The following is a 288,358-nucleotide window of genomic DNA, read 5'->3' on the forward strand; positions in this document are numbered from 1 at the left end:
CAACAGATCGATTATTTGTTGGTTTACATATTTTAAAATTTTGAGACTTGATTGATTATATCATAATACAAATTATGTTTAAAGTAAAAAATAAACTTTTACCACAACATGTCCAGGACTCCAGGTATAATTTGGGAGGAAAATTATTATTTGAGAAATCAAAGATTCTAACTACTGTTAAAAAGTCATTGTGTTTCTGTTAAAGGTGTTAATATTTGGAATGAGTGCCCTGATAATCATTTGGTAACTTGGTTGGCTTTAAAGGCTCTACAAAAAGTATTGAATTACTTGTTATTATGATGAATTAGGTGTACAGATTTTGGTGCACTGCTGTTGGCTTATTTGTGTTTTGAATTTTAGTACAGTGATTCATTTCTATTTTATATTTGTTATCATGGCTATATGTATATTTATGTATGCATACATACATATATTCAATTTTTTTTCTTCCACTTGCACAATATAGTGAAGATTCGTCCCATCCTGTCTATGGCTGATGCTGAGACTCTGATCCATGTGTTTATCTCTTCTAAATTGGACTACTGCAATGTTTTATTTTCTGGTTTACTGCAGTCTAGCATTAGGGGTCTCCAGTTGTTCAAAATGCTGTTGCCAGACTCTTGACATGAAGCAGAAAGTTTGACCACATTACACCCATTTTGGCGTCTCTTCACTGGCTTCCTGTCCCAGTGAGATCAGATTTTAAGTTTCTGCTACTAACCTATAAAATTATTCATGGACTGGCACCTCCCTACCTAGCTGACTTAATTAAACCTTACGTACCGGCCCAGGCTTTGCATTCTCAGGGTGCAGGACTACTTTGTGTCCTGAGGTGAATAAAAAGTCTGCGGATCACAGAGCTTTCTCTTATCGTGCCCCTGTTCTGTGGAATGATCTCCCTGTGTCAATAAAAGTCAGATTCTGTGGAGACTTTGAAGTCCAGACTTAAGACGCACTTATTTTCCCTTTCGTATGGCTAGCATACTGGCATAGTATGTTACTACACTTTTTACTCTTTTAATTCATTTTATTAGGAAAAGGAGCGGGCCGTGGCCTCAAATTGATCTAAATTTGGGGTCTTTTAGTGAAGTTTAGGGCTTGTGGCTGGCGATCACCTTAGTATTTCTTCTGTTTTTCTTGTTGCTTAACATTGACAAATTATACGGTATTTGTTGTCTTTCTGATGCCTGATTATGTTTTTCTCTTTGTTTAAGGTGCAGCTCCATCCAGAGATGGGTGTAGTGTGTGTTTCTGAAACCCTCCTGTCCTGTGCAACGGCAACATTTCCTGTATATTCATTTTGTGAATTGTTTTGTAAATTGTGTCGCCAGCATGGCCCAAGCAGAGGGTCACCCCTTTAAGTCCGGTCTGCTTGATGTTTCTTCATCAGATGGACACGTGGATTGTCTGGTCTCAGACTCACCGGTTTCTTCCTCAAATCATCAGAGGAAGTTTTTTCTTACCACTGTTGCCTGTGTTCTTGCTCTGGGGGTTGGTAAGGTTAGACCTTACTTGTGTGAAGCATCTTGAGGCAACTTTGTTGTGATTTTGCACTATGTAAATGAAATAAATTAAATTAATTAAATACATTTTAGTTCAAGGGGTGGGTGTTTACAAGCTTTTGCTTCTGCCTACCCTTTTGTGCACATGGGTACGTTGTTAAATTGTTTGCTTTAGGAGTTTTCCTTGTTATTTTGAGTCTATATGCCGAATAAATTCATCCATTCAAGGAATTTGATTTTCATTCTGATTTGGATTAGATATGGCACACACTTAGGTGGATTCCAGAATTGCCCAGCTAGGTTCAGCCAGAAATCAATCATTTTGGTGAAGGTCAAAGACTTGAGGCTGCAATTGCTGCCAAAGGTGCATCAAGAAAGTACTGAGCAAAGGGTGTGACTACTTACATACACAGTTTTTTTTGTTTTCAATAAATTTGCCAAGATTTAAAAAAAAAAAAAAACTGTTTCATGTTGTCATTATGGGGTGTTGTGAGTAGAATTTTGAGGGAAAACATGAATTGTCTCCATTTTGGAATAAAGCTGTAACATAACAAAATGTGGAAAAAGTGAAGCGCTGTGAATACTTTCTGGATGCTCTGTACATGATAATAGCATTTATTATTCTTGAGTAATTGTGCTAAAACTCTGGAGAGGATGGACTCATTCATTTATCTAGCTATTCATTCACTCACTGCATTTTACAGGGTATTTTACAGCCTAGGAAACATTATTCACTGTTCTGCTCCACTGTTAGAATTATCATGTGCAGTTTGTCCCGTCACATTTTTAGAACCCGGCACCTCCTTCAGAGATGTCTGGGTGTCTTGGTGCCTTAAATCATTAACAAAAATCATCTGTTTCAAATAAGTACATTTGCATTCCATCTGCATCAGAGTCCCAGAGGCAGAAGCTACGTTTGTGGTATCGTATGTATTTATCCTCCTCTCAGATTTGAATTCTTTCTCATTGCCTGATGTAACTGTCTATTTGATCAGTGTGTCTGTATCCAAAGAATTACCATCATTATTACAGTCTTTGTCCATTTCTTACAAATCAAGGATGTTGCAATCAAAATGTCAGGCAACTCAAACTTTGTTCTTCTGATGGCAAAATCAACAACTCAACCAATTATATAAATTAAATTAATCAAGAAAAACAAAAACTGCGACAGGCTGGCGTCCTGTCTGGGGTGCACTCCGCCTCTCGCCCTCTGACCGCCGGGATAGGCTGCAGCCCCCCCACCAGTTTTGGATCTTGAACTCAACTTTACAACTCAACTCAACTTGTGAAGTTGAGTTCAACATCCAAAACTTGTAAGAGCTCTTTATATTATAGAGAGGTGGCTGCAATGCTTTAGAGTGAATGACCACAACATCTGTAATCTGGATCAGATCCGGATCAAACGTTGTCAGTCGATAAAGCACACCATCCTACATAACACTCTAAAATCTAAAAGACATTTGATCTTTTTTGAAAGATTTAGGAATTTTTGAAAATTTGTTCAATGTTAAAGATAGGGATATTCCAAGATACTTTCTGACGTAGACCTTTAACCTATGACCTTGAAAATTGAATCATCATTCTTGCCTATCAGGATATGAATCTTCAGTAAAAAATTCACAATATGTGAAAAAATGTGGGCTCCAGGCTGTTCACAGGCTGTGTGGGTGTGGTTCTGGTGTTCCTGGGCGGTGACCAGCTGTGTGGGTGTGGTTCCGGTGTTCCTGGGCGGTCACCAGCTGTGTGGTGTGGTTCTGGTGTTCCTGGGTGGTCACCAGCTGTGTGGGTGTGGTTCTGGTGTTCCTGGGCGGTGACCAGCTGTGTGGGTGTGGTTCTGGTGTTCCTGGGCGGTGACCAGCTGTGTGGTGTGGTTCCGGTGTTCCTGGGCGGTCACCAGCTGTGTGGGTGTGGTTCTGGTGTTCCTGGGCGGTGACCAGCTGTGTGGGTGTGGTTCTGGTGTTCCTGGGCGGTCACCAGCTGTGTGGTGTGGTTCTGGTGTTCCTGGGTGGTCACCAGCTGTGTGGGTGTGGTTCTGGTGTTCCTGGGTGGTCACCAGCTGTGTGGGTGTGGTTCTGGTGTTCCTGGGCGGTGACCAGCTGTGTGGTGTGGTTCCGGTGTTCCTGGGCGGTCACCAGCTGTGTGGGTGTGGTTCTGGTGTTCCTGGGCGGTGACCAGCTGTGTGGTGTGGTTCCGGTGTTCCTGGGCGGTCACCAGCTGTGTGGTGTGGTTCTGGTATTCCTGGGTGGTCACCAGCTGTGTGGGTGTGGTTCTGGTGTTCCTGGGCGGTGTCCAGCTGTGTGGGTGTGGTTCTGGTGTTCCTGGGCGGTGACCAGCTGTGTGGGTGTGGTTCCGGTGTTCCTGGGCGGTGACCAGCTGTGTGGGTGTGGTTCTGGTGTTCCTGGGCGGTGACCAGCTGTGTGGGTGTGGTTCCGGTGTTCCTGGGCGGTGACCAGCTGTGTGGGTGTGGTTCCGGTGTTCCTGGGCGGTGACCAGCTGTGTGGGTGTGGTTCCGGTGTTCCTGGGCGGTGACCAGCTGTGTGGGTGTGGTTCTGGTGTTCCTGGGCGGTGTCCAGCTGTGTGGGTGTGGTTCCGGTGTTCCTGGGCGGTGACCAGCTGTGTGGGTGTGGTTCTGGTGTTCCTGGGCGGTGACCAGCTGTGTGGGTGTGGCTCCTGATAGCATGATTTTTTGTGGTTCTGCTGTTGCATGATGGTCCCCAGGGACGGGGGGGGGGGGGGGGGGTGTTGTAGCACTAAGGTGGTGAACATGTTGTCGGCCATATTGGAATTCCTGTTTGTAACGTTGCTTCCAGTTTTTCTCTCGACTTATAACTTACAGTGGAGACTGAAACAGTTCCTCCCCATGTGGGGTTTGGATATTTTTAACGGTGTTGTGTTTGCTGCATGGAAACTCACAGCTTCATGAGCAGAGAAAGATTTTCATACAAGAAAACAAACAAATTGAATCTGAGCTGGAATCTCCCAAACGCCTTCTGGCAAACTGCAACTCCATTGTAAAAAAAAAAAAAAAAATCCTCGTGTTTGACTCCATGTGAAGCTCCCTCAAGGTCACGACTTAAATGTTAAAAGAATCGGTTCAAGTTGAAAATGGTTGACCATTATTTTCTGCAGAATTGCTGATAAAATAACTTTTGTTGTAACAATTTGTTAATTATTTGTTTCCCTGCACAGGATCCTCACAGAAAACTCTGATATTTAGCAACATCATCTCCAAATATCTTTTGCAAATGTCAAACACTCTAAATGATAATAACTAAATATTTAGTCTATGATGATGTGAAATGGGACCACATGGGAAAGATGAGTGCATGGAAAACATTAGGGTGCATCACTCTGATTTAGAGAATTATTTCTAATTGTGCCAAATGAGCTCCAGATTACAATAATAACACTGGCAGCCAATTATGTTCAAATAAACATTCCACACAGGGAGCTGGCACCAGGGCGAGACCATCAGAGTGTGTCAGCCTTCACCGCGTCCCGCCCCGTATCCATCAGCAGCAGGCGAAGGCGAAGGTGAAGATGAAGGCCGACCTGACAAACAGCCAGTCAGACCGGCAGCCGACCCAAAATTAATACGGCCCACAGCAAACATCCTGATGTTAGGAGGTGAAAGGAGGAGAGACTACTGTTAACATGACAGAGAGAGAGAGAGAGAGAGAGAGAGAGAGAGAGGTTTTCCACATCAACACTGCAGCAACGCATCTGACTGCATGTCAGCTTTTGAAGAAGGAGTTTCCACTCAGTTCCCTCTGTATCTCATTGAACCATCAAAACAGGTTTGTCATGGAAGTAAGCATGAAACCCACTAAACATTAGACGTCTAATGGACATGCAGATCATGTCAAGACCAATTCTGCACGTTGACACATCGTGCAAACTAGAGCCGCTAATTGGACGTTTAACTATGAGCCCACTCAGATGTCAATATGCAGTCAAAATGTGAAGATCAAGTGGAGACTGGGTTCCTTCTTTGGACGTCATGGAGACGTCTAACACAGGACACTGTAACATTAACCGTAACACTGCGTTAGCATTGCTAACCGTTGCCACAGACAAATTATAAACCTGACTAAATATTGTACATTTCATAGTCATAAGACTGAACGTAACACAAAACATGACAATGATTCTGAAATTTATTATGAACACCAAATTTACATGTCTCCAAAGTGGTGTTTATCATCCATCTGAAACGTGTGTGCGTTGAACACTGGGAGATTTCTCATTCCTCTTCGTTTCGAGTGAGGTCATGGAAATTCATTCAAATTCAAATTCATTTGAAGTGCCAGGTAGCCCTCGCTCTTATCCCTCACTTTTAGCCCTCGCGCTTAGTCCTCACTTTTAGTCCTCACTTTTAGCCCTCACGCTTAGTCCTCACTTTTAGTCATCACTCTTAGCCCTCGCGCTTAGCCCTCGCTCTTAGCCCTCACTTTTAGCCCTCGCGCTTAGCCCTCGCTCTTAGCCCTCACTCTTAGTCCTCACTTTTAGCCCTCGCTCTTAGCCCTCACTCTTAGCCCTCACTTTTAGCCCTCGCTCTTATCCCTCGCGCTTAGTCCTCACTTTTAGCCCTCACACTTAGTCCTCACTTTTAGCCCTCACTCTTAGCCCTCACGCTTAGTCCTCACTTTTAGCCCTCGCGCTTAGTCCTCACGCTTAATCCTCACTTTTAGCCCTCGCTCTTATCCCTCGCGCTTAGTCCTCACTTTTAGCCCTCACGCTTAGTCCTCACTTTTAGCCCTCACTCTTAGCCCTCACGTTTAGTCCTCACTCTTATCCCTCGCGCTTAGTCCTGACTTTTAGCCCTCACGCTTAGTCCTCACTTTTAGCCCTCACTCTTAGCCCTCACGCTTAGTCCTCACTTTTAGCCCTCGCTCTTATCCCTCGCGCTTAGTCCTCACTTTTAGCCCTCATGCTTAGTCCTCACTTTTAGCCCTCACTCTTAGCCCTCGTGCTTAGCCCTTGCTCTTAGCCCTCACTTTTAGCCCTCGCACTTAGCCCTCGCTCTTAGCCCTCACTCTTAGTCCTCACTTTTAGCCCTCGCGCTTAGCCCTCGCACTTAGCCCTCGTGCTTAGCCCTCGCTCTTAGCCCTCACTTTTAGCCCTTGCGCTTAGCCCTCGCTCTTAGCCCTTGCGCTTAGCCCTCGCTCTTAGCCCTCGCGCTTAGCCCTCGCGCTTAGCCCTCACTTTTAGCCCTCGCGCTTAGTCCTCACTTTTAGCCCTCGCTCTTAGCCCTCGCGCGTAGTCCTCACTTTTAGCCCTCACTTTTAGTCCTCACTTTTAGCCCTCACTCTTAGCCCTCACTTACCCCTCACTCTAAGCCCTCACTCTTAGCGCTCGCTCTTAGCCATCATAAAAACGTCTCAAACTCGCTAGTCGACCTTTGCAATTGATATCAACAGGTGCAACCTGCCTATTTAGCTGTGCATATGGAGAGGATGGAGACCGTGGAGGGTTGCAGGAGCAACGCCTCTGTGATGCCCTGGTAGGTCTGAAAATAATGGATAGTCTAGCAGCAGAACACAACACAATGTGAGGTTCCTGTGGGAGCATCAGTCACCTTCATCGTGGACTTATTCCAACAGGTGCTGCAAATGGCAAGAACTGGAGGGAAGAACACCACGAAGTCCTTGACAGGTTTGTTTCTATATATAGTATGATGTGTGTGTGTGTGTGTTCTGTTTGAACTTTTTTCTTCTGGATGTGGACCAACCTGCATGTTTTCATTTGCCTTTACTTTCTTGGTACATTTCCTGCATTTCAGTTCTTATGAAAATTTCCATCTTGGATCTAATAATAGGACTATAATACACCACGCAGAAGAAAAAGTTCCATCTTTTACACTTCAAACATTTTATTGACTCCACTGACTCCCATTATAACATCAATTTCTGATCCTTCTCAACTTGTTGACATAAAACAATGTCTGAGCGTGTCACAGAAACCTCCAGCAGAACCAGGCTCAGGGAGGGGCAGTCTTCTGCTGGGACTGGTTGGGGCTGAGGGAGAGAACCAGGAAAAAGACATGCTGTGGAGGGGAGCAGAGATCAATCACTAATGATTAAATGCAGAGTGGTGCATACAGAGCAAAAAAGAGAAAGAAACACTCAGTGCATCATGGGAACCCCCCAGCAGTCTACGTCTATAGCAGCATAAGTAAGGGATGGTTCAGGGTCACCTGATCCAGCCCTAACTATAAGCTTTAGCAAAAAGGAAAGTTTTAAGCCTAATCTTAAAAGTAGAGAGGGTGTCTGTCTCCCTGATCTGAATTGGGAGCTGGTTCCACAGGAGAGGAGCCTGAAAGCTGAAGGCTCTGCCTCCCATTCTACTCTTACAAACCCTAGGAACTACAAGTAAGCCTGCAGTCTGAGAGCGAAGCGCTCTATTGGGGTGATATGGTACTATGAGGTCCCTAAGATAAGATGGGACCTGATTATTCAAAACCTTATAAGTAAGAAGAAGAATTTTTAATTCTATTCTAGAATTAACAGAAAGCCAATGAAGAGAGGCCAATATGGGTGAGATATGCTCTCTCCTTCTAGTCCCCGTCAGTACTCTAGCTGCAGCATTTTGAATTAACTGAAGGCTTTTCAGGGAACTTTTAGGACAACCTGATAATAATGAATTACAATAGTCCAGCCTAGAGGAAATAAATGCATGAATTAGTTTTTCAGCATCACTCTGAGACAAGACCTTTCTAATTTTAGAGATATTGCGTAAATGCAAAAAAGCAGTCCTACATATTTGTTTAATATGCGCATTAAATGACATATCCTGATCAAAAATGACTCCAAGATTTCTCACAGTATTACTAGAGGTCAGGGTAATGCCATCCAGAGTAAGGATCTGGTTAGACACCATGTTTCTAAGATTTGTGGGGCCAAGTACAATAACTTCAGTTTTATCTGAGTTTAAAAGCAGGAAATTAGAGGTCATCCATGTCTTTATGTCTGTATGTCTCTACCCCCAAATGCATCCAAAAAACCCAGATTGAACACCCTGCGGTTTTGCAAGTTCTCCCACTTAGAAATCATGGAGGGGTCTGAAATTTTCATCTTAGGTGCATGTCCACTGTGAGAGACATAATCTAAAAAAATAAAAATAAAAATCTGGAAATCACAATTTAGGATTTTTTTAATAATTTGTTTGTTACTGCTGCAAATAAGTATTTGAACACCTGTGAAAATCAATGTTAATATTTGGTACAGTAGCCTTTGTTTGCAATTACAGAGGTCAGATGTTTCCTGTAGTTTTTCACCAGGTTTTCACACATTGCAGCAGGGATTTTGGTCCACTCCTCCATACAGATCTTCTCTAGATCTTTCAGGTTTGGAGTTTCAGCTCCCTCCAAAGATTTTCTATTGAGTTCAGGTCTGGAGACTGGCCACCACTCCAGGACCTTGAAATGCTTCTTACGGAGCCCCTCCTTAGTTGCCCTGGCTGTGTGTTTGGGGTCATTGTCATGCTGGAAGACCCAGCCATGACCCATCTTCAATGTTCTTACTGAGGGAAGGAGGTTGTTTGCCAAAATCTCACAATACATGACCCCATCCATCCTCCCTTCAATACGGTGCAGTCGTCCTGTCCCCTTTGCAGAAGAGCACCCCCAGAGTATGATGTTTCCACCCCCATGCTTCATGGTTGGGATGGTTTTCTTGGGGTTGTTCTCATCCTCTAAACATGTTAAGTGGAGTTTATTCTGAAAAAGCTCTATTCTGGTCTCATCTGACCACATGACCTTCTCCCATGCCTCCTCTGGATCATCCAGATGGTCACTGGTGAACTTCAAACAGGCCTGGACATGTGCTGGCTTGAGCAGGGGGACCTTGCTGCCCTGCATGATTTTAAACCATGACAGCATCATGTGTTACTAATGTAATCTTTGTGACTGTGGCTTGTGACTGTAAGCTTTGTGACTTTGGACTGTGGTAGCTTTAGCGCCACAACAGGTGCTAAGGAGGTGCACCTAGTTGTTATTTCTACCTGGTCCTTTTATGTAAAATTCTTCCCCTTACCAAAAACCAAACCATTGTATTCTTCATTTTGAGTTTATTCAAGGTCATGTTAGAAACCAGGCCTAGGATCCTCACAGACAGTGTCCATCGTGTGAAAGGCCCCTAAAATGAGTCATACAACACTTTTTATACCTTGTGGGTGTTAACATGGGTGTGGTTTAGTCTCACATTTCTAATGTTACTGGCTCTCACCAACAGGAGGAGCTCTCCCTGTGTCTGAAACTTGTCCAGCTGATAGAGTAAAACTTAACATATTTCTCAGAACTTCCAAACAAATAACACAAATATTTAACAGCTAACATAAAACAAAGAATTAGCACAGATATTATCTAACATAGTGCTGGTTCATGACACACTCAGAGGCTCAGCGAATGAAGCCTCAAACACTGAACAGTGTTTTGGGGCCGTCTTAAGTATTTGGTCCAATTTAATATGTAAGCTAACATGAAGCTAATTAGCTTCCCACATACACATTGCCGTGTCATAGTTTTCTTTGCAAAAATGAAATCATATGTTTCTCCGTTCACTGCGTCTTACCTCAAACTGCTGTGACATTAGCACGCACAATAGCTAGCGTCTAAAGAGACGTTGCTGTGTTGATGTGTGAAATAGCTGAGCTTGTGGCACAGAGCGCAATAACCAGTGGTGCCAAAAACACCTGACATTTTGATTGGCCAGTTAACACTCCACGTCACGCGCTGTCTGCCGCACTCGAAGCTCCTGTGTGAACACCTGCCATGTAATTAGCATTGAGGACAAAATTGCTGTAGGCTTTTACACACGACACATTTTAAGAGGTGTTTTTACTCTCTTACGCTGACTTTTAAGGGAATCTTTCCACACCCAGAACAAAATGTTGAAGGGTAATTTTGCCAGTCTTTTGCATAAATTTTCCCAAACTGCAGCTTTTTGGGATCCCAGAGTCGTATTTTTATATAATAAGAACGTGTACATGCATTTTTAGTGGGATAATTTAATCTAAATGGACACATGAACCAAATCCAAACTAATGTGGGTAAATCCGATGCCTAACTTTTGGATTTCAGGCATCACATGGTAAACCGTACGTCCAAACCGAAGCCCTGAAGTGCGGCTCTGACGATGCTTAGCATGCTAACATATCATGAGGCATCCGTGAGAGGACAAGACGTGACATTGTGGTGAGTTACAGAGCTTGAGATGGATGTGGAGCCGTTCGGCGGCGGGGCAGCGGCGGACTCCTCCTGCTCGTCTGTGGTCTGTGTTAATGTGATCAGACTGGATTATGTTAATGTAGAGGGGGATCCGGCGGGTGTGGGGGGCGATGCTTTGCTGCTCCCCTTTTGGGGAATAGTTGGGCTGTTTTGATGTTGGGGCGATGAGGGGAGGGGGTTGCTGGGAAAGGCTGGTGAAGGCACTGTACGACTTGGGGCCTGCTATTTTTGGCCGACAAGGGATCCTCGCTGGCGAGCGGTGAAACAGAAGGAAACCTGAAGAACCGAAAGAGCAGAAATGCTGTGTATGTTCAGATAACTTATAAAAAAGGTGTATGTGGCAGACTTTTTGATGTCTTAAAGAGTATAACACAGTTCATTGGATCTCTATTATTCTACCTGGTTGGTTGAGACCAGCATTAACAACCAAATAAATTTTATCAACTACTATGCACATTCTGGTTTTAAAGGACCAATTCCATGAAAGTATGTTGATGAACACGATCCGAGAACTGAAATGGTCTTTCAATTTTTTTATTATTATTATTATTATTGTTGTGATGTGAAGTTCTGTTTTATTCAAGCATTAAATATGGTTTAGCTTTATGTTAAGGAAAAAAATAGTAGTTGTGCGCACATCCAATCCTGATTAGGCCAGGTGCAGGATAATCAAGAACAGACACAAAAAGAAGGAAAATCCACACACCGGTATAGAGCTCCCAAAATCTTTTAATTGACTGAAAAAGCATACGCAACGTTTCGACCATGAGGTCTTCTTCAGGCAACTGCTGCCTGCTACAGTTTAGTTGTGGCGTGTACTTTTCTGCGTACACGCCATAAACAGAGTCACTTGAGGTATGCTAAAGCACATTTGGACAAGCCAGCTTCATTTTGGAATAAGGTGCTGTGGACTGATGTAACTAAAATTGAGTTATTTGGTCATAACAAGGGGCAGTATGCATGGTAGAAAAAAACACAGCATTCCAAGAAAAACACTTGCTACCTACAGTAAAATTTGGAGGTGGTTCCATCATGCTGTGTGGCCAGTGCAGGTACTGGGAATCTTGTTAAAGTTGAGGGTCACATGGATTCCAGTCAATATCAGCAGATTCTTGAGAACAATGTTCATGAATCAGTGACAAAGCTGAAGTTGCGCCAGGGCTGGATATTTCAACAAGACAACGACCCTAAACACTACTCAAAATCTACTAAGACATTCATGCAGAGAAACAAGTACAATGTTCTGGTATGGCCAACTCAGTCCCCAGACCTGAATATTATTGAAAATCTGTGGTGTGATTTTAAGCAGGCTGTCCATGCTCGGAAACCAACAAACCTGAGATGTTTTGTAAAGAAGAATGGTCCAAAATACCTTCAACCAGAAACCAAACCCTCATTGGAAGCTACAAGAAGCATTTAGAGGCTGTTATTTCTGTAAAAGGACGATCTACTAAATATTGATGTATTTTTTCTGTTGGGGTGCAAAAATTTATGCACCTGCCTAATTTTGTTTAAAGAATTATTGCACACTTTCTGTAAATCCTAGAAACTTCATTTCACTTCTCAAATATCACTGTGTTTGTCTGCCGTATGATACATTTAACTGAAATTGTTGATCCAAACAACCAATGATTTATAAAGGAAAATTATGGAAATCATCAGGGGTGCCAAAACTTTTACATACAACTGTATACAAGTTGACCACACAACATGACATATTTTGGGTTCATGCCTGCAAAGAAATATAAACTGAAGTAAATCTAACAATCCCTGATCTTTTTTAATATCTTTTTTGAACTTTCTATGTTGTTTTTCCTCAGTCCGTGGCTAGCCTCTGTCCTGGGGTGCCGATGCAGATCCGGGAGTTTGTTGGCCCTTTGAGCTCTGCGCTCTGAGAGCTGCTCTTCTTTGAATGTGTTTTCACAACACTCCACAGTCGACTGTAAAACACATGAACCAGCACGCTCACAGCGGCTCAAACAGTTTTTGTCTATGCTCTTTAGAAGTCGCCGCCTCTCCTTGTTGACAGTGTAAATAAAATGTTAAGACCAGAGATGAGTCTCGGGACATTTTTCCCACATAGAAATCATCCCTAAACTTTACCTTTTTTTTCCTTGTGAATTATGTGACAAAAGCTGTTGGACCAATTTCCACTTCAAAGGAGCGAGACATTTGCAGTCTTTCTGTATGTTGTTGATCTGAGTTCTACGTCACATGATACTGAATTAAAGGTTAAGTCATGTTAATGTTTCATTCATTCCTCTGAGTGACAGATACTTTTTCTACAAACTGTTTAAAAGAAACTGCATCAGTACCAGTGGGACAGCTGCAGATGATCTCAAGCCATAATTTTCCAAATCTTCAAGCTGCATATCGCTCCACCTGCATGCAGCGTTATCCTATGAGGAATATTGTTTTATGTCCATTTGTATGTGAACAAATGAACTCAAAAAAGCTTTTTTGAACTGGATGTGATGGAAAAATTGAGGGTAGACCAAAGAATAACTTGATTTTCAGAAAAATCTGGTTGAAATTCTAAGTCACGTTGGACCCAGAGCTTATCCAGAGGGCTTATTTAGGAGGTACTGGTTAGAGATACGCTCACATGGTTACTATTAAACACAAATGTGAAGTCACATCACCCATCTGTTTTCTGAACCTGCTCTTTCCAGTTAAGGGTCAAATCATCTTTAGATATAAAATGAAAAGTAGAGCACTGCGTTTGTTGAATGCGAACCTCCGCCAACACTAGCTTACCAAAAGTATATTTCAGAGTACCCAAAAGTACTCTGAAATATGAATACCAGGAAATAGTTTTACTGGGAAATAATGGTGTTTTGTTCTGCAAGACATTAAAGTGCAGGAAAAATTCCGCAGTTGATCCAGAGAACAAAAATCGTCAAGTTCTGTGCAACGCATCCTAATGGCTGACTTGCATCTCTTTCCAGACAAAATTCAGTCTCAGAGTGAACTAACTCCCCAGTAAATGGCAAGGAGACTTGAATTTGCTCGGTGGTTTTAAGGAAAACTGGAGACAGATTGTTTCTTCAGAAATTTCAGACGAGGAGGTTACATTGATCATCAATCAATTCAATCAATCAATTTTATTTATATAGCGCCAAATCACAACAAACAGTTGCCCCAAGGCGCTTTATATTGTAAGGCAAGGCCATACAATAATTACGTAAAAACCCCAACGGTCAAAACGACCCCCTGTGAGCAAGCACTTGGCGACAGTGGGAAGGAAAAACTCCCTTTTAACAGGAAGAAACCTCCAGCAGAACCAGGCTCAGGGAGGGGCAGTCTTCTGCTGGGACTGGTTGCGGCTGAGGGAGAGAACCAGGAAAAAGACATGCTGTGGAGGGGAGCAGAGATCGATCACTAATGATTAAATGCAGAGTGGTGCATACAGAGCAAAAAGAGAAACACTCAATGCATCATGGGAACCCCCCAGCAGTCTAAGTCTATAGCAGCATAACTAAGGGATGGTTCAGGGTCACCTGATCCAGCCCTAACTACAAGCTTTAGCAAAAAGGAAAGTTTTAAGCCTAATCTTAAAAGTAGAGAGGGTGTCTGTCTCCCTGATCTGAATTGGGAGCTGGTTCCACAGGAGAGGAGCCTGAAAGCTGAAGGCTCTGCCTCCCATTCTACTCTTACAAACCCTAGGAACTACAAGTAAGCCTGCAGTCTGAGAGCGAAGCGCTCTATTGGGGTGATATGGTACTATGAGGTCCCTAAGATAAGATGGGACCTGATTATTCAAAACCTTATAAGTAAGAAGAAGAATTTTAAATTCTATTCTAGAATTAACACGAAGCCAATGAAGAGAGGCCAATATGGGTGAGATATGCTCTCTCCTAGTCCCCGTCAGTACTCTAGCTGCAGCATTTTGAATTAACTGAAGGCTTTTCAGGGAACTTTTAGGACAACCTGATAATAATGAATTACAATAGTCCAGCCTAGAGGAAATAAATGCATGAATTAGTTTTTCAGCATCACTCTGAGACAAGACCTTTCTAATTTTAGAGATATTGCGTAAATGCAAAAAAGCAGTCCTACATATTTGTTTAATATGCGCATTAAATGACATATCCTGATCAAAAATGACTCAAAGATTTCTCACAGTATTACTAGAGGTCAGGGTAATGCCATCCAGAGTAAGGATCTGTACAATACAATAACTTCAGTTTTATCTGAGTTTAAAAGCAGGAAATTACAGGTCATCCATGTCTTTATGTCTGTAAGACAATCCTGCAGTTTAGCTAATTGGTGTGTGTCCTCTGGCTTCATGGATAGATAAAGCTGGGTATCATCTGCGTAACAATGAAAATTTAAGCAATGCCGTCTAATAATACTGCCTAAGGGAAGCATGTATAAAGTGAATAAAATTGGTCCTAGCACAGAACCTTGTGGAACTCCATAATTAACCTTAGTCTGTGAAGAAGATTCCCCATTTACATGAACAAATTGTAATCTATTAGATAAATATGATTCAAACCACCGCAGCGCAGTGCCTTTAATACCTATGGCATGCTCTAATCTCTGTAATAAAATTTTATGGTCAACAGTATCAAAAGCAGCACTGAGGTCTAACAGAACAAGCACAGAGATGAGTCCACTGTCTGAGGCCATAAGAAGATCATTTGTAACCTTCACTAATGCTGTTTCTGTACTATGATGAATTCTAAAACCTGACTGAAACTCTTCAAATAGACCATTCCTCTGCAGATGATCAGTTAGCTGTTTTACAACTACACTTTCAAGAATTTTTGAGAGAAAAGGAAGGTTGGAGATTGGCCTATAATTAGCTAAGATAGCTGGGTCAAGTGATGGCTTTTTAAGTAATGGTTTAATTACTGCCACCTTAAAAGCCTGTGGTACATAGCCAACTAATAAAGATAGATTGATCATATTTAAGATCGAAGCATTAAATAATGGTAGGGCTTCCTTGAGCAGCCTGGTAGGAATGGGGTCTAATAAACATGTTGATGGTTTGGAGGAAGTAACTAATGAAAATAACTCAGACAGAACAATCTGAGAGAAAGAGTCTAACCAAATACCGGCATCACTGAAAGCAGCCAAAGATAACGATACGTCTTTGGGATGGTTATGAGTAATTTTTTCTTTAATAGTTAAAATTTTATTAGCAAAGAAAGTCATGAAGTCATTACTAGTTAAAGTTAATGGAATACTCGGCTCAATAGAGCTCTGACTCTTTGTCAGCCTGGCTACAGTGCTGAAAAGAAACCTGGGGTTGTTCTTATTTTCTTCAATTAGTGATGAGTAGTAAGATGTCCTAGCTTGTCATGTGGTGTAAATGATAGAGTTAATTCAATTTCAATTTAATCATCTTATAATGCGTCAAATCACAACAGCCGTCTCAAGGCGCCTCACACAAAACGATGAAATAAATAATTAAAAATAAATAAAAATTAAACTACATAACTAAAAACAGAAGTAAAATAATAAGTAGATTCTCACAAATCCAACAAGACCAAGCATTCATGATATGCACACTCTTAAGGCTATGAAATTGGGCTATTAGTAAAAAAAGTAGAAAAGGGGGTGTTCACAATAATAGTAGCATCTGCTGTTGACGCTACAAACCCAAAACTATTATGTTCAAACTGCTTTTTTAGCAATCCTGTGAATCACTAAACTAGTATTTAGTTGTATAACCACAGTTTTTCATGATTTCTTCACATTTGTAAGGCATTCATTTTGTTGGTTTGGAACCAAGATTTTGCTTGTTTACTAGTGTGCTTGGGGTCATTGTCTTGTTGAAACACCCATTTTGAAGGCATGTCCTCTTCAGCATAATGCAACATGACCTCAAGTATTTTGACATATCCAAACTGATCCATGATACCTGGTATGCGATATATAGGCCCAACACCATAGTAGGAGAAACATGCCCATATCATGAATGCTTACACCACCATGCTTCACTGTCTTCACTGTGAACTGTGGCTTGAATTCAGAGTTTGGGGGTCGTCTCAAAACTGTCTGCGGCCCTTGGACCCAAAAAGAACAATTTTACTGTCATCAGTCCACAAAATATTCCTCCATTTCTCTTTAGGCCAGTTGATGTGTTCTTTGGCAAATTGTAACCTCTTCTGCACATGTCTTTTATATAACAGAGGGACTTTGCGGGGGATTCTTGCAAATAAATTAGCTTCACACAGGCGTCTTCTAACTGTCACAGCACTTACAGGTAACTCCAGACTGTCTTTGATCATCCTGGAGCTAATCAATGGGTGAGCCTTTGCCATTCTGGTTATTCTTCTATCCATTTTGATGGTTGTTTTCCATTTTCTTCCACGCATGTTTGTTTTTTGTCCATTTTAAAGCATTGGAGATCATTGTAGATGAACAGCCTATAATTTTTTGTTTTCCCCTCCAATCAACTTTTTAATCAAACTACGCTGTTCTTCTGAACAATGTCTTGAACGTCTCATTTTCCTCAGGCTTTCAAAGAGAAAAGCATGTTCAACAAAATTGACAAACTCACTGACTGAATGCCACACTACTATTATTGTGAACACCCCCTTTTCTTTTTCTTACTAATAGCCCAATTTCATAGCCTTAAGAGTGTGCACCTTGTTTCCCATGTAACAATAAGAAATATACTCAAAACCTGAATTAATCTTTTTAGTCACATAGCACTACTATTATTCTGAACACTGCTGTAGGTTCCTTCCCCAGCCAAGGATGGTGACCACTGACAGCTGGGTGGACTGAGACGATGCAGATTGTCTTGTTCGAACACACCGACAGGTAGCATGAACCCAAGTCTACAAACTGGCGAGGCTGATCGATTTGATACAGAATGAGCCAAAAATGCAAACATGCTAACTCTGACTCATAAGTAGATTTAAACCAAGACAAGTAAAAATCTTGCAATTTTATTTGCATATAAAGGCAGCTAAATATATCACAATGAACTGAAATAAAAACTAATATTTTCATGAAGAAAGGTACAATCAGAAAAAGAGCAAGAGGAACAGGGCACAAAAAGAGCATTTACAGTGGCAAAGTTGAGAACTATTGGCAATGTTGTTTTTTTTGTGCTAGCAAGATTGCATTTACACACAGTGCAAAATTATAAAAACAAAACAAAAAAATTCTGATTTACACTTTAAAGACAATGTAAGTTTTAGGCAGGTGCATTATCGAGAAAAACCAGCACCTGTTGGATTGTGACTCAAACTTTCCTCTCATCTGAAACAAACGTCTACAGGGAGAGTTGATAGAAGAAGAAAAAAATACAGACGAGCGTCTGATGGCAACAAGAAAGAAACGCATCCATTATACAGGTGCATATAGAAAAAGAAAAAGCACCAGATTTTTTTTTTTTTTAAATCAAACAACTTTTCATACAGATGTTTTACAACATGAATATATATATATAATATATATATATATATATTTTACATACATTTCTTTTCCAAATTGGGATGTTGCAGAGTGGATGTTTTGGGCTGTAAGTGGCAGCTTCCTGTTCCTGTCTCAGTCACGTGGCGTGTTGCTGGAATGATGGGTAATAAATAAGGACTTCTCTCTGAGCTCGCAGAGATGTGGGGCTCAAGCTGAGAACATTAAAGCTCGTTTAAGGCAGCATCCCTGTCAGCCAATAAAGAAAAGACAAACTGACCAGAAGAAGAAGAAAAAAAATCTGCACCAAATATCCCGTGATACAACGTAAAAACACTGGCATCCATTGTTGGCTGACGCAAACCAAACAAACAAAAAAATTGTACAAATTCACAAAGCCTCATTTATCTTACAGACCAGAACAATATTCATCAAGAGCAAGATTGTTTTACCACAAAATCCCAGTGAAAAAGGAGAATACCGGTGCGTCATTTTCAGTTCTAACATTCCCACAAACTTCACTCTGCATTAAATGCTGAAATCATTTATAGACATTTGGTTATTTTTTTGTAGTTTTTTTAAACTTTCAAACTGACTGCACTTAGAGAAAAACAAGGCAAAAAAAAAATAAAAAAAAATAATAATAATTCAACAAAATTAACGGCACCAATACATAAAACGCCAGCGAAGACACAAAGTCAGTTTTTCCATTTTCACATAAGTTCACATTCAGAGAGAGAAAGAGAGAGAGAGAGAGAGAGAAACCTAAACCAGTTTGATCAGAGAAGAAAACAATATTTTCTGGCGACTGCTGGGAAACATGATAAGATCAGGCAGAAGTACTTTGAACCCCCCCCCCCCCCTTTTCAAAAATGTAGTTATAACGTCGAGATTATCCGCGAGAACTTAAAAGAATGAAGTGAAAATATTTTGAAAGAAAAACCAGTAGTTTTAAAAAAAATGGTCATATTTTGATACAAAGTTGTACATTTCTGAGTTTTAAGTCACAATGTTTTCATTGAAAAAGTATTGTTTAGAAACATAAGTACAATGTCTAAAATTAAAGAGATATTAAAATTAATTGTTACAAGGTTGGGTAAATATGACTTAACCATAACATTTATGCCAAAAAAAAAAAAGAGAAAATGTGATTCACAACAGGCGAGTTAAAATAAGTGATATCAGGATCTGGCCAACAAATAAATAAAAACAACAACAAAATATCAGCACATTATCAGAAATATCAACACAAAGTGTTTTGTTGTGAATAAATAACCATATTCTTCTTTTGCTTTATTTTTTTGTTGCAGGAACTTAATTTTTCAACATAACTTCACCCTGAAAGCATTTTCTTTGAAAGGAAAACGGCTCCTAAAATCTGATGCCTGTGTGCAGAAAACCAGAAATGTTGGCACAAACTAAACCAGAACACCGGTATTCTCCTTTAACCCCCCCCCCCCCCAACCCAAATCTTCTCAATGTGAACAACAGCTTGGAGAAGAATATAAAGTAGCAAAGAAAACACTTAGATTTGTTTTTTTTTTTAAACATAACATATTCATAGAAAAAAGTAGTTTATCCTGGCTCTGACCCCTGACCCCATCTGTCCTCTGGTCTCAGGAGGTGGAGGGGTTGGGCAGGTCAAACACGATGGGGGGGTTGGTGGGCTGGAAGCTGACTGTGCAGGTTGACGCATTGATGAATGTTGTGTAACCGTCTGTCATGATGCCGTAGCCTGAGAAGGGAGGATACAAGCGTCACAAACAGGCAATGCACACAAAACGACAAAAATCTCCAATCTGGTGCGCAAACACCCCCGCCCCCCCCCAAACGCCTGTCACCCCCCAACAAATATACGACATACGACCCACTTTCAACTTCACAGCAAATTAGGATGTTGGTAATGCCTGGTTCAAAGAGCAAGTTTTTAAAATAGTCGGTAAGTTTTCAATACCCGAGAGACCCCACAAACGGTGCTAAAAAAAAAATCTGAACAGTTTTGGCTGTACAGTGTGTCCACCGTCCCACCTAAGCTGTCCCTCTGAATGAACATATCAGAGGGACAGCTCAGGTGGGACGGTTTGGAGACAAAGTCAAAGAAGCAAGACTGAGATGGTTTGGACATGTGCAGAGGAGGGACCCAGGGTATATAGGGAGAAGGATGCTGAGGATGGAGCCACCAGACATGAGGAGAAGAGGGAGACCAAAGAGGAGGTTCATGGATGTGCTGAGGGAGGACATGCAGGTGGTTGGTGTGACAGAGGAAGATACAGAGGACAGGGTGAGATGGAGACAATTGACCTACTGTGGCGACCCTTAACGGGAGCAGCCGAAAGAAGAAGTCGTCGTTGTCGTACAGTGTGTGGTGTGCAGCCACGTGGTAAAGACAACACACCACACACCAAGAGATTTCACCAGGTCAGACAGGAAATCTCGCAAAACCTCTCGAGATCAAATGTGACTTCAGAGTAAACGATACTGGATTCCCCTCCGTGCTTCAGTCACCTCGCTTTCTGATTTTAAATTGGGTGACCTTTTCTTCAGTTTCTTGGTTGGGGGTGGAGTCTTAATCTGGCATGATATGCACAATTCTGGTGCATCCACAATAGTGTAAAGGTCAAACCATCAGGACTGGTGAAATGATGAAGAACACTTTTCAGCAGGATTTTCTTAAAACGACACAAAATTTCAGCAGCTGTTTTTGCAGGAAGCACATCATAGATTTGATGTGTTTTCTTGTACTAAAATCTGTCAGGACCAGGACTGTTTGACCTGCAGGAAGCCACTTTGACATTAATAAGTACAGCTCTGTTCAGGATTACTGGCTCCCTGATATTTTAAGCATAGAATTTTAAATATGTTCAGAAATATGAGTGGATTTTACACCAGCAGTGACACCATGATGGAGAAGTGTAAAAAAGAAAGACTTTTGTCCATCCACTGTTGATGAAATCCTTCTCTTTAAGAAAATTCTTATCCGTTTCACTCCACTCTGAAGCTGTGAATGTTGATGCAGTTAGTGGAGCAGATAATAATAATAAAAAAATCATGCATTTGGTGGTAGAAGTACGGTGATTCTCATGATATCACTTAGAATATTTGGCCGATTGGCCGCCTGAAAATTCAAGACAGCCGTCAAAATGGCCCATCACAAATCTTTTTTTTTTTTGCATTACAAATGCTCCTGTTTGAATGATTAAAATGATACTGTTGCTAAATTCCATTTTGTTATATCTTATTTTATTTGATATTCATAGCATTTAGATTTTATTTTGCTTATGTGACGAATCAGAGTGAAGTTTATCACATTTGGTATTACTGGTTTCCACCCAGCACATGTTTTGAAAGTGTTTATCTGTTTAAAATGCTGCATGTTTATCCAATAAAAAGGTGTTTTAGCGTTGACGATATTGTCTTTTTCCATCTCTGCAGTCAACATGTTCAAATGGCAATTTCTGCCACTAAGAGCATCATGTTGTTGCTGGAAGATGAATAATTACATCCGGAATGCCTGAAATAATTTATTAAATGTCTTGGTACCTTCATGAATGCCCCCAAAGGCATGAAGTTTGGGTCTGACCCTCTTTTGGACCGTGTTGAGTAGCTCCACACAGCCGACCCGCTGGAGCTCCTTTGGAACCCAGTCTCGAAACCCTACAAACACACACGCACAGAAAACACTGAAGTAATGAGTCGACTTGTAACAATCTGGAAAACAAAGAATTCTGCTTCTTTTCTGTTTTCAGATAAAGCAACTGTCACTGAGTATAAATTGGTGCACACGATGCTCAGGTGCGCTGCCAGCGTGTGCCCCGGTGGGCCGTCTCTGGCCCTGTCTGATGGTGGGTCCGGGGGGGGGGCTCCCCTCTCAGGAATCCATCCGCTTTCATTTCAAATTAAATTGTTTTGTGAGTGGATAAAGTTGTCTCTTCAGGTCAAAAGTTTTTTTTCTTTTTTTTGCATCGACATCTTTTGCGAGTAAAAACCTATTGCATTGAAGTTGAGTTGGATTTCATTTCAAGTCAAAAAACTTTTGCTTCCGAGTCAAAATGTTTTGCGAGTTGAAAAGTTTTGTTTTCAAGTTGAAAGTTTTTGTGCATTAAAAATCTTTTGCAAGTCAAAAGGTTTTCACACACATTCAACCTTAAATCCAGATGAGACATTAGACAACTCGGCTCCAGCAGTCTGAAGTCACCAGAACAGCCACCAGGTCTCTACCACCACGTGTTACAGAGAGGGCCTGACATCATTACAGCCACCTCAACCTGAAGGCTAAACTTTCTGATTTGCAAAAGATTATGATGCACAAAACATTTTCATGTGAAAACACAACTTTTTTGATGACAATTTGTGGGCCAAACAATTTGACCCACAAGCAAAAACGTTTGACTTCAAATGATAGAAGTTGGATTCAAAAAAGAGAAAAACAAAACAAATCCCTTTAAAGTCTACCTTTATTTTTGTTTTCAAAGCAATTTTTTTTGCTTGGATTTTCTTTCAAATTTTTTTATTTGTTGCTCGCTTCACTCCATATAAGCATACAGATTTCAGAAAAGTTTAATTTCTATCACTTCATTTCATTAATGAGTCCAGATCTTCTTAATTTTTGTGTTCCAGCGTTGGAGAGCCATCCTGCGCCTTTAAGCTCCAGCCGTCGTACCGTGCACTCTCCGTGGGCAGTCTCCAATTATTTGCAGCGTCTGTCACCCTGATACAAAATAGAGTTCCTACGCAATCAAACGTCCTTGACAGCAGCCACAGTCACTGCAGCAAACGTCCGTTGGCGAGAAGGAAAGAAATCACTCAACAAGCCAGTAAGGGTGGGGGAAAACACAAACAAACAAACAAGACAACCTGGGGTCCAAAAATAAAGAAAACTAAACCTGAATGCTTGGAAAATTAAATACAAGTCAAACTATGTGATCAATGCATGTCTTCTATGCATCTGCCAGACATGTTGGACCCTATCTTACACCTGGCACAGGTTAGCACAAAAAGGTACTGCACAGATGTCATTGCAAAACAGGGCTGTAGGGTACAGTGAGTACTCACAGCGCTTCACCTTTTCCACATTTTGTTATGTTACAGCCTTATTCCAAAATGGAGTAAATTCATTGTACCAAGATGCTGATTAGACACCATGATTAGTGTACAGCTGTGCCTTAGACTGCCCACAATAAAAGGCCACTCTGAAAGGCCACAGATGTCGCAAGATTTGAGGGAGCGTGCAATTGGCATGCTGACAGCAGGAATGTCAACCAGAGCTGTTGCTCGTGTATTGAATGTTCATTTCTCTACCATAAGCCGTCTCCAAAGGCGTTTCAGAGAATTTGGCAGTACATCCAACCAGCCTCACAACCGCAGACCACGTGTAACCACACCAGCCCAGGACCTCCACATCCAGCATGTTCACCTCCAAGATCGCCTGAGACCAGCCACTCGGACAGCTGCTGAAACAATCGGTTTGCATAACCAAAGAATTTCTGCACAAACTGTCAGAAACCGTCTCAGGGAAGCTCATCTGCATGCTCGTCGTCCTCATCGGGGTCTCGACCTGACTCCAGTTCGTCGTCGTAACCAACTTGAGTGGGCAAATGCTCACATTCGCTGGAGTTTGGCACGTTAGAGAGGTGTTCTCTTCACGGATGAATCCCGGTTCACACTGTTCAGGGCAGATGGCAGACAGCGTGTGTGGCGTCGTGTGGGTGAGCGGTTTTCTGATGTCAATGTTGTGGATCGAGTGGCCCATGGTGGCGGTGGGGTTATGGTATGAGCAGGCATCTGTTATGGACGAAGAACACAGGTGCATTTTATTGATGGCATTTTGAATGCACAGAGATACCGTGACGAGATCCTGAGGCCCATTGTTGTGCCATACATCCAAGAACATCACCTCATGTTGCAGCAGGATAATGCACGGCCCCATGTTGCAAGGATCTGTACACAATTCTTGGAAGCTGAAAATGTCCCAGTTCTTTCATGGCCGGCATACTCACCGGACATGTCACCCATTGAGCATGTTTGGGATGCTCTGGACCGGCGTATATGACAGTGTGTACCAGTTCCTGCCAATATCCAGCAACTTCACACAGCCATTGAAGAGGAGTGGACCAACATTCCACAGGCCACAATTGACAACCTGATCAACTCTATGCGAAGGAGATGTGTTGCACTGCATGAGGCAAATGGTGGTCACACCAGATACTGACTGGTATCCCCCCCAATAAAACAAAACTGCACCTTTCAGAGTAGCCTTTTATTGTGGGCAGTCTAAGGCACACCTGTGCACTAATCATGGTGTCTAATCAGCATCTTGATATGGCACACCTGTGAGGTGGGATGGATTATCTCAGCAAAGGAGAAGTGCTCACTATCACAGATTTAGACTGGTTTGTGAACAATATTTGAGGGAAATGGTGATATTGTGTATGTGGAAAAAGTTTTAGATCTTTGAGTTCATCTCATACAAAATGGGAGCAAAACCAAAAGTGTTGCGTTTATATTTTTGTTGAGTGTACATAAGTATTCACAGTATTTGCTCAATACTTTTTGATGTACTTTTGGCAGCAATTACAGCCTCAAATGTCTTGAATGTGAAGCTTGGTGCACCTATCTTTGGCTCATTCCTCTTTGCAGCACCTCTCAAGCTCAATCAGGTTGGATGGGGAGCGTCGGTGCACAGCCATTTTCAGATCTCTCCAGAGATGTTCAACCAGATTCAGGTCTGGGCTCTGGCTGGGCCACTCAAGGACATTCACAGCGTTGTCCTGAAGCCACTCCTTTGATATCTTGGCTGTGTGCTTAGGGTCATTGTCCTGCTGAAAGATGAACCGTCACCCCAGTCTGAGGTCAAGAGCACTCTGGAGCAGGATTTCATCCAGGATGTCTCTGTACATTGCTGCATTCATCTTTCCCTCAATCCTGACTAGTCTCCCAGTTCCCGCTGCTGAAAAACATCCCCACAGCATGATGCTGCCACCACCATGCTTCACTGTAGGGATTGTGCCTGGTTCCCTCTAAACATGATGCCTGGCATTCACGCCAAGACCAGAGAATTTTATTTCTCATGGTCAGAGTCCTTCAGGTTCCTTTTGACAAAGTCCAAGTGGGCTGCCGTGTGCCTTTTACTTCTCTCTGGCCACTCTACCATACAGGCCTGATTGGTGGATTGCTGCAGAGATGGTTGTCCTCCTCTCTCTACAGAGGAATGCTAGTGCTCTGACAGAGTGACCATTGGGTTCTTGGTCGCCTCCCTCACTAAGGCCCTTCTCCCTTGATCGCTCAGTTTAAACGGGCGGCCAGCTCTAGGAAGAGTCCTGGTGGATCTGAACTTCTTCCATTTATGAATGATGGAAGCCACTGTGCTCATTGGGACCTTCAAAGTAGAAGAACTGTTTCTGTACCCTTCCCCAGATTTGTGCCTCTAGACAATCCTGTCTCAGAAGTCTACAGACAATTCCTTTGACTTCATGCTTGGTAAGGCTGTAACATAAAATGTGGAAAAAGTGAATACTTTCTAGATCCACAGAGGCCTTAAACAAACTGTCAATCAGAAATGATGGTTAAATCAGGGGAGCATCTGTGAAAATACTCAGAATTTTGGGATTCCGAAGATGTTGAAAATAAAACAAACATGAGAATGTAAAAAGAAGGCAAAAAGCGATTTGGTGCAATATAGCCTAAACCTTTTAATAATTATCAAGACCATCTTATTTTAAAATCTGCTCACTGAACAATAAAACCTGGATAAAAAGATCATGAATCAATTTTTTTTTTTTTTACTCTGTTTTAACACTTTAAGGCCTAATAAACCACCAGAAACAAAAAACTAAAGAGTCAACTACTGGAAAACATTTTTATTCAGTCTTTGACAAAAGAGAAAAACAAACGTGAAGGAATATTTTTTGTCATGTGGATGGGCCGCACAGCAGCTGTGGCTTTACACTGAAAAGTCAGTGACAGTTTTATTTGTATTTGTTTGAACACGTCTGAACACACTTTATTTACCAACCAAGAAACTGACATCACAACAAGACAATCAAAGTGCAATGAATTTTATAAAAAAAAACCCTGACACTTTACAGGTGCTGTGATTAATTAATATAAATTAAAACATTAGTTTGACAGCCATAGTGGTAATAATTAGGGATATGCACGATTCAGGAAAACTTCAGTATCGGCCGATAAAAGCTAAAATGCTTATCATCGTCAACTTTATCGTCAGAATATTCTTGCTGCATCGATGGGGAAAACAGCAAAATCTCCATTACAACCAGCTGCTGGGAAATACCATATTATTAGGAATATAAGGCACTTGCTTTTTCTTTTAACTAGTTTTGGGGGTCCTGAGAACTGTATCAGTCCAACGTATCTATATATCCAAAAATAACCCATTAGCAGGGCTGTGTAATGAAAATTGTAAAATCGGAGGAAAATTTGCAGGGGGTCGCCGCCCCGCAGGATCCGGGGTCTAGGGCCTTGTGGGGCTACAGAAACCAAATTAAATTTTCATCTACTGATAAATTTTCAACATCTACTGGAAGAACAAATCTCAAAATTAGTGCATATTTAAATGATCCTAGATTCAACTTTTCATTTGAACCATCAATGATGATGTTGAAATAACAGAATACGACATGGAAGTAGGACCTGGAATGATTTTCCTTTTAATTGTAAACCAAATTATGCATCAACTCAGAACAATTAAACTACATGAAATTCATGAAGACTGAAAAGACTGTTAAACCATGTCAAGTTACAGCAGTGTTTTTTAAAATTCTAAATAAATTAATAAATGCTGGTATCTGTCATATTGAAAACACTTTATCCTAAAGTAAAAAGAAACAAACTTATTTTTCACCTACTATCTAAGAGATTTTTTTAAATGACATAATTACACATACAGTAATACTGACCCAAAGGAACAAGCCCATTAAATTAAAAAAGGGAGCTACAATTGGTTAACTAGACTCACCGAGTGGAGGTCCGTGTGTCATCAGGATGTCGATGCCCTCAGGGACGAGGTTCCATTTATCCAGCAAAGACTGACCTCGAGGCAGGTTAAACCCCCAACCGTTAAACCATGGAGTCCTGGGAGAGGGCAACAACGTCAACTCGGACACAGAGCCAATCCAACTAGAGTCTGTTACCATAAACCATCAGTATGTAAACAACTAAAAATAAAAAAATGAATAAACATACCCAAAGCAGGCAACATGTTTTAATTACACTCTTTGACCACTCAAAAATGCATAATCCAAACATACTGCACTGATTTTAGTGAGTTTCCATTTGAAATGCAGTTATTAGCACATTAAATCATGGAATAGTGCCTCCCTATCTGGTAGTTTTAAATAAACCTATGTTCCAGTCCATGCTCTGTTCATGGGATGCAGGATTATTTTGTGTTCCAAAGGTAAAGAAGAAGTCTGCAGGTCACAGAGCTTTTTCTTTCCACAGTCTTTCCACTGATATAAAAGTCTTGTTGCATGGAGTTATTTAAATCCAGATTAACGACTCATCTCTTGTCTATCATATAACTGAATAGATTTAGTTGTATTGAACAGCTGTCTTTCCCTCCAAAGTCAATTATTCCAGTAATGGTGGAGAGAGACTCAGTCTCATTACAGCCACATTCTGAGGAATGACAGAAGCACGACACACTGCTTCTGGTGAACACGTGAGTATTTTTCCTGTTTGCTGATACAATCAGCTGTTCATGCTGGCTGACTGATTTCTGCGTTGTTCTGTGTCTGATATTAAAGTGCAGATGTGGACCGTCCATGAGACATGCCTGGGTTTTCTTGTTCTGTGTGATGTCACTGCAGTTTGGAGGTTCATAGATGCTTCTGTCTGTCCATCTGGTCCTCAGAGGTTCCTGAACTGGGACATGTGAGATCTACAGCATGTGGGCACTGTGGAGAACCTGTGGAAGCATCGTGTGGATGGGGTCCGTGGGGTGAGGGGTATTCTGTGACTAACCTGGTGTTGACTGTCGACTCTCCAGTTGTGTTACATTTTCTGACACTCTGCTCTTCGCCATTTGGGTGTCTTACGAGCCACACATTCTTACAACCACTAGACTATGTTATTGAGCTGCAACATTTCTCTCTTTGCACCTGTGGTGAATCTTTGTTGTGCTTTATTTATTTTTTTGTTATTACTATGGCTCAAGCAGATGGTCACCCTACTGAGTCTGGTCTACCTGAGGTTTTCTCCTATAAAAAAAAAAGAAAAAAGCATGCGGGAGTTTTTCCTTATTGCTGTTACCAATGTGTAGCCTTGGGGCAACTGTTTGTTGTGATTTGGCGCTATATAAAAAAATTGATTGATTGATCCGTTGTTAGACCTTACTGTGAGTGAAGGCTATAATGTGATTTGACACTGTATAAATAAATTTAACAGAACTGAATTCACAACAGATTTAGAGCAGCTCAAGACCTGCCAACACAGAGTTGAGAGCAGCTCAAAATCATGCACTGGACAATACCCAATTTATAGGAGTCAAAGACCTGGTTTACCGCAGTTTAAAACCTGTTCGCAATCATCAAATACCCGGTTTACCAAAGTTTAAAACCTGTTCATAATCGCCAAAGACCCGGTTTACCACAGTTTAAAACCTGTTCGTAATCATCAAAGACCCGGTTTACAGCATTTTAAAACCTGTTCGTAATCGCCAAAGACCCGGTTTACCACAGTTTAAAACCTGTTCGTAATCATCAAAGACCCGGTTTACAGCATTTTAAAACCTGTTCATAATCGCCAAAGACCCGGTTTACCACAGTTTAAAACCTGTTCGTAATCATCAAAGACCCGGTTTACAGCATTTTAAAACCTGTTCGTAATCGTAAAAGACCCGGTTTACAGCAGTTTAAAACTTGTTCGGAATTGTCAAAGACCCGGTTTCCAGCAGTTTAAAACTTGTTCGGAATCGTCAAAGACCCGGTTTACCGCAGTTTAAAACCTCTTCGTAATCATCAAAGACCTGGTTTACAGCAGTTTAAAACTTGTTCGGAACTGTCAAAGACCCGGTTTGCAGCAGTTTAAAACTTGTTCGGAACTGTCAAAGACCCGGTTTACAGCAGTTTAAAACTTGTTCGGAATCGTCAAAGACCCGGTTTGCAGCAGTTTAAAACTTGTTCGGAATCGTCAAAGACCCGGTTTACAGCAGTTTAAGACTTGTTTGTAATCGTCAAAGACCTGGTTTACAGCAGTTTTACAACATATGAAGTGACTTCCTTAGTATGGAGCAACTTAAAGCCTTTCAACAGCGGTTTTTGAAATAAAACAGAAAATGCTTACAACTGATAATTGAACAAGTTAAGAGTTGGCAAGTGTTCTTCCTGAATAACATGAGGGATTAAAATACCTGATGATAATTTTGTTTTTAATCATCTTCTTGGTTGATCCCTTTTTATTGGGAGACCCAACTTTTTCACTGTAAATTGCTTCATTTGTACAGAAGCTCTAAAACAGGAGAAGGTTTCTTGCACATTTACAATCAACAAGTGATCAGTCAGATTGTTTACCTGCAGTGAGTCTGACAGAGCAGAGTTTACAACCTGATACTGAATCCATGTTAGAAGGTAAAATTATACAAATGCTGCACAGGCAGATGAGAGAAACACTTTGAACCATAAGTGGTCCTGTCATGTGTCTGCCCTCCATCCTATTTGGCAAAACCCATGATTGACAGCAGTTGTGGAACCCCGGCAGTGTGGATTGGCATCTGCAGCTCCGAGTGACAGCACCTCAGCCTTAAAACAGCAGATACAAAGAAAGTCTCTGTCTGGCAGATGTGGATGGATGGAAGGGAGAAAACAGATGAAGAAATAAAGCCACTGTGCAGTGGCTGGATAGAGGAAGGAGGGTGTGGAAACTGAGGGAGAAAAGAAATGAAATAGCTGCTGGTTGATAAATTGAGCCTTCATTTATCACCATAGTCGAAACGGGAGAAGAAGGTTGACAGCAGAGCAAAGGGAGACACATTATCATCACATAATTCCTCAGTATATAAGATGACCCATGATGACGCCCCTTACAATATCTTTTAATTTTAATTTGTGGCACAGGGCGCCGCCGGCTTGTTTATTCCCACTGGAGGAGCAGCTGCACTCTGTGGGTCGTGGTGCAGCATATGACATGTGACCAGGGGAAATCAGGCCACCTCAAACATCAATATTCTCTGCAGTGAGGGATGGATGCTGCGGCGCAAATCAATACTTACTGTTCCACAAGAAGGCTGAGTGCTGTTAACCAGAGCTGGAGCAGACCCAAATGTGTAAAAAAACAAAACCCCCCCTCATGTTTCATTTTAAAATACAGCCGAGCTCCAGAACTATCTCCAGACAGGGGAAAAAAAACCCCTCATATTAACTGGGGGTGGTGATGATAACGCAGCATAAGTGCTGAGCAGTCTGTTTGGGTCCGGTGGTTCAAGACCGCCGAGTGCTCCGACACAAAGGCAGTGGCAGACCTGCAGCCTGCTCTTTGATTTGCTCGCTCGCTGCCTTGTTCTCTCACTCAGTGGAGAGCTGAGAAATGAGGTTAAAAATGAAATGTGAGGAGCGCGCGGGCAAGTGAAGGCCACAGACTGAACTGATTAATTAGAACTAATCACACAAATCGGAGCTAATGGAAGTCTAATGGATTAGTGGGACGACTCGCCACTTCTCTGATGGAAATAAGTGCTGTTGCGGCCGCTGTACGCAGACACTTTAAAGGCAGTGAATCAGAGCCGAGCTGGTCTGCTTGGCCGGCAAACACTGGAGGGGTATTTGTCTGGCTCGACTACTGAGTAATAGCGACAGAGCAAAACTTTGAAAAATGGCCGAACACGTTTATTTTCGGACAATAAATCGTGTCTTCTAACAGCACAAAACAAACAAAGCGAGAATACTGAATCTGTTCCATGTTTCATGTGGTTTCTCCTGCATAAACACATTCATCTGGGAGATGAAATCTAACTCTGGACATGAGCCGTGGATCTGGAGCGAACCAAAAGGTCCTGACTGAGCGCAACGCTGCAAGCTGCAGCCTGGCGCCACAATGGCCCCATTGTCGGCTGTCGGCCTATGAAATATACCTTCCACGCAAGTGCATTTGTTAACCTCCACGAAGATTAATGACATCCCGGTCACATAAAGGAGAGATTGTTTCCTGTGTGGCTGTGACACAGGTTTTATTACGCGGCCACGAAGCCGGTGCAGTTTGCTCGCCGCGCTGAACAGAATGTACGCAGCCGCCGTCTCACTCCGTTCCCAGAGTAGATCTGCGTGTGCCTGTGATCAGACTGCATTCGAAGCACAGTCCTGCCTTGACACTAGCCATCTGGAGCGTGTCGCCGTGGCAACAAAGGAGAAGCGTCTGGAGGCAGCAGGCGTAGAGGGAAGTATAACATCGCCAGAAATAGAAACAGAGAGAACAAAAAGAAAAGAAAGAATGAAGCACAAGAAAGGAAGCAAGAATGAGTAAGAAGTAATGAGTTTTTCTTTGATTTAAAAACTTAAACTTTATTGAAAACACTCATGTCCATTAGCAGGTATAACCAACATATGTGCTAGTGTACATTAAGACCCTGCAGTGACTGACTCATAGTACAGAAACAGCATTAGTGAAGGTTACAAGGTTGCTTGTCCTGTTAGACCTCAGTGCTGCTTTTGATACTGTTGACCATAAAAGTTTATTACAGAGATTAGAGCATGCCATAGGTATTAAAGGCACTGCGCTGCGGTGGTTTGAATCATATTTGTCTAATAGATTACAATTTGTTCATGTAAATGGGGAATCTTCTTCACAGACTAAGGTTAATTATGGAGTTCCACAAGGTTCTGTGCTAGGACCAATTTTATTCACTTTATACATGCTTCCCTTAGGCAGTATTATTAGACGGTATTGCTTAAATTTTCATTGTTACGCAGATGATACCCAGCTTTATCTATCCATGAAGCCAGAGGACACACACCAATTAGCTAAACTGCAGGATTGTCTTACAGACATAAAGACATGGATGACCTCTAATTTCCTGCTTTTAAACTCAGATAAAACTGAAGTTATTGTACTTGGCCCCACAAATCTTAGAAACATGGTGTCTAACCAGATCCTTACTCTGGATGGCATTACCCTGACCTCTTCGATGGCTTCTTTGAGACACGATTTCCCATCTCTCCCCTCTGCCAATTCCGCTGCCTCCTGTCAGCCCCGCCTCCACCTGTGGGCTCTGACTGAAGGGAATGATTTGTGTATCTAATCATCACTCCCCAATATCGCAAGGGAGTGATTAAGTCAGAGCCTAGACACCAAACTCCAACTACTGTATATGCTGCTGCTGCAGCAGCAATCAAGATTCTCAATGTGAGTTGTCAGACAGAAACATATTTATTTTAAAATCAGATATCAATGCACTTGTTAAATTATCATAATTTTAAAATCTGCTGAATCACGTTTAATGTTCAACAGCTCTGAATGTGAAGGGCATTGACACTGTATTGAGTGGTTAAATAAACACATAAACCTACCAATTTACACAACCAGTAATTTAAAAACAAATAAGCAACACATGTAACAAAGCACAAAGCCAGGATTAACAAATCTAACTGATGGTTCTAGTATCAAAAAGCTCTGATCGAGACATCGGCCTTTATCAAAACAACTCACATTAAAAAAGACTGTTGAGCTCGCTTTGTAGTCCATATCTGAGTTTTTGACAAAAACTGATAAAAAACACTTAACTCTCAAAATACTGAGGAATATGATATAACCCTGGACCACTCAGGATCATCACCAAAAAAATAATAAAAATAAACTAGAGTGCCAAGGGCCCTGCGGGTTACCGGCTCAATTAAAGCCCATGGCAAAAAACGAAAATGGCCACCATCTCCAAACTAACAAATCTATGCAAATGATTTTAGGACAGCAACAGTGTCAACTGACCAATACTTGATAAATTAAAAGAAAAAAGTTATTGGACAGTTTTTGAGAAAATTGAGTGCAAATACCCAGAATTGGCCGTTTTCGGCATAAAAATGGCCGAATTAATGTATGACTATAATTTTTTGATGTGAAATATGTCAACGACCCATATTATGCCCGTGAAAAATTATTTTTTGAGAAAATTGCCTTTCAGTGCTCAAAATGGCTCTTTTCAGCATAAAAATGGCTGCCATTTTCAAACAAATTAATCTACAAATATGATTTTTAGACAGGAACAATGTCAATCACCCATATTACGTCCTTGCCAAATTAGAAAAAGTTATCAGACAGTTTTTGAGATATTGCAATAAACGGACGTCAACTATGCCGGTAAACCCCCCTTTCCCCCTCAAAAAAACCCCAATAATGACAGTTGGAAGGTGCATATGTCTGCCAACAGTCTCTCAGGTTCAGGTGACTTTATTTGTACCCGTAGGTTGATTTGACTTGCAGCAAACAGAAAAGGGCATCCATGTTAGTCAGACACAACAATACCAATGAAAACACTGAAAACACTAACGAATAACATATGCAAAACAAACACAGACATCACTGGGCACTCACAAGCTTACTAAACCACTAAAAAGAAAGAAGCATCAGGAGAAACCACTAAAAGATGGTCAGCATAAAACTGATGTGCAAAGGGCAAATAAATAAATAAATAGAGCCCGACCGATATGGACTTTTTGAGGCCGATGCCGATAACGATATTTGGATAAAAAAAATGCAAATAATCGATAAATCGGCTGATTTGCAGATAGCCGATAAATCAGCCGATATTATTATTGTTATTTTTTTAAATGAATAAAATGTTCTTTTTTGGACCCTTAACAAAAAAGGTATGAGCTAAAAGCTGAAGCTTTGTCCTCATATTGATTAACTTTATAATAACAGAGAAGAATTTTCAAGTTCAAAAAATGCAATCAAGAATTAATCCTTTGTGAAATTAGCAAATACATATCCTTAAAAAGAGTTGTGAAATACATCTGATCTTCTACCTCTTGTTGTTGCAACTTAGATATAGGTTCAGGATAAGGATATAGATCCTTATAAACTTACTTGTATGCTTTTGTCAGCCGATCAGTGCAGTGTGACGGCGAACTACGGGGGCCGGTGATGAACACTTAAGCAGGGGTGTAAGCAGCTCTCAGTTGAATGGAGTCAGAGCTCCATCTACTGGACAAACGGTGCAAGGACATTTTACATTGTCGACACATACATTATTTTTTCAGTAACTGTTTTGTTTCTGAGAAATTATCAGCATTCTATCGGCAAAATTTCGGCCGATAGTGAGTACTTTGAAAAGGGCTTATATCAGCCAATAATATCGGCCGGCTGATATATCGGTCGGGCTCTATAAATAAATATATAAATATGTGCTAAACCTACTAAGATTTGTTCAAATGCACAACTGCTGCAAAACTACTCCTGTAGTGTTTTGTCCTACACCTTGGGACTTTAAACCTACAGCCAGAAGGCAGGAGCTGAAATTCATTAGCCAGAGAGTGCGATCAATCAATCAATCAATCAATTTTTTTATATAGCGCCAAATCACAACAAACAGTTGCCCCAAGGCGCTTTATATTGTAAGGCAAGGCCATACAATAATTATGTAAAACCCCAACGGTCGAAACGACCCCCTGTGAGCAAGCACTTGGCTACAGTGGGAAGGAAAAACTCCCTTTTAACAGGAAGAAACCTCCAGCAGAACCAGGCTCAGGGAGGGGCAGTCTTCTGCTGGGACTGGTTGGGGCTGAGGGAGAGAACCAGGAAAAAGACATGCTGTGGAGGGGAGCAGAGATCGATCACTAATGATTAAATGCAGAGTGGTGCATACAGAGCAAAAAGAGAAAGAAACAGTGCATCATGGGAACCCCCCAGCAGTCTACGTCTATAGCAGCATAACTAAGGGATGGTTCAGGGTCACCTGATCCAGCCCTAACTATAAGCTTTAGCAAAAAGGAAAGTTTTAAGCCTAATCTTAAAAGTAGAGAGGGTGTCTGTCTCCCTATTCTGAATTGGGAGCTGGTTCCACAGGAGAGGAGCCTGAAAGCTGAAGGCTCTGCCTCCCATTCTACTCTTACAAACCCTAGGAACTACAAGTAAGCTTGCAGTCTGAGAGCGAAGCGCTCTATTGGGGTGATATGGTACTACGAGGTCCCTAAGATAAGATGGGACCTGATTATTCAAAACCTTATAAGTAAGAAGAAGAATTTTAAATTCTATTCTAGAATTAACAGGAAGCCAATGAAGAGAGGCCAATATGGGTGAGATATGCTCTCTCCTTCTAGTCCCCGTCAGTACTCTAGCTGCAGCATTTTGAATTAACTGAAGGCTTTTAGGGAACTTTTAGGACAACCTGATAATAATGAATTACAATAGTCCAGCCTAGAGGAAATAAATGCATGAATTAGTTTTTCAGCATCACTCTGAGACAAGACCTTTCTGATTTTAGAGATATTGCGTAAATGCAAAAAAGCAGTCCTACATATTTGTTTAATATGCGCTTTGAATGACATATCCTGATCAAAAATGACTCCAAGATTTCTCACAGTATTACTAGAGGTCAGGGTAATGCCATCCAGAGTAAGGATCTGGTTAGACACCATGTTTCTAAGATTTGTGGGGCCAAGTACAATAACTTCAGTTTTATCTGAGTTTAAAAGCAGGAAATTAGAGGTCATCCATGTCTTTATGTCTGTAAGACAATCCTGCAGTTTAGCTAATTGGTGTGTGTCCTCTGGCTTCATGGATAGATAAAGCTGGGTATCATCTGCGTAACAATGAAAATTTAAGCAATACCGTCTAATAATACTGCCTAAGGGAAGCATGTATAAAGTGAATAAAATTGGTCCTAACACAGAACCTTGTGGAACTCCATAATTAACTTTAGTCTGTGAAGAAGATTCCCCATTTACATGAACAAATTGTAATCTATTAGACAAATATGATTCAAACCACCGCAGCGCAGTGCCTTTAATACCTATGGCATGCTCTAATCTCTGTAATAAAATTTTATGGTCAACAGTATCAAAAGCAGCACTGAGGTCTAACAGAACAAGCACAGAGATGAGTCCACTGTCCGAGGCCATAAGATCATTTGTAACCTTCACTAATGCTGTTTCTGTACTATGATGAATTCTAAAACCTGACTGAAACTCTTCAAATAGAGCATTCCTCTGCAGATGATCAGTTAGCTGTTTTACAACTACCCTTTCAAGAATTTTTGAGAGAAAAGGAAGGTTGGAGATTGGCCTATAATTAGCTAAGATAGCTGGGTCAAGTGATGGCTTTTTAAGTAATGGTTTAATTACTGCCACCTTAAAAGCCTGTGGTACATAGCCAACTAACAAAGATAGATTGATCATATTTAAGATCGAAGCATTACATAATGGTAGGGCTTCCTTGAGCAGCCTGGTAGGAATGGGGTCTAATAAACATGTTGATGGTTTGGATGAAGTAACTAATAAAAATAACTCAGACAGAACAATCGGAGAGAAAGAGTCTAACCAAATACCGGCATCACTGAAAGCAGCCAAAGATAACGATACGTCTTTGGGATGGTTATGAGTAATTTTTTCTCTAATAGTTAAAATTTTGTTAGCAAAGAAAGTCATGAAGTCATTACTAGTTAAAGTTAATGGAATACTCAGCTCAATAGAGCTCTGACTCTTTGTCAGCCTGGCTACAGTGCTGAAAAGAAACCTGGGGTTGTTCTTATTTTCTTCAATTAGTGATGAGTAGAAAGATGTCCTAGCTTTACGGAGGGCTTTTTTATAGAGCAACAAACTCTTTTTCCAGGCTAAGTGAAGATCTTCTAAATTAGTGAGACGCCATTTCCTCTCCAACTTACGGGTTATCTGCTTTAAGCTACGAGTTTGTGAGTTATACCACGGAGTCAGACACTTCTGATTTAAAGCTCTCTTTTTCAGAGGAGCTACAGCATCCAAAGTTGTCTTCAATGAGGATGTAAAACTATTGACGAGATACTCTATCTCCCTTACAGAGTTTAGGTAGCTACTCTGCACTGTGTTGGTATATGGCATTAGAGAACATAAAGAAGGAATCATATCCTTAAACCTAGTTACAGCGCTTTCTGAAAGACTCCTAGTGTAATGAAACTTATTCCCCACTGCTGGGTAGTCCATCAGAGTAAATGTAAATGTTATTAAGAAATGATCAGACAGAAGGGAGTTTTCAGGGAATACTGTTAAGTCTTCTATTTCCATACCATAAGTCAGAACAAGATCTAAGATATGATTAAAGTGGTGGGTGGACTCATTTACTTTTTGAGCAAAGCCAATAGAGTCTAATAATAGATTAAATGCAGTGTTGAGGCTGTCATTCTCAGCATCTGTGTGGATGTTAAAATCGCCCACTATAATTATCTTATCTGAGCTAAGCACTAAGTCAGACAAAAGTTCTGAAAATTCACAGAGAAACTCACAGTAACGACCAGGTGGACGATAGATAACAACAAATAAAACTGGTTTTTGGGACTTCCAATTTGGATGGACAAGACTAAGAGACAAGCTTTCAAATGAATTAAAGCTCTGTCTGGGTTTTTGATTAATTAATAAGCTGGAATGGAATATTGCTGCTAATCCTCCGCACCGGCCCGTGCTACGAGCATTCTGACAGTTAGTGTGACTCATTTAAACTAACATATTCATCCTGCTGTAACCAGGTTTCTGTAAGGCAGAATAAATCAATATGTTGATCAATTATTATATCATTTACTAACAGGGACTTAGAAGAGAGAGACCTAATGTTTAATAGACCACATTTAACTGTTTTAGTCTGTGGTGCAGTTGAAGGTGCTATATTATTTTTTCTTTTTGAATTTTTATGCTTAAATAGATTTTTGCTGGTTATTGGTAGTCTGGGAGCAGGTACCGTCTCTACGGGGATGGGGTAATGAGGGGATGGCAGGGGGAGAGAAGCTGCAGAGAGGTGTGTAAGACTACAACTCTGCTTCCTGGTCCCAACCCTGGATAGTCACGGTTTGGAGGATTTAAGAAAATTGGCCAGATTTCTAGAAATGAGAGCTGCTCCATCCAAAGTGGGATGGATGCCGTCTCTCCTAACAAGACCAGGTTTTCCCCAGAAGCTTTGCCAATTATCTATGAAGCCCACCTCATTTTTTGGACACCACTCAGACAGCCAGCAATTCAAGGAGAACATGCGGCTAAACATGTTCATCAATTGCGAGTCATCAATTGTGATGCAGCTTGTTATCCGCTGTAACTGTTTGATGTACAGGGACTCTAAACTCAGCTGCGTGTTTGTTCTTAGATATAAAAACTTTGCACATGACTAATTTTAATTTAATTACTTATTTACGTTTGCCTTTACCTTTAATTCAATTTCTTTGGGGGGGGGGGGGGGGGGTCTACGACACATTAGTAGCTTACAAACTAAAAGACAAAATCAAGTGAGTCATCAAAAGACTTAGAATCTTTTGCCAATTTTTAACACCTCACTGGAAAACGTCTCTGCCCATTAAATGCTCATCACCTGCATCACCTGTTTTAACCCGCATGTCAGCTGTTTATTGCCGCTTAATGGAAGTGGAATGTCTCCATGACATTTTCAAGGTAAAATGATGACACACACACACACACACACACACACACACACATATATATATTTAAGATTTATGTCAGATATATGTAAGATTTTTCATAGTCACGTGTTTTTTTAAAACACGCTGCATTTTTGACTAATTGCCGCAGGTGCACAAAACCTTCTCAGGGCTGCTGCTTTTACTGTGACTGCATCAAAATGAACAGTTTTCACTTAAAAATGAGTCATCATAACACGACATCACACTTGTGTAAACTTTGGAATTAATCTGTGCCTCAGTTCTTAACATTAGCAGCTACATTCCATTGAAGCGCACGCTGGGGCACTTCTAGTAGCTATGTCACTTGTCGGAAACACCCGAGTACTCAGGAGTACTTTGTTTTCGGACGTCACCGTAGCGGTTTGCTGCGAATGCCGTATACTCTGAAACCGGTCACGGAAGTACACAAAGTAATCCCAGTGGATCATCGGATGGTCACTAACAGCCTAAATCTAAATTGTTATGATTTTAGGGCTGTAGAATAGCAACAAAATGAATAGAAGGGTGCCAACATCTAACAGTTTATCAAAACAACAAAAAAACAGACAAATGAAGTGCTTGGTTTAGAGCACCGCATTATACAGCTGAGAAACATGGACAGTGAGGAAGAAGGAAGAAAACATGCTTGATGTATTGAAAATGTGGTTTTGGCAAAGGATGCTAAGGATTATGTGGGAGATGAAAAGAACAAAAATGTATTACAAGAAGTCCAATCTGAATTATTGAAACACTGAAAGATAGGAAGAAGTGGCTAGTACATATACTAAGAGGGGAGAGCCCATATTGGATAGTGATCGAAGGGAAATGAGGAAGAAGGAGGAAGAAAAACTCCACTAATGGGGAGGAAAATCATGGAGAACTGAAAAGAATGGCAGAGGACAGAGAAGATAGGAGGCTGGAAAACCTGTAGGAGGACCTACCCAAAAGGCAGAACACTGTAGATGAATAGAAAGAACTTTCAGTTGCACGATTAGCGGTATGAAACTAAAGTAAGAACAGACATACACACACAAATATATGCACACACAGCCTGCAGGACAGAAAGCGCAGTTTGGTTGTCATGAGAGCAGAGATAAGGTCGAACATGTTCCAGATAAAGTATGACCATCCACCTAAAAGCTGGAGAACAGATGCACCCTGGGATATCAAACAGGCGCTGAACATAAAAGTTCGAAGTAGCTGCCTCGTGAGCAGTCGATGAAACCAGCTGAGAGAGAAGAAGGGAAAGTGTGCACGTGTGTGTGTGTGTGTGCCGGCCGAACGATCCATCCTGTCTGACCTCGGTGTCAGCGCGGCCTCAGGGTCAGCAGGGGAGGGGCCTAATTGATCAAGCTGTCAGAACCAATGAGGAGGGCCATGTTAATGGGACTTTTATAAGCCACGTGGGACACACCACCTGACACGCTGCATAGCCGTGCACGAATGTGACCAGTGCACCCGCCCTGAGCGTGTGCACGAGTGTACAGTCCCAGAGCTCAGGCCAACTTATTAAAAGGAGCCAAATGGAGACGCTGGCTGGGTTTTGACAAATGGCCTCTCACCTCCAAGGCCACCTTTACAAACGTTGGGGACGAGGTGGAAGGAAAATTTGCGGTGATGAAAGGGCTGTGTGCGTTTGTGTGTATTTGCTCTGCACAGGCGGCACTAATAACCTGTGCACGGTGACTGATGGAGTGTGCAGTGGATTAATCTTGCTGCAGTAATGCTGCCAAATGTTGAGGTGCTAAGGGTTAGCCACCAGACTTAGCCCGCTTAGCAAAGGCTACAACCGTGGGGACAAACGGGTGCGTGCTCGCACGCGCACACACAAACATTTTCTCTCTCCCAGGAGTGTGTCTCCACACAGAGCTGCAGCCAGGTGCAGTTTGACCCGCAGACCGTTAGTGTAAGATAACCGCAGCACCAGCCAGCAGACAAGCTGCAGCAAAAACAGCTGCTCTCAACAAACCAGCAGCTGCCAGGGAGGCTGCTGGGAAAGTGAGAGAGCGCACACTGACACCTACTCCCATCTCACAGGGACAGTCAAACCACTGACACTTTACATGCTGAATGTTTCCTCAGAGTCAGCGGGAAGACGTCAGAGTCAGGCTAAGATCTCTGCTGCCGTAACCGTCTTAGACTGAAGTCCTAATCAGAGAAGAGGAACACGGGTGCAGGTCGCCGGACGTGGTGCATCAGTCCTGACATCACGAGACACCCGACATGAAATAAAGCAGAGGCAACAAGAAATCTGGCTGGGAACGTACGAGTCAGACTGCTGGGACATGCCAGTAAAAACCAAACCTGACACCAGGAGCTCTGAGTTCAGTTGTGGAGTTTTGGGAATGCTGAAAACCCTGAAGTCATGGTGTTGTGTTGACAGGGAAACTGAAGAAATCCAAAGACACTTTTATTGTAAAGTGCAAGTGGAAGAGCTTCCGTCGCCATATGGGTCACGGGTCACGTACACATTAGACGGTCTTTGGTGGTATCTACTGTGGTGATTTACTTGTTGTCAATGCTGGGAGTTTTTCATGCACTTGATGATGAGGTAAAGGTGGACTGAAGGCTACAGAGGTGAGTTTGTGATCAGAGGATCTTCAGTTCAATTCCCAAGTCAGCTAGGGGATTGCTAACATGTCCTCAAGCAAGGTCTTTTCTTGCCAAGTTGCTCCTGGTCTGCAGTTAAGGGTCTTACATGGCAGCACCCAGTCATCAGAGTGTGAGCATGATGCAAACCGTTTCATTATTTGTGCAATAATCCTGCCAAAAAAACTAACCGGCCATGATAAAAATACTTCATGGAAGAGATAAAACACTGAGATTACAGTCATAATTAACCCCAAACAACAGACAAAATCAAACTGGACCTTATGTGCTGTCCTCTGGGCACAGAGATGGCGGTGTCTTTGTGATGACCTCACTGCAGTGAGGTAATCTCTCTGCAGAGTGTTGAAGTGAAGAAAGACCTGAGCCGGAAATCAAGGCTCTCAGTGGAGTGGTCAATTTAAGCTCCTATCCTCACCGATGGTAATGAGCTTTGTATCGTGACAGAAAGAACTACAAATGAGGTTGTTCTGTAGGGTATCTGGGCTTTCTATCAGAGACAGGTTAAGAGGTTCGACTATTCGTTGGGGACTCTGTACAGCCGCTAATCCTTCATATCTAAAGCAGCCAGTTAAGGTGGTTTGGGCATCTGGTGGGAATGCACCTTGGTTGTCTCCCGAGGGAGATCTTCCATGCACTTCCAACTGGGAGGAAATCCCAGAAGAACAAGGATGTTTTGTTTTGTTAATATGGTCACCCCACTCAGTCTGATCTGCTTGAGGTTTCTTCATATAATAATAATAATAATAATAATAATAAAATATTTTTTTCTGACCACTGTCATCAAAATGCTTGATTGTAGGTTAGTAAGGTTTAAATTTTGCTTATGTGTGGCGTTCGGGCGAGTTATACCGTCTAATGCTTTGTCAATAAACAGAAAGGAACAGAACTGAACTGTCTGGGACACTGACAAAATATGACATAAAAAATGTGAATTTGGCTCTACAAAACCAGTGCCGGTAGTCACAGTTACCAGGATTTGTTTTTGTTTTTCACTTAATGGTTTCAAGTAATGGTTTGAAAGGAGAAGTGGTGCATTATGAGAACACAACTGCAAATAACTCACCATGGCTTCACTGGGCTGGAGCCCCTTTTGTCTTCAGAACTGCCTTATTTGTTTAAATTCTTAATCATAGCTAACTTGAACTTCACCACAGACTCCTGACTATGGCTACATGCCTAAATGCCCCAAGTTAATATCACAGGATTGGCAGGGTAGGGTCCATAGACACAATGACGTGAAGCGGCTGACGCTGGCTGATGTAGCAGATTCTCAAGAATCTCTGTGAAACACCAGCGAATCGTTCCAGGGGTCCAAATTTCCTGTCTCGATTCAATGTAACTCTGCGACTGCGGCACTTGCAAGTGGTGCATAGTTGAGACCTAGGTTCTACATATTCCTTCACATTGGTAAAGTTAGACCTTACTTGTGTGAAGCCTCTTGAGGTAACTTTGTTCTGATTTGGTGCTATATAAATGAAATAAATTGAAATTGAATTTCTAAATACTTCTTCATGCCTAAGGGATCCCGAAGAGAAGATGCATCCAGTCAAACCTCCGACACTGGCCAACAGAGGTGAATGGAGCAGCAAAGGTGTACTAGCGGATGTAGTGGTAGCAGAGTTCAACTCTTGTAGGTGTTTTAGCGTGAATGTTGAAGATTTTAAGTTTGTTGAACAGTTTTCCAGGACCAAGGCAAACATCAGCGTTGGCCGACTGATGCAGTCTTTCCTCCTGTGGCGTCCAACGGACCTCAGCACTGGTCGATATTAATCAACTTTTCACTCTCCGCTGACGAACGGGAGGGTAATCATCAAAGTGTGAATGCACCCTTAGATATTTTGCTTAAGCAGTGAAACAGGCGTACCTAATTAAGAGGCTAGTGAGTGCACACGTAAACATGAAGCCCTGGCTCTCTGAAATGTCAGTCTGTCAGAAAGCTGGACAGGTCTGGAGAAACCAGAAACAAGTCTAATAAAGAGTGGAAACCTGGGTCCTGGCAACGCTTATTCAGACAGTGTTCATGGGGAAGTTTCAACGTACCGCGAGACACAGGGACAAAGGTCCCATTACCTGACCTCCATGAACTTGGTCTTGGAGAACAATATCAAACAGGGGAGGGCTGGAAGAGGGACAGAGGAGCAAAGAGGGTGTAATACGATATCTCCCAGTAACGGTTTCATTTCCTAGCCTTGGAGCAGGCTCCTTGAAGCCTTTTCTCAACCAATTTCAAACAGGACAAGGTGGTCTGAAAATGGAATAAATGCACTTAGCCTCTATGCAGGGGTGCCTTTAGACTGTGTCAAATCAATCAATTTCAATCAATTTTATTTATATAGCGCCAAATCACAACAAACAGTTGCTCCAAGGCGCTTTATATTGTAAGGCAAAAGCCATACAATAATTACATAAAAACCCCAACGGTCAAAACGACCCCCTGTGAGCAAGCACTTGGCGACAGTGGGAAGGAAAAACTCCCTTTTAACAGGAAGAAACCTCCAGCAGAACCAGGCTCAGGGAGGGGCAGTCTTCTGCTGGGACTGGTTGGGGCTGAGGGAGAGAACCAGGAAAAAGACATGCTGTGGAGGGGAGCAGAGATCAATCACTAATGAGTAAATGCAGAGTGGTGCATACAGAGCAAAAAGAGAAAGAAACACTCAGTGCATCCATTAATCCAACAACCACACAACATTCAGTCATAGACAGTTCAAACTGTACCTTTTTGGAATTGTTATACTCAGATAAATAATGTGGTACTAGTGCGTTGCCCGTGGGGATCCATGGGCAATGCATTGGGTAGTGTTTATAAAATAGGTAGCTGACATTTTTCAAGAGTGGTAATAAATTATGCAAAGTTTCTCTAATGATTTTAACTGAAATTGCAAGAAATTACAAGAGAGAGTTTTGTGAATAATTTATTATTTGGCATATTTAGTTGATGTCATGTTTTACAACTGGCAAGGTTGAGAAAGTTCCTTTGTTCAGATCTTGTGTGGTTACCAGGGACTGATTAATGGTGATATCAATGTTCATTGTTAACTGTTGTTACCTAATATCTGTAATTTCTACAAAAATATTAGCCCTATCAACATCCTGTTTTGGCGGTGCTCATCCATGACCCAAAATACATAAACTTAGCAAACAGCAAATGTCAGCTCTCCCCAGTTTGTCCGTGATCAAAGTTACACACATGCATATATGTGCACAGAGGCCACTTCGTTTTTAATATATAGAAGATTTACAGCCCCCTTCTGAAATGGTGTGTGAATCCAGAATTTAATTATCAGTGCCCATTGTTCACTGTTGTAGAGCCCGACCGATATTATCGGCCGGCCGATATTATCGGCCGATATAAGACCTTTTCAAAGTACTCACTATCGGCTGAAATTTTGCCGATAGAATACCGATAATTTCTCATAAACAGAACAGTTACTGAAATAATGTTTGTGTCGGAAATGTAAAATGTCCTTGCACCATTTGTCCAGTAGATGGAGCTCTGACTCCATTCAACTGAGAGCTGCTTACACCCCTGCTTAAATGTGTTCATCACCGGCCCCCGTAGTTCGCCGTCACACTGTACTGATTGGCAAGTAAGTTTATAAGGATGTTTTTTGTAATAACTTTGCGATTACATTCACCCCACATTTCTCACGTTTTAGTTCAACTCAGTTTGATTAACTCAGTTTATGTAGTAATGTGTATGTGCTTCATTGCGTTGGTCATGCTTTTTATTAAGCCCACGTTGTGTAGACCTTATTTCTAGCATGAAAAAGTTTAGTTTACTGCTAAGAGGTTGAAACATTCAGCTGATCGGCAAATCAGCCGATTTATCGATTATCTGCATTTTTTTCCATCCAAATATCGTTATCGGCATCAGTGTTAATTTCGTTGATGAAATATTTTCTTTTTTCGTCATAAATATATTTTTGCGGACGAAAATTGAACGAAAACGAAAATAAAACTCTTTTTTTGAGACGATAACTATAACTAAATTAATTTATATTCACGTCAACGAAAAAAAGGCGAGACGGAAATCCAATCAGTAGACAGTTAAGATCATGGTAAGATGAGAGAAACGGCAAAACAACCACTCAACAGATAGAAGAGATGGGAGCAGACGAGAAGAGAACCAATCAGAGCTTAGCTTATTAACCAGTAACAGGAAGTAAGCCACTGTTTCGCCCGCACATGGGAAGACAACGGAGGTGGTTGAAGAGAGTCAAGAGACTATGAGAAAACAACGAGACACGAAAGAAAAAGCGACAAAATGTCCACGGCCGGCAGAAAAAGAAGGGAAGATTTATGGGCCCATTTCATATTCGATGAAAAAGAGAGCAAGACAAAGTGTAAAGCATGCGACGCAGTAATCCTTTTTTCTTTTTTATTACCCCACAGTGGTGATTGATTTAGTCAACAAAAATTGCTTCCGATTTTAGTCGACTAAAATAGGAAGCAATTTTAGTCTACTAAAATTAGACTAAAATTAATCCAAATTGAATGACTCAAACTAGACTAAAATTTAAAAGAATTTTAGTCAAAAGACTAAGACTAAAACTAAATTAAAATTTCTTGTCAAAATTAACACTGATCGGCATCGGCCTCAAAAAATCCATATCGGTCAGGCTCTACACTGTTGTCTTCTAATATCCCTAATTTCTCCAAAAATATTAGTCCTATCAATGTTCTATTTTGGCGGTGTTCGTCCTTGACCCAAAATACATAAGCATAGCAAACAGCAGCTCTCCCCAGTTTCTTTGAGATCGAAGTCATACACACACGCGTGCGTGCGTGCGCGTGCACACACACACACACACACAAACACAGGCAACTTGGCTTTTAATATATACATACTTCTTAATATGGCTGAATTTTTAAATGTTGCCTCCTGGGTAATCGTTCGTTGACTCCTACCTTGTTATAGGTACCACCCTGTGATGACTATCATACATTCATATTAGCTGGGGACACATACTGTACCTAGTAATTTATGGCTGGTAAGTTTTGCCAACCTTCGTGGTGGTGACACGCTCACTTTCAGGGCTATGGCCCAAACCCTAAATACTGGAGTAAAGGGGAAAGATCTCTAAATGTGACCTCACTGTAATGATATTATTGTGTTGTGAACCTAAATTGAAAAGCTCCCTGAAGCTACGAGGTGCTGTGTAGACACCGGCATGTTTTCAGTTTGATGAGCTGAACTGTTCAATTCCAAAGACACCCTGAGATCACACAGTGACATCAACATGTTTTGTCATATTTTCTGTCTTGCGCTCACATAGTCCTGTTGCATGTAAATTCACTCCACATTTGCCTGACATATTTGTTTGTTCTGGAGACATCAGCCGCTCTGACTCCACCACAACACTTTCTATTTGCTGGGTGGAACCCTGACATTTTGTAGTATTTCGTGAGGTTTGTGATAAACAAAGCATTTGTTTACTTTGAACACTGCTGTGCGCACTGGATGGTTTAGATTATGTGAAGGACGGAAACAGTTGTGCATTTTCTCCATTAATCTCATTTTCTACTTCTTTTTGTTGAGACAGTAACAACACATGCATGATGAAGTGATGGTGTAAGTGAGTGGGATCGACCTGTAAGTGTCTTAATTAAGTCACCATTAGATAAATACCGAGAAATACCAAAAAAATACTTGTTAAAATCATAGCACTCTTTGGATGTTGGTGATTTTTTTTTTGTGTATTACAACTAGAGCCTGACCGATATGGATTTTTTTGAGGCCGATGCTGATAACGATATTTGGATGAAAAAAATGCTGATAATTGATAAATCTGCTGATTTGCCGATAAATCAGCCGATAGTGAATCTGAATGCTTCAACCTCTTAGCAGTAAATGAAAGTTTCTCATGCTAGAAATAAGGTCTACACAACATAAAAAGCATGACTGACACAATGAAACACATTTGACACATTACTACATAAAATGAGTTAATCAAATTGAACTGAACTGAAACGGGAGAAATGTGGGGTGAATGTAATCGCAAAGTTATTACAAACAACATCCTTATAAACTTACTTGTATGCTTTTGTCAGCCGATCAGTGCAGTGTGACGGCGAACTACTGGGGCCGGTGATGAACACATTTAAGCAGGGTGGAAGCAGCTCTCAGCTGAATGGAGTCAGAGCTCCATCTACTGGACAAATGGTGCAAGGACATTTTACATTTACGACACTTGTTTATGAGAACGTATCGGCGTTCTATCTGCAAAATTTCGGCCGATAGTGAGTACTTTGAAAAGGGCTTATTATATCGGCCGATAATATCGGCTGGCTGACATATCGGTCGGGCTCTAATTACAACATGAAAAATAATATAAAACAAGGGGGCAGAGGTGGTGGTCATGCAGGGTATGACGTGGAGTTGCATCAGGAAGGCCATGCAGTGTAAAACTTGTTCCAAATTTGCACGGTGATTCACCTCTGATCTGCTGTGGAGACCCTGAGAGAAAGAAGGGAAATTAAAAATAAAAAAAATTTAAATTACGAATTTAAGATAAGATCAACTTTATTTTATTAAATTATTTTGCCAGAGTACCAAAACAGTAAACAACGTTTTTTTTTTTCCTTTTCAATAAGTACAACAAATTTATATGAAATGACTGTAAGACATTTGCACAAGATGTTCCATAATATTACACATAACTCTGAGTAACTCTGAATAACTCTGTTCATTATGTATAGTATTCATCGAGCAGAAGGGGAGGAGTTATACAGTCTGATTGCCACAGGTAGGAAAGACCTCCTGTGGTGTTCTGTGGTGCACCTCAGCAGTCTTAATCTATGGCTGAAGGTGCTCTGACAGGACGTCAGTGTGGCATGCAGGGGGTGGGAGGTGTTGTCCAGGATGCTGCACAATTTCCTCAGCATCCTCCTCTCTGACACCTCCACCATAGACTCCAGCTCAACCCCCAGGACACAGCCAGCTGTCCTGATGATCTTGTTGAGTCTTTTTGTGTCAGCTGCCTTCACAAGTAATCTGTAAAGGGAGGCTAAATAAAACAGGCAGGATATGGACAGGTTTGTGTGTTCCAGTTAAAAGCCTTGCAGCAGAGTTTTACAATATCACTTTTAGTGAAGTTTCTCTGTTACAATGTCAAACACCTACATAGTCATAAAGACCCTCCACCCAACACACACACACACACACACACACACACACACACACACACACACACACACACACACACACACACACACACACACACACACACACACACACACACACACACACACACACACACACACACACACACACTCATCTTCAACCACTTAGTCCAAATAACGGTTGCGGGGGGCTGGAGCCTATCCCAGCAGTCACAGAGTGTGAGGCAGAGCTCACCCTGGACAAGATGCCAGTCTGTCGCAGGGCCACATATAGACAAACACACACATCCACACCTACAGACAATTTAAAGTTTCCAATCAACCTAACCTGTGTGTCTTTGGATGTGGGAGGAAGCCGGAGCACCCGGCCGGAACCCACACAAACAGAACATGCAAACTCCACACACAAAGAGGGCGTCAGTGGACCTCAGTCTGCAGTTCATCTCCACCTTAAAGACACTAACCACACGTTTGAGGACAAGGAAGTTAAAATCTTAGCTGGAGAGAAGAAATGGTTTGAGAGAGGGGTGAAGGAGGCATTGTATATGAAACAGTTGAAACTCAGCCTTAACCGGGAAGGGGGTCTGAGACACGCTTTGTCCCCTGTTTACAATGGGGTAATCAGGTCAAAGCATTTTCAGTCTTTTGTTCATGGTAATGAGTCATTCACGTCATCAGGAGAGCCATCAGGAGATGCGTCAGTCCCATCATTAGGAGGGTGCTAAGTAGAGCACAATAGGTGCTAATTAAAGCAATTGTTTAGTCACTAGCCAATAGCAGTCTGCCTCTCGGTAGGAGGGGTCTGGTTAGGTTTAAAACTCCAGCTTTTGTGGCTTCTGTTTGTTCTTCTCTACAAGGGTCAAGACAGAAGTCAGACTACCAGAGCAAGAATTTTAGCTGAGGAAGCTTCTGCAATTTGAAGCGAAACGTCATCGCGTCAAGCAACCCAGTCCAGTCGAAGATTCAAGCTTCTCTACTATTCACACAGAAAGGCCCCAGGTGGGAATCGAACTCATGACCTTCTCGCTGTGAGGGAACAGTGCTAACCACTAAACCACTATGCTGCCCCCTCCACTCAATACATGCCAGAAAAAAACCCCCAAAACTTCAATTCTCACATAAAGCCACAACAAATATACAAAATAGAGATTATTATTAACCAAAATAATTCAATTTCAATTGAAGAATTACAATTATGCTGAAATCTTTCTGCTCTCTTCTGTACTACAGGGTTACTCTCCCGTGAATTACAACAAGCTGTCAAAAACAGAGGAAATAATCTGTCTGAGCAGCGTAACAGCCCCTGGCACACAAGTCAAAGGTCAAGGGGCGAGCAGGATGATAGGCTACTGAAAGTAACAGGAAGGAGCACTGGGTCAAACAGCACTGAAACATGGCACTGTGTCTGCAGCTATTGTCCAGAGCTTACAAAAAGTGGATGTTAGCGAGGGCACAGAGATGCAGAGGCAACAATAGGCTCAGGAAAGCACACAATGTTACTTCCACAGGTTTTATACAAAGAGTCAGAACAGAGACAAAACAGGACTGTGCGCACAAAATAACTCCAACACAGTATGAAACGTCAACAACTGACCTGCATCAAGGAGATTTCTGCCTCAGGATCACTTGACAGGTTTTACAAACAATTTTATGAAACATAATGGAATATACTGCTTGTTATAAAAGGAAGAAACCATAAAATTTTGGTGATGATCCAGATATGACTCTAGGTGTCAATTATCACAATATAGACTGTCTTACATTTTCAAATCAAACCAAATCAATTTTATTTATATAGCGCCAAATCACAATAAACAGTTACCCCAAGGCGCTTTATATTGTAAGGCAAAGCCATACAATAATTACGGAAAAACCCCAACGGTCAAAACGACCCCCTGTGAGCAAGCACTTGGAGACAGTTGGAAGGAAAAACTCCCTTTTAACAGGAAGAAACCTCCAGCAGAACCAGGCTCAGGGAGGGGCAGTCTTCTGCTGGGACTGGTTGGGGCTGAGGGAGAGAACCAGGAAAAAGACATGCTGTGGAAGAGAGCAGAGATCAATCACTAATGATTAAATGCAGAGTGGTGCATACAGAGCAAAAAGAGAAAGAAACACTCAGTGCATCATGGGAACCCCCCAGCAGTCTAAGTCTATAGCAGCATAACTAAGGGATGGTTCAGGGTCACCTAATCCAGCCCTAACTATAAGCTTTAGCAAAAAGGAAAGTTTTAAGCCTAATCTTAAAAGTAGAGAGGGTGTCTGTCTCCCTGATCTGAATTGGGAGCTGGTTCCACAGGAGAGGAGCCTGAAAGCTGAAGGCTCTGCCTCCCATTCTACTCTTACAAACCCCAGGAACTACAAGTAAGCCTGCAGTCTGAGAGCAAAGCGCTCTATTGGGGTGATATGGTACTATGAGGTCCCTAAGATAAGATGGGACCTGATTATTCAAAACCTTATAAGTAAGAAGAAGAATTTTAAATTCTATTCTAGAATTAACAGGAAGCCAATGAAGAGAGGCCAATATGGGTAAGATATGCTCTCTCCTTCTAGTCCCTGTCAGTAATCTAGCTGCAGCATTTTGAATTAAGTGAATGCTTTTCAGGGAACTTTTAGGACAACCTGATAATAATGAATTACAATAGTCCAGCCTAGAGGAAATAAATGCATGAATTAGTTTTTCAGCATTAATCTGAGACAAGACCTTTCTAATTTTAGAGATATTGCGCAAATGCAAAAAAGCAGTCCTACATATTTGTTTAATATGCGCTTTGAATGACATATCCTGATCAAAAACTGACTCCAAGATTTCTCACAGTATTACTAGAGGTCAGGGTAATGCCATCCAGAGTAAGGATCTGGTTAGACACCATGTTTCTAAGATTTGTGGGGCCAAGTACAATAACTTCAGTTTTATCTGAGTTTAAAAGCAGGAAATTAGAGGTCATCCATGTCCTTATGTCTGTAAGACAATCCTGCAGTTTAGCTAATTGGTGTGTGTCCTCTGGCTTCATGGATAGATAAAGCTGGGTATCATCTGCGTAACAATGAAAATTTAAGCAATAATACTGCCTAAGGGAAGCATGCATAAAGTGAATAAAATTGGTCCTAGCACAGAACCTTGTGGAACTCCATAATTAACCTTAGTCTGTGAAGAAGATTCCCCATTTACATGAGCAAATTGTAATCTATTAGATAACTATGATTCAAACCACCGCAGCGCAGTGCCTTTAATACCTATGGCATGCTCTAATCTCTGTAATAAAATTTTTATGGTCAACAGTATCAAAAGCAGCACTGAGGTCTAACAGAACAAGCACAGAGATGAGTCCACTGTCTGAGGCCATAAGAAGATCATTTGTAACCTTCACTAATGCTGTTTCTGTACTATGATGAATTCTAAACCCTGACTGAAACTCTTCAAATAGACCATTCCTCTGCAGATGATCAGTTAGCTGTTTTACAACTACCCTTTCAAGATTTTTTGAGAGAAAAGGAAGGTTGGAGATTGGCCTATAATTAGCTAAGATAGCTGGGTCAAGTGATGGCTTTTTAAGTAATGGTTTAATTACTGCCACCTTAAAAACCTGTGGTACATAGCCAACTAATAAAGATAGATTGATCATTTTTAAGATCAAAGCATTAATTAATGGTAGGGCTTCCTTGAGCAGCCTGGTAGGAATGGGGTCTAATAGACATGTTGATGGTTTGGAGGAAGTAACTAATGAAAATAACTCAGAACAATCGGAGAGAAAGAGTCTAACCAAATACCAGCATCACTGAAAGCAGCCAAAGAGAAAGATATGTCTTTGGGATGGTTATGAGTAATTTTTTCTCTAATAGTTAAAATTTTATTTGCAAAGAAAGTCATGAAGTCATTACTAGTTAAAGTTAAAGGAATATTCGGCTCAATAGAGCTTTGACTCTTAGTCAGCCTGGCTACAGTGCTGAAAAGAAACCTGGGGTTGTTCTTATTTTCTTCAATTAGTGATGAGTAGTAAGATGTCCTAGCTTTACGGAGGGCTTTTTTTATAGAGCAACAAACTCGTTTTCCAGGCTAAGTGAAGATCTTCTGAATTAGTGAGACGCCATTTCCTCTCCAACGTACGGGTTATCTGCTTTAAGCTGCGAGTTTGTGAGTTATACAAAGGAGTCAGGCACTTCTGATTTAAGGCTCTCTTTTTCAGAGGAGCTACAGCATCCAAAGTTGTCCTGAATGAGGATATAAAACTACTGACGAGATAATCTATCTCACTCAGAGTTTAGGTAGCTACTCTGCCCTGTGTTGGTATATGGCATTGGAGAACATAAAGAAGGAATCATATCCTTAAATCTAGTTACAGCGCTTTCTGAAAGACTTCTACTTTTGTTTTAAAAAAACAAACAAATAAATTACTTCTCATGAATTTAATTTTCGAAGTGGCACTAATGACAACACTCATACTGAACATAATTTAACTTGCATAGACTGATTTTGGAGATCAATCAATAATTGCAGATGGGCTTTCTGAGGTCCCAGATAGCTTTTCCGATTTCCTTTTCTAACTTTCAGAATTTAGTAAATTAGCATATGGTCCATTGATACTTATGTGTAGAGACTAGTCCCTAGAGCAGGGGTGGGCAATTAATTTTTACAAGGGGCCACATAGGGAACCTGAATTATGTCCGAGGGTCACACCATCGATAACTCGGCTGTCTCCCATTACAAATTTTACAAAAAATTTCCTATTTAACAGCTTTTATAGGTCATTTTTATTATTGTAATAATATGTAAATATTTAAATATACCTAAATAAACCTCTCTAATGATTTGCAACACACAAGCTTGACATTTTTAATATATGTAATAATAATCACAGACCTCATGAGGGCCAGACAGAGACATGCAAAGGGCCGCATGTGGCCCCCGGGCCGCAGTTTGCCCAGGTCTGCCCTAGAGGCAACTGTTTTTGGTTTCAAATCTGGGCAAATGCAGTACCAGAAAATTCCAAATGTGACAAACAAGAAACAGGTGTTGTAAAGAAGTTCTTCTTTGTCTTTCGGCTGTTCCCGTTAGGGGTCGCCACAGCAGATCAATCGTTTCCATCTCACCCTGTCCTCTGTATCTTCCTCTGTCACACCAACCACCTGCATGTCCTCTCTCAGCACATCTATGAACCTCCTCTTTGGTCTCCCTCTTCTCCTCCTGCTTGGTGGCTCCATCCTCAGCATCCTTCTCCCTATATACCCTGGGTCCCTCCTCTGCACATGTCCAAACCATCTCAATCTCGCCTCTCTGACTTTGTCTCCAAACCGTCCCACCTGAGCTGTCCCTCTGATATGTTCATTCCTAATCTTGTCCATTCTTGTCACTCCCAAAGAGAATCTCAACATCTTCAGCTCTGCCACCTCCAGCTCTGCCTCCTGTCTTTTTGTTAGTGCCACTGTCTCTAAACCATACAACATAGCTGGTCTCACTACTGTTTTGTAAACTTTCCCCTTCACTCTTGCTGATATTCTTCGGTCACAAATCACTCCTGCCACCTTTCTCCACCCACTCCACCCTGCCTGCACTCTCTTCTTCACCTCTCTACCACACTCTCCATTACTTTGAACAGTTGACCCCAAATATTTAAACTCATCTACTTTCACCACTTCTACTCCTTGTAACTGCACTATTCCACTGGGCTCCCTCTCATTCACACACATGTACTCAGTCTTGCTTCTACTGACTTTCATTCCCCTTCTCTCCAAAGCATATCTCCACTTCTCCAGACTAGACTCAACTTGCTCTCTACTCTCACTACAGATCACAATGTCATCTGCAAACTTCATAGTCCATGGGGACTCCTGTCTGATTTCATCTGTCAACCTGCCCATCACCACTGCTAACAAGAAAGGACTCAGAGCTGATCCTTGGTGTAATCCCACCTCCACCTTGAATGAGTCTGTCATTCCGACTGCGCATCTCACCGCTGTCACACTATTCTTGTACATGTCCTGCACTACCCTAACATACTTCTCTGCCACTCCAGACTTCCTCATATAATCAATCAATCAATCAATCAATTTTTTTTTTATATAGCGCCAAATCACAACAAACAGTTGCCCCAAGGCGCTTTATATTGTACAATATACAATAATGATGTAAAACCCCAACGGTCAAAACGACCCCCTGTGAGCAAGCACTTGGCTACAGTGGGAAGGAAAAACTCCCTTTTAACAGGAACAAACCTCCAGCAGAACCAGGCTCAGGGAGGGGCAGTCTTCTGCTGGGACTGGTTTGGGCTGAGGGAGAGAACCAGGAAAAAGACATGCTGTGGAGGGGAGCAGAGATCGATCACTAATGATTAAATGCAGAGTGGTGCATACGTCTATAGCAGCATAACTAAGGGATGGTTCAGGGTCACCTGATCCAGCCCTAACTATAAGCTTTAGCAAAAAGGAAAGTTTTAAGCCTAATCTTAAAAGTAGAGAGGGTGTCTGTCTCCCTGATCTGAATTGGGAGCTGGTTCCACAGGAGAGGAGCCTGAAAGCTGAAGGCTCTGCCTCCCATTCTACTCTTACAAACCCTAGGAACTACAAGTAAGCCTGCAGTCTGAGAGCGAAGCGCTCTATTGGGGTGATATGGTACTACGAGGTCCCTAAGATAAGATGGGACCTGATTATTCAAAACCTTATAAGTAAGAAGAAGAATTTTAAATTCTATTCTAGAATTAACACGAAGCCAATGAAGAGAGGCCAATATGGGTGAGATATGCCACAGATATAATGCCACAACTCTTCTCTTGGCACCCTATCATAAGCTTTTTCTAAGTCCACAAACACACAATGTAACTCTTTCTGTCCTTCTCTGTACTTTTCCAACAGTATTCTCAGAGCAAACATTGCATCTGTAGTGCTCTTTCTCGGCAAGAAACCATATTGCTGCTCACAGATCTTCACCTGTTTTCTAAGCCTAGCTTCTACTACTCTTTCCCATAACTTCATGCTGTGGCTGATCAGCTTTATGCCTCTGTAGTTACTGCAGCTCTGCACATCACCCTTGTTCTTGAAAATAGGAACCAGCACACTTCGTCTCCACTCCTCAGGCATCCTCTCACTTTCCAAGATTTTATTAAACAATCTGGTTAGAAACTCTACTGCCATCTCTCCTAGACATTTCCATGCCTCCATTGGAATGTCATCTGGACCAACTGCCTTTCCACTCTTCATCCTCTTCATAGCAACCTTCACTTCTTCCTTGCTAATCTCTTTTACTTCCTGATTTACTCTCACCACATCATCCAGCCTTTTCTCTCGCTCATTTTCTTTATTCATCAACTCTTCAAAATATTCCCTCCACCTTCTCAGCACACACTCCTCACTTGTCAGCACATTACCATGTGCATCTTTTACCACCCTAACCTGCTGCACATCCTTTCCAGCTCTGTCCCTTTGTCTGGCCAATCGGTACAAGTTCTTTTCTCCTTCCTTACTATTCAACTTCTTGTACAGCTCGCAATATGCCTTTTCCTTTGCTTTTGCCACTTCTCTTCTCGCCTTATGCCGCATCTCCTTGTACTCCTGTCTACTTTCTTCATCTCTCCGACTATCCCAAAACGTTTTCGCCAACCTCTTTCTCCTTATGCTTTCCTGGACCTCTTCTTTCCACCACCAAGTCTCCTTGTCTTCCTTCCACTGTCCAGATGTCATACCCAGTACTGCCCTAGCTGTCTCCCTCACCACATCTGCAGTACTTTTCCAGTTGTCCAAAATTGCTTCCCCTCCAACTAGTGCTTCTCTCACCTGCTCGCTAAATTTCACACAACAGTCTTCCTCCTTCAGCTTCCACCATCCGATCCTTTGTTGAGCTCTCACTCTCTTCTTCTTCTTTAACTCTAAAGTCATCCTACAGACAACCATCCTATGCTGTCTAGTGACACTCTCTCCTGCCACCACCATACAGTCTGTGATTTCTTTTAGCTTGCATCTCCTATAAAGAATGTAGTCCACCTGTGTGCACCTTCCTCCACTCTTATATGTTACCCTGTGCTCCTCCCTTTTCTTAAAGTAGGTATTCACCACAGCCACTTCCATCCTTTTTGCAAAATCAACTACCATCTGTCCTTCCCCATTCCTATCCTTGATACCATATTTACCCATTACTTCCTCATCACCTCTGTTCCCTTCACCAACATGCCCATTGAAGTCTGCTCCTATCACCACTCTTTCATGCTTGGGCACACTCTCCACCACCTCATCTAACACACTCCAGAAATCTTCTTTCTCCATCTCACAACCTACCTGTGGGGCATATGCACTGATGATATTCATCATCACCCCTTCAATTTCCAACTTCACACTCATCACCCTGTCAGACACTCGCTTAACCTCCAACACACTTTTAACATACTCTTCCTTTAAAATGACCCCAACACCATTTCTCTTCCTGTCCTCACCATGGTACAACAACTTGTACCCACCGCCGATGCTCCTGCTCTTACTTCCCTTCCACTTGGTCTCTTGCACACACAATATGTCTACCTTTCTCCTCTCCATCATATCAGCCAGCTCTCTCCCTTTACCAGTCATACTACCAACATTCAAAGTCCCCACTCTCATTTCCACCCTTCTAGTTTTCTTCTTCTCCCGCTGTTCGTGGCAACGTTTTCCTCCTCTTCTTCGTCGTCTTCGCCCAGCAGTAGCCCAATTTCCACCGGCACCCTGTTGGGCAATAGCACCGGTGGCGGACGTTGTTAACCCGGGCCGCGACTGATCCGGTATGGGAATTCAATTCTGAGTCTGCATAGTTGGGTTGGCTTATTTTACGCCGGATGCCCTTCCTGACGCAACCCTCCTCATTTATCCGGGCTTGGGACCGGCACTCAGAATGTACTGGCTGCACACCCCATGTGGCTGAGTTGTAAACAAGTTAATGCTGCTAAAAATACAAACTTGCAGAAACATAGACACTATTCTGACATGGTTTGCACATAAGACTGGCATAGCATGTTTCAAGTACACACATATATGTCAGAAGGTGGGGGGACATACCATATTCTGTCCCCCCTGGTTGAAAAGGTGGGGGGAAATGTCCCCCCATCCCCCACCAAATTGCGCCCATGGCTCTAACACTCTGTCAGGGATGAACAGAACTCAGCAGTGTTAATTTAAGAACAATGTGTTGCAGTACTACTATTAACTCAATAATGCCACTCTGTGATTTTCTACAACACACAAGATGCTACAGGTTTTCAATCATATTTTAACCGGCAAAGTTCCACAAAAAGATCAACCATTTTGTTAATAACCAGATGGTACTATTCTCAAAAACGAACCTTCATTAAAAAAAGCACACTGTGTGACAGATACTGTCCGCTAATGATACGATGGCTCCATACCGGTTTGCAGTATTATCGAAACACCAGCATAAGAAGTCCGGTGTAAGTGCTGGTATTCCCATCCCCATGTTTTTCATTGAAACAATTTTAAAGTGGCAAATTTTGTAAAACTAAGACAAAATATGTACCTTTTTTTCTTTGTCAGATGGCCGCCATCTTAGAGTCACAACATACCTGGTTTGGGTTAACCTTCAGACTTTTCAGTTTGTTCTGAACCCTTCTGCTGGCAAAGGACATCATGTGCTGTTGGCGGAAAAACTGCTGTCATTTTTTTTCTGATGAAAGATAAAACCTCCTTTTGTATGTTCCTGTATTTCATCTTTTGACAGCAAGTGCCATCATGTACTGTTGTTAAAAATATCATGCCACCAACACGGGATTTAATCTGAATGTGTGAATTCAATGGGAACGTTACCATCCAATAGACTCAGGATTTCAGAATAAAAGTCTGACGTCAAGCGCTGAGCCAACTGACTGGACTCGAACCATATCTATGGAGCAGGGTTTCCGCATATATAAGCTCTACATGGGCAGCCCGCTGAGAAAGATCAAAATCCGAATTCCACTTTTTTCCCAGATCAATGATGTAATTTTACGGCGCACACACAGACAATCTGTCCCCTAGCCCCACCCACCTCATCACACATGCTCATCTACAAGCTAATCAATCTTACGTATTGAGAGACGCAGCCTACCGCGATGTCAGAATCAGGGCACATTAGAGGCTGTTCTGTCAGTTTGGGATAAGGTAAAGGCAGGGAAAACGCGCCGTGGAAAGAACATCCATTAAGCAGAATAACTAACGTTCTAAAACACTATTATAGCTCAGTCATTGTTTCTTTCTTGTGTCCGTTTGAAACAGAGGCGACTCAGATTAGGTCCACAATACGCTGAGCCCTCTGCTGAATAAAAGCAGCGCTGCATTAACAAGAAATTTCTATCACTAGTTGAATTTGAATTATTGGTATATCAATTCTGAGCTTTTGAAAAAATTAATAAAATGTGATACTGTAAAATCAAATATCCCAATATTTTGCGTATTGATTTTTTTTTCTCCAATCCCATTATACATAGAAAGATTTGCACTTTTTGACAGCTCGTGTCATTATTCTTGGGTTTTATTTAGACTATTTCATATCAAAATTGTTTAAAAATCAAAAGGTCCACAAAGATTTTTTTGTTTTGCTTCTTTTTAAAGAAGCCATCTAATCAGGTCATTTTTCTTACTTCATCTGCTGAATAGCAAACGAAAATGTTCTAACTCCATCTTTTCCCCAACCGCAGGTGTGTGGCCTCCAGCTGTGTCCTGAGTGTGAGTGGAGGTCACAGTTTATTTACTCTGTGCCACCTCTCTGCTGACACCTGGCTATTTTACACCACCATTAAGAGTCTAAATTCAGTTAAGTACAGATAAGCAGAGTCCTGTCCTCGCCACTGATACTTTACAGAGGTCAGCAGGAAGGAAAAGGAAGTGCAACAGGGCAACGTGAATGCTATCACCAGCCAGCAGACACCACAAGGTAGACTGGCCTTCTGTTTATGGAGCGGCCATTACTATCGTGATTGATGGCTCGCTGCAGACAATGCACCCATCCCTCATGGCCACCTGCACCACAAGGTGGGAAATGCAAAAGTGCAGAGCAGTGGGAACGGACTTCAAAAGCCAGCTGACTTTCTTGCTGCATAATATACACTTTGAAAATTTTCCAACATGTCTAATTTATGGAATGCATGAACTTTGTAGAACGGCACTGCCTGCTGGATCACACTTTATCGTGCTGCACGAAAATGGAGAAAAATACTGAGAAGCTATGGACCTAAAAATATAAATTGAAATCAAGACACATCTTTAAAAGAAGACTTGCAATTTCAGATACAGCTCGACAAACAGCATGAGAGATTTGAGTCAAGATCTTATGTCTTATCCTGCCACAAAGACGATCTCTGTTCCACTAAGGTGTGACTGCTGGTGCAACGGATAAAAAGCTGAACTAGAGAGAGAAAGTGAGTCACATGCTCTCTTTGAGACAAAAGTAAAGGCACCTTGACACTTGCACAAATTTGATCCTTGGCCTGTCGCACAATTCATCGTGCCAGTGCGTCCCAGTTTGTCCCGTTTGACGCCATGCTATATAAAATAAAGGTCATTTCGTAGCTGATGACGCATTTGCTCTCAGAACTTGGCTGATGAAACATTCTCTCATCACTCCCAGAATCACAGAGAAATCATTGACAGCTGCAGTTTATCTCGTGAGCGTTGTGTGATGGAGAACGTATTTGGAATCTTGTCTCAAAGGTAATTATTTATAATATATATAGGAATGGATTAGTAAAGCACTTTCATTCCTTCTTATCAATCAATCAATCAATTTTATTTATATAGCGCCAAATCACAACAAACAGTTGCCCCAAGGCACTTTATATTGTAAGGCAAGGCCATACAATAATTACGGAAAAACCCCAACGGTCAAAACAACCCCATGTGAGCAAGCACTTGGCAACAGTGGGAAGGAAAAACTCCCTTTTAACAGGAAGAAACCTCCAGCAGAACCAGGCTCAGGGAGGGGCAGTCTTCTGCTGGGACTGGTTGGGGCTGAGGGAGAGAATCAGGAAAAAGACATGCTGTGGAGGGGAGCAGAGATCAATCACTAATGATTAAATGCAGAGTGGTGCATACAGAGCAAAAAGAGAAAGAAACACTCAGTGCATCATGGGAACCCCCCAGCAGTCTACGTCTATAGCAGCATAACTAAGGGATGGTTCAGGGTCACCTGATCCAGCCCTAACTGTTATATGGCTGGGGGGGCCTGGCTGCCGGTTTGTTTGTCTTTTGGTTTCCTCCCAGGTGGCGTGCGTTTGGGACTGAGTGGCTGTGTTGCTGAGGCTGTCAGGACCTCACCCTGATCACCTGCGACTCGTCAGGACTCACAGCTGTAGTGCATCTGGATGGATTGGAACATGTTGGCATTTAAGACTGGAGTGCACAGTGTGTATTTGCCAGAGACTCGACCTTGTGACCAGACGGGTGAGATCGTCGTCTCGGGAGCCATCTCATCAGCAGCGGATGCTGAGAACGTCCAGGTTTGATGCACAGTCTGTGAAAGAGGAGGGGGTGAGGTCTCACGCTCGTCAGCACACTTCCTGAGGTACGTTAGATTTTGTGACTAACAGTTATACAGTCAGTAAATGTGGTGTCCCTCACACCTTATTGTATTGAGCTGTTTGTTAGTCATGTATCAGCTTCCACTGCAGTGGAGTTTTGTGAACGGGAGGTTCCATGCCTGCAGGTTGGGAAGCTGATCAGTAATCAAGCCAGGAAGTGTTTGCTGTTTGTACACCGTTAAGTGTTCTGTGTGTAGAGTGTGGACTCACATAATGGTTCCTTCTTTCACAGACTCGGTTGTTGCGGCCACCTGGGGGGTGTCGGCAGGGTCCTTGGGTCCGAAACAGCTTCTGGCTCCGGACCGTTAGCGCTGCTGGGAGCGCACCACGCCAGGCCGCACCTTTTTGTTATATTATCACTGTTATGTATTAAATTCAGTTAGCCTTTGAACCGTGCTCTGCTTATTTCATACTGGGTCCTTCAAACGCTGGTCGGTTCTCCGAGCTGCGTCCGACACATAACAGTAGTCTCTGGCCAAACATCACGGACCCAGCGGTAGCAGAGACGGTAACGCGCCGGGAAGGCGGCAGCAGACATTCAGTGGTTATCCGGATCAGTTGCGGGGCTCTCCGCCCGGATGGTGCGTGTTTGAGAACCCATTACTGAATACTGATTTGTGCTCTCTTGCAGCCGTGTTCCTGTGTTGTGCCTTATCCGTGGGTCGTGGTGGAGTGTGACTGGCGACGGCTTCGCGTCACACTCCGACCGGATAAGAGGTTTAAACGGGAGCTGCAAGAGTGTGTTTGTAATGGGTTCACGCGCACGGCGGAGCTCTGTTAGCACGGGTCGCTGGGCTTCCTGTGTTACAGTCGTAGCCCCGTTTCCCCGGACAAAGGTAACTACTGCGTCTGTTGTATCAGCTCCGGCGTTATTTAGTTGAGCACATTTTGGTTGTGTGTTGCACACAGCTGCGCACATAAGAGCAGCTCGTTCCCCCTTGTGGTGACTGAATCACGTTACCGTCAAGCTCTTGAGTAGGAACAGGTGTGTTCCATTTGGTTGAGCTTGACGGTATAACTCACTGATTTGTTTTGTGTTAGTTCATTTTGTGTGGGGTTTTTTTGAGTTGGTTTTTGTGTGGGATTTTATTTTTTGTTGTCCACTATTTGTCTAGGGGTGTGACCCTGTAGCCTTTGCGCATCCAAAAAAAAAACAAAGGGACCCAAACAACTGTGTGTTGGTCTGTTTGTTTTTTCTTTTATTTCTTTTTGTTTCACATCCCCAGGGTTAGATGGAACGGTCCCCTGGGGGGTGATGGGGTTGGTACTTGGGTTGTTTTTTCTTTTTGTTTTTTGTTATGCCCTCTCTTCTCCTCTGACTCCAGCCGGGTGTGCTGTAGTGTCGGCATTGCTGGAGGGGTGCAGTTAGGTTGTGCTGGGCGTTTCCCAGGTAGCCTCTGCACCCGGGAGGGGAGGGGGGGGGTTTGGGGTATCTTTTTGTTTCCCCCCCCAGTTTCCGCCCTCAGGGTTTGACTGTGGTGTCCTCTGGGGGGGAAAGGGCGTTGGGTCCATCTAGTCGTGGACGGCCGGGGCTGGGTCCATTAGTCATGAGGGGAGGCGTCTCCTGGGGTTGACGAGTGGTCCTCTGGGAGGCGCTGGTAGTCCCCGTGGGTGACGTTGGATGCCAGAGGGACCTCGGCCGTGGTTATTACTCCTGGAGCTGGCGGGTGGCCCTCTGGGGGGTGTTGGTCCCTGCGTGTCGTTTGGGGGGGAGGAGGGGGGGGTATTTTGGCATTTTTGTTTGAGCTCACATTTGGGTTTTTCTTTTCTCCCCTTCCCTAGGGTTTGATGGAACGGTCCTCTGGGGGGTGTGTTTTAGTATTTTTGTTTGTAGGCTTGGGTTGGGTTGTTTTTCCTTTCTCCCCTTCCCTGGGGTTTGATGGGACGGTCCCCTGGGGAGGGGGGGGGGGGTGTTTTGGTTGTTTTGTTTTATGACTAATCACACGTTTGGTTAAAGGCTGACCGCACAGGTGTAGGAACTCCTGGCCACACCTGTGCTACGACTGTCAGAAACAAGGGCAAAGATGCAGCCAGTTCAACCAGTCTGTTGGAGGATGAACGCAGACGCGGTTTCCAGCCATGGTCCCTGGAGGGGGGTGTTTCTCCTGGGCCAGGTGTGTGTGGTCGCCGGGAGGCTTCCCGTGAGGGTGGGGTACTGTTATATGGCTGGGGGCCTGGCTGCCGGTTTGTTTGTCTTTTGGTTTCCTCCCAGGTGGCGTGCGTTTGGGACTGAGTGGCTGTGTTGCTGAGGCTGTCAGGACCTCACCCTGATCACCTGCGACTCGTCAGGACTCACAGCTGTAGTGCATCTGGATGGATTGGAACATGTTGGCATTTAAGACTGGAGTGCACAGTGTGTATTTGCCAGAGACTCGACCTTGTGACCAGACGGGTGAGATCGTCGTCTCGGGAGCCATCTCATCAGCAGCGGATGCTGAGAACGTCCAGGTTTGATGCACAGTCTGTGAAAGAGGAGGGGGTGAGGTCTCACGCTCGTCAGCACACTTCCTGAGGTACGTTAGATTTTGTGACTAACAGTTATACAGTCAGTAAATGTGGTGTCCCTCACACCTTATTGTATTGAGCTGTTTGTTAGTCATGTATCAGCTTCCACTGCAGTGGAGTTTTGTGAACGGCAGGTTCCATGCCTGCAGGTTGGGAAGCTGATCAGTAATCAAGCCAGGAAGTGTTTGCTGTTTGTACACCTTTAAGTGTTCTGTGTGTAGAGTGTGGACTCACATAATGGTTCCTTCTTTCACAGACTCGGTTGTTGCGGCCACCTGGGGGGTGTCGGCGGGGTCCTTGGGTCTGAAACAGCTTCTGGCTCCGGACCGTTAGCGCTGCTGGGAGCGCACCACGCCAGGCCGCACCTTTTTGTTATATTATCACTGTTATGTATTAAATTCAGTTAGCCTTTGAACCGTGCTCTGCTTATTTCATACTGGGTCCTTCAAACGCTGGTCGGTTCTCCGAGCTGCGTCTGACACATAACACTAACTATAAGCTTTAGCAAAAAGGAAAGTTTTAAGCCTAATCTTAAAAGTAGAGAGGGTGTCTGTCTCCCTGATCTGAATTGGGAGCTGGTTCCACAGGAGAGGAGCCTGAAAGCTGAAGGCTCTGCCTCCCATTCTACTCTTACAAACCCTAGGAACTACAAGTAAGCCTGCAGTCTGAGAGCGAAGCGCTCTATTGGGGTGATATGGTACTACGAGGTCCCTAAGATAAGATGGGACCTGATTATTCAAAACCTTATAAGTAAGAAGAAGAATTTTAAATTCTATTCTAGAATTAACACGAAGCCAATGAAGAGAGGCCAATATGGGTGAGATATGCTCTCTCCTTCTAGTCCCCGTTAGTACTCTAGCTGCAGCATTTTGAATTAACTGAAGGCTTTTCAGGGAACTTTTAGGACAACCTGATAATAATGAATTACAATAGTCCAGCCTAGAGGAAATAAATGCATGAATTAGTTTTTCAGCATCACTCTGAGACAAGACCTTTCTAATTTTAGAGATATTGCGTAAATGCAAAAAAGCAGTCCTACATATTTGTTTAATATGTGCATTGAATGACATATCCTGATCAGAAATGACTCCAAGATTTCTCACAGTATTACTAGAGGTCAGGGTAATGCCATCCAGAGTAAGGATCTGGTTAGACACCATGTTTCTAAGATTTGTGGGGCCAAGTACAATAACTTCAGTTTTATCTGAGTTTAAAAGCAGGAAATTAGAGGTCATCCATGTCTTTATGTCTGTAAGACAATCCTGCAGTTTAGCTAATTGGTGTGTGTCCTCTGGCTTCATGGATAGATAAAGCTGGGTATCATCTGCGTAACAATGAAAATTTAAGCAATGCCGTCTAATAATACTGCCTAAGGGAAGCATGTATAAAGTGAATAAAATTGGTCCTAGCACAGAACCTTGTGGAACTCCATAATTAACCTTAGTCTGTGAAGAAGATTCCCCATTTACATGAACAAATTGTAATCTATTAGATAAATATGATTCAAACCACAGCAGTGCAGTGCCTTTAATACCTATGGCATGCTCTAATCTCTGTAATAAAATTTTTATGGTCAACAGTATCAAAAGCAGCACTGAGGTCTAACAGAACAAGCACAGAGATGAGTCCACTGTCTGAGGCCATAAGAAGATCATTTGTAACCTTCACTAATGCTGTTTCTGTACTATGATGAATTCTAAAACCTGACTGAAACTCTTCAAATAGACCATTCCTCTGCAGATGATCAGTTAGCTGTTTTAAAACTACCCTTTCAAGAATTTTTGAGAGAAAAGGAAGGTTGGAGATTGGCCTATAATTAGCTAAGATAGCTGGGTCAAGTGATGGCTTTTTAAGTAATGGTTTAATTACTGCCACCTTAAAAGCCTGTGGTACATAGCCAACTAATAAAGATAGATTGATCATATTTAAGATCGAAGCATTAAATAATGGTAGTGCTTCCTTGAGCAGCCTGGTAGGAATGGGGTCTAATAGACATGTTGATGGTTTGGATGAAGTAACTAATGAAAATAACTCAGACAGAACAATCGGAGAGAAAGAGTCTAACCAAATACCGGCATCACTGAAAGCAGCCAAAGATAACGATACATCTTTGGGATGGTTATGAGTAATTTTTTCTCTAATAGTTAAAATTTTATTAGCAAAGAAAGTCATGAAGTCATTACTAGTTAAAGGAATACTCGGCTCAATAGAGCTCTGACTCTTTGTCAGCCTGGCTACAGTGCTGAAAAGAAACCTGGGGTTGTTCTTATTTTCTTCAATTAGTGATGAGTAGTAAGATGTCCTAGCTTTACGGAGGGCTTTTTTATAGAGCAACAGACTCTTTTTCCAGGCTAAGTGAAGATCTTCTAAATTAGTGAGACGCCATTTCCTCTCCAACGTACGGGTTATCTGCTTTAAGCTGCGAGTTTGTGAGTTATACCACGGAGTCAGGCACTTCTGATTTAAAGCTCTCTTTTTCAGAGGAGCTACAGCATCCAAAGTTGTCTTCAATGAGGAGGTAAAACTATTGACGAGATACTCTATCTCACAGAATTTAGGTAGCTACTCTGCACTGTGTTGGTATATGGCATTAGAGAACATAAAGAAGGAATCATATCCTTAAACCTAGTTACAGCGCTTTCTGAAAGCCTTCTAGTGTAATGAAACGTATTCCCCACTGCTGGGTAGTCCATCAGAGTAAATGTAAATGTTATTAAGAAATGATCAGACAGAAGGGAGTTTACAGGGAATACTGTTAAGTCTTCAATTTCCATACCATAAGTCAGAACAAGATCTAAGATATGATTAAAGTGGTGGGTGGACTCATTTACATTTTGAGCAAAGCCAATTGAGTCTAATAATAGATTAAATGCAGTGTTGAGGCTGTCATTCTCAGCATCTGTGTGGATGTTAAAATTGCCCACTATAATTATCTTATCTGAGCTAAGCACTAAGTCAGACAAAAGGTCTGAAAATTCACAGAGAAACTCACAGTAACGACCAGGTGGACGATAAATAATAACAAATAAAACTGGTTTTTGGGACTTCCAATTTGGATGGACAAGACTAAGAGTCACGCTTTCAAATGAATTAAAGCTCTGTCTGGGTTTTTGATTAATTAATAAGCTGGAATGGAAGATTGCTGCTAATCCTCCCCCTCGGCCCGTGCTACGAGCATTCTGGCAGTTAGTGTGACTCGGGGGTGTTGACTCATTTAAACTAACATATTCATCCTGCTGTAACCAGGTTTCTGTAAGGCAGAATAAATCAATATGTTGATCAATTATTACATCATTTACTAACAGGGACTTAGAAGAGAGAGACCTAATGTTTAATAGACCACATTTAACTGTTTTAGTCTGAGGTGCAGTTGAAGGTGCTATATTATTTTGTCTTTTTGAATTTTTATGCTTAAATAGATTTTTGCTGGTTATTGGTGGTCTAGGAGCAGGCACCGTCTCTACGGGGATGGGGTAATGAGGGGATGGCAGGGGGAGAGAAGCTGCAGAGAGGTGTGTAAGACTACAACTCTGCTTCCTGGTCCCAACCCTGGATAGTCACAGTTTGGAGGATTTAAGAAAATTGGCCAGATTTCTAGTAATGAGAGCTGCTCCATCCAAAGTGGGATGGATGCCATCTCTCCTAACAAGACCAGGTTTTCCCCAGAAGCTTTGCCAATTATCTATGAAGCCCACCTCATTTTTTGGACACCACTCAGACAGCCAGCAATTCAAGGAGAACATGCGGCTAAACATGTCACTCCCGGTCCGATTGGGGAGGGGCCCAGAGAAAACTACAGAGTCCGACATTGTTTTTGCAAAGTTACACACCGATTCAATGTTAATTTTAGTGACCGCCGATTGGCGTAACCGGGTGTCATTACTGCCGACGTGAATTACAATCTTACCAAATTTACGCTTAGCCTTAGCCAGCAGTTTCAAATTTCCTTCAATGTTGCCTGCTCTGGCCCCCGGAAGACAGTTGACTATGGTTGCTGGTGTCGCTAACCTCACATTTCTCAAAACAGAGTCGCCAATAACCAGAGTTTGATCCTCGGCGGGTGTGTCGCCGAGTGGGGAAAAACGGTTAGAAATGTGAATGGGTTGGCGGTGTACACGGGGCTTCTGTTTAGAACTACGCTTCCTCCTCACAGTCACCCAGTCGGCCTGCTTTCCCGGCTGCTCGGGATCTGCCAGAGGGAAACTAACGGCGGCTAAGCTACCTTGGTCCGCACCGACTACAGGGGCCTGGCTAGCTGTAGAATTTTCCACGGTGCGGAGCCGAGTCTCCAATTCGCCCAGCCTGGCCTCCAAAGCTACGAATAAGCTACACTTATTACAAGTACCATTACTGCTAAAGGAGGCAGAGGAATAACTAAACATTTCACACCAAGAGCAGAAAAGTGCAGGAGAGACAGGAGAAGCCACCATGCTAAACCGGCTAAGAGCTAGTAGCTGCGCTAAGCTAGCGGATTCCTAAAAACACACAAAGTGAATAATGTGTAAATAATTTAGAGGTGATTCAGCAGAGGGAGTGCTTTAGTTAAGGCACGTGAAGATTACACTGTGAAACAAATCGTTATCTAGTTAACTAGATCAATCTAACTGCGCAGATTAAACAGCTAACAGATACAGCAAAACACCGCTGTGCTCCGGAATAGGAAGTGATACAATACCGCAGTGAGAGCCAACCACCAGTAGAAGTATCTTATGAGTTAGATAATGTATCTGTAAAGCTATGTTTATTATAGTGGTAGCATCTCTTCAAAATCAAATTTTAGGTTCAGATGCCCTGCGCGCAATGACACACAGTGTTTTCAAATAGGTTGTGCAATGTTTACGACTACTTCACGCAAGTGGTACGAACTTTATGAGTGCCAAAATTTTCTTTGCGCACTAGCACACAGCCGTGCACAGTTTAAGACGAGTTTACTCACTGGTGTTCCAGATTGCATGTCAGTATTGGGATCAAATTTGTGCAAGTGTCAAGGTGGTTTAAGGCTGCACGAGCTGATGGTAAGCGGAAAAAAAAAAATCCCACTGCAGTTAGTGCAGGAGATATTGCGATAGCAACATGGTAAATGCACGTTCTTCTAGTGCTGAATTCAATTTGAAACCCGTGACATGATTTATGTAATTTTACCACCACAATGGATTTGAAATCAAACAATCAAGATGCACTTCCAATGTAAACTTCAAGCTTCAAGAAGTTTAACAAAAACACTGCAATAACCATTTAGGAGTTGCAGTCACTTTTATAAACTGTCCCTCCACTATCAGGCCACAATTAACTGGACAAAGTGATTATTGTTTCTACAAATTATCTCTTTTGAACAAGTCAGGGGATGGATACATGAACAATTTCCAAATCACTGTGTCTTGGACTTCATTTTCATTGGTCATAAAAAAATACCATCATGGCTGTAGGCCTGGTCACCAGGCACTGATATGCAAGTGCACCTCGCACATCCAATGCTGGATCCGAGAAGAGACACAGGTTTCCTAATGTAGACGAGGAAAATCCTTCCATTGATGTTTCTGTCATGAAGGGCTCACAAATCGCCCTTTGACCCTCTCCTCACTTGGGACCCATTTGCTAAGGGAGGCCATACCAGGAGCTAATGCTCTGATCAAGACAACAGCTTCCAGGATCACTGGTGCACATGAACCCCTGCACCATCATAAGAAGTGTAAGCTCGAGCAGGACATCGGTAGATGGATTGGTGCCACACCTGAGGTCCTGCGGACACTGTACCTATTGGACCATTGTGATGAAGAAAGAGCTGACCCAGAAGGTGAGACTCTCAAGTTATGAGTCGATTTATGGTCCTAATGTCACCTATGATGTTGAGCTTTGGGTAATGATCAAAAGAAGACTGTGGATACAAGCGGAAGACATGTTTCCCTCCACAGGTTATCTGGGCTTACATTCAGACTGGGTGAGACACTCCAATATCTGTGAGGGTCTCATGGTACGTTGTAAAAGACCCAGCTGGTGAGGGTGCCCCCTGCTTGTCTCCCTCGCACTACCAGCTGGTTTGGGAATGCCGCAGAACCTCCCAAGAAGAACTGGAGGACTTGAGGCCAAAAATAGGAAAGTGTGGGATGAGCTGCTTTTGTGACCGGGATTCAGATAAGTGGCAGAAAACGAATGAGAAAAAAAAAGGTTTGGGAAAGGTAATTTTAAGGTGGAATCAAAACTGGAAACATTAAAATACAAATTCTGCTTGGAATAAACTGACTGACAAATGCGTGAAGTCTATCGCAGACATTGATATAACAACTGTGGTGTGGATTAATTGTGCTGCTCTACCAAAAAAAACATGACTTTATAGCCACTGAGTTTGTGACCTAATTAATATCAAATTGGGTCAGTTTAGGCCAAAAGGACTTTGAGATAAAATGGAAAAAGTTTGGCAGGATGGACGATGCACTAGTTTCTCTCGCTCCACCACACTGTGTTTGTGTGTTTGGCCCTAACTTCAACCTCGGATGCTTTCTTTGGTGGAGTTGACTGATAAGTTATACAAACTGCAGTGGTATAAAATGAGCACTTGCACCTCATCTTTTGCATTTCAATCTTAGAAGATAAATCATTTCTGTTCCAAATTTTCTGAACAACATAGCGCTGCTTGTGCCTCTTTACAATCGATAAAAATTGCACGGCACTTAGCGTCTCTCCCGCCACGTTCAGACCTGCTGTCATCGATATTATTTATTCATTGCAGCTTTCTCCTCTGGTGAATTCAGCTCTGACAGCACTGAGGTTGTTGACCTTTCAGGAACAGAATAATGAACAGGACACTAAGCTACAATTCCAGCTGCTATTTATGTTTGGCATAAAAATAAGTCTGTGCGGCAGAAAGCGCAGCCTTGAAGGCTGCAGCACCTCAGGCCACAGCGGTCGGGGGCACTCTGCTCTTCAAATATTTATCTTCTCAGCAGGGGGTGAAAAACAAGATGTAGTCCTGCTGATCTGCTAACATGTACATAAACACCAAACAAACAAACAAACAAACAAACATAGGGACAGATTCCCGTGCACAACTACATGAAAAAAAAAACAAGTACTGTATTTTCTGGGCTATTTAGGAATGGATGTATATTAACAAATGAAAAGAAGCTGACCACAGAAAACATTAAAATATCTTGGGTTCATACAGTCTGCAGTGAAACAGAAATCAAAGTAAACGTAAAAAAAAAAAAAAAAAAAAAAACACAACAACAACAAAAACAAATTTAATATGCGTTTTTCCATACTGTCCCAACTTTTTCTAATTTGGGATTTTTGTCACTTACAGTCCAGAAAATACGATAGCACTGGAACTGTCTTACTGAGTATAAACTCAGTAAGACACTAATCAAAACATTTAAGCCAAGGTTCAAAGGATGTTTGAGTGGGTTTGAAGAAGAAAGAAGAGAAGAAGACGGCGGCAGAAGGGCCTTTACTGTCACTGTACATACATTAATACACACAACCACATTTCTCCTCTGCATCAAACCCGTCCTAATTACAGTTCGGCCCCATAAAATAAAATAAATAAATAAATCATCCCCGCCCAAGTGTCGAAATTGGGCCACATCAATTATTTATTTAAATATTTATTTTTTGGCGAATTTCATTGATCCTAATGACAGGGTAGCTGTCCCTCCTAACGATGGGACTGACGGTTCTCCTGATGACGTGAATGACTCAAGATTTGGCTAAGACTCTCTGGCTAAACCACACGTTTGAGGACAAGGAAGTTAAAATCTTAGCCAGAGAGAAGAAATGGTTTGAGAGAGGGGTGAAGGAGGCATTGTATGTAAAACAGTTGAAACCCAGCCTTAATAGTGGAGGGCTTTCAGTCTTTTGTTCATGATAACGAGTCATTCATGTCATCAGGAGAGCCGTCAGGAGAGGTGTCAGTCCCATCGTTAGGAGGGACAGCTACCCTGTCATTAGGATGGTGCTAACCTAAGCACAATAGGTGCTAATTAAAGCAATTGTTTGGTCACTACCCAATAGCAGTCTGCCTCTCGGTAGGAGGGGTCTGGTTAGGTTTAAACTCCAGCTTTTGTGGCTTCTGTTTGTTCTTCTCTACAAGGGTCAAGATAGAAGTCAGACTACCACAGCAAGAATTTTAGCTGAGGAAACTGCTCCGATTTGAAGCAAAATGTCCTCGCGTCAAGCAACCCAGTCCAGTCGAAGATTCAAGCTTCTCTACCCTCTGTGTAATAGCAGACAGAAATTGCTTTGATATGTGGCATGAAGACCAACAAAACACATAGCCATTTTGTATATATTATTCAAAATATGCATTTGTGTTTATTGTTAGAACCTTTATTTTGTACATTATTTTGTATACAAGACCCCAAACTAACTTTATAAAGTGTCAAAATAGTTGTTTATTATAGTTTGCTGTGTGTTTTGAATAAATGTGTGTTAACATTATTTTCCGCTTCTTTTTTCCTTTATTTCTGAATGTAAACTTTTATTTATAACACCACTGTAGCATATATATATATATATATATATATATATATATATATATATATATATATATATATATATATATACTACTTGACTGTGGGATGCAGCGTGAGCTTTTAACAGCAATAATAAAACACTTATGCCAGGCGAGTGAACTGCCCAAAAAATGCCCTGGGACTCCTGGGGGATTTAATCAAACACTACTGCAGAGTGGGGCTGGTTTTGTCATAGTTCTAAGTGAAACTGTACTATGGTCTGTTACTGTATTGTTTGTTCTCTGTTCCTAAGGAATAATAAAAATAAGAATCCACCCTCCCTCATCACTTTTTTTATGATGTCAAGGATGATAAAGTAATTTTTTTTTTTTTAATGGGGCCTTAGACACAAACAGTCAGTTCAGTCCGGCGCCGCGGGATCAACTCCAGATGTGCAGATGCTGCCTTGGTCAGTGGCAGAGAAAGGAGCAGACCCTAATGTGCACGTTTAGATGGTGGGAGTAAACCGGCGTGCCTGGAGGAAACCCACACAGACACGGGGAGAATGTGCAAAATCCACACAGAAAAAAAGCTGAAACTGAACTAAGAGGAAAAATCAAGTGTATAAAAATTTTTTAAAGGAAGAACTGAATCAGAGAACATCTACAAGAGTTAGAAAAATAAACCGACAAGAATTATAAAACCCAGCAAAAGGGATTAGGACAGCACTGTATTTTCCAGGATATAAATTGTGTTTTTATGGATATTCTGGATTATAAATTAGATGCTAAAAATAAGAGCAAGACATTTTCACTGATTGCATCCTACCTCTTTTTTCATCTACTCATAATAATTCGTATACAGGTCCGTACTCAGCCAATATAAATACTACCCCTACATACAACCCATACAATAACACTACAGACTTATATCCCACTTCCTACGCAACGTGAATATTAATATTTATTCCTAAACTATACGCAACAAATACCATACCTATATCAACACACTCCTTCTGTTCCATATTCATCTTTATTTAAAAAGTACAATTTATTTATTTATACTAGATTAATATTTGCATTCCTGTTTCAGCTCCAGTTCTAAATTGTATTCAAATGTTTCACGTTCACCTCATATATGATCATCTGTTCAGTGGCTTAAAGAAAGAGTTTACTCGTGTTTTGTGCCTCGTGCAGTGATGTTAATTAGCTCATTAGCTGTGCTCCTTAACACTGTGCGCCTTATAAATAAATAATGTGGCCATTAAATTAATTTTGCTTCTTGTTGCATGGAGCGGTAAGTGTGACTTAAATCTAATTTTTTTAATTTAACCGGCATGCAAGTAGAGTGAGATCAAAAACAGCTGCAACAGTTGATGGACTGAGAGCACCGGAGAGGGTGTGGGAGGGGTGGAGGTCATTTTAAAAATGAGGTACCAAATGGTGCATTTTGAGCACAATTTTAAGAATGAATAAAAAGTCCAAATGTGCTCACAAAAATGTTTGTATTTTACATATTTACACAGAGTGAGGGTCGAGGTAGCAGGAACAAACAAACAAAAAAACATTCCATGACACAGAAGTCAAGCCACAGCGAGGACACGATTGTGCAAAATTTTAAGCTGCACAGCAGTGCACGGAAAACTGATATTCAATTAAACATATTTGAACTGATATTCAATAGTAGAGCATATTTGTCATTCATAGCTGTGAAGATTTAAAGTCAATGAGGTTGTAGAAGATGTCATGAGGTAAAAAAAAATTTTTTAACACTGCATACCAGTTCTGCTTCATCAAATATCAGTCAGAATGAAACAGCTTAGACTGAACTAAGCTATCATTGAACCAATACCCACACCCGCACCGCTCGGAGACCCAAATCAACACTTGGAATTTAACTGTCATTGTAATTTTAAGCAGTTCAGTCATTTTCTGGTTGCTCACAGTAAAATCAGGTCGTATTAAACAACCGGCTTTTTAAGCACATGGAAAACACAAGATCGGTCTTTCAGTAAAAACCCAGTATCAACAGGGAAACCATCACTTCTTGCAAGGAAGAAATTCAGGAGAGAATATCTTTTTGAAAATCAACCAGTTATTCCTTCATGGTGATTCACCGTATTAAAACTACGGGTTCACATTTTGCTATACAACCAAAAGCAAAAATGGCGGCAGACTGGGTCGTCACTGCCAGTTCTCCATTGAACATGAAAAGTAGTGAAAACATGCCTTTGTCAGAACCATGAAGCGTACAAAAGAGAGAAAAAGAGCAAAACTGATCGGAGTTTATAACTTTTTTAAACAAGAGATGAAGTCCACACTGTGGTGAGAAGGTGAGAAGAATTTTATGTCAAAACAGTTTCTGATCAAAGTTCACTCGGGTCAGCGGTTCTGATCAGCACACATTCAGAAAAGGTCAAACTAAAAAAATAAAAAAAGGAATTGGGGGGAGTCACAAAAAACAAACAAACACAGAAATCTGAGTTTCTATGTGAAAATTACATATTTAAGGAACACTAAATTAATAAAATTTAGAAATCATAAAAAAAAAAACGTTTTTAACATTGGTGTTTTTGAATAAAGAATTACAATGGACATTTTTTTCTTGCATGGATTTTGAGAACTGATTTAGAGTAATTTTGGGGGGCTGAATCAGAATCTGAGCTCAGATTTCTTCTATCACATCACATTTTTTTGCAATCTGCATGTCCTGCATTCATGGATTACGCAAAAGTTGCTCATTCACGCACAGGTTTAACCCTCTGGGGCTGACGCCGTCGTATACGATGGCTAAGACCAAGCTTTACTAAATTATAGATAACTTTTGAATGATATGAGATAGAAACTTTTTTGCTCAAAAGTTAACTCAGCGGACTTTCGAGCCAGCCATCGGCCATCTTTGTACTCCTCATAGAAGCTGTGTGATGACGTGCGCAATGTGAGTGCCCAATCGGAATTGGTTCACCGTCACATGGTTTTCCAAAATCCAATCATAGGGCAGATTTACCTCACATGAAAAGCCAAAGACCGTTTTCAAGAGTGATGTGTTACTAGATGGCCCATTTGAACAGCCCCCTGGGTGCTCCAATGAGTATATATACTCAACAAAAATATAAACGCAACACTTTTGGTTTTGCTCCCATTTTGTATGAGATGAACTCAAAGATCTAAAACTTTTTCCACATACACAATATCACCATTTCCCTCAAATATTGTTCACAAACCAGTCGAAATCTGTGATAGTGAGCACTTCTCCTTTGCTGAGATAATCCATCCCACCTCACAGGTGTGCCATACCAAGATGCTGATTAGACACCATGATTAGTGCACAGGTGTGCCTTAGACTGCCCACAATAAAAGGCCACTCTGAAAGGTGCAGTTTTGTTTTATTGGGGGGGATACCAGTCAGTATCTGGTGTGACCACCATTTGCCTCATGCAGTGCAACACATCTCCTTCGCATCATCCGTGAAGAGAACACCTCTCCAACGTGCCAAACACCAGCGAATGTGAGCATTTGCCCACTCAAGTCGGTTACGACGACGAACTGGAGTCAGGTCGAGACCCCGATGAGGACAACGAGCATGCAGATGAGCTTCCCTGAGACGGTTTCTGACAGTTTGTGCAGAAATTCTTTGGTTATGCAAACCGATTGTTTCAGCAGCTGTCCGAGTGGCTGGTCTCAGACGATCTTGGAGGTGAACATGCTGGATGTGGAGGTCCTGGGCTGGTGTGGTTACACGTGGTCTGCGGTTGTGAGGCTGGTTGGATGTACTGCCAAATTCTCTGAAACGACTTTGGAGACGGCTTATGGTAGAGACATGAACATTCAATACACAAGCAACAACTCTGGTTGACATTCCTGCTGTCAGCATGCCAATTGCACGCTCCCTCAAATCTTGCGACATCTGTGGCATTGTGCTGTGTGATAAAACTGCACCTTTCAGAGTGGCCTTTTATTGTGGGCAGTCTAAGGCACACCTGTGCACTAATCATGGTGTCTAATCAGCATCTTGGTATGGCACACCTGTGAGGTGGGATGGATTATCTCAGCAAAGGAGAAGTGCTCACTATCACAGATTTAGACTGGTTTGTGCACAATATTTGAGAGAAATGGTGATATTGTGTATGTGGAAAAAGTTTTAGATCTTTGAGTCCATCTCATACAAAATGGGAGCAAAACCAAAAGTGTTGCGTTTATATTTTTGTTGAGTACTATTAGTACATACTCAGTGTGCCCTGCGCCATTACGCACAGCGATCAGTGAAAGCAGAGGAGCAGACGGACAGCCTCTGATGACAATCTCACGTGCTCAAACAAAGAGTGTGTAACTATCAGGATTGCTCCACTAGTTTGCCTGTACATGTTACTGGATAACTCTGTTGCTTTCTCTGCGTAAAGCACTGTTTACCATATCAATGGACAACAAAACGCATAGACCATTTTGCATATATTGTTCAAAATGTGCATTTGTGTTTATTGTTTGAACCTTTTTGTTGTGCAGTCTTTCACACAAGACCTCAAATTACCTTTATAAAGTGTCAAAACAGTTGTTTATTATAGTTTGCTGTGTGGTTTGAATAAATGTGTTTGGACAATTATTTTTGCTTTATTTCTTCCTTGCCTATTTTTGATTGTAAACCTTTATTACAGTTATAAAACACAACAAAAACATATATATTCTGAAAGCACAGGTGGTCCTGAAAAAAAAGAGACCATAAAACTTGACTGTGGGATACAAGGAGAGCTGTTAACAGCAATAATAAAACATTTATGCCAGGCGAGTGAACTGTCCAAAAATACCTTCGGACCCCAGAGGGTTAACGCCACTAACCACGCACAAAAGCATAGTTTTCAAACCAGGTTTGTGAAATGTGAACAAGAGCCGCAATATTGTTTATGGCGCCAAAGAGGTGTGTGAGATTGCAGCTTTTGCTTCAACACCTGATATGAGAAATATGTTTTCATATCTCAAAAACTAACACCAGATTCGGATTCAGTGACCGAAAAACGCCATGCAAGAAGAATCGTGTTGATCAGTGTTGTTAAAGAAATATCACACACTGAGCACTTTAAATTCATTCATTGTTTAACTGCATTTATAACAAGATAAAAATGTTTTCATGTTTTTGTCTATGTGCACGTGCTATATCAAATGTGCTACTTTGTGCAGCTTCTAACCTATTTATTGCAGCTTGCTCACCTGCCCCATCGCCAAGCTATTCATTATCAACACGACTAACCTGCACACCCATTAGCTCCATTCATATCCCGTTGGTTAGCGCAGCTTCCCCCCAACCTGCTATAAATTATGCAAGTACAAAAAAGGAGACGTGACCCTGTTACACAAGGCTGTCGAATGGCAAGCCAGCGCGCCGCCGCAACATGGCCACTGTGTGTTTAACAGGCCTCGATGGGCAGAGAGTCTTCCAGCGTGTTTATACAGCGGCATCTTGAGCTGGTATTAATAACGCAGCCTCTTAGCATTCAGGTGCTGCTCTGTTTGTTTCACAGGTCATTAAATTTATGCCGCAGCCCTAATGTTCATTACAGCAGCAAGCTGGCCGGGGCTCTGTAACACTCGCTGCTCACCGCCTTTAATCCTCTTCTGGAATCCTCACGCCAGCTTTCTTTTCATCCTTCGCTCCTTCTCTCTCATCTCTCCCCATTCGCTCGCAACAATCTTTTCCTATTTTAATTGGAAGGACTGCAACTGCGCTGCCGCGCTTTGTACCTTTGTTCTGAAGTGACTTTGTTCAACAACAATCGCACAATAAAACACACATGCCATCATTTTCCCCGCAGTTGCCGGTCAGGTCGGGTACATATGTATTCAGACAGTGACAAAATATACAGAATTTTTTTGCCTCTGTACAGGAAGAAAAGTGAAGGATTTGAGTTTGCATGTTCTTTCCGTGTGTGTGTGTGGATTTCTTGCCATCACTGACGAATGTGTACGTGCTGTTGAATCACTTTTTGATCAACCGTTTTATGTAAAACACTTTCATGTAAAGATCCCGAAATGCAGGTTTGGTGCAAATGGTGGATTTGGATCGAGCATTGCACCGTGTGTAATTTAAAGCACGTGCAGTCATACCTGGTACATGTGAGAAGAACTGCACAGCGTCAAGTGGTATGACTAGCTAATGAAAATAGACGCTGCCACCGAACTCCGCCACTGCCAGGTCAAAGGTCAATACACAACTACCAACAAACTGTAGCCAGCTGAAAGGCTCCAAGTCAGTTTTTTTTTTTACTCCATAAATCCCTGGGATGCATTCCTCTTGAACCTGGTAGGTCTGCTTTGTCTCAAAAAGAAAACGATGATTTATCCACTCACTGACACGGGACAAAAAGAATAGAGGCTGGAGAGAAAAGGAGGAAGGACACAGAGGTGGTGGTGGAGAGTTTGGCCCTTTCAAACAGCAGCTCAAGAGCATCTATAGGAAACTCGTCAGAGTGATGAACGGTGAAGGCTAACGCTGCCGGGCCCAACATCACATGAAGTAAGGAATAAAAATGTTAATTAAACCTTCCTCTGTGCCTCTCATTTGAATTATGCCATCTATTAACCTGAATAAAGGACAGTGGCTGACCTTAGCATGTCTGCTTGATGATTATTTAACAGCAAAGTGGAAGTGGACCTTGGTGTGTTTTCTTGGAGATACAGTAGACAAAAAAAAAAAAAAACTCTTCACACAGAGGTGAACGAGTGAGGTGTGAGCCACAGTAGGCCGCTGTGAAAAAGTAACATTTATTATCACTGGCACTCACACCTCCAATAAACAGGAGTGTACATGTTCATCCTGCTCTGAGCCACCAATCTGCCTTCTGGATCAACGAAAGGAACCCTTATGATTTATGGTGATTCTAGTCTGACTTGTCTGTAAGCTGTCATCCAGTTCCTGGTTGTGTGTTTGTGTCTGTGTGTGCATGCATGGCAGCAATTGATGCACTGACTCCACTCTTAGTACACTTCTTGTGAAAGTCCTCCCAAGTTCTTAAATTTATTTCAGCAATCTTCTCAAGACTAAAGTCATCCCTGTTGTTTGTGCATCTTTTCCTACCACAGTTTTCACTTACAATCAACTTTCAGTGAATATGCTTTGATACAGCACTCGGTCGAGAGCTGGCTCAATGGCCTTCTGTAGCTTACCCTCCTTGTGGAGGGTGTCAGTGTCTTCTTTACAACTATCCCCTAAACATGATGCCTGACATTCACTCCAAAGCATTCAATCTTTGTCTCATCAGATCAGAGAATTTTGTTTCTCATGGTCTGAGAGTCCTTCAGGTGTCTTTTGGCAAACTCCAGTCATGCTGCCATGTGTCTTTTACTAATGAGTGGCTTCCGTGTGGTCACTCTACCATACAGGCCTGATTGGTGGATTGCTGCAGAGATGGTTGTCCTTCTGGAAAATTCTCCTCTCTCCACAGAGGTGTGCTGGAGCTCTGGCAGAATGACCATTGGGTTCTTGGTCACCTTCCTCACTAAGGTCCTTCTCCCCCATTTGCTCAGTTTAGACGAGTGGCCAGCTCTCGGAAGAGTCCTGGTGGATCCAAATGTCTTCCATTTATGGATCATGGAGGCCACTGCACTCACTGGGACCTTCAAAGCAGCAGAAATGTTTCTGTACCCTTCTCCAGATTTGTACCTGGAGACAATACTGTCTCTGAGGTCTACAGACAATTCCTTTGACTTCATGCTTAGTTTGTGCTCTGACTGTCAACTGTGGGACCTTATATGTAGACAGGCCTGTGACTTTCATAATCATGTCCAATCAACTGAATCTACCCCAGATGGACTCCAATTAAGCTGTAGAAACATCTCAACGATCAGTGGAAACAGGAATACTCATGTACATGTGATTTCGTAGTTTAAAAAAATAAATTTGCAGAAATCTAAAAAAAAAAAGAAGAGTTTTTCACATTGTCATTATGCTGTATTGTGTAGAATTTTGAAAAAAAAAAGAAAGAATTTCATCCATTTTCGAATAAGGCTGTTACATAAACTGGAAAAAAGTGCATTGCTGTGAATACTTTCCAGATCACAAATATATCAAATATATATCAAATATATCATATATCAATTTTAAATGGCACATATACGGTCGAATCAAATGTCAGATTTTGTGATTGTGTCTTCATCAGATAGGTCATCAATATAAGTGCAATTGTTGTATTCAGTACTGACAGACAGGATTCTCTTCAATGAAATCAAAGAAGAATTGCAACAGTATTGGCCAGAATTAGCTTGAAAATAGTGGCATGTTGAATATCAGCATAAATTTAATATACCAGACTCTATATTTAGATTTAACTTTCAGCATAAATGAGCTCTGAGGTAGGGGTGCCGGAAAAAAATCGATTCACATCTGAATCGCAATTCTTATTTATTACGATTCTGAATCGATCCAAAATGTCCAAGAATCGATTTTTAAAAAGCATTTTTTAAAACATTTTCTTGCTTACTCGCTGCGTCAGGCAACGGCCTCCGTACTACGGCGTCCCCGCGAGGGGAGGGTCCGGCGTACAGTTCAGTGGCTGCAGCTTAGCATGGTGGACGAAGAGCTAATTCAGTCAGCACTGTCTTTGCTGAAGGCACGTTTGGGCGCATTTTAGATTTTATTATTTGCTATGTAAGAAGGAGCTTGACATGACTTATGCAGTGTGCAAAATCTGCAAAATGAAAGTCAAGTACTTTGGAAAGACTTCAAATCCGCAAGCCCACATGCGACGCCATCACCCGGAGCTAAAAGAGCGGAGCAGCGGTATCTGCCGACTACTGACCAGTGCTTCGCTAAACTGCCAGCCAACTCTGAACGAGCAAAGCAGATAAGTAAATTTACATCTACAATCACTTGATTAACCTTGTAAAGCTGCATTTTCTTAAACATAAACGTTTTTTAAGTAATATAACTATTTCTCAGAGCTCTTTGAATCGAAAATCGATTCTGAATCGAATCGTCAGCCCAAGAATCGGAATAGAATTGAATCGTGAGTTGTTGTACGATTCACATCCCTACTCTGAGGGTGTTTTCCCACCGAACAGTTTTCTTATTTTATCCGCGTTAACTCGGTCTGATTTCATAAGGTGATATTTCCAAGTGGACAAAAGTGCATCAGTAAAAACCACATCTTTCTGTGTGAGTAAGTTCAGCGTCGCCGCAAATGATGCAGTATCCTGGATGTTAAAAAAAGGTCGACCGCTAATGGATGGATGTTTTGGAGGTTTGGAACGACTGCAGCCAACCAAACCAACCATCCGCTGCCAGGCTAAACTGGCACTGTAATAAATCCACGTTGACGAATCCCTTGGTCCTGGTGAGACAAAGTAACCTTTAGAAAACCTTATTTTAACCTTTGTAAATAAAAAAAAAAACAATGGCAGAAAAGAATGGAGAAGCAGATCAACAAGATACCAGAAGAACTGCCAACAATCATTCAAGATGCCCTCATGAAAACTGGTCTGACTTGTCTCGTGTGAAACAAGACGATACAGATCAACACAAAACTCTGAAAACCATTAAATAAGGACAGATATTCCCCTTTTTTTCTGCAGTAAATCTGATTTGATGGTTTGGATCCAGAGGAAGATTTTGGCTGCATCAGGCCTGCTGCAGACGTGGAAATATTTGATGGAGTAGCTGGCCATCATGTCGCAGCCCCTCTGCCCGCAGGCTGGTGACTGATGCGCACAAGGCCTCAGAGGAAAGCTTTATTAAATGGCAGCAAAGACCCATCACTCTCTCTGACATATTGGGGGCTCACCCTAGGGTGGGGGCGGCTGAGTGGATCGGCAGCAGTGAGGGAAACTAAACGCTTTTAGTTTGCTTGCGTTCACGCTCCTCTGTGACGATGCTCTTCAAACCTTTTTTTTGTTTGCCAGTATATTTGTGTTGCATAACAGCCATGTGTGACGCTGTGTCTGTGTGTAGCAGCGACTGCTATTAGCCATCACGCTGCAGAGAGTGAGGCTGCAAGGACAAATCTATCATTTAACCCTCTCACTTTTTTGCTGGCAACATACCCAGTGAAATGCCAAATACAACACACACACACACACACACACACACACACACACACACACACACACACACACACACACACACACACACACACACACACACACACACACACACACACACACACACACACACCTTAATTAGAGTTGTGTTCGGGCAAATGCACGATGCCGGCGGGGAAATGGTTGAAAACCAATTCTAATTTGTAATCTGTCCATTTGTGACACAAGACTCTTCTGTGCCAAATTGTGACCAAAAAAAAAAAAAAATGCTTTTCTAGATGTTTGGTGTAAACGTGCATTTGACCTCAATAAATCACAGATTTTAGAAGTCATACTGCTTTATCAATCAAATAACATTAAGTATTCTGTTGTGATATTAATTCACCATCTTCGAGTCTCTAGAGAAGGGAATTGAAAGTGAGTCGGAGCAAGACTGAGTACGTTTGAATGAGAGGGAGCCCAGTGGAATACTGCAGTTGCAACTTTAAATGCTTTTTCTTAAATGTGTGTTATTCTTGTAGTGTGTTTTATTCCTTGTAGTTTTATGGTAGCGCTTTGAGATTTGCTTGTCAAATGTAAAGCGCTTTATAAATAAAATGTATTATTAAAACAAAAAAAAATAAATGGTGATGTTACTTTGAACAGGTGATTGTAATCATGATGTGGTACAACAGAGTATCAATGAAAAGCTGAGTCTCCAGTTTGTCAAGAAATATGTGAGAAAAGTATTGAAACATTTAAAATCAATGTTCCTCAAAAAAAAAAAAAAAAAAAAAAAAAGTCTGGAAGGGACTTCTATAAATCTTCCTCTACCATGTATAATATCATTATATCATTTAGCAGCATGGTGGCTTAGTGGTTAGCACTGTTGCCTCACTGCAAGAAGGTCATGGGATCGAATCCCACCTGTGGCCTTGCTGTGTGGAGTTTGCATGTTCTCCACGTTTGTGTGGGTTTCCTCCCACATTTAACCCCTTAATGCCTGAATTTATATAGCTGTATATAAAAAAAATGTTTTGTGTGTGTTTTTGCCTTTAAGAAGATGGTAAATAATGTTGAGATTATTAATTTCCCTTTTGCACAAAAAATAAATAGTAAGTTTGGTATTTTGGTAATAATTTATGTTATAATGTTATAATAATGATACTGGTATGTTGCAAATATGCGACAACAGGCATACTGGTCAATTTGGTATGTTGCATATTTGAGTCAAATATTGTAGCATATATGCGACAATAGGAGTTAAGGGGTTCAAGACATGCAGGTGAGGTGAATTGGAAACTTCATAATCCAGGTCTCCCTTGCAAGAGAGATCCCAAGCTCAATTAGACTAACCTGGTTAAATAAAGGTTAAATTAAATTAAATTAAATACAATTCAAAAAATTTGGAGGAATTTCAGTGTGTAAAAGCGTAAGGGTGCAAGCCTAAACTGAACACCCATAATCTCAGATCTCTCAGGTGGTAGAATGGTCATCAATACATGATATAACCACATCAGCAAGGAGTTACTTTGGGAAACCTTTGTCCAGCACTAAAATGGTGCCATGTCAGTGCCCTTGGCAAAGGTCATTCACACTTAATGCAGAAAAGTACATTCAGATTTTAGAGGAACATATGCTGCCTTAAACACATTCCAGAGACATACTTGCATTTTTCAACAAGACAGTGTAAAACCACATTCTGCACACATTACAACGGCACAGCTACATGAATTGGATGGATTGGACGGGCCTGCTTGCAGTCCTGACCGTACCCAACAGAAAATGTGTAGTGAATTTTGAAATGAAAAACGTAACAATGCTGACCTCATGCCGCCACCACCTTAAGACATGTTTCCAGGAGGAATGGGATAAAAGAATACCTGAAATGCCAAAACATCTCAAGTCTTGTGGGAAGGAATGTCATCATTATAAAGTGGCAAATACCCCTTTTTTATGTGTTAAGTTGACCGGGCAAAACATGAAATCAAACAAGAGTATGTTACTTTAGCAGGCTTCTCTTACAAATCTGTTAGTCAGTGTGGATAACTGGTGGCAGCTTCAATGAGCCACATGGGAAGTTGATCTGTCACACATTAATTCAAAAGAAAAAAATGCCTATATGCAAGACAACTAGTGACCTTTAAAACAAATAGTTACATATATAAAAAATCTCCTCAGCAGGAATCAGTGACATCTACTCTGATTTGAGTTCACTGTTCTGTAGTCTGTAAGCAGCTCTGAGCCTCACTCAGACTGTCTGAACTCTGCTGCTCCCTAATACAGTCTCTGTGGTAGGTGGACATTTACATTAGTTTCATGATGACTTGTGGTCAAGGGGCGGATTAAAGCGGCCACAGGCCCCTGGGCTCTAGTTCTGTGTGGGCCCTGAAAACACCATTATGATTACACAATGTATCCAAACAGTTCTCATTTAAATTATTGCAAGCAAACACTGTATCGCCCCCCAAGTCTGAGTTGGGGGTTAAAATTTTATTTATTTATTTATTTTTTACTAGCCTGGGAGGTCCTGTGACTATTTTTTAAAATCATTATTATTAATAATATTTATTATGACTATTTATACAGTACTTTCCAAAGAATGAAAGCATGAATTAAAATAAACTCTAAGCATAAAAGAATAAATGTCTAATAAAAAGTACACTAGAAAAATTACCAAAACAAACAAACAAACAAAACAAAACAAAGAACTTAAAAACAAATTAAATAACTGAATATATAGAAAAAGGGACAACTTTTGGTCATACCTTTTGGTGTGATTTATACTCCAGAAAATACAGTAATTTTTCCCCCTCCAAGTATGTGAAATATAAAGTCTAAACACAGTTTTAAGCAGGATTCCACAATACAGTGCACGATTTTCAAGTTTGCTTCAATAAACCTAAGAATACAGTCACATTCCGTCTTGCATCAGTTCCCCTCATGCAAAGGAGCAGCATTTTATTCGTGAATTGCTGGTGTGTTATTTGTTGCGAGTGACATTTTATTATTCTGTGTTGTACTGTGTGTTATTTGTGCTTGTGTTTTTAAGTATGTTCTGCATAACAGCTTTTTGTTTAGAATTTTAAGAAGCTCAGTGAGATTTGTGAGAATTTTATCTGAATACTTTATTTACAGTTGTACGAGCTGCAACAATGCTTAAAAGTACTCCGTGTCTGCACTGCTCTGTGTGTACTTCATTATGCACAAAGTCACCCACACAAATGAGTATGCTCTTTTCCTCCAGAAGAATTTCTACGGCCTTGGTGAACCATTCGACTGCCCTCTTATCTTCTGCCCTCCCCTACAGTCTGATGTTGTCAAGGCAACTTGAGACATTATGCGCACACTGACAAAAACTAATACAACTCATCTGACTGATATGACTGTGGATAACTGTGGATTAATTGTATTTTTGTCTGAAGTGATTGGGTGTGAAGAACTTTTGTTGTACTTGTTGTAATAACAATAAATCTATCTATCTATCTATGTTCATGTGCTTGTTTAAAAATATAAAATCTGCAATTTCTGACATTTAATCATTAATTATTAATCCCTATACGGATTCAGCAAAGAAGTAATTTACATGTGACATTTTGGTGACAGACTTCGAGAGAACCCACTGATTCATCAGAGGTAGCACTGCTAATGTGTGTCTACATTGTGACAGTGTATGTGTGTGTGTGTGTCTGCGCGTTTTGGTGGGCACGTAGCCAACACAAACCGATGGAGTCTGGCGCCGGCTGACAAAGTGGTGGCTTCTGGATGATCAGGCTAAAAGCGGCCAACTCAAATGTCAGCAGAAACAGATATGAACAAATGCAAACCAGTTAATCTTAAAGAGTGTCTGTATTGTATTAAACTTTAAATCTAAATTATTGGGCATGAGCAACCAAAACATCCAAATTTAAAAAAAAAAAAAAAAAAAAATTAGTATGCCATTAAAAACCTTCCTTCTTCCAGGTTGGACAACTCCATATAGGCATTACTTTTGCAGTCTACAGAATGTGTGGTTTACTGAAAAACTAAGGTTGGAAATTTTTAAATGCTAAGGTTTCAGAGACATAACATGTAAATTTCCCCTGCCTCTATAGGGCTGGGATATTAACTCAGGGAGTTCAATGTGTGTTCATGCATCATCTCCATGATTAGCTGATTAAAGTGTAAAACTGATGACAAACAACTTGTGACATCAAGGTTAACTTTATTAAAGATGATATAGTCATGTTGTAGCTGGTCTGCTTGCCATCACTTGCCACTGTAGTTATGACTTTTATATGAACAGTGAAGTTCAAAAAACGCACAATCTCCCAGGTCATAGTTAAGACGTGATCATAGGGGAGGACACAAGCACGTCATAAATGTGTCAAGATACTGCAACAGACTATTACACAAGACCCCCAGAGGAACCACAGAATAACAGCCAACACATTATGATGTTTGACCCTACCACAGGAGAGCCCAGAAGCTACATGTGCAATAGGTTCTGGGTCCAAATGTGGTGAATGCACAAAGAGAGAAAATATATCACAGCCACATGCATATGGCATTGAGCTGTGGAGTCAATACGGTGTGTGTGTGTGTGTGTATATGTACGGGACACAACGTGTTCCCACAATTTGATTTGTTTGAGCTCAAAAGATAAGTGTACGTCTGCTCTCATGCACACACAGCACAAATATTGAGAAAGAAAATACTTGAGTCTGGCTGACAAGAATATTTTTTTGGGGGGGAGGGGGGGTACAACAGATATTAGAGAGTAAAAAATTTACAATACTCACATGTCGGGTAAAATATACATAAAAATTGCCAATGATTCCTATGATTTCATTATCAATCCCTTATGACAAAAAATGCAACTGAGACTTGAGTTTAAAAAAAGGATATAACCTACCAATGTAAATTATGCTAGCATTTCTGGATCCAAATACAGAAAGAATCTCTCAAAATAAAGAGAGTTGAGGATGAAGTGTCCATCATCGATGCAGTTGCAGTGAAAAGTGTGAGTGAAGAAATGCAGCTGCGCGTTCACATAGCCTCTTAACACTGGGTTGAAACCAGGGCTGCACGATATTGGAATAAATTCACTATGATTTATATATATTATAGCGATATATATTGTGATACGTGAATATCTTGCCAGATTTTCTTTTCGTATGTGGCCTAATAATACTTCCTACCTAATCCTAATCCTAATCCTTCCCCCCCCCCCCCCCCCCAAAAAAAAACCCCAACAAAAAACAGAGAGGTCAACAGCATGCCCATAACCGGTGTAAGGAGCTAATCAATGTAGCAGGAAATGGCTAGAAAGTTTCAAAGCAGCAAACTGAGTAGATCTGACCTGTTTCGTCTCCTCAGATGGATTCATCATCACAGCCTGTGGAAAACCATTATCAACAGAAGATGCCCTTGTTTTGGAAGATGTCATTTGGAAACACTTTAATTCCATATTGTGAAAATTGCTTGTGAGTGAACAGCATTTTTAAAGAAGTCCCTTGGTGTTATAATATTGGAGGCTCGGCTCGGCGAATTGGAGGCTCGGCTCCGCACCGTGGAAAATTCTACAGCTAGCCAGGCCCCTGTAGTCGGTGCGGACCAAGGTAGCTTAGCCGCCGTTAGTTCCCCCCTGGCAGACCCCGTGCAGTCGGGAAGGCAGGCTGACTGGGTGACTGTGAGGAGGAAGCGTAGCCCTAAACAGAAGCCCCGTGTACACCGTCAACCCGTTCACATCTCTAACCGTTTTTCCCCACTCGACGATACACTCGCCGAGGATCAAACTCTGGTTATTGGCGACTCTGTTTTGAGAAATGTGAAGTTAGCGACACCAGCAACCATTGTCAATTGTCTTCCGGGGGCCAGAGCAGGCGACATCGAAGGACATTTGAAATTGCTGGCTAAGGCTAAGCGTAAATTTGGTAAGATTGTAATTCACGTCGGCAGTAATGACACTCGGTTACGCCAATCGGAGGTCACTAAAATTAACATTGAATCGGTGTGTAACTTTGCAAAAACAATGTCGGACTCTGTTGTTTTCGCTGGGCCCCTCCCCAATCAGACCGGGAGTGACATGTTTAGCCGCATGTTCTCCTTGAATTGCTGGCTGTCTGAGTGGTGTCCAAAAAATGAGGTGGGCTTCATTGATAATTGGCAAAGCTTCTGGGGAAAACCTGGTCTTGTTAGGAGAGACGGCATCCATCCCACTTTAGAGGGAGCAGCTCTCATTTCTAGAAATCTGGCCAATTTTTTGGGATCCTCCAAACTGTGACTGTCTAGCGTTGGGACCAGGAGGCAGAGCTGTGGTCTTATACACCTCTCTGCAGCTTCTCTCCCCCTGCCATCCCCCTATTACCCCATCCCCGTAGAGACGGTGCCTGCTCCCAGACCACCAATAACTAGCAAAAATCTATTTAAGCATAAAAATTCAAAAAGAAAAAATAATATAGCACCTTCAATTGCACCACAGACTAAAACAGTTAAATGTGGTCTATTAAACATTAGGTCTCTTTCTTCTAAGTCCCTGTTGGTAAATGATATAATAATTGATCAACGTATTGATTTATTCTGCCTAACAGAAACTTGGTTACAGCAGGATGAATATGTTAGTTTAAATGAGTCAACACCCCCGAGTCACACTAACTGTCAGAATGCTCGTAGCACGGGCCGGGGCGGAGGATTAGCAGCAATCTTCCATTCCAGCTTATTAATTAATCAAAAACCTAGACAGAGCTTTAATTCATTTGAAAGCTTGTCTCTTAGTCTTGTCCATCCAAATTGGAAGTCCCAAAAACCAGTTTTATTTGTTATTATCTATCGTCCACCTGGTCGTTACTGTGAGTTTCTCTGTGAATTTTCAGACCTTTTGTCTGACTTAGTGCTTAGCTCAGATAATATAATTATAGTGGGCGATTTTAACATCCACACAGATGCTGAGAATGACAGCCTCAACACTGCATTTAATCTATTATTAGACTCTATCGGCTTTGCTCAAAAAGTAAATGAGTCCACCCACCACTTTAATCATATTTTAGATCTTGTTCTGACTTATGGTATGGAAATAGAAGACTTAACAGTATTCCCTGAAAACTCCCTTTTGTCTGATCATTTTTTAATAACATTTACATTTACCCTGATGGACTACCCTGCAGTGGGGAATAAGTTTCATTACACTAGAAGTCTTTCAGAAAGCGCTGTAACTAGGTTTAAGGATATGATTCCTTCTTTATGTTCTCTAATGTCATATACCAACACAGAGCAGAGTAGCTACCTAAACTCTGTAAGGGAGTTAGAGTATCTTGTCAATAGTTTTACATCCTCATTGAAGACAACTTTGGATGCTGTAGCTCCTCTGAAAAAGAGAGCTTTAAATCAGAAGTGTCTGACTCCGTGGTATAACTCACAAACTCGTAGCTTAAAGCTGATAACCCGTAAGTTGGAGAGGAAATGGCGTCTCACTAATTTAGAAGATCTTCACTTAGCCTGGAAAAAGAGTTTGTTGCTCTATAAGAAAGCCCTTCGTGAAGCTAGGACATCTTTCTACTCATCACTAATTGAAGAAAATAAGAACAACCCCAGGTTTCTTTTCAGCACTGTAGCCAGGCTGACAAAGAGTCAGAGCTCTATTAAGCTGAGTATTCCATTAACTTTAACTAGTAATGACTTCATGACTTTCTTTGCTAACAAAATTTTGACTATTAGAGAAAAAATTACTCATAACCATCCCAAAGATGTATCGTTATCTTTGGCTGCTTTCAGTGATGCCGGTATTTGGTTAGACTCTTTCTCTCCGATTGTTCTGTCTGAGTTATTTTCATTAGTTACTTCATCCAAACCATCAACATGCTTATTAGACCCCATTCCTGCCAGGCTGCTCAAGGAAGTCCTACCATTATTTAATGCTTCAATCTTAAATATGATCAATCTATCTTTGTTAGTTGGTTATGTACCACAGGCCTTTAAGGTGGCAGTAATTAAACCATTACTTAAAAAGCCATCACTTGACCCAGCTATCTTAGCTAATTATAGGCCAATCTCCAACCTTCCTTTTCTCTCAAAGATTCTTGAGAGGGTAGTTGTAAAACAGCTAACTGATCACCTGCAGAGGAATGGTCTATTTGAAGAGTTTCAGTCAGGTTTTAGAATTCATCATAGTACAGAAACAGCATTAGTGAAGGTTACAAATGATCTTCTTATGGCTTCGGACAGTGGACTTATCTCTGTGCTTGTTCTGTTGGACCTCAGTGCTGCTTTTGATACTGTTGACCATAAAATTTTATTACAGAGATTAGAGCATGTCATAGGTATTAAAGGCATTGCGCTGCGGTGGTTTGAATCATATTTGTCTAATAGATTACAGTTTGTTCATGTAAATGGGGAATCTTCTTCACAGACTAAAGTTAATTATGGAGTTCCACAAGGTTCTGTGCTAGGACCAATTTTATTCACTTTATACATGCTTCCCTTGGGCAGTATTATTAGACGGTATTGCTTAAATTTTCATTGTTACGCAGATGATACCCAGCTTTATCTATCCATGAAGCCAGAGGATACGCACCAATTAGCTAAACTGCAGGATTGTCTTACAGACATAAAGACATGGATGACCTCTAATTTCCTGCTTTTAAACTCAGATAAAACTGAAGTTATTGTACTTGGCCCCACAAATCTTAGAAGCATGGTGTCTAACCAGATCGTTACTCTGGATGGCATTTCCCTGATCTCTAGTAATACTGTGAGAAATCTTGGAGTTATTTTTGATCAGGATATGTCATTCAAAGCGCATATTAAACAAATATGTAGGACTGCCTTTTTGCATTTACGCAATATCTCTAAAATCAGAAAGGTCTTGTCTCAGAGTGATGCTGAAAAACTAATTCATGCATTTATTTCCTCTAGGCTGGACTATTGTAATTCATTATTATCAGGTTGTCCTAAAAGTTCCCTAAAAAGCCTTCAGTTGGTTCAGAATGCTGCAGCTAGAGTACTGACGGGGACTAGCAGGAGAGAGCATATCTCACCCGTGTTGGCCTCCCTTCATTGGCTTCCTGTTAATGCTAGAATAGAATTTAAAATTCTTCTTCTTACTTATAAGGTTTTGAATAATCAGGTCCCATCTTATCTTAGGGACCTCGTAGTACCATATTACCCCATTAGAGCGCTTCGCTCTCAGACTGCGGGCTTACTTGTAGTTCCTAGGGTTTGTAAGAGTAGAATGGGAGGCAGAGCCTTCAGCTTTCAGGCTCCTCTCCTGTGGAACCAGCTCCCAATTCAGATCAGGGAGACAGATACCCTCTCTACTTTTAAGATTAGGCTTAAAACTTTCCTTTTCGCTAAGGCTTATAGTTAGGGCTGGATCGGGTGACCCTGGACCATCCCTTGGTTATGTTGCTTTAGACGTAGACTGTGTTTCATAATTATTGTATGGCCTTGCCTTGCAATGTGGAGCGCCTTGGGGCAACTGTTTGTTGTGATTTGGCGCTATACAAGAAAAAAGTTGATTGATTGATAATACAGTGCTCCGGGTGCGTTTCTCAGCATGAGCTGAAGGAAGCCACCAAGAACAAGAAAATAACTTATTTTAAAAGCTGAAAGTCCTTTCTACAATTACTTTATTGCCGTCACAGTGCTCTAGTCACAGTCAGCATTCACCACAACGACCTGTTGACTCTTCAGCTTTCTGCTCACGATGAAAATAAATTCCATTAATGATCCACCGAGACAAACCCATGCAAACACGTGAAGAATATGCAAACTCCATACAGAAAGGCCACAGGTGGGAATCAATCCCATGACCGTCTGACTGTGAGACAACAGTGTCAACCACTAAGCCACTGTGCTGCCCCACTGTTAACAACAACAACAACAACAACAACAGCAACAAGCCATTAATTATAAGTGGCTGAGGTTACAGAGGAAGGACTGTGACATTTCATTTCAGAAACATTACATATTGCTTGTCCCCACAATTAATCCAGCATTTCCAGATTTATTCACTCTGCGACCCATTTTCAAAAAGTATCGCTTTTGGCCACCACAAAACCAGACAAGTTGTGAGGGAGCTGCCTGGTTTTGTTTTTTTAAGGTGAGAACATGACTGATGCATGCAGCACAGTGAGGGAGAAGCTGCATGTCATGCACTCACATTACCAGGATCCTTTATGAGAGTAAATTCAACGTCTTCGACATCATTGGTTGGTTAGTCATGAACAACAAAAGGGGATTTTTCCATTATCACTTGAGAATGTAAATGTGCATGCCTAATTTAATTATGCCACATCGTGAGGCCTGCGATGTAACAACTGCACACGTGCATATCGTCATGGTGATGTTCTAATGATGTATCAGGCAGCCCTACTTAGAAGAGGCTTATGTGCCACTCCTGGAACTATATACAGAAAGAATCTCAAAAATTAAAGGACTTGAGGACAAAGTGTCCACCGTCTTCTCCCTGTACAGCCTTGAGCTCACTGAAGCGAGTGCTGTGCTCAAAGTGTGTGTGTGCAGCTGAGCTGGTTGACAATCTAAAGCTCCAGAAAATGAAGTGCATTCCTGAGTTTTTCTGAGCATCTGCTCGTCAGGACGACTGATCTGAATGTATTCAGATCAGAGGACCGGACGAATGTATTTTTCCTTAAAGGGATTTTAATAAAGTTTTTGTGATTTCTACAAAGGCTATCTTTCATTCACTGATACTGTTCATACTGTTCAATTTAATATAAATGTTTTTTTTTATTTGAAATATTATGTAAAATATTGGGAGCCTTGTTTTAATTCAGGACAGCAGGCAAATTTCCTTTTTTTTTCTTTGCTCATGTTTTCAAAAAAATGGAAAGCAAAGTCATATTTGTTTTATTTTTTGCGAATCTGTAAACCACATCCAACTCCAATTGCTTGAAATCCATGACACCCCCAACTGAGAGCACAGTTAGATCAGTACACAGACCCTTGAATATTCTAAAAGTACTATGGAACCAGTCGATGGATCAATTTTAACATTATACGAGGTCTGTGATGAAAAAAGCGGTCCTTTTTATTTTTTTCAAAAAATAAATGGATTTGATTCATATGTTTTTATGTCAGACATGCTTGAACCCTCGTGCGCATGCGTGAGTTTTTTCACGCGTGTCGGTGACGTCATTCGCCTGTGGGCAGGCCTTGAGTGAGGAGTGCTCCACCCAGCCCGTCGGAATCTCTTTGTCTGAATAGCTGCTGCGGACGGTGCGCGTTGCTTTATCAACATTTTTTCTGGACCTGTGAGGAATATCCGAGTGGACACTATTGGAGAAATTAAGCTGGTTTTTGGTGAAAAGTTTAATGGCTGATGAGAGATTATGGGGTGTTTCTGTCGCTGTAAGGACTTCCCACGGAGCGGGACGTCGCGCAGCGTTTCCAGGCGCCGTCGTCGGCCTGTTTCGACCTGAAAACATCCTAATTTAAGGCTTAATTCACCCAGGACGTCGTGAGAGAACAGAGAAGATTCAGAAGAGGCCGGCATGAGGACTTTATGCGGACATTCCACTGTTTAAGGACATTTTTTAATGAAAGACGTGCGCGCAAATTCGCCGAGTCGTTTCCGTGATGACTAGGCGAATCTGTGTGCGCCGCGACAGGAAAAACACCTCCGTGTTGAAAACCATTTGTAAAATTCAGGCGGCTTTTGATGGCTTTCAACAAGTGAGTAACTGAGAAATTGTTTAACAGCTTGGGCATGTTCCAACTTGCCCGTTAAGGTTTACAACGGAGGTGTTTTTCCTGTCGCGACCCCCCGCGGTCGGGTCCGGCCCGACATGTGACTCTGCCCGCACGTTCTTTCATTACAAAATCTCCTTTAACAATGGAATGTCCGAATAAACTCCTCATGCCGACTTCTTCTGCAAGTTCTCTGTTCTCCGATGACTTCCTGGGTCAACAGAGACTGAAATGTGGAAGTTTTCAACTTGAAACGGCGAGACGCTGCCGCCTCGAAGCACAGATCGCCGTCAGGCACCGTGGGCCATCCTTACAGCGACACTACCAGACCAAAATCTCTCATCAGCCGTTAAAATCTTTACCGAAAACCATCTGAATTTATCGAATGGTGTCCACTCAGTTGTGCCTTACAGTTTTGAAAAAATTTTGATCAAACAAAGCAGCAGTCTCTGAGCCATTCCTAAACAATGAAAAAATCGACGAGAGGATGGGCGACTCCTCACTCAAAGACTGCCCACAGGCGAATGACGTAACCGACAGGCGTGAAAAAACTCTTGCATGCCCACGAGGGTTCAAGCATGTCTGATGTAATCACACGTGATTCAAATCCATATGGTTTTTGAAAACAATAATAAGGTCCGTTACTTTTATCACAGACCTCGTATATGTTGAATTAATCTTGTTTCACTCTGGTTTCCTCCTCTTCAAACTCTCACAAAAGTTCAAAGGTCAGTACAAGGTTCTCGCAAGACTGGATCACAGGAAGGAATGTTAAGTCTGATAGTGGTAGGCAGGATAACGGTTAAATGTACCTGTTTGAAATTTAAGGGGCTTTCACAGTGGCGTATTCGTAGAGCTGCTCATTACAGCGTAGATGATACGCTGTAATGAGCAGCTCTCCACCCACTTCAGGTGGAGTTTTTTGTCAATATGCAGCAGTATGTTGAGGGCTACGCGTGTAGGATGGAAGAAATTAAACCTGTTTAAACCTGTTTAATTTTCTTTGGCGTACAGCACAGCATGGAGCCTTCACGCGAGTCCACGCAGCGCTGTGCTACTGTCCGCTATTGTGAGCCTGCCCACGCTTCAACACGGTACTGTGCGCCACTTCACATCTCCCTGTTGTTCTTCTGGAGCTATAAATACTGCAAGATCGTTGCTTCACTTCATCATACTGGACTAATTATATATGTGGACTGTTTCACTGTGTTGCATCGTTTCATAAAGGCGCTCTCTCTCTCTATCTGTCACAGAGAGAGAGAGCGAGAGAGAGATTTTATTTTATTTTAAGGAGTCTGATATACGAGAGAGACCGGTTTTATTTTGAGGAGCCTGAGTCTCCTCTCTATCAGACTTCTTAAAATAAAATAAAATAAAACCTCTCTCTCTCGCGCGCGCTCCCCCTCCCTCACTCTCTCTCTCTCTGTGTCTAATCAGAGCTGTGACTCTAAAAAATAAACGCGCATTCGCTGCATGTCGGTGCGATCATCAAATGCCCTGATTGATGAGTCTGATCAAAGCTGAAAAGAGCTGTGACTCTAAAATAAATGCGCACTTGCTGCATAAATAATAATAATAATAATGTTAAATGACTCTGTTTTTGAGCCGCACCACACCATGCAGTAGAGAACAGAGCACACTTCCACAGAGGCAGAAAACAGCACAAACTGTTGCGGCATGGCACACGCGACTGTGTGCACACATTAAAATGTGAACACACGCAGCTGCGAGCATGAACGAACACTGTTAAAGGCTGAGTACGCGTGTATTTCGGCCGTATTTACTGTATATGAAACACAACGCTGCAATGAGCAGCTCTACGAAGACGCCACTGTGAAAGCCCCTTTAGACTCAGTTCACAATTTGTTCACACTTTCACACGGGTTCAGAAAGGGAAAGTTACGCTGTGCCAACAACAGCTGGCTTCTTCTTTTGGGGTTCTATGCTGTGCATTAATTGCTACTGTATGTGGTGCTGCCTTCAGTGGTGAACAAAAGCAGTACAGAAGCAGCACAGATGTTTCTGCAGCACAGCAAACAAAACAAAAAACCTGAAGAAGTATCCAAGAAAGGTCTCAGACTGCACCATATTTCATTTCACTGAATCAAGTTTTATTGTTCCACAATAATAAGTGCAGTTCATGAATGATATTGTGACCCATGTATGCAGACACATATCATAACATTTTATAAGGGAGAGATGAAGACCCTAATGGTAGTGCACAGTCAATCTCTCTGGAGTATTGTCAAAAACTGAATGAGTGTGCAAGAAAACCTGGGCTGCTGCCTGTTTTTTCTGTCAATTAGTCTATCGACTATTTTATAAATTATTTAATAATCTAAAAGATTAATTTTCTTCCAAAACAGTGGTTTTAATAGGTAGAGGTCAATGATGCATGTCAAGAAGCCCAATAAATTCTAATGATTCTGAATGTTCATAAACTACAAACTTTCAAGAATTTGTCATTATTGCTCTGGTTTGCTAATGAAAGCTTTCACAATGTACAAACCACATTTACACTTTGAAGTAAATAGAAATACTCTCAAACGTTTGACAACTTCTGGCTTGAAGAACTTTTAAGGTGTAGTCACACTGTGACAGATTGAGCAAACTGAATACAACCCCAATTCCAATGAAGTTGGGATGTTGTGTAAAATGTAAATAAAAACAGAATGCAATGATTTGCAAATCCTCTTCAACCTATATTCAATTGAATACACCACAAAGACAAGATATTTAATGTTCAAACTGATAAACTTTATTGTTTTTGTGCAAATATTTGCTCATTTTGAACTGGATGCCTGCAACACGTTTCAAAAAAGCTGGGACAGTGGTATGTTTACCACTGTGTTACATCACCTTTCCTTCTAACAACACTCAATAAGAGTTTGGGAACTGAGGACACTAATTGTTGAAGATTTGTAGGTGGAATTCTTTCCCACTCTTGCTTGATGTATGACTTCAGTTGTTCAACAGTCCGGGATCTCCGTTGTCGTATTTTGTGCTTCATAATGCGCCACACATTTTCAATGGGCGACAGGTCTGGACTGCAGGCAGGCCAGACTAGTACCCGCAATCTTTTACTACGAAGCTACACTGTTGTAACACGTGCAGAATGTGGCTTGGCATTGTCTTGCTGAAATAAGCAGTGATGTCCCTGAAACAGACATGGATGACAGCATGCATTGCTCCAAACCCTGGATGTACCTTTCAGCATTGATGGTGTCATCACAGATGTGTAAGTTGTCCATGCCATGGGCACTAACACACCCCCATACCATCACAGATGGTGGCTTTTGAACTTTGCGCAGGTAACAATCTGGATGGTCTTTTTCCTCTTTTGTCTGGAGGACACGACGTCCATGATTTCCAAAAACAATGTGAAATGTGGACTCATCAGACCACAGCACACTTTTCCACTTTGTGTCTGTCCATTTCAAATGAGCTCGGGCCCAGAGAAGGTGGTGGCGTTTCTGGATGTTGATGTATGGATTTCACTTTGCATGGTAGAGTTTTAACTTGCACTTGTAGATGTAGCGACAAACTGTGTTAACTGACACTGGTGTTCTGAAGTGTTCCTGAGCCCACTCAGTAAGATCCTTTGCACAATGATGTCGGATTTTAATGCAGTGCCGCCTGAGGGGTCGAAGGTCATGAGCATCCAGTGTTGGTTTTCGGCCTTGCTGCTTATGTGTAGCAAGTTCTCCAGATTCTCTGAATCTTCTGATTATATTATGGACTGTAGATGATGGAATCCCTAAATTCCTTGCAAGGAACACTGAGAAACATTGTTCTTAAACGGTTGAACTATTTTTTCATGCAGTTGTTCACAAAGTGGTGATCATCGCCCCATCTTTGCTTGTGAACGGCTGAGCCTTTTGGGGATGCTCCTTTTATACCCAATCATGACACTCATCTGTTTCCAATTAACCTGTTCACCTTTGAAATGTTCTAAACAGGTGTTCTATGATCATTCATCAACTTTCCCAGTCTTTTGTTGCCATTGTCCCAGCTTTTGTGAAATGTGTTGTAGGTATCCATTTCAAAATGAGAAAATATTTGCACAAAAACAATAAAGTTTATCAGTTTGAACATTAAATATCTTGTCTTTGTGGTGTATTCAATGGAATATAGGTTGAAGAGGATTTGCAAATTATTGTATTCTGTTTTTATTTACATTTCACACAACATCCCAACTTCATTGGAATTGGGGTTGTAGTAACATATTGAAATAATTGATCCAGAGGCAAAAACTGCCTAACCCGTTGGTCTCCAGAGGGTTTGGGGCTGTGATGGAATGAGTGAACAACCACCGAATGCAGGTGCACAGCACTTCCAGACACCAACAGAAGATGAACATAGTATCTACCGGCAAGCTAACGAACAAGTACAGGACAAAACTGTAAACAAATGTGCAAGCACTGGGTAAGCTCTCTGTCTGATGACTGTTCAAAGTTTTGACCATGCATGAAAGTTTCAACGGACTCACCGGACATCAGCTGACAAAGAACACATTTAATCAAAGAGAAAAGGATTTGTACAGGACAAAAACAGGCATAAAAGGGATATCAAAATTTTATATCCATTATTGACCTGTTACTTATATAAATGAGGAAATAATGGGTTGTCAACACATCTTTTAACAGCATCATCCTGAAGAACATATTTCTTTTATGTCACTCTATGACAGTGAGGGTGCTGAATAGTTTAAATTTTCACATTTTTAGAGAGAACTGTAAGATAAGATGGCAGGAGATAAAAATACAAATCTTGCAAATAAATTAAAGTGATAATACATTTATTTATTCACTGTTTCACAGTTGTGAATCTTCTGCTGTCTTGCAGTCCGTAACTCATGAGAGAGGTTAGTTTCAGCAGAGTTCTGCTCAGGGCACAATGTAAGCAAATCTTGTGAAGTATGGACAACAAGACAACATCGGGGCACAGCAGAAGAAGTCCATCACAGGTGCTACACCTCCTCTAGATAACCATCTCAACATGGGAGAATGTGTCATCATAATCGCCCCTGAATCCATTGGATCAACGCCATCCACGTCCTTGCTAGCCATTGTTTACATGCGCTGTGAGACGCTGGAACTCTGTTGGCACCGCAGTGCATTCTGGGAAGCTCAGTGGGCCGCCAGGGGGATTATGGGAAACGTTAAAGTACCAAATGGAAAATATGTTGCCAAGCTGCAGAAACAAATGTGGCAACTTTTCTCACAAGTATTTTAAAGCTTTGCCAATGCTAGCAGGGTATTTGTGCAACTATGGAGTAAGTAAATAGATAAATGAATAAAGGAAGGAAAGAAAGAAAGACACAAAACAGAGGTGATGATAGAGAGTCTAGAAACGCGCCCGTCAGAGTGTTTCTCTGCCCCATAGAACATAATATTGTTTAAACAGGTGATATTCAAGCATCACTGTGCGTGTCCCTGACGTGCACACTCTCTCACCACATTCGGGTGACCTTTACAGTGAAAAATGAATTCATGAATAAAACTAAAATTGGCAAATGACAAATATGCATTTGGCCCTGCAGGTTTTCTTCCTCGAGGTGATATTTAGAGAGTCAAATGAGGGCAGTGGGATTTAATCTGCTGCATGCAGACACACACGCGCACACACACACACACACACACACACACACACACACACACACACACACACACACACACACACACACACACACACACACACACACACACACACACACACACACACACACACACACACACACAGGGAAACTGATGGGTTAAAGAGGATCACTTCCTGTATTGTGTGTCATCCTCAGGACTAATGGCTGTGACGATAATTATATGTTCACACACACACAGTATTTCCTGCATGTTCAGTACTGTGGAAAGTTCCAGCAGATTTGGGATTGTACAATTTGAATAGTAAGTTGTATAATACAATATAATAATGCAAAGTAGATAAATACAATTGGATTTAGTTACCATCTGATTCAATTCATCCATTCACCCTCATTACCCACTTATTCCAGCTTAGGGTCACGGGAGGACGTGGAGCCTATCCCAGCAGTTACAACCTAGAGATAGCCTTCAGGTGTCGTTCAGTGGCTGCTCACTGCTCCTAGTGTGATCAGCTTGTTTTGAAAAATGGCTGTGATTAAGACGAGCTGAATGCAGAGATACAATTTTAATCAATAAAGTATACATTGACATTACAGTTGAATGCATATGTTTGGGCACTCCTCATGATTTTCCTTTAAAAATCATTGGTTGTCTGGATCAGAAATTTCAGTTAAATGTATCATATAGCAGGTGAACACACTGATATTTGAGAAGTGAAATGAAGTTTATAGGATTTACAGAAAGTGTGAAATAATTATCTAAACAAATTTGGGCATGTGCATAAATTTGGACACCCTTGTCATTTTATTGATTTGAATGGTTTGGTTGTCCATTCAGCTGCTCCCGTTTTGTGTTCGGGGTCGCCACAGCGGATACAACCAGATCCGCACTGATATTTTGGCACAGGTTTTACGCCGGATGCCATTCCTGACGCAACTCCAGTGTTACCTGGAGAAACACACAGCCGCTGGTGTTCCAAAGAGGTCTCCCTTTCAAGTACTAACCAGGTCCCACACTGCTTAGCTTCTGAGATTTGACGGGATCAGGCTTACACAGAGTAGATTTTATTGATTTTAATACATTTAGCAATAATTACTGGAACACAAAATTGGTTTGGTAAGTTCACTGACCCTTGACCTCCTTACACAGGTGAATCCAATCATGAGAAAAGGTATTTAAGGTGGCCATCTGCAAATGTTTCCCCTCTTTGCATCTCTTCTAATGAGTGGCAACATGGGAGCCTCTAAACAACTCTCAAATGACCTGAAAACAAATATTGCTCAACATCATGGTTTAGAGGAAGGATACAAAAAGCTATCTCAGAGATTTCAGCTGTCAGTTTCCACTGTGAGGAGCATAGTGAGGAAATGGAAGACCGCAGGCACAGTACTAGTTAAGGCCCGAAGTGGGAGGCCAAGAAAAATCTCAGATAAACTGAAGCGAAGGATGGTGAGAACAGTCAGTCAACCCACAGACCTGCTCCAAAGACCTACAACATGATCTTTCTGCAGATAGTGTCTCTGTGCATCATACAACTATACAGCAAACTGTGCACAAAGAGATGTTGTATGATGCTTCTGCGCACACGCCACAAACAGAGTCGCTTGAGGTATGTTAAAGCACATTTGGACAAGCCAGCTTCATTTAGGAATAAGGTGCTGTGGAATGGTGAAACTAAAATTGAACAAGAAAAAGAACACAGGATTCCAAGAAAAACACTAAGTCCTTACAAACAAAATTTGGAAGTGGTTCCATCATGCTGTGTGGCTGTGTGGCCAGTGCAGGTACTGGGAATCGTGTTAAAGCTGAGGGTCACATGGATGCCAGTCAATATCAGCAGATTCTTGAGAAAAATCTTCATGAATCAGTGACAAAGTTGAAGATGCGCCAGGGCTGGATCAAGTACAACGTTCTGGAATGGCCATCTCAGTCCCCAGACCTGAATATTATTGAAACTCTGTGGTGTGACTTTACACGCTCTGTCCATGCTCGGAAACCAACAAACCTGACTGAACTGGAGATGTTTTGTAAAGAAGAATGGTCCAAAATGGTCCTTCAACCAGAATCCAGATTCTCAGTCGAAGCTGTAGGAAGTGTTTAGAGGCTGTTATTTCTGCATAAGGAGGATCTACTAAATATTGATGTATTTTTTCTGTTAGGGTGCCCAAATTTATGCACCTGCCTAATTTTGTTTAAAGAATTATTGCACATTTTCTGTAAATCCTATAAACTTCATTTCACTTCTCAAATATCACTGTGTTTGTCTGCTACATGATACATTTAACTGAAATTGCTGATGCAGACAACCAATGATTTATAAAGGAAAATCGTGGAAATCATCAAGGGTGCCCAAACTTGTACATACAACATTATTGTTAAATAGTAATGTATTATTCAATTTATAGATATTTTGTAAACAAAGTAAACAAATTGTGTACAAAGCATTCCACCACATCCCTGACATATTTCATTGTCCCTCATGATGTTTCACCGCAGACTGAGATTTTAGAAATAAGTTACCACTACCCAACCCGAGACAACACAAGTTATTACGAAGACTTTTTTTGCTGTATGAAACTGTTGTGGACATTAAACACTTCTAAAAACAACTGACAAGTTAACTGATGAGGAAAACAATAAATAGGTTCCCCATATGACAGCGAGGATCGGTTGCTTCCCAATGAACTGCCGCCTGAGGTGAAAATCTTTCAGTATCATGTGGCTCTGAAGCCTGAGCAGGGAACCAGAGCCCCTCAGCCACAGTGGCGTTTATCAGGCAGTAGTTAAGTGGTACATTTCTTGAACGATGTTGTCATGACCCAGCTTCAGTAAGCGGTGCTCGGCGGCACTCGGCCACCCAGAAGGTGAGCCGGTGTGCTGCTGATGAAGTGAGGGGTCAGTGCGGGGCTAAGTGAGACCTCACAGTGGACAAGCAGGCCAGACCTCAGGCCACAGTGGCAAATGGGTGTGAAGGGGGTGAGGCAGCCGAGCTGTCCACCGCAGCCCCCACGAGACCTCCAGCTGTCACAACAGACACTTAGCAACTCTCACACTAACCAGACACCAGGGAGGAGCAGCATCCTTCCCACCATCAACAGAAAGATGGGAAAGAAGCAGCTGGATGGAGAGACACGACAATCTCTTCTTCCTGCTGCTGTGATGTCTAAGGAATGCTGGGATATCCCCCCCCCCCCCCCCCCCCCCCCCGCTATCCTGTTGTCCCCACTTCTGTCGTCTGGCTACCAATCTGCTAATTATAGCTGCTAAAAGGATGGAAGTGTGACTTCAGCAGCTATTTTAGGACTTGTGAGAACCCCTGAGTGCAGAGTGGATGGAGTCAAAGGAGGATAGGGACCAGCTTCAGGCCTCACACACACACACACACACACACACACACACACACACACACACACACACACACACACACACACACACCTGCGTTACACAAAGTAGATAATCAGTGATCGGGAAGCAAAAACAAACCAATGAGACATTATCCCCATTTTGTGAAATGTTAACTCAAAACATTGTATTTAGACCTCATATTTATATACAGTGAGGAAAATAAGTATTTGAACACCCTGCAATTTTGCAAGTTCTCCCACTTAGAAATCATGGAGGGGTCTGAAATTTTCATCTTAGGTGCATGTCCACTGTGAGAGACATAATCTAAAAAAAAATCCGGAAATCACAATGTATGATTTTTTTAAATAATTTATTTGTATGTTACTGCTGCAAATAAGTAGTTGAACACCTGTGAAAATCAATGTTAATATTTGGTACAGTAGCCTTTGTTTGCAATTACAGAGGTCAAATGTTTCCTGTAGTTTTTCACCAGGTTTTCACACACTGCAGCAGGGATTTTGTTCCACTCCTCCATACAGATCTTCTCTAGATCTTTCATGTTTGGAGTTTTAGCTCCCTCCAAAGATTTTCTATTGAGTTCAGGTCTGGAGACTGGCCAGGCCACTCCAGGACCTTGAAATGCTTCTTACGGAGCCCCTCCTTAGTTGCCCTGGCTGTGTGTTTGGGGTCATTGTCATGCTGGAAGACCCAGCCATGACCCATCTTCAATGCTCTTACTGAGGGAAGGAGGTTGTTTGCCAAAATCATGCAATACATGACCCCATCCATCCTCCCTTCAATACAGTGCAGTCGTCCTGTCCCCTTTGCAGAAAAGCACCCCCAGAGCATGATGTTTCCACCCTCATGCTTCACTGTTGGGATGGTTTTGTTGGGGTTGTTCTCATCCTCTAAACATGGTAAGTGGAGTTGATTCCAAAAAGCTCTGTTCTGGTCTCATCTGACCACATGACCTTCTCCCATGCCTCCTCTGGATCATCCAGATGGTCACTGGTGAACTTCAAATGGGCCTGGACATGTGCTGGCTTGAGCAGGGGGACCTTGCTGCCCTGCAGGATTTTAAACCATGACAGCATCATGTGTTACTAACGTAATCTTTGTGACAGCAGTTATGGGCGGTCTTTAAACCATCTGGATCACTCCTTAATCTGTGTAATCCCCATAAAATCGTCCCTGAAAGCCATATTAATTTTCCGAACGGTGTCCACCTGGAGGTCTCTCTCAGTTTCTGGAAAAAAATTGATGCAGCAAAGCTACAAATCGTTCAGACATTTATTCGCAATAAAAAAACGACGAGAGGGGTGGACCAGTGCTCACACAAGGCCTGCTCACAGGCGAATGACGCAACCGACAGGCGTGAAAAAACTCACGCATACGCACGAAGGTTCAAGCTTGGCTGATGCAATCACACGTGATTCAAATCCATATGGTTTTTGAAAAAAATAAAAAGGTTGGATACTTTTCTAACAAACCTTGTACAATGTAAAATATACATTAAATGGGGCTTTCAATGTTAAATTTAAATAGCCACAAATTCTGTAATATGGATCAGATCAGGATCAAACGTTGTCAGTCGATAAAGGATACCATCCTACAAAGCACTCTCACATATGAAAGACAGAGTTATGAATTTTTGAAAATTCTTTTAATGTTAAAGGATAGGGATTTTCAATATTTCCAAGATTTTTCCTAACCTTGACTTTGAAAAATCAATCAGTTCTTGCCTATCAGGATATAAATCTACAGTAAAAATTTCATAATGATATATGAAAAATTGTGGGTTCCAGGCTATTGAAAGCAAACAAAAATATTGTAATTATTACCTCCACCAACAATTTAAGTTATAGCAAATACACTCAAACCATTTTGCAATTTAAAAATGGTACATTGCAAGAGATGAAGAAAAACATTACCAAGTTCTGCTGTTATCCCAAAACAGGGGGACTCCCCAGATATATATGTGTCAGATATCGAGACACACACACAGAACACTACATTCCAACAATACAAGCAGTGAAGTTGAATCATACATCAAAAAAAAAATGCAGCAGCCAGTCAAGTCTACTGCTTCCAACTACAACCTGACATACTGAATCAGCAGGGGTAACAATTTTGCAGTTTATATAAACACTGGTGTGACAGGTTGTGCCGGTGGCACAAAAGATATGAAACATGTTCTGATCTGTGGTAAAGTTTATCTGGTAGCTTCATGCAATACTCAATTTTTCTGGCAAATTTTCAGTTGTTTTCAAGGGTTACTTTTTTTTAACAACCTTCATCATGTGACTATTCTACACCCCTTTCATGACTGTTTTTCATGCATGAAATTTATCTTAAATAAATTAAAACTATGCATTATTTATAAGAAACACAAAAAATGTTTTTAGGTTGGCATTAAATGATTCAACAGAATTTGATTTGCTAATATCTACTGGCAGATTATTCCACAAAGTCAGAGCATCATAAGCAAAATGCTCGGCAGACTGCCGACATCTTAACCAGAGGAACATAAAATATACCGACACCGCGAAGCAGAAGATGGTGCATAACGCTCCACAAGTTCTACAAGCTAAATGCGTGCACAACCATAAAAAAAAAAAAAAAAAAAAAATGTATAAGCCAGCAACAAAACCTTAAAATCTGCTCTCACACTCACAGGGAGGTCCCCACAGGTGTAATGTGGTCAAAAACCTCCATTTCTTGACAAAACTCTAATAGTGATAATCTGAATCCTCTGAAGACAAGTCCTATTCTTATAAAATAAACCATAAAAAGATACATAGTGGCCAATTATAGAAGACACAGATGTCTATGAGCGGTCCTAGAAACCTTTCCAATATGTAGGTTCAAGGACAATACTGCACAAATGGAAAACATTCATTAGGCTATTTTTTTTTATAAGACACCTAAATAGATCTGCATCATTTGGTATTTTACTTACTGTTAGATATTTCTTCTCGGTAAAGCTTTTAATGGTGTCTGGAAATGCCTGCTTTCTTAAATCCATCGAAAAGTTGTGACAAGAACGTGGCCAATTCTTCATTTGACAGCGATTCAACAGCTGCTAAAGGACTCTGGGAATACTGCAGGTCTTGGATTAAGCTTCCTCGTGCCATGGAAGCATTTTTCTGAGAAGCTAATGGAGCTGTGCAATAGTGTGAAATGAATGAGAGAAAAATGTACCGCAGATAGTACCTAGGGACGGGCATCGAGAACCGGTTCTTTTCGAGAATCGTTAAAAAATTATTCGATCCACCGACATCAATAGCCTTTTTGCTAAATGATTCCCTTACTGGTTCTTCAGAGCAGGTGCTTTTGAAGGTTTTTTTGGGGGAAAATAATAATTTCTCTACATTGATTCAGACCCTGCAGCGGGTCTGTACTCAACCGCTTCTGCAGTGGCTGTTCTTGAAGCTTGAAGCAATGAAGCAGAGCTCCAACCCCCTGCTTCATTGGTTCTCTGCTTCGCTGCTTTTCAGAAGCGGCAAGTCTGCTTCTTAACCCCTCTCAAAGCCATTTAAAAATGTCAATCATGAGTCACTTTTGTGCGGATTAAAGTCACTAACTGGGACTCCTGTCTTGTTGTGGGCAAGAAACGAGAATCGTCCTCCGTTCTGTTCACACAGCTCTAAACACTGCGCCGCTCTCTACCGAGTCAAGTCAGAGTCCGGCCAGAATTAGTAACTTCAAAGCGAATCACTGTTTTAAATCAAATGACACCTCTTTCCAAACGTTGTAACACAGACAACAAACTACAACAGACTAAAACGTTTTTTCCTCCCAAAATGAGACATTCTGCGTTCTTTATGAATGACATTGATGCTGACGTGCAGCGCAGCAAGAGCTCAGCTCAGAGGTATGGAGTTACACTTGTGTCAAGGTCTGAAAGGAAATGCTTTTGAGAAAAACTTACAGACATTGTTTAGTAACAAAGGTACGCCAGTGATGTCAGTCACGCACTGGTGCAATTAATGAATGTCACATGACATAGAATCCACCAATGAAATGACAAAGATGTATTTTAGTAAAGTAAGTCCCTTCGGCTGCTCCCTTGTTCGCACTCGGTGTCGCCACAGCAAATCCAAGGTGGATCTGCATGTTGAATTGGCACAAGTTTTACGCCGTTTGCACTTCCTGATGCAACTCCACATTACATGAAGAAATGTGGTAGGGGTGGGATTCGAACCTGGAACCTTCCACACTGACACCAAGTGCATTAACCACTTGGCCACCACCCCTACTGACAAAGATCTATTTTGGTGTATATACGAAGTATCTTATAAAACTAACCGGCAGTTTTACAAAAAAAAAAAAAAAAACTATATGGATTTGAATGACATGCGATTACACCAATCATGAACCCTCATGCGCATGCGTGAGTTTTTTCACGCGTGTCGGTGACGTCATTTCCCTGTGGGCAGGCCTCGAGTGAGATGTGGTCCCGCCCTCTCAGCTGAATTCGTTTGTTTCACACGCTGCTCGAGACGGCGCGCGTTGCTTTATCAAAATTTTTTCTGGACCTGTGAGGAATATCCGAGTGGACACTATTCGAGAAATTCAGCTGGTTTTCGGTGAAAGGTTTAACGGCTGATGAGAGATTATGGGGTGTTTCTGTCGCTGTAAGGACTTCCCACGGAGCGGGACGTCATGCAGCGCTTCCAGGCACGGTCGTCGGCCTGTTTCGACCTAAAAACATCCTAATTTAAGGCTCTGTTGACCCAGGAGGTCGTGAGAGAACAGAGAAGATTCAGAAGAGGCCGGCATGAGGACTTTATGCGGACATTCCACTGTTTAAGGACATTTTTTAATGAAAGACGTGCGCGCAAATTCGCCGAGTCGTTTCCATGACGACTCGGCAAATCTGTGTGCGCCGCGACAGGAAAAACACCTCCGTGTTGAAAACCATTTGTAAAATTCAGGCGGCTTTTGATGACTTTCAACAAGTGAGTAACTGAGAAATTGTTTAACAGCTTGGGCATGTTCCAACTTGCCCGTTAAGGTTTCCAACGGAGGTGTTTTTCCTGTCGCGGTCGGGTCCGGCCCGACATGCAACTCTGCCCGCACGTTCTTTCATTACAAAATGTCCGTTAACAATGGAATGTCCGAATAAACTCCTCATGCCGACTTCTTCTGAAAGTTCTCTGTTCTCTGATGACTTACTGGGTCAACAGAGACTGAAATGTGGAAGTTTTCAACTTGAAACGGCGAGACGCTGCCGCCTCGAAGCGCAGATCGCTGTCAGGCGCCGTGGGCCGTCCTTACGGCGACACTACCAGACCAAAATCTCTCATCAGCCGTTAAAATTTTTACCGAAAACCAGCTGAATTTATCGAATGGTGTCCACTCAGTTGTGCCTTACAGTTTTGAAAAAATTTTGATCAAACAAAGCAGCAGTCTCTGAGCCATTCCTAAACAATGAAAAAATCGACGAGAGGGTGGGCCACTCCTCACTCAAAGACTTCCCACAGGCGAATGATGTAACCGACAGGCATGAAAAAACTCTTGCATGCCCACGAGGGTTCAAGCATGTCAATCAATCAATCAATTTTATTTATATAGCACCAAATCACAACAAACAGTTGCCCCAAGGCACTTTATATTGTAAGGCAAGGCCATACAATAATTACGTAAAAACCCCAATGGTCAAAACGACCCCCTGTGAGCAAGCACTTGGCGACAGTGGGAAGGAAAAACTCCCTTTTAACAGGAAGAAACCTCCAGCAGAACCAGGCTCAGGGAGGGGCAGTCTTCTGCTGGGACTGGTTGGGGCTGAGGGAGAGAACCAGGAAAAAGACATGCTGTGGAGGGGAGCAGAGATCAATCAATGATTAAATGCAGAGTGGTGCATACAGAGCAAAAAGAGAAAGAAACACTCAGTGCATCATGGGAACCCCCCAGCAGTCTAAGTCTATAGCAGCATAACTAAGGGATGGTTCAAGGTCACCTGATCCAGCCCTAACTATAAGCTTTAGCAAAAAGGAAAGTTTTAAGCCTAATCTTAAAAGTAGAGAGGGTGTCTGTCTCCCTGATCCGAATTGGGAGCTGGTTCCACAGGAGAGGAGCCTGAAAGCTGAAGGCTCTGCCAACCATTCTACTCTTACGAACCCTAGGAACTACAAGTAAGCCTGCAGTCTGAGAGCAAAGCGCTCTATTGGGGTGATATGGTACTATGAGGTCGCTAAGATAAGAAGGGACCTGATTATTCAAAACCTTATAAGTAAGAAGAAGAATTTTAAATTCTATTCTAGAATTAACAAGAAGCCAATGAAGAGAGGCCAATATGGGTGAGATATGCTCTCTCCTTCTAGTCCCCGTTAGTACTCTAGCTGCAGCATTTTGAATTAACTGAAGGCTTTTCAGGGAACTTTTAGGACAACCTGATAATAATGAATTACAATAGTCCAGCCTAGAGGAAATAAATGCATGAATTAGTTTTTCAGCATCACTCTGAGACAAGACCTTTCTAATTTTAGAGATATTGCGTAAATGCAAAAAAGCAGTCTTACATATTTGTTTAATATCAATCAATCAATTCAATCAATCAATCAATTTTTTTATATAGCGCCAAATCACAACAAACAGTTGCCCCAAGGCACTTTATATTGTAAGGCAAGGCCATACAATAATTATGTAAAACCCCAACGGTCAAAACGACCCCCTGTGAGCAAGCACTTGGCTACAGTGGGAAGGAAAAACTCCCTTTTAACAGGAAGAAACCTCCAGCAGAACCAGGCTCAGGGAGGGGCAGTCTTCTGCTGGGACTGGTTGGGGCTGAGGGAGAGAACCAGGAAAAAGACATGCTGTGGAGGGGAGCAGAGATCGATCACTAATGATTAAATGCAGAGTGGTGCATACAGAGCAAAAAGAGAAAGAAACAGTGCATCATGGGAACCCCCCAGCAGTCTACATCTATAGCAGCATAACTAAGGGATGGTTCAGGGTCACCTGATCCAGCCCTAACTATAAGCTTTAGCAAAAAGGAAAGTTTTAAGCCTAATCTTAAAAGTAGAGAGGGTGTCTGTCTCCCTGATGATCAGTTAGCTGTTTTACAACTACCCTTTCAAGAATTTTTGAGAGAAAAGGAAGGTTGGAGATTGGCCTATAATTAGCTAAGATAGCTGGGTCAAGTGATGGCTTTTTAAGTAATGGTTTAATTACTGCCACCTTAAAAGCCTGTGGTACATAGCCAACTAATAAAGATAGATTGATCATATTTAAGATCGAAGCATTAAATAATGGTAGGGTTTCCTTGAGCAGCCTGGTAGGAATGGGGTCTAATAGACATGTTGATGGTTTGGATGAAGTAACTAATGAAAATAACTCAGACAGAACAATCTGAGAGAAAGAGTCTAACCAAATACCGGCATCACTGAAAGCAGCCAAAGATAACGATACGTCTTTGGGATGGTTATGGGTAATTTTTTCTCTAATAGTTAAAATTTTATTAGCAAAGAAAGTCATGAAGTCATTACTAGTTAAAGTTAAAGGAATACTCGGCTCAATAGAGCTCTGACTCTTTGTCAGCCTGGCTACAGTGCTGAAAAGAAACCTGGGGTTGTTCTTATTTTCTTCAATTAGTGATGAGTAGTAAGATGTCCTAGCTTTACGGAGGGCTTTTTTATAGAGTAACAGACTCTTTTTCCAGGCTAAGTGAAGATCTTCTAAATTAGTGAGATGCCATTTCCTCTCCAACGTACGGGTTATCTGCTTTAAGCTGCGAGTTTGTGAGTTATACCACGGAGTCAGGCACTTTTGATTTAAAGCTCTCTTTTTCAGAGGAGCTACAGCATCCAAAGTTGTCTTCAATGAGGATGTAAAACTACTGACGAGATACTCTATCTCACTTACAGAGTTTAGGTAGCTACTCTGCACTGTGTTGGTATATGGCATTAGGGAACATAAAGAAGGAAACATATCCTTAAACCTAGTTACAGCGCTTTCTGAAAGACTTCTAGTGTAATGAAACTTATTCCCCACAGCTGGGTAGTCCATCAGAGTAAATGTAAATGTTATTAAGAAATGATCAGACAGAAGGGAGTTTTCAGGGAATACTGTTAAGTCTTCAATTTCCATACCATAAGTCAGAACAAGATCTAAGATATGATTAAAGTGGTGGGTGGACTCATTTACATTTTGAGCAAAGCCAATTGAGTCTAATAATAGATTAAATGCAGTGTTGAGGCTGTCATTCTCAGCATCTGTGTGGATGTTAAAATCGCCCACTATAATTATCTTATCTGAGCTAAGCACTAAGTCAGACAAAAGTTCTGAAAATTCACAGAGAAACTCACAGTAACGACCAGGAGGACGATAGATAACAACAAATAAAACTGGTTTTTGGGACTTCCAATCTGGATAGACAAGACTAAAAGTCAAGCTTTCAAATGAATTAAAGCTCTGTCTGGGTTTTTGATTAATTAATAAGCTGGAATGGAAGATTGCTGCTAATCCTCCGCCTCGGCCCGTGCTACGAGCGTTCTGGCAGTTAGTGTGACTCGGGGGTGTTGACTCATTTAAACTAACATATTCATCCTGCTGTAACCAGGTTTCTGTAAGGCAGAATAAATCAATATGTTGATCAATTATTATATCATTTACTAACAGGGACTTAGAAGAGAGAGACCTAATGTTTAATAGACCACATTTAACTGTTTTAGTCTGTGGTGCAGTTGAAGGTGCTATATTATTTTTTCTTTTTGAATTTTTATGCTTAAATAGATTTTTGCTGGTTATTGGTAGTCTGGGAGCAGGCACCATCTCTACGGGGATGGCGTAATGAGGGGATGGCAGGGGGAGAGAAGCTGCAGAGAGGTGTGTAAGACTACAACTCTGCTTCCTGGTCCCAACCCTGGATAGTCACGGTTTGGAGGATTTAAGAAAATTGGCCAGATTTCTAGAAATGAGAGCTGCTCCATCCAAAGTGGGATGGATGCCGTCTCTCCTAACAAGACCAGGTTTTCCCCAGAAGATTTGCCAATTATCTATGAAGCCCACCTCATTTTTTGGACACCACTCAGACAGCCAGCAATTCAAGGAGAAAATGCGGCTAAACATGTCACTCCCGGTCCGATTGGGGAGGGGCCCAGAGAAAACTACAGAGTCCGACATTGTTTTTGCAAAGTTACACACCGATTCAATGTTAATTTTAGTGACCTCCGATTGGCGTAACCGGGTGTCATTACTGCCGACGTGAATTACAATCTTACCGAATTTACGCTTAGCCTTAGCCAGCAGTTTCAAATTTCCTTCAATGTCGCCTGCTCTGGCCCCCGGAAGACAATTGACTATGGTTGCTGGTGTCGCTAACTTCACATTTCTCAAAACAGAGTCGCCAATAACCAGAGTTTGATCCTCGGCGGGTGTGTGGCCGAGTGGGGAAAAACGGTTAGAAATGTGAATGGGTTGGCGGTGTACACGGGGCTTCTGTTTAGGACTACACTTCCTCCTCACAGTCACCCAGTCGGCCTGCTTTCCCGGCTGCTCGGGATCTGCCAGAGGGAAACTAACGGCGGCTAAGCTACCTTGGTCCGCACCGACTACAGGGGCCTGGCTAGCTGTAGAATTTTCCACGGTGCGGAGCCGAGTCTCCAATTAGCCCAGCCTGGCCTCCAAAGCTACGAATAAGCTACACTTATTACAAGTACCATTACTGCTAAAGGAGGCCGAGGAATAACTAAACATTTCACACCCAGCGCAGAAAAGTGCGGGAGAGACAGGAGAAGCTGCCATGCTAAACCGGCTAAGAGCTAGTAGCTGCGCTAAGCTAGCGGATTCCTAAAAACACGCAAAGTGAATAACGTGTAAATAATTTAGAGGTGATTCAGCAGAGGGAGTGCTTTAGTTAAGGCACGTGAAGATAACACTGTGAAACAAATCGTTATCTAGGTAACTAGATCAATCTAACTGCGTAGATTAAACAGCTAACAGATACAGCAAAACACCGCTGTGCTCCGGAACAGGAAGTGATACAATACCACAGTGAGAGCCAACCACCAGTAGAGGCAAGCAAGAGCAAAAAAAATGTCTGATGTAATCACACGTGATTCAAATCCATATGGTTTTTGAAAAAAATAATAAGGTCGGATACTTTTCTAATAGACCTCGTAATTATATTTCATGAGGTGAAAGATGGAACATTCCATCTTTCACCTCATGAAATATTCTTTCCATTGCACAAATGAGAAAACATTCATTATTTGTATATTATTATTATTATTATTATTATTATTATACACCAGATGCGGTTTACTGGCTATTGACAACCAACATGTGCACATTGCTGCCACCAATTACTCGGGTGCAGGAGCAAGATTGGCGAGGGGTGCCAAAATTAATTCAACACGTGAAAATTTGAGGATGACATGCCTGAAATTGGAAATTGGTCTGTAGTTTGCCAGCAACTTTGAGTCTAAAGTGGGTTTATTAAATTGAGATTTGATCATTAGTGCCTTCCTCATCAATATATTTGATTTTAATCTTGCAACAAAATGACAACTTTCAACACAGGCAACCACTTGAACTTAATTTCTTTGATAGCTCATATGTAGACGCTATTTGATTTTGACCATTTGTGACCTTTGTTAACCTGTGCTTTCTTAATTCTATACAACCAACGTGGTCAAGTAACTACTCGAGCGCAAAATGTCAACGAGAACACAAAGTTCTTTTTACTTCTAAGCTCTTAAAGGACACACAATTGATGCACTTTAAAATCCATACATTAAAAGTTAAGAGGCATCTGTGTACATGTATGCATGCATGGCTTCAATCATGGACAAACTGGGGAGAGCTGACATTTGCCTTTTGGTTTTATATATTTGGGTCAAGGATGAACGCCGCCAAAACTGAATATTGATAGGACTAACATTTTGGAGAAACTACGGATATTACCTAACAACAGTGACAACTGGACACTAATAATTACATTCTGGACTCACACACCATTCCAAATCATTATAGAAACTTTGCATAACTACTCTTACGACTCTTGAAAAATGTCAGCTAACTTTGAAAACCATCCATCCATCCATTTTCTTCTGCTTTATCCGGAGTCGGGTCGCGGGGGCAGCAGCTCAAGCAAAGCCGCCCAGACCTCCCGATTCACACACACCTCCCCCAGCTACTTCGGGGGAACCCCAAGGTGTCCCCAAGCCAGCCGAGAGATGTAGTCCCTCCAGCGTGTCCTGGGTGTTCCCCGGGGCCTCCTCCCAATGGGATGTGCCCAGAAAACCTCTCCAGCGAGGCGTCCAGGGGGCATCCGGAAAAGATGCCCGAGCCACCTCAACTGACTCCTTTCGACGTGGAGGAGCAGTGGCTCGACTCCAAGCTCCTCCCGAGTGACCGAGCTGCTCACCCTATCTCTAAGGGAGCGCCCAGCCACCCTGCAGAGGAAACTCATCTCGGCCGCTTGTACTCGCGATCTCGTTCTTTCGGTCATGAGCAAAATCTCATGACCATAGGTGAGGATCGGAACGTAGATCAATCGGTAAATCGAGATACTGAAACTCCTCCACTTGAGGCCAGGACACTCCACCGACCTGAAGAGGGCAAAGCACTTTTTTCCGGTCAAGAACCATGGCCTCGGATTTGGAGGTGCTGATTTTCATCCCGGACACTTCACACTCTGCTGCAAACTGCCCCAGTGCACGCTGAACGTCCTGATTTGACGAAGCCAATAGAACCACATCATCCGCAAACAGCAGAGATGAGATTCTGTGGTTCCCAAACCAGACCCCCTCTACACCCTGGCTGCGCCTAGAAATTCTGTCCATAAAAATAATGAATAGAACCGGTGACAAAGGGCAGCCCTGGCGGAGGGCAACGTGCACTGGAAACAGGTTTGACTTACTACCGGCAATGCGAACCACGCTCCTGCTGCGGTAGTACAGGGACCCCGGACCCCGTACTCCCGGGGCACCCCCCACAGGGTGCCCCGAGGGACACGGTCGATCACCTTCTCCAGATCCACAAAACAGATGTGGACTGGTTGGACGAACTCCCATGAACCCTCGAGCACCCGATGGAGCGTGTAGAGCTGGTCCAGTGTGCCGCGACCAGGACGAAAACCACACTGCTCCTCCTGAATCCGAGGTTCGACCATCGGTCGAATTCTCCTCTCCAGTACTCTAGAATAGACCTTACCGGGGACGCTGAGGAGTGTGATCCCCCTATAGTTGGAACACACCCTCCGGTCCCCCTTCTTAAACAGAGGGACCACCACCCCGGTCTGCCAATCCAGAGGCACTGTCCCCGATCGCCACGCGATGTTGCAGAGGCGTGTCAGCCAAGACAGTCCCACAGCATCCAGAGACTTAAGGTACTCAGGACAGACTTCATCCACCCCAGGCGCCTTGCCACCGAGGAGCTTTCTAACCACCTCGGTGACTTTGGCGTGGGTAATGGATGAGTCCGCCTCTGAGTCCCCAGTCTCTGCTTCCTCTTCGGAAGACGTGATGATGGGATTGAGGAGATCCTCGAAGTATTCTTTCCACCGACAACATCCCCAGTCAGGGTCAACAGCTCCCCACCCACACCGTAAACAGTGCTGGTGGAGAACTGCTTCTGCCTCCTAAGGCGTCGGACGGTTTGCCAGAATCTCTTCGAGGCCGACCGATAGTCCTCCTCCATGGCCTCCCCGAACTCCTCCCAGACCCGAGTTTTTGCCTCTGCAACCGCACGGGCTGCGGCACGCTTGGCCTGCCGGTACCTGTCAGCTGCCTCCGGGGTCCCACCTACCAACAAACATAAGTAGGACCTTTCTTCAGCTTGACGGCATCCCTTACTTCCGGCGTCCACCACTGGTTTCGGAGATTGCTGCCGCGACAGGCACCAGAGACCTTGTGACCACAGCTACGAGCGACCGCATCAACAATGGAGGTGGAGAACATGGTCCACTCGGATTCCATGTCTCCAACCTCCCCCAGGATCTGGGAGAAGCTCTCACGGAGGTGGGAGTTGAAGACCTCGCTGACAGAGGGTTCCGCCAGTCGTTCCCAGCAGACCCTCACGATACGTTTGGGCCTGCCAGGTCTGACCAGCTTCCTCCCCTCCCAGCGGATCCAACTCACCACCAGGTGGTGATCGGTCGACAGCTCTGCCCCTCTCTTCACTCGAGTGTCCGAGACACGTGGCCGAAGGTCAGATGATATGACTACAAAGTCGATCATCGACCTCCGGCTCAGGGTGTCCTGGTGCCACGTGCACATATTATGGACACCCTTGTGCTCGAACATGGTGTTCGTGATGGACAAACTGTGACTAGCACAGAAGTCCAACAAATGAACACCATTCGGGTTCAGATCGGGGAGGCTGTGCTTCCCGATCACCCCCCTCCAGGTCTCACTGTCGCCGCTCACATGGGCATTGAAATCCCCCAGGATAACAATGGAGTCCCCAGTCGGAGCGATATCTAGTACCCCTCCCAGGGACTCCAAGAAGGTTGGGTACTCTGCATTGCCGCTCGGCCCGTAGGCCGAGACAACGGTGAAAAACCTGTCCCCAACCCAAAGGCGTAGGGATGCGACCCTCTCGTTCACTGGAGTGAACTCCAACACATGGCGACTGAGCTGGGGAGCAATAAGCAATGCGACCCCAGCTCTCCGCCTCTCCCCGTGGGCAACGCCAGAAAAATGAAGCGTCCAGCCCCTCTCCAGGAGTTGGGTACCAGAGCATTTTTAAACCACTAACATATTTTTGCAGTCATGATGAACAAAGCTTAACACTTACAAACATGTATTAAGTCTAAAATCAGTTGAGGACCTACCTGTTAAATGTTTTGTAGTAGACGTGCAATTCTATCATCTGCAAACAGAGGAGAGCTGGTTCCAAAACAAACCACTCTGTCTGCTGGCAAAGAAGAACTGGTCACAGAAAAGAAAAAGCTCATTTCTTTTGACCCCATACTGATACGATGGCAATATCACCCAAGTCATCCAGAGGCATACCATTTTAACTTATGGTTAAAATTTTAACCAAACTAATTTCATACAAGATATTTAAATGAACGTCATGTCTGAAGTTTTATAAAGTGAAAATATCAGATATATGTTTTAGTTTTAAAGTAATGCACTAATTTTGAAGGTTTTAGTGTGGACACACTGTGTCCAGGTGCATTATGGATAATCTCAGTACAGTCACAACAGAAGAAATGCATTTGAGACGCTATGATCAGGCTCCACACGGACAACTGCATTAAACCATTTGTATATTGCGCCTAAATCTCTTGTAAATATATTCTCTGGGTTTATAGATGTTGTGATTGTGTTTGTTTTATGTAAAAATGCCAGAAGAAGCCCAGGTTGCTCCTCCATTATTTTCAATTGGAATCATTGCAATCAATTCCTGTTTGGTATTTAGAGTCCTGCTTATGTCAAACACTGTCTGTCGTCTTTGTTCCAGAGTAATATGTATAATGTCTGAAATTCAGTTTGCGTTTATTAAATTCAACGCATCTTAAACGTAGCAGACACGGATTATTTGGAATTTTGTTTTGACAAGTTTTCACGGTCTCTACTGCCATCTACTGGCCAGTAGTGTTCATGGCAGTATGAGCGTCTGGACGCCAGTAGATGGCAGTGTTCTATTTATTTTGACCCCAGTTATATCAGACGGTTCTCAAATCAGTTCACAACTTGACTTTTTGGCTTTTTGTAAATGGCTTTTTTACCAATAAAAAAAAGGCATATTTTACAAAATCACATTTATCTGTAAACACCAATACACAGCTCACATTAACATGTTGGTTTTTACATGGAATGAATAAGTCAACCAATCAGTGTTAGCGGAGGCACATTTTACCCATAATCCCTTTGGCATCTGTCTGTGTTTGTTACAAAACTTCAGAATTAGTGGATTATTTTAAATTAAAAGATATGTTATATTTTATCTTTGTACAAATGACAGAATTGACATTGACATTAATGGAGTTATTCTATCTATAGTAATTTTATTTATAAGTCCAAACCCTAAGTCAGCACTGCTTTATTTTCCAAGACCTCTGCCTCATGGCAACATTGTTATTGAGTAGAGAGTTGAGCTTTATGGCTTCTCTCAACTGCTTCACTGCTGGAAGGTATGTAGTAAACTGGAACTTCCAGCAGTGGGTAGGGCGCTCAAAGACAGGAGTGCTGACTCACTGTTTGGGTCTGTGGTCGCCTTTGATGCTACTAGAATCGTGGTGTTAAAACTCAAATCACCTCGTTAGTAGTTGAAAGTACCGGAGACAATACTGTAAGTTATCAGTTATCTGTAGCTTCCGATAAATTTTTGGGTGGTTTATTGGTTTAGTTTTATAAAAGATAACTTTTCAGTTAGCTGATTATCTGTTATCAAAGCTAACTTTTTGGTTAGCTGTGCTCACCGCTGCCATACACACATCGATGCTCAAACACACAGCATGATGACCCCGCCTAATGTAGACAGCAGGAACACGAGCAGCAAATTGCTGATGGCAGCAATGAGAAACAGACAAAACTCTGCTTCCTTTAGGATGCCGTTATGCGTCCCTGGCGTGTAGAACCAACCGGTTTTTAAAGCCATTTATACCTTCAGCAACTCGACTTTTAGGTCTGCCATGTTTTTTATTTATTTATTTATTCTTGCTATTCATTTTAACTTCTTAAGTCTGTTTTATTTGTTTTTATTAGTTTTATTGTTGTTATATACATTTTCTTCTTAAACGGACTGCTCAAATGAAATTGCCCCTTGTGGGATTAATAAAGTTGATTGATTGATTGATTGAAACAGAGACAAAGTTATGTTAATTTTTTTAACGTATTTGAATGTGCGGGAGTTCCCCAAGAATTCTTAAATGTGCATCCTGGAGACGTTGTACATTTTATATACGAGGTCTGTGAGAAAAATATCAGACATTTTTATTTTATGCAAAAAATACATACGAGGTCTGTGAGAAAAGTATCCGACCTTTTTATTTTATGCAGAGATTACGGAGTGTTACTACAGCTTTAAGGACGGCCCACAATGGCGCATGGTGCGCCGCGCTCCGAGCCATGATCGACAGGCAGAAACCACCATTTCATTTCTAAACGGATCGCTGTATGGCTTCGGGACCATCGTGTGCAATTTCTCTGGTTATCACAAGAGCTGGACATCAGCCATTTTCCGGCAGATTTCACTTTTAACAAGAGATTTTGTCATGGAAAGCCGCACAGAGGCTTTGCGCGTCACGACGGATTCGCTGATGGAGCGAGACGAAGAACACCTCCGTTTTTGAGTGCCCAGCTCTCCACAATTTCTCTTATACTCACTTGACTGGTAAGCCACTGAAAGCCGAGATAGGCATGTCCCAACTTGTCCTGACACTCCAAAACGGAGGTGTTCTTTGTCTCGCTCCATCAGCGAATCCGTCGTGACGCGCGAAGCCTCCGCGCGGCTTTCCATGACAAAATCTCTTATTAAAAGTGAAATCTGCTGGAAAATGGCTGATGTCCAGCTCTTGTGATAACCAGAGAAATTGCACACGACGGTCCGGGATCGACACAGCCATCCGTTTAGAAATGAAATGGTGGTTTCTGCCTGTCGATCGCGGCTTGGAGCGCGGCGCGCGCCATTGTCAGCCATCATTAAAGCGGTAGTAACACGTCTGTGAAGCCCATAAAATTTTCACCGAAAGCCATGTGAATTTTCCGAATGGTTTCCAGCTGCCTGTCTCTTACAGTTTCTGAAAAAATTCTGATGGAACAAAGCTCCAAATCATTCCGCCATTTCCTCGCAATGAAAAAAACGACGAGAGGGCTGGACCAGTGCTCAGTCAAAGCCTGCCCACAGACGAATGACGAAACCGACAGGCGTGAAAAAACTCACGCATGCGCACGAAGGTTCAAGCTTGGCTGACGTAAAAACATATGAATCAAATCCATATATTTTTGCATAAAATAAAAAGGTCGGATACTTTTCTAACAGACCTCGTATTGCATCCATACTTGTTGATTGTGCATCAGGACAGCGTAAGCAGGAACCCTGAACATATAATAATAATAATAATAATAATAATAATAATGATCTGTATTTAAATACATCATTTAATTAATAAATAATAAAAAATTAACTATCATGCATACACTATAGGCCAGCTAAAATGCTCAGTTTTTCTTCAGAAAAGTAGCACAATTTCTTGGCTGTGTTTATATAAGAACAAGGCAGATGACAGTACAGTACTAGCGATATCTTATTTAAAACGCTATGAAATCAAAGTTAGATCTGCAGTATTGCTGAGCTTCAACCCAGACAACAGTTTTAATGCAGCTCTGTGAGGCTTAAAACAAAAGAAAGAACAAGAATTTATGAATCACTCGCTCTTGCAGTGATCTCAGGAGAGTTTTCATTCATCATGAGTACAAACACGAGTCACTTCACCAACACTCCCATCTGCCTATCTGGGGAATGCTGAATGCAGGCTGCTTGTAGTGATCCTCGCTCATGCACACCCTCCTCCTTTAGTCCTCCTCGCAGCTGAGAGCTTATTAACAGAGCATCCCGGTACCACGCGTATCACTTAACCTCGTGTCAAAACACAGGTGTAATGTAAGCACAAGCCGCAGGTGAAGGTCCTTTGCTCATATAAGGGAACGCGTGAGCTGGGATTAACATTCTGCATGTCAGGGAGGCCTCTGAGTGACAAAGAACAGCCGTGTAGTGTTACTGCAAGGTGGGAGCTGGAAAAGCGCCAAACACACCTCCACCTCAGGGACCCACAGCATAAAAGAGAAATATGCCTCAGCACCTGTGAGAGGTGCAAGCAGTGAAAGAACACCTCAGGGTGGAGCCAGATGATCTGTGCACTTACCATGGTGCCCCGTATATCCGGAATCCCTTTATGGTGACGTCTGAATCCTGCAGGTACACACAGTTTGTGAGGAGCGACTGGACATTGTCAAAGTCCTCTGGTTTGAGTTTGGAGACTGAGGGGAATCGGTAGTAATCCTGCTTGACCAGCTCAGTCATAAAGTCCTTATCAAAGGTCAGCTCGTGGTTCCCGGCTACCACCACCTTAAACTCGTAGGGAAGGCCACCTAGAACAGACAAGAGCAACCAGTGAGAGGGTAGAGAAGATAAACCAGTGCAGAAAGCAAAGTCTGGAAAATAATCCTCCAGTGAGGTCAAAAATCTTCAAATTTATCCAACATGGTTGACATGAAAAGTCAGAACTGGAGACCGTGGCAGTAGAAACTGACGGGTATTGTATAACACTGGTCAACACAATTTTTCATGCATAGAGTTTTTTAAGGGATTCTGGGTAATTTGGGGGATTTGCATCTGAATCAGGTGTTAGTTTTTGCCAATCAGAGATATGAAAACTAAGGATGCACAAATACCACTTTTTCCCAGACCGAGGACAAGTACAAGTACTTACATTTGGGTACTCATCAATACCAAGTAGCAATATGAATACTATCAGTTATCAAGTTGTTCACCAATGAATATGGCTTTATACACACTTCAGAAAACCATACACCCTTCCATACACCATACATGTGTATGGTTTTCTGAAGGGTGTAAAAAGCCATATTCATTGGTAAAACAACTTGATAACGATTTTATCGTATACCTATAAACAGTGGTGGGCACAGATAACCAAAAAATTAACTTCGATAACAGATAATCAGATAACTGAAAAGTTATCTTCGATAAAGATAAAACAATAAACCACCCAAAAATGTATCGGAAGTTACAGATAACCAATAAATTCCAATATTATCTCTGGCACATTTACATAACAACAGACCCAAACAATGAGACCACACTTTTTTCTTTCAACATTCTGCCCCTGCTGGAAGCTCTTGTTTACTACAGCGCTCCCAGCATAGAGGCACCCCTGAGAGCAGCCATAAAGCCAGCTCTCAATCAATTACAATGCTCCGGTCAGGCGGAGGTCTTGAAAAATAAAGTCATCCTGAGTTATGGTTTTGATTACCGATATAACCGAATATTATATACCGAATAACTCCATTAATGTCAATTCTGTCATTTGTACAAAGTTAAAATATAACATATATCTTTTAATGTTGAATAATGTACTAATTCTGAGGTTTTGTAACAAACAGACAGATCGCAAAGGATTCTAGGTAAAAGTGCCTCTGCTAAACACTGATTGGTTCATTCATTCATTATGTAAACCAACACGTTAATGTGACGTCTGTCGTGTGTTGGTGCTTAAAGATAAACGTGCATTTGTAAAATATTCCATTTTTTTATTTGTAAAAACAGGCATTTTTACGGAGCCCTGGAAGTGTCATCGCAAAATGTTTTGCATGTGGAGAGAATGTGCGCACGTTTTATGATGTTGTAAAACGTGCTTTACACTGTGCGAGATGATTTTTCATGCAGGAATTTTTTGGACCGAGTTTCAGGTTAATCGTGCGTCCTGCATCGTGTAGTGTACATGGAGTATCAAGCTGTGGTCAACATCTGACGACCACCTCTTGATCGCCGATCGTATGGTCGAATGAGAATCAATCAAACCTGTTTGATATATTATTGTGGTCGGCGACCATCGTGAGGGTTTCCTGCTGCTGAAAAGCTACAAGCATCCAAATGCTTGCACTGTGCCTGTGCAAACACTGCAGAGCTGGCTTGTAATGTTATTATTATTATTTTGCTGTTGTTTTGTTTTTAAACTTCATTTGTAAAAAAAAAAAAGCCATTTGCAAAGCCAAAAAGTTGATTTGACAATCATCTGATATAACCAGGGTTAAAATAAATAGAACACTACCATCTACTAGTTCCCAGATGCTTAGTACTTAGGGTGAATACTGCCATGAACACTACTGGCCAGTAGATGGCAGTAGAGGCCTTGAAAACAAAATTCCAGATAATCCCTGTCTGCTACATTTAAAATGCGTGGAATTTAACAAACGCAAATACAAAACCAATGTCTATAAACGCAGAGAATATATTCAAAAGAGTTTTAGGCACTAGAGTTTAATGCTGTTGTCCGTGGAGCCTGAACAGAGTGTCTCAAATGCATTTGTCCTGTCGTGACGTACTGAGATTACATCATCGTACACATAATGCACTGCGGGGCACAGCATGTGCTCACAAAACCTTAAAAATTAGCACATTACTTTAAAACTAAAACATATATCTGATATTTTCACTTTATAAAACTTCAGACATGAAGACATGACAGTAATTTTAAATAACTTGTCCAAAATTAGTTTGGTTAAAATTTGAACCATAAGTTAAAAATGTATGCCTCTGGATGACTTGGGTGATATTGCCAGCATATCGGTCTGGTGTTTTTTTTTTTTTTTTGTTTTTTTTTTTGGCCATTTCTCCTTTGTCTGCAGAGGATTGAGACGCTTTTCATACAAGCAGCTCTCTTCTGTTTGCAGAGGTTATAACTGTGTGTCTGTTACAAAACTTTTAACAGATGGATGCTGAACTGATTTTAAATTTTAAAAATGCTTGTCGCTGTTCAGCATTGTTTACTTTGTTTATCAGTTTAAAAGTTATCGGACAAAAATTAATCGGAGGATAATCGGTCCGATAATGGTTTTTAAAGTTATCTAAAAAGATAATCCGATAATGAAAACATTATCTTTGATAATTATCTGTTATCGGATTATTGGAAGTGTGCCCACCACTGCCTATAAATGATAAATGTTGTATGGTTTTCTGAAGGGTGTAAAAAGCCATATTCATTGGTAAAACAACTTGATAAAGATTTTATCGTATACCTATAAATGATAAATGTTGTATGGTTTTCTGAAGGGTGTAAAAAGCCATATTCATTGGTAAAACAACTTGATAAAGATTTTATCATATCAATCAATCAATTTTTTTATATAGCGCCAAATCACAACAAACAGTTGTCCCAAGGCGCTTTATATTGTAAGGCAAGGCCATACAATAATTACGTAAAAACCCCAACGGTCAAAACGACCCCCTGTGACTGTAACTGCTACAAATATCAACAGCTTTGTTTTTATTTACAAACATTTCACTTAAATCATGTTACTTCACTTTTTGACGACAACAAATTGTGCTTTAACATTAACTGTTTGTTTCTTAAACATGACACTGACAGACATCTCAGTGAAATGTTACCTGTGGACTTTGCTACTACAACATATACAACACCAGGAACTGAACTGAAACTGTCCATCACTAACTTTACTTATGTCTGTGAGCACCAGTGTTGCCACAGTTACTTTGAAAAAGTAACTTACTTAACTGATTATTCAATTTTAAAAGTAACTAAATTAGATTACTACTTTATTAGTTACTTTCAGCAGCTGCTGACAACCCCCTGTCACCTTAACATGAAAATAATAACCAGTTTTGTCAATACTCAGTTTATAGTCTACCTTCCTTGACTTCAATCAACATAAATATTTGTTTTATAAAAACCTCATATTTAAATGTTGACAGCACTGTAACAGTAAAACTTACATTTAACTATTAAATTCTAATTTTAACTCTTTCTCAACATTTTAATTGTTAAAATTATTATTATTATAGTATTAGTAGCAGTATGAAAAACTGTCTTCAAAAGTGGACCTTTAATCTCGGGGTGTGAAGGGAGAAGCACACCCTCCCCCCTTTCCATCTGGATTCACCCCTGGTTTTCTGTCTGTGTAGGAAGAATTGACAACGTGTATTTATGGAAAAAGCACGACCAGATTGAGAGGTAAGAAATTTGTTTTCCATTTTTCAGCATTTTTGTACTTCATGTCATCCTCAGAAAGAGACTTTTGGTGCATTTGGGTGGAAAAACAACTATTGTTAATGCGTGCACATCAGCTGTTTTTAGCGAGGACCCACATGGAGCGGCACAGAGTTTTAATGAAAAAAAGGGGGAAAAAAGTAAAAATGTCTTATTAAAAAGCTTCGTGCAGGTGTGCTGCCATCACTGCACTTTGAGAGACAACAACTGTTCTTAACTAAACTCTGCGATGCAGAAAACAGATGAAAAGCTCCCAGCATCAAACGCTTCTTTGGAGAAGCGGTCAGTTCCGTCGAACCGCGACCTCCACCTCTCACGGGCTGCCGCAATAAAACCCACAATACAAACAAAATACACTGAGACGCTGACATCACACTGCTGTAAAGGAGTATCGGGTGTCTGGTAACGGAGCATTTTTGTGATTACAAGTACAAGTAAATACATACGGGATTGGGCCGATACTGGTATCAAGATCGGTGCATCCCTAATGAAAACATATTTCTCATATCAAGCACTGAAGCAAAAGTTGCAGTGTCACACACACACGTCCTCGGCGCCATAAACGGTATTACAGCTCTTTGTTCACATTTCACGAACCTGCTTTAAAAACTACACTTTTGTTGCTGCTTTTGTGCATGATTTAGTGGTGTCAAACTTGTGAGTGAATGAGCAACTTTTGCGTAATCCATAGAGGAAATCTGAGCTCAGATTTGGATTCAGCACCCCAAAATTACAATTATTACCCTCAAAATGAATCAGTACTCAAAGTCCATGCAAGAAACTTTTTTTTTTTTGACCAGTGTCATGTCAGTCTAGTTTGTACTGGAAGAAGTTCCACCTCTGATCACTCCAAGTTCAAGTTAAATCCATAAATATCTGGCTAATGAAAGAATTTTTGCAATCTTGACAATCAATCATGGCATATTGGACTTGAAAGCAAATACTGAATGGTAACCCTTAACCCTAGAACACTAAACTTTAGTAAGTCCAATCACCCACGGCATGAGTTAAAGTCCCCAGATATTAATACGTTTGGTTTAATTTTAGGCTCATAACAGGTGTGATGAGACACGTAAACAATTTTAATGTAGCACTATGTTTCCCTCAAGTGGAGACCAATGCTGCGTTTTTGGCTTTGAGAAAAGCCAGAAAGCACGAGCGTAGCAGCAGGACCAAAGACTCAGTTTTGAAGGCACTGCCTAATGAAACATACAACAAATTCTTTATCAACAGTTTTTTTTTTTTTCATTCTTGTCTGAACAGAATTTCATAACCTCCAAGGGCTTGAACATTTCCACTGGGCCAATCTATTTCTACAGAACTACTGTTGTGATATTTCTTGCACTAAGCCAGCATTCCCATCAGCAGCTCCCTGAACAGCATGGGTTAGCAATCCACAGAAGACCTCAAAAAAGTGGAAGGAGAAATAAGCTCCAATCATCCAGTCAGAGAGATGATGGCCACGTTGGACTGCTGTGTTCGACCCCAGCAGGCCACTGTCCCACTCAGACGCTGCACAGCAGGAAACCCTTGAACCTCAGCTAAATAGAGACTATCCATTACCCATCTCATCGCCTCATCTTTCAGCTTCCACTTTGCCCTTTTTGCTCTGGTGTCTCAGGGTAATTTGTCCAGGTTCCCCTTTCCCATCACAAAGCTGACTCTATTCCAGTTGACTGACTGCTTGAAGAAAGAATTTGGCCTTTTCTTTCTTTTTTTACACAGCCATTATCTTTTCATTCTCTCTTATTTCTGTCTTTTCCCTACCTGGTTTGTCTTTGCAGCCATTCTTAACTTCCTTCTTTTCCAACCAACTGAAGAACAAAAATTCTGTGAAATCCTTTAAGAGGAAGTCCTACATATCGGACCAGTGCTTATATCCGGAGATTTTAGTTAGATCACTGCAAAAAATGCATCTCTAAGCAAATGTAATAATTTGATATTTAGATATTATTAAGTCAAGAGAAATTGATGTCCTTTCCATCCGTCCGTACGGCAAAACCTTCCGTGTCCTAAAACTCAAGAACCGTAAAACTCCCAAAATCGAAGCCAAAGTCAATGCTCTGCCTGCCAAAAATGAAATAATAATAAAAATCATACACTGACATTTATAAATGCTTTTTTGGTACCGATTTTTTTTTTCAAGTAGGAAATGTAACAGAAGTCCTGTATTGCTCACATTATCCGCTAGATGGTGACAAAAGCTGCTCAAATGTGTGGCAAGGTCTCAACTGTTTATTCACTTGAGAAGTTAACTATTGGTGAAATTAGCCCGACCGATATGGATTTTTTGAGGCCGATGCCAATAACGATATTTGGATGAAAAAAATAAATAGGCTGATTGCCGATAGCCGATAAATCAGCCAATATTATTATTGTTATTATTTTTTTTAATTAATACAATGTTCTTTTTTGGACCCTTAACAAAAAAAAGGTATGAGCTAAAAGCTGAAGCTTTGTCCTCATATTGATTAACTTTATAACAGAGAAGAATTTTCAAGTTCAAAAAATGCAATCAAGAATTAAACCTTTGTGAAATTAGCAAATACATATCCTTAAAAAGAGCTGTGAAATACATCTGATCTTGTACCTCTTGTTGCTGCAGCTTAGATATTATCACGGTTGTCAGACGAGGAAGGCAGGAGACAAATGCAGGACTCACTGGAACAGTTCTGGTTCAGAGAGGCTTTTACTGAGGTGCTTAGCAAGGTTCGGTACACAAACAGACAGTCCAAGAAGAGCAACCAAAACCGAAACATCAGGCAGAGGCGTAGACAAAAATACAGGCAGGCAGTCAAAACACCAAGAGACAGCTTAACAAAACGTGGTACTGAGCTTGAAGCACTGGCACAGGGCACAACGATCAGGCAACACCCGGTGCAACTAGTGGCGTCTAAATACTCCCGGAACAAGTGTAGAAAGACCCAGAACAGGGCGTGACCCACTCACCGAGCACCGCCCCCACCAAGCACAGTGAAGGCAGACAAGAGACATACAGACCCAAAAAACCCAAACACAAACCACCCAGCCACAAAAGGGAACAAACAAAAACCCCAACATTAACATGATACATGACAGGACCCCCCGCTCAACGGCCGGCACCTGACGGCCCGGGGAACCCAGGATGCCGAGCATGGAAGTCCGCGATCAGTCCAGGATCCAAAACGAAACGAGAAGGAATCCATGAGCGTTCTTCAGGTCCATAACCTTCCCAGTCCACCAAGTACTGCACCCCCCGCCCACGCCGCCGGGACCCCACAAGGCGACGCACAGTAAAAACCGGGCCCCCGGCCACAAACCGGGCGGGAGGCGGGGGAACGGCCGGAGGGCACAAGACACAGGACCGAGCAGGCTTGACCTGGCTGACGTGGAAGGTGGGATGTATCCTCATAGTCCGGGGCAGACGAAGGCGGACAGAGACCGGAGTGATCACCCTTGTGATGGGAAACGGCCCCATGAACCGAGGAGCAAGTTTCCGTGGCAGACCACGGAGGGAAAGGTGCCGGGTGGAGAGCCAAACCCGCTGTCCCGGGGAGTAATGTGGTTCTAGGGTCCTTTTCCTGTCGGCAGCAGCCTTGTAGATCGCTGAAGAGCGCAGTAACGTTCGTCGGGCCCGCTCCCAGATTAGACGACAATGGCGGATTAAGGAAAGGGCTGAAGGCACCTGGGTGGTTAAGACTGTAGGAGAGAACAAAGAAGGTTGATACCCATGCGACACGTGCATTGGGGAGTAACCAGAGGAGGCAGACGGTAAACTATTGTGAGCGAGCGCTACCCATAATAATTGTGACGACCAGGAAGCGGGGTGCTGGGAGGCGAGGATACGTAACCCCTTTTCCCATTCCTGATTGACCCTCTCAGCCTGCCCATTTGCCTGAGGGTGATACCCGGAGGTGAGACTCGAGGTGACTCCCAGGAGTCGACAAAACTCACCCCAGAAGTGTGAAACGAACTGTGGTCCACGATCGGACACGATATCCTGCGGGAAACCGTGTAATCTAAACACATGGTGCAACAGGGCCTCTGCGGTTTCCTTAGCTGATGGGAGTTTCGGTAGCGGAATGAAATGGGCCATCTTGGACAGACGGTCCACCACTGACAGAATAACAGTATGCCCCTTGGATGGCGGCAACCCGGTAACGAAATCCACCGAGATATGTGACCATGGTCGGGTGGGGACGGGTAATGGGTGGAGCTTGCCGGACGGTGAGCGGTTGGTTGACTTGTGCATAGCGCAGACAATGCACGCCCCCACATAAGCTGTGACGTCGGGAAGTAACCGAGGCCACCAAAATCTTCCCTGGATGATCGTGGCTGTCTTCCCAATTCCGGGATGACACGAAAAACGGCTGTTATGAGCCCACCTTATCACCTCCCCCCTAAGAGCATCTGGGACGTACAGTCTCCCCGGAGGGCAGTCCCGCGGCACAGGGTCACCGCGCGTAGCAGACCGGACCTTGGTTTCTATGTCCCAGGTGAGAACTGACAGGAAGCAGGACCCGGGCAAGACCGGACCTGGGTCCGCCGGTACAGCCACAGGTTCGCCCCGACGGGAGAGCGCGTCGGGTTTACCGTTCTTTGTACCCGGTCGATAGGATAACACAAAGTTGAAACGGCTAAAAAAGATGGACCATCTAGCCTGTCTGGCATTGAGTCGTTTCGCAGAACGGAGATACTCTAGATTTTTATGGTCGGTCCATACCAAAAACGGTAATTGTGCCCCTTCCAACCAGTGTCGCCACTCTTCCAGGGCCACCTTAACCCCCAGCAGTTCGCGGCCTCCGATGTGGTAATTACGCTCTGCCGGCGTCAGTTTTCGGGACAAAAACGCACAGGGATGTAATTTCTGGTCTGAGGGTTGGATCTGGGATAAGACGGCCCCGATCCCTACGTCGGAGGCGTCAACTTCGACAACAAACTGTAAAGCGGGGTTGGGGAGGAGCAACACTGGGGCCGTGGTAAACCGTCTTTTCAGGCTTCGAAAAGCTTCCTCGCAATCCAGCGTCCAGGAAAAGGGCCGGTGTACGGACGTGCTGTTATGCAGAGGCGCGGCCACCGAGCTGAAATTCCGGATGAACTTTCGATAAAAGTTGGCAAAACCAAGAAACCGCTGGACTTCCTTGCGGTTCCTTGGTACAGGCCAATCACGCACTGCGGCTATCTTGGCTGGGTCCATCCGGATAGACCCAGGCGATATGATGAATCCCAGAAAGGTCACTGAGGACCTATGGAAGTCACACTTTTCTGCCTTTACGTACAACTGATTGCGTAAAAGGGTCTCAAGCACGGTACGGACATGACGGACATGCGTTTCCGCATCCGGGGAGAAGATCAGGATATCGTCGAGGTACACAAACACAAATTTTCCCAGACATTCCCGTAGTACATCATTAATCAGGTTTTGAAACACTGCGGGTGCATTGGTTAAACCAAAAGGCATGACTAGATATTCATAATGACCAGTGGGGGTGTTAAAAGCGGTCTTCCATTCATCACCCTGTCTGATTTGCACTAAATGATAGGCATTACGGAGATCGAGTTTGGTGAAGAGTTTGGCGCCCTCTAGCAGGTTGAACGCGGAGGCAATTAGGGGCAGAGGATAACGGTTCTTTACTGTGACGTCATTAAGCCCGCGATAGTCGATGCAGGGACGGAGTGATTTATCCTTCTTTTCAACAAAAAAGAACCCCACCCCCGCAGGAGACGACGATGGGCGGCATCCAAAGAGTCCCGGATGTAGTCGTTCATAGCGACACGTTCAGGACCAGTCAGAGAAAACAGTTTTCCCCGCGGGGGACTCGTGCCCGGCAATAACTCAATGGCACAGTCGTATGCACGATGCGGTGGCAGCGACTTTGCCTTGACCTTGACTCAGGATTAGGGACCTTGCCGTCCCTGATGGTCATAGCAAAACAGCGCCCGGTACATGCGGAACCCCAGGAAGTGATCTGCCCGTCGGACCAGTTTACGTATGGACAATGTTTACGTAACCAGGGATGCCCCAAAATGGCGGAGTGAGTCATTTCATCGAAGACATGAAAACTGATTGTTTCGGAATGAGTACCGGCTATGATTAATTGAACGGTCTCCGCGCGGTGGGTGATGTGACCCGATACGTGACCGTCCACGGCATGTATACCCAATGGTCGTGAAAGACGGTGAAGTTTGAGGTGCAAAGACCTAGCGAGGGAGGAGTGCATCAAATTAGCATCTGAACCGGAGTCCACAAAAATCGGAACAGAACATGACGTATGCTTGGATATTAACTTGGCAGTGACCATGTTACGGGGAGAGACGGAAAGAATGGAATGTTGACTCACCCGGCGTACCCGTTGTGACCGCACGGGGGCACCCCTGGCATGGCACTCCGTGACCACATGCCCCGCCTGACCACAATAGAAGCACAGGCCCTGATCTTTCCGCCGCTGCCGCTCCTCGATGGTCAATCGGGTTCGTCCCAGCTGCATCGGTTCATCAGCGGCAGCCGGGAGCGAGCTGGAGGAGGACGCCGAGGGCCCGACGTGGAGAGCGGACTCAGCTTGCTGGGACGAGGCTCGCACGTCCCGCCGGGGCCGATCCGCCAGCCGGCGATCGGTGCGGATGGCTAACGCGATTAGCTCGTCGAGTCACTCCGGGAGGTCGATGGCGATCAGCTGGTCCTGGATCTGCGGAGACAGGCCCTGAAAGAACACGTCATGGAGTGCAGCCGGGTTCCATTCGCTCTTAGCCGCGAGGATGCGGAAGTCGATGGCGTAGTCGGCAACTCTTCTGTTACCCTGCCGGAGGCGCATCAGGGACCGGGCTGCCTCACGGCCCGGTGACGTATGCTGGAACACCTGGCGGAGAGCGGTCTGGAACGCCTGGAGAGTACTACACGCCGGGGACTGTCTGCTCCACTCTGCCGAGGCCCACGCCGCGGCCCGGCCGGTGAGGTGAGTAATAATGAAGGCGATCTTCGCCCGGTCGGACGGAAACATGGCTGACATCAACTCAAAGTGCAGGTCACATTGTGTTAGGAACGGTATGATGTCTCCGGATTCACCAGAGAAATGTTCAGGTCGAGATAGCTGATTGCAGACATCAGGAGCAGCAGTGGGTACCGGCGGGGCCGCACTCAGTCCCATCGGTGGCTGGTTGGTGGTTGCCGAGGCAGACGGTGTCTGTGGGGACAGAGAGGTTACGAGCTGGTTGATCTGAGAGCTGATAGAGGACATGAAGGCGTCCTGTCTTGTGGCCAGATCGGCTATATTGGTGCTTAAAGCAGTGATGCGGTCTTCTTGTTGGGCCAGCTGGCGGCTGTGGAAGCGAACGGCCTGCTGGAATGGATCCGAGTCCGCTGTCTCCATTGTTGGCCTGATCGTTCTATCACGGTTGTCAGACGAGGAAGGCAGGAGACAAATGCAGGACTCACTGGAACAGTTCTGGTTCAGAGAGGCTTTTACTGAGGTGCTTAGCAAGGTTCGGTACACAAACAGACAGTCCAAGAAGAGCAACCAAAACCGAAACATCAGGCAGAGGCGTAGACAAAAATACAGGCAGGCAGTCAAAACACCAAGAGACAGCTTAACAAAACGTGGTACTGAGCTTGAAGCACTGGCACAGGGCACAACGATCAGGCAACACCCGGTGCAACTAGTGGCGTCTAAATACTCCCGGAACAAGTGTAGAAAGGCCCAGAACAGGGCGTGACCCACTCACCGAGCACCGCCCCCACCAAGCACAGTGAAGGCAGACAAGAGACATACAGACCCAAAAGACCCAAACACAAACCACCCAGCCACAAAAGGGAACAAACAAAAACCCCAACATTAACATGATACATGACAGATATAGGTTCAGGATAAGGATATAGATCTTTATAAACTTACTTGTATGCTTTTGTCAGCCGATCAGTGCAGTGTGACGGCGAACTACGGGGGCCGGTGATGAACACATTTCAGCAGGGGTGTAAGCAGCTCTCAGTTGAATGGAGTCAGAGCTCCATCTACTGGACAAACGGTGCAAGGACATTTTACATTGCCGACACAAACATTATTTTAGTAACTGTTCTGTTTATGAGAAATTATCTGCGTTCTATCGGCAAAATTTTGGCCGATAGTGAGTACTTTGAAAAGGGCTTATATCAGCCGATAATATCGGCCAGCCAATATATCGGTTGGGCTCTAGAAATTAGATGTGCCGGAAGTCAAAAATCATCTTACAATTGTGTGCTTTGCTCTAATTGGCAATTCACTTGTATCACAAACTACAATTCTAAGTGACATTGATCAGTGTAGTTTCTTATGTCACAACAAGCACTGCAGCAAATTCAAATTCAGTTTGGTCAGACTGTAGTTTGGACTATAACCTCTGGGAATCAGATTGCAGATGTGCACGATACAGAAACTGTTGTTGGAATTTGGAATGACTGCACAGCACCGTACATTATGACTTACTGCCTACGTACATGTACCCATAATAAGCCACAGTATGAACAGATACAGCAAACGAGAATATTGACTCAATTAGACAGAAGTAAGGCAAAAGAAACACTGCTTGTTTTTGTGAGTAGGACTGCTCTAACGGGCCCCCACATCGTGCAGTTTTGTATTATCGTTTGTCCTCCCGTGAAGGAAAACATTTTGAATACTGATTGTTACTCTTGCCCATTGTGTTAGTTGTATAGTTGTAGTGACTCTACTTTCATATCAGATTTGGCAGCCAGGGTACAATGACCTTAGTCAAACAGTTTGTCTGACTTGGGAGGTGGTGGTGGTGGCGGTGGGGGGGGGCATTCCTAATGACACCACAATGGGTCCAGAACACATAACCGGCCAGGCATTCAAACTGCTGAGGGAATGCTGCTATATCGGTTACTAGCCTCTGTGCAAGTTTTTCTTCAAACAGTAGGGAGGAGATTGTCATTTCAAATCTACCACAGAGATGCAGATTATACTGCGTTTTAAGTCACGGACCATATGTTTGTACACAAACATGACCACAGATGCTGGTGAACACCTGGGCAGTATTACGGAGGTGTGGCATGCTTAGAGCAGTGACTCGCTGTCTGTAATAATAAGCAGTGCCGATTCTGATGGGTTGGGCTATAAAAGCAAATGATACAATTTGAAATTTGTTCCATTTTTGCCATGCCACGCCTCACTGAAACGCTTTGTGAATGCGCCATTGCATGCTAGATGCTGGTTTGACAGTGCAGAACGTAGCCTGACGTTAAAATGTTTATGAGTCGACTATAAGCTGGCCAAGGAGGAGGTTGACTGAGACGGCAAGGACACTCAACACACCGATAGAACACTTAAAGGATATTCTGAAACATGTTTGTGCTCGTAGCTTGACACCGAACACTGCTGGTTTAACTACAGAATGCCTTGAGGGAGGAGTGGCATGCCATTCCTCAACAGTTAATTCACCATTTAGATTTAATTTCACATGTTCCTGTACACTATTCCCAACACTTGGTTGTGCCTCTCAGTCCACCACATAGTAGCAGGATGCAAGATGCAAGCTGGGATAGCCTACACTGTCTCTAGGGCACATTTGCACAGCCTGCAACTTGGGTCCTGTCGGCTGTGACAGACTCCTGCATCTATGGATCTGGTGCTTAGGGCTTGTTCTTGTGCTGCCATGATCAGAGCCTCTGTGCTGTCCTTTAGGTCGGCCTTTTCTAGCCACTGGTACGTCTTCTTGATGCCAGCCACTTCCTCTATCTGTTGTTGGTACATCCTATGGAGGGGCTTGGTCTTCAATGATATCTCCTCCTCCTCTTCCTTATCACAGTCTGCTTTCAGCTGCCTGAGACATTCTTGTAGCAGGTGATCTTGGGGGCCCTCTTTCTAATGTATTCATGGATGCTCCTCGTCTCATCCTGGATTGTGGCTCGGACACTCACTAATCTTTGCCGTCCCTCCTTGCGTTGCTCATAGAGCCTCAGGCTGCTGGACTTTGGGTGGAAACCTCCGTGCATTGTGAGGAGTTTTTGTGTCTCAACATCAGTGGCATTTATCTCCTCACGTGGCCAACTTATTATCCCAGCTGGGTATCTGATGACTGCTAGGGTGTATGTATTGATGGCTCGGATCTTATTCCTACCATTGAGTTTGCTTCTCATCACCTGTCATACCTTCTGAATGTATTTGGCTGTGACTGACCTTGCATCTTCATCATGGTTCTCATTGGCTTTTGGGATTCCCAGGTACTTGTAGCTGTCCTGTATGTCCCCTATCCTGCCTCCTGGCAACTCCACCCCCTCAGTCCAGATCACGTTCCATCTGTTTGTCATCATTCAGCCACACTTATCCAATCCGAATGACATCCCGACCTCCTCACTGTAGATCCTGGTGAGGTGGATCAGTGAGTCAACATCTCGTTCACTCTTGGCATACAGCATGATGTCATCGATGTACAGGAGGTGGCTGATAGTTACCCCTTTCCTGAATCGATATCAGTAGCTGCTCTTTGTGATGAGTTGGCTGAGGGGGTTGAGGCCTGTGTAGAACAGTACTGGGGACAGTGCATCACCTTGGTATATTCCACACTTGATGGCGAGCTGTGCGACTGCCTTGGAGTTGGTCTTCAGTGACGTCATCCACAGTCCCACTGAGTTCCTTGTCAGTGCACAGTTAGCCTTGTATAGTGATGCGCGCTCCAGTAACCATGTGTGAGGCATTGAGTCATAGTCCTTCCTAGTCATAGACCTCCCAAGTCATCTTCAGAATATCACGTAAGATGACCAAAAGATAGTTAAAGGTAAACCATTTGTGAGGCCTTTAGGAATATGAACCTGAAAACCAACCAATTTTATTACCTCCTCAGTGCAGGTAACAAAATTGCAGTCCATTTGTTGAAAGTGTGTGTGTGTGTGTGTGTGTGTGTGTGTGTGTGTGTGTGTGTGTGTGTGTGTGTGTGTGTGTGTGTGTGTGTGTGTGTGTGTGTGTGTGTGTGTCACAGGTTATGTGTGTTCTCTAATGCTGAAAATGAAAGAATCATGGTTCCCCAGTCTATAGGCTTCATTTCTGCTGCTCTAAATTAGCTTTTGTCACGTCTCTGGATCATAAATTCCAGTCTAACCTTACATGAGTGCCCCGTCTCTCAGTCCCCCAGCACTCTAACTGGATCACACCTCCATTTACACACACACACACACACACACACACACACACACACACACACACACACACACACACACACACACACACACACACACACACACACACAAAACGAATCATCTTCTCCACCAGCAGGCAGGCAAAAGGTGGAGAAAACATAATTACCACCAAACAACTCCATCTCCATTACTCCACTGGGAATCTCTACTGCTTTTTATTGCCTCTGTGATACATCTTACAGAGGCTACGTGGAGATACGCCCAGGTTCATCTATTGTCCTTCATCTGCAATTGACAGCACAAAGGCGAGTATGAATATCGCAATCTTTGAACATGTATTGTTCTCTAAACAAGCTAAACAGCTGCACACAAAATAAATCAACAATTCTGCTTAATGACAGATCAGTTAATTTTTCTGATTAATTGAATATCATCAGAAAGTGAATATTTTGGGACGTTGTAAGGCTTGCCAGGTACAAAATTTAAAGACAGCACTGCTGAACTCTAGAAAATTGCCAGGCATAGTTCAATTTTCAAGTATTTTACATACAACAGAAAAAGTAACAAGATTAATTACATCCACTAATTAAGAATACGAGCTCTACTGTCTGTGAGAATTCCAGCACCTCACTGGAAAACGTAGAGATCATCAACTAGCAGACATCAGAATGATTTTCTTTTTTTGTGTGCCACAAAGTGCATCTTAAAAATAATGTAATTATCAATGTTAATAAATTATCTTTAGCATATTCATTTAGGAGACTGAGAAGAGGCAGTCTTGATGCACTTTGCTTGAATACTGTTTTCACTTCTTGATCAATTCCATTTCGAGCGCCTAATCAAAGCGTCCCCCCCCACAATTCTGCAATGAAGTTTTCATATGCAAACCACTAAACAAGATTCAGACTGACACAGTCGGCTCAAGGTTGAAGCCATAAAGTGCACTGATGTCAGATTTATTTGATGTGTTGTGGGTGGATTAAAGCTGTTGGCTAATGAATTCCCTGCTTTAGTTTAGGCCACCATTAGCTAAACGTTTCACATTGACACTGTCAGGAGCCTCGGTGTTGAGGACCCCGGCGGTAGGAGAAGACCAAGCAAATGGCCACATTTCACCTGGGTGCTGGAGATAGGATGGTTACTTATTCCTCCAAAACTGGTGCATTAGAGTTCAACACGACCAGCTGGACCAGTCTGGCATGTGATGCATCTGACCTGACCCAAGTTCAACAAGTCAATGTTGTTTGGACGTGCCTTGACAAGGAACCCCGCTCACCTTTTGCTACCACATACACAAGAGCACGCACAACCCCACAAACAACAACATTTTATGGCAGGTGAGGCCTATAGTGGAGGGATACAGTGTCAAACTGAAAGTGATGAATTCATGGTGTTGTATGGACACAGATGATTACATATTTTCCGGAGTACAAGCCACACTGGAGTATAAGTCACGTTCTAATCCAATTACATTTTTTTCACAAATCTGATTGGTTAATCGTGTGAGATTTTAGACCATGAAATATCGTGTGGACAGTGGGAAAATATTAAAACCGTTTCACATTTAATGTGTTACTCCGCGTGCAGTATTACCCCGTTCCCTGACCGCACGCGCTGCTACGCAGATGTAAATAATGGCACTGTCAGCTGAGAGCGAGAGAAAGTGGCAAAGCAACGGCGATGGCGAAATGGGTGAATTTAATCTACCATACGAAAGTAGTGATGTGGATTCTGATACAGCATCACTCAATGGAGTTGATGAGATGGAGAAATCTGTGGGTCTGCTCACAGAATCTCTAGTTTGGCATGAAGATGCTGCTGCTGCGGTAAGCTTTGACGCGCCGACCACACCCTTTCACAACAACTCGCAGACCGAATTACTTACAGGAAAATAAACCGTGCAAACATTGGAATTTGGATTAGAATGGGAATAACCATGTTGTGCCTGATGATTTGCGGACATTAATGCTGGATTACGGTCACAAATACCCGTTTTCCTGCCAACGCGTCGCCGGGTAAACTCAATTTGCGACCATAAAATCCAGCATTAACGTCCGCAAATCAGACACAACAGGGTTATTCCCTAATTTACTACTTCATGCAAGAAGAAGCAAAAATAATTTTATCGCTGCATTATTTATTTATAAGGCACACCACGTTAAGGCGCACACCTAGCAAGCTAAATAACGTAACTACACAAGGCATGAAACACGACTGAAGTGCTTTATTAAGCCACTGAACAAGACAATCGTGTGTGAGGTGAACGAGCAACATAACGAAACATCAGAAAACAAACAGCGCAGCATTTATTTATTTCTAATGCAAACATTGCTTTAGGGATCAGAAGCTAAGAGCTAATTAATTTTTTTGTCACAAGTACAAATAGCATGTAAAGTGCTCGTTTAACCCACTACACAGAAGACAGATTTAGGCTGTTAGTGACCCACCGATGATACACCAGGATTACTTTGTGCACTTCTGTGACCGACCTCAAAGTATACGCCATTCGCAACAAACAGCTACGGAGACTGCAGGAAACAAAGTACTCCTGAGTATTCGTTTTTCCAGCATTTATGTAGCTCTGGGTAAACGTCCCAGGGTGCTGTTGAATGGAATGTAGCTGCAAACATTAAAAATGAAGCTGCAGATTAATTGCACAGTTTCTATAAGTGTGATGTCTTGTTATGCCGACTCGTTTTTAAGTGATAACTGTCATTTTAATGCAGTCACAGTAAAAGCAGCAGCTGCTCTCCACTGTGAGAAGACTTACAATAATGAATACTTTGATGATGTGTTGCTAACCGGGATGTTAAATAACGTACAACACGTCCTTTAATGATGGATTATCACATTTGAGTAGGACTTTTATAAGACCATTAACACAGCAGCACAAACTCTGTGGAACATTTCCTGAAGTCAACAACAGTTCCCCAACAAAATGGTAAGTCCAGCTCACTGTGGTATTTATCTGTTACAGTTTATATTGTCTCTGTGGTGTGCGCCATATAGCACCGCGAAGGAAGAGACGTCCATTTAATCAGTTGTTTGTGTCATTCGGCAGTACGCATTGCTGAGCAGCATTTCAATCAGTGACTTGAACTTCTACCAAAGTCATTTTTTTAATGGGTATCTGTACTTTTACTTAAGTGTGATTTTCCGGTACTGTATACAACACTGACAAGTCGCAGGACCTTTCAAAGTAATAAAAAAAAAAAAAAACTGTAACTTATACTCGAGAAGACATGTAGTTTTTCTCTGTAACTAATGGGTAATATTTTCCCCCTATTCACTCAAGTGGAGAAGATGTTGTCTACATTTCAGTAACGTAATTCAATCTTTAAGAATTAAACTGAAATCAATCCCAATTAAATCTTCCAGAATCAGATTTGAAATAAATTATGAGCTTACTGACAATATTGAGCCCAAACCTATGTTCTGTCTTAGCTGCCACCACATCAGGTCCATAACTACTGATATAAACCAAAGAGTTCAAAAAGTAAAGTTGTGTGGAACTTATTGAATTCTCCTCTCAGCAAGTGAAACACACAAAAAAAGGCTTCTGAGTTTATAAAACCGGAAAAATCTTGCCGAGAGCCAGTGACAAAATGTTAAATGCTGAATGTGCCACCCCCCAACACACCCACACAGCAGAGGGGTCAAAGGTTAACTGAGCCAGGCTGTCAGGGCAAGGGGTTAAACTGGACACTTCAGCACGGCAGTTGTGGGGTCAGAGATCATGGGAGGAGACAATGTGTGGACAGTCAATGGCTGTGAGTGCAGCATGTCTCGTGCCTTTGCCCCGCCTCCCGCTCACGAAGGCCTGCGTGAAATGCGGAGATGTGCAGTGCAGCCACGTGCCCTGAGCAGTGCCATACCTAGCCAGTCGTTGAACTTCTTAACCTCGGAGGGCAGGCCCAGCTCGGTGAAGTCTCCCATGTGCAGCAGCACGTCGCCGTAGGGCATCTGGATGCCATCTGTGCGCGAGTGTGTGTCCGACACACACACAAACCTGGTGTGTCCTGCAGGCTTTGGAGTGTCGTAAGGAATGGGGTCCACCCTGAAAAGACAGAGACAGTTGTGTTAGTGGAACTGGAAAATATGACGTGATGGTTTCAGTTAAGTTCAAAGTGTTCTGTGCAACTTCAATATGGATGCAACAATTTGGACAATTTAACTAAAAAGTCACTGAGGCAACACTTCTGTGTCAGATTACCCATGGACCCCTTATATCCCTGAGCAGCAGGGAAGAACAAAATTCAGATTGAATGACTTTAATTTCAATTCAGTTCTTGAATTTCAGTTGATTTATGAACTGGGGTAGCAAACAGGATGAAAAAATACAATTCTACATTCCTGAACTTTTCCAGAGTCCTGCTGAGCCGGGCATGTCCAGTATCAAGTCAATCAATCTTCCTTGTGAAAGAACTCAACAGCATTAGAGGGCAATTATTTCATCAATAAATACCATATACAGTAGTGTTCAGAATAATAGTAGTGCTATCTGACTTCTTCTTCTTTGTCTTTCGGCTGTTCCCGTTAGGGGTCGCCACAGCAGATCAATCGTTTCCATCTCACCCTGTCCTCTGTATCTTCCTCTGTCACACCAACCACCTGCATGTCCTCCCTCAGCACATCCATGAACCTCCTCTTTGGTCTCCCTCTTCTCCTCCTGCCTGGTGGCTCCATCCTCAGCATCCTTCTCCCTATATACCCTGGGTCCCTCCTCTGCACATGTCCAAACCATCTCAATCTCGCCTCTCTGACTTTGTCTCCAAACCGTCCCACCTGAGATGTCCCTCTGATATGTTCATTCCTAATCTTGTCCATTCTTGTCACTCCCAAAGAGAATCTCAACATCTTCAGCTCTGCCACCTCCAGCTCTGCCTCCTGTCTTTTTGTTAGTGCCACTGTCTCTAAACCATACAACATAGCTGGTCTCACTACTGTTTTGTAAACTTTCCCCTTCACGCTTGCTGATATTCTTCGGTCACAAATCACTCCTGCCACCTTTCTCCACCCACTCCACCCTGCCTGCACTCTCTTCTTCACCTCTCTACCACACTCTCCATTACTTTGAACAGTTGACCCCAAATATTTAAACTCATCTACTTTCACCACTTCTACTCCTTGTAACTGCACTATTCCACTGGGCTCCCTCTCATTCACACACATGAACTCAGTCTTGCTTCTACTGACTTTCATTCCCCTTCTCTCCAAAGCATATCTCCACTTCTCCAGACTAGACTCAACTTGCTCTCTACTCTCACTACAGATCATAATGTCATCTGCAAACATCATAGTCCACGGGGACTCCTGTCTGATCTCATCTGTCAACCTGTCCATCACCACTGCAAACAAGAAAGGACTCAGCTGATCCTTGGTGTAATCCCACCTCCACCTTGAATGAGTCTGTCATTCCGACTGCGCATCTCACCGCTGTCACACTATTCTTGTACATGTCCTGTACTACCCTAACATACTTCTCTGCCACTCCAGACTTCCTCATACAATGCCACAACTCTTCTCTTGGCACCCTATCATAAGCTTTTTCTAAGTCCACAAACACACAATGTAACTCCTTCTGTCCTTCTCTGTACTTTTCCAACAGTATTCTCAGAGCAAACATTGCATCTGTAGTGCTCTTTCTCGGCATGAAACCATATTGCTGCTCACAGATCTTCACCTGTTTTCTAAGCCTAGCTTCTACTACTCTTTCCCATAACTTCATGCTGTGGCTGATCAGCTTTATGCCTCTGTAGTTACTGCAGCTCTGCACATCACCCTTGTTCTTGAAAATAGGAACCAGCACACTTCGTCTCCACTCCTCAGGCATCCTCTCACTTTCCAAGATTTTATTAAACAATCTGGTTAGAAACTCTACTGCCATCTCTCCTAGACATTTCCATCTCTCCATTGGAATGTCATCTGGACCAATTGCCTTTCCACTCTTCATCCTCTTCACAGCAGCCCTCACTTCTTCCTTGCTAATCTCTTTTACTTCCTGATTTACTCTCACCACATCATCCAGCCTTTTCTCTCGCTCATTTTCTTTATTCATCAACTCTTCGAAATATTCCCTCCACCTTCTCAACACACACTCCTCACTTGTCAGCACATTACCATGTGCATCTTTTACCACCCTAACCTGCTGCACATCTTTTCCAGCTCTGTCCCTTTGTCTGGCCAATCGGTACAAGTCCTTTTCTCATTCCTTACTATTCAACGTCTTGTACAGCTCACAATATGCCTTTTCCTTTGCTTTTGCCACTTCTCTTCTCGCCTTACGCTGCATCTCCTTGTACTCCTGTCTACTTTCTTCATTTCTTCGACTATCCCAAAACTTTTTCGCCAACCTCTTTCTCCTTATGCTTTCCTGGACCTCTTCATTCCACCACCAAGTCTCCTTGTCTTCCTTCCACTGTCCAGATGTCATACCCAGTACTGCCCTAGCTGTCTCCCTCACCACATCTGCAGCACTCTTCCAATTGTCCAAAATTGCTTCCCCTCCAACTAGTGCTTCTCTCACCTGCTCGCTAAATTTCACACACCAGTCTTCCTCCTTCAGCTTCCACCATCTGATCCTTTGTTGAGCTCTCACTCTCTTCTTCTTCTTTACCTCTAAAGTCATCCTACAAACAACCATCCTATGCTGTCTAGTGACACTCTCTCCTGCTACCACCTTACAGTCTGTGATTTCTTTTAGCTTGCATCTCCTATAAAGAATGTAGTCCACCTGTGTGCACCTTCCTCCACTTTTATATGTCACCCTGTGCTCCTCCCTTTTCTTAAAGTAGGTATTCACCACAGCCATTTCCATCCTTTTTGCAAAATCAACTACCATCTGTCCTTCCCCATTCCTATCCTTGATACCATATCTACCCATTACTTCCTCATCACCTCTGTTCCCTTCACCAACATGCCCATTGAAGTCTGCTCCTATCACCACTCTTTCATGCATGGGCACACTCTCCACCACCTCATCTAACACACTCCAGAAATCTTTCTCCTTCATCTCACAACCTACCTGTGGGGCATATGCACTGATGATATTCATCATCACCCCTTCAATTTCCAACTTCACACTCATCACCCTGTCAGACACTCGCTAAAAAGATTAATCCAGGTTTTGAGTATATTTCTTATTGTTACATGGGAAACAAGGTACCAGTAGATTCAGTAGATTCTCACAAATCCAACAAGACCAAGCATTCATGGTATGCACACTCTTAAGGCTATGAAATTGAGCTATTAGTAAAAAAAAAGTAGAAAAGGGGGTGTTCACAATAATAGTAGCATCTGCTGTTGATGCTACAAACTCAGAACTATTATGTTCAAACTGCTTTTTTAGCAATCCTGTGAATTACTAAACTAGTATTTAGTTGTATAACCAGTTTTTCATGATTTCTTCACATCTGCGAGGCATTAATTTTGTTGGTTTAGAACCAGGATTTTGCTCATTTACTAGTGTGCTTGGGGTCATTGTCTTGTTGAAACACCCATTTCAAGGGCATGTCTTCTTCAGCATAAGGCAACATGACCTCTTCAAGTATTTTGACATATCCAAACTGATCCATGATACCTGGTATGTGATATATAGGCCCAACACCATAGTAGGAGAAACATGCCCATATCATGATGCTTGCACCACCATGCTTCACTGTCTTCACTGTGAACTGTGGCTTCACAGTGTGAACCACAGTTATATAGTGATATAACTATATAACTGTGATATAGTTTTCAACATGATTGGAGCATTTTTAAAGTTTGACCTCTGTGTAATTCTTCATTGAATCCTACTTGGCTACAGCTACCAGCCTGGGATGGCTATCATACATTTTTGTGTAGGCCATGATACACTGAGGCTGGATTCTAAGTATGTTTTTTTTTCCCCTTAAGTGGTACCAGTTAGGCCAAAATTCATGACTGGCTCATCGACTAATAGTGTAGTGTAGTCGAGTTACACCCTATAGAAGTACTAGATCATCCGGACACAGTTCGATGACAAATACAATACTAATACAATACTAATGCTAAACTCTTATTGGTCTGGTTACCGACCTATTTATCCAGTTACTTGAGAGATCTGAATGTCTTTAGCTTTTCAGCTCCCTCTGACTGGAATGTTTTTCAATCCAAATTGAAACTGTCCAGACTGACTTCCTTGACCACCTTCCGGTCTATTTTACAAGATCGCAAATGAGATTCTTTTGCTCAATGCTATGTTTCTGAATCTAAATCTGGCTGAGACTTTACATCATGTGCAATGTTATTTTGACCAAGACGATTGTATTTCATTTATCACCAACGTTCTCACGTTGATGTTAACCTGTCCATTATGACGTGTGCTGCTGCCTTTCTTGATCACCCTTGTCAAAGAGGTTTCGATCTCAATGAAATTCTACCTCATAAAATAAGTGTTATTATTATCACTTTACCGAGCCGTTGCTAGGCTGGTATTGTAGATTCACGTCGAAGCTACCTGGCTATACCCGCCGACTGTGCGTAAACGTGCAGCCCAAGAAATGCAATGACAGGACCCTCGTCTAACTCGGGCGACTATCTGTCATTTTGGGCGACTGGGCGTGAACGTCGGGCCTCTGAAAATGCATACCACCCTCCAAAAGGATGTTATTGTATTATTATTAATTATTATTATTCCTGGCACTGTCTATCTGCAGGAGATGGTGGTGTATTGTTCAGTTTGTTTTTTGCTTTTTTTGTTTGTTTGGTTTTTTGTTTACACTTTTTCAATTCAGTTTCAAGTTATTTTATTTATATAGCTCCAAATCACAACAAAGTTGCCACAAGTAAGGTCTAACCTTATTTACTATTACAATAAATACACAGTAGGTATTCGGATACCCACAAGATTGTGACAAACTGCTTTTCGTCTGCTAGATATCAGGGTGAATGTGAGGCATTATTGTAAAGCACTTTGAGCATCTGATTCAGATGGAAAAGCTCTATAGAAATGCAGTCCATTTACTATTTAGATAGGAAGCTAACTACTAGTATGCAGCGGTACCCCCTGTCTGGTTTTTCACAAAATCATCCGTATCCCAGTTTCCCACCAATAAATTAAAAAAAGTCAGAACACTTGATTATGAAGGTAATCTATAGCATTAATACAAATATAAATCTTGTGCAGACCTGTCAACACCTCTTAGCCTCAGAAGAAGTGCATGCTTGTAGGCTAATAAAAAAACTTTTGAAACATAATTGTGCATCAGATAATGGACATTTGTTTTTTCTGCTGTCCTGAGATCATCATCATCATGATTTTATGAGGATAAATAAATAAATCCAGTATTTGAATGCTGTGCCATTTGTTTTGTTTTTGATATTTGACAAGCAGTAGTCCACACAGCACATGTTTCCTTTTGGAAATCTATGCTAATGTCATGCCAGACAGAAGACTGCATCCTTAAAAGATCATTTGTGGTAGAATAAATTAGACTGTATGGAGAATAATGCATGCTGAAGAGTGAAATGCATTTCAAAGAAAAGACAGATATACGTAACGACAGTCTAATGGGTGTAGTTTGGGGCCAGAAAACAACTAGCGCTGTGGTTGATTTATGCACACAAGGAGGGCAATGGATGTTTTGAGGCATCAGATAGACTAAAAAGACGGTGAATTAAGGCATGTTATGACCTTTCTATCCATTATCCAAAGAAAAAACACTTAGGCCCAAGTCGGGCTGGGAAAAACCTTTTATTTAGCCTTTTGTGCAGTGGAGCGTGCCGGCTGGAATGGAGGAAAAAGCTGTACTTTTTTTGCGACTGAAAAGGAAGAAAAAAATTATCTTGTCTATAATTGAAGTCGACAACATGCAATCCTCCGGCACTCTGCCATCAGACCATTATTTCATTAGAGATGTCACTCTGTTGACATCAGAGACATAACCAGCAGACACATAATCAAGGCTCCAATCTATAACCTGACACACACACACACACACACACACACACACACACACACACACACACACACACACACACACACACACACACACACACACACACACACACACACACACAGAAAACATAGATACAGAAGCAAAACAGGAGGACACTCAGACAGCAGAAAGCCAAAAATGTCCACTGTTGCATCATCAGTGGCATGAAATTTCTCAACTGCTCTTTTGTGGATTTACAGTTTAGGATTCCAGGGGCCCTTCCTTTTTCTGGACCTGACCTAAAATTAAATGCATCTATTCCAGTCAGACCAAACCTTTTGACATTGTTTAAAAAAAAAACTGATGCACCAATCCCAACCATTCATAATGGAATTGCCGCCAATACAGACATCATTTGGCGTGATGAAGATCATGTATATGCAAAGATCCACATGTACCTGGTAACAACAACGGCGCACAGAACCGGTTTTCAGCAGCAGCTTCAATGAGTTAAACTGAGGGGGGATTAAAAAAATAAATTAAAAAACAACAACAAAAAAACCTACTACAAATACCCACACATTTCCTCAATCTGCATTTTAACCTGTACAGCGCATGCAGAAAGTATTCACAGTGCTTCACTTTTTCAATATTTTATGTTACAACCTGATTCCAAAATGGGAGAAGGTCATATTTTCCCTCCCTCAAACTTCTACACACAATAACCCATAATAACAATGCAAAAAACTGAGATTTTTGCAAATTTATAAAAAAATAAAAATGAAGAAATCGTGTACACAAGTATTCACAGCCTTTGACATGAAGCTAAAAATTGAGATCCTTGAGATGTTTCTACAGCTTAACTGGATTCCACCTGGGGTAAATTCAATTGCTTGGACATGATTTGGAAAGACACACACCTGTCTACATATAAGGTCCCTCAGTTGACAGTGCATGTCAGAGCACAAACCAAGCATGAAGTCAAAAGAATTGTCAGGAGACCTCTGAGACAGGATTGTCTTGAGACACAAATCTGAGGAAGGGTAAAGAAACATTTCTGTTGCTTTGAAGGTCCCAATGAGCACAGTGGCCTCCATGATCCATAAATGGAAGACATTTGGATCCACCAGGACTCTTCCGAGAGCTGGCCACACGTCTAAACTGAGCAGAAGGGGGAGAAGGACCTTAGGGAGGAAGGTGACCCAAGAACCCAGTGGTCATTCTGCCAGAGCTCCAGCACACCTCTGTGGAGAGAGGAGAATTTTCCAGAAGGACAACCATCTCTGCAGCAATCCACCAATCAGCCCTGTATGGTAGAGTGACCAGACGGAAGCCACTTGTTAGTAAAAGACACATGGCAGCCCGCCTGGAGTTTGCCAAAAGGAACCTGAAGGACTCTCAGACCATGAGAAACAAAATTCTGTGGTCTGATGAGACAAAGATTGAACTCTTTGGCATCATGTTTGGAGGAAACCAGGCACCATCCCTACAGTGAAGCATGGTGGTGGTAGCATCATGCTGTGGGGATGTTTTTCAGCAGCAGGAACTGGGAGACTAGTCAGGATTGAGGGAAAGATGAATGCAGCAATGTACAGAGACATCCTGAATGAAAACCTGCTCCAGGGTCCTCTTGACCTCAGACTGGGGCGACGGTTCATCTTTCAGCAGGACAATGACCCTAAGCACACAGCCAAGATATCAAAGGAGTGAGTTCAGGACAACTTTGTGAATGTCCTTGAGTGGCCCAGCCAGAACCCAGACCTGAATCTGATTGATCATCTGTGAGAGATCTGAAAATGTCTGTGCACCAACGCTCCCCATCCAACCTGATGGAGCTTGAGAGGTGCTGCAAAGAGGAATGGACCAAACAGGTGCACCACGCTTGTGACATCATATTCAAGAAGACTTGCAGCTGTAATTGTTGCTAAAGGTGCACCAACAAAGTATTGAGCAAAGGGTGTGAATACTTATGTACATGCGATTTTGTAGTTTTTTTAAATAAATTTGCAAAAATGTAAAAAAAAAAAAACTTTTCACATTATCATTATGGGGTGTGTTGAGGAGACCTTTGAGGGAAAAAAAATGTATTTACTCCATTTTGGAATAAGGCTATGACATAACAAAATTTGGAAAAAGTGAAGCGCTGTGAATACTTTCCGTATGCACAGTAGGTAGCAGTCGGCTTTCACATGAAACTGAAAACTAATGCTGAAAAACACAACTTCTGAAAGCTGTTCTTTATTAAAAACAGATGCAATGGCACGCTGTGTCGAGAAGACGTTTTGTATACGTGGCATGTCTGAAGGAGATTACATCTGCAATGAAACTGGACAAATTTAAACAGAGGACTGATTGTGTCAGAATTTACATGCTAAACTGAACTAATTTCATCAGTTGGAGTTCAATGACTATATGAAGCACCGCATGCAAGAAGCAGCACAACAGCACCACAGCAGAACCGATATGCATCTACATGTTGATTTTATGTAAGATTCACACTGGATGCCCTTCCTGATGCAACTCAACACTGCATGGAGAATGGGCAGGGGTGGTCTTCAACCAGGAACCTTCTGCTCTGGAAACTAGAGTGCCTTAATTGAGAGAGAGGTGCCATCTTGGGTTCAAAATAGAGTTCGCTGTTAATCTGTCTGCATGGAAATCCAGATATTTTATTTATTTATTCGCTGAAAATACCGGGTTGTTGTGCGTTTGGATGCATAAATTGACACAACAAGCGCTTCAAGATGTACAGATTCCCTTCAGATCCAAACAGAAGAAAAATTTAGAGAGTTGACGCCACTCTCTCACTTAAGGCACTCTACTGGAAACAAGTGCGCTACATGCTTGACCACCAAGACAACAATACATACAACTCCAAATCAGAAAAAAGTTGGGAGCATATGGAAAATGCAAATTATACAAACAAACAAATAAGCACAGTGATCCTTACATTTACTTTGACTCTGATTCATTGTAGACAATATGAACCAAAGATATTTCATGTTGTTGTCAATTTCATTTCATTTGTTAATCTACATCCATCTCCTTGTTCTTCTCCAGCTGCTACACTGCGCCACCTGTTGGGGAACACACGACATTGCCAAAATGTCATAAAAGCCATTCCCTTAAGATGAAAGTGATGCTCATCAGTCTCCCTAAGTAGCCATTCATTTGACAAAAAGTCAGTCCAGCGGTACCCAAGGATCCTCCCAAGACGCCTTGTACTGAAAACAGAGTCATCGCCTTAGGTCACTGGTTAATGTCCAAGTCTCATAATCAGATTGGCTCCAATACCACAGATCCTGGATCTTTTCCTGCCCGTAGCTGTTTCCCAGCCTTTTCAATCTCACCTACACTTTGTGGTTCACATTTGACTGGAGAATCAGCCACAAGAAGCTTGGCACTACTGATGCCTAACATTTCAGCAGGAGGATGAGGCTTAGACCTGTGCTCAAAGTAGCCATCCTAACAGGTCAGTACACCAGAGGCACCTGTCAAGTCTGAGCCACGATCAGTCATAACTGTGGTGAGATGAGATTCAGGTTTGGAGGAACGAGGTGCTTTGATATTTCTTTAAGATGACTAAGGGTCACCAGACCACAAAAGGCGAGTTGTGCAATCACAAGTTCCTCTAACAACTGCTTGTCCTTTCTCAGCCTGCTTTCTCGGCTTCATTTACAGCCTGGAATTTCCATCAAGCCCTGTGCTACAACTCCCCTGGGTGATATTCAGAGTGCCCCAGATATGAAACACCTAATCCTATGGACAATGACAAAACCTGGTCAATCTCCGTAGCAACAATACAATGTCCAGCAGATTGGCTCTGGACACTGAAAACAGGATCTAGCAAATCACAGTCCCTGACATTTTGCAAAGTCATGGTGCAAGTCTGCCATTTTTACCAAAGTTATGATTCATGAACACGGATGCAGTCCTTGGAGCCAGAGCCATCATCTCCACTGAAGATACTGGACAGGGATTATTTTCCTTCACGCACATTTTCGTATGGTGTCCTACTAGGGATGTGAATTGTACAACTCACGATTCAATTCGATTCCGATTCTTGGGGTGACGATTCAATTCAGAATCGATTTTCGATTCAAAGAGCTCTGAGAAATAGTTATATTATTTAAAAAATGTTTATGTTTAAGAAAATGCAGCTTTACAAGGTTAATCAAGTGATTCTACATGTAAATTTACTTATCTGCTTTGCTCGTTCGGAGTTGGCTGGCAGTTTAGCGAAGCCCTGGTCAGTAGTCGGCAGATACCGCTGCTCCACTTCTTTTAGCTCCGGGTGATGGCGTAGCATGTGGCCTTGCAGATTTGAAGTGTTTCCGAAATACTTGACTTTCATTTTGCAGATTTTGCACACTGCATAAGTCATGTCAAGTTCCTTCTTACGAAGCAAATAATAAAATCTAAAATGCACCCAAACATTTGCCTTCAGCAAAGACAGTGCTGGCTGAATTAGCTCTTCGTCCGCCATGCTAAGCTACGGCCACTGAACTCTGCAGCTCACGAGTGTTTGAAGCACGCCGGACCACCCCCCTTTGTGGGGATGCTGTAGTATGTTAGCCGTTGCCTGACAAACAGTACATTTAAAAAAAAAAAAAAAAAAAAAAGCATTTTTTAAAAATGTTTAAAAAAATACTTTTTAAAAATCGATTCTTGGACATTTTGGATCAATTCAGAATCGTAATAAATAAGAATCGCAATTCAGACGTGAATCGATTTTTCCGACACCCTTATGTACTACCATTGTGTGAGGTTTCACTAAAATCCACAAACTGGTTTTCAAGTTGCGCTGACGTATGTTATGATGATGCATCAATTAGACACAAAAGTCCAACTAAGCTGGACCAGAATTACTTTTCTCCATGCACATCTTCACATGGTGTACTAACATAATTTGAAATTCATTTAAATCCACCTAATGGCTTAAGACTCAAGGACAGACTTGCTTGCAGTGATTTCACGTTTATGTCTTTGATTATTTAGCCATATCTTGCTGGACAAAAAGAGCCCCTCTGTGGCCTGTACACTCCAGGGTGGTAAATATTTCCAGACTGAATGTAAAGACAATTCATTAAACACACACACACACACACACACACACACACACACACACACACACACACACACACACACACACACACACACACACACACACACACACACACACACACACACACACATATTAAAATAAAGCCTGGAGTAAAACAAGCTCTGTCTCCTTGTGGTTCCTGAGAGATTTAATCCACCCAGAGAGTGTAAGTAAATACCGCCTGCCTCTATCATTTAGAGCGGGTTTGGGCCAAGAATCCGTCACTGTAATGCTGCACTGCGCGTGCACACACACACACTCGCTCCCTCCCATTTCCTCACGTTAACATATGACTGCAACAATCCAGGGGTTCATTAGTAATGTATATACAGGAGTTCAGCACAGCCCTCTGATTTGAGAAAAATACAGAGCAAACGTAAAGGGAAAAAAAGTAAAAGTTGTTCCAGTGAACAGCCGAGGGGATCTCCAGTGATAAACTGAATAGACTGTGTTACCATGCCCCTGCTTTACGACAGAGGGAAAAATGCAGGTGCACTGAGGAAGAGCAGGATCACAGTCACAAATACAAAACTTGTGTAGCTGCATAAATAACTTCCTCATGAAGAAATGTCCATTTTCCCAAACAAGGATGCCTCACTTTTCTATTGTGCAAGTTACATTTCTGCTTATTCATATAAAAATACCCTTTCTATTCTAACAGTTGCTGCTCTTTTTGAGTTCAAAGGACAAATTACAAACAATGCAAGGGAGAAAAAAATTATTCCTGCAAAACTGTTCACGTTACGATTCCATACAGGCTGCAAGGTGCAGTGGATGAGAGTCTTTATGAGTAACTTTTCCAGCCAAGGCTGGTACCCATTTCCAGGTGGGTGCACTGGGACGATGCAGATGAAGTGTCTTGTCCAAGGACAAAAACATGCAGCCTGAAGCACACACCTGGAATCAAACCCTGATCTATAGGTGTCACAATCCAACTCATGTGCCAGTGAGCCACCTGCTCTGCTACATTACAATCAACACCCCCCAAAATAATTTATCTAGCCCCAAGTCAATGCAGTTGTATTGAAAGTAAATGCTGATGTGCAGTGTGTCAAAACAACAAAAACAGTATTTGGCTCGGATCTGGAATCTACAAACAACTTTCTCAGATGTGGAATGGAAAGGAAGAAATGCTGGAAAACTGCACTGGAGCCAAGGTGGATGTTTTGCTGTGCACATGTCATCCACATGTCAACGTACACCAATAATGTGCACCACAGCTGTGTGAAACAGTCCAGTATTTAAAACTGCAACATTTTCAGACTGGACTCTACCATTTGTGTGCGTGTGCACAGAGATGTACCGATTTCAATCGACCACCACCCGATGCCAGTGATACCACTTTGTCCCCTTTCTGTCAGAAAAACAAAAAACCTAAAAAATTATTATCAAACATGTACTTTAAAAAAAAAAAAAAAAAAAAAAATCAGCTGAGAATGAAGCAAAGTCTTGTTAGATTCACATATAAACTAAAGCCCCGGTCGCACGGCACAAACGAATGACAATGAAGCCCGAATGAAACACCAAATCTGGACTGTCGTTGACTTTCAGAAATGGATTAACCTTCCTTCAGCTTCATTCCTGCAGCTGGCGCTTAGTCAGAATTTTTAAACTGTTGAAAAATTTGAATGAATACCGCCGACAACCTTAATTTGTCCATGTTTTGTTTTGCTTTTGTTTCATTCTTGACGGTTTCGTATTGATGCTTAGTTTTCGTAACGTTAGCGCTTGATTTGACTTTTGTCCAACTTTGTTCAACCTCCCAAGTCCGACGTATTTAAAGAAGGTTGACAAACGCAACGATAACCTTCATCTGACATGGACAGTTCCCTATGGCTGATGCCATGGACTCGTCAGGACAAGTACTACCACAGATAAAGTGTCCAACAAGGTACAGACACACCGCGAGAACTGCAAGTACTGCGGACACGAGGACAAGGGTGGCTGCGTTCGGTTTTATACCCACTTTTGGCCACGTCATCATGAATGTTTATTTTTGATTTTGTTTAAAGGGTCGAGGTCGACGTTCTCTTTATTTTTCTTTGGTTAGTTTTGGTTTTGTTTCATTCAATCCTTTCGTTGAAATCTTTGCAGACGTTGTCAATGAATGTCATTTTAAGTTCTGTTCGAGTTCGCTTGATTCGCAGGCTTTTTGGTGATGGGAAAAGTGCAGGATCCTTCATCCAGCTATCGCCACTGATGTGTAACTGGGGCATAACATTTGCATGGATGCTTAGGATGAAAAAAAAAAAGAGCAATCCAAAGTCTTGGTAAATTAAAAGACAGCAACTATTCGCGGTGAAATTTTAAGAATTTAAGTGCCCTGTGGTGCATTTTGGTGCATTATTTGGATTAAATTTGGACTTGAAACTTGAAATTTCTCTTGTGATCTCATGCAGTATGGCATGTTGTACCATCCTGTAGGAGTATATACAGAATATAACAACACAATAGTTTACAAATAAAGCTAACTCATGCAAAAAACTTTATTGATTTAGTTTGTTTTTGATTGGGCTCAAAGACTAGGCAATTAAAATCTCAACATTCAAAGAACTAGTTAACTTCATAATGCTTTCAGACTAGAGACTAGATAATTGCTTTCAGACTAGATAAAGATGCATAACAACATAATACTGATGAGATTCTGCTTAGGATCAATTCACTTTTGTATGCCATCACAGATGACATTACCATGTATACATACTATTATAGTAAATACATATACAGTCAGCCTATTTGTCTGCTCTGAACACTGACATGGCATCTAATCAGTCATTCTATAACTAGAGTGTCACATTTTCTTCTTACAGAACAACATAAACACAGTATAAACACATCAACCAATGTTCCACATCCTGGTTTCTCTCCTGTGTAAAATCATATTTGAATATCACAGTGACTAAAGTAATATGGATGTACAAAACATGAATATCAATTTAAAATATCTACTGTACTTTAAGTCAAGCCTTAAAGCCTATTTTTATTCTCTTTCTTATGAATAGCTTTTATTTTTTATCTGTTTCATTCTTTTACTTCTGTTTTTAATTATGTATTTGAATTTTTTTTATGTTGAACTGTTCTGTGTGAGGCACCTTGAAACAGCTTTTGTTGTAATTTGGCACTTCATAAGCTGATTAAATTGAAATTAAACAACATTTTACTGAGTCTTAAAGTAAATAAATATGAAATTGGTTACTGGATCATTAAACTCTGGACAAACTCTACATGGTGGATGCTTGATCTCTGCACATAAACAGAAATAAAATCTGTTAGTTTTTGTCAAAAGCATTTCCTTTCAGACATTATTATTGGCATGAATGTATTTCCATGAGTTGAGCTCTAGCTGCAGATGTGCTGCAGGTCAGGTTTATAAAGAATGCAAGACGTCTCATTTTGGGAGGAAAAAATGTTTTAGTCGATTGTAGTTTATTGTCTGTATTGCAACATTTGTAAAAGGTGTCATTTTATTTAAAGCGGTGATTCATTTTGAAGTTATTAATTCCGAGCGGACTCTGTCTCAGAGAGACAGAGAGCAGCGCAGAATTTGAAGCTCGTTTCTCAACTGCAACATGACAATTAGTAATTTTAATCCACACAAAAATGACTGATATTTTAATGGCTTTCAGAGGGGTTAAGAAGCGGACTTTCCACTTCTGAAGAGCAGCGAATCAAAGAGCCACAAGCCATTGAAGCGAAGCATTGCTTCGATTCACGCTTCAAACTGGAGTCGCGCTGCAGAAACAGTTGATTACAGATGCTGTATTAAAAATCGTAATGGTCCAAAATAAGCGTAACGGTCCAAAATTATAGTTTGCACTAGCTAGAACCCTGAACACACCACTATTTTATGATAAATTTCTCAGCGATTTGGAGTTTTTCCGCTAAAATACCATTTCACGGATTTGAGGAAATAAAAATTAATGTTTTACTACTTCTTTTAGACTGAGAGATTTTGCAAAAAGACGGAAATCCGTCCAAAGATGGCGAATAAGCATCCATGCATTTGTTTCTTCCAAATCAGGCTCACACATCTTCCCATTTGGCTTGTTTCTCTATTTTTTTTTTCCTTTCAAAAATTGAGATTCCTGTTTGCTTTTCACACTCTCTTTTTTATTTGTTGGTTGGCTGAAGTGTTGATTGTTCCATGGTTCAAAAAAAAAAAAACAAAAGTTGGGAGTTGTTAAACAGCTAGAAATACAGTCCAGGTCGAACTGGATTGATGGACATCTTGAATTCTTCTTTTATTGTCTTCATGCAATGAGAGCACTCAAAAGATGTAAAAAGTAACATTTTATCAGCATTCACACACTGTACAGCAACAGTACCTTTGCTCTAAAGAACGCAGTAATAAATAAATAATCTGGAGAAGTAAATACTTACACTGATAAAAAGGACAATGGTTAAGCTGAAAATGAATTGGGTTTCATGGATCCTATTTAAGTTACTACAGTTTGAAGAGAGGTGCAATTATTGGTTCCAGGTGTCATGTGGTGAAAAAAGCACTGAGGAAAGTCAAAGCAGGAGGATTTCTCTCTGATGTCTGCTGGAGAAGATTTTATTTGACATTGCGTACTTTGCATGTGCGGCCTTTAGGAATAACATGCAAACAATCAGGACAAAGTTCAACCTCAGCTTGTGCCTTCAAAGGTGGCACTTAACTCGCAGCCAATAAGCAGTCTGCCGTCTCTGTTGCTCGCTGGGGTCTTTAAGGACGCCGCGTAATCACTGTGATTGACTGCAACGCTTCTGAGGGGTGAAATCTCCTCGAGTCTTTGGGGCATCCACATCTCTTTGCTGCACGATCACAAAGTGTTTTTACAATGTTTGGAATGTTAGTATTCAAAGAGCCACCATTAACTCCAAGACAAAATTATATGTGCATTTTATTCAATCAATCAATCAATCAATTTTATTTATATAGCGCCAAATCACAACAAACAGTTGCCCCCAAGGCGCTTTATATTGTAAGGCAAGGCCATACAATAATTACGTAAAAACCCCAACGGTCAAAACGACCCCCTGTGAGCAAGCACTTGGCGACAGTGGGAAGGAAAACTCCCTTTTAACAGGAAGAAACCTCCAGCAGAACCAGGCTCAGGGAGGGGCAGTCTTCTGCTGGGACTGGTTGGGGCTGAGGGAGAGAACCAGGAAAAAGACATGCTGTGGAGGGGAGCAGAGATCGATCACTAATGATTAAATGCAGAGTGGTGCATACAGAGCAAAAAGAGAAAGAAACACTCAGTGCATCATGGGAACCCCCCAGCAGTCTAAGCCTATAGCAGCATAACTAAGGGATGGTTCAGGGTCACCTGATCCAGCCCTAACTATAAGCGTTAGCAAAAAGGAAAGTTTTAAGCCTAATCTTAAAAGTAGAGAGGGATTCTGTCTCCCTGATCTGAATTGGGAGCTGGTTCCAGAGGAGAGGAGCCTGAAAGCTGAAGGCTCTGCCTCCCATTCTACTCTTACAAACCCTAGGAACTACAAGTAAGCCTGCAATCTGAGAGCGAAGCGCTCTATTGGGGTGATATGGTACTATGAGGTCCCTAAGATAAGATGGGACCTGATTATTCAAAACCTTATAAGTAAGAAGAAGAATTTTAAATTCTATTCTAGAATTAACAGGAAGCCAATGAAGAGAGGCCAATATGGGTGAGATATGCTCTCTCCTTCTAGTCCCCGTTAGTACTCTAGCTGCAGCATTTTGAATTAACTGAAGGCTTTTCAGGGAACTTTTAGGACAACCTGATAATAATGAATTACAATAGTCCAGCCTAGAGGAAATAAATGCATGAATTAGTTTTTCAGCATCACTCTGAGACAAGACCTTTCTAATTTTAGAGATATTGCGTAAATGCAAAAAAGCAGTCCTACATATTTGTTTAATATGCGCTTTGAATGACATATCCTGATCAAAAATGACTCCAAGATTTCTCACAGTATTACTAGAGGTCAGGGTAATGCCATCCAGAGTAAGGATCTGGTTAGACACCATGTTTCTAAGATTTGTGGGGCCAAGTACAATAACTTCAGTTTTATCTGAGTTTAAAAGCAGGAAATTAGAGGTCATCCATGTCTTTATGTCTGTAAGACAATCCTGCAGTTTAGCTAATTGGTGTGTGTCCTCTGGCTTCATGGATAGATAAAGCTGGGTATCATCTGCGTAACAATGAAAATTTAAGCAATGCCATCTAATAATACTGCCTAAGGGAAGCATGTATGAAGCGAATAAAATTGGTCCTAGCACAGAACCTTGTGGAACTCCATAATTAACCTTAGTCTGTGAAGAAGATTCCCCATTTACATGAACAAATCGTAATCTATTAGATAAATATGATTCAAACCACTGCAGCGCAGTGCCTTTAATACCTATGGCATGCTCTAATCTCTGTAATAAAATTTTATGGTCAACAGTATCAACTGAGGTCTAACAGAACAAGCACAGAGATGAGTCCACTGTCTGAGGCCATAAGAAGATCATTTGTAACCTTCACTAATGCTGTTTCTGTACTATGATGAATTCTAAAACCTGACTGAAACTCTTCAAATAGACCATTCCTCTGCAGATGATCAGTTAGCTGTTTTACAACTACCCTTTCAAGAATTTTTGAGAGAAAAGGAAGGTTGGAGATTGGCCTATAATTAGCTAAGATAGCTGGGTCAAGTGATGGCTTTTTAAGTAATGGTTTAATTACTGCCACCTTAAAAGCCTGTGGTACATAGCCAACTAATAAAGATAGATTGATCATATTTAAGATCGAAGCATTAAATAATGGTAGGGCTTCCTTGAGCAGCCTGGTAGGAATGGGGTCTAATAGACATGTTGATGGTTTGGATGAAGTAACTAATGAAAATAACTCAGACAGAACAATCTGAGAGAAAGAGTCTAACCAAATACCGGCATCACTGAAAGCAGCCAAAGATAACGATATGTCTTTGGGATGATTATGAGTAATTTTTTCTCTAATAGTTAAAATTTTATTAGCAAAGAAAGTCATGAAGTCATTACTAGTTAAAGTTAAAGGAATACTCGGCTCAATAGAGCTCTGACTCTTTGTCAGCCTGGCTACAGTGCTGAAAAGAAACCTGGGGTTGTTCTTATTTTCTTCAATTAGTGATGAGTAGTAAGATGTCCTAGCTTTATGGAGGGCTTTTTTATAGAGCAACAGACTCTTTTTCCAGGCTAAGTGAAGATCTTCTAAATTAGTGAGACGCCATTTCCTCTCCAACTTACAGGTTATCTGCTTTAAGCTGCGAGTTTGTGAGTTATACCACAGAGTCAGGCACTTCTGATTTAAAGCTCTCTTTTTCAGAGGAGCTACAGCATCCAAAGTTGTCTTCTATGAGGTTGTAAAACTATTGATGAGATACTCTATCTCACTTACAGAGTTTAGGTAGCTACTCTGCACTGTGTTGGTATATGGCATTAGAGAACATAAAGAAGGAATCATATCCTTAAACCTAGTTACAGCGCTTTCTGAAAGACTTCTAGTGTAATGAAACTTATTCCCCACTGCTGGGTAGTCCATCAGAGTAAATGTAAATGTTATTAAGAAATGATCAGACAGAAGGGAGTTTTCAGGAAATACTGTTAAGTCTTCAATTTCCATACCATAAGTCAGAACAAGATCTAAGGTATGATTAAAGTGGTGGGTGGACTCATTTACATTTTGAGCAAAGCCAATTGAGTCTAATAATAGATTAAATGCAGTGTTGAGGCTGTCATTCTCAGCATCTGTGTGGATGTTAAAATCGGCCACTATAATTATCTTATCTGAGCTAAGCACTAAGTCAGACAAAAGGTCTGAAAATTCACAGAGAAACTCACAGTAACGACCAGGTGGACGATAGATAATAACAAATAAACTGGTTTTTGGGACTTCCAATTTGGATGGACAAGACTAAGAGTCAAGCTTTCAAATGAATTAAAGCTCTGTCTGGGTTTTTGATTAATTAATACGCTGGAATGGAAGATTGCTGCTAATCCTCCGCCCCGGCCCGTGCTACGAGCATTCTGACAGTTAGTGTGACTCGGGGGTGTTGACTCATTTAAACTAACATATTCATCCTGCTGTAACCAGGTTTCTGTAAGGCAGAATAAATCAATATGTTGATCAATTATTATATCATTTACTAACAGGGACTTAGAAGAGAGAGACCTAATGTTTAATAGACCACATTTAACTGTTTTAGTCTGTGGTGCAGTTGAAGGTGCTATATTATTTTTTATTTTTGAATTTTTATACTTAAATAGATTTTTGCTGGTTATTGGTGGTCTGGGAGCAGGCACTGTCTCTACGGGGATGGGGTAATGAGGGGATGGCAGGGGGAGAGAAGCTGCAGAGAGGTGTGTAAGACTACAACTCTGCTTCCCGGTCCCAACCCTGGATAGTCACGGTTTGGAGGATTTAAGAAAATTGGCCAGATTTCTAGAAATGAGAGCTGCTCCATCCAAAGTGGGATGGATGCCGTCTCTCCTAACAAGACCAGGTTTTCCCCAGAAGCTTTGCCAATTATCTATGAAGCCCACCTCATTCACCAATACGAAGTAAACTAGAAGGGACTCCAGAGTGCACATATCTCAAGGGCCAGCAGCCATCTCCCGATGGGGAGCGAATGGGCGGAGTCATAACAACTCTGTGTGTAGCAGCCGCTACACACACTTGCAGCGTTGTCGAAAGGAAAAGGTGTTTGAGGGAGCGAATGTGGGAGAGGGTTTCTGAGAAAGTTTCCTTCCGTCTGTAGAGAGCTTCTGGTGTGTTTTCAAAAAGTTTTATATGTCATTAAATGTAATCCCACACAATCAAAGTTGTCTAGTTCCGCCACTGGAAACCTGCATTCACATTACGAATTTATTTCTGAAGGTGCATGAATGACAGTTTTAAATACAGTCTAACTGATATGGGTTTTTTGTCTATATATACATATATATATGTATATATATATATATATATATATATAGACACAAAATGGCAATGATTTCTCCCATTTTGCATCAAACGCTCATGACAAAGAGATGCAACTGAAGCTGATGTTTTACAGTTTGTACTATAAATTACAACCAACCAATGTACACCACATGGCCGTCATGCTGTCTTCACTCAGACTGACAGTCACTCTACTGTAAAATGCCTACTGTGATTGAAAATGAACGGCAGCTGGTCGCTTTGCCTCAGTGTCTTGTAGCTAATGTGACCAAGGGGTGGTGGGGGTCCCAGCTATGCTCAACAGCACTGTAAACAATGCTAAAGCATCCTGTCCTGGACAAACTATGTAATGATGCCATTTCCAACAGCCAAATAGTGCAGCAGATAGGCAAAATGATTGTACATGTTTGTGAAAAAAGCGTAACATTTGGCACACATATTTTAAAGTTAATTCTCAGACGTGGAAGCACCCTGGAGCTGACCCCTAATGACCTACAAGGTCATTTCTGCTGCGTTTGTGGCATAAATAACAAGCATGTGTTTTGTTTACGTTGTGGACCGTCATTTAATCCCTGTCCTAAGAAGGTGGTTCCATTTTACATACTGATTCAGAGAATGACAATGTCCCCACTTTGTTGTGGGCTGGGGTGTTTGGCTGGCTTGGTTTTTGTTTTCTGTTTCTCCCACCAGGTGGTATGCATTCAGGACTGAGTGGCTGAGCATTAGGACCTCACCCTGAACACCTGAGGCTTGTTTTCACGTGCAGGTCATCAGGACTCACAGCTGTGGTGTATTTTGTCTTGATCAGAGATTGCTGCATTTAAACCTTGAATGCACAGTGTGTGATGGCCAGAGACTCGACCTTGTGAGCAGACGTGTGAGATCGACGTCAGGAGAACAATCTCACCATCACGGACGCAGAGACCGCTCCAGGTTTGACGCCACAGTCTGTGAAGGAGGATTGGGTGAGGTCTCACGCTCTTCAGCACACTTCCTGAGGTAATTTGGTTTTGGTGACTTTTATGAAGTAATGACAGTGGATTTGGTGTCCCTCACACCTTGTGTTAGTGAGCTGTCACGTTATGCTAATTGTCTAATCAGCTTCTGCTGCAGTGGAGATTTGAACTGAGTTGTTCCCTGCCTGCAGGGTAAGAAGCTGATGTATAGATTTAAGCCAGGAAGTGTTTGCTGATTGCGTGCACCTTTAAGTTGTGTCTCTCTGTGTGGAGTTGGACTCACCTCATGTTTTCTTTCTTCACAGACGTGGTTTGTCGCGGCCACCTGGGGGGTGTCGGCGGGGTCCCTGGGTCCGAACTGCTGTGGCTCCGGACCGTTTGCGCTGTTGAGAGCGCGCCGTGTTTTCCACTTCACCAGACCGCAGACTTTTTAGTTGTTTAGCACTGCTCACTGTTATGTTTATTAAATTCTGTTATCCTTTGAACCGTGCTCTGCTTATTTTATGCTGGGTCCTTTCAAACGCTGGGTCGGTGCTCCGACCGCGTCCGAAACATAACACACTTGTCTTTATGCACCTCTATGTCTGACAGTAGTCTAGTTGTCGTTCTGGTGGCAGTGTTCAGAGGCAGTTTTATCTGGATCCAGTGGTACTGCCCCTGCAACCGAAATGTGAACAGACTACCTTATGACTGCATACTGATAAAACGCTGATGCTGAGATCAGAAAGTCATTGAAAGCCTGGTCTTGACCCTGGAAAATCACAAACACTACAACATCTTACTCAGCTTCTCAAGTGCTGCTATCAGAGCATCCATTAAGTCATCACAGAACTGTATGAAAAGTCAAGGTCAGGACACCTTTCCTCTCCAGCAAAAACACTTAAGTCACTGGTTTCCACAACCCTACCCAACCCAGGCTACATGTAAGCATTGAACAGTATAGGAACCAGAACACATGTCCGAAGAATGCCAGAAGTCACTGGAAAAGACGTCAGCACTCCCAGTACAGTAGCTCTGTACAGGCCGGCTGTGAAGACAATTTCAGGCCATAAAGAAGCAACAGCCATAAAACAAAAATGTTTATATGTAAAAATCACAGCCTCATTTTATCATGTCAACTTTTGCAAGTTAACAGCACTTGGTGGATGTCAGATGAAGTCCAACGTTAGCTTAAATTTTATTAAAAACATTTAAATAAACAACATACTGACAATAGCATAAAACTTCATTCATTCATATTTTTAACCTACTTATTTCAATTAAGTGTCATGGGAGCCTATCCCAGCATTTAATGGGCGAGAGGCGGGGTACACCCTACATAGGCCACCAGTTGATGGCAACGCTGAAACATACAGGCACACAAACACGTTCATACCCCCACTCCCACCTACAGTCAATTTAGGGTCACCAATTTACCTAACCTATTTTTCTTTGGAAGAGGGAGGAAGCTGAAAGACCACAGCGAGAACCCACGCAAAAACAAGGAGAACATGCAAACTCCACACAGAAAGGACCAGGCAAGAACAAACCCAATGTGAGGCAACTGTGCCAACCACGAAGCCACCATGCTGCCCCCAATACTACTACTACTACAATTTGTTTATGTGTCACTTTAACAAAATACAAAGTACTTCACAACAAGTTACAACCCCAATTCCAATGAAGTTGGGACGTTGTGCAAAAATGTAAATAAAAACAGAATACGATTTGCAAATCCTCTTCAACCTATATTCAATTGAATACACCACAAAGACAAGATATTTAATGTTGAAACTGATAAACTTGATTGTTTTTGTTCAAATATTTGCTCATTTTGAAATGGATGCCAGCAACACGTTTCAAAAAAGCTGGGACAGTGGTATGTTTACCACTGTGTTACATCACCTTTCCTTCTAACAGCCCTCAATAAGCGTTTGGGAACCTAGGACACTAAATGTGAGTGTCATTGAGTGTCATGATTCGGTATAAAAGGAGCATCCCCAAAAGGCTCAGCTGTTCACAAGCAAAGATGGCGCGAGGATCACCACTTTGTGAACAACTGTGTGAAAAAATAGTCCAACAGTTTAAAAACAATGTTTCTCAATGTTGAATTGCAAGGAATTTAGGGATTCCATCATCTACAGTCCATAATATAATCTGAAGAGTCAGAGAATCTGGAGAACTTTCCACACGTAAGCAGCAAGCTTGAAAACCAACAATGAATGCCTGTGACCTTCGATCCCTCAGGCGGCACTGCATTAAAAACCAACATCATTGTGTAAAGGATCTTACTTCGTGGGCTCAGGAAAACTTCAGAAAACCATTGTCAGTTAACACAGTTCGTCGCTACATCTACAAGTGCAAGTTAAAACTCTGCCATGCAAAGTGAAATCATACATCAACAACATCCAGAAACGCTGCTGCCTTCTCTGGACCCGAGCTCATTTGAAATGGACAGACACAAAGTGGAAAAGTGTGCTGTGGTCCGATGAGTCCACATTTCAAATTGTTTTTGGAAATCATGAATGTCGTGTCCTCTGGACAAAAGAGGAAAAAGACCATCCAGATTGTTACCAGTGCAAAGTTCAAAACCCAGCATCTGTGATGGTATGGGGGTGTGTTAGTCCGCATGGCATGGGCAACTTACACATCTGTGATGGCACCATCAATGCAGAAAGGTACATCCAGGTTTTGGAGCAACACATGCTGCCATCCAAGCAACGTCTTTTTCAGGAACGTCCCTGCTTATTTCAGCAAGACAATGTCAAGCCACATTCTGCACCTGTTACAACAGCGTGGCTTCGTAGAGTGCGGGTACTAGACTGTCCGGCCTGCAGTCCAGACCTGTCATCCATTGAAAATGTGTGGCGCATTATGAAGCACAAAATACGACGATGGAGACCCCGGACTGTTGAACAACTGAAGTTGTACATCAAGCAAGAATGGGAAAGAATTCCACCTACAAAGCTTCAACAATTAGTGTCCTCAGTTCCCAAACGCTTATTGAGTGTTGTTAGAAGGAAAGGTGATGTAACACAGTGGTAAACATACCACTGTCCCAGCTTTTTTGAAATGTGTGGCAGGCATCCATTTCAAAATGAGCAAATATTTGCACAAAAACAATAAAGTTCATCAGTTTGAACATTAAATATCTTGTCTTTGTGGTGTATTCAATTGAATATGGGTTGAAGAGGATTTGCAAATCATTGTATTCCGTCTTTATTTACATTTCACACAACATCCCAACTTCATTGGAATTGGGGTTGTAAATAAAACAAACATATCGACAAACATAATTAAGTCAAAGATAGAAACTGCAGACTCTTAATGAGCAGAAGTAGCTGAAAATATCTGAGTTTTCAAACTTTAACCAAAGACAACCGCTTTATCTCAACCGGCTGACGATTCCATAACAACGTTGCATGAACAATAAACACAGTTTTCTTATGAAACTTGAGGAACCACAGTAAACCAGCTCCCTGTGATCATAACGCCCAAGCTGAAACATATGGTTCAACCAACTCAGTCATGTAGACTGGCGCACGACCATTCAGTATCTTATAAGTCAGGAGAACAACCTTGAAGTCCACCCTCGTATGTGGTATTATTCTGCATTTGCTTTGTCCATTTACTATCAGGGCTTCAAAACAAATGAGTGTTTTTGTTTTGTTTTTTTTACTAGATATGATAAAATGTAACGTAATGATGTATGTGGGCGTGTTTAACAGTCAATGTTTTATTCAGTGCATCGGGAATGAAGCTGTCAATATCTTAAGACAACAAGGCAACACGGTAAAGGATCTAATGTAATATTGTACGTATACTGCAATAAACTGAAGAACTGGCTTCCAATTCAAGTACTTTTAATCTGCCTTCTGTTCTTAAACTTTCTCCTATTTAGTTTTATTTTTTTACTCAGGCATCTTTCCTTTCCTGTCCACCCCCCACCACCATAATGGGTGAATACGACATACAAAGCCTGCGTGGCATATCGGCAGTGAAAATACCTTCTGGAGCTGCACCACGAAATGAATAGTTTCTGCTAATGTCCCTTTCATTACTGCACAGCTCATAATTGTCTTCCTGAGAGACGCTTGGCTGAGCAAACAGAGGACGGATGAAGAAGGGACGGATGGGCACGTCACGGCCCCAGGGCCAAACGCCAACAAGGGATTGCCAAACATGCACAATGACGGTATAGAGTCCAACAAAGCTGGACATCGAGGTATTGTTTATTTATCTACTGCAAAACAACAGAAGTGAAAAAAATGGACATGGGAAGGCGTGCTCTGATCTGAAGGGACTCTAACAAAATCTCTTGTGTAATTATTATTGCAGACTATGTCAGAGTTATATATCTGGCAATGAGGGAGCTGAATGATTAAACAATAAAAACAAAAGTAGCCTTAATCAAGCCAATCTTAAATCACAGCAGCAGCAAAAAAATGTGCCTATTACAGTGTTGTACAGTTTAGCTTTGCTCTGTTGGGAAGGTACATACAGTATTAGTGTAAATCACCACTTATATCACCTTGTGTTTGAAAACAGTAGTATTTAGTGGGGTTTTGCCGTCAATAATGGGTCAATAAAGAATCTATTTTGAAGTCCATGAACACTTTTAATCTAAGAAATATATTTTCGTTGAAGTAACTAAGCTACCGTTCAGACTGGAGATTGCAGTCCAGCTCCGCCACATTCAACTCGGATTGCTTTCTAGCCGGACAGCGTTCAGACCTGCCTTTCAAATCTGGTTGATCTTACACATGCATCCAAACTGAATCCAGGTCCAGCTGAATTCAAGCCATGCACGCGTGTATGGCGTCTTGCTGCTTGCCACAGTGAAGGATAAACCTAGCTGTGTTTTATCTTTACAGAGGAGGAATGACATACAGCTTGATGGATTATATGTAAGTGCAGAGAGTTGCCTGGCTTTAAACAGGTAAATGTGAATTTGTGTCATATTTCAGAAATTAATTTATAACATCACAAAAAGTTAAGTTTTATGCTCACGTCATCAACTGCTGTAACCACCACTGTGACTGCTGTCTGAATGGATCATCTGAATGGATCTGTGTGAGTTTCTGTGTGGCAACAAGGAGCCGCAGAGAAAGAAGGTTGTTTGCTTTACTGGAGATGACACTGTGGGTGTACGGACATTAGACCTCTTCAAATTAGACCTTTTTCATCAAACTTATGCAAACTGATATTATTCCCATTCTCCAAGGTCTAAATTAACTAAATATACCAGTTACTTTGATCTTGGACCTTGGCTATGCCTGCCTCAAGAGCCATGCAGTTTTTTCAAAAACGCTGCAAAATTCGAGATATTATGTCCTTGTTTTCTTTGTAGCTTCCCAGAGGTTAATGCTATAGCATTGAAAGTGGTACCAAATTAAAGCTAATAAAATTGTCTTGCATATGGTGTCAAACACATGAACACCTGTGTAAATTTTAATTCATTTTAATGCACAAACATACATATTTTTGATGCTTGGAAAGGATGACATCATATGATACATAACTTTATCTCAGAAATGTTACTCTATAGTCTATACAGCTTTAGTAAAGCTGTATAGACTATAGAGCTATAGAACTATAGACTATAGAGCTCATGAAAAATGAGAGCAAAAACAAAAGTGTTGGATTTACATTTTTGTTCAGTGTATAATTACTTCCTGGAGGTTAATGCAAAATATTAAAATGCATGTTTTGTTTTAATAACAGTGCTAATATATTCAGTTTCATTTGGCTCATTGTAACTGAATATTTTACTCATTACCTCCAGTGAAATTTATGATTTTGTTTACTTGGTGATAATTTGGCTTTTTACTTGTCAAACTTGTCATGTGACGTTCACTGAGTTTGAAGCAGCATACAGCTTTACTAAAGCTGTATAGACTATAGAGTAACATTTTTGAGATAAAGTTATGTATCATATGTCATCCTTTCCAAGCATCAAAAATATGTATGTTTGTGCATTAAAATTTGTTAAAATTTACACAGGTGTTCATGTGTTTGACACCATATGCAAGACATTTTTATTAGCTTTCATTTGGTACCACTTTCAATGCTATAGCATTAACCTCTGGGAAGCTACAAAGAAAACAAGGACATAATATCCCAAATTTTGCAGCGTTTTTGAAAAAACTGCATGGCTCTTGAGGCAGGCATAGCCAAGGTCCAAGATCAAAGTAACTGGTATATTTAGTTAAGTTAGACCTTGGAGAATGGGAATAATATCAGTTTGCATAAGTTTGATGAAAAAGGTCTAATTTGAAGAGGTCTAATGGACATGGTATGAAGTCATGAAACTGAACTAGCCATATTCAAGTTATCGGTTAGCTGTAGCTTCTGATACATTTTTTTGGGGTGGTTTATCGGTTTAGCTTCATAAAAGATAACTTTTCAGTTAGCTGATTAGCGGTTATCGAAGTGCTCACCATTGCTTGTATCCCCAGTGCCAAAAGATCTTTTAAGTGTTGTGTGAGAAGGAATTGCAACATTACAAAATGTTTTATTTTTTGTTGTTTTTACATTTTCTATATGGTCCCATGCTGTCCAGCAATTGACTGAGGATCTAGCAAATTTTCAGGATACCCTACAGAATAGTCCAACTTGCTGAATCATTCATTTTACAAAAAACAACATAAGTTGAAAAGTCAACAGTCATGTTTGTGATTGACTTCTCAGACATAAAGCCAGACTGCTGGCTGGGTCATATGGCCAAAAAGAAAAAAAAGGATTCACAATTTTGCACCATATTTACCAATATTGAGATTTATCATGAAATAAAATGCTGCCAGTTTCAAGAGTTGAATGACTGAAGCCTGAAGAAACCAGAGGATTTTTCTGAACTTGAGAATATTTAAAAAAATAAAATAAAAGCAATATAAAAATCTGCCTTAACAAAACAATGCAATTTACCCTGCCTTGCAACTAATTAAAATAATTTAATAAAAGCTGTGACCACAATCACAAACTGTTTAGCAACAATGAACAGCTCACAAATAGTTTATTAAAGTGTACAGAGATAAAAGCACTCACCCTTAGAAGGAACATACCATCGGTCCAAACTGCTATCACAGATAAGGTTTTTGTTTCTATTGTGACAGATTTACTATGTCAAATCAGCTAACTGTAGACAGAAACAGCAAAAACAACGGTTTGTTGAAATACTGAAATATAGTGTTTGCTAAATCTGCAACTATGGAGCTGGCACATGGGTCACATTTACATAAGAAAACATGAATTGTTTAAATAATTTATTGATAAAATTATAATTCAGACTTATACACTAACAAAATTCACTTTCTTTCAATCTTAAATCTTTAAATGTTAGATATTACATTTGTCATGATTATTATGTTCTGTGATGCCACTGAAACATGTTGGCATTTGTCCCTTTGTATTAAACATCAGCAAGACTTAAATGATCTTGGATAACTATTTCTTAACAAACTAATACATTTTCCCAGATACATCAGAAATACTGTACATTTTTCCATTATATAAAGGGAATGGATTTAGGATAAACACAACCACTCAATCATGAAAATGGAGAAGACTACTTTATTCTCAGCAAAATCTTTTTTTTATACCACTGATGAAGCTGTATAGGGACTGTGGTAGGATTACATAACATTATCTTTTGCATTTCTAAGCACCTCACATTTTTCCGCACAATGCACCTCGTGGAAACACTGATTTTTCTTCTGTGATATATTACTTTTTTCCAACAGTGCAAGTACTACACAAACCATAACTAGTTTCCATAGCCACACACTTATTTTGTGTATACACAAAAAAATATGCCAATCATGCAGGCGTGTTACAAAGCCAGGCAGCATTCTGCAGAGGATTAAGAAGTCACACACCTAGTGAAGGGTTAAGTTCTACAAAATTATGTGACTGTTTAGGGTCACTACAAGCACACCCTTACAAAATGTCACATAATTTTAGATAAGTGCAACTAAAGAAGTGCTAAAACACAAACTTCTAAAACTTACAAAATGACACAGAATGCAAGACAAGCTACTTGAGAGTGTCTTTTGTTTTTATCTATCAGGAACAGTCACATGAGAATGATGCCAATACGAGAGCTTGCAGTACAAGAGTTGCACACAAGGCGGAACAGACCTGGCACTAAACGGGTGAGCTATTTGTGATGAAATCAGACATTTTGTTGGGGAAAGTGTAGTGACACGGACCCACAACAGGGGGCGCAAATGAACGGTCAATAGATGAGCCAAAAGGTAACAATTTAATGTTGTGAATGTGCACAACGAACATACAATCTCAGAATCTGACAGCAGTCAATACACAAAGGTGACGTGTGGGCAGGCTCGAGGATAGAAGACGTCTGTCCTGAGAAGAGCTGGAACCACACGATTTCCGCCGCCACCAAACCTGGTGAATACTGGAGCCGCCAAGTCCCGAATTCCCAGGTGATCACCGTCCCCGACTGTCGGATCTGGTACTGCTGGCGAGGAGCACAAAACAGTGAGATGTGGGGTGTGTGCACACCCAGTAACAAAAACAGTCAGAAGGTGGAAAGTCACCTCCACCTCTATTCACACACTCGTGCAGCTCCTGTTAACCACTTATCTGGTTTGGGTGTGAAGCGAAGCCGTCGCTGTTCACACCGAACGCCAATCCAGCAGATAAGGCACACAACAGGAAAGCGGCTGCAAAAAGAGTTCAGACTATGACACAGTTTTCAGTACAGCAGAGAATTACCTTCCCAGGTAGATGATATCTCGGCAGCGAGGTGGAGATGACATCCGGCTTTTATGGAGTGATGACATGACGGGTGACAGCTGTCATGAGTTGATGTGTGACAGCTGTCACTCCCGGTTGTGTCCGTGGCGGCAGCGCCCTCTCGTGCCTGAAGCCCGCACTTCAGGCAGGGCGCCCTCTGGTGGTGGGCCAGCAGTACCTCCTCTTCTGGCGGCCCACACAACAATTTTATTGAAATATACGGGTGTTCCCACAAATTTTAATACTGCCACCTCCTCGTGTATCCCTCCACCCTCTTTTCAGGCAGGTACGATGCATGTTGTGAAAATTGTCTTCGCAAACCAACCAACAAATTGAAAAGGATGCAGAAGAAATCCCAAACGTCTTTTTAGTTCAGCTATTAAGAATCAGATCGCAGCAATATTGTGAATTTTGTGACAAAAGCATGAAAATTCATATATAGTAACCATTTAAAACATGACAAATTCAATGAGATCAGTTGGCCTGAGATGCATTGAGTTCATCATGCTCTAATTCAAGATGGCGGCCAAGATGGCTGCCAAAACTCGGGGAAAAAAAAATACTAAGATGAACTTTATTTATCCTGAAGGAAATAATTTCATCACAGTACAGAAACAGTAAACAATGTATTTTTTTTTTTCAATAAGTACAACAAATAGCTCCTGTTTTGTTATGTATTCATCCTGCAGAAGGGGGAGGAATTATACAGTCTGATTGCCACAGGTCGGAAAGACCTCCTGTGACATTCTGTGGTGCACCTCAATGGTCTCAGTCTATGGTTAAAGATGCTCTGACAGGACGTCAGTGTGGCATGCAGGGGGTGGGAGATGTTGTCCAGGATGCTGAGCAGTTTCCTCAGCATCCTCCTCTCTAACACCTCCACCACGGACTCCAGCTACAGTAATAATTTGTTTCACAGAGTAGTAAAAATGCACATGAAATGTGCCATCAAAAGTCTGTGTGTAACTTTTTGTTGTTCTATCTTAAGTTACTGCTGTAATATGAATTTTTCTATAACTGGCAGCCATTTTGGTCACCATCTTGAATTTGAATGTGTTCCACACACTGGAACTCGTGCCAACTGCTTTTACTAGATTCCCCATGTTGAAAAATGTTTATATACCTAATTTAATGTTTTTGTCACAAAATGCCCAATATTTCTCCTTAACAGCTGAACTATTGGTGAAGGGAGTAATATTACAATTTTACACACCTACATTATGTCCACTGTAATACTGAACACATTAACCCTCTGGGGCCGACGTCGTCACCATGTTTGACTAAATTATAAATAACTTTTTAAAGATATGAGATAGAAACTTACTTTTTTTTGCTGAAAAGTTAACTCTGCAGACTTGAGCCAGCCATCCACCATCTTTGTACTCCTCATAGAAGCTGTGTGATGAAGTGCACAGTGTGAGTGTCCAATCGGAATTGGTTCACCGTCACATGGTTTTCCAAAATCTAATCGTAGGGCAGATTTACCTCACATGATACACCAAAGATTCTTTTTAGGAGTGATGTGTTACTAGTTGGCCTATCTGAATAGCCCCCTGGCTGCTGGCTCCAATGCGCCCTGCGCCATTACGCACAGCGATCACTGAACGTGAGCAGACGGAGAGCCTCTCATACAATCTCACATGCTCAAACAAAGAGTGTATCAGGATGCTCCACTAGTTTGCCTTTTTGTTGTACTGTCTTTCACACAAGACCTCAAATTACCTTTATAAAGTGTCAAAACAGTTGTTTATTATAGTTTGCTGTGTTTTTTGAATAAATGTGTGTGAAAATTATTTCCGCTTTATTTTTTCCTTTCTTATTTCTAACTGTAAACCTTTATTACACTTATAAAACATCACTATACAGGGCTGTACAGTGCGAGCGTTTTGCTCACATACTGCGCCTAAAATTTGATTGTGCGAGGAAAAAAAAACGGGCGCATGTGTGCGAGAATGTATTTCAACCCTCTCATTCACATTTTGCTCCTAAAATAAATACAGTGGTCCCTCACTATAACGCAGTTCACCTTTCGCGGCCTCGCTGTTTCAGTGATTTTTTTTAAGTCCAATTTTGCATGCTTTTTTTTTTTTACAATGCATTGTGTTCCGCGGCCTCATCAATCAACCGGTCACGACACCGCGAAGGGAGAGCACGTGCATTGTGTTCTGCGTGTCTGTTTATAAGAATCTTCTCGCCCAGAAGAAAAAAGAACGCCAACAACTAGGGCTGTCACAATTATTACAATATTCGTCAATCGCGATTATTTTTCTTATTCGCGATTATTTTTCATATTCGCGATTACCGTGAATTATTTATTTTATCCACAAACCATAAAACGACTCAGAATCTGTCATTGTGCTGCAGCCTCACTCTCGTCTTAAGGCGGGACAATAACATGGAGGCTGAAGAGCGATCCGTCCTGCCGTTTGGATAAGACGGCCGATTAAAACAGTGGCCGTCTTCTTCAAAAGCTGTCTAAAATGCGGAGCTGTCGGTGTGTGTGTCTGTGTGTGTGTGCGCGCGTGCATGGAGTCAACAGGCTGCAGACTGCGAGGGAGGGGGTGCGTGAGGGAGATTCCTGAATGCAGGTGCGACACGTTACAGTCTGAGAACCATCAGTGCGGAGCGAGCGCGGAACAGAGAGAGGATTTTAACCCGAGTGAACAAGTAAAAAAAAAAAGTGAAGCTGCTTTTACTTCTCTCTGAACTTTCTCTAAAGGTGTGATTCTGCCGTTACCGTCCTGTTCACACCATGTGAGCGTCGTATGCTGAATTTATGAGATCATGAGATGAAATAAACGGTCAAATAGCTTTAAAAACATATTTAAAAAATGAGAATATATGAATGAACTGAGCCACAAAAAAACAAAAAACCCTGACATGGAGAAGCTGTGGTGATGTTCAGACGCACAGATCACAAAAAGCAGGTGAGAACTCTGAACTTTAACAGCTGTTATTTTCCAAAGGTATTTATTTGTTCAATCTTGAGCTTAATGCAGTGTTTAAGCACAAAATGTGACTGATGAGAAGAAACAATTTCAGAAATGCAACAGAAACAACCACAAATCAGAAAAAGTTGGGACTGTATGTAAAATGAAAATAAAAATGTTGCACCATTCCCAGTTTCTCCACTCACAGAAGCCAAACATTCTTCCAGAGTTGTGTAATTATACTACAATAGTAGAATATAAAGAAGGGGGAAAAAGAAAAAAAAAATAGACAATATATTCGTCAATCGCAATTATTTGTCTGACAATTAATCGTCTCCAGAAATTCCTAATCGTGACAGCCCTACCAACAACTACCCATAACTGTGTTCTACACTCGGAAAAAGACACCTGCAGTGAGGTGTGAGTCAGTGGAAAAAGACGTGACAGCAGTGCGGCGCCAGAATGAAGAGGCGCGATCAGAGGAACTGTGAAATACTGGTCAGTCACTATTAATAATTTCTTATGTGTCCAACCTCGTAGGTTGATCTTTAAAATTAAATTTGTTAGTTCTAAAAGCCATCATAATTATTTAATAATTATTAGGAAAACGTTCTATTTTTATTTCTCAAACAAATGTTTGGGCCTTAAAACAGGTTGGTCTTATTTTTCTACTCAGGTTTGAACTTTGAGAGTGTTTACACATGAGAGAAAAGTGAGAAAATGTTCATGCCTGATTGAGAAAAGTGTATAAAGTGTGTAGTGAGGGGTTTTACAGCTTTGAAACGTCTATAATAATTGTAAAAAATGCTGGCCACTTCGTGGATTTTGCCTATCGTGGGCTATTTTTAGAACGTAAAACTATGGAGAGAGTTTTAGTTGACGTCCTGACCACCACAGTGGTCAGTGAACTAGACCCTCTGCAGTTTGCCTATAAGAGGGACAGAGGTACTGATGATGCCGGATTGATCTTGCTGGACATGATCTCAAAGCAGCTTTCACTTGCTAAAGTATATGCTCGGGTTTTGTTTGTAGACTTCAGTGCAGCTTTTAATTCTATGAAATTACATATTCTTCTGAAAAGGCTGGCTGATTTAAATGTTGAAAAGGGCCTGATGCTCTGGATCAGAGACTTTCTGTCTTGTCGCCCTCAAAGAGTTTGTGCTAACAACATTCTGTCAGGAGAGCTCATCATAAGCACTGGCTGCCCACAGGGTAGCGTTCTTTCACCTCTGCTCTTCTCTCTTATTACAAACGAATTTGCAGTTAATGACACAAACTTTAAACTGATTAAATACGCGGATGACATGGCCCTAGTCGGCCTGCTACAAAAGTGTGACTCCTCTGGCGAAGCCTCCTATCTCGCTCACATTAAGGCTCTTGAAGCTTGGTGTCTCAACAGCCAGCTGGAAATCAATGTGTCTAAGACAAAGGAGCTTGTTTTTCACACAAAGCAAGAACTGACCGTGCAGCCAGTTTCACTCGATGGCCAGCTTGCTGAAACGGTTGAAACTTTTAAATATCTTGGTACATTTCTTGATAGTCACTTGAGCTTCTTTGAAAACACTGATTTTATATTTAAGAAATGTTCACAGCGACTCAGTCTTCTCAGAAGATTGAGTTGTCTTGTTGTTAATCCGCAGATTTTAGAGCTTGTGTATTCTACACATATTGAGAGTATTTTAACATTTCATCTTTGTGTTGGTTTGGTCACTTGAGTTGTAAATGTAAGGACAAATTAAACAGAATTGTAAAAATGACGGGGAAAATTGTGGGAAAACCCCAGAAGACTCTGGCCCACATTTACACTGACAGGATGAGGAGGAAAGCTGAGAGAGTCCTGGCAGACAGCTCTCATCCTGTCCTGTCAGTTTGAGCTCTTGAAGTCTGGGAGGCGCTACAGAGCTCCTCCGGCCAAAGGTTCTTTCAAAAAATCTTTTATACCAAATGCCGTCACCATAATGAACTCAAAAAAGTGACCACTCCACAAATTAAACCTGAACTGCTTTACTTCTGTTTTATTTGATTTTATTAGATCTTACTGTACGTTTTATTTATCTTACAAGGTCTTATTCTACTTCTTCCTTTACTTCCATGTATTTTATGTATCTTATTTTTGTTTTATTTGTGTGTTTGTATGACTGTTTTTTTTTTTTTGTTTTTTTTTTTGTCTTTTTTGTGCTGGTGAGCCGAAGACAATTTTCCACATCGGTGGACAATAAAGAATTATTCTATTCTATTCTATTCTAACTCCCGCGATAAACGAGGGACCACTGTATATTCCATAGAGAAAACCATTCCCACATCTGTACAAATTGACAAGAGTCTACAACTTAATATTTCCTATTTTATCCTTCCCTTGTAAAATGTGACCGAGCGGGGAAATGTAGACCTCTTGTGATGACGCGGTGACGTCTCAACGCACAAGCTGCACTGATTCGCTACGTTCTGAGTCTTGGCTTGCGACTAGCTCGTGCAGTCAGATAAGCGAGCACTAGCATAGCAGCTACATTTACAATGAAAGGTGTGTGAGGAGACTAGAAAATGATTTTGTCGTACTTTCAAAGGAAACCCAAGGAACCAGGGGAGGGAACCTGGGGAGATGAGGAAAATGGTGAGGAGGATCAGGAGGAGATGGCAACAGGCAGTGAAACTGGCAGTAGGTCTAGAACTACTAGCAAAGTTCATAAATTCAGATCAGACTGGGTTAAGATCTTTCCGTGGCTAGTGCATGAGGATAGCATGATGTTTTGCAAATAAAAACAATACAAGAAATACACAGCAAAAAGTGATGAAATGTACAAAAGCAATGATGTAAATAACGATAGAAAAGGAAGTAAAAAACAATGAAATAAATACAACAATAGAATCATATAAAATGTGCATGTGTGTGTGGAAAAGGTACTCTCTGTACAGTATGTGTCTTTGCGTTAATAATAAAATTGTATCAAGAAATTTCACAGTGCTCCTAAATTTTTTCTGTGCTCCTAAATTTTTTCATTTAGGAGCACCTGTGCGCTTAGTGAAAAAGCTAAGCGTACAGCCCTGCTATAACATATATATTCTGAAAGTACTGGTTGTCCTGAAAAAGAGACATAAAACTTGATTGTGGGATGCATTGAGAGCTGTTAACAGCAATAATAAACATTTATGCCAGGCGAGTGAACTATCCAAAAAATGCCCTCGGACCCCAGAGGGTTAAACTAACTAACTGAGCAGAGAGCTTGTCTCGTTGATAAGATACAGAAACAGTCCGCCTTGCCTCTTCTTCATATCATGGTAAAAATGACATCATCAGGAACGCTACAGGAACAGTGCCAAAATCTCAAAGACATCAAAAAGGCTTCAATCTCAAAAACAACAGAGCTGTCCAATGTCAACTGTCACTTAACGGACCCACCACCACCTTAACCATGTCCCGCCTGCTGACAGCAGCAGGTCAAGGGTGGAGGGAGGGTTTAATCAGGGGTTCTCCTCTTACAAATTCCCCTCCATTCCCGCCGGTCAGTCACACTGGCTGGCAGACAGAAAACAAAATATAGGACTGATTTTGATGCCAGGCACTGAAGCCTGACTGCTGCTGTTCCACAAAAAATTTTGCAAGAAGGGATAAAAAGCAATGATGGATTAGAGGACAAGGCCACAAATGTAAGTGTCATATCATGCGCCTTTTTATCAAGCTAATGCAAGTCACCAGGTGTTTTAAGAAGAGATGAAATTTTGCAGTCAAACACATAGATAACATTGATACTTCATCATGAATCAGAAAATTTTTGCCTGGGGATGTAGCCAACACCTAGCCTATGCAATATTGCACCGAATCATAATACATTTACCACTGAGCAACATCGCAGTACGCGTTTTATGCCCGGGCTCTGAGTGTCAAGGACGAGGCTAATGCTGCACTTCAGGATGAAACTTAATATTGGCCACGCGAGGATGTAGAGAGATGTGAATTCTTACTCTGCAGTTATAGCTATACCTGTTACTCAATGTCCTGCAAAATTCTCCTCAGCACAGAAGGAAAAACACAATTTTCTTGGTTTACTCCACGGCCAGAAGGAGAAAATAAGATGAGATCCAGCGTTTCAAGGCAGCCAAACAATACAAGACACATTACCAGCAAGAAAAAGGTAATACCTACAAACAGAAGATATCACACACATCACAGAAATCATGCTGAATTTGCGTTTGGTGGTTAGTTATTATAGCCACACAGGTGCTGCGAGTAGTCAGGGCAGAATCTTTGTTGGGTATAGTTGCATAAAACCAGTGGCTCAGCCATCTTTGTTGATGAGGAATGGTCGAATGACCTTCACTTCATGGATGATGTTGTGATCTTTGAGGAATCAATGAATACCCTGACTGCAGCATTTGAGAAGGTGAGTGAGGAATCGACTGTCCTGGCTCAAGACTAAGACTCAGGCTACAATGACTTCCTGGACTCAGCCACCAGACGTACGTATACCTACATGTGGTGAAAGTGTTAAACAGGGTTTTGAGTCCTTTGATACAAGCCCCAGGCCCGAGTCCGAGTGCTGAATTTTTTCTGAGCTCACTGACTTGAACGAGTGCAGCCAAGCTGGCTGAAACTCCACAGCTATGATCAGAACACTTTTTGCAATCACATGTTCTCACAGTAATAAATAACTGAAAATCTGTGTCTGCGTTTTCAGATGATTTCCATCTTGGTGGCAGTCTGCAGATTCCATGAATGTATAAAGTGTTTTAAACATATTTATCAAAGTCAAAACATGCCATAAATAAGGCTTAAAATGGGCCTATTTTTGCCAAAAACTCAGGAGCTCCCTGGCCCCCCCACCAGCATTCCACCATGGACCTTGTAGAAATGATCTGATTCATGGCTTAAAATTCGTATCTAGGAATGGGTATTGGGAACCGGTTCTTTTCGGGTATCGTTAAGAAATTATTCGATCCCCTGATATCAATAACCTTTCTGCTTAACGATTCCCTTATCAGCCCTTCGGAGTGGCCGTTGTTTTTGGGGGTGTTTGTCAGGAAAATTATAATTTCTCTACACTGACTACAGACCCTGCAGTGGGTCTGTAATCAACCGTTTCTGCAGCGTGGCTTTGCTTTGAACCTTAAACCAATGAAGCAGCGCTTCAATCTGCTGCCTCGTTGATTCATTGTTTTATTTCGCTTTATCTTAATTTTTTCCCACTAAAACCTTAAACAAGAATATGTCTGTGAGTAATATTTACCTTTTTATGCTAAACCAACCTGTTACAGTCTTCTGAAACAGTTAAAAGATGTATTTTGTTATGTGCTGGGGTGTTTGGCTGGCTTTTTGTTTTCTGTTTCTCCCACCAGGTGGTATGCATTCAGGACTGAGTGGCTGAGTATTAGGACCTCACCCTGAACACCTGAGGCTTGTTTTCACGTGCAGGTCATCAGGGCTCACAGCTGTGGTGTATTCTGTCTTGATCAGAGATTGCTGCACTTAAACCTTGAATGCACAGTGTGTGATTGCCAGAGACTCGACCTTGTGAGCAGACGTGTGAGATCGGCGTCGGGAGAACAATCTCACCATTACGGACGCAGAGACCGCTCCAGGTTTGACGCCACAGTCTATGAAGGAGGATTGGGTGAGGTCTCATGCTCTTCAGCACACTTCCTGAGGTAATTTGGTTTTGGTGACTTTTATGAAGTAATGACAGTAAATTTGGTGTCCCTCACACCTTGTTGTATTGAGCTGTCACGTTATGCTAATTGTCTAATCAGCTTCTGCTGCAGTGGAGATTTGAACTGAGTTGTTCCGTGCCTGCAGGGTGAGAAGCTGATATATATATTTAAGCCAGGAAGTGTTTGCTGATTGTGTGCACCTTTGAGCTGTGTCTCTCTGGGTGGAGAGTGTTGGACTCACCTCATATTTTCTTGCTTAACAGACTCGGTTTGTCGCGGCCACCTGGGGGGTGTCGGCGGGGTCCCTGGGTCCGAACTGCTGTGGCTCCGGACCGTTTGCGCTGCTGAGAGCGCGCCGTGTTTCCACCTCACCAGACCGCGGACTTTTTAGTTGTTTATCACTTCACTCACTTTCATTAAAATGTGTTATCCTTTGAACCGTGCTCTGCTTATTTCATGCTGGGTCCTGTCAAATGCTGGGTCGGTGCTCCGACCGCGTCTGACACATAACAGTAGTCTCTGGCCATTTAACAATGGACCAGCGGAAGCAGAGACGGTATTTTTGCCGGGAAGGCTGCAGCAGATGTTGGAGTTGATCCGGGATCAGTTGCGGGTGCTCTCCGCGCGGGTTGTGCACGTTGGTGCGCGCATGGCGGAGTTCACAGCTTGGGTCGCGTCGCACCCCGCTGTTACGGCTGTAGCCTGTCTCCTCCCGTGCAGCTGGCTCCGACGCCTGTTGTAGCAGCCCCGGTGGTATTTAGTTTGCATGTTAAGCTGTTTGTTATAACCTGCTGTCGTTTACAGCAGTGTGTATTGGTTTTTACTCTGTTACCACGGGGATTTTCTTATTTGGCACTTTGGCTCCCTCTGTTGGTGACAGTCACATTACTGTCCAGGTTCAAAGGATGGAACAATGTTTTTCCATTCTTTGCACTTGACGATGTAGGCCAATGTTAGTTTTTTTTATTGGTCTATTATCTGTTTCTTGTTTTAGTATGTGGTGTCTTTATCAGGGGTTAATTTGTTGTTTTTTGTGGGTTTAAAGCACTGTCTATGGTTGGGGGCACTCTTTTTTTTTTTTTTGTTACTTCCCTGTCTTCTCCTTCTCCTCCGGCCCCAGCCGTTTGATCTGTACGTTGTCGGCGTTGCTGGGGTGGTGCAGTTCGGTTATGCTGGGCATTTCCCAGGTAACCTCTGCACCCGGGTGGGGGGGGTTTAGGGTTGTTTTTTGTTAATTCCCTGTTCCACCTCCGGCTTCAGCGCGCCTTTGAGCCGTACGCCATCGGCGTAGCTGAGGTTTGGGGCAGTGGGATATACCCGCAGCTGGTGGCTGGTTTAAAAGTCGGAGGGGTGGCGCCATTTTGTGCCGTACGCCATTACCGCTGTTCCACTCCTCCCGGTTGACTTTTGGGGTATAGTCATGGTTGGTGACACTGGACGTACTTCCAGTTTCCCCTGCGCTGAGGGGGTGGGGTTGGGGTTGTTGTTTTGTTTGTTTCTATGTTTTTTTCCCCCAGTTTCCGCCCTCAGGGTGTGACTGTGGTGTCCTCTGGGGGGAAATGACTGTGGGACCATCTAGCCGTAGACGGCCGGGGCTGGGTCTGTTAGTCATGGGGGGGGTGTCTCCTTGGGTTTGATGGAACGGTCCTCTGGGAGGCGCTGGGAGCTCCCGTGGGTGACTTTGGATCCCAGAGGGACCTCGGCTGTGGGTTATTACTCCTAGAGCTGGCGGGATGTCCTCTGGGGGGTGTTGGTCCCTACATGTCGTCCGAGGGAGGGGGGGGGGGGGTTAGATTTTTTTTTTTTTTTTTGCAAGCTTAAGTTTGGGTCGTGTTTGCTTTTTCTTTTCTCCTCTTCCCGGGGTTTGATGGGACGGTCCTCTGGGGGGGGGGGGGGGGGGGGGGGGGGGTGTTGGTATGGTTGTTTGTGTTTTTCTTTTTTTCTTTTCTCCCAGTTTGCACCCCTGGGGTTTGGTTGTGTGTTCCCTGGGGGGTTATTGGGGTTTTTTCTTTTGTTTTATGACTAAGCAGACTCTAAAACATAGTCGAAAGATGGCTGAATGCACACGTTCGAGAACTCCTGGCCAAAATTGAGCAAAGTGAACGACAGAAGCAAGAGTTGACAGAAACGAATGCAAAGATGCAGTCAGAGGTGGAGACTCTAACAGATCTGCTAACTGAAGCCGAAGGCAAGACCATCAAATTCAACAAAAGATATCTCTGCACTGGAGTCTCAGTTGCAGGATACTCAGGAGCTGCTCCAAGAGGAAATCCATGGGACACCTTCCTTCTCCATCCGCCTAGGGCAGATGGAGGATGAGGGGAATATTTTGCGGGAGATGCTGAACGAGGAGGAAGAGAGCAAGAAGACTGTGGAGAAGCCAGTTTCTACTCTCTAGACTCAGCTGGCTGAAAGGAAGACAAAGGCAGGATAGGACGCCTTGTCAGTAGAGGGGGCTGAAGAGGGCCTCAAGTGAGTCCAATGGGAGTTTGGACGGTGTTCAGCGGCAGCTGGAGTAGAAAAGTTCAGCCTATGGACAAACTGGATAAGACAGAAATCCGTTTGCAGCAAGAGTCGGATGACCTCATGGTGGACCAGGACCACCTTCGACAGATCATCTCCAATCTGAAGAGGAAGCAAAAGACGTTTGACCAGATGCGGGCCAAAGAGAAATGCATTGCTACTCGATATGCAGAGGAGCATTATCGTGCCAAAGCGGAGGCCAGGGAGAAGGAGACAAAGTCTTGACCCTGGCAGGGGAGTTGAAGTCTCTTACAGACCTGAAAGGTGAACTTGACCGGTTTAACAAAGTGCTCAAGACCGAGATGGATGACTTTGGAAAGAGTTCACAGTTTGGAGAGGTCCAAGCGTGCCATGGAGCAGCAACTGGAGGAGATGAAGATTCAGCTGGAGGAGCTGGAGGATGAATGCAGGCAATGTTCCCAGGCCCACTCTGCCAAGAAGACATGGGAGCTGGATCTGGGAGAGCTTGAAGGCCTTCTTGAAGATGCTAAAGAAAATCGCGATGATGTCTTATAGCAGCTGAAGAAACTGCAGGCCCGACTGAAAGATCAGATGAGAGGACTGGAAGAGCTGTAAATGTCCAGGGATGAAGCAGTTAATGATGCTAAAGACAGTGATAAGAAGCTTAAAGCCATGGAGGGAGACATGCTACACACCCAGGAGGAGCAGTCTACTGCAGACAGGCTCAGGGTGAGAAAAGATAAGCTCCAAGATGAGATTGATAGTCTCAACATGAAGTTCCCTGTTGGCAGAGGAGAGGAGGCGGCTGGAAGCTGGCATTATCCAGCTGGAGGAAGAACTAGAGAGGCTCAACATTGAGATGATCAATGACTGTATGAAGAGAATAACATTGTAGGTTGAGCAGTTGATGACGGAGTTGTCTTCAGAGCGCAGAAATGCTCAGCTCCTGGAGACAGGCCTTTCCCAGCTGGATCGCCAGCATACAGAGCTGACACTAAAGCTGCAGGAGGTGTTTTTTGCTCCCAGCCAACATTCCAGCCATGGTCCCTGGAGGGGGGTGTTTTTTTTTCTGGCCCAGGTTCGTGTGGTCGCCAGGAGGCTTCCCGTGAGGGTGGGGTACTGTTATGTGCTGGGGTGTTTGGCTGGCTTTTTGTTTTCTGTTTCTCCCACCAGGTGGTATGCATTCAGGACTGAGTGGCTGAGTATTAGGACCTCACCCTGAACACCTGAGGCTTGTTTTCACGTGCAGGTCATCAGGGCTCACAGCTGTGGTGTATTCTGTCTTGATCAGAGATTGCTGCACTTAAACCTTGAATGCACAGTGTGTGATTGCCAGATACTCGACCTTGTGAGCATACGTGTGAGATCGGTGTCGGGAGAACAATCTCACCATTACGGACACAGAGGCTGCTCCAGGTTTGACGCCACAGTCTATGAAGGAGGATTGGGTGAGGTCTCATGCTCTTCAGCACACTTCCTGAGGTAATTTGGTTTTGGTGACTTTTATGATTTTGATTCATATTTATCTAATCGATTAAATCAAATCAAATCAATTTCATTTATATAGCGCCAAATCACAACAAACAGTTGCCCCAAGGCGCTTCATATTGCAAGGCAAAGCCATACAATAATTACAGAAAAACCCCAACTGTCAAAACGACCCCCTGTGAGCAAGCACTTGGCGACAGTGGGAAGGAAAAGAAGATTCCCCATTTACATGAACAAATTGTAATCTATTAGATAAATATGATTCAAATCACCGCAGCGCAGTGCCTTTAATACCTATCGCATGCCATGATAGAGACAAGTTTGCTTCAAGGCTGTAAGGTAATGAATCAGCTGTGTAACGTGCAGGATGTGTCATGCACCATGTGCACAGCATGTGCAAAAGTGTGATTCATTGTGATATTATGAATTAGTCCAGATAAATTCGCAGGCCCCTGTATGACCCAGGTCCCAGTGAGATGGGCCGTGCTGTACTATCTAACCCTATGCCAGTAGTCTTGTATCTGGAAGGCATCAGATCCACCTGAGCCTGTGCCCCGGAGAGCCACTCCTCTGATATTTTTGGATGGAAATGCACTTAATGCTTTGATCCTCAAGCCGACACCAGCGCTGGGAATTCATAAGTCACATGGGATTTCCACACTGCTAAGCATGCGTATTCAGAATGCAACAATGGCTTATTTGAAGGCCCATCTAAACTGAATTAACACAGTCAAGCCCCACTCACACACAAGGTGTGTGCATGGCATTTAGAGGAGTGTGTAGCATTTGCCACCCAACTCGCCACTATCTGCCACAAACATGTCACACAAGGCCACAGGATTGCCGGCACTTGAAAGGGTGTGGCAAGTGGTTTGGTCATGTTCAAAACACACAACACGCAATTTTACTTGACGAGCAGTCTCCCCTTAACTCATCACACACACAACATGCACATGCCATTCACCTGACAGGCTGGAAAGCACTAGGTTATTCACGACCAGACTAAGCTGATAAAGCACTGGTCAGGAAGCAGCAGATGACACGCTATGTTAAAGGCCACAGAATGCCGTGCACACTTAATGGTCTTTAGTCACATAAGGGGTTCTACTTGACAATCAATGTGTACGGTCTAAAGTGCACAGCACAAATGCGTTTAGGTCATGTCCAACTGCACTCTATTTATACGGTGAGTAGTCAGTGCAAAGTAGGGATGCACAGTACTGGATTTTTGCCAATACCCCGATCTCTGGTGCTCATTTTGGCTAGAAATGAGCAATCCACATTTTTTCAGTTCTGATCCAATTCCAATACACAACTGCTGATACCGATATAGACTGTAACACAAGAGCTCTTTTCGAAATTGTTAAACCTTATGTGCCTTCTCATGCCTTGCACAGGATGTGAGCTTACTCTGTTTGCAGGGTTAAAAAGAAGTCAGGTGGTGTTAGAGCCTTTGCCTACTTTGTCTAACCCTAACCATTCGGAGGATGGGGGTTTCAGCGGAAACCATTTTAAACCGGCGCATCCACTGAATGATGGCGAGTATGCTTTTAAGTTTACTGGGCTGGGCAGATTGGTTTGTGGTGAAACTCCCACACTCCGTCCGGGGATTAGTCTATGCCATGTTCAGGCTGGCTGTGGTCAAATCCCGCAATATCACGCAGGGGTTCATATGAGACAGCGCTGCCCTATTAGTTTCTGTAGTGCACAACTCAGCTCATTTAACTGAAGTCACTGTCCTCAGGGATTTTAGTCTTTAAAATAAAAATTGTTTATTCAAAACAATGAATACAGAGTCAGTATTTAGCTTCCCAGATTAGAATGCAGGAAAAAGGCTTTGTATTTTAAACAATTTCCAGGGTGAGCCAAGCCACACAGTTTCATAGCTTAGCATTCTGCATGTCCTTCCACAGCCCCCAAGCAATTTGTTCATGTAAATGGGGAATCTTCTTCACAGACTAAGGTTAATTATGGAGTTCCACAAGGTTCTGTGCTAGGACCAATTTTATTCACTTTATACATGCTTCCCTTAGGCAGTATTATTAGACAGCATTGCTTAAATTTTCATTGTTACGCAGATGATACCCAGCTTTATCTATCCATGAAGCCAGAGGACACACACCAATTAGCTAAACTGCAGGATTGTCTTACAGACATAAAGACATGGATGACCTCTAATTTCCTGCTTTTAAATTCAGATAAAACTGAAGTTATTGTACTTGGCCCCACAAATCTTAGAAACATGGTGTCTAACTAGATCCTTACTCTGGATGGCATTACCCTGACCTCTAGTAATACTGTGAGAAATCTTGGAGTCATTTTTGATCAGGATATGTCATTCAATGCGCATATTAAACAAATATGTAGGACTGCTTTTTTGCATTTGCACAATATCTCTAAAATTAGAAAGGTCTTGTCTCAGAGTGATGCTGAAAAACTAATTCATGCATTTATTTCCGCTAGGCTGGACTATTGTAATTCATTATTATCAGGTTGTCCTAAAAGTTCCCTGAAAAGCCTTCAGTTAATTCAAAATGCTGCAGCTAGAGTACTGACGGGGACTAGAAGGAGAGAGCATATCTCACCCATATTGGCTTCTCTTCATTGGCTTCCTGTTAATTCTAGAATAGAATTTAAACTTCTTCTTCTTACTTATAAGGTTTTGAATAATCAGGTCCCATCTTATCTTAGGGACCTCATAGTACCATATCACCCCAATAGAGCGCTTCGCTCTCAGACTGCAGGCTTACTTGTAGTTCCTAGGGTTTTTAAGAGTAGAATGGGAGGCAGAGCCTTCAGCTTTCAGGCTCCTCTCCTCTGGAACCAGCTCCCAATTCGGATCAGGGAGACAGACACTCTCTCTACTTTTAAGATTAGGCTTAAAACTTTCCTTTTTGCTAAAGCTTATCGTTAGGGCTGGATCAGGTGACCCTGAACCATCCCTTAGTTATGCTGCTATAGACTTAGACTGCTGGGGGGTTCCCATGATGCACTGAGTGTTTCTTTCTCTTTTTGCTCTGTATGCACCACTCTGCATTTAATCATTAGTGATTGATCTCTGCTCCCCTCCACAGCATGTCTTTTTCCTGGTTCTCTCCCTCAGCCCCAACCAGTCCCAGCAGAAGACTGCCCCTCCCTGAGCCTGGTTCTGCTGGAGGGTTCTTCCTGTTAAAAGGGAGTTTTTCCTTCCCACTGTCACCAAGTGCTTGCTCACAGGGGGTCGTTTTGACCCTTGGGGTTTTTCCGTAATTATTGTATGGCTTTGCCTTACAATATAAAGAGCCTTGGGGCAACTGTTTGTTGTGATTTGGCGCTATGTAAATAAAATTGATTTGATTTTTTATTTTTTGCAAAAACCAGATGGATTTGAATCACGTGTGCTTGCATCAGCCAACCTTGAACCTTCGTGCGCATGCGTGAACTTTTTCATGCCTGTCAATTGCGTCATTTGCTTGTAAGCAGCCTTTGTGTGAGGACATGTGTAGTGCGCTCGGCGGATTTTCATTGCAAGGAAAAAGACGGAACGACTGGAGCAGTGCCGCATCAAATTTTGCCAGAAACTGGGCGACAGCCAGGTGGAAACCATTCGGAAGATTCGGATGGCTTTCGGTGACAATGCTCTGGGCATCACACAGATTAAGGAGCGGTACAACCGGTTTAAAGACGTCCGCACAACGGTGGAGAGCGAGCCATGCTCCGGTCAGCTATCAACATGCTGAAATGAGCAGATCATTTCCAAAGTGAACGCTGTGGTGATGCAGGACCGTCGTGTGACTATCCGAAAATTGCAGAAGAGGTGGACATCAGCACTTTTTCGGCACATTCCATTGTGACAGAAGATTTGGCCATGCAAACAGTGGCTGTGAAATTTGTGCCGAAGCTGCTGACGGCGGGGCAAAAGCACCTTCGTGTTGAAGTCTCACAGGACATGCTGTGACATGCCCACCTCTTCCACAATTTCTTGATTAGTCACACAACTGAAAAATCATCGAAAGCCGTCTGAATCTTCCGAATGGTTTCCACCTAGCTGTCGCTCAGTTTCTGGAAAAAGTTCACGCATGAGCACGAAGGTTCAAGGTCGGCTGATGCAAGCACACGTGATTCAAATCCATCAGGTTTTTGCAAAAAATAAAAAGGTCCGATACTTTTCTAACAGACCTCGTACAACTAAATACTAGTTTAGTGATTCACAGGATTGCTAAAAAAGCAGTTTGAACATAATAGTTTTGAGTCTGTAGCATCAACAGCAGAAGCTACTATTATTGTGAACACCCCCTTTTCTACTTTTTTTTACTAATAGCCCAATTTCATAGCCTTAAGAGTGTGCATATCATGAATGCTTGGTCTTGTTGGATTTGTGAGAATCTACTGAATCTACTGGTACCTTGTTTCCCATGTAACAATAAGAAATATAGTCAAAACCTGGATTAATCTTTTTAGTCACATAGTACTACGATTATTCTGAACACTACTGTATGTTTGCTTGTTTTGTTGTAATCATTGCATTTTTGCATTTTTAACTCGCTGTGCAGCACACAGATTACAAAAGTCAAAGTCAAAAAAGTCAGCTTTATTGTCAAAGTCAGCTTTATTGTCAAATATGCTATACATGCTCGACATAAAGCACAGATGAAATTTCAGTCCTCTCAGACCCACGGTGCAGAGTAAGAATAAAAATTACTATTAAGCTAAGTAAAAAAAATTACATTAAATACTTCCGATTTACAAAATAAAAATAACTATATAAAACAGTATATACAGTGTAGGCAGTGTAAGTATAACAGTGTGATGCTGTCGTGCAAATGGCAGAGTACTAATATAAACAGTAAGACATTAAATACAATAGTGAAATGGATAACAGTACAATACAGTATAATCCAGTGGTGCAAGTGGCAGTATGCTGATGTAGACAGTATAACATTATAGCATTAAATACAATAGTATAATGGCTGTATACTAATGTACCAGTATCAGTATAGGTAGTACTGATGTGGATGCAATAGTGCAGTGTGGGAGGATAAAGTGAGGTGTGCAGACCTGGGGTTGGTGAGTGCGTGGGCAGGCAGAATCAGTGGTGGGGAGTCATGTGGGGGGCGAGTGGGGACAGAGCAGGGAGAGAGTTGATCATCCTGACTGCCTCGTGGAAGAAACTGTCTTTGAGCCTGCTGGTTTTGGCCCGGAGACTTTGCATCTCCTCCCTGACAGCAGAAGGGTAAAAAGACTGTGAGTTGGGTGGGTGGGGTCACCTGTGATCCCGGTGGCTTTGCAGATGTCCAGCAGAGAGGGACACAATGATCTTCCCAGCTGCTTTCACAGTGCGCTGCAGGGTCTTGCGGCAGGATACAGTGCAGGCACCGTACCACACAGTGATGCTGCTGGTCAGGATGCTCTCAATGGTACCCCCGTAGAAGGAGTACATGATGGGGTCGGGGCTCTTGCTTTCCTCAGTTTTCGCAGAAAGTTAGAGTCGCTGTGGGCTTTTTTTGGGCCAGAAATGTGGTGTTGATGTTCCAGGACAGGTCTTGGGAGATGTGTACACCCCAGGGAACTTTGTGTTGCTCACCCGCTCACTTCAGCACCATTGATGGTTAGTGGAGCATGCTGAGCGGGCTCTCTCCTGAAGTCCATGACAATCTTCGTTCTTCTCCACATTCAGGTGGAGATTGTTGTCCGTGCACCATGTGGCCAGGCGGCTCACATCACTCCTGTAGCTTGTCTCATCGTTGTTGTTGATGAGAATCACCACAGTCGTGTCATCTGAGAACTTGACAAAGAGGTTGGAACTGGATGTAGGTGTGCAGTCGTGGGTCAGCAGAGTGAAGAGGAGGGGGCTCAGCACACATCCTTGGGGTGCTCCTGTGTTCAGCGTGATGGTGTTGGAGGTGTTGCTGCCAACCCGAACTGCCTGTGGTCTCCCCGTCAGAAAGTCCAGCAGCCAGCTGCACAGGGAGGTGTTGAGTCCCAGCTGGACTAGTTTGTGGATGAGCTGCTGGGGGATGATTGTACTGAATGCTGAGCTGAAGTTGATGAACAACATTCTGACATGTGAGTCCTTGGTCTCCAGGTGAGTGAGGGCTGAGTGGAGGGCAGTGGAGATAGCATCGTCGGTCGAGCGGTTGGACCGATATGCAAACTGGTAGGGGTCCAGTGTGGGGGGGAGGGCAGATCTGATGTGGTGTAACTTTTCCACATTCACTGAAGTTAAGTCCGTGATTTTGTCCGTATTTCTGCAGATGTCGAGCAGAAGCTCCCGTGAATAAGTGCGCCTTGAGATGTGAGGGCGCGACGAGTACAGTGATGAACAGACACAGACTGTTTGTAAACACAAAAACAATGTTGTGTTGGGAGCGAGAGGAGCCGCTGCGTGTGCACGTACCACCATAATAATTCATATTATTCATATCATACACTGCAGACTCTTGCAACTTCACATATAGCAGTCCAAGGAAGATATCTTTCAGCACACAAAAGGATGAAGCTCAAGGTCAAAGGTCAAGGTCACAGGAGGTCAAACATTAAAATCACCAAACATCTTTCCTGGCCGCAGTTCTTGAAATTTCACCTCCACATTTGGCATGAATATAGTGAATGGCCTTGCCCATAAGCCATTACCCGGGACAAGCGATCAACCTTAACCTTCAGGGTTTACCTTGAGGTCAAAGGTGACCTGAAGCAGGTCAAATTTCAGATTTGGGTAAAACATGTTGTGTCACACACCAAATTAAAGGGCTTGATGAGAGGATACAGAATATATCAAAGGTTTTAAGTTACAACATCATCACGAAAAAAACACCTGCAAAATATAGATTTTTTTTTAAGGGTGTAAAATAGCGTGCAAATCATCATTGCAAACTCTTGAAACTTATAACATATAGCATTCCTATGGAGATACCTGTCAGCATACAAAAGCATCAAGGTCAAAGGAAGGTCAAACACTAAAACCACACACACACACACACACACACAAAACCTGCTGGTTGCAATTTGTGCTTTTTTTTTGCATCCAAATTTGGCATGAATATAGTGAACGGCCTTGCCCGTCAGTCCCTCTTCATTCCTCGAGGTAGTCTCTCTTGTTCATCTTTTGTGAAGATACCCATCACCCTCAGGGTTACAGTTTTCATTTATGTTGTTTTTGATTTCAGCATACTGTTATTTGTAGCTATGATTATGTTTAATTTTAAAAGCACTTTGAAACGTATAATGTGCCCCAGAAATTGCTATAAAAACAATGTTTGAATTTGAGAAATGCAACAAGAGCTTTTGTCAACAGAAAGTCCCATAATTTGCTTATAAAGAGCCAAAAGGTTTGGTGCTTTGGTGGTTCAAAAGGGGCCTTTAGTTTCAGCTGTCGATAGTCTGTTGTAGATCCTGTTCAAATTAGATTTGAGCCCATTACTGTCCCAACTCGAAGCATATGTTCCAAGTTGTAGAGCGTTTCATTTCACAAGAAGACAAGGAAAGGTCTGAGACAAGGGAATGAGTCAGGGAGGGAGAAAAGTGTAGTAAAATAAACTGGCTGCTGGACTAAGTCTGGAGAGAGAGAGAGATTGAATGCTCTTGAAAAAAATAACACAAACACTGATTCAGGGTCAGGTTTCTACATTTTAGCTCACACTGCCACTGTGTGTGTGTCTGTCTGATTGTTTTTCTTTTCAATGATAACTTACAACCACAAGAGGTGCCTCAGGAGGGGCATCCAACATTGTGTTTGCGTGTGTCTGTATACACACAGTGCATCTACAAAAATATTCAGAGTACTTCAGTTTTTCCCGCATTTTGTTATGTTCCAGCCTCATTCCAAACTGGTAAAATTCCTTTTCCTCTCAAAACACAAAATACCTCCTAATAACAATGTAGCAATGTACAGAGACATCCTGGATGAAAACCTGCTCCAGAGCGCTCTTGACCTCAGGCTGGGTCGACGGTTCACCTTTCAGCAGGACAATGACACTAAGCACATAGCCAAGATATCAAAGGAGTGGCTTCAGGACAACTCTGTGAATGTCCTTGAGTGGTCCAGCCACAGTCAAGACCTGAATCAGATTGAACATCCTCTGGAGAGGTCTGAACAATGTCTGTGCACTGACGCTCCCCATCCAACCTGATGGAGCTGAGAGGTGCTGCAAAGAGCAATGGACCAAACTGTCCAAAGACAGGTGCACAAAGATTATAAACATCATATCAAGAAGACTAGATGGCTGTAATTTACTGTCAAAAAAACAAAGTATTGAGCAAAGAGTGGTGAACAGGTACGTACATGTGATTTCTTCATTTTTTATTTTTAATAAATTTGCAAAAAAAAAATTTTCATGTTGTGATTATTTGGCAGCAAGAAGGTCATGGTTCGATTCCCACCTGCGGCCTTTCTGTGTGAAGTTTGTATGTTCTCCCCGTGTTTGCGTGGGTTTCCTCCAGCTTCCTTCCACATTTAAAGACACGCAGGTTAGGTGAATTGAATTATCAAGGCCTCCATTGCAAAAGAGTTCTCCGTCTCAGTGGGGCTAACCTGGTTAAATAAGGTTACATTAAATTAAAACTATGGGGTGTGTGAGTAGAATTTTGAGAGGGAAAAATTTTATTACTCCTTTTTGGAATAAGGCTGTAACATAAAATGTGAAAAAAAGTGAAGCGCTGTTAATACTTTCTTGGTGCACTTTTCTTAGTGTATTTATATATGAGGTCTGTTAGAAAAGTAACAGTCCTTTTTATTTTTTTCAAAAAACTATATGGATTTGATTCATATGTTTTTTACGTCAGCCAAGCTTGAACCTTCGTGCGCATGCGTGAGTTTTTCCACGCCTGTCGGTTGCGTCATTCGCCTGTGGGCAGGCTTTGATTGAGCACTGGTCCACCCCTCTCCTCGTTGCTTCATTGCGAGGAAATGGCGGAATGATTTGGGCTTTTTTTTTCATCAGAATTTTTTCAGAAACTGTTAGAGACAAGCAGCTGGACACCATTCGAAAAATTTATGTGGCTTTCGGTGGAAAATTTTACTGGTTCACAGAGAATAGGAGTGTTTACTACAGCTTTAAGGATGGCCCACAATGGCGCACGGCGCGCCGCGCTCCGAGCCACCATCGAGAGGCAGAAACCACCAGATCATTTCTAAATGGATTGCTGTGTGGAGCCGGGACCGTCGTGTGCAATTTCTCTGGGTTATCACAAGAGGTGACATCCAGCCATTTCCAGCAGATTTCACTTTTAAGAAGAGATTTTGTCATGGAAAGCCGCGCGGAGGCTTCGCACGTCACGACCGATTCGCTGATGAAGCGAGACAAAGGAACACCTCCGTTTCGGAGTGCCAGAGGACAAGTTGGGACATGTCTATCTCGGCTTTCAGTGCTTACCAGTCGAGTGAGTATAAGAGAAATTGTGGAGAGCTGGACATGTCCCAACTTGTATATAACACACATATATATATATATATATATATATATATATATATATATATATATATATACACACACATACACATACATGAAACATAATTGGAAGGTGCACTACAAAAACTTTTAAGGGCAACAATAATGAAATCTGGAAAAAATATTAACAGATTAATAGGGAAAGACTATCGTTTTACAGGGGATATTCAGCTCACAGTTCAGGGTGAGACAATAGACGATGATGTTAAAATTGCTTCTACATTTAATTCCTTTTTTATTGATTCTGTGCAGGAACTAGGAGATAATTTTAAGTTTAGGGAGTTGGGCGATAATTTGACTGTTGCAGGGCAAGGCCTTGATTTAGTTACAGTAACTGAAGAGGAAGTTAAGAAGGTGATTTGCTCTTTGAGAAATTCAAAAAGCAAAGATACTTCCCATCAGGACACAGTGTTTATTAAAAAACACTCAGCTGCTGTAATTTCCCCATTACTCATTTACTAAATCTTTCCATTACACATGGTTTTTTTCCTGAGGATTGGAAGCACGCCATCGTGACTCCAGTTTTTAAATCTGGTGATCGTTGTATACGTAGTTGGTAACTATAGACCTATAAGCATACTACCAGTAATCTCCAAGATAGCAGAGAAAGTGGTCATAAAACAATTTACAGACCACATTAACAGTTGCAATCCTCGTCTAAATCCAGCCCAGTTTGGATTCAGAAGACATTACTCCACAGAAATGGCCATTTTACATCTAACAGAGCAAATTGGATCTCGTCTTGACAAAGGTGGAGTTGTTGGAGCTGTGTTCTTAGACTTAAGTAAGGCCTTCGACACAGTTAACCATACAGTTCTGATATCCAAACTTTTCAGCTTTAACCTTTCAGCTAACACGCCTGCATGGATGTCATCATACCTATCCAATAGGAGCCAGTGTGTGAAAATTAAAGATGCATATTCCAGTTACTTGAAGTGCACAATGGGTGTGCCACAAGGATCTGTATTAGGCCTTAGTCTTTACATTAATGACCTTCCACAGTTTTGTCGGAATGTGGAGATGCAGCTCTACGCTGATGACACTGTTTTATATACCCATGCAAAGTCAGCTCAACAAGCAGCTGAAAAATTAAATAATGCTTTGGTTGGAGTGGCTGAGTGGTTAGACCGCTCCTGTCTATCTTTAAATGTAGGTAAAACTAAAGGTATGTTCTTCTCCAAAACGAAGTTGAACATCTCAGACGTAAAAGTCTGTATTGGGGGTGAACAAATTGAGGTTGTCACTGAATTCAAATATCTTGGTGTGTTCCTGGATCCGAATTTGAGCTATAAGAAACATATCAAAAAAATGACAAAAACTATTAAATATAAGCTGGCCCTATTTAGACAAATTAGATCCTTTTTATCTACTGAGGCTGCCAAGGTATTTTTGCATGCTTTAATTTTTCCCCATATTTCATACTGTATTACTTGTTGGGGTCAGGCTAGCCAGACAGCAATTAGGCCCTCAGAATCCCTGTACAAACAGGCCCTGAAAATCTTTGACAAAAAGCCATTGAGGTATCATCATTGTAGTATATTGCACAAGTATAATCTATTATCTTTTGAAAATTTTAGGATATTTTCAAATTTATGTGTTGTTTATAAAATCTTAAACAGCTTGGCTCCCGCCTGTTTGTGCAAGTTTGTCTATTATCATGGCTTTATAAGGTCTACGAGAATAGCTTCCATACATGAATGTTTTACCCATTCGCCATTCAGCATTTGGGCAAGCAGCCTTTTCTGTTAAAGCTGTTACACAATGGAATGCTATTCCAGACAACATAAAAAGTTGTGGCTCATTTGGTGATTTTAAAGTTAATATCAAAAAATATTTAAAGCATTCACAACAATGAACCCACTAATAAGTCAGAGTTTTTTTTTTTTTGAGTGATAAGGAGTGTGTGTGACTGGGGGCAGTGTGGTGTGCTGTGCATGCTACTACACCCTATGATTATGTATATGTTTGAGTGCTTATGAGGGGCATTTTTACATAGTGTTGCTACATGTTTTTTATCTGTTAAGTGATGTTTAATATCTTGGTTGTATTTATTTGTGATGTTTGATGATTTTATATGTGTCATATTTATTTGTGATCAAGGACTGACCCCCGGAGGAGCTGGGGGAGGTGTGTGTGGATCGGGAGGTCTGGATGGCTTTGTTTGAGCTGCTGCCCCTGCGACACGACTCCAGATAAAGCAGAAGAAAATGGATGGATGGACTGCAGACGTAAATTAGCCTAAGGCTAACTCTGGTGCAATGCATCAAATGGTAACATTTATGTTTTAATTGCACATGGTCCCTTTTCAATAAATTGAAATTAAAATTGAGAGGAAGGAGTAAAAACGTAAAAGGGACAAATCATAGCCTTTGCAGTCTCAGTCCTTTAGAACGTGCACGTTAGGTTCCGGGAGGGTTCAAAGCAAGGCAGAGGGCTCTGATCTACGTGGTCTATTAGATAATAAACCGACCCTTTTATTATTTTTTTTAACTATATGGATTTGAATGACGTGCGATTACACCAATCATGCTTGAACCCTCACATGCGCATGCGTGAGTTTTTTCACGCGTGTCGGTGACGTCATTTCCCTGTGGGCAGGCCTTGAGTGAGATGTGGTCCCACCCTCTCGGCTGAATTCCTTTGTTTCACACGCTGCTCGAGACAGCACGCGTTGCTTTATCAAAATTTTTTTCTGGACCTGTGAGGAATATCCGAGTGGATACTATTCGAGAAATTAAGCTGGTTTTCGGTGAAAAGTTTAACGGCTGATGAGAGATTATGGGGTGTTTCTGTCGGTGTAAGGACTTCCCACAGAACAGGACGTCGTGCAGCGCTTCCAGGCGCCGTCGTCGGCCTGTTTCGACCTGAAAACATCCTAATTTAAGGCTTAATTCACCCAGGACGTCGTGAGACAACAGAGAAGATTCAGAAGAGGCCGGCATGAGGACTTTATGCGGACATTCCACTGTTTAAGGACATTTTGTAATGAAAGACGTGCGCGCAAATTCGCTGAGTCGTTTCCGTGACGACTCGGCAAATCTGTGTACGCCGCGACAGGAAAAACACCTCCGTGTTGAAAACCATTTGTAAAATTCAGGCGGCTTTTGATGGCTTTCAACAAGTGAGTAACTGAGAAATTGTTTAACAGCTTGGGCATGTTCCAACTTGCCCGTTAAGGTTTCCAACGGAGGTGTTTTTCCTGTCGCGACCCCCCGCGGTCGGGTCTGGCCCAACATGCAACTCTGCCCGCACGTTCTTTCATTACAAAATGTCCGTTAACAATGGAATGTACGAATATACTCCTCATGCCGACTTCTTCTGAAAGTTCTCTGTTCTCTGACGACTTCCTGGATCAACAGAGCCTGAAATGTGGAAGTTTTCAACTTGAAACGGTGAGACGCTGCTGCCTCGAAGCGCAGATCGCCGTCAGGCGCCGTGGGCCGTCCTTACGGCGACTCTACCAGACCAAAATCTCTCATCAGCCGTTAAAATTTTTACCAAAAACCAGCTGAATTTATCGAATGGTGTCCACTCAGTTGTGCCTTACAGTTTTGAAAAAAATTTTGATCAAACAAAGCAGCAGTCTCTGAGCCATTCCTAAACAATGAAAAAACGACGAGAGGGTGGGCCACTCCTGACTCAAACACTGCCCACAGGTGAATGACGTAACCGACAGGCGTGAAAAAACTCTTGCATGCTCACGAGGGTTCAAGCATGTCTGATGTAATCACACGTGATTCAAATCCATATGGTTTTTGAAAAAAAATAATAAGGTCGGATACTTTTCTAATAGACCTCGTAAAGTGGTTTGGTTCATCACACCCAGGGATATGTGTGAAAGTTAACACCATATTACAGTGAAGGCAACAAGCAGCATTTTCTTAATAATCACCGGCCTTGAATTACGCCCTACCTTGTTTAGCTCCTGTGTCTAAGCACGCGTTGAAAAAAATAAACGGTGGAGCTTTTAATCAAGGAAATATGGTGCCCAATTTCTTTGAATTAGCGACTGTCAGTGCAGATCTTCATTTCATACCTCTGTTACTGGGCGCGTCCAGACTGTTCTGTCCAGTACACGCGAGGGTGTTATCATGGAAATACATTACGAAGGGACATTTTGTCCAATGTGAGCAAAAACCCATTATACAAAATCCGTTATATACGGTGTTTATTACATGGAAAACCAGACAAGAGCATTGGGACTTTTGCTTTTGGTGATTTGAATATCAGGTTTATACAATGACGGTTTAGGTGAGTTTTACTGTATATATACACACAAATAAATTCACATGTACTTGTGCAAAACGTTTCATGCCACACAAAAGAAGCTGCTGCACTCTATCACAGGAATCTAATTATTCTGTTGGGGTGTGTGTGTGTGTGGGGGGGGGGTATTGTATTTCAAATGGGGGGCAATCTCTCCATTGCTAAAGTCATTTTATTTTTTTCTTTGCTTTCAGACAAAGCAAATGGTTTATTCATGTCAAAACACAGTGGGTGCAATCGGAGAGGAACCCCGAGCATGTCGGTGCTTTATCTCTCAGATCACACAAGACTTACTTTCCCAGAACATAGCATGGATTCTATAAGCAGTGGGGGGGGGGGTAATGGGTTCCCAGTCTGAGGTAAAGAAGAAGCGGGCAGAACAGTGCCGCTCTGTGGGAGCCAGGAAACAGCTTAATGTATTTATCTAAACACACATGTACCGGGAGGCCCTTAAGCTTCAACGTGTCTCCTTCAGCCTTCACCTTCAAAAAGCAAAATATAAACTATGAGCAAGCAGTACAATGAGCTGAAATTCAAAGACTGGCAAATATTTCAACAAAGAAAAGCCATAACCCCCCCACCACAAATTCACAATATACTCATACATTACATGTAAAAATGTGAGCCGCTCAGAGACGTAAAAGCTAAAATTACGCAATGTGGTCCTTATTTGTCTAATCTGACCCCAGTTCCTCAAGTTTTGATCATTGTGGTTTAAAGAAACAAACAAACAAACCCCATTCATACAGCAGCAAAACATGCATTTTTCATATCAAAGAAAACCCAAAGATGAGGATCACTCACTCTCAGCTTCACAAACCTTCACACTGCAAACTGAACGGGTGAAAACAACAGATTTTGGTAAAAGCGAAATTGAATGTGCACACGTATTTATCGTCTGATTGTCTCCCATCACCACTGACAGACCACAGGGTGCACAACTGCACGTGCACCTAAAAATGAGGCCAGGCTAAACGCAACTTGCTTGGCACAATTGTAGCAGAACTGATTTCTGGTGTAAAACTGCAGGGATTTTTTTGTTGTTGTTGTTCATTTCTAACTTGAAATGATATATGGTGCACGTTCATACACAAAACTCACTGAAATGTAAAGTTGGAATATGGTCAATTTTCACTGTAATATTCCCCCCAAGCTGGCGGCGGCACGACTACATGTTGCTGCAGCTCCCCCACACTCACATCACCTCAATTCAGAAAATGAACTGTTTCAAGTTTAGTGCACATAAACAATGTCAAATGTATATGTGTTGTCTTAATTCTGATGTGTGCTATTATTACGGTAAACAAGTAATAATTGTGGATTAATTGCTGTCTGAGGTAATTTGAGTGTGGACGTAATCTCGTTCTTGTTGTGGAATGATAATGACAATAATTCTTATCCATCTATCTAAATATCCCAACATTTAAAATGAAAAATGAGATTTAATATTAGAATTGTGCTACAATTTATGTATTTGAGATGCAGACGTCAGTATGAGGATGAGCTGCTGTTGCGACACATAACGAAGCAGATATTAAGTAAGTAGTTAGCATGAGCCTTCCAAATAATGAAGCTTTTAGTAGCTTGTATGCCACAAGACTCTTAAAAGAGACACCATTTAATATCATTATTTCTAACAACACACTGCAATGTTTTTGTTTTTGCCAGTTTTTCCAAACAACAATGTTACATCACAGCGAGCTGTCCCTGAATTAGCGCAAACAAAGCAGTGCTTCGTTACACAGTCGGACATGGAGTCAGAGCATGGTTCAAATATGATTGTACAGAGCTCGGGCAGGGAGCCCGTTTTTACACACACTGACAACACTACAGACAGAGTAGACAAACGAGTATTACCACACTTTCAGAGTTTTAGTATCGACTTGATACTAAAGTATTGGTTCTCGTTGACATCCCTCATCAACGCATCCAAGCCTTCACTTTCAACCATTTCTTTTAATAATTTGAACTTGGACTTGCCTCAATATGTGCCTTTTTATCCAATAAAGGAATAAGACCCTTCTGGATTGGAGCTCCAGGCGCAGGTCCTCACAGGTAAACACTGTTGATCCTGTATGTTCGGTCCTGGTGATGCCTCTCTTCCCTCCTTTAAAGCGTTCCCAACACTTCATTCTGCATCCTTCATCAATACCTTTAGCTATTTTGTTCTTGTCATCTGTGAATGTTTAGGTGTTCCTTTTCTCACGCCGAATGGCCAAGAATCACCACGTGATGGTGCGACAACTTCATCTTCTTCTCGAGTCCATTGATGGTTGCTAATCAACCTGCGGGCATAACTACCAATAATTATTCAGAGTGGCGAGCACGATTTACGAGGGGCGTCAAAACTGACACAACACATGAAATTTTGCAGAAACGCGACTGAATGACATGCCTGTTGATAATAACATCTCAAGCCACATCAAGACAGGCAACTAACAGCATCACGCTGATCAAGCACACTGGACTGAGGGTGTAACAAAAACCGATTTAGAATGTTAGGCAATCTCATTCATCTTTTGTGCAACTGCTAGAGGTTTTAGTTTTGCAATAAAGCAATATACAGCAACATGACAGCATTATCATAAACTGTGATAGGACAGAATAATACCAATATAAGACCAACACTGCTGACACCAGGGGAATGTACTACACTGATTTTTCACAGGTTTTATGCCAAATACACCTCCAGATGTACAAGGAGAATGGTAGGGATGGGGCGACTAGTCATAATAGTTGACTACGACTAGATAACATCCAACTAGTCGACTTTTTTTTTTTTAATTAGTCACAGGACTTACAGAAAAATTGGTGAATGTTGGAAGTTAACCCTCTGGGGTCTGAGGGCATTTTTTGGACAGTTCACTCGCCTGGCATAAATGTTTTATTATTGCTGTTAACAGCTCTCCCTGCATCCCACAATCAAGTTTTATGGTCTCTTTTTTTTCAGGACCACCTGTGCTTTCAGAATATATATGTTTTTGTTGTGTTTTATAAGTGTAATAAAGGTTTACAATCAAAAATAGGCAAGGAAAAAATAAAGCGAAAATAATTTTCCACACACATTTATTCAAAACACACAGCAAACTATAATAAACAACTGTTTTGACACTTTATGAAGGTAATTTGAGGTCTTGTGTGAAAGACTGTACAACAAAAATGTTCAAACAATAAACACAAATGCACATTTTGAACAATATATACAAAATGGTCTATGCGTTTTGTTATCCATTGATATGGTAAACAGTGCTTTACGCAGAGAAAGCAACAGAGTTATCCAGTAACATTCACAAGCAAACTAGTGGAGCAATCCTGATAGTTACACACTCTTTGTTTCAGCACTTGAGATTGTCATCAGAGGCTCTCTGTCTGCTCCGTGTGCTCTCACTTTTGCTGTGCGTAATGTACTAATAGTATGTACTCATTGGAGCACCCAGGGGGCTATTCAAATTGGCCAACTAGTAACACATCACTCCTGAAAACGATCTTTGGCTTTTCACGTGAGGTAAATCTGCCCTACGATTGGATTTTGGAAAACCATGTGATGGTGAACCAATTCCGATTGGACACTCACATTGCGCACATCATCACACAGCTTCTATGAGAAATACAAAGATGGTTGATGGCTGGCTCGAAAGTCCGTGGAGTTAACTTTTCAGCAAAAAAAAAAAAAAGTAAGTTTCTGTCTCATATCATTCAAAAGATATTTATAATTTAGTAAAGCTTGGTCTTAGCCATTGTATATGATGGCGTCGGACCCAGAGGGTTAAATAACTTGTACAAACCATTTACAAAGTTCTTGAATGATGCCCCCTGACTGCTAAATGATAAACATATTAACTTCTAAAAAAAAAAAAAAAACAGCATAAAAAAACCAAACAGAATTACTCTCTTGCATTATCTTTATCTGCAGCGATCATGTTGCCTTCAGCTATGATGATGTGTCAATATTCCACATAGCTACACAATATAAGAACCTCTTCCACCGGACTGAAATATGTGACAGGTTCAATTTTGTAGAGAAATAGTCAAACGTCACACTGCATGCAGTCTTTTATGGGAACACACACAGAGCCTGAAACAGAAAGCTGGAGTTAACAACTAAAGCTGATAACCACCACTGTGGTTCTCATGACCACTTACTGCAACTTCAGGGTTTATTGAGCCAACTGAGAAACAGGAAAGCCTTGTTATACTGATCTCCCTCTGTGGTACACCCCCCAGGTACTTAATGTGAGGGCTGGTTTGTTTGTTTGTGTTTTAACAGTTTCATCACAATATCTGCAAAGTTTTTTGTGCCAGGATCAGATCAGAATCTGTCTTTTGTGAAATTTCTCAGACCTAAATTTGGATGAGGTCTTTCTGAGCCGTCTGTGGAAAGATGACAAATGGCGTACAGCTGTGTGCACCTTGAGCTATTAATTATCCAGGCTCTTTTTAGGCTTGGGGGGGGGGGGGGGGGGGTGGCAGGACTAGGATCTAGAATATAGCTGAACAAGAGATCCAAACTGGGGACGGAGGAGGAATCGGCCCAACTAAACTAGTAAATTGACTGCAATGGGCCGCAGGCTGGATATATACCCCCCCCCCCCCCCCAACACACACACACACACACACACACACACACACCTTAATGAACCAATGTTTTTTTAAGCCTTGATATGTATTAAAAATGAAATGGAATGGTAACACTGAAAATACAGGGATGCAACTGCTGATTTTGAGCAGTTACGTGATGGTATTGTACAGTCACAGTTTTGCGGACTTATTATCGTATGTAAGCATCAAAGACACTCAAATGATGTTATATAAAGGACATTTAATCACACAACAAGTCATGTTTGGTGTCATTTTAAAGAGTGTATAATCCCCATGACCCTAGAAAGTATGAAGATGTTAACTAATAACCAGCAACAGTAAAGTTGTACAGTACAAGCAACACGTTAACATTGTGTTTCAATTGTTTGTAAAGTATCATAGAAATGAAAACCTCCAACTGGACTTTGCAGAATGACTGAAATATCCTTTAACTACTGTACCATACAGTTTAGCAACAGCACTTTTTTTTTTTTTTTTGCTAAAGCTGATAAATTTAAAGTGTTCCATCATGCGGTAAAAATTGTGGGAAATGCTACCTTACCACCTTTAAATGACACTATAGCTGTATGTGATGAAAGACATTCGTGGTACATTCAGACTTATCTGGAAGAAAATGTTTGACCAGATGTCCCAAGTACAACCCCTGGCAAAAATTATGGAATCACCGGCCTCGGAGGATGTTCATTCAGTTGTTTAATTTTGCAGAAAAAAAGCAGATCATAGACATAACACAAAACTAAAGTCATTTCAAATGGCAACTTTCTGGCTTTAAGGAACACTATAAGAAATCAGGAAAAAAAATTGTGGCAGTCAGTAACGGTTACTTTTTTAGACCAAGCAGAAGGAAAAAAATATGGAATCACTCAATTCTGAGGAAAAAATTAAGGAATCATGAAAAACAAAAGAACGCTCCAACACATCACTAGTATTTTGTTGCACCACCTCTGGCTTTTATAACAGCTTGCAGTCTCTGAGGCATGGACTTAATGAGTGACAAGAATCAGAATCAGAAGAAGTTTATTGCCATTGCCAATGAACAGGATTCACAGACTAGGAATTTGCTTCGATATAATGGTGCAACATTAAACAGAGAGCAATATAAAATGCTAAGATAAAATATACAATATGTGCCAAAATAAGACAAGATATGTCAAGATATGACATATGAAATATGAAAGGCTGTGTGCAACAGAAAAACAGAAAGAGAAACAAAAAAAAAAACAGTGCAGTGGGAGGAGTGCAGTTAAAACCAAAGTACATTGTCTAAAGTGACCCGTGATAAAATGATAAAGTGACAGAGTTAAGGTTAAGGTGACTGAGTTATGAGGAGTTCATGAGTCTAACGGCAGAGGGGAAGAAACTGTTCTTATGGCGGGAGGTCCTGGTCCGGATGGACCGTAGCCTCCTGCCCGAGGGGAGTGCTTTGAATAGACTGTGTGCAGGGTGAGAAGGGTCGGCTGTGATCCGACCTGCTCGGCCCAGAGTCCTGGAGACGTGCAGGTCGTGGAGAGATGGAAGGCTACAGCCGATCACCTTCTCAGCAGAGGCCACAATGCGCTGCAGTCTGTGTCTGTCCCTGGCTGTGGCCCCGGCGTTCCACGCCGCAGAGGATGGACTCGATGATGGCCGTGTAGAACTGCACCATCAGCTGGACAGGCAGCTTGGCCTACTTCAGCTGCCGCAGGAAGTACATCCTCTGCTGGGCCTTCTTGATGAGAGAGCTGATGGTTGACTCCCACTTGAGGTCCTGGGTGATGGTGGTGCCAAGGAAGCGGTGACAGTCCACAGTGGTGATGGGGCTGTTGGTGAGGGCGAGGGAGGGCGGGGGGGCTGTGGCTTTCCTGAAGTCCACGATCATCTCCACTGTTTTCTGGGCGTTGAGCTCCAAGTTGTTACTGCTACACCAGGTCACCAGCCGTTCCACCTCCCTCCTGTAGGCAGACTCATCCCCATCGGAAATGAGTCCGATGAGGGTGGTGTCATCCGCAAACTTGATGAGCTTTATGGAGTCGTGACTGGAGGTGCAGCAGTTAGTGTACAGGGAGAAGAGCAGAGGGGAAAGGACACAGCCCTGTGGAGATCCTGTGCTGAGAGCCCGAGTGTTCGAGACATTCTTTCCCAGCCTCACATGCTGACTCCGGTCCGTCAGGAAATCTGTGATCCACCTGCAGGTGGAGTTGGGCACGTGGAGCAGAGAAAGCTTGTCCTGGAGCAACGCTGGAAGGATGGTGTTGAATGCAGAGCTGAAGTCCACAAACAGGACCCTAGCTACTGGTGGTTTGCTCTCACTGCGGTATTGTATCACTTCCTGTTCCGGAGCACAGCGGTGTTTTGCTGTATCTGTTAGCTGTTTAATCTGCGCAGTTAGATTGATCTAGTTACCTAGATAACGATTTGTTTCACAGTGTTATCTTCACGTGCCTTAACTAAAGCACTCCCTCTGCTGAATCACCTCTAAATTATTTACACGTTATTCACTTTGCGTGTTTTTAGGAATCCGCTAGCTTAGCGCAGCTACTAGCACTTAGCCGGTTTAGCATGGCGGCTTCTCCTGTCTCTCCCGCACGTTTCTGCTCTGGGTGTGAAATGTTTCGTTATTCCTTGGCCTCCTTTAGCAGTAATGGTACTTGTAATAAGTGTAGCTTATTCGTAGCTTTGGAGGCCAGGCTGGGCGAATTGGAGACTCGGCTCCGCACCGTGGAAAATTCTACAGCTAGCCAGGCCCCTGTAGTCGGTGCGGACCAAGGTAGCTTAGCCGCCATTAGTTTCCCTCTGGCAGATCCCGAGCAGCCGGGAAAGCAGGCCGACTGGGTGACTGTGAGGAGGAAGCGTAGTTCTAAACAGAAGCCCCCTGTACACCGCCAACCCGTTCACATTTCTAACCGTTTTTCCCCACTTGGCGACACACCCGCCGAGGAACAAACTCTGGTTATTGGCGACTCTGTTTTGAGAAATGTGAAGTTAGCGACACCAGCAACCATAGTCAATTGTCTTCCGGGGGCCAGAGCAGGCGACATTGAAGGAAATTTGAAACTGCTGGCTAAGGCTAAGCGTAAATTTGGTAAGACTGTAATTCACGTCGGCAGTAATGACACCCGGTTACGCCAATCGGAGGTCACTAAAATTAACATTGAATCAGTGTGTAACTTTGCAAAAACAATGTCGGACTCTGTAGTTTTCTCTGGGCCCCTCCCCAATCGGACCGGGAGTGACATGTTTAGCCGCATGTTCTCCTTGAATTGCTGGCTGTCTGAGTGGTGTCCAAAAAATGAGGTGGGCTTCATAGATAATTGGCAAAGCTTCTGGGGAAAACCTGGTCTTGTTAGGAGAGACGGCATCCATCCCACTTTGGATGGAGCAGCTCTCATTTCTAGAAATCTGGCCAATTTTCTTAAATCCTCCAAGCCGTGACTATCCAGGGTTGGGACCAGGAAGCAGAGTTGTAGTCTTACACACCTCTCTGCAGCTTCTCTCCCCCTGCCATCCCCTCATTACCCCATCCCAGTAGAGACGGTGCCTGCTCCCAGACTACCAATAACCAGCAAAAATCTATTTAAGCATAAAAATTCAAAAAGAAAAAATAATATAGCACCTTCAACTGCACCACAGACTAAAACAGTTAAATGTGGTCTATTAAACATTAGGTCTCTTTCTTCTAAGTCCCTGTTAGTAAATGATATAATAATTGATCAACATATTGATTTATTCTGCCTTACAGAAACCTGGTTACAGCAGGATGAATATGTTAGTTTAAATGAGTCAACACCCCCGAGTCACACTAACCGCCAGAACGCTCGTAGCACGGGCCGAGGGGAGGATTAGCAGCAATCTTCCATTCCAGCTTATTAATTAATCAAAAACCCAGACAGAGCTTTAATTCATTTGAAAGCTTGACTCTTAGTCTTGTCCATCCAAATTGGATGTCCCAAAAACCAGTTTTATTTGTTGTTATCTATCGTCCTCCTGGTTGTTACTGTGAGTTTCTCTGTGAATTTTCAGAACTTTTGTCTGACTTAGTGCTTAGCTCAGATAAGATAATTATAGTGGGCGATTTTAACATCCACACAGATGCTGAGAATGACAGCCTCAACACTGCATTTAATCTATGATTAGACTCAATTGGCTTTGCTCAAAATGTAAATGAGTCCACCCACCACTTTAATCATATCTTAGATCTTGTTCTGACTTATGGTATGGAAATTGAAGACTTAACAGTATTCCCTGAAAACTCCCTTCTGTCTGATCATTTCTTAATAACATTTACATTTACCAACACAGTGCAGAGTAGCTACCTAAACTCTGTAAGTGAGATAGAGTATCTCGTCAATAGTTTTACATCCTCATTGAAGACAACTTTGGATGCTGTAGCTCCTCTGAAAAAGAGAGCTTTAAATCAGAAGTGCCTGACTCCGTGGTATAACTCACAAACTCGCAGCTTAAAGCAGATAACCCGTAAGTTGGAGAGGAAATGGCGTCTCACTAATTTAGAAGATCTTCACTTAGCCTGTAAAAAGAGTCTGTTGCTCTATAAAAAAGCCCTCTGTAAAGCTAGGACATCTTACTACTCATCACTAATTAAAGAAAATAAGAACAACCCCAGGTTTCTTTTCAGCACTGTAGCCAGGCTGACAAAGAGTCAGAGCTCTATTGAGCCGAGTATTCCTTTAACTTTAACTAGTAATGACTTCATGACTTTCTTTGCTAATAAAATGTTAACTATTAGAGAAAAAATTACTCATAACCATCCCAAAGACGTATAGTTATCTTTGGCTGCTTTCAGTGATGCCGGTATTTGGTTAGACTCTTTCTCTCAGATTGTTCTGTCTGAGTTATTTTCATTAGTTACTTCATCCAAACCATCAACATGTCTATTAGACCCCATTCCTACCAGGCTGCTCAAGGAAGCCCTAACATTATTTAATGCTTCGATCTTAAATATGATCAATCTATCTTTATTAGTTGGCTATGTACCACAGGCTTTTAAGGTGGCAGTAATTAAACCATTACTTAAAAAGCCATCACTTGACCCAGCTATCTTAGCTAATTATAGGCCAATCTCCAACCTTCCTTTTCTCTCAAAAATTCTTGAAAGGGTAGTTGTAAAACAGCTAACTGATCATCTGCAGAGGAATGGTCTATTTGAAGAGTTTCAGTCAGGTTTTAGAATTCATCATAGTACAGAAACAGCATTAGTGAAGGTTACAAATGATCTTCTTATGGCCTCAGACAGTGGACTCATCTCTGTGCTTGTTCTGTTAGACCTCAGTGCTGCTTTTGATACTGTTGACCATAAAAGTTTATTACAGAGATTAGAGCATGCCATAGGTATTAAAGGCACTGCACTGCGGTGGTTTGAATCATATTTATCTAATAGATTACAATTTGTTCATGTAAATGGGGAATCTTCTTCACAGACTAAGGTTAATTATGGAGTTCCACAAGGTTCTGCTGGGGGGTTCCCATGATGCACTGAGTGTTTCTTTCTCTTTTTGCTCTGTATGCACCAATCTGCATTTAATCATTAGTGATTGATCTCTGCTCCCCTCCACAGCATGTCTTTTTCCTGGTTCTCTCCCTCAGCCCCAACCAGTCCCAGCAGAAGACGGCCCCTCCCTGAGCCTGGTTCTGCTGGAGGTTTCTTCCTGTTAAAAGGGAGTTTTTCCTTCCCACTGTCGCCAAGTGCTTGCTCACAGGGGGTCGTTTTGACCATTGGGGTTTTTACGTAATTATTGTATGGCCTTGCCTTACAATATAAAGCGCCTTGGGGCAACTACTTGTTGTGATTTGGCGCTATATAAATAAAATTGATTGATTGGATAGGTTCCTGGGGAGTCCAGGTGCTGCAGGATGGAGTGCAGGGCCAGGTTTATGGCGTCGTCTACAGACCTGTTGGCTCTGTAGGCAAACTGCAGGGGGTCCAGGAGGGGGTCGGCGATGGACTTCAGGTGAGATAAAACCAGGCGTTCGAAGGTCTTCATGACTACAGACGTGAGAGCCACAGGCCTGTAGTCATTAAGTCCAGTGATGCGTGGTTTCTTGGGGACTGGAACTATAATGGAGGACTTGAAGCAGACTGGAACATGGCATGACTCCAGGGAGGTGTTGAAGATCCCCGTGAAGACTGGGGCCAGCTCATCAGCACAGTGTCTCAGGGTGGCAGGAGAGACAGTCTGGGCCCGGGGCCTTACATGGATTCAGCCTTTTGAAGTGTCTTCTCACGTCCTCCTCTTGGACAGAGAGGGCAACGGGGGTGGGGGAAGGTCCATGGTGTTTGAATATCCAGTTGTGTGGGGGGTGGGGAGGTGTGAGTCCTTGTCTTCAAAGCGTGAATAGAAGACGTTCAGATAGTTGGCCAGCTTCAGGTCGTCAATAGAACGAGGTGCTTTGGGCTTGTAGTTGGTGATCTCTTTCAACCCCCTCCACACAGAGGCCGAGTCATTGGCAGAGAACCTTTGCTGCAGACGTGAACTGTACATGGATTTAGCCTTTGCCACCTCCTTGCTAAATCTGTACTTTGCACCTCTATAGCTGTCTCTGTCTCCTTCTCTGAAAGTCACCTCTTTCTGCTGACGGAGCTGCCGGAGTTTAGGTGTGAACCAGGGCTTGTCATTGTTATATCTCACCCTGGTGCGCTGTGGGATGATGCTGTCTTCACAGAAATGAATATATGATGTCACAGTGTCCGTGTAGTCATCTAGACTGTCTGTTGAAGCCTCAAACATATCCCAATCCATAGTGCCCAAGGACGCGCATGGCTCCTCCACAGCTTCATTGCTCCACACTTTAGATGTCCTCACAACAGGTTTAGAGAGTTTTAGTCTCTGTCTGTATGCAGGGATCAAGTGGACCATCACGTGATCTGAGAGTCCCAAAGCTGCACGGGCCACCGCTCGGTACGCACCACTCAATGTCGTGTAACAATGATCTAACGTGCTCCCTTCTCTGGTCGGGCATTTAACAAACTGTTTGTATTTTGGTAATTCCTGACTGAGATTCCCTTTGTTAAAATCACTGAGAATTATAACAAGAGAGTCCGGAAAGTCTCTCTCCACGCTCATAATCTGATCCGCGAGAGTGCGCTCGGCCTCGTGCACGTCCGCGCTCGGTGGAATATACACAGAGCAAAGTATGAAAGAGTTAAACTCACGTGGAGAGTGGAACAGTCTGCAGTTTATGAGGAGATATTCCAGAGAGGGACAGCAGTGCTGGGAGATCACAGTCACATCAGAGCACCAGGCGTTGTTGATATAGAAGCAGAGTCCTCCCCCTCTAGTTTTTCCACCAGAGAGTGCTCGGTCTCTGTCTGCGCGGAGGAGTTGGAATCCCTCTAGTTGGAGCGCACAGTCCGGTGTCTGTGCATTTAACCACGTCTCCGTGAAGCACAGTACACAAGATGAGGAGAAATCTCTATTCTTCTTCATCAGCAGTGCCAGCTCATCCATCTTGCCCCTTCGTCTGAGGCGCACGAGAGCTCCAGCTCGTTTTCCTCTCCGCCGGCGTCTCACTCCTTTGGCCAAAAAGTGAACCAGTTCAGCTGCAGGCACTAAAAAAACTGGCGTAATGTCCATGGGTGTTGATGATCTGAAGTTTAGAAGCTCCTCGCGGGTGTAGGAGCACGATGACACACGATTTACGCACAAAAACAGACAAAACAGGGAGCACCAGAATACCAGGGCGCCTTCACGTGGCGCCATCTTGGATAGGTCAGCAGTATTCTTCATCAATCTGGCTCCAACTTTCTCTGATTGCTGTTGCCAGATCAGCTTTGCAGGTTGGAGCCTTGTCATGGACCATTTTCTTCAACTTCCACCAAAGATTTTCAGTTGGATTAAGATCCGTACTATTTGCAGGCCATGACATTGACCCAATGTGTCTTTTTGCAAGGAATGTTTTCACAGTTTTTGCTCTATGGCAAGATGCATTATCATCTTGAAAAAATGATTTCATCATCCCCAAACATCCCTTCAATTGATGGGATAAGAAAAGTGTCCAAAATATCAACGTAAACTTGTGCATTTATTGATGATGTAATGACAGCCATCTCCCCAGTGCCTTTACCTGACATGCAGCCCCATATCATCAATGACTGTGGACATTTACATGTTCTCTTCAGACAGTCATCTTTATAAATCTTATTGGAACGGCACCAAACAAACGTTCCAGCATCATCACCTTGCCCAATGCAGATTCAAGATTCATCACTGAATATGACTTTCATCCAGTCATCCACAGTCCACGATTGCTTTTCCTTAGCCCACTGTAAACTTGTTTTTTTTCTGTTTAGGTGTTAATGATGGCTTTCGTTTAGCTTTTCTGTATGTAAATCCCATTTCCTTTAGGCGGTTTCTTACAGTTTGGTCACAGACGTTGACTCCAGTTTCCTCCCATTCGTTCCTCATTTATTTTGTTGTGCATTTTCGATTTTTGAGACATATTGCTTTAAGTTTTCTGTCTTGATGCTTTGATGTCTTCCTTGGTCTACCAGTATGTTTGCCTTTAACAACCTTTCCATGTTGTTTGTATTTAGTCCAGAGTTTAGACACAGCTGACTGTGAACAACTAACATCTTTTGCAACACTGCGTGATGATTTACCCTCTTTTAAGAGTTTGATAATCCTCTCCTTTGGTTCAATTGACATCTCTCGTGTTGGAGCCATGATTCATGTCAGTCCACTTGGTACAACATCTCTCCAAGGTGTGATCACTCCTTTTTAGATGCAGACTAACGAGCAGATCTGATATGATGCAGGTGTTAGTTTTGGGGATGAAAATTTACAGGGTGATTCCATAATTTATTCCTCAGAATTGAGTGAGTCCATATTTTTTTCCTCTGCTTGGTCTAAAAAAAAGTAACCGTTACTGACTGCCACAATTATTTTTCCTGATTTCTTATAGTGTTTCTTAAAGCCAGAAAGTTGCCATTTGAAATGACTTGAGTTTTGTGTCATGTCTGTGATCTGCTTTTTTTCTACAAAATTAAACAACAGAATGAACATCTTCCGAGGCCGGTGATTCCATAATTTTTGCCAGGGGTTGTACCACCCCAACTCTATTAAAAATGGATGGAAAGATAAAGGAGAGGGACAACTGATAAGTTTATCATCAAAGGATTAAGTACAAAGCAGCCTTCTGATTGGAAAGAATTTATTGCAAATGATGAAAACAAGAAGCAGGTCATTGATCTGTTGTACAAAGAATGGAGGAAAGATGAATATGCCCCTAAGCTTCAGGGTCGTCGTATTACCTTGATCTGTGATGGTAGGCCTACTGCTACTCTGTTGTCTTCTGAAGATGGACAAATCACAAAATAAACCATAACAGCACAACTACAGTCTTCACAAGAATAGTCAGATACAATAATTGTTCTGTACTGCAGGTATGGTTCAAGCAAAGGGTATCACAGAGTCAAAAGCCCAGACAACTACAAGGCACAACACTGGTACTGGGAACAACCAGACATTACTGAACATTACTAAGGGCCCCTTCGGCATCTGGCGTAAAATTTCTGCCAAATACTAGTGCAGATCTGGCTGTCTCCGCTCTGGCGACCCCAAACAAAATGGGAGCAGCCGAATGGACAACAACAACAACTAAGGGCCCCTTCACACATAACACGGCTGAAGCCGTCTAGCGCATGAAGGTGGAGTTGCATGCCATTCATGAAAAATCAGAGCCGCCTTAAATGACTCGTACACCAGTCACCACAAACCATTCGTGCTCACAAGTGGCCAAAAGACAGTGAATGCCCTGCACATGCTCATTCGATCCCCTCTCGGCAAGTGTCAGCTAAATTCCAGGTGCCACACATGAACATCTAACACCACTCGCTAGACACTTAGAAAAGGCAAGCTTTTTGCGCATCTGGTACGATAGTAGAGAGCAGGCGACTACAATCGACCTGTCTGTGAAAAGTGTCTAAGTGCAACAGGACTGTGGCGTAACCTAGCAACACACATGGGTGTAACTGTGTCAACCACCCCCCCCACCCCCCACACACACACACACACAAATGGTGTGTGGAGTGTGTCGTCGTTGTCCCCCCTCCCAACACAAATGGCTACATTGTCAGCTGTGGTTGGGGGTCCCGGAATCCAGTCGCTGTCCAGCGCAGTGCGGTGCTGGACCAGCTGACCGCTGTGTCCTACAACTCAGCTGGTGAACACGCAGTGCACATGTGTGGGCGGGCGCTCATGCCCTCATGAGGACCGGCCAACATCTGAGCGTGTGGCACTGTGTGAAGCCGCCCGGCTGATGTCACTTCCACCATGTAAATTGTAGTTTACGTGACAGACAGAAAGAGTGGAAATTAAATAAAACAAATAGAGGTGAAGGCGTGTACTCATTCTTGTGTGTCCCCTTAGGCGGAGGCTAACTCTGCTCTTTATAATAGAAATTAAGTATTATAAATTGTGTTTTTTATTTTTTCCTTCCGCTGCTGTGAGCGCGACTTCTCACATGCCCGCACTGTGTTCATGCACGCGAACACAAGCACGCACAAAACAGTCACCATGGTATTGTGCATGCCTATCCAACTGTGCATCCGTCACGACAGCAGGTGGAATGTTTCGCGGTTCGTTTTTTTGGTTTGTGGATTTTCTTCCGGTTTCTGCGTCTTTCGTGTTATGTGTGAAGGGGCACTAAGTTGGCCAAAGCAAACAACCCAGAGTATTGCACATCTCTCACGGTACTCACCCGACTGGCGTGTCGGCCTTCTAGGGCCAAGGGAAAGTAAAACAGATCAAGATCTTACAGAAAAACTCACATTAGGCAGCATCTTTACCAAAGTTAGGTGATAGTTGGTTAGTCTCTGATGAAATTTTCAATCACTTTGAAGCGTTCATTTGTATCATGTCTGGAAAGCCTAGAATGAAGAGTGTACATACTGTTTAGTATGCCGAAGTCAATGAGCTGTGTTCTGACAATGACATTATCCCACCTAAAAATGTGTAAACAGGGTCAATTCCTCCTTGTAGACAAAGTCTGGTGGAGCACATCCTAAGAACATCTACCAAGTTGGTATCTGGAAATACGTATTGGCTGCTAACCCAGAAGTACAGAGTTGTCAGTGGCCTTTTATTGTGGCCAGCCTAAGGCACACCTGTGCAATAATCATGCTGTCTAATTAGCATCTTGATATGTCACACCTGTGAGGTGGAACTGATTATCTCGGCAAAGGAGAAGTGCTCACAAACACAGATTTGTGAACAATATTTAAAAGAAAGATCTTTTGTGTATATAGAAAATGTTTTAGATCTTTGAGGTCAGCTCATGAAAAATGGGAGCAAAAACAAAAGTGTTGTATTTATATTTTGCTCAGTATGATGATGAATACTAACTGTCATTTAATACTGTTAGATATTGTTGTACTGTGAATAGCTATTCTATTATTAAAGTAGTTTGATGAAATGCAAATAATGCATTTTTGTATAAAGTAAGCTCTTGAAGTTCCACATGTTCAATGGGTGTGCAGATATGTTTTGTGTTTTAAAGAAAAACTCAGTGGAGGAAGAAGAGAGTAATGTTTTCACATTTCCACTGGATCTGATATTAGTATATTGTTAAATAAAATATTTTTTTATTGATGTGGAGAGAAAATACCCTTTATAATTACACCAAACATGACTTGTGTGATGAAATGCCCTTTACATAACATCACTTGAGTATCATTGATGTTTACATACGATAAGTCCACAAAACTGTGACTATATGGTACCAACACGTAACTGGTAAAACAGCAGTTGCATCCCTGTATTTTCAATGTTACCTTTCCATTTCATATTTACTACACACCAAGGTTTGGAAAAACACTGGTTCATTAAGATGTTGGGGGGATGCATGTGCGGCACATCCAGCCCACGACCTACAATTCTCGAGCAACGGGGCACTCAAAAGGCTTTACAACGTTGCCACACGCACGCACACCAATTCCAGTTATAACAACAAAAAAACAGAGAGTCAGATATTAATGAAAGTCTTTTGTGCCACATTTGATGTCCTTTGACTGTCAACATTTTTTCTTAAATTGCACTGCCTCCGCTTTAAAACATCATTTACTGAATGTAACACCCCATAGCCTTGGTCACAAATGTCACAGTAAGGGTAATGAAGTCTGAGAAGTTGATCTGGAGAATGTCCTTGTACTCTGGAGATGATCTGATCTTCCAGTAGACCTATCACATTCACAAGATGCTGCAACAAGCGGAGGCCAGTAAAAACTACTAAAACCAGATGAGCAAAGTTAAGAGTTTCCAGCAGTACTGACAACAAGTAGTGGTCACCTGATATGGATTTATCAATGACCAAGGCAGTTTTTTTGTTTTTTTTTTTTTTTATAGAACAGGGTGGCTGATAGCCAACACTGCCACCATGATTTTCATTTATTTTTTGCATGCAATACAAGGTTCAGATTCAATTTATTATTATATCCTTGGGTAAAATTAGTTTACAGTGAGCGAGTCACCTCGTTTGGTAAACACACAGCAAAACACAGAACAAGACAAAGCGACAACGGTGCTAAAAAGCTAAAAGAACAACAACGACAGCCCCAAAGTAGAATAAAAGCAAGATGAGTTAAAACATCAATAGATAAAAAGTCTAAAAACATATCATACCAAGCCAAAAGGATAAAAACTAAATAAATAATTAAAAATAAAACTGTGCTGTCCATAAACACAAGGTAAAAGAGACTATACAAAAAATAAATACATAAGTTGTATTTAAGTTTCTGTTACTTGTTTGCAGCACTGATGGCTGCTGGTACAAAACTGTTTCTGTAACGTTTAGTTTTACAAGCTAGTACCCTGAACTAGGTTTTAACTAGAAGGGCACTCAGTAGAGCATATTCCTCCGCCACGCCACATATCAATATCGAAGAATGTGGATTCACAAAAGGGAAAACTAATACATTATGCTATATTCCAGAGTTTAATCCGAATCATCACTAAATTTTAATCGACTGATCCTGGACATATTTCCCATCATTTCACCAAATTTGGTTCAAATGCTTTCAAAACTTTTTGAGTTATCCTGTTAACAGACAAGCGCCAGTGAAAACATAACCTCCTTGGCGGAGCTAATAACTACAGATCTTTCAGCAAACTAACAAAATGACACACATACACACCCAGCACCATATGAATAACTTTTATGCATTATACATGTCAGTAAAATCCATAAACTAACTTAGGAAAATTTGCACTTACAAAATCAGTATCATACAGCGTGATGCATCAATTAAACACAAAATTCCAACTATGTCCCCTTGAAGATGTCAGGCAGGAATTATTTTCACTCTGCCAAGTATCACTGAAATGCTCCTCCCCTTCCTCCATGTGAATCACAGTACCTCATTCAGTATACAGGAGTCACTTGTCACGTAGATTACCATCTATGGCCATCTTGTGGTCATACATGATAATGCAGTATTTTTTCCATATAGCAGTCGCTTCAGAATATAAACTGCAGGATTAATTAATTAATATAAATTCCCTAATGTATGGACCATATCAATACAGAAAAATAAATTCATTAATTAATAATGATAAATAACAACTACAACAGCAGACCTGAAATCCAGTACAAATAAACCATTTCATTCAGAAAATATCACACCTCTGCTGAAGCTATTACTCCTGCTATGGGCAAAATGTACCACATGGCACTACTCCAACGTGCAACCGGTCACATTTTCAGTGACTACGAAAATCCTCCACAACACTGCACATATAACCATGTCCAACAGTCAAAGTCACAAACATGCTTTTAAAAAGTGTGTGTGTGTGTGTGTGTGTGTGTGTGTGTGTGTGTGTGTGTGTGTGTGTGTGTGTGTGTGTGTGTGTGTGTGTGTGTGTGTGTGTGTGTGTGTGTGTGTGTGTGTGTGTGTGTGTGTGTGTGGAGAGTATGAAAATCACACGAAGTAAAATAAAAAAAATTGTAAAATGTTCCTGTCAAATATAATACAGTTCATACACAAAGACAATATGGGGCTGGAAATAACATATCTGCATTACTACACATCTAGATTATAAAACAGTAATGATTTAGGGATGTCCTGATCAGCATGGGGCCCGTTTAAAGCATTTTTGATCGATGTCTATCAGATATATTAAACACAAGTCCCAGACAGATCAGTCTACATTCCGTTTCGCTCTGCTTCATAAATGTTTTTCAGATGTAACTGTACTCTCGGCTCCCTCAGTGTTTTCCTGTAACTCGCCAGCAGCACCGTGGCACACATTTTAGAAGCATATTTAAGTCGATTTCTGACGGCTGTGGTACATGTGGTACACTGAATTTCAAGAGCCCATCTCCATCCCGCGTTTAGGGTGAAGGTCCACTTTTCAAGGTATATTTTAAAGATGTTTTTGCATATAATAATAATAATAATAATAATAATAGTTCTAGTCTAGTGGATTTGATAAAAGCTGTATAAAACTCATTTTGTTCACTTTGCCATATTAAAATACATAATAATGATAATATATAAAAGCATTAAAGAACAGCTTAGACTGAAGGCAGGTCCCCCCCCCCCCAATGCACTGCAGAGCTGTTCAATTGTCAAACCGGACTGACTTTAATGTACTTGCAGTGTGGGCTGCCTGAAGTATATTCAGGGGCTTCAGTAAGAAAGGAAATTGAAGTTGGAATTAAAAAGCAACACGTGCACACTTTTTCTTAATGGCAGCAAGAATTTTACATGAATAAATAAATTTAAATTTATTTCTGTGCCCTCAGATGGCTTATGGCAACCTCTTCAAAAGTAAAATAAGAATGAATACATCATGATATTTCATTTTTTTATAAATTATAATAATATAGTGCCTATATATATGTAAAAAGATAAATGAATGTGCACAGGCTTTTCATTAATATTGTAGCTCCAAAACAAAATGGACATTAGGGTTGGGTGTTCATTTATTGTTTTGTTTACAATACTGGTGCAAACCAATATTTTAAAACCATGCCTGTGCCCAAACGGACAAATAAATAAAGCCAATGTTGGTGACAAACTGTTTTTTTAACTGGTCAGTCAAATTTGAAAGGCAAATTGAACATACTAACACCTTGAATATATAAACTGAAATAAATAAAGAACAAATGCACACAACAACTTCACATAATAAATAAGACCTAAACAAATTACATTCCGTTTTGTAATACCACTGTGTTGAACAGCCAAAACCATATCGACAGTGATCTGACTTAGACTTAGATTTTAACATATGAGGCAGAAATATCATTTTACAGAGATTGTCCTCGAGAAACAATCTAAAGTCCCTTGGTACAAATTATTAATATTTGATCAACATGTAACAGAGTTTATAATCTGTCACTTGTAATGTCTCTAGGTGCTTTTACAGTTTTTATTTTCTTCTATTGTTCTGAATGTAGTATTTCACATTTTTTAAAGAATGAGTTTAAACTATTTTTTTCTATACATTATATGAAAATAAAAAGGATTTGTAGGATATGCATTACCTGAAGGGCTTATTAGTACAGATCTTTGAGAATACTTAAAAAGTTTCAATTTCAGTCCAAAGTATTAAAGCTAGAGTGACACCAACATTTCACAAAACTGTTTCTCCTGAAATCCAAACATTATAATGTCACTTTACTTTAAAAACATCCTGTAAAATTACAGCTCATTTTAATGCAGAAAATTTCTGCTTTCACCTCAGTGGCTGATTTCTGCTTGTTTTTCCATCAAGCAAATGAGAAACATGACTTTCACATTAGAAGAAAGAAGAAAAAAAGTCTCTGCAGTCTGGTTTTACATTATACAACCCCTGGCAAAAATTATGGAATCACCGGCCTCAGAGGATGTTCATTCAGTTGTTTAATTTTGTAGAAAAAAAGCAGATCACAGACATGACACAAAACTAAAGTCAATTCAAATGGCAACTTTCTGGCTTTAAGAAACACTATAAGAAATCAAGAAAAAAAGATTGTGGCAGTCAGTAACGGTTACATTTTTAGACCAAGCAGAGGAAAAAAATATGGAATCACTCAATTCTGAGGAAAAAATTATGGAATCACCCTGTAAATTTTCATCCCCCAAATTAACACCTGCATCATATCAGATCTGCTCATTAGTCTGCATCTAAAAAGGAGTGAACACACCTCGGAGAGCTGTTGCACCAAGTGGACTGACATGAATCATGGCTCCAACACGAGAGATGTCAATTGAAACAAAGGAGAGGATTATCAAACTCTTAAAAGAGAGTAAATCATCACGCAATGTTGCAAAAGATGTTGGTTGTTCACAGTCAGCTGTGTCTAAACTCTGGACCAAATACAAACAACATGGGAAGGTTGTTAAAGGCAAACATACTGGTAGACCAAGGAAGACATCAAAGCGTCAAGACAGAAAACTTAAAGCAATATGTCTCAAAAATCGGAAAATGCACAACAAAACAAATGAGGAACGAATGGGAGGAAACTGGAGTCAACGTCTGTGACCGAACTGTAAGAAACCGCCTAAAGGAAATGGGATTTACATACAGAAAAGCTAAACGAAAGGCATCATTAACACCTAAACAGAAAAAAAACAAGTTTACAATGGGCTAAGGAAAAGCAATCGTGGACTGTGGATGACTGGATGAAAGTCATATTCAGTGATGAATCTCGAATCTGCATTGGGCAAGGTGATGATGCTGGAACTTTTGTTTGGTGCCTTTCCAATGAGATTTATAAAGATGACTGCTTGAAGAGAACATGTAAATTTCCACAGTCATTGATGATATGGGGCTGCATGTCAGGTAAAGGCACTGGGGAGATGGCTGTCATTACATCATCAATAAATGCACAAGTTTATGTTGATATTTTGGACAATTGAAAGGATGTTTGGGGATGATGAAATCATTTTTCAAGATGATAATGCATCTTGCCATAGAGCAAAAACTGCAAAAACATTCCTTGCAAAAAGACACATAGGGTCAATGTCAATGAGCAGATCTGATTTGATGCAGGTGTTAATTTGGGGGATGAAAATTTACAGGGTGATTCCATAATTTTTTCCTCAGAATTGAGTGATTCCATATTTTTGTCCTCTGCTTGGTTTAAAAAAGTAACCGTTACTGACTGCCACAATCTTTTTTTCTTGATTTCTTATAGTGTTTCTTAAAGCCAGAAAGTTGCCATTTGAAATGACTTTAGTTATGTGTCATGTCTGATCTGCTTTTTTTCTACAAAATTAAACAATTGAATGAACATCCTCTGAGGCCGGTAATTCCATAATTTTTGCCAGGGGTTGTAATGCTTTCAGTGTGAAGAGCATTTAGCAACCTGAGTTTCCAGAGGGCACCACAGTGGCTTAGTGGTTAGCACTGTTGCCTCACAGCAAGAAGGTCATGGGATCGATTCCCACCTTCAGCCTTTCTGTGTGTCATCACCTGCATGCTATCTGTCTGTGTTCATGCCGATCGGTGACAGTGGGTGACAACACTGATCCCAACTTTTGGAAGGGTACCAGTAGAATTTCAAAGTTCCTGGACCCTGACAGAAATGATTCATTTTGAAGTCTGAATATCTTCTAACACGTTTCGGGCGGTTCTGGCTCTTCAGCTGTCACCTTTAACATTCAACAAGACTGCTATGTTACTGCTGACATCAACACATTTGTTAGCAGGGTTATACCCACGTCACACTAGAGGCGGAATGAGCCGGAATGGCGTCGGGATGAAAATTCACTGCATATTCCAGAACAGTCAAAGTACATTCTATAACCACGGACTGTATTCTGAGTGCATTCCAAATAATCGGACCCATTCCTGTGGCCGGCCGGAATGTTCCGCTCGTGCTCAAAACATCTGAGGTGCAGTCGAAGTGGAAAAACACGGAACAGCATTCGAAGTGTATTTAGTCTGCATTCTACATATTCCTACGGCATCCCAACAGCATTCAAAACATTCTGATCGCATTGGAGGGAAATACTGGAATGGTCAGCTACTTCAAATCCTACCGAAATGTCCCGAATGTGCCACGAATGAGCCGGAATGAATCTCGAGTGCATCTCAATTGCCTTAAAACCAAGACGTCGGGTGGCAATCGAACCGCACTGGAATGGCTTTCAAAGTGCATTCTTGATATTCTTACTGCATTCTAGTTAGGTATTCCTATGGTCTTCCAACTACATCTGAAAGCTAATAACATGGAATGTGCAAGCATCACTGGGTCGGGCTCACAGCACATTCTGAGTATTCGATCAGACGTTCTTACAGCTTTGTAAGAACGTCTGTCTGTTCGACAGTCCCTCCCGAATGTGGCACAAAGTTTGATTTATTTTTCCATTCCGACTGATTCTGCTTGATTCCTGCAAATTCTGAATAAGTGTGATGGGAATATTACTACAAAACAAAGAAACAGATTTTTACAAATCTCTAACCTGTAATACAGAACATTATATTTTTTAGCCAAGGACAAAACTTGTTATTTATTAGGCAGATATGATAAACACACTCTGATTCAAGCGTGTTAAATGTGAGAATCCGCTGCTTTTCTCCATTTTACAGTAATGCCAACAAATTGTTTTGGACGATACCTCAGATGTATCATATGAATTTGACTCAAGGAAAGAACACTAATGATTAAGTGATAATCAAAACAGCCGTTATTTCCAGCCCTAAATTGTATTTTGTCATTTACAGAATGAAGTTTTGTGTGTGTGTGTGTGTGTGTGTGTGTGTGTGTGTGTGTGTGTGTGTGTGTGTGTGTGTGTGTGTGTGTGTGTGTGTGTGTGTGTGTGTGTGTGTGTGTGAGTGTAAACTCACATGTGGACGTGTGGAGGTTGGAAGCGGCTCTGGTTGATGTTGTAATGTGTGAAGGCCTGTGTGGGGTTGGAGCTGTACTCATCCACCGTGATGGTCACTTTGCCATGAGCCATGCTTCCGCCGTTTGGACATGAGACGCAGTTCGTTCACTGGGTTTCAGCAGCGAGCCGTGCCGCGGTCATCCTAAAGAGGCGCCGACAAGTCGACCGCTTCTCCCAGCAGCAGAAGCCAGCTGAGTGACCAACTCCACCGCAACACTCTGGGGTCTGCAGCGACAAAGGCGGCGGCCCACATGTCAGCCTTCGACAAGTTTAAACACTTCTGAATTCAAACATGAGAAAAAAAAAAATACTGAAAACGTCAAGTAAATACCTTTAAATCTTATAGATACTATTTCACCAACAGCTTAGTTATTAAAAAATCAGATAATAACTTAATTTGAGTTTAGCATATACAGCAATGAAGGCTTCAAGCAAAAAAATCACTTTGCAATATTAGAGGGGAAAAAAAAATCCTGACCGACTCCTTTTCACAGACTCATTTCAAAACAGCACATCATCAAAAAATATGCTCACTACACAAATATCACACACACACACACACAGGATCTGCCACAATGTTTAATATGAAAGTTAAATGATAATCAGTAACTACATCTCTCATAACCAGTAATAACAATTAGTTATAACGCTTATATTTCCTTGCTCTTCCACCTTTTTTTTTTTGTCAATATAAGTGAAACCTGAACGGTTTATGTGAAGGGTTAGAACCAATCTTTTCACCAAATTTTGTGAAAAGGTTCATTCACTGTTGAAAAGCACCACAAAAACCCGAATGGTCAAATGAATTAAAAAGATTAAGGAGTGTAAACTCAAAGTTTTCAGGAAACTTCTACTTACTTAAATATTTCAAGTTTGTCTTGCTTTTTGAGTAAATTCAACTCAGAATTTTTGATTGACTTGAACTAATTGTATATTAAGTAAACAAAACTTCAAAAGATAACTTAAGCACAACTTAAAAGAATTGTACATAAAAATATTTTAGGTGACTTAATGAAGTGGTGGTGGACAAGTGGTTAGTGCTCTTAGTTTTAGTGCAGAAGGTTCCTGGTTCAAATCCCACCCCTGCCACATTTCTCTGTGTAAGGTGGAGTAGCATCAGGAAGGGTATCCGGCGTAAAACTTGTGCCAACTCAACATGCAGACCCACCTCAGCCCTTCTGAGTGAAAATCAAGGGAGCAGCCGAAGGGATTTACTTTTACTTAATGAACACTTTAATTTAATTGTAATTATGAGGTACAAGTAGAAAATCAACACTTTTAAGTTCTGGGACCAACTGACTTTTAAGTTTGAACTCAAAAATTTTGTGTCAATATTTCTGAGTTCTGCTAACTTGTTCGGCTTTACAGTGCACTAATAAACCAGCATTTCCTTGACTGATATAACGACGGCCCTCCTAAATCCAAGACTAGACTTCAAATGATTTATTTGTCTAACATTCCCAAACTCCGAGAGATTCCGTCACCTCGTAAGAGTGACAGAACAAAGAGGTCAAATAAAACAGCTTTAAAGTGAGACGGTGGAAAGAGAAATGGTTGAACATCTTTGCATTATTGACTTCAACAATTAATCAGTTATCAAACTGAACTTTTGATCTGCGATCATGCTCACAAAGTAACTCCCCCCCCCCCCCCCCCACTGCCCCCCATATGAGCGTTTTTTTTTTATGTATTATTTATTGGTGACAGCATATGATGAAATATGGAATAAAGAGGTAAGGAGGTTTTATTTGTGCGCCTATTTGTCTACTACAGACAGATAAACTGTTGGACTTTTTGGAGGGATGCACTCGCTGACTGGCATCTAGTTGTTCCTGCTGTAATTTTACTCTTTTCCCATTTAGTTTCTGAAAGAAAAATCACAAACAAGTTTTTAAAACATCAACTATTTGATTTGAGAAGCAAGACAAATCTGGAATTCTTAGTCTATTAAATGACCGGCTGAAAGGTAACCACCAATTAATTTGATTACCCATCATTCACCTCTAAGAACTGGGGATCAGTATGTTTCATTTTTTTAACATTTTGTACACACTATAAACAATCCCAGACAATTACTCAGCACACAGAGTGATAAACTATTCTACAAAACTTAAGTTAGGATAAAAACAAACTGTTAGTTGAACTGTTTTCTCTTGAAAAACAAAGACATTGTTAAACATCAAAAAAATTCACACAACCAGCATGCTACACCCTAAGTACAGTATTAATTAAGATATTGATTATAGTATCAATGCATCCTTTAAGTGATAAAATGAAAAAAAAATGTTAAAAACACCACTTGCTTTTTCTCCAGAGACAATCAACAGTCCAAATGCCAAATGAAATCAAAGAGCAAATCCTCACACAACTACTTCTATACTCATTTTTACTTTAACAGGGTCCCTCAAAATAAAAATAAAAATTCAAAGCAAAATAATTAAGTTTACTCTTATAGAACAATCTGGCAGAGAATTTTTTAAACTGTCACAACAATGGCTAAAAAATAATCTATCTTAATCTGAGGATTAGTATTAGAATGAAAGTTTTACTCAATAAAAGATCAACCATTTTTAAAGAGAACTTAAAAAAATCAAATCTTGACATGTAACGCTGAAGTGAATCAGTGCTATTTATCCTCAACTTATTCTAAATAACACACACACAATTAGAAAGTGATTTAAAATGACATGCTCGTCTTTCACACGCCGCTCTTGTGATCGTGAGACAGCTTGCTTGTAATGCAAATGAATCAAATGTGTAAACAGCAGTATACACTTACAGCAGGAACCTGTTGGAATAGAAGGAACCAAAGACTCGTCTCTAACCCGTGCTGCTGCTCAGGCTGCCAAAGCACCCCCCACACACACTCTTTTTTAATAAAACAAGTCATTCTTCTCAGTGCACCAGCACTGTGCAAAATTCAGAATTTCAGATTAATTTTGCTTCAGTTCAAAATTCAACTCAAATTCATATTCAAGAACATGTGAATTTGCACATGTGAAGCTTTTCTGCCGGTCTGGCTGAGATCTAGTTCCCCCTCCGCCAAAAAAAAGTTTGTTCTGTACGTTACCATTCCTGTTGTTTGAAACCAGAAACAAAATAAAAATATTTCACCTGCTGACAGATTCTCTCTGATGTCTGTGGACTAGTTTACTCACCGGGCTGAACCGTCTCCCACTGTCACTGACCTCCCTCACTGAAAGTCTGCCACCAACAACAAACGTTTTATACCAGACTTCCTGATGGAGCCGCAACCACGGCACAATGAAAATGCCCCCAGTTCAATAAGTCTTTCATCCTTAAAAAAAAAAAAAAAAATCAGCAGCTCCGGGGTTCACTTAGTGGTTAAATCTTGTGATGCAGCGGTGAGCAAAAAAAAAAAAAAACGCTCTGACCTCCAGTCAGTGAAGCACAGACGCTCCCGATTCAACCACAACCTCTCCCGTTTTCACAAAGCATTGATTTATGTTTCCCGGATTGTCTCAATTCCACCATCCTGTGATCGGTGCTATTAATTTACATCAAAATGATAAATTCAGCCTCCCAGAAAAAAAAAAAATGCACAATCTCAACTACTGTAAATCAAAGCTGCATGAAAACTTTACGGTTTATATCTGCAATGCGCTCTGAGACGCTGCTGCTGTTTGCATGAGTCTGCATATTGATTACATTTCCAATCTGATCAGTTCGAAACCATCTCCCACCGCCAACTCAGACATGTCCTAATAAAATATCTTCAAAGTCTTTTTTTTTTTACTTACGGACACATTCATGTCTCATATTGTTGTTGATTATTATTTAAATATTGTAAAAAAAAAAGCAGTTTTCTATAAATAAACAGTTCAATTTATCCTTTTTTCCCCTCCAAGAGCCTAAAGAAGGCAAGTGCAGTACATAAATAAAACCTTTTTAAAAGCCAGATTTACGCTCTATCGCCAAGTTCACACTCCAACAAAGCCACAAGGCAACAAATTACTGTATCAGTTATGATGCTTTCAATTATTCAGCTCATCGTTTAGTCTTCCCAAAAATTCCCAAAATCCACTCCGATTTCTCAGCGCTCAAAGTCACACCTTCAAAAGTCCAACGTACTGCTATTAAAACAAACAAATGCAGCAAATCCTCATATTATATTTATGCACAATATGCCATGACGTGATTAAATCATCATATTTGTCTGTGACTCGACAAATCAATTATTTCAGACACAAGATTCAAACCAGCCTACAAATGGAGGGTAAATTAAAATACAGGCTGAAGAGTAAGAAAATACAAACTTACTCTGTACTGCAGAGAGCAAATAACATTAATGCAACTATAAGATATACAGCCAGCTACAGCACTGCTTTAATGATTGTTTTGTACATTATCAAATAACATAAAGTAGTAAAAGAAAAAGAAAGGGGGCACAAAAAAAAAACAAGCTGAGTCTGACACGATGTCCTCAAGTTTATCTTTTTTTTGGTGTAAACAAGCCAAAAAACCCAGTCATCCCATTTAGTGTAATAAATGTTTTTAAATATTTACACAAATTCTGTTTTCCTGTGGATTTACTTATTTGTTATTTTTGCACAACAATGTATAACAACCTAAAATGTTGAAAGTTTAAGACTGGTTTCACCTTTGCTGCAAAGAATAATCCAAATCCAACATTTGACAATTATTCAAATCCTCCAGCAGCACAACCTAAATTCAACTGATAGGAATAAACTCAATCTAAATTAAAAAAAAAAAACAGTAACAATAAAACATTCTTTAGAAGGTGAACCTTTACTGAGTTTAAATGCCAATCCAAAGCCAATGAAGCTTTGTGCACAACAAATTTAATGTCAATGATTCAAATCCCATTTCTGCAAAAAAGAAACTGTTTATAAAATCAAGACAAGCCCGTTTAACCTGCTAAAATATTAAGGCAAAATCAATCATTTTTTTTTCAAAAACAATGAAGTGCTGCTGGTTGCACATCTTTAAAGTGTATAAAAGCTTTGCATTAACACTCAATTCCTGTCAGTAAGAATTGAATTTAATAAATATTTAATTTTGAATCAAAATTAAAATAAATCTTATTTGAAGCCAAGGGTGCTAAAAATTTTTTACCCTATAATTGGTAACATTCAATTTGCAAAACAAAAGTTTGAAAACTAAATTTCAAAAAGGTGTAATAACTGATGTGTTAAAAAAAAAAAAGAAGGGGAGATTGGTGCCGGTTGCAAGTTTGCACATCCAGCATTAAAAAAAGATGTTTTTTTTTTCCCCCGTCAGATGAAGCGTGCACACGGGTTTGCTTTTTTTTTTTTTTTGCAGCGTGGTTGTGTACCTTCAGTAGCAGCACCTAGCCTGTAGCTTAGCGTGCTAAAGCTGCTTTTCTTGCACACGGCGTGCGTGTCAGTCCCGTGCTAACTCCAACGGCACACACACGCGCGCGCGCGCGCACGCACGCACTGCTCATAACGCGCATATGCACGGCGCGTGTTCTGCGCCGCGTTCAGAAAAGGTGCGCACACACACGCGCGCGCGCCAAAAAATAAAAAATAAAAAATTTCCCCCTCAACTCTGCGCGCTCGTGTTGGTGGGTAAGAGAGTGAAAAACAAACTGGCGGAGCGGCGCCGGCGGATCGGCCGCGCGAACCTCCCGCTCGTAAAATGACAAGCCTCCTCTTTGTGTCAGAATTCCTCCCTCCCTCCGCGCTCCTCTCGAAGCTAAGCGGAACGTTGCTCTACCTTCTGCCGTCGTGTGTGCACGTCTGTGCGGCGTGTTTTGTTAATGTTTTCCGCTCGGCTCGGGGTCGCCTTCTACGCGGCGGCGGCGGGGAGCTGTTCGGCGTCTGTCCGGCGTCTGGTGCAGTCTGAGCGGGCAGGGCAGAACCTTCGACCCGGCGGGACCTCTGCTGGCTTCTGTAGAAAGAAAGCGGACAGAGAGGGCGAGAGACCCTGACACAGAGAGAGAGAGAGAGGGTGAGAGACGCTGACAGACAGTGGAGAGAGAGAGAGAGAGAGAGAGAGAGAGCGCGAGCCGCCTCGGTGCAGTGAGCGGAGCTGCCACTGGGGTCAGAGAGCACGAGCGAGCACAACCCCCACCTACCCTCTCGTGCGCGCGCCATTAACGGCGGGCACGCGCACGGCGCGGGAAGGCGAGCGGGCGAGCGCGCTGCCGCCATCCCTGCTGCTTGCTGCTGCGTTCAGGTACCGTGGGAAATTACAGGGCTTTATTTATTTATTTTTTTTGTTCTTTCAAACTCAGCGGTGGCTCGTGGCAGGGGCGTGGTTTTGATTTTATGAAGGATCCACACAAATGCATGCATACGTCAATATATCTATGCATACAAATATATATAAATATATAACATTAAAAATAAGAAAAATAGAGAAGAAAGATAGATAGATCCCTTGGGAAGATTACCTCACTGAAATTAAGGTTACAGCAGCATTATATAGCAGCACACAGGGTAAGAAGCACACAGAGTATCAAAAGTGAAAATAAAAAGTTGGCAAATATAAATACAGTACCAGATATATTAATACAATAACATCCTTTTGGAGGGCGTTATGCATTTTCAGAGGCCCAACATTCACGCCCAGTCGCCCAAAATGACAGATATTCGCCCAAGTTAGACGAGGACGAAAATCTGTCATTTTGGGCGACTGGGAGTGAACTGAGGGACTCAGAAAATGGATACCGCATGACAACAGCATGTTATTTGCATTATTATCACTTTTTACTGAGCTACACAACACGTAACGCATACATAAAAAGTTGGCTCACTTTAACTTTTGTCGTGTCGGCTGGCGCGCACTGCTCTCCAAATTCGGCAGTGCGTCCTCATCAAGCTGGCTGCTTTAGCTGCTGTTCATTGTCATACTATCCATGAGAAAATCATCTGGAATATCCATATTGGGACCAAAACACACTTCTCACCTTTTCATCTTTTCCTCTGCAGACAGTTTTTTTTCCCCTCTACGGACAGTTCTTGGGCTGCGCGCTATGACATCAGTTGTTTACGCACAGCGGGCAGGTATAGCCAGGTAGCGCCGATGTAAATCTACGATACCGGCCTAGCAACGCCCCGGTAAAGTGATAATAATGATCAATACTGGTTTACTAGCTACTACTGTTCCTCTCATTCCCATCCCGTCTTCCTGTTACTCCTCCTCCCCCGATTGAGGAGTTGTACAGTCTGATGGCCTGAGGGACAAAGGAGTTTTTCAGCCTGTTGGTTCTGCACTTGGGAAGGTGCAGTCTGTGGCTGAAGAGGCTCCTGATGACAGTGTGCAGAGGGTGATAGATAGATAGATAGATAGATAGATAGATAGATAGATAGATAGATAGATAGATAGATAGATAGATAGATAGATAGATAGATAGATAGATAGATAGATAGATAGATAGATAGATAGATAGATAGATAGATAGATAGATAGATAGATAGATAGATAGATAGATAGATAGATAGATAGATAGATAGATAGATAGATAGATAGATAGATAGATAGATAGATAGATAGATAGATAGATAGATAGATAGATAGATAGATAGATAGATAGATAGATAGATAGATAGATAGATAGATAGATAGATAGATAGATAGATAGATAGATAGATAGATAGATAGATAGATAGAGTTCTTTACTGTCATTATGCAAACACATAAAATTCCTTTCAGAAGCTCTCAGCAATCAAAGGCTTAATAATAAGTAAATATGTGCATAAGAATTTATGTATATATAAATGTAAACAATATGTACAAATTGAACATTAAATGTTACAAAATACAAATAAGATCAGATAATTTATGTAATTTATGTCTCTAGCATGGCCCAAGCAGAGGGTCACCCCTTTGAGTCTGGTCTGCTTGAGGTTTCTTCTTGCTCTGGGGGTTAGTAAGGTTAGACCTTACTTGTGTGAAGCGCCTTGAGGCAACTCTGTTGTGATTTGGCGCTATATAAATGAAAATAAATTGAAATTGAAATGGAAATATGAATAAATGAGACTTCATCCTGGATTTATAAATGGACTTAGTCATAGGTTCATAATGTCTTCTCCTCCTTTCGGCTGCTCCCGTTAGGGGTCGCCACAGCAATTCAATAGTTTCCATTTCACCCTGTCTTCTGTATCTTCCTCTGTCTCACCAACCACCTGCATGTCCTCCCTCAGTACATCCATAAACTCCTCTTTGGCCTCCCTCTTCTCCTCCTGCCTGTTGGCTCCATCCTCAGCATCCTTCTCCCTATATACGTACCCTGGGTTGTGTAATTCATTCAGAAAGGTGTGTACAGATTCAGTGTGTACAGATTTTTACAATTCTGTTCCCAAATAAGCTCAGAAGTGAGATGGAACAATGTCAGTTTAAAAACTATATATTTAATCACTGTTATTTTTTACTTTCTGTCATTTCGTGTGATGTTCGCTAGCTGGCTGACAGAACATCTGTGGTGGGAGCACGTGAAACAAACAAACACTAACTTTGTCAGTCAGTGGTGTCATTCAGTGACATTTATTTATATTTGTTTGAAATGAGTGTGACTACTAGTTGTATTTTATCTCTGAAGACAGCTCTTGAGGACCCAGTGGTGCTGGAAGATGGTGTTCCGTTACAGTTACGTGACCCACCTAACAACCCACTGCAGCCATCTTTAACAAGATGGGTGCACAGCACGGGAAAGTGAACCTCGGAAATCTGACATCGGACATGGACCATGTCAGAATTCTAGTACTGCACAAGATATCCAGAAAAGTGTCTTTCCGTTGCATGGATCTGGAGGAATTGTGCATATTTACAGAGTTTTTATGCATTTCAGAGAAATTCAATCCCAAACTTTCTTCTAACCCTAAAACATTTTAAGAGGCCATATCTTGTGAGGTTTCTAGGCAACTGAGACATCATTTTAGACACCAGGCCTTCCGAAATGGGCAGTTTTGGAAGTGTAGAATGTGAGTTTGTTTGCCTTCTACAGAGAAAGACACGTTCCCATTCAAATTAATAGGGAAAATGTCTATAATTTACAATATGGTTGTACATTACACATGAAAATGAAAAGTAATAAAATAAAATGCACACTACAGGATCGGTTCTCTGCTGAGTGCTTGCCATCCAGAACCCAAGATGGTTGTGTCACAGATGTGGCAAAGTGGAACACCAGTGCATGCTCCCAGACTTGATGGGGCTTCATATTAAAAGAAAAAAAAAAGGACTGTTATTTTCTTCCCCTGTTAGCACAGCAGATATGTGGATGAACTGTGACTTTGACGATAAAAGCATGAAATTTGGCACAGAAAGATAAAGATAATTTTTGGCTATAGGGGCATCGCAGAGGCAGCCATTTTCTAAGATGGCCACCACAAGTTGTTGTTTTATTAGTAGCTCACTCTAGACCACCAAGGGTCTTGATCCTGGTGCCTAATCCCACATTTTTAAGGATGAAGAATGCAGTGGTACTATTTATATCCCCAAACGATGAGTCAGGGAGGGATATTATGGTTTTTCATGGACTGCCACCGTGTCTGCCACAGCAGAGTTTTCACATTAGCGTGTTAACTCCAAGAGCTTTCATCAGATTCTTTTCACATTTTCTGGAAACATTCATGGCTCTCTGAGGATGAAGTCTATTGATTTTGGTGACCCAAGGACCTTCCTTTTAGCACCACCATTAAGTCAAATGTTTGAGTCTGGTGATACAAGAAGTTCAGCTATGGTCTTGTATCCTGCCCCATCTCTGCCACGTGTTGAATTAGCTGGACATTTCAGTATCTCTATCTTCCTGACACAGAACACATTTATTCCAGTCTGTGGTCAGTCTCTGTGTATCTGACATTCCAGACTCAGTAGGGTCCACTAACTTGAATAGTTTGGCCATTGTCTCACAAGTCACTATACTACTTATAGATCAGTATGTACTAGCTCTAGCACCACCAATCCAGCATCAGCTGAAACCACCAGGAAGGTATGTCAGCTGCCAGCACAGTTACTCTGCCGGGATAACATTTGGTCCCCGTCTAAACAGAGTAAAATACCAACTGATGTTTTGACCAATGAAATAACATTTTCAAATTAGTTTGAAATATGCTGCATATATGTACTCAGAGCCCCTTCATAAATGCTTGCTACTCAGCTAGATTGTTGATGTTAGCCAAATATGTTAGCTAGCTAGCTTGCTTAATAATGAGGATTAATAAACATAGTGCTCGTATAAATGCATTTAATTAAAAACTTTCACATGTTCATCTGTGCAGAAGTGCTCATACGTTTCTTGCAGCAATCAAATCTACACCAACAAGGTCGGCGCAATGTCACCAGGCAACGTGGCCGAACCGAAGGCGAGAATTCATGCTTCCGTGACTGTCCGCTCGGTGATAACACTCAGGCTGTATGCTGTTCTATTGAAATCATCCCATTTTTATTGTCTCTAACTTGCCTCTAATGGCCAGCTGACAGCTATCATGCCTTGAACGGTGAGATTTATGCACTAAGACGACCTGAAATGAACCATTGTACATTAAATTGACTGTATTGACAAGTCTGACCCTTTGAAGAGTGACCAAATTACATGTATTTCTATTGAACTCGGCGAGGTTTTCACCAAGAAAACCCGCCCCTTGAGGTTAACTGCTGGATACCAACCTTGAGAGTAGTGGATGACAAAATGCTGCTGCAGGTCACACTGTTTTTAGGGCTCCCTCTACTGGGTAATTCTAGTAAATAGCAGTTAATGAAACATTGGGAAGTAGGGTACCGTGTTGTACTCTCATTAGTCACAGTTGAAAAGCACGTACAAAATCACCAATATTAAATACTTTAATGGTTTTACCATTATTTAGTAACCTGAATGCTAGCCATATGTTGTTACGCAGGTTCTAGCATGTTGTAAATATTACTACTGCATTCCTCATCCTTGAATATGTAGGATTAGCCACCAAAATCAAGAGCCTTGGTGGTCTAGAGCCTAAGTAACTGATAAAACCACAACAACCCATGGCAGCCATCTTGGAAAATAGCCACCTCTGCGATGCCCATCTGTTTGGTATGCTCTAACTGTGTGCCAAATTTCATGCTTTTATCATCAAAGCCACGATTCCCTCAAATATTGCACATATCTGCTCCACTATGTGTATACATGAGTCACAGATGGATCATACCATTAAGAATGCACACAATTTGTTTAAAGTGCTACAAACTGTTGGGGCTTTTGTTTTTCTTCTATTTTTAAATTGTTCACAGCGAAAACAGAAACGCATCACTATAATGGTAACAATAACTGGAACAAAAAATGTCCATGACGAAACAATGGTGAAAATATCAGGCAATGCTTTCTATGAGCAGGGCTTTTCATGAGCTGAAAAGTGTGTGTATACATAAACATAGAAATACGTCCTATATATTCCCCGAGGCCCAATGGTGCTGGAGTTTATCTCCAGATTCTACAGCTTGAAGCGGATGAGAGTCTTTGACTCCCCCCTGGACGGGATGACAGTCTGATCCAGGAGCTAAGTTTCTTTTTTAATGTTAAAGGTACCAACGTATTTCAGTGGAACAATGTAATATGAGCACTGGAGAAAAAGATTGGGAAAACTCTCTGTAGGTTTATTTCTTTTGACAACCCTCATTTAGAGACAATACGTCTGGTCATGAAATGGGAACCAGTATTCTTCTTGTTGTGAACTCTTTTTTTGTTGTAATGGGGATGGGTTAAATGTAGGAGACAAATTTTACTATATATATGCACAATGACAATAAATCCCGTTCTATCTTAAAATTAAGGCTGAGACTCAAAAGCAACACTCTGTAGCCGGCAATCAATTCACTCTATTGAGGTTTCAAATCCCACAAAATCTCGCAAGATTTCAGAGAGGTGGCTGTTACTGCAAGACGTATATTGCATTATATATTATTTTATGGCTACAGCGGTATTCACGCTCTGATTGGCTGATTTCTGGTCTGATATTTTCCCATTTCAGCCCATTACCATGTCAATTGGTCCAGATCATGTATCAGATTTACAACTTTGTTTACAATTTTCATAATGCGAAATAAAACAAAACGCTAACACAGAAATTACGAGCAGCAAAGAGGACCATTGCCCAAGCAAATTTTATTACACTGACTAGTTTGAATTGGAGGAATTAACAGCATATGAGCTTGAAGTGGACATGCAAAATGAAGATCAACAAGATGAAAACACAGCCCCCAACAGCCATATAATAAACGAATTATTAACCTTGCTTGCTCGGTTAACAATCCATTATTATATATATTACACACACACACACATATATATATATATTCACACGTGCTCAAAATTGACATGTGTACTCTTAAAAAAAGAAAGAAGTATAAGAGTAATAAAATAAAATCAAGAATGACATAACTAAAAACATAAAGAATGGAATAAAATGACAACTCATTAAAAAAAACAATAAAGCCACTCATTTACACACACACGAGGTCTGTTAGAAAAGTAAAGCTAAGAAAAGAAAAGTGGAGAAATTCACCACAGAGCCGCTCATGGTGCGGGACGAAAGCACCTCCGTGTTGGTCTCACAGGACAAGCCCTAACATGCCCAGCTCTTGCACCATTCGGAAAATTCAGACGGCTTTCGGTGGCTTTTCAGTCGTGTGACTATCCGAGAAATTGTGGACGAGCTGGACATGCCACAACATGTCCTGTGAGGCTTCATCACAGCGTTGCTTTTTGTTCTGTGCCCTGTCTACGGAATCAGATCCTAAAATTAGTGCTTTTGAGACAGAAGGAGCGAAAATATTTTCAGTTTAATTTCTAGTTACTTAGCATTCCAGTATGCATCAAGTTTGGGCGCTGAGAAGCACCACTCTGCTGCCTCATATCAGGAATTTCTGGTTGTTCTGAGTTAAAGTCTGAAAACTAAAAGTTATTGAACTTTTACTGTTCAATCAATCAATCAATTTTTTATATATAGCGCCAAATCACAACAAACAGTTGCCCCAAGGCGCTTTATATTGTAAGGCAAAGCCATACAATAATTACGGAAAAACCCCAACGGTCAAAACGACCCCCTGTGAGCAAGCACTTGGCTACAGTGGGAAGGAAAAACTCCCTTTTAACAGGAAGAAACCTCCAGCAGAACCAGGCTCAGGGAGGGGCAGTCTTCTGCTGGGACTGGTTGGGGCTGAGGGAGAGAACCAGGAAAAAGACATGCTGTGGAGGGGAGCAGAGATCAATCACTAATGATTAAATGCAGAGTGGTGCATACAGAGCAAAAGAGAAAGAAACAGTGCATCATGGGAACCCCCCAGCAGTCTACGTCTATAGCAGCATAACTAAGGGATGGTTCAGGGTCACCTGATCCAGCCCTAACTATAAGCTTTAGCAAAAAGGAAAGTTTTAAGCCTAATCTTAAAAGTAGAGAGGGTGTCTGTCTCCCTGATCTGAATTGGGAGCTGGTTCCACAGGAGAGGAGCCTGAAAGCTGAAGGCTCTGCCTCCCATTCTACTCTTACAAACCCCAGGAACTACAAGTAAGCCTGCAGTCTGAGAGCGAAGCGCTCTATTGGGGTGATATGGTACTACGAGGTCCCTAAGATAAGATGGGACCTGATTATTCAAAACCTTATAAGTAAGAAGAAGAATTTTAAATTCTATTCTAGAATTAACAGGAAGCCAATGAAGAGAGGCCATGTTGTTCATCAACTTTTAACAGGTCCTTACACCATCAAGAAGAAAAATGATTGTAGTTATTTAGAAATTGTTCAAAATTAGAACAGGCACGTTGTATTACCCAAATCAGAAAAAAAATTGGGGGATTTTATGCTCGATGCAGTTTTTAAAAACAAGCAATTACTGATTGTTACAAGTACTCTGACTATTACTTCATTAGACAGTATGAACAAAGAAATTTCATATTATTTCTGGACAGCTTCTTTTCTTTTGTTAATATACACCCATTCCTACCATTATTAGGCTTGTAAAGCATTCCAAAAAGTTGGGACATTAAGACATTTACCATTTTGTAATATTATAATTCCTTCTCATAAGACTTAAAAGACATTTTGGGGTTAAGTTCCAAGTGATGTTGTTTTGTCCCGTTCTTCCTGCAAACACGTCTTAAGGTGTGCAGCAGTACATGGTTGTCATCGTTGCATTTTTCTCTTGAAAATTCTCCACATGTTCTCTGTTGGAGACATGTCCTCTTCCACAGCAGTCATGCCTTTGTAATATGTGCAAAATGTGGTTTTAAATTGTCTTATTGAAAAATGTATTGACATCCCGGGAAAAGACGATGGCTTGAAGGCAGCATATATATCTCTAAAATCTCAATTTACTTTTCTGCATTAATGCTGCCATCACAGAAGTATAACTTGTCTTTGCCAAGGGCACTGGCACAACCTCATACCATGGCAGATGCTGGCTTTTGGACTTGTTGCTGATCACAGTCTGAATGGTCCTTTGTCGTCTTTGGTCCAGAGCACGTGCTGACCATTTCTTCCAAAAAAGATCTTGAATACCAGTTTGTCTGACCACAATACACATTTCCAGAGCAGTGTATAATTTGCTGGCCTGCCAATGTGCAGATTTGGTCTGAATCTCACTCATGCAACCTGTGTCCTCTGACAAGAGACTGAATTTGTATCGTCTCTGTTCACCCAGCTGTAAAAAATTGGTAGGGAAGCAAATGTGAGGCATCAATCAAATCAAATCAAATCAATTTTATTTATATAGCGCCAAATCACAACAAACAGTTGCCCCAAGGCGCTTTATATTGTAAGGCAAAAGCCATACAATAATTACAGAAAAACCCCAACAGTCAAAACGACCCCCTGTGAGCAAGCACTTGGCGACAGTGGGAAGGAAAAACTCCCTTTTAACAGGAAGAAACCTCCAGCAGAACCAGGCTCAGGGAGGGGCAGTCTTCTGCTGGGACTGGTTGGGGCTGAGGGGAGAGAATCAGGAAAAAGACATGCTGTGGAGGGGAGCAGAGATCGATCACTAATGATTAAATGCAGAGTGATGCATACAGAGCAAAAAGAGAAAGAAACACTCAGTGCATTATGGGAACCCCCCAGCAGTCTAAGTCTATAGCAGCATAACTAAGGGATGGTTCAGGGTCACCTGATCCAGCCCTAACTATAAGCTTTAGCAAAAAGGAAAGTTTTAAGCCTAATCTTAAAAGTAGAGAGGGTGTCTGTCTCCCTGATCCGAATTGGGAGCTGGTTCCACAGGAGAGGAGCCTGAAAGCTGAAGGCTCTGCCTCCCATTCTACTCTTACAAACCCTAGGAACTACAAGTAAGCCTGCAGTCTGAGAGCGAAGCGCTCTATTGGGGTGATATGGTACTATGAGGTCCCTAAGATAAGATGGGACCTGATTATTCAAAACCTTATAAGTAAGAAGAAGAATTTTAAATTTTATTCTAGAATTAACAGGAAGCCAATGAAGAGAAGCCAATATGGGTGAAATATGCTCTCTCCTTCTAGTCCCTGTCAGTACTCTAGCTGCAGCATTTTGAATTAACTGAAGGCTTTTCAGGGAACTTTTAGGACAACCTGATAATAATGAATTACAATAGTCCAGCCTAGAGGAAATAAATGCATGAATTAGTTTTTCAGCATCACTCTGAGACAAGACCTCTAATTTTAGAGATATTGTGCAAATGCAAAAAGCAGTCCTACCTATTTGCTTAATATGCGCATTGAAGGACATATCCTGATCAAAAATGACTCCAAGATTTCTCACAGTATTACTGGAGGTCAGGGTAATGCCATCCAGAGTAAGGATCTGGTTAGACACCATGTTTCTAAGATTTGTGGGGCCAAGTACAATAACTTCAGTTTTATCTGAATTTAAAAGCAGGAAATTAGAGGTCATCCATGTCTTTATGTCTGTAAGACATTCCTGCAGTTTAACTAATTGGTGTGTGTCCTCTGGCTTCATGGATAGATAAAGCTGGGTATCATCTGCGTAACAATGAAAATTTAAGCAATGCTTTCTAATAATACTGCCTAAGGGAAGCATGTATAAAGTGAATAAAATTGGTCCTAGCACAGAACCTTGTGGAACTCCATAATTAACCTTAGTCTGTGAAGAAGATTCCCCATTTACATGAACAAATTGTAATCTATTAGATAAATATGATTCAAACCACCGCAGCGCAGTGCCTTTAATACCTATGGCATGCTCTAATCTCTGTAATAAAATTTTATGGTCAACAGTATGAAAAGCAGCACTGAGGTCTAATAGGACAAGCACAGAGATGAGTCCACTGTCTGAGGCCATAAGAAGATCATTTGTAACCTTCACTAATGCTGTTTCTGTACTATGATGAATTCTAAACCCTGACTGAAACTCTTCAAATAGACCATTCCTCTGCAGATGATCAGTTAGCTGTTTTACAACTACCCTTTCAAGAATTTTTGAGAGAAAAGGAAGGTTGGAGATTGGCCTATAATTAGCTAAGATAGCTGGGTCAAGTTGAGCATCTGCTAAATGGGTAAGCTCTATAGAAGTGCAGTCCTTCTTTTTCTTCCATTCTGTGATGGTTCAACCCACATCCCTCCAAGACCAGAGATGTTGACGTTGCTTCTGGACCATGTTAACATCAGTTTCAATTCATTTCATTTATATACCGCTAAATCACAACAAAGGCGCTTCACACAAGTAAGGTCTAACCTTACTAACCCCCAGTCAGTATCTGGTGTGACCACCATTTGCCTCATGCAGTGCAACACATCTCCTTCACATAGAGTTGATCAGGTTGTCAATTGTGGCTTGTGGAATGTTGGTCCACTCCTCTTCAATGGCTGTGCGAAGTTGCTGGATATTGGCAGGAACTGGTACACGCTGTCGTATACGCCGGTCCAGAGCATCCCAAACATGCTCAATGGGTGACATGTCCGGTGAGTATGCCGGCCATGCAAGAACTGGGACATTTTCAGCTTCCAAGAATTGTGTACAGATCCTTGCAACATGGGGCCGTACATTATCCTGCTGCAACATGAGGTGATGTTCTTGGATGTTGGCACAACAATGGGCCTCAGGATCTCGTCACGGTATCTCTGTGCATTCAAAATGCCATCAATAAAATGCACCTGTGTTCTTCGTCCATAACAGACGCCTGCCCATACCATAACCCCACCGCCACCATGAGCCACTCGATCCACAACATTGACATCAGAAAACCGCTCACCCACACGACGCCACACACACTGTCTGCCATCTGCCCTGGACAGTGTGAACCGGGATTCATCCGTGAAGAGAACACCTCTCCAACGTGCCAAACACCAGCGAATGTGAGCATTTGCCCACTCAAGTCGGTTACAACGACGAACTGGAGTCAGGTCGAGACCCCGATGAGGACGACGAGCATGCAGATGAGCTTCCCTGAGGCGGTTTCTGACAGTTTGTGCAGAAATTCTTTGGTTATGCAAACCGATTGTTTCAGCAGCTGTCCGAGTGGCTGGTCTCAGACGATCTTGGAGGTGAACATGCTGGATGTGGAGGTCCTGGGCTGGTGTGGTTACACATGGTCTGTGGTTGTGAGGCTGGTTGGATGTACTGCCAAATTCTCTGAAACGCCTTTGGAGATGGCTTATGGTAGAGAAATGAACATTCAATACACGAGCAACAGCTCTGGTTGACATTCCTGCTGTCAGCATGCCAACTGCACGCTCCCTCAAATCTTGCGACATCTGTGGCATTGTGCTGTGTGATAAAACTGCACCTTTCAGAGTGGCCTTTTATTGTGGGCAGTCTAAGGCACACCTGTGCACTAATCATGGTGTCTAATCAGCATCTTGATATGGCACACCTGTGAGGTGGGATGGATTATCTCAGCAAAGGAGAAGTGCTCACTATCACAGATTTAGACTGGTTTATGAACAATATTTGAGGGAAATGGTGATATTGTGTATGTGGAAAAAGTTTTAGATCTTTGAGTTCATCTCATACAAAATGGGAGCAAAACCAAAAGTGTTGCGTTTATATTTTTGTTGAGTGTATGAAAAAAAAGTGGCTCAGTCACTCTCATTTTTCTGTTACGGATTTACCTACACCACCAAAATTGGACGGAGGTCTGTTTGTCTATCTTCCAGTTATTAGTCAGAAACTAAGTGCATAGAAGCAAGGACACATTGTGCATAGCAAAGATAATCAATATTCTGTGAAAATTATCTGATAAATAATTCAGAAACCCAAAAAGTTGAAAAACAGTGGAGTTACAGGACCTCTCAAATGAGGCAAAAAAAAAAAAAAAACATGTTGAGTGTACATATATGGTGTTTATTACATGGAAAACTTTACTAAAAGATTGGGACTTTTGCTTTTGTCCATTGAGTGCGAGTATCTGGTTTATACGATGACCCCCCTCCCATCCCAGCTTTTTTTGGCAGGGGGTTGCAGGGCTGTAATACTGGAATGGCTGTACAACCCCAATTCCAATGAAGTTGGGATGTTGTGTAAATGAGTGATTTGCAAATCCTCTTCAACCTACAGTAGTGTTCAGAATAATAGTAGTGCTATGTGACTAAAAAGATTAATCCAGGTTTTGAGTATATTTCTTATTGTTAAATGGGAAACAAGGTACCAGTAGATTCAGTAGATTCTCACAACTCCAACAAGACCAAGCATTCATGATATGCACACTCTTAAGGCTATGAAATTGGGCTATTAGTAAAAAAAAAGTAGAAAAGGGGGTGTTCACAATAATAGTAGTGTGGCATTCAGTCAGTGAGTTTGTCAATTTTGTGGAACAAACAGCTGTGAATCAGGTGTCCCCTATTTATGGATGAAGCCAGCACCTGTTGAACATGCTGTTCTCTTTGAAAGCCTGAGGAAAATGGGACGTTCAAGACATTGTTCAGAAGAACAGCGTAGTTTGATTAAAAAGTTGATTGGAGAGGGGAAAACTTATACGCAGGTGCAAAAAATTATAGGCTGTTCATCTACAATGATCTCCAATGCTTTAAAATGGACAAAAAAAAACAGAGATGCATGGAAGAAAACGGAAAACAACCATCAAAATGGATAGAAGAATAATCAGAATGGCAAAGGCTCACCCATTGATCAGCTCCAGGATGATCAAAGACAGTCTGGAGTTACCTGTAAGTGCTGTGACAGTTAGAAGACACCTGTGTGAAGCAAATTTATTTGCAAGAATTCCTCGCAAAGTCCCTCTGTTAAATAAAAGACATGTGCAGAAGAGGTTACAATTTGCCAAAGAACACATCAACTGGCCTAAAGAGAAATGGAGGAATATTTTGTGGACTGATGAGAGTAAAATTGTTCTTTTTGGGTCCAAGGGCCACAGACAGTTTGTGAGACGACCCCCAAACTCTGAATTCAAGCCACAGTTCACAGTGAAGACAGTGAAGCATGGTGGTGCAAGCATCATGATATGGGCATGTTTCTCCTACTATGGTGTTGGGCCTATATATCGCATACCAGGTATCATGGATCAGTTTGGATATGTCAAAATACTTGAAGAGGTCATGTTGCCTTATGCTGAAGAGGACATGTCCTTGAAATGGGTGTTTCAACAAGACAATGACCCCAAGCACACTAATAAATGAGCAAAATCTTGGTTCCAAACCAACAAAATTAATGCCTCACAGATGTGAAGAAATCATGAAAAACTGTGGTTATACAACTAAATACTAGTTTAGTGATTCACAGGATTGCTAAAAAAAAAAAGCAGTTTGAACATAATAGTTTTGAGTTTGTAGTGTCAACAGCAGATGCTACTATTATTGTGAACACTCCCTTTTCTACTTTTTTTTACTAATAGCCCAATTTCATAGCCTTAAGAGTGTGCATATCATGAATGCTTGGTCTTGTTGTATTTGTGAGAATCTACTGAATCTACTGGTACCTTGTTTCCCATGTAACAATAAGAAATATACTCAAAACCTGGATTAATCTTTTTAGTCGCATAGCACTACTATTATTCTGGACACTACTGTATATTCAACTGAATACACCACAAAGACAAGATATTTAATGTTCAAACTGATAAAGTTTATTGTGTGTATGCTCGAGTTAGTCGTTTGAAGAGAGAATAACGTGGACACCTGAAATTCCCATATACTTTTGCTTCCTTCTTGTTTGAGGATCCACTAAAATGCAGGTTCCCCTACTGAATTCAGTGCAAAGGTTGATGGGAATATGTCTTCATAAGATAACAGCTGTGTGGGGAAATGATTACTGAGTATAGAAGGTGTTGTAAAATCTATGATTAGAAGGCATCAAGACCCTTTTGGGCTCAGAAATAAACAATACTAATGAGTACCTGTGGGAGTTCTCTGCACAACCTGTAGTGTGTGGCAGCACAGTTTTCTGAGTATAACTCCACATTTGGATGACTGGCTATAAAAACAGCATTCTAATCATTAAGGTGCTCATCATTTATTATCAGTCCCTTGAATTATAGATGAGGTCTAGAAGCAGAGCTTGATTTGGTCTCAGAAGGTTTAAATGTTCCAAATATGTTCAAATGGCCCTTCAGTCTTGTAACCATTAATATTGGTGTTCTTTTAATTTGATATTTGAAAACGTGCAACCCTTTGGATTATTTCTACAACCCCCAAATCACAAAAGAAAATGTTGAAAAAGAGGAAAAAGGAAAAGATTGATGAAAATCCAGTATGTTGAAAACACTGCAACATCACATATCATTGTTTTATTATGAATTAATTAACCTACATTCTGAAGCTGTACACTCATTTCAAAACATCACACTGTCTAAATGTTGTAGGTGCATGTATGGATTTGTTACAGTGAGATGATCTGAGATAAGTTGATGTCAGGTAGGTGAGAGAACCTGGTAAGGAGCCTGCACAAAACGCCGGAAACGTCAGAGGGTAGGCGACATCCTCGAGTGCCTTGTTATCGATGCACAGGTGGACGGATTGTCTTTTTTCTTTACAAACACCAATCCGGCTCTAGGAGGTGAAGACGAGGGGTGGAGGATTATAGCAACAAGCTCCTCTCCTTGCTCAGCATGCCGCTATCGCTGGAGTGACATCTCTTAATTTTGGCATTGTGGGATAGCTCACACCCACAGATTGAGCTCGCCGGACTACTTTCACCACACTCTCACTCTCGGAGCAACAACACACAGAATGTGTCTCTTCCCAGATAGATCTCTTTCAGTGCAGCTTCTTGTTCTGACTGTAACACGAAGTTAACACCCAAGTCTTTCATCGCCAACTGTAAATGGCAATCAAAACATTCCAATCGTATCTTTCTGAACTCTTCCGCATCAAACTCCATTGCGTCAATGTTTCAAATCAAACTCTTGTTCCTGTGTATCAGGCTGTTGAGCCTGTGGGTTAAATGCTCTGCCAACTGAAGCATTCTCTCTATGGTCAGTCATGGCTCGATTATACTGTAATGACTAGACAGAGGACCCCAGAGAAGAGAACAACAACATAACACTCAACTCGACGTGTGCAGCACATGTGCATACAAAAATGGTGGGAGAAGGGGTTGTTTTTTGGAGCATATAATATAATGCTGTAGGCAGGGGTGGTGGCCAAGTGGTTAATGCGCTTGGTTTCAGTGCAGAAGGTTCCGGGTTCAAATCCCACCCCTGCCACATTTCTCCATGTAATGTGGAGTTGCGTCAGGAAGGGCATCCAGCGTAAAACCTGTGCCAATTCAACATGCAGATCCACCTTGGATTTGCTGTGGCGACCCCGAGTGCAAACAAGGGAGCAGCCAAAGGGACTTATTTTACTATATTATAATGCTGTACTGATGAGTTTATGATGAAAGAACACCTTGAAGAAAGTCCAGAGATCTGCATTTGTCATTGGAGCTGCTATCCACTCAGTTATCCACTAACCTTGCCATGTCAGCTTTGAGTGTGTGTGTGTGTGTGTGTGTGTTGGGGGGGGGGGGGGGGGGGGGTGCAGTGTGATTTATACCTAGTCAAGTGTCAGATGGACATGTATTTATTTTTATGATGGGTTAGGGTTAGGGTTAGGGTTAGGGAGGTGGGGATGACAGAAGGTGGATGCCTGCAGGAGCGGCCTATATGAAAACTTCTGAGTACACACATTCTCTACACCTCCCACCCCACTACCATCTATACTGGATCCACTGTGGTGACCTTGAACTGGAAGCAGCAGAAAGGCAACAACTACTTGCACACCCAAGTACAATGAAGAAGTACAGCTCTGACACAAGTCTCAAACAGCCAACACAGTTAATTACATATTTTATGGACTATAACTCACCCTTCTTCTGCTGGTTTGACAGGCTGATATTTTGAAGTGATTTAAATGTCCAAAGTACATTGCATTATCATCTACAGCCACAAGATGGCAATGTCTACATACGTGGCAAGCTGCTCCTGTATTCTGATCTGAATGAGGTACCCCAGACAGCAAATAGATCCGGGTCGGATGTAGTCCAACATCTGGTACCAATCCTGAAAACAGATCCGGTCCAGACAGTTTTTGCACCCTGGCCCAGATCCGGCACGGCTCCGCTTTACAGTTCTGGAACAGATCCGGACCAGATCTGAACTGGATCCGCAAAAGACCAACCGTTTACAGACCATATCTGGCACGGATCTGGGGCAGATGTGGACCGCATCACAGCACCATGGCAGGAACAAGTTTTACAGGGGTAAGTTCCGTGGATCCGAGGAAACTGATTTGTATCTATAACACACAGATCAGTGTCCCTGGACTTATAAAACTTGATTGTCATAAAGAAACAAACCACTTTGCAATATCTAAAAAAGCCTCAGTGACGATCATGATTACAGAATACAGAGTTTACAACCGCTAATGGATAGTTTCTACCGAGTGCAGATAAATGGTATATGGACTGCATTTATATAGCGCTTTTCCATCTGCATCAGACGCTCAAAGCGCTTTACAATTATGCCTCACATTCACCCCGATGTCAGGGTGCTGCCAAACAAGGCGCTCACTACACACCGGGAGCAATAGGGGATTAAAGGCCTTGCCCAAGGGCCCTTAGTGATTTTCCAGTCAGGCGGGGATTTGAACCCATGATCTTCTGGACTCAAGCCCAACACCTTAACCACTAGACCATCACCTCCCCTGATAAAATTGCTTATCGTTATGCCCCATGTTCCTGCCACGGTGCTGTGATGCAGACCACATCTGTCCAAGATCCGTGCCAGATATAGTCTGTAAACGGTTGGTGTTTTGCGGATCCAGTTCAGATCTGGTCCGGATCTGTTCCAGAACTGTAAAGTGGAGCCGTGCCGGATCTGGGCCAGGGTGCAAACACTGTCTGGACCGGATCTGTTTTCAGGATTGGTACCAGATGTTGGACTACATCCGGCCCGGATCTATTTGCTGTCTGGGACTGTCTGATCCACAATCCAGAGCAAAAGGTGGCAGTCATGCGCCATTAAGCTGGATGCCAACCACTGTAAAACACGAAAAACGAAGAATGTTTGAATGAGGTGCATGCTCTGTCTTACAGAATGAGTGAAATTAGTAAATCACACTCTCAATCTGAAAGATCACATAAATAAAGAGAAGGAATAACCTTCATACTATTTAGCAGTAGATTTGTTTACCCTTTGTGGGAAATAAGATGGAATCACAACGAGAAGCTAGACTAAGATAAGGTGAACTATAAAATATACAGTCATTTAAAAAATTATTAAAATTTAGTTATGTTAATTTGCATATGTTAAGCTCTGCTTTGTTATTTGCATCTGTTCATTGGTGAACAACAAGCATTTTACTCTTGAGTTCTTTGTGCCTCATACAATAATATTGAGATCATTAGCTTCTGCTCACTAATGTGGTGTTTGTGTTATGAATGAATAATGTGCTGATTAAATGCACATCATAGAGCGATGCAGCTCATATGTCATTTTGTGTGTCTTTATGATGTGACATGTAGTCCAGAAAATACAGTATTGTAATTTTACCTTTCAAAATGTATACAGTTGAGTTGAAACTCCAAAACTTGTCAGAGCTCTTTGGGTAAAAGAAAAGAAATAAGTGGAGAAAACTGTCATCCTGCAAACACACATTCACAGGTCTGGAGGAGTTCATTTTTATTCAAGGGCACCGCCAGCATCATAGTCTATAGTATGCAGCATAGACCCCCCCCCCGACCCAGCCCACATAAATGGCATGTTCAAAATTCTATATGATATTTAGTCTATGATACGTAATACTACAACTGGAGATTTGAACTGCAAAGTTCGTTACATCTTGGTGTTATAGGTTGACGCAACATTTTTCCACCCTGTGGAAAATCCCCATTTCCAACACACATTATGCGCCATTTAACAACAAATAAAATGTACTGCAGCTATTTCAAACTGCAAAACAAACAACATGTTGTGTGTTGGGGGGTGTGGCTGGATGTTTTGGTGTTCTTTTCTTTTCTTTGCTCTTCAGGTGGCATGGAAACTGATTTGTTTGTGGAGAAGGTGCTGGCTGAAGAGTCCTCACCCTCATCAACATCATGTGTAGCACCTGTGACTGGTGCTCACATGCAACCTTAAAGACTTTCAGCTGAAGCAGATAATTGGATGGCGTTCTGCATTTAAGTCATGTGTGATTCAAGCAGAACTGCCGGGAACTCGACCTTGTGATGTCCGTTTGTGAGACGCTGAGGACCGCGCCTGGGTTTGACACATCGAGCCCGTGAAGCAAGGAAGGGTGAGGACACATGCTGTCAGCACACATTAAAGGTGATTAAGTGTTTGACTAATTGTTGATAGTAACTTGGTGTTTTGTTACGCAGTATACTGGAATTGTGATGAGAATTGTGCAGTTTGCTTCTCACTGCTGTGGCGTGTGGATAAGTGATCCTCCACTTGTTGTGAGAAGCTGCTCATTTGCATAAAGTTAAAAAATACAGACCTGAATGTGTTGCTGATAGCGTGTGTCTTTTGAAAGATATTGTTGTAATTGCTGACTTACCTCACCTCTTCTTTGCTTCACAGAGAGTCAGTTTGTCGTGTCCACCTGGGGGGTGTTTGTCTGGTGGTAGTGGGTCCAGGAACGCCGGGCTTCTATCCTTTTGGGTGCTTAAGAGCGTGCCAACAGTCACTCCACCAGAAGGACGTTCTTTTAGTTTTGTACACATTATTATGCACAGGTGAAAAATAAATTGTTTCTGTTGTTGGAACCGCTTTCTGGTTATTTTTAGCGCTGGGTTCTGTCTGACGCAGGTCCGCTCCTCAACTCGCGTCGACACATAACACAACAAAGAACTTTGGGTAGAGAGAAAAGGCAATCAAGTAAGCACAGGCAGCAAACACGCGAATGCAACAGTCAACAAAATCCATCCAGCTGATCAATCACTTTTGCAAAACAGTGGACGGGGAAAGATGATTCAATCCCAGCATAGAAGCCAAAACAAAGCCAGTTATGAAAATATGCACTCAAATAATGAAAACTATGTCACTCTTTCCTTTTTCATTTTACTCCCAAACTGATGGCAATTTCAATATTTAAGTAAAAATAAAGCAAATAAAAAAAAAAAAGGACTTTGTGTAGAGAGAAGAAGCAATCGGTTATGCACAGGCAATAAACAAGCGAATGCAAAGACAAACAAAATTCATCCAATCAATCGCTATTGCAAAAACGAAACAGTGGATAGGCTAGTGAGCAACATTTTCCACATCAAGGCCAGATGGCGAACATGTCCACACGACAGCATTTAGGCTACAATGTAAATGAGCATAGTCGGCAGAGACAAGGCAATATACAGTATATGTTGTGTGTTTGGGGGTTTGGCTGGATATTTTTGTGTTGTTTTCTTTTCTTTGCTCTCCAGGTGGTATGCAAACTGGTTTTTGTCTGTGGAGAAGGTGCTGGCAGAAGAGTCCTTCACCCTCATCAGCATTATTAGCTGCACTTGTGAAGGATGTTCACGTGCAGGCCTAATGACTCGCAGCACCTGTGGATGAGGCTCACGTGCAGACTTAAAGACTTTCAGCTGAAGCAGATAATGAGATGGCGTTCTGCATTTAAGCCATGAGTGATTCAAGCAGAATCGCCGGGAACTCGACCTTGTGACGTTCGTTTGTGAGACGCTGAGGACCGCGCCAGGGTTTGACACATCGTGCCTGTGAAGGAGGACGGGTGAGGGACACATGCTGTCAGCACACATCAGAGGTGATTATTGTCTGAATGATTGTTAATAGTAATTTGGCATTTTGTTACGCAGTGTATTTGAACATTGATGAGAATTGTGCAGTTTGCTTCTCACTGCCGTGGCGTACGGACTGATGATCGTCCACCTGTTGTGAGAAGCTGCTCATTTACATAAAGCTTAAATTCAGACCTGAATGTGTTGCTGATAGTGTGTGCCTCTGAAGGATATTTGCTGTAGCTCTGTTGACTTACCTCACCTTTTCCATCCTTCACAGAGTCAGTTTGTCGTGTCCACCTGGGGGGTGTTTGGCGGTGAATCTGAGTCCAGAAGCGCCGGGCTTCGATCCATTTGGGCGCTGGAGAGCGCGCCGTCCTTCACTCTGCCAGACAAACCAAATATTTATGTTGTACACTAATTATTGCACAGGAGGGTAATAAACTTGTTTTGTTTTTGGAACCGCTTTCTGGTTATTTAGCGCTGGGTTCGGTCAGACGTTGGTCCGCTCCTCTGACCCGCGTCTGCACATAACAGTAGTTCTCGGCCATTCCAAAATGGACCCAGCGACAGAAGCGGTTCCATTTGCCGAAAGAGTTCAAGAACACTTGGAGAAGATATGGGAGCAATTACAGTATCTCACAAACCTAATTAAACAAACAGATGCCCGCATTACGGAGCTTGCAGCGCAAGCCGTTCCGCTTCCTGCTGCTCCAGCTGCGGCACCATCGATACCGGTGCAGATAACTCCGTCACCCAGAGAGTCGGCTTCCGAACCAATTATTTGTCATCCGGAGCCTTATGCGGGAAACGTTGAAGCCTGTGCTCCGTTTTTGATGCAATGTTCTCTGGTTTTTGCTCAGCGACCGGCTTCCTTCTCTTCTGATGGTAGCCGTGTCTCATGTGACAAATTTGCTCCGAGGTGATGCCTTAGCTTGGGTCACTGCGTTGGAGAGTAATAACTCTCCATTGTTAGGATCCTTTAAGGATTTCTCCCAGGAGTTCCGATTGGTTTTTGACCATCCGGTGAAAACAAATACCGCTGCCCAACGGTTGCTGAATCTCAGGCAGGGGAGGCGGAGTGCGGTGGATTATTTCGTGGATTTCCGAATTTTTTCTGCTCAGTCCGGTTGGAATGCCACAGCTTTGAGAGGAGTGTTTGTGGATGGTTTGAACGATTCATTAAAAGACAAGCTAGCAGTCCGTGACGAACCAAAAGATTTAGATGAGCTAATATCTTTGATTATTCGTCTAGGTGATCGGATAAAGGAGCATGGACGCGAGAGAGGGCGGACATCAGAGCGGGTCTTTTAGTCTCAGGGCTTTCCCCGACACAGATCTGGGCTGCCTCTTCTTCGCCCCACTGAGACTCCTCCGATGGGACCTCTGGCTCCTCTTGCAGATGAGCCCATGCAGCTCGGACGAGCTGAAGCCGCCATATTGCCCCGGTCACATAAGCGTCAAGAAAGATAGTGATGACGTATCTCCAGGTGTTCTTGGACAGGCATAATAATGGACACAAAAAAAAAAACAAAAAAAAACCCTTTGGTTGTTTAGTTATTTGGGCTGTTTTTGTTTTCTTGTAAGGGGATATAAATTGTTTAGGGATTTAGAGGTGGTTCTGGTGGAGTGAACGACTGGCAGTTCGGAGCTCGGCTGGACTCAGGTAATCGTTTGTTTTCATTATTTGGACTTAGGTATTTTCTGTTTGAGGATTGGGTCATTTTGTTTTGTTGTTTTTTATTTCCCTGCTTCCCTAACCCCAACCTCACAAGCTCTAAGACCGTTTGTCTTTTGGGTTGTGGGGTGGTGCAGGTTGGTCACGCTGAGCGTTTCTCAGAAGACCTCTGCACCTGGGGGGGGGGGGGGGGGGGGGGGGTTGTCAGGGACGTTTTTTTTTTGGGTTTGGTTGGGGCCCGGTTCCACTCCAGCCCCGGTGGGCCTTTGACCATTCATCATTGGTGTTACCGGGGTGTGGTGCAGCGGGAACATACCTCAGTCGGAGTGGTGGGCCGATCTGTTGCAGTTCGCCATTTCGGAAGTTCCACCCCTCACGATGGGCTGGTGGTATGGTCGGGTTGGGGCACCAGACATATTTCCGGTTTTCCGCTGCGCTTAGGGGATGGGACCGGGTTAGTTTTTCCTGTTTCCTTCCCCAGCTTAGTAGTTTTGTGCCGTTCGCCAAAATTGAGCTAACGATAGGCTCTGGGAGTGATCTGGGGTCTTTCGGGGTGCTGGGAGGGGTAACTGGGTTTGCCAGTTGTTTTATTTGCCCCCGGGGTGTTTTAATGAAGTCCGCCGGGGGTTGGATTTTTGTGTTTCCTTCCAGGTTCCACCTCCAGGGTTGATGGGACGGTCCTCTGGGGGGGAGTTGATTGTGGGGCCGACTAACCACGTGTGGCCGGGTCTGGGGTTCCTGGGTTGTGGGGAGGGTGCCTCCTGGGGTTGATGGTACGGTCCTCTGGGGGGCGCTGTTCCTCCATGTAAACCTGGGGACCTCTGTGAGATTCCGGCTTTGGTTGTCTCTCCTGGAACTGGCGGTAAAGGTCTTCTGGGGGGGGTTGGGCTCTGCATATCGTTCTGGGAGGGGGGTTGTTTGTTATTTGTCTTTGTGAATTTATGTTTGTATTGTGTTGTTGGGGCTGTGTTGGGTTATTGCATTTGGGAGTTTTTCTTTTCTTCCCGGGGTTGGATGGGACGGTCCCCTGGGGAGGGTTTGGGTGGGTTTTGTGTTTTTCTTCTATGTTGGGTTGTATATGGGACTTTTTTGGGGTTTTTATTGATGCCAGCCGGCCTTCCAGCCGCGTTGCCCTGTCCTGCCGTCTGCTTACTGTCGTGGAGGGAGGTGCTGTTCTCGGGCCTGGTCTGTTCGGTCGCCGGGAGGCTTCCCGTTGATGGAGGGGTACTGTTGTGTGTTGGGGGTTTGGCTGGATATTTTTGTGTTGTTGTCTTTTCTTTGCTCTCCAGGTGGTATGCAAACTGGTTTTTGTCTGTGGAGAAGGTGCTGGCAGAAGAGTCCTTCACCCTCATCAGCATTATTAGCTGCACTTGTGGAGGATGTTCACGTGCAGGCCTAATGACTTGCAGCACCTGTGGATGATGCTCACGTGCAAACCTAAAGACTTTCAGCTGAAGCAGATAATGAGATGGCGTTCTGCATTTAAGCCATGACTGATTCAAGCAGAATTGCCGGGAACTCGACCTTGTGACGTTCGTTTGTGAGACGCTGAGGACCGCGCCAGGGTTTGACACATCGTGCCTGTGAAGGAGGACGGGTGAGGGACACATGCTGTCAGCACACATCAGAGGTGATTATTGTCTGAATGATCGTTAATAGTAATTTGGCATTTTGTTACGCAGTGTATTGGAACATTGATGAGAATTGTGCAGTTTGCTTCTCACTACCGTGGCGTACGGACTGATGATCCTCCACCTGTTGTGAGAAGCTGCTCATTTACATAAAGCTTAAATTCAGACCTGAATGTGTTGCTGATAGTGTGTGCCTCTGAAGGATATTTGCTGTAGCTCTGACTTACCGCACCTTTTCCATCCTTCACAGAGTCAGTTTGTCGTGTCCACCTGGGGGGTGTTTGGCGGTGAATCTGAGTCCAGAAGCGCCGGGCTTCGATCCATTTGGGCGCTGGAGAGCGCGCCGTCCTTCACTCCGCCAGACAAACCAAATATTTATGTTGTACACTAATTATTGCACAGGAGGGTAATAAACTTGTTTTGTTTTTGGAACCGCTTTCTGGTTATTTAGCGCTGGGTTCGGTCAGACTTTGGTCCGCTCCTCTGACCCGCGTCTGCACATAACAGTATAGGCTGTTTGGTCACTGAGCTGCAGCGCCCACATCTGGCTGAGAGGTAGAAAGGCAGAGATGGAGGTGGGGGCACAAACACACGACAGAGTGTTAGAACATTTACCAGACAATCCCAATCAACTGTGTCTAACCGAAGGCGTTGATATGCGTAAAAGTCAGAACTGACCTATTTTAAATTCATTCTGTGCCTTCAGTGAAATCGACTCCACATCCAATTCAGTTTCTGGATGGAGGTTCATCAGTGCTAGTCCAAGGACCTGTTTTTTTGATAAATGAATGGAACGTTGCGTTTTTAGGTGCCAGAATTGTTCCTCATGTCATCATGGTCTAGAATTTTTGCTGTGACGGAAAGTGCTGCTCTTTTTCCGGCTTCCTCCTCCAAACATAGCGGTCGTTTGTGCAAAATACATTTCAAACAAGACATTAAAAGCAATTATCACACCAGCTATTTTTATTGTTACCTCCGCCAAGGAGGTTATGTTTTCGGTCGCGTTTGTTTGTTTGTCTGTCTGTTTGTCAGCAGGATAACTCAAAACGTTTTGAATGGATTTTGATGAAACTTTGTGGAGTGGTTGGAAATGACAAGAGGAACAAGTGATTAAATTTTAGTGGTGATCCGGATCACGATCCGGATCCAGGAATTGTTTAAAGGATTCTTCACCATTGCGGGATAGGGGGAATTTTGACATTCTAGTTTCTAACTCCACAAAAACAAGGCAGAAAGGCTTGAAAAAAATTAGGGTGTAACATAGTCAAATGTTCTATCAAACAACAAAGTTTGGTGATGATCGGATCCGGATTCCGGATCTGGTGATCCAGAATATGCAAAAATATAGGGAAAATGGAAAATGTGTCAGTGTGAGGTGACAAATGAAGCTAGAGATGCACAACTAACACCAAATTGTAGCTGAATCTGTACTGATTCAGTAAGGTGTCATCAGATTTGATGTAGCTTCAAATGTTATAGAGCTAGATCCAGAAGAAAACCGCCATTACCGAAAAATCATTTTTATACAATAACGTTTGAACTAATAAAGACATAAAAGTGATTCCAAGTCCTAGTGGTATGTTTTCATGGTCAAGGATGTCAAATATAAAGGAAAGAAAAGTGTATGTATCATAGTTTTGGTTGTAACACTGAATTGTTGAATAGATCACTGTGCCAAGGAGGGAATCTCTTTAGGGTCAGTGACTCTATGGCCTTGTGTAGAGAAGTGTTTCATAAATGTTAAAAAATTCTAATATTTGCAGTTTAGTTGAATAATAAATTGAATTTTGTCTCATTTGTTTTTGTCTATAAGCACATGGCAATATCAATATCAGTGCTCAGATGACAGTAGCTTCTGGGAAAGGTGCAAGTTGCAATAAACTGTGATGCCAAGCGCTAAGGATACATGCTATCCAGTCACAGCAGATGAAACTTTTTTTTACTACTGAGCAAACATCATTGTTAGACTTTTTTAGGTTCAATGATTCCACGGCATGTAGATGTTATGGCGTCAGTGACCCCATGGCCTTGGCGGAGGTTTGCACTCTCTGAGTGCTTCTAGTTGTAATATTGAATGATTTTCATGAATGAAGCTCGCACAGTGTGTACAGGATTACGGCTCCAGGCGCCAATGTTTTCATCAACGTGGCGCTTGTTCATTTCCCAGGTTGCGAGGCGATGGTTTCTCTTTCCTTAGTTTTGCTCGTTTTCATTGTCTAGCAGAGTTTGTGCGTTTGTAGTGTCTCTGTGCTGGGGTTGCCACAGCAGATCTAAAATGAATCTGCGTGTTGATTTGGTACAGGTTGTATGTTGGATGTCCTTATTGACCCAACTCCACATTACAGGGAGAATGGGCACAGGTGGAGTTGAACCTGGAATCTTCTGTTGTGGAAGCAAGTGCACTGACCCCTTGGCCACCATGTTGCCCCCAGACCCCCTTTATAAACTGAATTTAAAGTGTCCTTAAAATTCCTGTGACCACTATGAACTCCACTCTTGCAGATGTTGCTGTAAGAGTAGGAAGCTGGTTGCGTCCTGGTACCTGGCACCTGTCATTTCTGGCATATGGTCTTTCAGGGTAGTACTAGTATGCATTGGGTGTGGTGTGGTTCCAGAGTCAGTAGGGCCTGTGATAACTGGTGTTAATGTTATTTTAACATAAAATTTAAGTGTTGAAAAACCTGTACTTGAAAAACAAGGATGAAAAAAAAAACAATCACTAACAGATCTTGGATGTCAAGGTACTATGAATTTAATTAAGCCCTCTCTTACAAATTATATTGTAGAGAAAATGGTTTCACAAGCTATGTACTGTTTTATGTTCATTTATAATTAATGATAACGCTCATAGGCTGTGCCTAATCTGTCACTATATGGGCTTTAAAAAAAGGGCCCTTGGTCAGGGAGGTGACCAAGAACCGGATGATCTCTCTGTCAGAGCTCCAGCATTCCTCTGTGGAGAGAGGAGAAAATTCCAGGACAACAATATCTGCAGCAATCCACCAATCAGACCTGTATGGTAGAGTGGCCAGATGGAAGCCAATCCTTAGTAAATGGCACATGGCAGCCCACCTGGAGTTTGTCAAATGGCACCTGAAGGACTCTCAGACCAGGAGAAACAAAATTCTCTGGTCTGATGACACAAAGATTGAACTCATGTTAAAAAGATTAAAAAGACTGAACTCTTAAAAATTGATTATTTCTCCATTCGGTGGGACAAATAATCAATGCCACATGACGTACGATCCACCAATCAAACGACAAGGATCTTTTTAGGTGTTATATAAATGCTGATATTAATTGTAATGCTCTTACCAATAAACAACCATATTCATGCATATCTGTTTACGCGGCGTGTACGCATGTTGTGAACCCTCCTACCCTGTGAGGCTGTTGGATTGTGTCTCCCACTGAATAACTTATTTCATTTATATAGCGCCAAATCACAGCAAAGCTGCCCCAAGGCGCTTCACACAGGTAAGGTCTAACCGTACCAACCCCCAAAGCAAGCACACAGGCAACAGTGGTAAGGAAAAACTCCCTCTGATGATTTGAGGAAGAAACCTCAAGCAGACCAGACTGAAAGAGGTGACCCTCTTCTGAGGCCAGTCTAATAGTTACATTTCAATTTCAATTTTTCAATTTATTTTCCTTCATATAGCGCCAAATCACAACAGAGTTGCCTCTAAGTGCTTCACACAGGTAAGGTCTAACCTTACCAACCCCAAGAGCAACAGTGGTAAGGAAAAACTCCCTCTGAGGAAGAAACCTCAAGCAGACCAGACTCAAAGGGGTGACCCTCTGCTTGGGCCATGATACAAACATAAATTACAGAAACAATTCACAGAACACTTCATGGACGAATATACAAGAAATGCTATTGGCGCACAGGACAGGAGGATCGCCAACACAAATACAACTCCCATCTCTGGATGGAACTGCACCTTAAACAGAGAGAAAAAAACAGAATCGGGCATCAGAAAGACAAAAAAATACTGTATAATTTGCCAGCATTAAACAACAAGAAAAACAGAGAAATACTAAGGTGATCGCCGGCCACTAGCCCTAAGCTTCACTAAAAGACCCTGAATTTAGGTAAAGTTACATGGTTTTTAGAAAGTTTTACAAAGCTGAAGAAACAGAAAATAGAAATTCAAACAACATAATAATATAAAGAAGTCCACACAGGCGTCAGCACCACAGGCAGGGGTCGTCCAGGCTGTCAGTGGGCCTGTCCCCGCCACAGGGTCACTTTCAAACGCAGACTGCAGCATGTAGCACCTGCCTCTGGCCTTCCACCTCACAGTCTGTCACTGTTTTTTTCCACTGCAGAGTGGTATCTTAAAATCCTAAAGCCTGATTTATGCTTCTCCAGCTCCGTAACTCCATGGCCATGCACTGACGTCAATGTGCTTGTGACCCATTTAAAGTTCTCTGTCACATTGGTGGGTGTCTTAATGCAATTTACCGCAGGAACAGCAGGTTTTCTGGATCAATTTGTCCCTCAATGAGCTCCACTTCTTTATACAATCAACCACCAAACCAATGGTACAGTACGTACAATTTCCTCCATGAAGTGCGAGTCATTTGAGCGTCTTTTTCTGGCTCTGTGTTGTAAAATTGGTCATATTTGTGGACTTTCCTGCCAAAAGTTTCTGTATTTGATCCATGATCAAAATGTAATCAATGTGCGCACTGCAAAAACTTTTAAAAAATGACGGGAGAGGAAGGAGTGAAAGCAGAAAAGTGACCAATCACAACCCTTGCAGTCTCAGTTGTTTCAACCAGGCTACGGAGAGGGTTTGCAAGGGCGCAGAGGACTCTGATCTAAAGCGATTGTCTTTGGTTTGTCACACCCAGGGATATGTGTGAAACTTAACACTACTTGTATATTACAGCGCAGGTAGCAAGCAGAATTTTGTTAATAATTACCATCCTTGTCCACGCCGTCAGTGGGCCTGTCCCTGTGACAGGGTCACTTTCACATGAAGACTGCAACATGCACCACCCGCCTCAGGTCTTCCACCTCACAGTCTGTCCGGCCCTTCAGTTCGGATCGATCTGTCTTTCGTACCTTAGACAGAGAGACATAGTAATACCAGAAATACACTGCTGGACTTGAGACCAGGTTTTAGCTGGTGTACAGACCAAACTCCAGGACTCCACCTGGCCACACCTCATTTATAGACCATCACACAAGTCTTCTGTTTTTAGACGGCATCAGCGCTGAACGTGGAAACCACAACTGCCAAAAACTGCACGTACTGGTCCACCAAGTGGACGATAGAGCCGGTGGTCTTTACTCACACGGTTTGGACTTTCCTGGAAGAGAAGAAGCTGCATAGGATAGTTTGTTATGGAATTAAGTGAAGGCTTGTGCTACATCTTTAACGATATATATGCTTCAACTTCCCAAACAGGTCCATCCACCCCCCACCCCACCCCCCCGCCCCTCCATCCCAGCCACCACAACAGCCCTGTGAGTCATTTTCATTTGACTTTCTTCTTATCTGCACAAAAGAAGGTGAAGAAGAAGGCAAATAAAAGCATTTCCATCTACTAGCCGGCGGGTGTTAATGTTTAAATTTTGTGTGGCGAGGCCACATTTAAACATTTGACCGGCGTTTGTTCTCCTGCTGCATGTAGGAAAGCGATCATAGATATGGACCAAATGTCACACAAGAAATGGATTCTGCCATGAATGTTTTATTCAGCACAGTGTCGCACAGATCACATTTATACAATAGAAAATGTAAATGTTATGCAGAATGTTAAAAAAACACTATATATTTGATGACCTTCTATAAAAGAGGGTAAAAATGACTTTCTGTCCAAATAAGGCAGAATGAAACACATTTAATGGGAGCGGGAAATGGGATTGTGAGTCAGAGGGTGATATTCACTTAACCTGCTGTCCGCGGCAGTTCAGCGGCTCCAAAAATCAGCAGATTGATGCCCCTGTGTGGCGCTGCCGTGTGGATGAATAAATGGAGGGCTGTCTGTGGAGAGGCTGCAGACAGACAGGAGGAGCGGGTTTAAATGTTAATGTCATTCAGATTTATGGAAGGCAGATAGATGGTTCTGACGGTGGAGACTGTTTATGTCATTGAAATGCACAGTTAGGAAAAGAAAAAAAGAAAAAACTTGCAGTCCCTGAGCCTCAGGAGTAGGGACTGCTGTACAGTGGAACAGAAAAGGAATTTGTTTGGGGACAAAAATAATAATAATAATAAAAAAAAAAAATCCAGGCAAAAGTCTCCCATGTGTCTTCTGACACACCAGCTGAGATTTCTATTCTTTTTTTAACAAAATAATACAGGTTTAATAGGTCTCACTATAATTAACAGAGGTTTGCATATAAAGCACACACGCATGCACGCACACACACACACACACACACACACACACACACACACACACACACACACACACACACACACACACACACACCTGCGCTTTCACATTTTAAAATCATTAAATGACAATACCAAAAAAAAAAAAAAAAATCATATTTTTATACAAAAAAATTTTGTGATACTTTTTCCATCTCAATGAGAAAACAATTCTGTCCAGCATGAAACATACACAGAAAGACTGTCAGTGTTAAATTAACACTGGAAAGTGTCTATATGTGTCCACCTCAGTCAGAATCAGAATCAAATTTATTGCCAAGTAAGTTCTCACATACAAGGAATTTGATCTGGTGTCATTGGTGCATAAACAACAGAAGTAAGTCCCTTCTGCTGCTCCCTTGTTTGCACTCGGGGTTGCCACAGCAAATCCAAGGTGGATCTGCATGTTGAATTGGCACAGGTTTTACGCCAGATGCCTTTCCTGATGCAACTCCACATTACATGAAGAAATGTGGCAGGGATTTGAACCCGGAACCTTCTGCACTGAAACCATTGTGCATTAACCACTTGGCCACCACCCCTGGAGGTGCATAAACAACAATAATAAAAAGAAATGGAAAAAATACTTCTGTAAGACGTTAAGGAGTCAAATAGACAAACAGGCAAAACTATGTTCACTATCGAATAAATATAACATAGTGGAATGGGGCTGTGCAAAGGCACCTTTCAGTGCAGGGATGGACAATCTGTACTTTATGTGGGGGGGTGAAGGGTAAATGGGGTAAATGTCAATGATACATTGACACTTTCTAAAGTGTTAATGTATCACTGACAGTTTTAACATGAACAATATAAAAATGCCTGTACGTGTCCACTCTTTTCAGTGTTTACTGTGTAAAACCAAATCATTTTAAATGAGTTTGACCTTTCAAGATCACCCATTGTCAAAGGTCACATAACCAATAGGAAGGTGACGTATGAAGTCATTTCAATGTCTTAATTCCGAGTTGGTCCTGAGTATGACGGCCCAGTTTCTAAAGAAAGAACTCCTCAGAGGAATGACATGTCGCCCACTTAGTTTCATAATGTTGTATAATTTAGGGGTGCCGGAAAAAATCAATTCACGTCCGAATCACGATTCTTATTTATTACGATTCTAAATCGTTCCAAAATGTCCAAGAATCGATTTTTAAAAAGCATTTTTTTAAGCATTTTCTTGCTTACTCGCTGTGTGTACCGTTTGTCAGGCAACGGCCTCCGTACTACAGCGTCCCCGCGAGGGGGGGGGGTCCAGCGTGCTTCAAACATTCGTGAGCTGCAGCTTAGCATGGCGGATGAAGAGCTAATTCAGCCAGCACCGTCTTTGCTGAAGGCAAATGTTTGGGCGCATTTTGGATTTTATTATTTGCTGCATAAGAAGGAGCTTGACATGACTTATGCAGTGTGCAAAATCTGCAAAATGAAAGTCAAGTACTTCAGAAACACTTCAAATCCGCAAGCCCACATGCTACACCATCACCCGGAGCTAAAAGGAGTGGAGCAGCGGTATCTGCCGACTACTGATCAGCTCTTCGCTAAACTGCCAGCCAACTCTGAACGAGCAAAGCAGATGAGTAAATTTACATCTAGAATCACTTGATTAACCTTGTAAAGCTGCATTTTCTTAATCATAAACACTTTTTAAGTAATATAACTATTTCTCAGAGCTCTTTGAATCGAAAATTGATTCTGAATCGAATCGTCGCCCCCAGAATCAGAATTGAATTGAATCGTGAGTTGTAGAATGATTCACATCCCTTGTATAATTCCACCCAAATTCCAGGCCATGTTGTGATGATGTTAAAGCATTGTCACATGATTGTCTTACTGCAGTTCATCACTGAAGAAACCTTTAGCGAAATTATAGCTTTGTGCAATAAAAATATTGTCCAAGGGCCCATGAGGATTGCACCACTGCCTTGTTAAGTTTTGGCCAAGTATATTGCATTTCCAAACTTATTCACAAGTGCAGCATTGGCTCCGCGAGTAGTTTGTGACATGGTGCAACCGCTCCAGGCCACTGCTGGGAACTGTAGAATTCCATACTGGAATCTCGGGGGGGGGGGGGGGGGGGGGGGTATATAAAGGGCACTAATACACGGAACATATATGTACACAGTGTGTGCATACTGTCTATATGGGCATATGTTCATATGTTCATGTAACTGTGTATTCTGGTAAGCTGTACCACAACTTCATATGGTCAACAAATGCCCGTCTACAGATGTGCAATAGAAATCAGCAGTAGCTAAAAGCACTGGATTATTGCTTTGCAATTCTTTGTGTATATGGTATTTGTCACTATCAGATTTAACAGTAAAATAAACAAAATACGTTTGATCAAAAGTCTGAGTTATATTGTAGAACAGGTAGATCAGTCGGACAGGAAGTTGGGCTACCAATGTACCAATGTACCTGGGTTTAATTCACAGTCAAACTATCTGCCTGTGTTTTTGGACAAGACCCTTAAAGTGGATATGACACCATATGCCTGACCAGTGTGTCGCAGCATATTGCACAAACACAAGGGTGAAAGGTTTTAGTCTTTTCAAGTCCAGGCAGATTGATCGAAAGCCGCGGTGTTGTGTGATGCACGAAATGTCCGGCTGCCGCTTGCTCCGCTCGCACACACGCATTTGCTCCCGACAGCAGACACTTTCCTCTACCGTCTCCATGTTCTCACCGCTCACAGGAACACATAAAATGTCAACCCCAAATAATATGTTCACAATAATCTTGAAATGGTCAAGGAACTTATGTAGTAAACACGGCGGCGGCATGTTCACTGTTGTTTTCAGTGATCTTTTTCGAAACTTTCGCCGTTTATTTCCTATTCTTTCGTGAAAATAACGTAACTAAACACGGATGAATGCAATGCCAGGCACTCGAAAACGGCAAAAACCCAAAGGTAATGACGATGGTCCGCAAGTAGTAGCTACACTATCACAGCTCCGGAACAATAACAAAGGCAGTAAACAGACGCTTGAATCGAAAATGCTATAATTATAGTGTTATAAACAGCAGCAACAAAAATCAAAGCCTCCCTTACCATTCTGTATTCTGCAGCCTTTCAGAATCCGTCTCTTGCCTCTGCTTCGGCTCAGCCATAAACACCGCCGGCATTATTTTCGCTGTCAGAATGCTCCTGGTTTGAATGTTCGTCCAAAAGATACGGCTCCAATCTGTAGGGTCTAATCACTGCTGCGACATCAATCAATCAATCAACTTTTTTCTTATATAGCGCCAAATCACAACAAACAGTTGCCCCAAGGCGCTCCACATTGTAAGGCAAGGCCATACAATAATTATGTAAAACCCCAACGGTCAAAACGACCCCCTATGAGCAAGCACTTGGCAACAGTGGGAAGGAAAAACTCTCTTTTAACAGGAAGAAACCTCCAGCAGAACCAGGCTCAGGGAGGGGCAGTCTTCTGCTGAGACTGGTTGGGGCTGAGGGAAAAAACCCAGGAAAAGACATGCCGTGAAGGGGGGCAGAGATCGATCACTAATGATTAAATGCAGAGTGATGCATACGGAGCAAAAAGAGAAAGAAACAGTGCATCATGGGAACCCCCCACAATCTACGTCTAAAGCAGCATAACCAAGGGATGGTCCAGGGTCACCTGATCCAGCCCTAACTATAAGCCTTAGCGAAAAGGAAAGTTTTAAGCCTAATCTTAAAAGTAGAGAGGGTATCTGTCTCCCTGATCTGAATTGGGAGCTGGTTCCACAGGAGAGGAGCCTGAAAGCTGAAGGCTCTGCCTCCCATTCTACTCTTACAAACCCTAGGAACTACAAGTAAGCCCGCAGTCTGAGAGCGAAGCGCTCTAATGGGGTAATATGGTACTACGAGGTCCCTAAGATAAGATGGGACCTGATTATTCAAAACCTTATAAGTAAGAAGAAGAATTTTAAATTATTTTCTAGAATTAACAGGAAGCCAATGAAGAGAGGCCAACACGGGTGAGATATGCTCTCTCCTGCTAGTCCCCGTCAGTACTCTAGCTGCAGCATTCTGAACCAACTGAAGGCTTTTTAGGGAACTTTTAGGACAACCTGATAATAATGAATTACAATAGTCCAGCCTAGAGGAAATAAATGCATGAATTAGTTTTTCAGCATCACTCTGAGACAAGACCTTTCTGATTTAAGAGATATTGCGTAAATGCAAAAAGGCAGTCCTACATATTTGTTTAATATGCGCTTTGAATGACATATCCTGATCAAAAATGACTCCAAGATTTCTCACAGTATTACTAGAGATCAGGGAAATGCCATCCAGAGTAACGATCTGGTTAGACACCATGTTTCTAAGATTTGTGGGGCCAAGTACAATAACTTCAGTTTTATCTGAGTTTAAAAGCAGGAAATTAGAGGTCATCCATGTCTTTATGTCTGTAAGACAATCCTGCAGTTTAGCTAATTGGTGTGTATCCTCTGGCTTCATGGATAGATAAAGCTGGGTATCATCTGCGTAACAATGAAAATTTAAGCAATACCGTCTAATAATACTGCCTAAGGGAAGCATGTATAAAGTGAATAAAATTGGTCCTAGCACAGAACCTTGTGGAACTCCATAATTAACTTTATTCTGTGAAGAAGATTCCCCATTTACATGAACAAACTGTAATCTATTAGACAAATATGATTCAAACCACCGCAGCGCAGTGCCTTTAATACCTATGACATGCTCTAATCTCTGTAATAAAATTTTATGGTCAACAGTATCAAAAGCAGCACTGAGGTCCAACAGAACAAGCACAGAGATAAGTCCACTGTCCGAAGCCATAAGAAGATCATTTGTAACCTTCACTAATGCTGTTTCTGTACTATGATGAATTCTAAAACCTGACTGAAACTCTTCAAATAGACCATTCCTCTGCAGGTGATCAGTTAGCTGTTTTACAACTACCCTCTCAAGAATCTTTGAGAGAAAAGGAAGGTTGGAGATTGGCCTATAATTAGCTAAGATAGCTGGGTCAAGTGATGGCTTTTTAAGTAATGGTTTAATTACTGCCACCTTAAAGGCCTGTGGTACATAACCAACTAACAAAGATAGATTGATCATATTTAAGATTGAAGCATTAAATAATGGTAGGACTTCCTTGAGCAGCCTGGTAGGAATGGGGTCCAATAAACATGCCGATGGTTTGGACGAAGCAACCAATGAAAATAACTCAGACAGAACAACCGGAGAGAAAGAGTCTAACCAAATACCGGCATCACTGAAAGCAGCCAAAGATAACGATACATCTTTGGGATGGTTATGAGTAATTTTTTCTCTAATAGTCAAAATTTTGTTAGCAAAGAAAGTCATGAAGTCATTACTAGTTAAAGTTAATGGAATACTCAGCTCAATAGAGCTCTGACTCTTTGTCAGCCTGGCTACAGTGCTGAAAAGAAACCTGAGGTTATTCTTATTTTCTTCAATTAGTGATGAGTAGAAAGATGTCCTAGCTTTACGGAGGGCTTTCTTATAGAGCAACAAACTCTTTTTCCAGGCTAAGTGAAGATCTTCTAAATTAGTGAGACGCCATTTCCTCTCCAACTTACGGGTTATCTGCTTTAAGCTACGAGTTTGTGAGTTATACCACGGAGTCAGACACTTCTGATTTAAAGCTCTCTTTTTCAGAGGAGCTACAGCATCCAAAGTTGTCTTCAAAGAGGATGTAAAACTATTGACGAGATACTCTAACTCCCTTACAGAGTTTAGGTAGCTACTCTGCTCTGTGTTGGTATACGACATTAGAGAACATAACGAAGGAATCATATCCTTAAACCTAGTTACAGCGCTTTCTGAAAGATCCATCCTCAGGATCCGAGTCAGAAATAATCCACACTTGAAGAGGAGTCAGAAAAGTTCTTGATCTCGTCACTGTCCATGCTGAGGTCTATCTGTTCCTGTTGTTAATCGAACAGACAAAGACGGGACTCTACATGCTGTGACGTCACAGCATCACGTGACCACTGATGGAACGCTACCAGCGCGCTTTCCAAGAAACACACTTTTGAGAAACTGTACAAACTTTATTTCTCAGTGATAACAATTAAAACCACTTTCAACTTACTATACTGTATGTATATTTGATATTTATATCAGTTTTACCTAATTTTTTAGGTGTCATATCCACTTTAAGCTGCATTGTCCCGGTCCATCCAGCTATAAATGGGTACCAGCCTTGGTTTGGGAAATAACTGGCATCCTCTTCACACTACAAAATCTGTTGGGCCTCAGCACTTAACAACACGGTCTCACACCCATCTTGTCATATTTTGAAGAGAGAAGTTCATTTTGATCGAAAGTCAATATGTGATGATCTGGGGAACCCAGAAGACGTGCTCACCCAAACTCTAACTTCAACCATAACCAAGACATATTGAGTGTCTTTTCTCATCTGATTCTGGTTGTCTGTGGACGTCCTGAAGTTGGCCAACCCAAACATTTTTTTTTTTTTCTCAGTGTCACTCTGAAACTGATTCTGGTTTTCAGTTGATGTCCACATTATGAACTGGCTGAACAGATGTGATGTCAACCTGTTTTAGATGTCCATAGATGCTGCCTTCTCAGTGGAGTAGAGCACGTAAGAGTCAATGTGTTTCTCCTTAATGAGAGAGACTAAGTCCAGTGCCGGCCTTGAGGCCCATCTGCCTGTATACGTATCTCCGGATTCCGTAACATAAAGTGAATGAGAGTCCATGACTCCCCCTGGACACCAGTCCATCATAGGTTCCTTCCCCAGTCAAGGCTGGTACCCATTTATAAGTGGTTGATAGGGACAGTGTAGATGAAGTATCTTGTTGAAGGACACAGACAGGTTGCCTGAATCACACAACTGGAATTGAACCCCAGTCAAAAGGCTGGTTGTCCAACTATGCCACAGGGCCACATGGACTGAAAGCACATCATAAAATCAATATAATTCACCACCACAGTTTGTGACATCCACCATTTTTGTCCAAAATGCCTATCTGAACATCCCCCCCTCCCCCTCCGACCTTTTCCTTTAGAATTTTTCTGGGCATGTCCAACTTGGAGGAGACACGATGATAGGTCCAGGACACACTGGCAGGATTATATTCGTACCTGATTTGGGGATGTCTTTAAATCCCCCAAGAGGAACTGAAGGATGTGTTGGACGACATCTGGACTGCCTGCTGCCATGGAGACCCAGCCCTGGATTAGCAGTGGCCAATGAATGATTTTCTGTATTGTGTTTTGAATATTGAAACACTGAATCGTCTGCAGTTATCACAACACCTGTAGAAATAACTGTCAAACTAGATGGTTTGGACCTTGCTGGATGTATGCACTCATATAAGTGCCCTTCTTATTTTTATCCAAGGCCAAAATAAGCCATCGGGTATTGGGTTGGCCTTGCGTCCATCCGTCCGTCTGTCTGTGCTCAGTATAAGTCGAGTCCTATTAGATTAGATAGAACTTTATTGACCCCTTGGGAAGACTCTCTCAGGGAAATTGAGGTTCCAGCAGCATTGTAGAGCATCACACAGGGTAAGAAGCACACAGTATCAAAAGTGAAAAAAGAAAATCAGTTTGCAGATATAAATATAAATACAAATACATAACATAAATACCATACATACTGATCAATAAATGGTAAATGGACTGCATTTATATAGCACTTTTCCATTTGCATCAGACGCTCAAAGCGCTTTACAATAATGCCTCACATTCACCCCAATGTCAGGTTGCTGCCATACAAGGTGCTCACTACACACTGGGAGCAATAGGGGATTAAAGACCTTGCCCAAGGGCCCTTAGTGATTTTCCAGTCAGGCGGGGATTTGAACCCAGATCTTCTGGTCTCAAGCCCAACACCTAATCAATACTGGTTTACTGACTACTATTGTTCCTCTCATTCCCGTCCCCTGTCTTCCTGTTACGCCTCCTCCCCCAGAGTGAGGAGTTGTGAGCAGTCTGAGCGCTTGAGGGACTGGGGGTGCCAGCAAGGATTTTGGGCCCTGTGAAAAGAAATCTTACTGGGCCACCACCCCATATTATTTTGTCAGTATTATAATTGTATTGGGGCCTCTCTGGGGCCCTGTCAGTCATGGGCCCCTAGAATCCCTCTCCTTATTCTCCCCTTTTCGGCACCCCTGTGAGGGTCTTCAAATTCACAGGGAACATTCTTGGGACACAGACCTTGGACAAGTTCAAAGATGGCTAACGTTGACCTATTTTAAGAGGTCAAAAGGTCATTCTGTTTCCCATTGTTAGGGTATTTTAGCATTTCATTATGTTTTTTAATTTGATTGTTAGCATTGTTACTTGAATTCAGTCATTTTTTTCCCCTGAAACATCGTTGTAACATTTGTTGTTATAACAGCAAGAACACATTATTTTTTGGTGATGATAAAAAATGCAAACAGGAGTTTGTGTAATTACAAAATCAGTGAACATTAATGAAGGCGTGCACGCTAACGAGCACTGATTCATTATTTATTCCCTTTACAAATGAATGTTATTAGCACACAAAGTGCTTGTGTCCAGTGGAGCCTGAAGAGAACCAGAGAGCAGAGTTGTAGAGAGAAGAGAAAAAGGAAAAAAAAAACCAAAGTGTAGTAATTCAGTTCTCATTCTCAGGCTGTTTGGTAAAAGACTGAGTAATATGCAGCCTCACTTTCTGTGCCAAAGGCTAGACGAGACTCACAGGAGAGCCGTCTGCTCGACTGGACTCCAGCAATGTTAAACTGCAAAGCATAAAATTCGTCATTTTCCTTGAAACATTCAGCATAATGTGCCTGCTTCCTCCGTCTACCAGCACGCGTGTGAAAATCGATAAAGAATAAATTAGCAGCACACCGAGTCGCCCTGCCGTCCACGTGGAGTGATGTATTAAATCACATTAATTGATTAGCTGAATGCACTCAGTTCTCAGCTGTTCATTACAGGTGACGACCTGCAAGCCGACTGTCCAAATTAATCCACTTTTGGTTCGTTTTATTACTGTTACAAACAGGGACGGGGAATACTGGATTTTACATCGATATCGGCTTTGTTCCGGTTCCGTTTTTGCTAACTCTGAGTGCTCAGGGTCTTATGACCAGGAACACAGAGTTGAGCGTGAGTGACTGAGGATCAAAGAGTGACGCTACATCACAACCCTTCAGTGTCACTAGATTGATACAAAAATTGGCCGTTTGAGCACCAGGACCAGGAATCAACAATGCCATAGCCTTCTAATTTTTTCAGAGTGGGTGTTTTATGGGTGGGTGGAGTAGTTTGCAAGTGGAACCCTACTCAGAGACATTTTGCTGCAGATGATGTGGCAACAATCACTGACAACTGAGTCTGGAAAAACAAGCAAATATAAAGTCTACTAAGACCTAGTCAACTACATCTGACTTAATACACCAAAGACCCAGTACACCATGTGTGAGTTAGCTCCTTTGCAAGTATTACATTTTACCAACTGCATGAGCTGCATCTGGTGGTGTCTGTTTTCCAGAGCTCTCACCTTTGAAGTAACTGACCTTGATTCATGGCATGCACCCTGGTAATGATCCTACTTTGTCTGGGATTGAAGGTCAAGGTCAATTCAGATTAATTCATTTATATATCACCAAATCACAACAAAGTTGCCTTAAGGCACTTCACACAAGTAAGGTCTAACCTTACCAACCCCTAGAACAAGCACACAGGCGCCAGTGGTAAGGAAAAACTCCCTCTGATGATTTTCAGGAAGAAACCTCAAGCAGACCAGACTCAGAGAGGTGACCCACTGCTTAGGCCATTCTAACAGTTACAAAGTTTTTACAAAGCTGAAGAAACAGGAAACAGAAAAACAAGTGTAATATCAAAAACAAAGTGCATTATTGAGATGACCACACAAGCAATTGCGCCACAGGCAGGGGGTCATCCAGCGCTCTGGGGTGCAGGGCCAGCGCCCATCCATCATGTCATCAGTGGGCCTGATAGCCTCTCAGAGTGTATTCCAAAAGCAGACTGCAGTGTGCTGCGCCAGCTGCAGCCACGGCATCTCGTGGTCAAAGTCAGTTTGTTCATGCTGTAACTTTTGAACTCATAGGCCTTTTACCTTGATTCTCAGCATACATACAGGTAACGTCCCTACTTTGTCTGGGATTGGAAAAAATCTCTACAGGCCTCTTGCTTAAGACAGACTTCGCCTGTGTGTGGGTTGAAATGGCCTCAGTGAAATCATGATGCTACATAATTAACCACTTTAGTGTTTTATTCAGAGTACATACCTCCAACAACTGTTATTCTTTCAAATTTCTTAATGTGGATTCTTAAAAAAAGAGGGACAAAAACTATCCTTATTAAAGTCTTCCACTTTACATATTATGTTCATAACATTTGAAGAAATTCAACATCAAATATTGCGATTACCTAGCCTGGTCAACCAGACCCGTAATTCACTTCACAAATGAATTCACATTCCTAAAGGGTGTGGTTCCAATATCATTCATGGCCATTTCCTCTCGGGTGAAAACAGGCTGTGCCAATTGCAATCAGTTATCTCATACGGGCTGGGTTTTATGAGATGAGTCATAATCATCATCAGCCCCATGCCCTGGATGCAAGAGTGAACCATGTAGATGGAACCACCTGGGCATCAATGCCAGCAAGACAAAGGAGGTGGTGATTGACTTCTGAAGGAGGCCTCTTCAGATTGTTCTGGTGAACACCCAAGGCTTGAACATAGAGATTGTGGAGAAGTACAAATACCTGGGTGTTCACCTTAACAACAAGCTGGACTGGACACACAACACAGATGTTCTGTACAAGAAGGGCCAAAGTCGTCTTCACCTGCTGAGGAGACTGAGGTTCTTTGCCATGTGCAGGACACTGTTGAAAACTTTTCATGACTCTGTGGTGGCATCAGCCATACTTTATGCTGTGGTCTGCTAGGGCTGTGGAAGTTTTGAGAGGGACATGAAGAGACTTAACAGATTAGTCAGAAGGGCTGGCTCTGTCCTGGAATGTACTCTGGACCCCATAGAGGTGGTGGGTGAGAGGAGGGTGTTGGGTAAGATGGCATCAATTATGGACAACCCCTCTCACCCCTTAGATGAGACTGTGGGCGCCTTAAATAGCTCCTTCAGTAATAGATTGCTGCACCCTCTGTGTGAAACAGAATGCCGCCGCAGGTCATTTATTCCAACTACAGTCAGACTGTATAATAACTCAGAACGTTTTAGAACCATAACCACCTGGTGTCTTTGCACTATTAACGACGATTTCTGACACCTTTTGTGTTTTATTACATGCACATCTGTGCAATTTATCCTGTGCAATAATTTTACTATATCTATACATACTTATACTCACTTATAGTCTTTTGTTGATGTAATCTAATCACATTAGTATTTATGCACCCACCAGCAAATATTGCAATATACTTTAGTCACCTTTCTTTAATGTAAATATTTATTTTTTTCTTTACTACTGTACAACTCTTGCTGCTGCAACAAGTGATTTTCCCTGCTGTGGGATCAATAAAGTTTATCTTATCTTATCTAATTGGAAAACGCTGAAAAGCTACTCTTCAAAACAACTGAGATTGCGGCCCCTGATAGGGAGCAATTGTTTCAAACAGCTCTCACCTCTGTTTGAACAGCTTGGATAATATCAAGTCTGTAAAAGAAGAACAGGGAAGGGATCTAAAAGCCTTCATCTGTAAGGAAGATGTGTATTCCTTCCCCCTTACTGCACGTTTGTTGACACAATAGAATTGATTAAACACTAGAGGTTAGATCAAACTCCTATCCACAGTATTTTATTTTGCTGTCATGGGAGAGGGATTGTCACGAGTACGAGGGTTCTTCATAAAGTTCTCAGCCTCTCCCAGAAAACGTCACAGGAGAAAGATTGTTCTTTCATTATTTTTCAACATGGTCTCCCTTAATTTCAATGCACTTGGTCCATCAATCAGTGTTCAAGGTCCATGATCCCTTTGCAGAACAAGGTCACATCTTGAGCCCCCAACATGCATTAACAGCGGGCACAGCAGGCCCGTGTGAGTGTGATTTTACAACCCCAATTCCAATGAAGTTGGGACGTTGTGTGAAATGTAAATAAAAACAGAACACAATGATTTGCAAATCCTCTTCAACCTATATTCAATACATATATTGAATACACCACAAAGACAAGATATTTAATGTTCAAACTGATAAACTTTATTGTTTTTGTGCAAATATTTGCTCATTTTGAAATGGATGCCTGCAACATATTTCAAAAAAGCTGGGACAGTGGCAACAAAAGACTTGGAAAGTTGATGAATGCTCAAAGAACACCTGTTGGAACATTCAACAGGTGAACAGGTTAATTAGAAACAGGTGAGTGTCATGATTGGGTATGAAAGGAGCATCCTCAAAAGCCTCAGCTGTTCACAAGCAAAGATGGGGTGAGGATCACCACTTTGTAAACAACTGTGTGAAAAAATAGTCCAACAGCTTAGGAACAATGTTTCTCAATGTTCAATTGCAAGGAATTTAGGGTTTCCATCATCTACAGTCCATAATATAATCAGAAGATTCAGAGAATCTGGAGAACTTTCTACACGTAAGCGGCAAGACTGAAAACCAACATTGAATGCCCGTGACCTTCGATCCCTCTGGGGGCACTGCATTAAAAACCTACATCATTGTGTAAAGGATCTTACCGCGTGGGCTCAGGAACACTTCAGAAAACCATTGTCAGTTAACACAGTTCGTTGCTACATCTACAAATGCAAGTTAAAACTCTACCATTCAAAGTGAAAGCCAAACATCAACAACATCCACAAACGCTGCCGCCTTCTCTGGGCCCAAGCTCATTTGAAATGGACTGACACAAAGTGGAAACGTGTGCTGTGGTCTGATGAGTCCACATTTCAAATTGTTTTTGGAAATCATGGACATTGTGTCCTCTGGACAAAAGAGGAAAAAGACCATCCAGATTGTTACCAGCACAAAGTTCAAAAGCCAGCATCTGTGATGATATGGGGGTGTGTTAGTGCCCATGGCATGGACAACTTACACATCTGTGATGGCACCATCAATGCGCTGCCAAAGTTAAGGCCACTGCTCAACTCCCTCCCTGCTCTGCCCCCCCCCCCCCCGTGACCCCCCCACTGACCCTGCATGCCCACGCACACCTCACTTTACTCCCCCCATTGCACTATTGCATCCACATCAGGACCGCCTGTACTGATACATTAGTATACAGTCACTGCACTATCATCAGCATACTGCCACTTGCACCACTGTTATACTGTATTACACTGTTATACTGTATTATACTGTTATACTGTATTACACTGTTATACTGTATTACACTGTTATACTGTATTATACTGTGATACTGTATTACACTATTATACTGTTATACTGTATTACACTGTTATACTGTACTACACTGTTATACTGTATTATACTGTTATACTTTATTACACTGTTACACTGTATTATACTGTTATACTGTATTACACTGTTATACTGTACTACACTGTTATACTGTATTATACTGTTATACTTTATTACACTGTTACACTGTATTATACTGTTATACTGTACTACACTGTTATACTGTATTATACTGTTATACTGTATTACACTGTTATACTGTATTATACTGTTATACTGTACTACACTGTTATACTGTATTACACTGTTATACTGTATTATACTGTGATACTGTATTACACTATTATACTGTTATACTGTATTACACTGTTATACTGTACTACACTGTTATACTGTATTATACTGTTATACTTTATTACACTGTTACACTGTATTATACTGTTATACTGTATTACACTGTTATACTGTACTACTCTGGAAGTCTGACTTCTGTCTGACTCTTGTAGAGAAGAATAAAACAGAAGCCAACAAAAGCTGGTGTTTTAAACCTAACCAGACCCCTCCTACTGAGAGGCAGACTGCTATAGGCTAGTGACTAAACAATAACTCTAATTAGCAACTATTGTGCTGTAGTTAGCACACCTAATGGCAGGACAGCTGTCCCTCTAATGATGGGATGGATGCCTTTCTGATGGCTCCCTTGATGACGTGAATGACTCATTACCATGAACAAAAGACTGAAACTCCTTTGACCTGAGTACCCCATTGTAAACAGGGGATAAAGTGTGTCTCAGACCCCCTCCCCGGTTAAGGCTGGGTTTCAAACATTTCACAAAGAATGCCTCCTTGACCCCTCTCTCAAACCATTTCTTCTCTCTGGCTAATATTTTAACTTCCTTGTCCTCAAACGTGTGGTTAGTGTCTTTAAGGTGGAGGTGAACCGCAGACTGAGGTCCACTGGCACCCTCTCTGCGGTGCTGGTATAGCCTTTTGTGTAAAGGTTGCTTCGTTTCACCTATGTAGTGTTCGTTACAGTTTTCCTGACATCTGATAGAATACACGACATTGCTCTGTTTGTAACTAGGGATCATGTCCTTAGGGTGAACTCATTTCTGTCTCAAGGTGTTAACCGGTTTAAAGTAAACTGGGATTTTGTGCTGTCTGAAGATCCTCTGTAGTTTTTCCCCTACTCCTGCTAAATAAGGGAGAGACACTCCTCTTCTTCTTGTCTCCGTCTCCTGTCTATCTGGTCTCTTTGTTCTCTGGGACTTCTGCACTTTGTCCAGGGACCATCGTGGGTACCCACATACTGTGAGGGCTTTCCGGACACGTTGTTGTTCTTTAGCCCTTCCCTCTGCAGTTGTGGGCACCTGTAGGGCTCTGTGTTGAAGTGTCCTGATCACCCCGAGCTTGTGTTCAAGGAGGTGGTTTGAGCCGAAGAGCAGATATTGGTCAGTGTGAGTTGGTTTTCTGTAAACCCCTGTCTGGAGCTGCCTGTTCTCTCCAATCGTGAACGTCACAGTCCAGGAAGGCTAAAGGGTTGTTTCTGGCATCCTCACGTGTGAACTTGATATTGGCGTCCACCGAGTTGATGTGTTCTGTAAAGTCCTCAACTTGCTGTTGCTTGATTTTAACCCATGTGTCATCAACATATCTGAACCAGTGACTGGGAGAGATGCCTGTGAAAGACGTCAAGGCTGTCTTCTCCACTCGCTCCATGTACAGATTGGCCACAATGGGGGATACCGGAGACCCCATCGCACAACCATGAATCTGCCTGTAGTAATTCCCCCTAAACAGGCAATACGTGGTGTTGAGACAGATCTCCAAGAGTTGGCAGATGTGGTCTGGTGTGAGTTTGGTCCTTTCAAGTAGAGACACATCCTCCAGCAGTCTCTGCCTCACAGCTGAGACGGCCTCAGCAGTGGGGATGCAGGTGAACAACGATGTCACATCAAATGACACCATAGTTTCATCTGCCTCCAGCTGTAGGTCCTTGATCTTGTTCACAAAATCTTGTGTGTTCTCCACATGGTGGTCTGAGTTACCCACTAGAGGAGCCAAAATCCACTTGAGGTACTTGGCCAAATTGTACGTGATGGAATCTGTGCTACATACAATAGGCCTGAGTGGCACGTCCTGTTTGTGGATTTTGGGCAGTCCATAGATGCACGGAGTGGCGTCCCCAGGGTACAGTCTGTGGTATGTCTGCCTGTCGATGAGTCCCTCTTTCTCCAGGTTTTGGAGGTAGCTAATGATTTTCTTATTATAGCCGCTCGTGGGGTCTCTCTTCAGATGTTCGTATGTGTTGGAGTCACTGAGCAAGTTGTTGATCTTGGCCTCGTAGTCTGATGTGTTCAGGACCACCGTGCATCTGCCTTTATCCGCTGGCAGGATATTGATGCTTTGGTCCTTTTGCAGTGCTGACAAAGCTTTCCGTTCTTCTCCTGTGATGTTGGACGGAGGAGGCTTAGCACTGTTCAGCACTGCTGTGACTCTTAGTCGGAGGTCCCCAGCTTCTGACTCTGACAAACTGTTGTGTTTAATGGCTGACTCTACTGCAGTGATGTAATCTACTGTTGGTATATGTTTAGGGGTCACTGAGAAATTTAGTCCTTTAGCGAGCACATCCTTTTCTGTCTGTGTAAGAACCCTGTTGGAGAGATTCTTTACCCAATTTTCCCTGTTGTCACTAATTTGTCTGGGTGTATCTTTAAAACTACTCCCACTGAAAGTACGCCTTTTCTGCACTAAAAGGTTGTGAAACGTCCTGATTTGCCGCTCCTTACTTTTTAAATGCTCAGCCATTTGAATTTTAACTATGAACTTTGTGATCTTATTATGGGCCTCTTCCCCCACTTAGGTTTCTAACATTTTGTGCAGACTATCCAGATTATTTTGGAGGTCTAATATTTTAAAATGAAGCCTTCTAATTCTAAGACCCAAAATCCTCCTAAGGTAACTGTGCTGGATCTTTTCTGCTGTGTGACCTGCTTCTAGTGCCTTTTGCTTCATGCATTTGGGAATAACATTGTTTTGTTTGCATCTCAGGTTAAATCTTAAGTCAGTGATTCTCAACCGGGGTGCCGCGGCACCCTAGGGTGCCGTGATCGATCGTCAGGGGTGCCGTGGGTATTTTTCATATCCGCGATTATTTTTCATATTCGCGATTACCGTGAATTATTTATTTTATCCACAAAGCATAAAATGACAGAATCTGATGTCAAACGTGCTGCAGCCTCGCTCTCGTCTTAAGGCGGGACAATAACAAGGAGGCTGACGGCCGATTAAAACAGTGCCGTCTCCTTCAAAAGCCGTCTAAAATGCGGAGCTGTCGGTGTGTGTGTGTCTGTGCCTGTGTGCGCGCGCGCGGAGTTAACAGGCTGCAGACTGCGAGGGAGGGGAGGGGGTGGGTGAGGGAGGGGAGGGGGTGGGTGAGGGAGATTCCTGAATGCAGGCGCGACATGTTCAGTGCGCAGCGAGCGCGGAGCAGAGAGAGGATTTTAACCCAAGTGAACGTTAACAAAACGGAAACATGAAGCTGCCTTTACTTCTCTCTGAACTTTCTCTAAAGGTGTGATTCTGCCGTTACCGTCCTGTTCACACCATGTGCGCGTCGTATGCTGAATTTATGAGATCATGAGATGAAATAAACGGTCAAATATCTTTAAAAACATATTTAAAAAATGAGAATATATGAATGAACTGAGCCACAAAAAAAAAACAATGTTCAGACGCAGAGATCACAAAAAGCAGGTGAGAACTCTGAACTTTAACAGCTGTTATTTTCCAAAGGTATTTATTTGTTCAATCTTGAGCTTAATGCAGTGTTTAAGCACAAAATGTGACTGATGAGGAGAAACAATTTCAGAAATGCAACAGAAACAACCACAAATCAGAAAAAGTTGGGACTGTATGTAAAATGAAGATAAAAATAAAAATGTTGCACCATTCCCAGTTTCTCCACTCACAGAAGCCAAACGTTCTTCCAGAGTTGTGTAATTATACTACAATAGTAGAATATAAAGAAGGGGAAAAAAAGAAAAAAATATACAATATATTCGTCAATTGCAATTATTTGACAATCGTCTCCAGAAATTCCTAATTGTGACAGCCCTACTTGAGATCAGAGCGCAAAATGCTTGAGGATTTTCGAAATGTGGTGTTTTCTGTATCAATTTTCTATTAATAATAATAATAATGATATTTGGGTTTTGTGCAAAACCAGAGGTAATAGCATTATAATATTATTTTGGTTGGTGGTGTGCCGCAGGATTTTGTAAATATAAAAAGGGTGCCACGGCTCAAAAAAGGTTGAAAATCACTGTCTTAAGTGGTTTCTAAAGTTAGCTATCTTTTTAGCAGTCTTTTCCAGCTTACATACCAGTGCCAGGGCCTCATGCCCACAGTTGGTCGCAATGTTTCTGTGTAGGCTCTCAGTTGTCCAGGTGGTTTCCATAGTAGAGAAGCTTGAATCTTCGACTGGAGTGGGTTGCTTGACGCGAGGACGTTTCGCTTCAAATCGCAGAAGCTTCCTCAGCTTACACTGTTATACTGTATTATACTGTTATACTGTATTATACTATTATACTGTATTACACTGTTATACTGTATTACACTGTTATACTGTATTATACTGTTATACTGTATTATACTATTATACTGTATTACACTGTTATACTGTATTATACTATTATACTGTATTACACTGTTATACTGTATTACACTGTTATACTGTATTATACTGTTATACTGTATTATACTATTATACTGTATTACACTGTTATACTGTATTACACTGTTATACTGTATTATACTGTTATACTGTATTACACTGTTATACTGTATTATACTATTATACTGTACTACACTGTTATACTGTATTACACTGTTATACTGTATTATACTGTTATACTGTATTACACTGTTATACTGTATTATATTGTTATACTGTATTATACTGTCATACTGTATTATACTGTTATACTGTACTACACTGTTATACTGTATTACACTGTTATACTGTATTATACTGTTATACTGTATTATATTGTTATACTGTATTACACTGTATTATACTGTATTATACTGTTATACTGTATTATATTGTTATACTGTATTACACTGTATTATACTGTTATACTGTATTATACTGTTATACTGTATTACACTGTTATACTGTATTATATTGTTATACTGTATTATACTGTTATACTGTACTACACTGTTATACTGTATTACACTGTTATACTGTATTATATTGTTATACTGTATTACACTGTATTATACTGTTATACTGTATTATACTGTTATACTGTACTACACTGTTATACTGTATTACACTGTTATACTGTATTATACTGTTATACTGTATTACACTGTTATACTGTACTACACTGTTATACTGTATTACACTGTTATACTGTATTACACTGTTATACTGTATTATACTGTTATACTGTACTACACTGTTATACTGTATTACACTATTATACTGTATTATACTGTTATACTGTACTACACTGTTATACTGTATTACACTGTTATACTGTATTATACTATTATACTGTACTACACTGTTATACTGTATTACACTGTTATACTGTATTACACTGTTATACTGTATTATACTGTTATACTGTACTACACTGTTATACTGTATTACACTGTTATACTGTACTACACTGTTATACTGTATTATACTGTTATACTGTATTACACTGTTATACTGTATTATACTGTTATACTGTACTACACTGTTATACTGTATTACACTGTTATACTGTACTACACTGTTATACTGTATTATACTGTTATACTGTATTACACTGTTATACTGTACTACACTGTTATACTGTATTATACTGTTATACTGTATTATACTGTTATACTGTACTACACTGTTATACTGTATTACACTGTTATACAATATTACACTGTTATACTGTACTACACTGTTATACTGTATTACACTGTTATACAATATTACACTGTTATACTGTATTACACTGTTATCCACTGCACTGTCGTATTTAATGTCATACTGTTTACAATAGTACACTTTTGCCATTTCCACAACAGCATCATACTGTTCGACGTAAACGACCAACACTGTTTATACTGTTTTATATTATTTTTATTGTGTAAATCAGTAATATTTAAGGTAAATTTTTTTACTTAGCTTAGTAGTAGTTTTTATTCCTGTACTCTGCACAGTGGGTCTGAGAGGACTGAAATTTCATCTGTGCTGTATGTTGAGCATGTATAGCATATTTGACAATAAAGCTGACTTTGGCTTTAACTTTTACACTACATCCCAACTTCATTGGAATTGGGGTTGTAGTTTTGTTTAGCAGATAGCCAGAAATGCATTTCTGTTACACACGTATGTCCAGAGATGAAAAAGTGTCTTTGACAACTCAGAGTCTTTCAAAAAAACGTTAAACATAAACTGTCTCTTCCTCCTTTGAACTACTTTGAAAATGGCAGTACTTTTCTGTTATTAGAGCTATTTTCCTCTCATCTTTGTCTGCTCTCTTTTAGCGCTTCTTCAGCTTATTAATTAATCAAAACCCAGACAGAGCTTTAATTCATTTGAAAGCTCGACTCTTAGTCTTGTCCATCCAAATTGGAAGTCCAAAAAAACAGTTTTATTTGTTGTTATCTATCATCCACCTGGTCGTTACTGTGAGTTTCTCTGTGAATTTTCAGACCTTTTGTCTGACTTAGTGCTTAGCTCAGATAAGATAATTATAGTGGGCAATTTTAACATCCACACAGATGCTGAGAATGACAGCCTCAACACTGCATTTAATCTATTATTAGACTCAAATGGCTTTGCTCAAAATGTAAATGAGTCCACCCACCACTTTAATCATATCTTAGATCTTGTTCTGACTTATGGTATGGAAATTGAAGACTTAACAGTATTCCCTGAAAACTCCCTTCTGTCTGATCATTTGTTAATAACATTTACATTTACTCTGATGGACTACCCAGCAGTGGGGAATAAGTTTCATTACACTAGAAGTCTTTCAGAAAGCGCTGTAACTAGGTTTAAGGATATGATTCCTTCTTTATGTTCTCTAATGCCATATACCAACACAGTGCAGAGTAGCTACCTAAACTCTGTAAGTGAGATAGAGTATCTCATCAGTAGTTTTACATCCTCATTGAAGACAACTTTGGATGCTGTAGCTCCTCTGAAAAAGAGAGCTTTAAATCAGAAGTGCCTGACTCCGTGGTATAACTCAAACTCGCAGCTTAAAGCAGATAACCCGTAAGTTGGAGAGGAAATGGCGTCTCACTAATTTAGAAGATCTTCACTTAGCCTGGAAAAAGAGTCTGTTGCTCTATAAAAAAGCCCTCCGTAAAGCTAGGACATCTTACTACTCATCACTAATTGAAGAAAATAAGAACAACCCCAGGTTTCTTTTCAGCACTGTAGCCAGGCTGACAAAGAGTCAGAGCTCTATTGAGCCGAGTATTCCTTTAACTTTAACTAGTAATGACTTCATGACTTTCTTTGCTAATAAAATTTTAACTATTAGAGAAAAAATTACTCATAACCATCCCAAAGATGTATCGTTATCTTTGGCTGCTTTCAGTGATGCCGGTATTTGGTTAGACTCTTTCTCTCCGATTGTTCTGAGTTATTTTCATTAGTTACTTCACCGTCTCTATGGGGATGGGGTAATGAGGGGATGGCAGGGGGAGAGAAGCTGCAGAGAGGTGTGTAAGACTACAACTCTGCTTCCTTGTCCCAACCCTGGATAGTCACGGTTTGGAGGGTTTAATAAAATTGGCCAGATTTCTAGAAATGAGAGCTGCTCCATCCAAAGTGGGATGGATGCCGTCTCTCCTAACAAGACCAGGTTTTCCCCAGAAGCTTTGCCAATTATCTATGAAGCCCACCTCATTTTTTGGACACCACTCAGACAGCCAGCAATTGAAGGAGAACATGCGGCTAAACATGTCACTCCCGGTCCGATTGGGGAGGGGCCCAGAGAAAACTACAGAGTCCGACATTGTTTTTGCAAAGTTACACACCGATTCAATGTTAATTTTAGTGACCTCCGATTGGCGTAACCGGGTGTCATTACTGCTGACGTGAATTACAATCTTACCAAATTTACGCTTAGCCTTAGCCAGCAGTTTCAAATTTCCTTCAATGTCACCTGCTCTGGCCCCCGGAAGACAATTGACTATGGTTGCTGGTGTCGCTAACTTCACATTTCTCAAAACAGAGTCGCCAATAACCAGAGTTTGATCCTCGGCGGGTGTGTCGTCGAGTGGGGAAAAACGGTTAGAAATGTGAACAGGTTGGCGGTGTACACGGGGCTTCTGTTTAGAACTACGCTTCCTCCTCACAGTCACCCAGTTGGCCTGCTTTCCCGGCTGCTCGGGATCTGCTGGAAGGGAACTAACGGCAGCTAAGCTAACCCTATCACAAATCCTTGTGATAGGGTTAGCTTAGCCGCCGTTAGTTTATAATATTGTACAAGATTGGCACATTTTGACAGAGTTATGGGCCTTTATTAACAAACCTAGACACTGCCATTTTCATGAGTTGGTGCCTGCATTCTGATATCAAATCCTCTCACATTTTTAAGAGGAATTTGTGGAAACTTGGTACAATTCCTTGAATTGTTATCACAATGTAGCAAGCAGTTGTACCAAACCAGTATTTGCCAGCAGGGGGCGATAGTGCTGTCAGAGCACTCTTGTTATGTATGTGATCCAAAATGGAAAGAAAATAAGTTTGATAAAAGCAAGTCGATTGTTGGTGACCAACTCATAACCTGTTTTACGGAGGTGTTTGTAGTTGTCCACAAAGTTTGGCTGTCTGTACGAGTCTTTTATAGTGATGATTTTGTTCACTCTGCACACAGTCTCGTTCTGTCTCCTATCAGATGTTCCTCATGTCCCTCCTCAGACCACAGTTCTAATCCTCCTGCAACATACTATGTGTGAGTTCGACCACCTTCTTGGACCCTCATAACACACTCGCTTTCTGGGTAAACGTATCGTCAGTCTGGATGCGTTTCATTGTTGTGTTCCCCGCTGTGAAAGTTGATGGTGTTTCCTGCTGAGGACGTGTGAAATGATCCTGGCAAGTGATTTTTCTGTTCATGTATGAGACTGTGTGTGTATGCGCGTGTGTGTGTGTTGTTCTTATACTTGAACGGGTGCATTGGGAAGAGTCTGATTGAAAACTCTGTCTCATGCTGTGGCTCTCATTTTACATCACAACCACTTCAAGATTCATTTGTGACTCATTTCAATGTCCATCAATTTATTGAACTCTGCCAAACAAGTCCGTCTCCGTCCAGACCTCAGATCGCTTTGGACGTGTTTTCTTCTAGTTTGTAAACACAGCTCTGGGTTCTTATGTCCTCATTGCTCTGTACCACTGAGGTTCTGATTGACCAAATACAAAGTCAGACTGACACCACAATATCAACAAGAAAGAACGCTGCTGGTAAATCAGGAAGCAAACTGAAGAGGTGCTGCTAATTTCTCAGTCATACAGACTTATTAAAATTTTGGTTGAAGCCCTTTTGTTGTGACAGGAAATGGATTATCTTTCTGTAAAACAAGCTACCAGTAATGACTGAGGTTTAATATTTTCATATGAGATTTCTCCCCGTAGTATTTCTGTTTTAGCGCCAGCACACCAAAATCAAAAGGTACCTCATTAATCAAAAATGGAGTCATTTATCAAGAAACTTAAAAAAATTAGTATTAGCGAGTTTTTATTTATTTATTTTCATTTATACAGCACCAAATCACAACAGAGTTGCCTCAAGGCGCTTCACACAAGTAAGAGCAACAGTGGTAAGGAAAAACTCCCTCTGAGAAAGAAACCTCAAGCAGACCAGACTCAAAGGGGTGACCCTCTGCTTGGGCCATGCTACTATTTTTAAGTTCATTACTGTTTCCTCTAGTGGGGGTGATGGGGCTGCATCTTGATGATCTATGGTTCAAGGTCTGGCCTTGCCTTCGTTGGGCTGTGACTGGGGCAAGGAGACTGTTGGGGGCGTGGCCTGCTGTGGATCGATGGGGATACTGGGGGACTTGTGGATGCTGCTGAGGGTTTTATTAGGAACAGAACTGTCAAACTGTCAAAGCAAAAGAGTGTGTGTTTGTGTGTGTGTGTGTGTGTGTGTGTGTGTGGCAGGTTAGTGTCAACCATTGTGGTGCCATACTCAGGGGCACCGCCAGTGATTTTGGGCCCTTGGGCCCTTTTGTTACTGCTCCCCCCCCCCCCCCCCCCAATATTATTAGTATGATAATTGTATTAGGAGTTTCTCTGGACCTATATATATATATATATATATATATATATATATATATATATATATATATATAGAGAGAGAGAGAGAGAGAGAGAGAGAGAGAGAGAGAGAGAGAGAGAGTTTTTAATTTATTAAAAATAAAAAACTAAGAAATCACGTGCATAAGTATTCACAGCCTTTGCCATGAAGCTCAAAATTGAGCACAGCTGCATCTTGCTTCCACTGATCATCCTTGAGATGTTCTCACAGCTTAACTGGAGTCCACCTGGGGTAAATTCAGTTGATTGGACATGATTTGGAAAGACACATACCTGTCTACATATCAGGTCCCACAGTTGACAGTCAGAGCACAAACCAAGCATGAAGTCAGAGAAACTGTCTGTAGATCTCTGAGACAGAATTGTCTCGAGGCACAAATCTGGGGAAGGGTACAGATACATTTCTGCTGCTTTGAAGGTCCCAATGAGCACAGTGGCCTCCTCATCTTCAACCGCTTATCTGGGTTTGGGTCACTAGGGCAACAGCTCCAGCAGGGGACCCCAGACTTCTATTTCCCGGGCCATATTGACCACCTCCGGCTGGGTGATCCTGAGATGTTCCTAGGCCAGTGTGGAGATATAATCTCTACACCTAGTCCTGGGTCTTCCCTGGGGTCTCCTCCCAGATGGATGTGCCTGGAACACCTCCCTATGGAGGCGTCCAGGGGGCATCCTTACCAGATGCCTGAACCAACTCAGCTGGCTTCCTTTCAACGCGAAGGAGCAGCGGCTCTACTCAGAGCTCCCCATGGTTGACTGAGCTTCTCACCCTATCTCCAAGGGAGACACCAGCCACTGTCCTAAGGAAGTCCACTTCGGTCACTGTACCCATGATCTAGTTCTTTCGGTCATGACCCAACCCTCAGGCCATAGGTGAGAGCAGGAATGAAGACTGACCAGTAGATTGAGAGCTTCGCCTTTTGGCTCAGCTACCTGTTTGTCACAACAGTACGGTAGAGCAAATGCAACATCACCCCTGCTGCGCCAATTCTCTGGCCAATCTCATATTCCACTGTCCCCTCACTCGTGAACAAGACCCCAAGGTACTTGAACTCCTTCACTTGGGGCAAGACCGCATTCCCCACCCAGAGTAGGCAATTCACCGGTTTCCTGCTGACTACCATGGCCTCAGATTTAGAGGTGCTGATCCTCATCCCAGCTGCTTCACACTGCTGCAAACTGATCCAGTGAGTTGGTGACAAAGCGCAGCCCTGGCAGAGACCAACCCTCACCGGAAACAAGTCTGATTTACTGCTGAGCACCCGAACACAGCTCTTGCTTTGTGAATATTGATTGGTCCTGAGGAGGGACCGCCTCACTCCATACTCCCGCAGCACCTCCCACAGTATCTCCCGGGGTACCCAATCATACGCCTTCTCCAAGTCCACAAAACACATGTGGACTGGATGGGCATACTCATAGGCACTCACCAGGATCCTTGTGAGACTGAAGAGATGGTCGGTTGTTCCACGACCAGCTTGGAAACTGCATTGTTCCTCTTCAATCAGAGGTTCAATTATCAGCCACACCCTCCTTTCCAGCACCCTGGAGTAGACTTTACCAGGGAGGCTGAGTAGTGTGATGCCCCTGTAATTGGCACACACTCCCTGGTCCCCCTTTTTTTTAAATATGTGGACCACCACCCCAGTTTGCCACACCTTAGGCACTGTCCCAGACCTCAACACAATGTTGAAGAGACATCTCATTCAAGACGGTCCCTCCACTCCCAGAGCCTTCAGTATTTCTGGACAGATCTCATCAACCTTGCATTGCCTTGCCACTGCGGAGTTGTTTGACTACCTCAGTGACTTCCACCAGGGAAATTGATGATAATCCTCCATCAGCTTCCAGCTCTGCCCCTACTATAGAGGGTGCTCTGGTCTGATGCAGGAGTTCCTTAAAGTGTTCCTTCTAGTGGCGGATTACATCCTCAGTTGAAGTCAACAGAGTCCCTGTTGTGAAAGTGTAGGGACACGGACCCACAACAGGGGGCGCAAATGAACGGACAATGGAATAAGCCAAAATATAACAATTTAATGTTGTGAATGTGCACAACAGAGCAACAGACAACACAATTGAGATTAACAGTCAATTAGTCACGGTGTCGTGTGGGCAGGCTCGAGGATAGAAGACGCCCATCCAGAAAAGAGCCGGATCCCACACGCCTTCCACTTCCACGGGATCTGAAGCACCCCGGAGCCACCAAGCACTGGGTCCCCAGGTGGCCACTGCCTCCGGCTGTCAGATCGGGTACTGCTGGCAGAAAGAACAAACAGGTGATGGTGGGTGCGTGAACACCCAGCAAACAGTTCAGAACAGTGGTGGAAAACACCTCCACCACTATACTCCCGACCTAACTGCAGATCCTGATGGTACACTTAGCAGCCCACAACCGAGGAGCGGAGTACACCAGCTCCCCCAACACACGACTACTCCTTAGCATACGAAAAAGGTTCGTCTGCAAAAGCAGGGATTACACACAGAAGTAAAGACGTTACTACTGTAGAGTTTACACGGGCTGAGCAGTTTACCTGATCGGTAGACGATTTCTCGGCAGTGAGGTGAAGATGCTGCCTGGCTTTTATGGAGATGTGGATAGTGGTAATGATGAGTGACAGCTGGTGCTTGTTGATGAGTGACAGCTGCCACTCCCGGTTGCTCCGGCACCCTCTCGTGCCTGAAGCCCGCACTTCAGGCAGGGCGCCATCTGGTGGTGGGCCAGAAGTACCTCCTGTTCAGCGGCCCACACAACCGGGCAGGAGGCGGTGCCGGTCCGGGGGTACAGAGGGAAGAGGTGTGGTGAGGCTTGATCCGGGAGACATGAAAGACAGGATGTATCCGCAGTGAAGCTGCCAGCCTCAGCTTCACCGCGGCAGGGCTGAGGTCCTTGATGATGGAGAAGGGGCCGATGTACCGGTTCTTCAGTTTCTGTGAGTCTACCTGTAATGGAATGTCCTTTGTCGATAGCCAAACCTCCTGCCCGGGCTGGTATGCAGGGACCGGGGATAGCCGGCGATCTGCATGGGCCTTGGCCCTCGTCCGGGCTTTGAGCAGGGCAGAGCAGGCAGAGCGCCACACCCGATGGCACCTCCTCAGATGGGCCTGGACCGAGGGCACCCCGACCTCTCCCTCCACAAGCGGAAACAATGGGAGCTGGTACCCCAAACACACCTCAAATGGGGAGAGGCCGGTGGCAGATGAAACCTGGCTGTTGTGTGCGTACTCGATCCAGGCCAGATCCATCTATTGGTCTATCTATCTATTAATCGCTATTGGTCCTAGCACAGAACCTTTCCACAAGGTTCTGTGCTAGGACCAATTTTATTCACTTTATACATGCTTCCCTTAGGCAGTATTATTAGACGGCATTGCTTAAATTTTCATTGTTACGCAGATGATACCCAGCTTTATCTATCCATGAAGCCAGAGGACACACACCAATTAGCTAAACTGCAGGATTGTCTTACAGACATAAAGACATGGATGACCTCTAATTTCCTGCTTTTAAACTCAATAAAACCGAAGATATCGTACTTGGCCCCACAAATCTTAGAAACATGGTGTCTAACCAGATCCTTACTCTGGATGGCATTACCCTGACCTCTAGTAATACTGTGAGAAATCTTGGAGTCATTTTTGATCAGGATATGTCATTCAATGCGCATATTAAACAAATATGTAGGACTGCTTTTTTGCATTTACGCAATATCTCTAAAATTAGAAAGGTCTTGCCTCAGAGTGATGCTGAAAAACTAATTCATGCATTTATTTCCTCTAGGCTGGACTATTGTAATTCAATATTATCAGGTTGTCCTAAAAATTCCCTGAAAAGCCTTCAGTTAATTCAAAATGCTGCAGCTAGAGTACTAACGGGGACTAGAAGGAGAGAGCATATCTCACCCATATTGGCCTCTCTTCATTGGCTTCCTGTTAATTCTAGAATAGAATTTAAAATTCTTCTTCTTACTTATAAGGTTTTGAATAATCAGGTCCCATCTTATCTTAGGGACCTCATAGTACCATATCACCCCAATAGAGCGCTTCGCTCTCAGACTGCAGGCTTACTTGTAGTTCCTAGGGTTTGTAAGAGTAGAATGGGAGGCAGAGCCTTCAGCTTTCAAGCTCCTCTCCTGTGGAACCAGCTCCCAATTCAGATCAGGGAGACAGACACCCTCTCTACTTTTAAGATTAGGCTTAAAACTTTCCTTTTTGCTAAAGCTTATAGTTAGGGCTGGATCAGGTGACCCTGAACCATCCCTTAGTTATGCTGCTATAGACTTAGACTGCTGGGGGGTTCCCATGATGCACTGAGTGTTTCTTTCTCTTTTTGCTCTGTATGCACCACTGCATTTAATCATTAGTGATTGACTGTTAAAAGGGAGTTTTTCCTTCCCATTGTCGCCAAGTGCTTGCTCACAGGGGGTCGTTTTGACCGTTGGGGTTTTTACGTAATTATTGTATGGCCTTGCCTTACAATATAAAGCTCCTTGGGGCAACTGTTTGTTGTGATTTGGCGCTATATAAATAAAATTGATTGATTGATTGATGGTTGCTCCAGGCCGTCGGGTGCGCCGAGGTCACTCAGCGAAGGGCCTGTTCCAATTCCTGGTTGGCCCGCTCTACCTGTCCGTTGGTCTGGGGATGGTACCTGGACGAGAGGCTCACGGTGGCCCCCAGTTCCCTACAGAAACTCCTCCAGACTTGCGAGGAGAACTGGGGACCATGGTCAGAGATGACATCGGATGGAATCCCATGCAGACGTACGACGTGGTGGACCAGGAGGTCTGCAGTCTCCTGGGCCGTCGGCAGCTTCGGGAGGGTCATGAAGTGGGCCGCCTTGGAGAACCGGTGCACTATCGTGAGGATGGTGGTCATGCCTTGGGACGGCGGGAGGCCCGTGACAAAGTCCAGGCCGATGTGGGACCAGGGGCGGTGGGGCACAGGTAATGGCTGGAGGAGACCCTGTGCCCGTTGGTGGTCTTCCTTTCCCCTGGCACAGGTGGTGCAGGCCTGGACATACTCCCGGACGTCGGCTTCCATAGACGCCCACCAGAAGTGCTGCCGGACCACTGCCACGGTTCTTCGCACCCCTGGGTGACAGGAGAGCTTGGACCCGTGACAGAAGTCCAGGACAGCAGCTCTGGCTTCTGGTGGGATGTAGAGTCTGTTCTTTGGGCCGGTCCCCGGGTCCGGGTTCCGTGCCAGGGCCTCCCGGATGGTCTTCTCCACGTCCCAGGTGAGGGCTGCCACGATAGTGGACTCGGGGATGATAGGTTCCGGGGGATCTGACAGCTCGACCTTGACTTCCTCTTCATGGACCCAGGACAGGGTGTCAGATCGCTGGTTTTTGGTCCCGGGGTGGTAGGTAATCCGGAAGTCAAAATGCCCGAAGAACAGTGACCAGCGGGCTTGCCTGGGGTTCAGACGCTTCGCGGTCCGGATGTACTCCAGGTTCCGATGGTCTGTGAAAACCGTGAAGGGCTCCGTAGCTCCCTCCAAGAGGTGTCTCCACTCCTCAAGAGTCTCTTTCACCGCTAGGAGTTCCCGATTGCCGACGTCATAGTTCCGCTCTGGGGTCAACCTACGGGAAAAATAGGCACAAGGATGGAGAACCTTATCGGACTCTCCGCTCTGGGACAACACAGCTCCTATCCCTGAGTCAGAGACATCCACTTCAACAACAAACTGGAGATTGGGATCGGAATGCACCAGAAACGCGGCTTCGCACCGGTCTGACCAGGTGAAGGGGACTTTAGTGGAGGTCAGGGCCGTCAGGGGGCTAACTCACTGGCTATAGCCCTTAATGAACCTCCTGTAGAAATTTGCGAAGCCGAGGAACTGTTGCAGCTTCCTACGGCTTGTCGGTTGGGGCCAATCTCTCACCGCCGCTACCTTGGCCGGATCGGGTGCAACGGAGTTGGAGGAGATGATGAACCCCAGGAAGGACAAAGAAGTATGGTGGAACTCACACTTCTCGCCCTTCACAAACAGCCGGTTCTCCAGCAACCGCTGCAGGACCTGACGTACATGCTGCACATGAGTCTCAGGATCTGGGGAGAAGATGAGGATGTCGTCCAGATATATGAAGACGAACCGGTGCAGGAAGTCCCGCAAGACATCATTAACCAATGCCTGGAACGTCGCAGGCACATTGGTGAGGCCGAACGGCATGACCAGGTACTCAAAGTGACCTAACGGGGTGTTAAATGCCGTCTTCCACTCGTCTCCCTTCCGGATCCGAACCAGGTGATACACATTCCTAAGATCTAATTTGGTGAAGATTTGGGCTCCATGCAGGGGCATGAACATGGAATCTAACAGAGGCAGCAGGTATCGATTACGAACCGTGACTTCGTTCAGCCCTCTGTAGTCTATGCATGGACGGAGTCCACCGTCCTTTTTGCCCACGAAAAAGAAACCTGCACCCATCGGGGAGGTGGAGTTCCGGATCAACCCGGCAGCTAAGGAGTCCCGGATGTAGGTCTTCATTGATTCGCACTCAGGACAAGAGAGGTTGTACAGCCTGCTGGACGGGTACTCAGCGCCTGGGATCAAATCAATGGCACAATCGTACAGACGGTGCGGGGGAAGAGTGAGTGCCAAATCTTTGCTGAAGACATCAGCAAGATCATGGTACTCCTCAGGCACCGCTGATAGATTGGGGGGGACTTTAACCTCCTCCTTAGCTGTCACACCGGGTGGAACCGAGGATCCTAAACATTCCCGGTGGCAGGTGTCGCTCCACTGCGTCACTATCCCAGACGGCCAATCAATCCGGGGATTGTGCTTTAACATCCATGGAAATCCCAAAATCGCTCGGGAGGTAGAAGGTGTTACATAGAACACAATCTCCTCCCTGTGATTTCCAGACACCACCAAGGTCACAGGAGGTGTCTGGTGTGTGATTAATGGGAGAAGGGTGCCATCTAGTGCCCGTACCTTCAATGGGGAAGGCAGAGCCACTAGAGGGAGCCCTACCTCCCTGGCCCATCTGCTGTCCAGCAGATTCCCTTCAGACCCTGTGTCCACCAGTGCTGGAGCGTGAAGTGTAAGATCCCCACTCAGTATTGTCACTGGGATGCGTGCAGATCTACGGGATCTCCCCGCGTGTATGTTATGGCCCACCCTTAACCCAGTCTCTAAGGGCGGGCGTTGAAGTTTAACCGCTTGGGGCAGTTCCTTTGTATGTGATCCTGAGAGCCACAGAAAAAACATTCTCCGCGAGCCAGCCTCCGTTGTCTGTCATTTGATTTTACTTTAGCCCTGCTTGTATCCATAGCTTCGTCAGCAGGGGGAGCTGTAAGTCCACGGAGCTCTCCGACTGTGGAGCGTCGGGACGGCGGCACCCTTTCGGACCCAGAAGGAAGAGGGACGGCTCGCACCCAGCCACGCCCTTCGCCCCGCTCCCAACGGTGTTCTTCTAACCGGTTGTCTAATCGTATAACCAGGTCGACAAGCCCGTCAAAATCCCGCAGCTCATCCTTAGCTAGCAGGTGCTCCTTCAGGACTGGAGACAGTCCGTTTACGAAGGCGGCGCGGAGTGCAACGTTATTCCAGCCGGACCTCGCAGCCGTGATGCGGAAGTCGACTGCATACTCGGCTGCACTCCGACATCCCTGTCTCATTGACAGCAGCACGGTCGAAGCGGTCTCGCCTCTATTGGGATGATCAAACACTTGTTTAAACTCCCTCACAAACCCAGTATATGTCGTTAGGAGCCGTGAATTTTGCTCCCAGAGCACGTAGCCCAGGCGTGTGCCTCTCCTCGAAGGAAATTAATGACATAAGCCACCCGGCTAGCATCTGATGTGTATATAATGGGACGTTGTGCAAAGACGAGCAAACACTGCATTAAGAAGTCTCCGCACGTCTCGACACAACCTCTGTACGGTTCCGGTGGGCTTATGTATGCTTCAGGGGATGGGGGGGGGGGTTCGTTGAATCACCACTGGAATGTCTGTATTTTGTGCTCGGTCAGGGGGAGGAGGTGCTGCAGCAGCGCCCTGCGTGCGCGCTTCCACCTGTGCGGTGAGAGTCTCCATCCTCCGATTGAGTATGACGTTCTGCTCAGTTACTAAATCCAACCGAGCAGTGAAGGCGGTTAAGATGTGCTGCAACTCACCTAACATGCCTCCTGCCGATGCCTGTGCACCCTGTGTTTCTATTGTCAGTTCAAGCGATGGTTGACGCCCCTCGGCGTCCATGACGCTGGCCGAGAAATCCTGTTGTGAAAGTGTAGGGACACGGACCCACAACAGGGGGCGCAAATGAACGGACAATGGAATAAGCCAAAATATAACAATTTAATGTTGTGAATGTGCACAACAGAGCAACAGACAACACAATTGAGATTAACAGTCAATTAGTCACAGTGTCGTGTGGGCAGGCTCGAGGATAGAAGACGCCCGTCCAGAAAAGAGCCGGATCCCACATGCCTTCCACTTCCACCGGATCTGAAGCACCCTGGAGCCACCAAGCACTGGGTCCCCAGGTGGCCACTGCCTCCGGCTGTCAGATCGGGTACTGCTGGCAGGAAGAACAAACAGGTGATGGTGGGTGCGTGAACACCCAGCAAACAGTTCAGAACAGTGGTGGAAAACACCTCCACCTCTTAACCACTATACTCCCGAACTAACTGCAGATCCTGATGGTACACTTAGCAGTCCACAACCGAGGAGCGGAGTACGCCAGCTCCCCCAACACACGACTACTCCTTAGCGTATGAAAAAGGTTCGTCTGCAAAAGCAGGGATTACACACAGAAGTAAAGACGTTACTACTCTACAGTTTACATGGGCTGAGCAGTTTACCTGATCGGTAGACGATTTCTCGGCAGTGAGGTGAAGATGCTGCCCGGCTTTTATTGAGATGTGGATAGTGGTGATGATGAGTACCAGTTGATGCTTGTTGATGAGTGACAGCTGCCACTCCCGGTTGCTCTGGTGCCCTCTCGTGCCTGAAGCCCGCACTTCAGGCAGGGCGCCCTCTGGTGGTGGGCCAGCAGTACCTCCTCTTCAGTGGCCCACACAACAGTCCCATCCTTGGTTCCCCGTTTTCCCCTCCTGATGTACGTCACGGTCTGACAGAAGCACCTTGGTGCTGAACGAATGTCCTCCATGGCCGTGCCAAACGCCTCCCCCACCTGCTGCTTTGCCCTCCCCCACAGCAGAGGCTGCGCCTTTTGTGCATGTTGGAACATGGTGTTCGTTATGGACAGTCCATGACTAGCACAGCGGTCCAATATCAAACAACATCCTATATCCGTTCAGGTTTAGATCAGGGAGGCCGTTCCTCCCAATCACACCTCTGCAGGTGTCTCAGTCATTGCCCATGTGTGTGTTGAAGTCCCCCAGCAGAACAGTCTCCCACGGGAGCCCCATACAGGACTCCATTCAGGGACTCCAAGAAGGCCGAATACTCCAAACTGCTATTGGGTGCATATGCACAAACAACAGTCAGACTCCACCCCCTGGCTGCCCGAAGATGCAAGGAGGTTGACCCTCTCATCTACTGGGGTAAACTCCAACAAAGCGGCACTCAGTGGGGGAATCATGAGTATCCCCACAACCGCCTGTCACCTCACACTCTGGGCAACTTCAGAGAAGAATAAGGTCCAACCCCTATAAAGGAGAGTGGTTCCAGAGCCAAGGCTGTGTGTGGAGGTGAGACCCACCAGATGTAACTTGTATCACTCCACTTCTCGCACAAGCTCTGGCTCCTTCCCCCCACAGCGAGATGAAGTTCCACACCCCAGAGCTAATGGCCTCCAGTGCCAGCTACTCCTTAGTAAAAGGCACATGGCAGCCCACCTGCAGTTTGCCAAAAAGTACCTAAAGGAGTCTCAGACCATGAGAAACAAAACTGTCTTGTCTGATGAGACAAAGACTGAACTCATGTTCCCAGGAAACCAGGCACTCCCAATGCTCCACTGATCCATGTGGCAGGGCTAGGCCTGCTCACCTGGGGGTTGGCCAAGTGCAGGCTTAAAAGCAGACTGATCTGAATGTTGGGGCTTCTGTTCACAACGGTGCATGTGACGTTTTGTTCCAAGATCCCAGCACTGTCTTAACTGACTCTCTTTCAGTGTAGGCAACTTTTCAATACAACATCTGGCTTTTGAAGTCTGTGTCCTGTCTGTCTCAGCTTTTATTTAGCTATGGTGACAAATACACTTTCCAATGAGTAAAATGTGTGTGAAATGATGGGTCCCTCAGTGGAAAAAAAAACAGAGACATAAAAGGCAAATCTAAAGACACAAGAAAGCTTTTGTTGTTGTTGTTGTCTGTTTTTGCATAATGTGGAAAACGGTATGAATTTGCACTTGTTTTGTGGGGTTTATTTTATTGGAATG

General features: G+C 42.3%; 1 protein-coding gene across 2 annotated transcripts; it reads right to left on the minus strand.

Moving 5' to 3' along the window:
• Positions 1-18,879: 18,879 nt before the first annotated feature.
• mpped2a (metallophosphoesterase domain containing 2a) lies at positions 18,880-224,608 on the minus strand. 2 transcript variants are annotated; one of them, XM_034159500.1, is made up of 7 exons: positions 224,301-224,608; positions 218,539-218,804; positions 139,193-139,374; positions 120,332-120,557; positions 27,077-27,192; positions 21,643-21,756; positions 18,880-19,837 (listed from the first exon to the last, which is right to left on the minus strand). In XM_034159500.1, exons 2-7 carry the CDS (start codon positions 218,649-218,651, stop codon positions 19,719-19,721), a joined length of 870 nt encoding a protein of 289 aa, XP_034015391.1. In that variant the 5' UTR covers positions 218,652-218,804; positions 224,301-224,608; the 3' UTR covers positions 18,880-19,718. The 2 variants fall into 2 exon arrangements, with proteins under 2 accessions (XP_034015391.1, XP_034015400.1); XM_034159509.1 differs by lacking the exon at positions 224,301-224,608 and having other exon boundaries at positions 218,539-218,894.
• Between the last annotated feature and the right edge of the window lie 63,750 nt (positions 224,609-288,358).

The sequence above is a fragment of the Thalassophryne amazonica genome, chromosome 2, assembly GCF_902500255.1.
Source record: "Thalassophryne amazonica chromosome 2, fThaAma1.1, whole genome shotgun sequence".
Lineage (NCBI taxonomy): Eukaryota > Metazoa > Chordata > Actinopteri > Batrachoidiformes > Batrachoididae > Thalassophryne > Thalassophryne amazonica.

Excerpts from the sequence above, each read along its gene's own strand:
- mpped2a (XM_034159500.1), bottom strand. The coding sequence starts at position 218,651 with ATGGCTCATGGCAAAGTGACCATCACGGTGGATGAGTACAGCTCCAAC. Across the intron at positions 27,193-120,331 it reads CGGATATACGGGGCACCATG|GACTCCATGGTTTAACGGTT; the intron begins GTAAGTGCACAG and ends GCCCTCTCCCAG. Across the intron at positions 21,757-27,076 it reads GACACACGGACCTCCACTCG|GGTTTCGAGACTGGGTTCCA; the intron begins GTGAGTCTAGTT and ends GTGTGTTTGTAG.